Source organism: Anolis carolinensis, unplaced genomic scaffold (assembly GCF_035594765.1).
Source record: "Anolis carolinensis isolate JA03-04 unplaced genomic scaffold, rAnoCar3.1.pri scaffold_17, whole genome shotgun sequence".
Classification (NCBI taxonomy): domain Eukaryota; kingdom Metazoa; phylum Chordata; class Lepidosauria; order Squamata; family Dactyloidae; genus Anolis; species Anolis carolinensis.
The window spans coordinates 1,842,962-2,082,938 of NW_026943827.1; the positions used below are offsets into that span (position 1 = coordinate 1,842,962).

Here is a 239,977-nt window from a genome sequence, read left to right on the forward strand (position 1 = left end):
GTACATTATAATATTATACGTATATACTATAATATATTATTAACATAGCACAATATCAGCATTATCTATTACTCTATTGTACTATACTGCTACATTATTTGCAATATTACATGCAATATGTAATATACAATTATAATAGTGTAGTATTATTACATTGCAGTACGTTATATTATACGTATATACTATAATATATTATTAGCATAGCACAATATCAGCATTATCTATTACTCCATTGTACTATACAACTATACTGCAATATTACTAATATCACATGTAATATATAATTAATATTGTTATATTGTATTAAAGTATTAGAATTGTATTACATTATATTATTATTTTATACTACAGTAGAGTCTCATCCAACATAAACAGGCTGACAGAACGTTGGATAAGCGAATATGTTGGATAATAAAGAGGGATTAAGCAAAAGCCTATTAAACATCAAATTAGGTTATGATTTTACACATTAAGAAACAAAACATCATGTTATACAACAAATTTGACAGAAAAAGTAGTTCAATACGCAGTAATGTTATGTAGTAATTACTGTATTTACGAATTTATCACAGTGTATTGAAAACATTGACTACAAAAATGCCTTGGATAATCCAGAACATTGGATAAGTGAGTGTTGGATAGGTGAGAATCTACTGTATTAGCATAGCACAATATCAGCATTATCTATTACTATATTTTACTATACTGCAGTATTATTTGCAATGTTACATGTAATATGTAATATACAATTGTGTAATATTATATTGTACTAGCTGTGCCCGGCCACGCGTTGCTGTGGCGAAGTCTGGTGGTCTGGGAAATAAAGTATTGAGGAATTGGTGGTAGTTAAGGTCAAGGGTAAACATTTCCCCCTGACTCTGGGGGTTGGTGCTCATCTCCATTTCTAAGCCGAAGAGCCGGCGAGCAGTACCTATTGATGCACTCACATGTTTTTGAACTTCTGGGTTGGCAGAAGCTGGGGCTAACAGTGGGGGCTCTCTCCGCTCCCCCAATTCAAACCTTTCGGTCCAGAAGTTCAGCAGCTCAGTGCTTTAACACGCTGCGCCATCAGGGGACATTATTTCCTAAAAGTTGTGAATATACAATATTTCTGATTGTTTTTTTTGTCTGTTGGAGGCAAGTATGAATGCTGCAGTTAGGAAAAATGATTAGGATGTAATGGCCTTGCTGGATTATAGGAGGCCCCTTCTTCACAGCTGTATAAAATGCACACTGAAGTGGATTATATGGTAGTGTGGAGTCAAGATAATCCAGTGCAAAGCAGATAACATAAAATTATAAATGGGTTATATAGCTGTGTGGAAGGGCCTTGAGTCTACACTGCCATATAATCCAGTGCAAATTAGATAATCTGTGGAAGAGGCCTAAGTGAGGCCTAAGTCTGCCTGTCCCCTCGGCTGAGTCAGTTGCTAGGAGACCAAGTGGGCAGAGATTAGCCTTCTAACTGGCAGCAATTGGATAAAAATAATTATTCCTTTCCCTCTAATTAGGACTTTATTTTTCTTTTCTTTTTCTTGTATCAACCTAGAGGCGTGGATGATGGGTTGTGTTGTCAAATTTTGAGGTTGGGGGCCCTGTAGTTTTGTTGTTTTGTCGGTCGCCGTGATGCCAGACTAGCTGTGCCCGGCCACACGTTGCTGTGGTGTTGTCTGGTGGTGTTGGTGAGAAATTGTTGAGGTAGTGGTGGTATTGAATGTCTGTTGTATGGTTGTCTTTATGTTGAGTATGCATTTGGTTGTTTGTGTACTGTGAAAGTGGTGAGGATAGAGGTGGTCTATGTCCCTGTGTAGTATTGTATAGTATTTATACGTTGTGCATGTGTTGTGAATGCTTGTATTGTGTCCTGCTGCATAGTAGAAAGGGTTGGGCTGGATGGCCCTTAGGGGTCTCTCCAAATTCTTGTGCCTGTCCCCTGGGCTGAATAGGTTGCTAGGAGACCAAGTGGGTGGAACTTAGCCTTGTAACTGGCAGCAATTGGATAAAAACAATTATTCCTCTCCCTCTAATTAGGACTTTATTTTTCTTTTCTTTTTTTTGTATCAACCTAGAGGCGTGGATGATGGGTTGTGTTGTCAAATTTTGAGGTTGGGGGGCCTGTAGTTTTGTTGTTTTGTCTGCTGCCCTGATGCCATCACTCTTTTATATATATAGACTACATTATAATATACATGTATACTATAATCTATTATTAACATAGCATAGTATCAGCATTATCCATCTATTACTATTTTGTACAAGGAGCCTTCGGTGGCCTAGTGGATTCGAATCCCAACCGGGGAGAGCGCGGATGAGCTCCCTCTATCAGCTCCAGCTCCATGCAGGGACATGAGAGAAGCTTCCCACAAGGATGGTAAAAATATCAAAACATCCGGGCAACGTCCCCTGGGCAACGCCCTTGCGGACGGACCTTGCGGACGGAATATAATACTAGCTGTGCCCGGCCATGCGCTGTGGCGAAGTCTGGTGGTATGGGAAATAAAGTATTGAGGAATTGGTGGTAGTTAAGGTAAAGGGTAAAGGTTTTTCCCTGAGTCCAGTCGTGTCCGACTCAGGGGGTTGGTACTGATCTCCATTTCTAAGCTGAAGAGCCAGCGTTGTCCATAGACTCCTCCAAGGTCATGTGGGATGAGTGCATGGAGCAGCGTTACCTTCCTACCGGAGCAGTACCTATTGATGCACTCACATTTGCATGTTTTCGAACTTCTGGATTGGCAGAAGCTGGGGCTAACAGTGGGGGCTCTCTCTGCGCCCCCAATTCAAACTTTCGGTCCAGAAGTGAGACTCTACTGTATATTGATAATCTTATATTATCTGCTTAGAACTGGATTATATGAGGCCCCTTCTACACAGCTGTATAAAATACACACTGAAGTGGATTATATGGTAGTGTGGAGTCAAGATAATCCAGTGCAAAGCAGATAATATAAGATTATAACTGGGTTATATAGCTGTGTGGAAGGGCCTTGAGTCTACACTGCCATATAATCCAGTGCAAATTAGATAATCTGTGGAAGAGACCTAAGTGAGGCCTAAATCTGCCTGTCCCCTAACTGAATCCTGGCTGTCCCTTGGTTGCTAGGAGACGAAGTGGACAGAGATTAGCCCTCTAAACTGGCAGCAATTGGATAAAAATAATTATTGCTCTCTCTCTAATTAGGACTTTATTTTTCTTTTCTTTTTGTTGTATCAACCTTGAGGCGTGGATGATGGGTTGTGTTGTCAAATTTTGAGGTTGGGGGTCCTGTAGTTTTGTTGTTTTGTCGGTCGCCGTGATGCCAGACTAGCTGTGCCCGGCCACACGTTGCTGTGGTGTTGTCTGGTGGTGTTGGTGAGAAATTGTTGAAGTAGTGGTGGTATTGAATGTCTGTTGTATGGTTGTCTTTATGTTGAGTATGCATTTGGTTGTTTGTGTACTGTGAAAGTGGTGAGGATAGAGGTGGTCTATGTCCCTGTGTAGTATTGTATAGTATTTATACATTGTGCATGTGTTGTGAATGCTTGTATTGTGTCCTGCTGCATAGTAGAAAGGGTTGGGCTGGATGGCCCTTAGGGGTCTCTCCAAATTCTTGTGCCTGTCCCCTGGGCTGAATAGGTTGCTAGGAGACCAAGTGGGTGGAACTTAGCCTTGTAACTGGCAGCAATTGGATAAAAACAATTATTCCTCTCCCTCTAATTAGGACTTTATTTTTCTTTTCTTTTTCTTGTATCAACCTAGAGGCGTGGATGATGGGTTGTGTTGTCAAATTTCGAGGTTGGGGGGCCTGTAGTTTTGTTGTTTTGTCCGCTGCCCTGATGCCATCACTCTTTTATATATATAGACTACATTATAATATACATATATATTATAATCTTATTATTAACATAGCATAGTATCAGCATTATCCATCTATTACTATTTTGTACAAGGAGCCTTCGGTGGCCTAGTGGATTCGAATCCCAACCGGGGAGAGCGCGGATGAGCTCCCTCTATCAGCTCCAGCTCCATGCAGGGACATGAGAGAAGCTTCCCACAAGGATGGTAAAAATATCAAAACATCCGGGCAACGTCCCCTGGGCAACGCCCTTGCGGACGGACCTTGCGGACGGAATATAATACTAGCTGTGCCCGGCCATGCGCTGTGGCGAAGTCTGGTGGTATGGGAAATAAAGTATTGAGGAATTGGTGGTAGTTAAGGTCAAGGGTAAAGGTTTTTCCCTGAGTCCAGTCGTGTCCGACTCTGGGGGTTGGTTCTCATCTCCATTTCTAAGCTGAAGAGCCGGCGTTGTCCATAGACTCCTCCAAGGTCATGTGGGATGAGTGCATGGAGCAGCGTTACCTTCCTGCCGGAGCAGTACCTATTGATGCACTCACATTTGCATGTTTTCAAACTTCTGGATTGGCAGAAGCTGGGGCTAACAGTGGGGGCTCTCTCTGCGCCCCCAATTCAAACTTGCGGCCTTTCGGTCCAGAAGTGAGACTCTACTGTATATTGATAATCTTATATTATCTGCTTAGAACTGGATTATATGAGGCCCCTTCTACACAGCTGTATAAAATGCACACTGAAGTGGATTATATGGCAGTGTGGAGTCAAGATAATCCAGTGCAAAGCAGATAATATAAGATTATAACTGGGTTATATAGCTGTGTGGAAGGGCCTTGAGTCTACACTGCCATATAATCCAGTGCAAATTAGATAATCTGTGGAAGAGACCTAAGTGAGGCCTAAATCTGCCTGTCCCCTAACTGAACCTTTGCTGTGCTTGGCTGAATTGGTTGCTAGGAGACGAAGTGGGCAGAGATTAGCCCTCTAAACTGGCAGCAATTGGATAAAAACCAATTATTGCTCTCCCTCTAATTAGGACTTTATTTTTCTTTTTTTGTTGTTGTTGTATCTTACTGGAGCCGTGGATGATGGGTTGTGTTGTCAAATTTCGAGGTTGGGCGGCCTATAGTTTTGTTGTGTTGTGGGTTGCCCTGATGCCATCACTCTTTTATATATATATAGATTTATTTACAAGCTTTGGGGCATGCATTTGCCCAAGGAAGAAATGCAAGCAAAGCCCTCCTAAAAACAACTTTGGCCTCTTTTCTCCTGCCCTTTCCCACCTCTTTTATTTATCCCTTTTCAAACTCTAAAAGTAGCCAGAAAAGGCTTTTTAAAACTTCCCTTCCTCTCCCAAAAAACCCACCCCATTTTTGTTTCCTTAAGAATAAAAAGAAATACACACCTTCTGTTCCTCCCCTTTCCCTCCCTATTGACTCAAACATTCTTGCAATAATAGTAATAATAATAATAATAATAATAATAATAATAATAATAATAAATCCTGCAAATTTGCAAGAGTCTCTCTTTTTCTTCCCCTTGCACCCATGCAATCTTTTTCTTCTTCCTGGCTTGCAAGAGGCTCTCACTCACTCTTCTTTCGCTTTTGAAAACATTCTCTTCTTGTCTCTCTCTCTCTTAAAAAATAAGATAACTCCAGCCTGGGAGGAGAAGCGGAGGAGGGAGGTTTTGGAAAAGAAAACATACTGTAGTCTCCAGGCTCCACTGCCTGGCTTGACCTTGACCCGATTATAAGCCGGGGGAGGCTCTTTCAGCTCATAAATAAGGACTGAAAAACTCGGCTCATCTTCGAGTATATATGGTAATATTTTGTCTTCCATTCTTGTATGATTCTTACCTTCCTTGTCATTAATGGATGTTATTATTTTCTTCCCTTTCTAACGTGTGCTGCTTTGGCTAATAATTTGGAGTTTCTGCATTACTGTATTCAAAGTATTCTCTATTTAAAAATATCAAATCTTTTTGAGTCCTTTCTAAACTCGTGTTTTTCTAGCTGTTTTCTTGTTGCTAATGCTTTTATATAGAATAATCAGCTGCACTTTCATCATACAGTCCAAATCGCCTTGCCGGCTCCTAGCACTTTACCCCACTCTGGTTCCACTATTCATGTTTGCACAAGTCAGCCCCTCCCACGTAATCCTCAACAGCCCCACTCCCCTGTCTAACTGATATGCTATGTGTTTTATCTTAAAGTTTTAAAATTGTTTGGTTCTTGCTATGTATTTAAATTTTGTAACTTCTACTGTTTTTGTGCATATGTCAACTGTTGATTTTAGGGCTTTGTCCCCATGTAAGCCGCCCCGAGTCCCCTTGGGGAGATGGAGGCGGAATATAAGAAATAAATTATTATTATTATTTGTAATCATCTTCCCTTTATAGCAGTAGCCAAGGCCTCGGCAGTTGAGCAATACCACCTTGACCTAATCCACCATTTCACTTGCATTCTTCTGTTTCTTTGTTTATTTTATGTATTTATTTCCATCATTTCTATCCCGCCCTTCTCACCCAAAGGGACTCAGGGCGGCTTACAAAACTGGCAGAATTTGATGCCAATACACAACAATACAAAAGAATAAAAACATAAGTGGTTAAATACAGATTTAAAACAATACAAAATATTTGAGCCATTCATCCACAGAACCTTGTACATAAACCTTAGTCCAGACCGAGTCAAAGCCGACAAAACTTATTCTTTGAACACTTTGTTCAACACTTTGTTGGTCCCTTTAAAGCAGGGGTCCCCAAACTAAGGCCCGGGGGCCGGATGCGGCCCTCCGAGCTCATTTACCTGGCCCCCACCCTCAGTTTTATAATATAATATATTGTATATACATATAATATTGATAATAATATTATAATGTAATACAATATAACACTAATAATAATACCGTATAATAATATTAATTATATATTCTATATTACATTCGTATAATATTACTAATAATATTGCCTTGCCTTAGGCGATCCCTCGTAGCTCGAGGACGATTGTCTTCCATCTTGGGTGTGTGTTCTCATGTGGCTGAAGAGACCGATTCTTGACCCGCATATTCTCCCGCAGTGAGGACATCGGTTTCCAGGTGGAAGGCGGTCCCGGTCGGGGCTAGCTTGACGCTCCTTCCTCTTGGCACGTTTCTCCCTTGAGCCCTCCATTTGTGTCTCTTCGAACTCCGCAGCACTGCTGGTCACAGCTGACCTCCAATTAGAGCGCTCAAGGGCCAGGGCTTCCCAGTTCTCAGTGTCTATGCCACAGTTTTTAAGGTTGGCTTTGAGCCCATCTTTAAATCTCTTTTCCTGCCCACCAACATTCCGTTTCCCATTCTTGAGTTCGGAGTAGAGTAACTGCTTTGGGAGACGGTGATAGGGCATTCGGACAACGTGGCCAGTCCAGCGGAGTTGATGGCGTAGGAGCATCGCTTCAATGCTGGTGGTCTTTGCTTCTTCCAGCACGCTGACATTTGTCCGCCTGTCTTCCCAAGAGATTTGCAGGATTTTCCTGAGGCAACGCTGATGGAAATGCTCCAGGAGTTTGGTGTGACGCCTGTACACAGTCCACGTTTCGCAGGCGTAGAGCAGGGTTGGGAGGACAATGGCTTTGTAAACAAGGACCTTGGTATCTCTACGGATGTCCCGGTCATCAAACACTCTCTGCTTCATACGGAAAAATGCTGCACTCGCAGAACTCAGGTGGTGTTGTATTTTGGTGTTGATGTTGACTTTTGTGGAGAGGTGGCTGCCAAGGTAGCAGAAATGGTCAACGTTTTCTAATGTTACACTGTATTCCTGGCTTTGCAGAGGGATTAGCTGGTGTCTGTTGGAAGAGCACTTTGGTTTTCTCGATGTTCAGTGAGAGGCCGAGCTTCTCGTATGCTTCTGCGAAGGTGTTGAGAGTGGCTTGTAGGTCTTCTTCTGAATGCGCACAGACTACGTTGTCATCAGCATATTGGAGTTCTATAACAGATGTTGTGGTGCCTTGGTTTTGGCTCTCAGTCTGCTGAGGTTAAATAGCTTGCCATCTGTCCGATAGATGATTTCCACTCCGGTGGGAAGCTTCCCATCAACAAGGTGAAGTATCATAGCGATGAAGATGGAAAATAAGGTGGGGGCAATAACACACCCCTGCTTGACACCTGATTCCACCTTAAATGGGTCACTTTGGGAGCCGTTGCTGTCCAAGACTGTTGCCATCATGTCATCATGGAGGAGCCGCAGGATGTTCACAAATTTGTCAGGGCACCCGATTTTTTTCCATCATCAGATGGAACCAAAATTCTGAAGGACAAAACATCAATTGCACTACGTTAGAAAGAGCACTACCAGAACCTGCTGAATTGCAGCTCCAATGTGGCCGAAGAGACCCTCTCACAAATCCCGCAACAACAAACTAGGGATGAGCTTGCAGCACTGCCTAGTTTGGAAGAAGTCAGCAATGCCATCAGCCAACAAAAAAACAATAAAGCCAGCGGACCTGATGGGATTCCTGCTGAAATCTTCAAAGGGGGTGGACCTGAGCTGATACAACAACTCCACCAGCTCATTGAAAAGGTGTGGATGACCGAGAAAATCCCAGCTGACTTCAAGGATGCCACCATCATCACTCTTTTCAAGAAAGGGGACAGAACAGACTGCGGGAACTATCGCGGCATCTCCCTTCAAACCTCCTCCGGGAAAATCCTCGCAAGGATCCTTGCAAACCGCCTTCTCCCTGTTTCAGAAGACACCCTCCCAGAATCCCAGAATGGCTTCCGTCCCTCCAGAGGAACAGTGGACATGATCTTCACTGCACGACAGCTCCAAGAAAAATGCAGGGAACAAAACCAACCTCTGTACATGGCATTCATTGACCTTGCAAAGGCATTCGACACAGTGAATCGCAGCGCTCTCTGGACCATACTAATAATATTACAGTATAGTGGTATAGTTCAATAAAGTAATATATAATGCTAATATTGTGCTATGCTAATAATATAATATATTGTATGTACATATAATTTGTAAGCCACTCTGAGTCCCCTTTGGGGTGAGAAGAGTGTGATACAAATGTAGTAAATAAATGCAGGAAATAAATAAATAATAAATAAATACATTTTAGACTTAGGCTCACCCAAAGTCTGAAATGACTTGAAGGCACACAACAACAACAACAACAACAACCCTAATTAACGACTATATCATTGCAGTGTGCATCGGAATTTATTTGTATTTTTTTAAAAAATGAAAATCCGGCCCCTCAACAGTCTGAAGGTTTGTGGACCAGCCCTCGGCTTAAAAAGTTTGAGGACCCCTGCTTTAAAGTATAACACCACATTGTACCACACTTCACCCCCAATAATAATAACATCAACAACAACTACTACTACTACTACTACTGCATTTTTTTTGTATCCCGCCACCATCTCCCTGAAGGGACGCAGGGCACCTTACATGGGGACCAAGCCCAATCAGACAAAGGTCAAAATATAACACAATAAAAATATATATACCACATCATAAATGACATAATTAAAAACATAATTCATCATACAACAACCAGTATTTAGCCGAGCGTAATGGACGTTTCCGAGCTGGGGCAAGGGAAAGGCCTGTGCAATACAGCTGCGAGGGAAGGGCTGATGGCAGAGTGCGAGAGGCCGATGAGAAGTTAAGGCTGGAAGAGCCAGTCAGGATAGTACAAGCCCAGGGCAGGGACAACAGTAAACTGCAAGAGTCGAGAATTAAGTTATGGCTAGAGGGATCCAATCATTTAGTGAACGGAATTAATCAAAGGCACATTGGAACAGCCATGTTTTTAGGTCTTTACAAAAAGTGGGCAGGGTGTGCGCTAGACCCAGGAATGTGTGGGCTGGGTGGGAGAGGGTTCAAAGGCCTTTCCGCACGGAAACCCCTTTTCTTTCCTTCCTTCCCTCTCCGGCTGCCTCCTTCCCTAATCTCTCTCCTCCTCTTCGGTTGGGCCGGGATCACGGGGGTGGCCAGGGCCAGGAGCCTCCTTGAGGAAACAAGGCTTTAGTGGAGGGAGGGCAAGCTCATCCTTTTCTGCCGTGGATGCGCTGAGTAAGAAGTGCCCGGCTCCTCCTCCTTGTCAGTCTCACTCATCTGCCGGTGGTGAAGTTGAGGACCTCTTCGCCCTCACTCAAGTGCAGCCTTGTTCCCTCAGGGAGGCACCTGCTTTCGTTCAGTCACAAGGACAAGCACTGCAAACGGTGACAGCTGCCTCTCAGCAACACCCGTCTTCCTCCTTCCCTCCCTCACCCGAGTATAAGCCAAGGGGGGCTTTTTCAGCATTAAAAACATGCTGAAAAGCCGGCTTATACTTGAGTAATTGTTTGTAGTTCCATTGTTACCATTAGAAGCCTTCCTTCTATATCTGTCTTAACATGTGAGGGTGCCAGAGTTTGGGGAGATAGAATACCAGGCCCTTTCTTTTGGAAGTTCCCACGGAAGCCCATTCTTCTCCCGGTCGTTTTCGTTTTCAGCCTTACAGAATCAAGGGATAACATTTCAGGCCATGTGGAGACCCCTTGAAGGTTCTTCCCAAAGGCATCCAAGGAAGACCTTGTCTCTCCATGGCCTCCAGTTTTCCTAGGATTTCCCCTGGATGGAGGAAAAAGAAGAAAAGGGGGAAGTGGGCAAAGGTGAAGGGAGTCGGCAGGAAGGAGGCTTTGTGGCTGGAGCTGTGCCTGTCTTTGCATCTCATCATGGGCTCAACAGAGGGAATGCATGAATGCCTGAATGGAACTTAGTTCAGCATGGACTCAATTTGTGAACGTGGTTGTGAATTAGCCAGTTGGGAAGGCAGGTCCTTCTTAGTTTGGAAGATTCATTGGGGAAATGTGGCCGGAGTGACCCTTTGAGATGCCGAGGAAGCAGAGTTGGGGGTCCCTGTGGCAGGGGAGATAAGGACACAACCAATAAAGAAATCCTTGTTTCTTTCAGCATTTAGCACAATCCTGGTAATTCACGGAAACCCATGATCCAGAACATGTTACACCCTTGAATGTTGGAAGGCGTTCTGCCAGCCAGCCTGCCTTCTGTTCCTTTAACCACGTTTGAGTTTGACCCAATGAAATGGGTGTGGCCCTTCAATATGGGAAAAGGGTCCAGTTCCCTCCTTCAGTGATTCCTTCCTTCTCTTATCCTCTCCTTCTGTGTTTCCTCCCTTCCTTCAATCTTTCCATCTTTCTTCTTTCCTTTTTCGCTTTGTTTACCTTGAGCCAGAGGTATGCGGCTTCATGTCTAACCTTTTGCTTCTTCTTTCTTGACCAGGACATGAGAGTTCTCTGGAGCCACCCCTGCCGTGATGGGAAATGAAGCAGCTTCTAGTCGATATTAAGGATTTTGGAAACCAAAGTGCAGTAAGAAAACCAGTCCTCTAGGAAAAGGGATTCCTCTCAAGGGGCTGATCCTGCAGAATTCCTACATTCACTTTGGATTATAGAGTAGAACCATAGAGTCGGAAGAGACTGCATGAGGCACCCAGTCCAGGCCTCTACCGTGCAGGAAAAGCTCAAAGTATCCGTGACAGATGAGCATCTAGTCTCTGATTAAAGGATTCCAAAGGAGCCTCCACTACACTTTGAGGCAGAGAGTTCCACCACTGAACAACTCTTACAGTCAGGAAGTTCTTTTTAATGTTCAGATGGAATCTACCTTCCTGTAATTTGAACCCAGTGCTGTGAGTAATCAGAAAGGGAAAAACAAGAATCAAGTGTCCTTATTGGAATTAAATGTACATAGCACTGTTGACATGGAGGAGAAAGCATATAAATGTATCGAATGTGGAAAGAGCTTTAGTCAGCATGGAAAGCTGAAGAGACATCAAAGGACTCACACTGGGGAGAAACCCTATAACTGCCTGGAGTGTGGACAGAGCTTTACTCAGAAGGGAAACTTACAAAGACATCAAAGGACTCACACGGGGGAGAAACCCTATACATGCCTGGAGTGTGGACAGAGCTTTACTCGTAGTTCAAGTCTATGTTCACATCAAAGGACTCACATGGGGGAGAAACCTTATAATTGCCTGGAGTGTGGACAGAACTTCTCTCATAATTCACAATTACATAGACATCAAAGGACTCACACTGGGGAGAAACCCTATAACTGCCTGGAGTGTGGACAGAGCTTTGCTGATAGTTCAACTCTACGTAAACATCAAAGGACTCACACTGGGGAGAAACCCTATAAATGCCTGGAGTGTGGACAGAACTTCTCTCATAATTCACAATTACATAGACATCAAAGGACTCACACTGGGGAGAAACCCTATAACTGCCTGGAGTGTGGACAGAGCTTTGCTCATAGTTCAGTTCTACGTTCACATCAAAGGACTCACACTGGGGAGAAACCCTATAAATGCCTGGAGTGTGGACACAGCTTTGCTGATAGTTCAACTCTACGTAAACATCAAAGGACTCACACTGGGGAGAAACCCTATAACTGCCTGGAGTGTGGACAGAGCTTCACTCGGAAGGGACACTTACATAGACATCAAAGAACTCACACTGGGGAGAAACCCTATAAATGCCTGGAGTGTGGACAGAGCTTTGCTCATAGTTCAGGACTACGTAACCATCAAAGGACTCACACTGGGGAGAAACCCTATAACTGCCTGGAGTGTGGACAGAGCTTCACTCAGAAGGGACACTTACATACACATCAAAGAACTCACACTGGGGAGAAACCCTATAACTGCCTGGAGTGTGGACAGAACTTTGCTCATAGTTCAGGACTACGTACACATCAAAGGACTCACACTGGGGAGAAACCCTATAAATGCCTGGAGTGCGGACATAGCTTCGCTCGTAGTTCACATCTACGTTCACATCAAAGTTCACATCAAAGGACTCACACTGAGGAGAAACCCTAGAACTGCCTGGAGTGTGGACAGAGCTTCACTCATGGTTCAGGCTTATGTTCACATCAAAGCACTCACACTCGGGAGAAATCCTATAAATGACTGGAGTGTGGAGAGAGCTTTACTCAGAGGGGAGACCTAAGTTCACATCAAAGGACTCACACTCCGGAGAAAGAGTAGAAATGCATGAATTGTGGACAGAGCTTGTCACGGAATATCATTATATATAGACATCATAGAATTCACCCTGGAGAGAATGGTGTTAATTGACACCAGAGTGTCATTCAAACATGTACAAAAGCAACGCTTTCAAATTTTGGAAATGCAGGCTCAAAGTTGGGACATTTCATCACATGTGGTATATTGTAGAAAGATTGAACTAAAACACAGTGTTCCTTCACCTATCACGGGGGTTAGGTTCCAGGACCAAGAGCAATAAGTGAAAATCCGCAAAGTAGGGATGCTATATATTTATACACTTGCCTATTTGGCTTGACTTCAAAACTCTGACTTTGGTTTTGTACTCATGCATTCTTGGTTGTTACTTTATGAACTCTGATGAATGAACTCCTGTCACCTGACTGTTGGACTGTGACCTTGGCTGTTGCTTAGTCTTGCTCCTGACCTGCTTCCGTAGTACTTGGCTTGTCTGGGTGAATTGGAACTTTTGACCTTGGTTTATGTGCTGCCATTGCCTTATTTTAGCCAGACCTTCAAAAGAGGGATTATTCCTGGTCTCCAGGCCTTGGATCCTTTTAGTTGCCCTCTTCCTCTGGACTCCTTCCAGCTTGGAGTCAATATCTCTTGAACTGTGGGGCCCAGAATTGGACACAGTGTGATTCCAGGTGAAGAGGTCTGACCAAAAGAAAGAGGCACCAGGACTTCCCTCGATCTGGGCACTCGACTCCTTTGGATGCAGCCCTGAATCCCATTGGCTTTCTGAGATGCTGCGTCACTCTCTTGGCTCATGTTCATCTTGTTTCCATGAGGACTCCAAGATCTTTTTCACATGGGCTGTTGTCAAGCCAGGCATCACCCGTCCTGTGTCTTTGCATTTCATTTTTTCTGCCTGTCATATCTTACATTTGTGCTTGTTGGCATTCATTTTGTGAGTTTTGGCCAATCAGCTCTCTCATCTGTTGAGGTCACTTTGCCTCCTGATCCTGTCCTCTGGAGTATTCGCTCTCCCTCCCAATCACCAAACATGATAAACACACCTTCTAAACCTTCATCCAAGTCATTAATATAGAGATTGAACAGAACTGGGCCCAGGACTGAACCCTCTCCGTGGCACTCCACTAGTGGCTTCTTTCCAGGACAAAGAGGAGGATCCAACAGAGAGAAGCACCCTTTGGGTTCGGTCACTGAACCAATTCCAGATCCACCTGAGACTCGCCTTGCCTGGCCCACATTGGACTAGAAGGTGGTGGGGGACGTTGTCGAAGGAAGGCCTTGCTGGAATCAAGATCTGCTCCATCCACAGCATTCCCTGCATCTGCCAAGCATGTAACTGTTGAAAAAAGGGATAAGATGGGTCTGGCATGACTTGTTTTTGAGAAATCCATGCTGACTTTGAGTCATCACAGCATTCCTTTCAAAGTCAATACGCTTTTGGCTTACCTTGTCCTTGTTTAATAAATCTCACCCTTGATACTGGGAGATCCTCGGACCGCGAGGCCATCCCTTCTGCTTTGTGTAGATTTATCCCTGCTTAGCGTGAACCCCCTGTAGTAACGGAGACTGTTTAAGGATCGTTTTTCTCAATATTCTTATTAGTTTTGCAAATATTTCTGGCAAAGACTTTCTGTATATATTTCAGATTTCAATATTAATGTCAAAAACATAGTATGATTTTGCACAGGATTTGTGCCACGTTAGAACAGTAAACACAAATATCATGTAAGTAAAATAAACATTTAATAACCAAAAAAAGTTGTAAACATAAAACTATTTTGGGAATTTTCAAAAATATTTTTGTGAATATTTCTATGATTATTTCTATGAATAAATTTAGGAATTTTTTGTGTGAGTATTTTTGTGAATACTTCTGTGAATTTTTATGATCTTTGTGAATATTTTCTGGAATATTTTTGATAATATTTCTAGGAATATATTTGTGAATATTTTCCTTAATATTTCAGATTTTTTGGAGAATATTTCTGTAAATTTGTATAGGATATCTTGTGACTATTTCTGCAAATATTAGGATACACAGCATCTCTCCCTCAGAGCAGATTGGAAGACAAAGAACGATGGAAACAGCTGATGAAGATTCATGAATTCGTTGAGATGGACAAATTAAGAAAGCTGTAAGAATAATAGAATAATATAAATATTACACTTGTGTATTTCGGCTGAACCTCGATCCGTGTATTCTAGACGAATTTCGGGAGACCACGGATCCGTTTTTGCATACCACCTGAAAACTTGGATAGCCGGATAGTCATTTGCGGTCTGCAGCCAAAAAATGTGGCTAGATCCGGCCTATTGGTGGCAATGGGGCGCGTCCCGGGCTCCCCATCCTGTCACTTTTCGGGCTATCAGGAGGAAAATGGCCGCACTTGGAGGACACATCTGCCACTGTTCGCCTGCCAAGTGTCATCAGGTTTGGGTCATCCCCTGATTTGTATGTATTTCTTTCCCCAAAAGGCCTCCCCTCCATTCCTCCATTCTTCCCTCCCTCCTCCCTCCCTCCCTCCTTTCTTGCTCCCTCCCTCCCTCCCTTCTTCCTCCCTCCCTCCTTTCTTCCTCCCTCCCTCTCTCCCTCCTTTCTTTCTCCCTCTCTCCTTCATCCCTTCTTCCTTCCTCCCTCCTTCCTTTCTTCCTCCCTCCCTCCTTTCTTCCTCCCTCCCTCCCTCCTTTCTCCCTTCCTCCCTCCTTTCCTCCCTCCCTTCCTCCCTTCTTCCTCCCTCCCTCCTTCCTTTCTTCCTCCCTCCCTCCTTTCTTCCTCCCTCCCTCCCTCCTTTCTCCCTTCCTCCCTCCTTTCCTCCCTCCCTTCCTCCCTTCTTCCTCCCTCCCTCCCTCTCTCCTTTCTTCCTCTATTCCTTTCTTCCTCCATTCCTCCCTCCCTCCTTTCTCCCTTCCTCCTTTCCTCCCTCCCTCCCCCCTTTCTTCCTCCCTCCCTCTCTCCTTTATTCCTCCTTTCTTTCTTCCTCCCTTCTTCCTTCCTTTCTTCTTCTCTCCCTCCTTTCTTCTTCTATTCCTTTCTTCCTCCATTTTTCCCTCCCTCCCTTCCTCCCTCCCTCCCTCTCTCCTTTCTTCTATTCCTTTCTTCCTCCATTCCTCCCTCCCTCCTTTCTCCCTTCATTCCTCCTTTCCTCCCTCCTTCCCTCCTTTCTTCCTCCCTCCCTCTCTCCTTTATTCCTCCCTTCTTCCTCCCTCCCTCCCGCCTTTCTTCCTCTATTCCTTTCTTCCTCCATTTTTCCCTCCCTCCTTTCTCCCTTCCTCCTTTCCTCCCTCCCTCCCTCCCTCCCTCCTTTCTTCCTCCCTCCCTTTCTTCCCTCCCTCCATTTTTCCTCCCTCCCTTTCTCCCTCCCTCCCTCCCTCCTTTTTCCCTCCCTTCCTCCCATCCCTCCATTCCTGCCAAACATCCAAGATGCACTTCCACGTCACACACCACGCAGTCCCACTATTACACTTTCCTCTTAACTAATAAAAACCACAACTGTAAGCAGCTTCTTCCAAAGCTTTTGCGTTTCCTGTTCTTACAAAACATCCTGGAAAAGGCCAGCAGCAGCAAGCATGCATGCATGTTCCCCTCATTAGATCCGGAACACACGTGTACACAGAACCCTGATGGCTTACAGAACACACTGGAGGGAATGACCCGCCCGTGTGGAAGTTGTAGTTCACCCTGCATGCAGAGCACGCTGAACCCCACCAATGATGGACCAAACTTGGTACACAGACCCAACATGTCCAACTAAATACAGGCGGAGTTTGGGGGTGATTGCCTGGAATCTGGGAGTTGTAGTTCACCTGCATTGAGAGATGCTATGACCCACACCAACAATGAACCGGGACAAAGCTTTGTACGTAGAAGCCCCATGACCAACTGAACTTACTACAGGGGGTTAGGGGAATTGACCTTGGTTTTGGGAGTTATAGTTCACTTGTAGCCAGAAAGCACTGAACCCAGTCAGTATCAGATCTGGACCACACTTGGCAGACAGACCCAACACGGCCAATTATAAATACTGGCTGGGTTTGGGGGTGACTGCCCTTGGCATATGGGAATTGTAGTTCACCCTTAACCAGAGAGCACTGAACCTATCTGATGAGAGATCTGGAGCAAATTTGGCATTCAGACCCAACATGGCCTGGTTTGGGGAGGATTGGAAATTGTAGTTTCCCCACATTGTTATGTATTTTCTAGCGGGAGCATCCATTCATAACAAAGACTATTATCCACTGCGGACAAAACATTTTCAAAATACATTGTGGGAAATCTAGCCATGTTTTGGGGGGAAGAACATGTTTTTGGAGCATGTTTATTTTCATTCTTAGCAGTACAGAGCAGACCATGAGCTTCACTGATTCAGAAAGGTAAGGCAGGGGAGGCAGCCCCAAAGGAGGGCAATAGAGGGGCTGAGAGAGAAGGGGAGAAGGATGATTTCAGGTCAGGGGTGGAGTGGTTGGCTGGCCACCCTGCCCTTTCTAAGCTCAGCAGCTGGCCAAACAAGGGGGAAAGAGCTGGCGGCCTGTGTGGGGCGGGTGATGCAAGATAGACCATAATACTCCCACCACGAGGAAGGGGAGCAGCATGGAAAATAATCTTTGGGCAGCGAGGGAGTCTGAGGTGGGGGTGGAAACGCTTGGGGCAGCAAGGAGGACCATAAGACTTTTGGGTACACTTTGAGAACCTCTCTTCTGTTGTATTGATGACCTTGGTGACCCTGTGGATCCAGGATTTGAGAATCGACCTCTGCCTCTTTTGGACCATGTCCAGGCCACAGCCGATCTGGCTGGCTGACGGTTGCCCCAAACCCTCTCCTTCTTCAGGGGACATTTAGCTCTGCTAGGAAATGGATCTGTCCTTTGCGAGAAGATGGGCGAGTGTGGGAGGGTGAGTGAATATGTGTGTGTGAATGGATCTGCTTGGTGCCAGGACAAGGTATGATTTTTCGTGCTGAACAGAAGTTACAAGCATAGTGTTTACACCCAGATCTGGTGTCACCGGTATATTCTTCAGAGCCATAGTCTCAAACGTAGAGATTGTTCAGCCTCCCCTCTTCTCCAAAGAAAGCACACTGCGTAGAAAAGGAAGCGGAAGGAAGGAAGGAAGGAAGAAGCTGAAAGAAGGAAAGGGTGAATCAAGGCTTCCAGAGCCACCCAAATATTTCTGAAGAAGAGCCCTTACTCAAGTCACTTACTTAGGGGATCCCTTGTTGTGCAAGCATGATGGCCTTTCAAGTGTAGTGTCTTCGCGGTGGACACGTGGAGCCCTCCTATTCCTGACCCGCATGTTCGTTCTTCCACAGTGACGGCATCTCATTCCAGACGGAAGGTGGTCCCGGTCTGGGTTGGTTTGGCATGCCTTCTTCCTCTTGGCACACTTCTCCCTTTCGCCCTAAATTCATGCCTCTTCCAATTCCACAGCACTGCTGGTCACAACTGACCTCTAGCTGAAGCGCTCAAGAGCCAGGGCTCCCCAGTTCTCTCTCTGTGTTTACCGTGTTTCCCCTAAAATAAGACCTAGTAGAGATTTTGGTGACTGGTCAAATATAAGACCTCCCCTGAAAGTAAGACCTAGCAAATATCCTCCTCCGCTTCAAAGCAGATAATCTGGATTCAGAAACCTGGATTTTGTGACAGTGACTCATATCACCCACTTCAAAACAGATAATCTGAATTCCTAGAAACCTGTTTCCTAGGACAGTTTAAACTCATATCATCCATTTCAAAGCAGATATATGGTTATGCTGTTTTGTGATGACAACTCTGTACAGTATATAATAAATGTTCTTTCCTTTTTTGTCCAACAATAAATGTGAATTCTTGTTTATGAAAAAATAAGACATCCCCTGAAAATAAGACCTCCCACATCTTTGGGAGCAAAAATTAATATAAGACACTGTCTTATTTTAGGGGAAACAGGGTATTACACAGGTTTTCAGGTTGGCTTTAAGCCTATCTTTCAGTCTCTTTTTCTGTCCACCAACCTTCCATTTTCCGTTCTTGAGTGCTTCTTATACATCAGAGCAGAGTCCAGAGTCACTCCCAGGTATTTTGGTGTGCTGCAACGCTCCAGTGGGAGTTGGTGGAGGCTCAGACATGGAGGGAGCCCAGTGGTGGCCGAGGCAAAGCAATGGCGGAGGCCCTGGTGATGTTGAAGACCTAGTGGTGGTGGCGGGAGGCCTAGTGATGGTGGGCACGCAGCTATGGTGGAGGCCTCCTGATAGTGAAGCAGTGCAAGAGGCCCAAGCGTGGCTCTTTCAGTCTGGATTTCTCTGCTCTTTCTCTTCAGCTGGTGAGTCCTAACTTCTTCCTGGAACTTTGGCGGGTAGCCAGTCTCACCAGGTATCAGCTTCACTACTATTCCCATCATCCAAAGTCAATTCCCCCCAAAACCAGCAGTACTTAAATATGGTCATGGTGGGTCTGTGCCAAATTTGGTCCCGATCCATCCTCAGTGGGATTCACAGTGCTCCCTGGAAGTTCTCCCTGGATGTGGCATGAACTAATTCCCATCATCCGGGATCAATTCCCCCTCCCAACAACCTCTCCAGTATTTTAAGATGGTCATGTGGGATATCTGGGCTACGTTTGCACCAATTCATTTCGTGTGGGAATCGCAATTCTCTCTGGAAGTGGGAGCCATCTTGGAAAACAAATACACACACACACACATGCTTGGGTACCCAGTGTTGCCTGGGTTATTTGAAAAAGTTCATTTTATTTTACAGAATGCATAAGGTTGTGAGTAAACTACAACTCCCATCATGGCAGGTTAACTCCCTCAAACTCCATCACTGGTTAAAGTGTGTCATATTGGGCAAATCTGCTCTCTAGATGCATCATCAGAGGGGTCCGTGGGATCTCTGGCTGCAGGGTGAACTGCAGCTCCCACCATGCTGGGTCTGTTCCCCCCAAACCCCTCCAGTGTATTAAGTTAGTCATGGTGGTTCTGTGTGCCACGTTTGGTCCCTGTATTGTCGGTGGTTGTCACAGTGTCTCCGGATGTAGGTGAACTATAAACCCCAGTACCAACAACTCCCAAATGTCCCCCCAAAACCTACCAGTATTCCAAATTGGCCATGTCAGATATGCGTGCCAAATTTGGTGCAGATCCATTGTTGTTCGCATACACAGTGCTCTCTGGATGTAGGTGAACTATAATTCCTATAAATCAAGGCGACTTTCCCCCAAAGCCCTCCTGAAGAATACTCCTTGTTTACGCTGAGCTTGGTCTCCATGTAAGCCGCCCCAAGTCCCTTCGGGGAGAGAGATGATGGCGGGATATAAGAATAAAGTTATTGTTGTTATGTACAAACAATATATACGTGTCAATATCTATATTTTCCAGTTCCCAATCACTTCCTTCTTCCTTCCTTCCTCCCTCCCTCCCTCCTCCCTTATTATTTATTTATTTAGGTAAATGTAAAGGTTTCCCCCCAGTTGCGCAGTCGTTAAACCGCTGAGCTTCTGAATTTGCTGACCAAAAGATTTGCAGGTTCGAATCCAGGGAACAGAGCGAGCTCCCACTATTAGCCCCAGCTTCTGCCAATCTAGCAGTTTGAAAAACATACAAATGTGAGTAGATCAATAGGTACTGCTTCTGCAGGAAGTTAACAGCGCTCCATGCAGTCATGCTGGCCACATGACTTAGGAGGTGTCTGCAGACAATGCTGGCTCTTTGTCTTAGAAATGGAGATGAGCCCCAATCCCCAGAGTCGGACACGGCTGGACTTCATGTCAGGGGAAACCTTGACCTTTATCTTACTGTGTGTTCTGCACAATTGTGTACTTTTGTGAGCCGCTCCCCTTTGGGGAGATGGTACAAATAAATAATAATAACAATAATAAAACTTTGTTCATATACCGCCCTATCTGTCTCCTCAAGGGACTCGGGGCAGTTTCCAACAAGGACACCATACAGCAACTTAAAACCATACAACAACAAAACATAATACAAAAATGAGCATAAGTACACTAAACAGGCAGATCAATCAATTAACCACAGGCTTAGGAACTAATGACAAAATACTCCACCAGCGGGTCAGGAGACAGTGGTCAAGGGTTCAGCGTTGGGGTGGCCGAATATAAGGTGCCAGGCAGGTCAAGGGCAGCAGTATGGCATGGCCAATAACGTTTAGAAATAAAATTCATATTTATATCAGGGGGTTACTCCATTATACCAATTCTTTCAGACTTTCCTCTATTTTCTATCAAAATACACTCTGGTTTCCATTCTAATTTGTTATCCTCTTCTTCTAGCCCAGTGGTTCTCAACATGGGGTCCCTCCCCAGATGTCAAAATATAACAATAAAAATACATATACCACATCATAAAGGACATCATTAAAAACATAATTCGGAGTCCCGATAAGATGCCACATAACACCAATCTTACGGCAGCTGCACTGGTTACCAATTGAGCACCGGATCACTTTCAAAGTGATGGTGCTTACCTTCAAGGCCTTTCATGGTCTAGGGCCGATGTACCTGAGGGACCGCCTCACTCCCTACAAACCCCAGAGATCCCTCCATTCTGAGGACCAAGACCTGCTGGAAGTCCCCAGTTTTAAGACCTTGCATCTAACTGCAACTAGACGCAGAGCCTTTTCAGCAGTGGTGCCATCTCTCTGGAACACCTTCCCACCTGAAGTCCGTGCCTTGCGGGACTTGTTGGCCTTCCGCAGGGCATGTAAGACACACCTGGTCCGACAGGCTTTTGAGTTCTGTTGTTGATGTTTTAAAAGGTGCTTTAAGGATGTTTTTAAGATGTTTTTAAGATGTTTTTTAAATTGTTGATTTTAACCGGTTCTTGTCAGCCGCTCCGAGCCCTAGGGGAGAGGCGGCATATAAGCTTGAAAAATAAATAAATAAATAATTCATCCTACAACAACCAATATTTAGCCGAGCGTAATGGATGTTTCCGAGCTAGGGACAAGGGAAAGGCCTGTGCAATACAGCTGCGAGGGGAGGGCTGGTGGCAGAGTGCGAGAGGCAGGTGAGAAGTTAAGGCTGGAAGGGCCAGTCAGGATAGTACAAGCCCAGGGCAGGGACAATAGTAAAGTGCAAGAGTCGAGAATTAAGTTATAGCTAGAGGGATCCAATCATTTAGTGAACGGAATTAATCAAAGGCACATTGGAACAGCCATGTTTTTAGGTCTTCACAAACAGGGACAGGGTGGGCGCTAGACCCAGGAATGTGTGGGCTGGGCAGGAGAGGGTTCAAAGACCTTTCCTCATGGAAACCCCTTTTCTTTCCTTCCTTCCCTCTCTGGCTGTGTTCCCTCCTCTCTCTCCTCTGCCTCTTCCTCCTCCTCCTCTTCCTCTTCCGTTGGGCCGGGACCAAGTGGGTGGTGAGGGCCGGGAGCTTCCTTGAAGGAACAAGGCTGCAGTTGAGGGAGGGCAAACTCATGCTTTTCCGCCGTCGGATGCGCTGAGGAAGAAGTGTGTGGCTCCTCCTCCTCGTCAGTCTCAGTGCATTAGCCGGTGGTGAAGCTTGAGGACCTCTTCACCCTCCCTCAAGTGCAACCTTGTTACCTCAGGGAGGCACCCGCTTTCATTCAGTCACAAGGACAAGGACTGCAAACGGTGACGGCTGCCCCTCAGCAACACCCACCTCCCTCCTTTCCTCCCTCACCCGAGTATAAGCCAAAAGCATTAAAAAAGTGCTGAAAAAGTCAGCTTATGCTTGAATATATACGGTATTTGTTTGTAGTTCTATCGTTACCATTAGAAACCTTCCTTCTATATCTCTCTTAACCATTTGAGGGTGCCAGAGTTTGGGGAGATAGAATACCAGGCCATTTCTTTTGGAAGTTCCCTCTGAAGCCAATTCTTCTACCAGTCGTTTTTGTTTTCAGCCGTACAGAATCAAAGGATAACATTTCAGGCCATCTGGAGACCCCTTGAAGGCTTCTTCCAAAAGGCATCCAGGGAAGAGCTTTTCTCTCCATGGCCTCCAGTTTTCTTAGGATTTCCTTGAGCCTAGCTAGTTCTTCTTGTGTTGCTGAAAATCTTCCCCTGGATGGAGGAAAAAGAAGAAAAGGGGGAAGTGGTCAAAGGTGAAGGGAGTTGGCAGGAAGGAGGCTTTCTGGCTGGAGCTGTGCCTGTCTTTGCATCTCATCATGGGCTCTACAGAGGGAACGACTGGCCTGGATGGAACATAGTTCAGCATGGACTCATTTTGCGAACATCCCAACAAACCTCAAAGTGGTTTTGGATTAGCCAGTTGGGAATGCAGGTCCTTGTTAGTTTGGAAGATTCATTTGGGAAATGTGGCAGGAGTGACCCTTTGAGATGCTGAGGAAACAGAGTTGGGAGTCCCTGTGGCAGGGGAGATACTGACATTTGTCAGAGTAATTCGCAGCGTAGCAGCAGATGTATGATGTCAGTGGAGCGCAGAACGAAGAAACGTCAGAGACGATGTAAAAAGTATGTACAAAGTTTTACTGAACAAAACAAACAGACTTGCAGACAATAGACACAGGACTTTTACTCTAGGCAAACAGCACAGATCTTCTCAGCAGGCAGAACAGATCTCATCTGATGCAATTAGCAATATACAAACTTGTAGTCTGGACACTCCTCTCTGGCTCCAGCCACACATCCAAGGTCAATACAGCTTCTTCCCAATTAACTCTTTACACACTATAGCATTTCCTGGATGATGCAATCAGTATGCAATACATGCCAGTCACAAATTTCATTTAAACACTACCTATACACAAATCCCACATTAACAACATTCTCAACATTTAGCACAGTGCTGGTAATTCACGGAAACCTAGTATCCAGAACATGTTACACCCTTGAATGTGGGAAGGAGTTCTGCCTGTCTGCCTGCGTTCTGTTCCTTTAACCACATTTGGTTTTGACCCAATGAAATGGGTGTGGCCCTCCAATATGGGAAAAGGGTTCAGTTCCCTCCTTCCAGGATTCCTTCCTTCTCTTATCCTCTCCTTCTGTGTTTCCTCCCTTCCATCTTTCCTTTCTTCTTTCCTTTTTCGCTTTGTTTACCTTGAGCCAGAGGTATGCGGCTTCGTGTCTAACCTTTTGCTTCTTCTTTCTTGACCAGGACGTGAGAGTTCTCTGGAGCCACCCCTGCCGTGATGGGAAACGAACCAGCTTCTAGTCGATATTAAGGCATTTGGAAACCAAAGTGCATTAAGGAAACCAGTCCCCTAGGAAAAAGGATTCTTCTCAAGGGGCTGATCCTGCTGAATTCCTACATTCACTTTGGATTATAGAGTAGAACCTGTAGAGACTGTATGAGGCACCCAGTCCAGGCCTCTGCCGTGCAAGGAAAGCGCAAAGTACCCCTGACAGATGAGCATCTAGCCTCTGTTTAAAGGATTCCAAAGGAGCCTCCACTACATTTTGAGACAGAGAGTTTCACTACCGAACAGCTCTAACAGTCAGGAAGTTGTTAATGTTCAGATAGAATCTACTTTCCTGTAATTTGAACCCACTGCTGTGAGTAATCAGAAAGGGAAAAACAAGAATCAAGTGTCCTTATTGGAATTAAATATACATAACACTGCTGACATGGAGGAGAAAGCATATAAATGTATCGAATGTGGAAAGAGCTTTAGTCAGCATGGAAAGCTGAAGACACATCAAAGGACTCACACTGGGGAGAAACCCTATAACTGCCTGGAGTGTGGACAGAGCTTTACTCAGAAGGGAAACTTAAATACACATCAAAGGACTCACACTGGGGAGAAACCCTATAACTGCCTGGAGTGTGGACAGAGCTTTGCTCGTAGTTCAGGACTACGTTCACATCAAAGGACCCACACTGGGGAGAAACCCTATAACTGCCTGGAGTGTGGACAAAGCTTCACTCAGAGTTCAGGTCTCCGTGTACATCAAAGAACTCACACTGGGGAGAAACCCTATAAGTGCCTGGAGTGTGGACAGAGCTTTACTCGGAAGGGAAACTTACTAACACATCAAAGAACTCACACTGGGGAGAAACCCTATAAATGCCTTGAGTGTGGACAGAGCTTTGTTCATAGTTCAAGTCTTCGTTCACATCAAATGACTCACACTGGGGAGAAACCCTATAAGTGCCTGGAGTGTGGACAGAGCTTTGCTCAGAGTTCAGACCTACGTTCACATCAAAGGACTCATGTGGTGTATTGTAGAAAGATTGAACTAAAATACAGTGTTCCCTCACCTATCGCGAGGGTTAGGTTCCAGGACCACCCGCAATAAGTGAAAATCCGCATCAGTCTCTCAGTCTCTCTCCTCAGCCTCGGCCTCTCCAGCCTCTGCGCCGCCATCTTCCTTCCGCCTTCCTTCCCGCCTCACAGAGAGAGAGAGAGAGAGAGAGAGAGAAGGCCAGGCCTCAGCCTCCTTCCCCAGGACCGCCCCCCTCCCCCTCCTATTGGCTGAGCCCGTGACGCCCCGCCCAGCGGAGGCTCCCCATTGACTGCGTGCCACCCCAAGCCTTGATTGACGGGTGGCAAGGCGGGGCTTGTGTGGGCAGAGAGCGCCGTGAAGCCAATTGGCAGGCAGGCCGCGGAGGGGAGGGCGAGGCACTAGGCTCCTATGGATTTTATTTATTTATTTACAGTATTTATATTACTCCATTCTTTTGAAGGGTCCTAAGCCAGAAAATAGTAATCTTTTGCCTCGGTGGCTTTGCCTCTCCCTGTGAGCTGGTGCCGTTCTCCAGGAAGTTCCAAGGAGAGAAGAAAGCTCAGAGTAAACAAGTTAGGTCACTGGTATCACTTGTGCCAAATGGGTGTGGAAGGTGAGGAAGACCCTCAGGCATTGGTCAATTTTAGATAAGCCAAGATATAGATTCTTTGTTAACTGCGCACATGTTGCGACGGCCATTTGCATGGTACGGACCCACTAAAGACCCACTAAAGTGGGTGCCTACGGCTGTTTGCCTTCTCATCCTCTGTGATAACAATAAAAGGCTTGTTTTCTGGCTCTCTTGGGATTCTCTCCTTGACTTCCCCTCCGGGCCCGTCTCCAACGCTTTCCAACCCCGAAGGGGATTCAGGGCGGATCTCAATGCACACATTCACACGTGGCAAACATCCAGTGCCATTACACATACAACACCTAGACCAGGGGTCCCCAAACCTTCCAAACAGAGGCCCAGTTCACGGCCCCTCAGACCGTTGGACGGCCGGACTATAGGTTTTAAAAAATCTATGAACAAATTCCTATGCACACTTCACATGTCTTATTTTGATGTAAAAAAACAACAAAATGGGAACAAATACAGCCTCAATGTTAATCATCATCATAATCATAATAATAAAATAATAAAGAGGGTTGGAAGAGACCCTTTGGGCCGTTTAGTCCAACCCCCTTTGGCCTTTCTGCACCAAAAGCACAAACAAAGCACCCTGACAGATGGCCACCCAGCCTCAATGTTGTTAATAATAATAATAATAATAATAATAATAATAATAATAATAATAGTTTCTGTGTGTGTCAGGAGCGACTTGAGAAACTGCAAGTCACTTCTGGTGTGAGAGAATTGGCTGTCTGCAAGCACGTTGCCCAGGGGACATTTCACGGATGTTTTGATGTTTTTACCATCCTTGTGGGAGGCTTCTCTCACGTCCCCGCATGGAGCTGGAGCTGACCGAGAGAGCTCATCCGCACTCTCCCCGGATGGGATTCGAACCTGGCAGTCTTCAGGTCAGCAGCCCAACCTTCAAGTCACAAGGCTTTAACCCACTGCACCACCAAGGGCTCCAAATAACAGCAACAACAACAACAATAGTAACACATCACACAGTCCTAGGCACTTGGGAAGTGTTCGACTTGTGATTTTGTGATTCAAAATCCAGCATATAGATCTCATTGGCTGTGTTGTAGTGTGTCTTTGTGTCAATAATAATAATAATAACAACAAAGAAGGTTGGAAGAGACCCCTTGTGCTATTTAGTCCAACCCCCTTCTGCCTTTGTGCACCAAAAGCACTAGCAAAGCACCTCTTAATAATTAATAATGAATTAAATCATAATTAAAATGCCATTCTAAACAAGCCAAGCTTTGGAAGGCGGAGGAGGAGGGAGCGGCTGCCGCAGGGGCCGGATGAATGGCTTCGATGGGGCACAAGTGGCCCCCGGGCCGTAGTTTGGGGCTGGGACGGAGAAACCCTATCGTCCCCGTCTGGCCATGAAGACGCGGAGACCTCCTTTGGGAAACCACGAGCCCAGAAGAGCAGGACCCTGGTCAAAGCCAAGCCTCCTTTGTGACTGCACCATGGCACCCAGGGAGCTCCGCTGTTAGGCTGAAGAACCACCTCTTGGCCTGCCAAGGATCGCTCTAGAAAGAGACGGGCTGAGCAGAGGGCGGTTGTTCCTTTGCCGTGGCCCCAAAGATGGACACCCCCTTGAAACCCCAGAGTTGGAAATATTCCCTCTGAGACCCAAACACAACGTCTTCTCTGAGAAAGAACGTCTCTTGTGGACTCGCAACAACCCTCTGGCCTGGATTCTCCGCTCGGGCCACAGGGTCTCCTTCTTCGCCCACAGTCATGAGTCTTCTTGTCCCCACGGAAGCCCATCCGTCTTCCTTCCTTCCTTCTCCCCCGAAGTCCTCACGGCCACACGCCTCCACCTCCACTGAGGTCGGGTGCAAACACCACGAAACGGGGAGGCCGGCAAGGTGGGGAGGAGCAGACCCTGGTGAGGCTGGAATGTCCCCCGGCCTCTGCGTCTGTCTCTCTGCCGCCGGTCTCGTGGCACGGAAGGTTTGCCCTGTGTCGTGGCCTCGTGATCCGCCCAGAGAGTTGGGCAGAAGCTTTGGGGAGCTGGAGGTGCTCTTACTGCCTATTCCGGGGGAAACGGGGGCGAGAAGGGCGGGGTGGAAATACGGTCAGAACGTCAATCAACGAAAGAAGAAGGTGGCCTCAAAGAGTCAAGATTTCTTTCTTTCTCCCACCCGGGACGTTATTCCACAGGGAGAGAGAGATATTGTTGTGGAATTTCGTTTGGACGCGGGTGAAGAAAGCAGACTGACAGCAGAAGTTGTCTTCAAGATAGTTGACTTTTGGCCAAGAGCAGGTGACCATGTTAGCTAATGCCCAGAAAACGCAATGCCACCCCTTGCCTGTAGTGGCTTTCCAATTTATACAATTTTACAGAGCATGCGCAGAAAGCTAACTGACAATGGAATTTGCTGCCTATTACAATCCTTTTGGACATGCGTAGTTGCCTTGTAACTTATAGAACTCATGACTCATCACATCAGGTGAAGTGTCCATAGTTTGCTCCACGTATGCACTATCCTCAGGTGACATGTTCATAGTTCATCCCACGTAACTCATCCAGCAGCCAAATCATGACTGCAGTTTGCATGACCTTATATTGTGAGCAAAGAGCAAATGTCAGGCTGAACATGTCCTGTCAACACTTTCATGGAAAAACAAGATTTTTGAGTCAGGGTCATCTAGGTAAGGGATTATTAGGGTGTTTAAATGAAATATTCAAGAGCTGCTACATTATTCCCCCCTTTTTGCAAAGCGATGGTTTACAGAAGCTTTAGCAAACCCATTGTTAGCATATATATTTATACTTGATCCCATGTTGTAATAACTTTACTTTTCAGCCTCAGTCAGGCTTTCTGGTGGTGACACTTAATTTTTGGTTAAGAATTTTCAGTCCTCAGTAAGCTTCAGACCATTCTCAATTGATAAGGCAGACCCAATGGAAACTAAACTCCTATGTGTCGGCCCTGTATCAGGGGCTGGAAACACAAAGGAAAACAATATATCAATAAATAAAACAAGCAATTATCAATGGAAGTTGTTAACTATCCCTTAATTTCCAGTCATGGGACAGAACCCCCTTTTTGCTGATTGATGAACAATCCAGAACTACCTATGGTTGTATTATCATTTAACTCAGGATTTTCTAATTTCAGTGTACAGCGTATGACCAATCCAATTATCAGCATTATTTTCACTCAAAACAGCATGCTAAAGACCAATATAATGAAAATTAGTAGCTCATTTGTGTCAAAAAGAAATCTCATATCTGGATCTTGAATTTGTTATCCGGAACAAACACTGAAACATAGGGTATTTAGGACATCTCGGCCCAAAAAGTGTCTTTCAAGGCGCGGCTGACAGCAGAGGTGGAATTGTATATGTCTTGAAGACAATTTTCACACCAAAGTCACATTCCAGCCATCGTTGCCTTATCTCTCATGTGTCTGATCCTAATGGCATCTAGGCCATCAGGGACATGTGAGAATATATTTGGAGGGCCGATGACAATACCTTGTAACCCTTTTAGAACAACCTCTGGATGTCATAACCAGAGCCAGCAGACATGATGAGCTCTCTCCTGTTTCAGGCTGTATATAGTAGAATAACAGTGTTGTGATCCAATTTCCCCATAAATCGTGAACATAGAACAAAATATAGAACATCTGTTGCAATTTCATATAAACTATCTTCATGGAACAATGTATGATTTGGGCCACCTGAGGTCAGCTTAGGTCCACTCAGACTTGTTTGAAAGGTATTTTCAGTATCCAAAAGCTTGTGTCTATAAAAATACAGAAACTCAAAGAAAGCAAGGGTCAAAACCAAAGTATCACTATAAATAAACAAAGGATATGACAGTTCACATATATCCATGGATTCACAGGTGCAGACTGTACGCTGGGCAAGACAGTGTGTCTTGTGGTAGAGTCTAGTCTTAATTGTTCTCATCCTTCTGCAGGTGTAAACAGGGCATATGTTGTGTCAGTATCTTCCAGTGTAGGTGCTGATAGGTAGGCACCTATTCAATCTTATTAGTAGTCTTTAGTCCTGAGGAATCCTGAAAATCAAAAATTATCTGCCAATTTTTAATGCTGCCATTTCTCCAACTGTAGCCCACAATATTAGAAATATAGATTTTATCACCTCTTCTGTAGCTAGGTTAGTGAAAATCACAATACAAGTGTGCAGTATACACTTCCTTCATTTTCAGGTAAAACCTCATAAACATATTATCTGAAAGCCATCAAAATCATTGATTTGATTTATAAAAATCAACCTTTGGGTTACTTTTGGTTAAAATAATAAAGCCATTATCTTGATTGTGTACCATTATTGTACTTAAAACTGCATTGTTAATTTTCAACATCTTTTGACAAGGTACCCTATAAGCCAAAAATTAAAATGAGCAAAGCCCTTAGTACTAGTGTAGGGCCATTGATCCTGGCGGCCCTTTCCATGAGTTTGAATGTCTTTCTTTATTTAGTTTACCCTGTCTCCAGGGCAGCCTTTAAACACTGAACCCTCTGTTGTTGCTTTCTGCTTCTCTCTTTTCTTCTTTTATTTATCATTATTTTGTCCAATCAAAACATATATACCCTGGAAATCCAGCATTTCCCAATAATTATCATTGGCTTCATCTTAGGATGGTATCACTAGACCATATGTTTTATACAGTTTTATTTAAACCATAAATCTAATCTTTCCATTTATCTGTTTTCCCAGCATCCAAGTAAATGTAGACCTTTTAAAATGTAAAACCTTTATTTAACTGTAGAAATCACTTTTAACTTTTGATTAACCATGTGTATGTGATTTGAACCCCAGTTCCACTGTACCTTTCTTAATGCTGTAAAAGCAATGTTTGCACTCCCTTTTCCCTGTACCATTAATCATTAATTCTCTTGAAATGAGCAAATTCTGTTTATTCCTGAAATCTGAGGCTGCCAGCTCTGACTTTCTGAAACAAACATATATAGTCAGTAATCATTGACACAAAATTATGAATAACCAATGTCATCATTTCCAGCATGTGTGTTTTTTTTAATGTACTCCTTTTTTCCTATTCTGGTTCTTTTGAAAACTACAAAACACAAACAATATGTGCATATTATTTCTTATTCAATTGATACTGTAACTCCCAATGTATTATGGCAATTGCAATTTTCTTCATAAACGTGGTCTTCTATAGATGGTGGCCACTTTAAATTCCTGTTAAACTTAAACAAAGTTGTTAGTTCACTTGCCAGCCTTCAAAAAAGGCTTTTTCTGATGTCTCCAGTACTTTCCTTATTCTCCTGCAATTTAAATAAATACAATTAACAATCATAAAAGTTCTCAGATCCTATACATGCATATCATCTTCTGAAGCCTTTTCTTTCCTGGATCACCTCCCCCCTTTGAATCTTGATCAAAACAGGAGCCTTTTCTCCTTTTTTCTCTTTTTGGTTCTCCATGTCCTTTTGACTTTAGAGCCCTAATGCAAATATACCCAGTGGAAGAGGCCCGATTATAGTAAGATAACCCAGGATTTAAATAAAGCAGAATAAAACACAATGCTTTAACCATTAACCCCATATAACTGAAAGAGAGGGAGGAAACTGCTTAAACCATGTATCACAAACCCTCACTTTACTGTTACTATAAGATCCAAATAAAGGACTACTGAAATTCAGGAACACAGATACTAATATCACATTTCGTGAGGCGGGTCTCCTAACCTTTAAGAAGAAGGGAAAGGCCACCATTTCAAATATTCAAGTTTCTACATTATAGAACAACACAGATTTGCTTCAACATGAATCACAGTATACAACATAAGTTTGGCTCCTGAATCACAAACATAAGAAGGCTCATGTTTGAACCACTGACCACATAACGGAACTGATAAAGAAACACAACATACAAACAATCTACAGATCTACTAAGAAAATCCAACAAATGCTATGTTCAGCAAAGGACAAGAGAGATCCTCTCGCCTCTGCAAGAGTCTACCGTATACCATGCAGCTGATGACAAGTTCACATAGGGACCACCAAATGCAGCATAATAATAATAATAATAATAATAATAATAATAATAATAATAATAATAATAAAAACTTTATTTATATCCCGCCACCAACTCCCCACGGGGACTCGGGGCGGCTTACATGGGGCAGTTGCCCAAACACAAATCAAGGAACATGAAAGGCCCCACAGAGTAACTCACTCAACCTGGGATGTCAGCCATAGCAAAGCACCTGATGAACCAACCTGGGCACAACATATTATTTGAGAACACAGAAACGATGGAACACTTCAACAACCACCATGTCAGGCCACACAGAGAAGCCACTGAAACCCACAAGCATGTGGACAATTTCAACAGAAAGGAGGAAACAATGAAAATGAACAAAAATCTGGCCACCAGGAATAAAAAAAAACTCTAAAATCAGGAAAGCAAATAAAGAGCAACATTCAAAAAACAGGGTGAATTCCAGATAAAAACCAATCAGGGGCAGCCAACACCTCTCAACAAAAGTCCCCCTCCCAGGCAGTAACCAGCCAGGCCCCGAAACTACAAGGCCACTAAACACCAATCAAGGTGGCAAACCGCAACATTCACACGTGCCTCAACCAGACAAGAGCCCCCTCTCTCCAGAATATTTAAATATATATTACCTTTTCTTTTCTGACTTATAGCTGATTTAAAATCCCTCCTCTTCTAACAACAACTCTATTTCTCTTCTCACTTCACTTTTCCTCTGACACAAACTCTCTCCTGGCAATTTTGCTCCCAAACCTTTGCCTTTTTTAAAAAAAAATGCCTTTCATTTAGACCACAGCAATCTCTTCACTAACTTTCACTACAACCCATCTCTTCACTAACTTTCTTTAAACATTCTTAAACAACGTTTTAATCTCTTGAAGCTTTTTGCATCTAAAAACAAAACCATACAACAACAAGCTACTACACCAAGGATCCTTTTTCTTCCTTCATACGGGGATTCTGGGGATTCTAATCCACAGAAACCTCTTCAGCCTATTTCACTTTCCCCCCCAGTGCAATATTTGTATTTTCACTATCTTTTTCCTGGGCCGATGGCCAGGACATCACTCTTATCTGCTCAAAATTGACCTCTCACTTCTGGGCATAGCGCCCAGATTTTCCAAGTCCAGTCTCTTTTTACCTTTCATTAACAAATATTTTGTAAGAACGAAGATTTATTTCTACATCTCATTTCTAGCCATTTTTGTGGACTCCCTGTTCTATTTTCCTTAAGCTAAGTGTACTAGACTGCAACAAACAGCAACCAAAATGGAAATATGCTTGGATGGAAGGGCAACAGAGGCAAATGTTTGGTCTCTGAAGATCTTGGCTGGCCCATTACATTGACCATTCAAATGGTTATAGAATTTACTGACGTGTCCAGAAGAAAAATCTAGTGGAATTAATGAAACCTGATGAAACAGGCAGAAAGACAACTCTTCACGGAGGTATGAAAATAAATGTGGATCACAGCTATCTTTTCATTGTGTAATTTTAAAATAGGAATCTGAAAAATCTTGACAGCTTTCTTTTAAAACAACCTGTCCCTGTTGTGGTTGTGTGTGTGTGTTTGTACATACACAATTGCATTTCTGATCATCAATGCATATGCACAAAAGATATTTAAAATATGATGCTCACATGTATAAATATTTTTCCTATTCCTAAGCATGCATTATTTAGGAGAAGTAACAAGGATCCTCCTTTAATACCTTTTTATAGTTTTATAAACAGTTATAGAGAAAGGGGTGACCATAAACAACGGTCAAAAACATAATACAGCTGACCTCAGCTGACACGCATATAGAATTATAGAATTGGAAGAGACCTTGTGGGCCATCCAGTCCAACCCCACCACCAAGAAGCAGGAAAATCACATTCAAAGCACCCTGACAGATGGCCATCCCGCCACACATTTCAATAGACTACTCAACTGCAAGTTTCTTTCTTTCAAAACACAGAAAAGCCTCTCTTCTTTCTAAAAATATTCAGCCAAATATACAGAGAATTTACAGTCTTTCACTTCACACCTTTTCAAACATGCCGGCCTTGCACATACACATTCATTCTAAACAAACATAGTCTTTTTTGCTCTGACATTTTCTTACATACCTATGCATATTAACAAAGAAATAGTCTTCCAGTATATATACAGTTAAGACCCTTTTGAGGATTTAACGCCGTTATAAATTTAGAGCTCATTCTAAACCATCCAATGAGAAATATTACAGAAGCCTTGCCAGGTCAAAAGTCCCCTGGACTTTTGTTTTTCTTTTAAGTACAGTAGAGTCTCACTTATCCAACACTCGCTTATCCAACGTTCTGGATTATCCAACGCATTTTTGTAGTCAATGTTTTCAATATATCGTGATATTTTGGTGCTAAATTCATAAATACAGTAATTACTACATAGCATTACTGCATATTGAACTACTTTTTCTGCCAAATTTGTTGTCTAACATGATGTTTTGGTGCTTAATTTGTAAAATCATAACCTAATTTGATGTTTAATGGGCTTTTCCTTAATGCCTCCTTCTTATCCAACATATTCACTTATCCAACATTCTGTCGGCCCGTTTATGTTGGATAAGTGAGACTCTACTGTATACAGAAACAATACCTCTGAACTAGTCAATCAACTCACCTTTAAAACAGCTCCACCATTGACATACACATGTCATCCTCTCCTGGAAATGTGTCCTATCTGTATGGGTCTTGCCCCCAAGATCCCACTGGATTACCCTTTTGGTGGAGGAGAGCCTGCTCGATCAAGTTCCTCCGGGGACAAGTCCTCTCATTGGAGAAGCGCCTGCTCTATTAGGTTTCTCTATTAGGACTCTTTTCTCTGCAGCTAAACGCCCCCTTTCCATACCTTCCCTGTGGATCGATCTTTTCCTGTCAGCGCTGGCCCTACTTGTTCTTCAAAACAACTTCTCCGTGTCTCCACCACCCCAGTCGGTAGCAAGAGCAGGGAGGATGAGAGGGGGTCAGCGGCTTGTGATTTGTGGGTACCCACAAGTATTTGTGTGAAGAAGTGTATAATTATATTTTGTATATAGATGAAATGTGTATTTGATTTTGTTTAAACAGTCAGGTTTGGCTAAGTTTAAAATGGTGAGTATTTGAATTGACATTATGTATGGGGGAAGGTAGCCATCTTAGAGTGCTAGAACAGGTTACCATAGCAACAGGGGCGGAGCCAACCGCCGCCTGGAAAGGAAGAGGGGGAATATTTTAAAACCCAGAAGCAGTCTGTGATTTCCTAGTCACAGGGAAGGATCTGATTCTTGTGTGGAGAATCAGGCTGGCTTAAATAGGAAGATTTGAGTCAGATTTAGGTTAGACCAGACTAGGCAAGTTAGGTGATTTGTCTAGGGTCTTTTATAGAGCCTGTGGATTAGGGAGAATTAATCCCAGGGGATCCAGTAGGATCAGGGTTTAGTGTAACTTAAAGAAAGGAATATTTTGGAAGTTTGACCACCTCATAACCGTTTGTAACCATTAAGCGAAGTGCCTTTACCAAGTTATCTGAAACCATCAAGCGCTGTACCTGCAATGAACTTGTTTTGATTTTACTCTAACCAAGCCTCTGTCATACTCTTATATTAAGTTAAGTAACATCAACATCTAAAGTGGAACAACTAGAGAAAGCTTATAAGAACCAGTACCATCTGCCTGAAGTCTCCTCTATTGGTGGCAGCGAAGAAGAAGATAGTCAACAAATAATTAATTAACATCATCTCTCATAAAACATCTTTATTAAGTGGTGGCATCTGTGTGTGTGTGGGATCAAAAGGATTCCATCTCTGTCACACATTCCTGTCAGACCCCTCACCTCTGTACATATTGGTGGCATAGCTGAGGGATTCCAAAGGGATTCCATTCCCTGTCACCTCAGCATCTCTACAGTACCCTTCTCGCTTTTCCCCTGTGCGTTCTCCCTGCTCGCCCCGAGTGGACGTCGGGTAGGCCCCCAAATGGCCTCGAGTCCCTTTCACACTCACCCGGCCCGAGATCACGTCGGGGTCACCAATTGGTTGTGGAATTTCGTTTGGACGCGGGTGAAGAAAGCAGACTGACAGCAGAAGTTGTCTTCAAGATAGTTGACTTTGGCCAAGAGCAGGTGACAATGTTAGCTAATGCCCAGAAAACGCAATGCCACCCCTTGCCTGTCGTGGCTTTCCAATTTATACCATTTTACAGAGCATGCGCAGAAAGCTAACTGACAATGGAATTTGCTGACTATTACAATCCTTTTGGACTTGCGTAGTTGCCTTGTAACTTATAGAACTCAAGACTCATCACATCAGGTGAAGTGTCCATAGTTTGCTCCACGTATGCACTATCCTCAGGTGACATGTTCATAGTTCATCCCACGTAACTCATCCGGGCAGCCAAATCATGACTGCAGTTTGCGTGACCTTATATTGTGAGCAAAGAGCAAATGTCAGGCTGAACATGTCCTGTCAACACTTTCATGGAAAAACAAGATTTTTGAGTCAGGTAAGGGATTATTAGGGTCTTTAAATGAAATATTACAGAGCTGCTACATTAATATAGATATATCAACCCCACTTGTCTAGTTCTCAACGGACCTCACAACCTCTGGGGACGCCTGCCACAGGTGTGGGCAAAACATCAGGAGAGAATGCTTCAGGACCATGGCTATACAGCCCGGGAAACTCACAGCAAGCCAGCGATTCCGGCCACGAAACTCTTCATGATATGACAATATTGGGTACTAGAGTCTCACTGATCCAACACTCGCTTATCCAACGTTCTGGATTATCCAACGCATTTTTGTAGTCGATGTTTTCAATACATTGTGATATTTTGGGGCTGAATTCAAAAACACAGTAATTACAACATAACATGACTGCGTATTGAACTACTTTTTCTGTCAAGTTTGTTGTCAAACATGATGTTTTGGGGCTTAATTTCTAAAATCATAACCTAATTTGATGTTTAATAAGCTTTTCCTTAATCTCTCCTTATTATCCAACATATTCGCCTATCCAACGTTCAGCTGGCCCGGTGACGTTGGATAAGTGAGACTCTCCTGTATCAAGAGGCAGAGGGAGGGGGCGGGGCTCTGACGTCACAAGAGCTCTTGGCTGCCACCCAGCGGCCAGGCTGGGAAGGGCGCCCTCCGGACGGCCCGGGTTGGTCCTCTCTGTGCTGGGCGGGGCCTCAAGAGGCAAGGCCCCGCCCTCCCCGTTCTCAGCCAATGAGGCCCCTCCCTTCCCCCGCCCCTCCCTCCCGTCTCTCAAAGGGAGAAGCCCCGCCCCCCGGAAGGGTGTCTGTGAGGAGGAACCCACGCCCCGCCCACGCCCTGACGTCACTCCCTCCGACGAAGAGGGGCGGGGCCTCCATCCTGCCCTCAGAAGCCGCCTTCTTTCTCGACCCTCCTTGTCACCCGTCCATCAAGGCCGGAGCCAATAGGGGCCCGCTTGTGGGCGGGGCGTCACGGACTCGGCCAATGGGGGGGCGAGGGGCGGAGGAGGGGCGGGGCTTCTTCCTGGCTGGGCCTGCGCAGAGCCTCTCTCGCCGCCATTGTTTTCTGAGGCGTTTCCTCTGGAGCCGCGAAGGAGGAGAGAGAGAGAGAGAGAGAGAGGTTGGTATTGATATTGATATTGATATTTATATTGATACTTATATTGATATTGATATTCTCTCTGGATTGCGTGTCTCTGGGTCTCCCTTTGGGGAGGGGAGGGGGCGGGGCCTGCCTCCCTCCCGGAAGAAACGAGGCCTCAATGGCCGCCGAGGCCTCCCCCCTCCCCCCTCCCCCTCCCTCCCTTCCCTTTGGACTTGTTTGTTTATGTGTTTATTGTTTACTGCATTTATATCCCGCCCTTCTCACCCCGAAGGGGACTCCGAGCGGCTTAGAAATGATATGATATCAATTTAATGATATAATCATATTATACTCTTGGATATACATGTAATATTAATAATAATATTGTAATGTAATACAATGTAATAATAATTATAATTCACTATTATCATTCTATATTTATATTACATGCAGTATTACTAATACTATTGCAATATAGTCGTATGACATAATATATTGTATGTATATATATATTTGTAAACCGCCCTGAGTTTCCTTCGGGGTGAGAAGAGCGGGATAGAAATGTCGCTAATAAATAAATATGTACATATAGTATACTATAATATTAGCATAGCACAATAGCAGCATTATCTATTACTATATTGTACTATACTGCAATATTATTTGCAATATTACATGTAATATGTAATATACAATTATAATAGTGTAGTATTATTACATTGCAGTACATTATAATATTATACGTATATACTATAATATATTATTAACATAGCACAATATCAGCATTATCTATTACTCTTGTACTATACTGCTATATTATTTGCAATATTACATGCAATATGTAATATACAATTATAATAGTGTAGTATTATTACATTGCAGTACGTTATATTATACGTATATACTATAATATATTATTAGCATAGCACAATATCAGCATTATCTATTACTCCATTGTACTATACTGCTATATTATTTGCAATATTACATGCAGTATGTAATATACCATTATAATAGTGTAGTATTATTACATTGCAGTACATTATAATATTATATGTATATACTATAATATATTATTAACATAGCACAATATCAGCATTATCTATTACTATATTGTACTATACTGCAATATTATTTGCAATATTACATGTAATATGTAATATACAATTATAATAGTGTAGTATTATTACATTGCAGTACATTATAATATTATACGTATATACTATAATATATTATTAACATAGCACAATATCAGCATTATCTATTACTCTATTGTACTATACTGCTATATTATTTGCAATATTACATGCAATATGTAATATACAATTATAATAGTGTAGTATTATTACATTGCAGTACGTTATATTATACGTATATACTATAATATATTATTAGCATAGCACAATATCAGCATTATCTATTACTCCATTGTACTATACTGCTATATTATTTGCAATATTACATGCAGTATGTAATATACCATTATAATAGTGTAGTATTATTACATTGCAGTACATTATAATATTATACGTATATACTATAATATATTATTAACATAGCACAATATCAGCATTATCTATTACTATATTGTACTATACTGCAATATTATTTGCAATATTACATGTAATATGTAATATACAATTATAATAGTGTAGTATTATTACATTGCAGTACGTTATAATATTATACGTATATACTATAATATATTATTAACATAGCACAATATCAGCATTATCTATTACTATATTGTACTATACTGCTACATTATTTGCAATATTACATGCAATATGTAATATACAATTATAATAGTGTAGTATTATTACATTGCAGTACGTTATATTATACGTATATACTATAATATATTATTAGCATAGCACAATATCAGCATTATCTATTACTCCATTGTACTATACAACTATACTGCAATATTACTAATATCACATGTAATATATAATTAATATTGTTATATTGTATTAAAGTATTAGAATTGTATTACATTATATTATTATTTTATACTACAGTAGAGTCTCATCCAACATAAACAGGCCGACAGAACGTTGGATAAGCGAATATGTTGGATAATAAAGAGGGATTAAGCAAAAGCCTATTAAACATCAAATTAGGTTATGATTTTACACATTAAGAAACAAAACATCATGTTATACAACAAATTTGACAGAAAAAGTAGTTCAATACGCAGTAATGTTATGTAGTAATTACTGTATTTACGAATTTATCACAATGTATTGAAAACATTGACTACAAAAATGCCTTGGATAATCGAGAACATTGGATAAGTGAGTGTTGGATAGGTGAGAATCTACTGTATTAGCATAGCACAATATCAGCATTATCTATTACTATATTTTACTATACTGCAGTATTATTTGCAATGTTACATGTAATATGTAATATACAATAGTGTAATATTACATTGTACTAGCTGTGCCCGGCCACGCGTTGCTGTGGCGAAGTCTGGTGGTCTGGGAAATAAAGTATTGAGGAATTGGTGGTAGTTAAGGTCAAGGGTAAACATTTTCCCCTGACTCTGGGGGTTGGTGCTCATCTCCATTTCTAAGCCGAAGAGCCGACGAGCAGTACCTATTGATGCACTCACATTTGCATGTTTTGAACTTCTGGGTTGGCAGAAGCTGGGGCTAACAGTGGGGGCTCTCTCCGCTCCCCCAATTCAAACCTTTCGGTCCAGAAGTTCAGCAGCTCAGCGCTTTAACACGCTGCACCATCGGGGGATATTATTTCCTAAAAGTTGTGAATATACAATATTTCTGATTGTTTTTTTTGTCTGTTGGAGGCAAGTATGAATGCTGCAGTTAGGAAAAATGATTAGGATGTAATGGCCTTGCTGGATTATATGAGGCCCCTTCTTCACAGCTGTATAAAATGCGCACTGAAGTGGATTATATGGTAGTGTGGAGTCAAGATAATCCAGTGCAAAGCAGATAACATAAAATTATAAATGGGTTATATAGCTGTGTGGAAGGGCCTTGAGTCTACACTGCCATATAATCCAGTGCAAATTAGATAATCTGTGGAAGAGGCCTAAGTGAGGCCTAAGTCTGCCTGTCCCCTCGGCTGAGTCAGTTGCTAGGAGACCAAGTGGGCAGAGATTAGCCTTCTAACTGGCAGCAATTGAATAAAAATAATTATTCCTTTCCCTCTAATTAGGACTTTATTTTTCTTTTCTTTTTCTTGTATCAACCTAGAGGCGTGGATGATGGGTTGTGTTGTCAAATTTTGAGGTTGGGGGCCCTGTAGTTTTGTTGTTTTGTCGGTCGCCGTGATGCCAGACTAGCTGTGCCCGGCCACACGTTGCTGTGGTGTTGTCTGGTGGTGTTGGTGAGAAATTGTTGAGGTAGTGGTGGTATTGAATGTCTGTTGTATGGTTGTCTTTATGTTGAGTATGCATTTGGTTGTTTGTGTACTGTGAAAGTGGTGAGGATAGAGGTGGTCTATGTCCCTGTGTAGTATTGTATAGTATTTATACATTGTGCATGTGTTGTGAATGCTTGTATTGTGTCCTGCTGCATAGTAGAAAGGGTTGGGCTGGATGGCCCTTAGGGGTCTCTCCAAATTCTTGTGCCTGTCCCCTGGGCTGAATAGGTTGCTAGGAGACCAAGTGGGTGGAACTTAGCCTTGTAACTGGCAGCAATTGGATAAAAACAATTATTCCTCTCCCTCTAATTAGGACTTTATTTTTCTTTTCTTTTTGTTGTATCAACCTAGAGGCGTGGATGATGGGTTGTGTTGTCAAATTTCGAGGTTGGGGGGCCTGTAGTTTTGTTGTTTTGTCCGCTGCCCTGATGCCATCACTCTTTTATATATATAGACTACATTATAATATACATATATACTATAATCTATTATTAACATAGCATAGTATCAGCATTATCCATCTATTACTATTTTGTACAAGGAGCCTTCGGTGGCCTAGTGGATTCGAATCCCAACCGGGGAGAGCGCGGATGAGCTCCCTCTATCAGCTCCAGCTCCATGCAGGGACATGAGAGAAGCTTCCCACAAGGATGGTAAAAATATCAAAACATCCGGGCAACGTCCCCTGGGCAACGCCCTTGCGGACGGACCTTGCGGACGGAATATAATACTAGCTGTGCCCGGCCATGCGCTGTGGCGAAGTCTGGTGGTATGGGAAATAAAGTATTGAGGAATTGGTGGTAGTTAAGGTCAAGGGTAAAGGTTTTTCCCTGAGTCCAGTCGTGTCCGACTCTGGGGGTTGGTACTCATCTCCATTTCTAAGCTGAAGAGCCAGCGTTGTCCATAGACTCCTCCAAGGTCATGTGGGATGAGTGCATGGAGCAGCATTACCTTCCTGCCGGAGCAGTACCTATTGATGCACTCACATTTGCATGTTTTCGAACTTCTGGATGAAAGTGCAGCTGATTATTCTATATAAAAGCATTAGCAACAAGAAAACAGCTAGAAAAACACGAGTTTAGAAAGGACTCAAAAAGATTTGATATTTTTAAATAGAGAATACTTTGAATACAGTAATACAGAAACTCCAAATTATTAGCCAAAGCAGCACATGTTAGAAAGGGAAGAAAATAATAACATCCATTAAAGACAAGGAAGGTAAGAATCATACAAGGATGGAAGACAAAATATTACCGTATATATATACCGAAGATAAGGCAAGTTTTTCAGCCCGTATTTATGAGCTGAAAAAGCCTCCCCCGGAGTGGGGCGCGGCGTGTTCCAAGGAAACCCGATGCAACCCTTCCCCATGCCTCCCAGACAGCATCAACGGGCCGCTGAATGGATGCCAAGAAGGGAAGATCTCAGGCTAGAATACGGAGGGGAATCAGATGAACTGAACTTTTTTCTAATTAGCATCAGGGGATACATGGAAGACAATGCACACACATTCCCCTCCGAAGCAAGCAGGGTTCGGGCCATCGGCAACACACTAAAGAGAGGAGCGGCCAGCTGGTATGTGCAACTACATGCCAGGCAGGACCCATGCCTGAGGTCAGTGCCCCGCTTCCTCGCCGCGCTGGAAAACCGGTTCAGAGACCGGCTAGAGCAATTGAGAGCGCGGGACCAGCTTAAAGGAATAAAGCAGAGGGACAAAACAGTGCCCGAGTACGCAGAGGAATTCCTCCACCTCGCGGAAAGGGTGCCAGAGTGGTCCGAAGTAACCAAAGTGGAATTATTTAAAGAGGGACTACGCCCCGAGGTTTTCAGCTGGGCAGCGCACCGAGATGACCCCGAAACGCTACAGGGATGGATTCAACTAGCGGGGCGCGTTGAATCCACCCTGGCCCAAGTAAAGCGCTTCAGGAGCAGCGGCAGCCAGCAAAGACCGGTGGCGAGAGGTCGAGGAGAAACGAGGAAGCAGGAAAGACCCGGAGGGAGACCGGGGATTCCCTCCAGAGGAGATGACAACAAACCTAAACCGGGATGCTTTGTATGTGGGAAGACGGGCCATCGAGCAGCGGAATGCTGGGCCCGGAAGGGGGAGCCGCCAAAACCCTCAAAGCCCAAGCCAGCAACCGGGAGGCGTGCGGAGGAGGAGGTGCAAGCCCCAGAATCTTCAGAAAAATTGGTGAGTCGGGACAAACGCATGATAGTAGTGCCAATCTGCCTCTCGGGGCTAGAGAATCGGGCCACCTGCAAGGCATTTGTGGATTGTGGTTGTTCCAGAAATATTATAACTCCGGAATTAGCAGGAGCGTTGAAATGCCAGCAGATGGCGCTTGACTCCCCAATTGCGTTTTCGCAGCTAGACGGATCAGTTGCTACTGGGGAAGTATCTACAAAGGAAATACGGGAGGTTCCATGTAAAATAGGCAAATGGGAAGGAAGAATATCCTTTGTGATAGCCCCTTTTGCCACATACCACGTAATATTAGGGATACCATGGCTCGAACAGGCAAATCCTGAAGTAGATTGGAGAGGAAAGAGCCTAGCATTTAAAGAACAGCAAACGCAATGGGAGATAAGCAAGATTGCAGAAGAGGAGGACGAGGGAGATGAAGAAGGCGAAATAGACCCACAGCTATTGCCACCTGAATACAGAGACTTTGTGGATGTGTTCAATCAGAAAGAGGCAAGTAAATTACCCCCCAAAAGGAATATAGAAGTAGAAATTGAAATAACCCCAGGAGCAAACTTACCAAAACCAAAAGTGTATCCCATGTCTGTGCAGGAAAAGGAGGAATTGAGGAAATACATTGATAAAAACCTGGCGCGAGGCTTCATTAAGCCATCCAATTCTCCTCTCGGGGCCCCAGTGTTATTCAGGAGAAAGAAAGACAACTCCCTAAGATTGTGCATTGATTATCGAAATTTAAATGCAATTACCAAGGACAATAAATACCCTATGCCCTTAGTAAAGGATTTAATTACCGTATTAAAGAAAGGGAGCATATTTACTAAACTTGATTTAATTGAAGCATATCATAAATTAAGGATCAAACCGGAGGATACTTGGAAAACTGCATTTTCCTGCGCATTCGGCCATTTTGAATATAAAATTTTACCTTTTGGATTAAAAAATGGAGGCAGCTGCTTTATGCAGCTTATAAATGAAATACTGCACCCCTTGTTGTACAGAGGGGTATTCATATTTCTTGATGATATCTTGATTGTGACTGAAGATAAGGAAAAGCACGTGAAATTGGTCCGGGAAGTTTTGCAGAGACTAAGAGAAGCAAAGCTGTACGCAAAACTGTCCAAATGTGAATTTAATAAAACTCAAATTGACTTTCTGGGGTATCGGATATCTCCAGAAGGGTTAGCTATGGATCCAGCTAAAGTATCAGATGTAAAAGAATGGGGAGTGCCTCAAACAAGGAGGCAATTGCAATCATTTCTGGGGTTTGCAAATTTTTACAGATCCTTCATAAAAGGCTTCGCGCAAATAACTGCACCCCTTACCGAACTTTTAAAAACAAAAGGGAAAGGAGAGACAGCAAAAGTAAAAGCTCCTGGCGCCAAACTAAGTTGGACACCAGAATGCCAAAAGGCATTTGAAACCCTAAAAGAATGCTTCACAGAAGGACCCATTCTAAAACACCCCGATATCAAGAGCCCGTTCATAATCCATTGCGACGCATCAGACTGTGCGTATGGGGCAGTACTATTGCAAAAGGATCAAAATGGGAACTTAAAACCCTGTGGATATTTGTCCCGGAAGTTCAGCGAAACTGAAAAATGTTGGCCGATATGGGAAAAAGAGGCACTAGCCATATTAAAAGCCTTAGAATGCTGGCGGCACTTTCTCGAAGGAAGCGGAATCCCATTTGAAATTTGGTCTGACCATAAGAACCTCCAGTATTTAAAGTCTCCTCGAAAATTGTCCCCCAAACAGATTAGATGGGCACAATACTTCAGCAGGTTCGATTTCCAATTAAAGTTTTTTCAAGGGAAGCAGAATGTCTTGGCAGATGCCCTTTCACGCATGCCTCAACACGAAGGAATAACCACAGCAAAAGAGGGAACAATATTCTCTGATAAACAATGGGGCTTAGCTGTCAGGACAAGAGCACAAACCCAAAAAGAGAACACTGCTATGGTTGAACTCGGCGGGGAAGATAATTGGGGAAACGAACTGAAACAGTCTTATGAAGGAGACCAGTGGATCGCATCCAATGCAGAACAGGGGGAGCAGAAGGGGGGATTTTGGTTTGTGAACAAAAAACTGTATATCCCAGCAACATTAAGGATCAAGATTTTGCATCGTTTTCATAATAACCAGAGCGCTGGGCATACAGGAATTACAAAAACAACAAAAGCAATAGCAAAACATTGCTGGTGGCCAGGGATGAGGAAGGACATAAAGAACCATGTGGTTCAATGTGATGATTGTGCCAGAAATAAATCGAGAGGAGGGAAACCAATGGGATTATTACAAACAGTAGCAGAACCTACCAGACCTTGGGAATGTGTAGCTATGGACTTTGTGGGGGAACTACCGGTTAGCAAAGGACATCGTTATATTTGGACAGTATTAGACCTGTTTTCTAAACAGGCCCACTTTATAGCACTGCCGAAACTACCATCAGCCGAGAAACTAGCTGAATTGTACATAAACCACATTTACAAACTGCATGGATGTCCCAGTAAAGTGGTCAGTGACAGAGGAGTACAATTCACAGCAAAATTTTGGGAAAAATTCTTAGAAATGCTAGGAGCAGAAAGGAGTTTAAGTTCTGCTTTTCACCCCATGACAAATGGGGCGGTAGAACGTACTCAGCAGACACTTGGGCAGTTCCTTCGAATGTACTCTAACATGAGACAAAATGACTGGTCTCGGTGGTTGGCTTTTGCAGAACTAGCTTTTAATTCGACTGTACATTCAGCAACAAACAAAACCCCCTTTGAAGTAATTTACGGGTATGAAATACAGCCTCTGCCCCAGCTGCCAAGATGGACAGAGAATGAGGGAACAGAGGCGGGGAAATGGAAAACGCAAATGATGGAATGCTGGAGTCAAGTGACTGCATCCTTAAAGGAAGCACATAAAAAGTATAAAGTATTCGCAGATAGAAAGAGGGTGGAAGGTGATAAATTGGAGAAAGGAGATCTAGTGTGGTTAAGTACCCAAAACATCAAACTGGGGCTACCTTCGAAAAAATTGGGCCCTAAATATATTGGACCATTTAGAATACAGGGTGTTATCAACGAAGTGACTTTCCAGTTGGCATTGCCAAAAAGTTTAGGGAAAATACACCCTGTATTCCATCGTAGCTTACTGAAAAAATATATGGGTACTTTGGACAAAATGGACACATAGAATTATTGTTTTGTTTCAGATTTGTGATGAAAGAAGAACCGAAGAGGAGGATGAAGAAAAGGAGGGCACCATGTCATGGGACCCAGTTACAGGGCTTTGGTAATTCAGCCCTGTAACTAGGAGTCATAACATAAACAATCCCAGAAGCACCTGGCAGAAGAAGATAGAATATGCCTGGGAACTTGGGACCGAAAGTATAAACAGTTATAATTGGTCTAGTGTGTGAAAATGGTAGTAATGTGATATTGGAGGTGGGACTTGATGATGATATTTACGTGTGGTGTTACGTAGCATCAAAAGTTATAAAAATAGTTGTATGTAAACATTGAGTCATTCTTGACTTTTCCAAAGTCATGTGTTCTTCAATAAAGGTTGGATTTGAGAGCAGCTATCTTTGATCTGCGTTCAGACTGATCCTTTGAAGTGAGCAGGACACAAATCGCCTTGCCGGCTCCTAGCACTTTACCCCACTCTGGTTCCACTATTCATGTTTGCACAAGTCAGCCCCTCCCACGTAATCCTCAACAGCCCCACTCCCCTGTCTAACTGATATGCTATGTGTTTTATCTTAAAGTTTTAAAATTGTTTGGTTCTTGCTATGTATTTATATTTTGTAACTCCTACTGTTTTTATGCATATGTCAACTGTTGATTTTAGGGCTTTGTCCCCACGTAAGCCGCCCCGAGTCCCCTTGGAGAGATGGAGGCCGGATATAAGAAATAAATTATTATTATTATTTGTAATCATCTTCCGTTTATAGCAGTAGCCAAGGCCTTGGCAGTTGAGCGATATCACCTTCATCTCATCCACCATTTCGCTTGCATTCTTTGTTGGTCCCTGTAAAGCATAACACCATATTGTGCCACACTCTGTCCCCCTAATGATGATGATGATGATGATGATGATGATGATGATGACCATTTTATTTTTGTATCCCGCCACCATCTCCCTGAAGGGACGCAGGACGGCTTACATGGGGACCAAACTCAATCAAAGTTCAAAATATAACACAATAAAAATTCATATACCAACATCATAAAGAACATAATTAAATAGATAATTCATCCTACAACCACCAGTATTTAGCTGAGTGTAATGGCCGTTTCCGAGCTGGGGCAAGGGAAAGGCCTTTGCAATACAGCTGCGAGAGCAGGGCTGAAGGCAGAGTGCGAGAGGCCGATGAGAAGTTAAGGCTGGAAGGGCCAGTCAGATGAACACAGTACAAACCCAGGACAGGGACAATAGGAAAGTGCAAGTCAAGAATGAAGTTCTGGCTAGAGGGATCCAGTCATTTAGTGAACGGAATTAATCAAAGGCACATTGGAACAGCCATGTTTTTAGGTCTTTATAAAAAGTGGGCAGGGTGGGCGCTAGACCCAGGAATGTGTGGGCTGGGCAGGAGAGGGTTCAAAGGCCTTTCCGCACGGAAACCCCTTTTCTCTTCCTTCCTCCCTTCCTTCCTCCCCTTCCCCTTCCCCTTCTCCTTCCTTCCTTCCTTCCTTCTCAGGCTGCCAGGTTCCTCCTCTCTCTCCTCTGCCTCCTCCTCCTCCTCCTCTTCGGTCGGGTGTCGAGGGCCAGGAGCTTCCTTGAGGAAGGAAACAAGGCTGCAGTGGAGGGAGGGCAAGCTCATGCTTTTCTGCCGTGGATGCGCTGAGGAAGAAGTGCCCGGCTCCTCCTCCTCCTTGTCAATCTCAGCGCATCCGCCGGTGGTGAAGCACGAGGACCTCTTTTTTTTTTTTTGTAATTAATTTTTATTGGTTTATAAGTGTAGATACAGCGAAAGCGAGGAAAACAAAATTGGTGGGGATATTGCAAAGAGGTGGGGGGGGGAAGTAGGTGAAGAGACATAAGGAGAAAAACAAGATAAAGGGAGATAGAGAAAAAAACACATAAAAATATATAGAAAAAAAGAAATAATAATAATAATAATAATAATAATAATAATAATAATAATAACTTCCCATTGCCCTCTTGAGGGTTTTTAGTTGGTTTTTAGTTCGTTTTTCTGTTCCAGTTGACTCTCTAGAAGTTTTCATCTTCATGCGTCAGATAAATTTATTGTAAATGTGTTTCCATTTTCTTGAATATAATCTCTGAAGCCTGTCCAGTCCGTCTTCTTTTTTCCGTCACTTAATTTCTGTGTTAAAATGTCCATTTTCCGTTTCAAACCATGTTATCTTTGGATATTCTTGTTTAATTTCTTCATGTGTCTTTATTGCTAATTCATCATTGTCTTTTCTTTTTAATATTTGTTGGTATGTAAGCCAATTTTCAGAGCCCAATTTTCTTTTATGTTTCGCTTCTGTGGGGGATATCCAGAGTGGGGTTTTACTATACAGTCTCAATTTATACTTTTCCCAAATCTTGATTAGTGCTGCCCTGATGAAGTGATTTCCAAAGTTTTTCTCTGTCTTTCTTTTGTTATACCACACATAATCATGCCATCCCGAACGGAGATCATGTCCTTCTAATGATAACAATTTGGTGTTTTTTAGCGTAGTCCATTCCTTTACCCACACCAGATTGCAGGCTTCGTAGTATGATTTGAGGTCCGGGAGACCCAGTCCTCCTCTCTTCTTGTCGTCTGTTAATATTTTTAACTTTATTCTGGGTTTTTTGTTTTTCCATATAAATTTTGTTATATCGGTATTCCATTTTTTGAAGAGGTAATCGTTCCTTATTATAGGTAGTTTTTGAAAAAGGAAGAGTAATTTGGGAAGGATGGACATTTTTGTTATTGCTATGCGGCCTAATAGTGATATATTTTGGTATTTCCATTTTTCCATATCTTTCTTGATTTTACTCCACTGCTGCTCATAATTATTTTTTAATAATTTTGCATTACTTGATGTCACTGTCACTCCTAAATATTTTACTTTATTTTCTATTTTTAACCCTGATATTTGCTGTATGTGTTCCTTCCCCTTTCAGTCTATATTTTTAGTTAATATCTTAGTTTTTTGTTTGTTCATTGTGAAACCTGCTAATTTTCCAAATTCCTCTATAGTATCTAGCCAACAATTAATATTTTTCTTTGGGTTTTCAATAATACAGACTACATCATCTGCATAGGTTCTCATTTTGTAATTTTGACTCCTGATTCTTAATCCTTCCAAATTTTTGTCTTCACTTACTTTCCTCACTAATGTTTCCATGATTAGAATGAATAGAAGTGGCGATAAAGGGCATCCTTGCCGTGTGCCTCTATTGATCTGAATACTTTTCCTGTTTTCTTGACCGTTAATTATTAGTGTTGCTACTTGCTTCGAATATATAGCTTCAACCGCATTTTTAAATTTAAATCCAATGTCCAATTCTTTCAGCAATAATTTTAAGTAGTCCCAATTGACCTTGTCGAAAGCTTTCTGTCAAGGACAGAACGCCACAAGGTTCAAGATAACAGAGTTTATTGGATTACAGAACTCAAAAGTGCCCGTAAAATACAAGGGCCAGGCAATTTTAGCCTTTAGGAGCAAAAAGGGACAAGGAAAAACGTTCAAAAGATAAACCGGATTAAACCGGAGTTTAATCCGGGTAAAAAACAAACTGCTTGCTTCAGCCTGGGGATAAACAAAACAAAAGCCGAGGAACAAAAGATACAAAAGAATGCAACTAATTGGCAGCAGATTCCTCTCTGCTGCCAACACTGTGCTTAGAGAAACTTGCGTCGCTCCCACACACACAGCAGACAGGATTTCCAACACGAACAGATCAGCCAAGGATTGTAGCAGCAGAGTAGACCCAGTTCCTTTCCGTAGATCAAAGCCAGAAGCAGACGTTTGTAGTTTCCAAGTCCAACAAGGGGGAAGACAAGCCGTGGTCAGTTCAGTCCGAGTTTTCAAAGCAGGAGATGGCGTCCGTCAAGAAGACGACGGAAGGTCAAGCTAATAAGAGTAAGCACAGGTTTGCACAAACAAATGCCCACACAATTCCTCCCGCTGTCTGACCCTGAATTCCAAAACAACTTACGTCTCAGCACAGGAAAACACACCAGTCTTCAGGAAAGCGTCCCACACAGATCCCAAGCGTTTGTCCAGATTACCTTGCCCAACGCAATTTGCAATTGCTCCCAAGCCCCATTTTATGCCAGTTACAAATCCTCATCACTGTCAGCTGTCCTCCTTAACCCGGGCGTTTCCTCATCACTTTCCTCATCAGAGCTGGAACACCTCTGACTACGCCCCACAGCATCTCCAGCTGTGGATCCCGTCCCATCCCTCCAGCTAAGCCATGGATCTAATCCTGAAGGTCCCCATTCATCTTCCATCCCATCATGGCCAGTGGCACCCAATTCCTCCCTTACCCGAGTCCAATCCATCTCATCCTCCTCCGAGGTAACCAGCCCCTCTTCCATTCTCTCCGTAAACCCCTCAAAAGACTCTTCGTCAGACGGTGCTGCAAAAATGTCTCGCAGTCTTTTTCTTTCTCGCTCCTCGAGAGTATCTGACTCTCGAGGAGTCTTACGCCCACGTCTGTCAGTAACAGAGCCATGAGGCTCAATCATAACACTATCCCCTCTCACAAAGGCCTCCTCCCCCGATGGCGGAGAAGTGGCAGTAATACCCTCCGCTATAGCACCACGACGACTAGAGGTATCTAGTTTCAACAGCGAACGATGGAAGACTGGATGGACCTTTAAACTAGACGGTAAACGCAAACGAAACGCAACGGAAGAAATCTTTTTAACGATAGGAAAGTGACCCAAATACCGAGGCGCAAACTTTCCCCCAGCCTGTTTAATATGTTTGGAAGATAACCACACCAAATCCCCTTCTTCCAACTCCTCCCCTGCCTGCCTGTGGCGGTCAGCCTGAGTCTTTTGCGTTGCCTTAGCTTCCAACAGTAAGCGACGGGCAACATCATGCAATGCAGCCATTTCCGAAGAGCGGTACACAGGGTCCGAAGAGACCACATTGGTCGACGGCGCCACACCTCCCCGTGGGTGAAAACCATAAGTTAGCTCAAATGGCGTATGCTGACTAGACGCGTGCACCGCATTGTTGTAAGCGAACTCCGCCACCGGTAACCACTTCACCCAAGCCGTGGGTTGATCCAAGCAAAAACAACGCAAATACTGCTCTAAGAGCCCATTAACCCGTTCCGACTGTCCATCCGTTTGTGGATGAAAGGCTGAAGAAACGTTTAACTTAGTCCCTAAGCACTCATGGAAGTGTTTCCAAAAGCGTGACACAAATTGCGGAGCCCTATCTGAAATAATCACCTCGGGTGCTCCGTGCAAACGATAGATGTGCTTAGTAGAATCATAGAATCATAGAATAGTAGAGTTGGAAGAGACCTCATGGGCCATCCAGTCCAACCCCCTGCCAAGAAGCAGGAAATCGCATTCAAAGCACCCCCGACAGATGGCCATCCAGCCTCTGCTTAAAAGCCTCCAAGGAAGGAGCCTCCACCACAGCCCGGGGGAGAGAGTTCCACTGTCGAACAGCCCTCACAGTGAGGAAGTTCTTCCTGATGTTCAGGTGGAATCTCCTTTCCTGTAGTTTGAAGCCATTGTTCCGTGTCCTAGTCTGCAGGGCAGCAGAAAACAAGCTTGCTCCCTCCTCCCTATGACTTCCCTTCACGTATTTGTACATGGCTATCATGTCTCCTCTCAGCCTTCTCTTCTGCAGGCTAAACATGCCAAGCTCTTTAAGCCGCTCCTCATAGGGCTTGTTCTCCAGACCCTTAATCATTTTAGTCGCCCTCCTCTGGACGCTTTCCAGCTTGTCAACATCTCCCTTCAACTGTGGTGCCCAAAATTGGACACAGTATTCCAGTTGTGGTCTGACCAAGGCAGAATAGAGGGGGAGCAGGACTTCCCTGGATCTAGACGCTATTCCCCTATTGATGCAGGCCAGAATCCCGTTGGCTTTTTTAGCTGCTGCATCACATTGTTGGCTCATGTTTAACTTGTTGTCCACGAGGACTCCAAGGTCTTTTTCGCACACACTGCTGTCAAGCCAGGCGTCCCCCATTCTGTATCTTTGATTTCCATTTTTTCTGCCGAAATGAAGTATCTTGCATTTGTCCCTGTTGAACTTCATTTTGTTAGTTTCGGCCCATCTCTCTAGTCTGTCAAGATCATTTTGAATTCTGCTCCTGTCTTCTGGAGTGTTAGCTATCCCTCCCAGTTTTGTGTCGTCTGCAAACTTGATGATCGTGCCTTCTAACCCTTCGTCTAAGTCGTTAATAAAGATGTTGAACAGAACCGGGCCCAGGACGGAGCCCTGCGGCACTCCACTTGTCACTTCTTTCCATGATGAAGATGACGCATTGGTGAGCACCCTTTGGGTTCGTTCGCTTAGCCAATTACAGATCCACCTAACCGTAGTTTTGTCTAGCCCACATTTTACTAGTTTGTTTGCCAATTTACTAGTAAATAGTAAGGCCAACGTAGGGGCCGCCGGAATGGTTGAACAAGGAATAAAATGAGCCAGTTTGCTAAATAAATCCACCACCACCCAAATACAAGTATAACCCCCAGACTTAGGTAAATCCGAAATAAAATCCATGGAAATGATTTGCCATGGCCTCTCTGGAACAGGTAGAGACGACAACAACCCTCTAGGGCGCCCAACAGGCGTCTTACTCTGCTGGCAAACAGCGCAACTGTCACAAAAGCGCAGAATGTCTTGCCGCATCTTTGGCCACCAGTAGCTCCTGGTGATAAGCTGTACGGTCTTGAACCTGCCAAAGTGCCCAGCCATGGGTTCGTCATGGTGGGCTCTAATCACCTCCAACCTGAGGGCCCCCACTGGTACGTAGACCTGCCCCCTGCGTACCAATACTCCGTCTTGATCTTGTAGATGCGGCAGTATTGTACGGTTACCTGCTGATAGCAACATCAGTTGTTCCTGAGTCCACACATCATCCCTCTGAGCCTCAAGGATCTGGTCATGTAACCCAAGCTCATTATCTACAACACATAGAGAGGCAGTAGGCAAGATGGTCTGACATACTACCTGCTCATTGGTCTTAAACTCCGGCTTGCGGGATAAAGCATCGGCCCGCAAGTTTGCCTTCCCCTCCACGAACTGCACCTTGAAGTTAAACCTGGAGAAAAACAAAGCCCATCGGATTTGACGCTGGTTTAACTTCTTTGCTGTTTGCAAGTGCTCTAAGTTCTTGTGATCAGATCTGACCACGATCTGGTGCCGTGCCCCTTCAAGCCAGTGCCGCCACACCTCAAACGCCACCTTAATCGCCAACAACTCCTTCTCCCATATGGTATAGTTCTGCTCGAAGGGTGTTAGTTGCCGCGAGTAAAATCCACAGGGACGCAAGGTCCCTGAGGAATCCTTCTGAGACAATACCGCCCCCAACGCGTAGCTAGAAGCGTCCGCTTCTACCACGAACGGTTTGTCAACATCAGGATGTGTTAGTATGTTATCCGATTGAAAACTAGACTTAAGTTGTAGAAACGCATCGTGAGCTTCCCGCCCCCACACAAATGGCTGTTTCTTACGCAGGAGCTGCGTCAAAGGTACCGTGAGCTTTGCAAAATTCGGAATAAACTCCCGGTAGTAGTTAGCGAAACCTAAGAACCTTTGTACATCCTTCTTAGTCTTAAGCTCCTGCCATGAGTTGACGGCGTCAACCTTATGTGGGTCCATTTTAAGTTCCCTACCTGACACTACATGACCTAGGAACTCCACTTCAGGCACATGAAAAACGCACTTGGAAGCCTTGGCGAAAAGCCCATTAGCCCGCAGACGGTGCAGAACCTGCTTGACATGTTGACGATGTTCTTTCTCGTCCTTAGAAAAAATCAAGATATCATCCAAATAAATCACTAAAAATTGGTCAATTAGGTCCCTGAACACATCGTTCATGAACCTCTGGAAGACCGCAGGAGCATTGCAAAGCCCGAAAGGCATGACTCGGAACTCGTGGCATCCGAAACACGTGTTAAATGCCGTCTTCCATTCATCCCCTTCCCGTATACGGATTAAGTTATATGCCCCCCGCAGGTCAAGCTTGGTAAAGACCTTAGCCCCTTGCACCCTTGATAACAGTTCCGAGATTAAAGGTAGCGGGTACCTATCCTGAATGGTGTATTTGTTTAGGATCCGATAGTCGCAGACCAGCCTAAGTTCCCCAGTCTTTTTGGCTACAAAGAATACTGGTGCCGCAGTTGGTGAACTAGATGGGCGAATAAACCCTTTGGCTAAATTTTCATCTAGAAACTCCCGCAAAGCTTGCCTTTCCGGTACAGTCAAGGCATACAGCCTTCCTGCTGGCAATTTCGCACCTTCTGCTAACTTGATGGCGCAATCATATGGCCTGTGCGGTGGTAATTTGTCCGCTTCTCTTTTACAAAATACATCAGAGAACTCCCCATACTCAGCAGGCACTCCCTCCATATCAGATTGAGTAACATTCAGAATGCAACAGTCCTGCCTCTTTAAGGTTACTTTACGTGTCGCCCAATCTACTTGTGGATTTACTACAGCTAGCCAATCCATCCCCAGGATCACATCATATCTAGGTAAGCTCGTAATATCCCACACAAACGTTCCCGTTACTCCCTGCACCTCCCACATTACTGCTGAGGTTTCATGGTTAACCACCCCAGTCTCCAGCAGTCTCCCATCTGCTCCTTCCACCCACACGTCGCATGCCTTGCGCACTCTAGGAATGCCATGCTTTCTAGCAAACTCAATATCTACATAAGAGACCGTAGCCCCTGAGTCCAGCAGTGCCAAAGTAGAAACAAGTTCCCTTCCCCCAACAGATAATGTAATGGGTATGAAAACATGCTTCCTCCCCTCAGTTGACTGCTTGAGGAGCCCTAGTGCGTTGGACTCACGTCGCACTAGGGCTGGCCTTTTCCCGAAAGCTGGGAAGGTTTCACATTACAGTTTTTGGCAAAATGCCCCGCATTCCCACAGTACAAACACAAACCCAGCTGCCTCCTACGGCTCTTTTCCTCTGTAGACAGTTTTTTAAAGACCCCAAGCTCCATAGGCTCTTCCCCCATCACCACAGGTGCCCTGGTAATATGCATGGGTGGCGCACACATTGCTTTCGAGTGTTTACGAGCCTCGAACCTTGCGTCTAAACGCAGCACCTTAGCTACTAAGGCATCCCAATTTTCAGCCGGCTCCAAGCGTGCTAATTCATCCTGGAGCATATCACTTAACCCGGCAGTAAATAAAAGCATGAATGCATTTTCCCCCCAATCCAGCTGGTGGCGATACAAGTTAAACTTATTTAAGTAATCCAAAACAGTCCCCTTTCCCTGTTTCAACCGATACAGAGCCCACCCAGCATTCTCCGTGCGGAGAGGATCTCCAAAAGTGTCAATTAATAACTTTTTGAAATTATCCAAATTGTCTTTGACTGGGTCATTTCCCAAAATTAAATTAGTGGCCCATTGTCCTGCGGGACCGGTCAACAAACTCAAAATAAATGCCACCTTGCTAGTGTCTGTAGGAAAAGCATGAGCACTGAGCTGGGAAAAATAAAGCTCCACTTGTGCCAAAAAGGTTAGCAACTTGCACCTGGTCCCGTCAAAGCGTTCAGGAGTCAAAACATGTCCTTTCACAGCATGAGCAGCTTGGCTGACGGTAAAAGCCGTTTGTAATTGGTCAAATTTGGCCCTTAACTCCTCCATCGTCTTCCTGACGGGTTTATTACTGCAATAAACTTTTTATGGCGTTGGGCAATCTGTCAAGGACAGAACGCCACAAGGTTCAAGATAACAGAGTTTATTGGATTACAGAACTCAAAAGTGCCCGTAAAATACAAGGGCCAGGCAATTTTAGCCTTTAGGAGCAAAAAGGGACAAGGAAAAACGTTCAAAAGATAAACCGGATTAAACCGGAGTTTAATCCGGGTAAAAAACAAACTGCTTGCTTCAGCCTGGGGATAAACAAAACAAAAGCCGAGGAACAAAAGATACAAAAGAATGCAACTAATTGGCAGCAGATTCCTCTCTGCTGCCAACACTGTGCTTAGAAAAACTTGCGTCGCTCCCCCACACACAGCAGACAGGATTTCCAACACGAACAGATCAGCCAAGGATTGTAGCAGCAGAGTAGACCCAGTTCCTTTCCGTAGATCAAAGCCAGAAGCAGACGTTTGTAGTTTCCAAGTCCAACAAGGGGGAAGACAAGCCGTGGTCAGTTCAGTCCGAGTTTTCAAAGCAGGAGATGGCGTCCGTCAAGAAGACGACGGAAGGTCAAGCTAATAAGAGTAAGCACAGGTTTGCACAAACAAATGCCCACACAATTCCTCCCGCCGTCTGACCCTGAATTCCAAAACAACTTACGTCTCAGCACAGGAAAACACACCAGTCTTCAGGAAAGCGTCCCACACAGATCCCAAGCGTTTGTCCAGATTACCTTGCCCAACGCAATTTGCAATTGCTCCCAAGCCCCATTTTATGCCAGTTACAAATCCTCATCACTGTCAGCTGTCCTCCTTAACCCGGGCGTTTCCTCATCACTTTCCTCATCAGAGCTGGAACACCTCTGACTACGCCCCACAGCATCTCCAGCTGTGGATCCCGTCCCATCCCTCCAGCTAAGCCATGGATCTAATCCTGAAGGTCCCCATTCATCTTCCATCCCATCATGGCCAGTGGCACCCAATTCCTCCCTTACCCGAGTCCAATCCATCTCATCCTCCTCCGAGGTAACCAGCCCCTCTTCCATTCTCTCCGTAAACCCCTCAAAAGACTCTTCGTCAGACGGTGCTGCAAAAATGTCTCGCAGTCTTTTTCTTTCTCGCTCCTCGAGAGTATCTGACTCTCGAGGAGTCTTACGCCCACGTCTGTCAGTAACAGAGCCATGAGGCTCAATCATAACACTTTCTCTGCGTCAATGAATAATAATGCCATCTGTTTTTCGTTGTGCTTTTCATAATATTCAATTGTGTCAATTAGAATTCTAATATTGTCTTTTATTTGTCTGTTGGGCAGAAAACCTACTTGCTCTTCCAAAATCCACTTTCTCATAAAGTTTTTTAATCTCTCTGCCATAATTGTCATAAAGATTTTGTAATCGTGGTTTAATAAGGAAATGGGTCGATAATTTTTGATTTCTGTCGGTTCAGTATTCTCTTTATGTATTAGGGATATATTGGCTTTTTGCCAGGATATGGGGATTTCTTTGTTGTCTAGAATGTTGTTGAGTATATCTTTCAACAATGGGCCTAGTTCTTCTTTGAAAATCTTATAGAAAATGGCAGTGAATCCATCTGGCCCTGGTGCTTTATTATTTTTGAGTTTACGGATTGCTATATCAATTTCGCCAGTTGTGATTGGGTTGTTCAAATCTTTTCTTTGTTCATCATTTAATTTTCGTAAATTTAGATTACAAATATTTTTTGTTATCGATTCTTTGGAGACTTCTTCTTTTTTATATAATTCCTTATAGAAGTTTATAAATTGATCGGCGATTTTGTTTTCCTCCAAGTATGTAATTCCATCTTTCTGTATTTTGATGATGTGTTGTCTTTGTTTTTTGTCCTTTATTTTTTTAACCAGCCATTTCCCAATCTTATTCGCGTTCTGAAAATGGTTTTGCTTAATATACTTCAGCTGTTTCTCTATTTTGTCTGTTTGTAATATTTGTAGCTGTTTTTTAAGCATTTCTAGTTCCATAACTACTTTCTTATTTGTTGGTTCTTTTTTAAGTAGCTCCTCTTTTATATTGATATTTTCTATGAATTCCTTTATTTCTTTGTTTCTGTTTTTGTTCTTAATTGAATTTTGTTGGATAAGATATCCTCTCATTACAGCTTTCATTGCCTCCCATTGGGTATTTTTAGAGGTCTCGTTACCTTTATTTAAATCTAAATATTCCTTTAGTAACTTTCTATTTAATTCTATATCTTTCTCCTTTTTCGGTAGGTTCTCATTTAATCTCCATCTATAGGAGCTGTTTCTTCCTTTTATTGTAAGTTCTAGGGCACAATGGTCTGATAGAATTCTGGGTAGTATTTTAATTTTCTTTGTCCTGACTGCTAACGCATTTGTCAACCAAGCCATATCTATACGAGACCAAGACTCATGTCTTCCAGAATAGAAGGTATAATCTTTCTTTTTTTCATTTTGATGTCTCCAGATGTCGATTAGATTTAGATTCTTCATATGTTGTAAGAATTGTTTAGGTAGTTGACCGGAGTTGGTTTTCCCCTTATTTTGCTTGCCATTACTACTTGATTTGTCATTGGTCGCATCAACTACACCATTAAAATCTCCTAAAATTATTAACTCGTCGAATTCTTGTTGTACTATATTATTATTCAGATCTTTTATAAATTTCAACTTTGGACCATTTGGACAATAAATATTGCAAACCAGTATTTTTTGATTTTTTATTTCTATAACAACCCCTATATACCTCCCTTCATTGTCCTTAAATACTTGATTTGCGTGAATCCACTCCTTTATATATAGTACCACTCCCCGTTTTTTTTTTCATTCGCAGTTGCATAAAAAGCCTTCCCTAATCTTTCTTGTATCAGATGTTTTGTGTGTTTATTGTTCACGTGCGTCTCCTGTAAAGCTGTTATGTCGTAGTTTTTTTGTATCAGGTGATTGAAGACTCTTCTCTTATTTGGGGAATTGATCCTGTTAATGTTGTTTGAGAAGATCTTTAGGTCTCTATTCATGTGAGTTGTCTTGCATCTCCCATTGAAGCACCTCTTGTGACGTCAGTAATTGATAGTTCTCTGGTGAAAATTGTCTCAGTTTCTTGAGTTCTCTTTCTCTCTCGTCGTTTCGTTCATCGTCCGGGCCATCTTCATCTTCATCTGTTTCTCTTTCATCAGGTTTCCTTCCTTGCTTGTCCCTTTGTTTCCCTTTTGCTTGTATGTTGTAATCTTTCGGTGTATATAATTGTGCTTTCTCTTTCATATGCGTCTCATAAAAGGCTCTAGCCTTTTCTTCTGTATTAAGCCAGTATCTTATGTCATTAAATGTCACTGTGATCCTCTCTGTTTTTTCCCATCTGAATTTAATCCTTCGTTTAGACCAGGGGTCCCCAAACTAAGGCCCGGGGGCCAGATGCGGCCCTCCGAGGTCATTTACCTGGCCCCCGCCCTCAGTTTTATAATATAATATATTGTATATACATATAATATTGATAATAATATTATAATGTAGTACAATATAACACTAATTATAATACCATATAATAATATTAATTATATATTCTATATTACATATAATATTACTAATAATATTACAGTATAGTGGTATAGTTCAATATAGTAATATATAATGTTAATATTGTGCTATGCTAATAATATAATATATTGTTTGTGCATATAATTTGTAAGCCACTCTGAGTCCCCTTTGGGGTAAGAAGGGAGTGATACAAATGTAGTAAATAAATGCAGTAAATAAATAAATAATAAATAAATAAATTTTAGACTTAGGCTTGCCCAAAGTCTGAAATGACTTGAAGGCACACAACAACAACAACAACAACAACAACAACAACAACAACAACCCTAATTAACTTGACTATCTCATTGGCCAGAAGCAGGACTACACTTCCCATTGAAATCCTGATAAATGTATGTTGGTTAAAATTATTTTTATTTTTAAATATTGTATTGTTCTTTCATTGTTCTTGTTGTTGTTGTTGTTGTTTTTGCACTACAAATAAGACATGTGCAGTGTGCATCGGAATTTGTTTGTTTTTTTTTTTTTTCAAATGATAATCCGGCCCCTCAACAGTCTGAAGGATTGTGGACCGGCCCTCGGCTTAAAAAGTTTGAGGACCCCTGTTTTAGACAGTTCTTCCGTCAAAAAGGCATATTTTCTACGTCTAGCCAAACTTTGTTGCGACACCTCTTTCATTATGATCACCCTTTTGTCTTTGTAGAATATCGATCTCTTGGCATTTTCTTTTAAAATTTCGTCTCTTATACGTTTTCTGCTGAAAGTAATTATTGCATCTCTTGTAGTTTTGTTTCTTTTGGAGTATCCTGTTGTGATCCGATATACTCTATCCAGGTCTTGGTCTATTTCGTTTGCGCTGGTGTTCATCAGTTCAGCTAACAATTCTATTATTATTTTTTTCAGATCTTCTTTTGCCGTTTCTTCGAGGTGTCTAATTCTTAGTTGGTACTCTAATTCTCTATTTTCCATCATTTCTGCTTGTAGTTGAGATTTCTGATTCAAATTCTCCAGTTTCTCCACCTTGTACTCTAACTTACTTTGCGATTTAATCATATTTTGATTATCTCTCTTCACCTTCTCCAAGTCTTCCTTCAATGTTTTCATTTCTTCTTTTAACTCTTGTTTGAAACTTTGAATTTCTTCGTGTAAAGCTTGGAACTGGGTGTCCTGTCTTAATGCAATTTTTTGCATTTCCAGTAATATTTCTTTGAACCCTATCTCCTCCGGAAGTGAGTCTCTCTTGGCTTGTAGTCTTGGGCCTTGTACGGCCTTTCCCTTAGTATTGTACATTATTGTTTAGTAGTTGTCTTTGGTGATCTTTTATCGGGAATTTTGTCAACCCCTTATCAGTCTTTTGTTCACCTATCCGTTGGTGGAAGCTAGACCGGGGGGGGGGGGGGGTGTTTTTAGTAGCGTCAGTCAAAGAATTCGATTTTATTATTATGATAGGCCCCACCAAAAGGAACCAAACCTTGGAAATTAAGTCAGGTCGGTCTTTGGATGAATTTGATTTATTTTATTACTTTAATTAATTTAGTTGTACTATAGTTGCTGTTGGTATTTAGCAGTTTGTGCTTTGTAATTTGATAAACAGATTGATTAATCTTTAATTGATTTGTGTTGTGTTGATTCAATTTAGAATTCTAGCTTTTTGATTTAGTTGTGATTTAGTGATTAGTTCATTGCTGTGGTTATTTGATATTTATTTTCTTTATCTTCTTTATTTTCCTTATATCCTTCACTGTGCTTCCCCTATGCCAACTGTTTATTCCAAACTTCGCTTTTTGTCTTTATTTCTCTCCTTCCCCCCCCCTTGTATAGCTCTGTCTTCCTTCTGTAAGTCTGCCTATCACTTTAGCGTTCTTACGTCGCTCAGCCTCCCCCCTCTCTCTCTCTTCTACTCCCCTCTCCTTCTTCTCTTCTCTGGCTCCACCTCCTGCTGAACCTCTTTGTTGCTTCTCCACTCGTCCCTCCTCCCTTCCTGAGTTCTCTTTCCCGTCCTCCTCTCCTTCCAGCTTCTTCCGTCTTTGTGGCTTCCTGTCTCTCTGGCCTCTGCTCTCGCTAGCACAGTTGTTTATAAAGACAAGTCTTGTAGACTCAACAAGAAATCCTCAAGGTCGCAGTAATGGCGACTCTGTCTTCTCACACAGACCAGTTGTCGGCTTTGTGTGTTGGACGGCTCTCCTGCTCTCCCTTCCCTTTCCACACTTCTCGCCTCCTCCTCTTCCCCCTCACCTCCGTCCGTTGCTCTTTCTCACCTGTCGTTTGATGCTTTTTTCCCCCCGTCTTTTGATCTGGCGCACGCCCGTTCCTCTCTTATCCGGGTAGAAGTTAACTGGCTTCCTCCCCTCAGAGGTAAATGTATTCTTTTTTTGTCGTTTCGTTCTGTTTAGCAGTTCTCGTAATGTTGGTGCTGGTGGCAGATGGAACTTTAGGGAGACTTTCGTCCCCTGTGCCTTTCGGTTTGAGCTGCCCCTCTTTGCACGCCGCTGCCGGGCGTTTTGGGGACGTCTCCTTGAGGGAGGCGCCCCTCCTGACGCCGTCGGCCGGTCGCGCTGTGAGGGTAGAGCCCCTTGGGCCTCGATCCACCGCAAGGGAGGGGGGTCACCACCACCCCTAGCTCCAAACCAGGCTGTCCCCTTGGAGCTCCAAGGAGACACGTTGTCCACCACGTTGCCACCAACCGGAAGTCAAGCATGAGGACCTCTTCGCCCTCACTCAAGTGCAGCCTTGTTACCTCAGGGAGGCACCTGCTTTCGTTCAGTCACAAGGACAAGGACTGCAAACGGTGACAGCTGCCTCTCAGCAACACCTGCCTCCCTCCTTCCCTCCCTCACCCGAGTATAAGCCATGCTGAAAAGCCGGCTTATACTTGAGTAATTGTTTGTAGTTCCATCGCTACCATTAGAAACCTTCCTTCTCGATCTGTCTTAACCATGTGAGGGTGCCAGAGTTTGGGGAGATAGAATACCAGGCCCTTTCTTTTGGAAGTTCCCACGGAAGCCCATTCTTCTCCCAGTCATTTTTGTTTTCAGCCTTACAGAATCAAGGGATAACCTTTCAGGCCCGTGACGGTTCTTCCCAAAGGCATCCAAGGAAGACCTTTTCTCTCCATAGCCTCCAGTTTTCTTTGGATTTCCCCTGGACGGAGGAAAAAGAAGGAAAGGGGGAAGTGGGCAAAGGTGAAGGGAGTCGGCAGGAAGGAGGCTTTGTGGCTGGAGCTGTGCCTGTCTTTGCATCTCATCATGGGCTCTACAGAGGGAATGCATGAATGCCTGAATGGAACTTAGTTCAGCATGGACTCAATTTGTGAACGTGGTTGTGAATTAGCCAGTTGGGAAGGCAGGTCCTTCTTAGTTTGGAAGATTCATTTGGGAAATGTGGCCGGAGTGACCCTTTGAGATGCTGAGGAAGCAGAGTTGGGGGTCCCTGTGGCAGGGGAGATAATGACACAATCGATAAAGAAATCCTTGTTTCTTTCAGCATTTAGCACAATCCTGGTAATTCACGGAAACCCATGATCCAGAATATGTTACACCCTTGAATGCTGGGAGGAGTTCTGCCAGCCAGCCTGCCTTGTGTTCCTTTAACCACGTTTGGGTTTGACCCAATGAAATGGGTGTGGCCCTCCAATATTGGAAAAGGGTTCAGTTCTCTCCTTCTATGATTCCTTCCTTCTCTTATCCTGTCCTTCTGTGTTTCCTCCCTTCCATCTTTCCTTTCTTCTTTCCTTTTTCGCTTTGTTTGCCTTGAGCCAGAGGTATGCGGCTTCATGTCTAACCTTTTGCGTCTTCTTTCTTGACCAGGACATGAGAGTTCTCTGGAGCCACCCCTGCCGTGATGGGAAACAAACCAGCTTCTAGTCGATATTAAGGCATTTGGAAACCAAAGTGCAGGAAGGAAACCAGTCCTCTAGGAAAAAGGATTCCTCTCAAGGGGCTGATCCTGCAGAATTCCTACATTCACTTTGGATTGTAGAGTAGAACCATAGAGTCGGAAGAGACTGCATGAGGCACCCAGTCCAGGCCTCTGCCGTGCAGGAAAAGTGCAAAGTACCCCTGACAGATGAGCATCTAGCTTCTGTTTAAAGGATTCCAAAGGAGCCTCCACTGCATTTTGAGGCAGAGAGTTCCACCGCTGAACAGCTCTTACAGTCAGGAAGTTCTTCTTAATGTTCAGATGGAATCTACTTTCCTGTAATTTGAACCCACTGCTGTGAGTAATCAGAAAGGGAAAAACAAGAATCAAGCATCAATATTGGATTTAAATGTACATAACACTGCTGACATGGAGAAGAAATCATATAAATGTATTGAATGTGGAAAGAGCTTTAGTTATAGTTCAACTCTACAAACACATCAAAGGACTCACACTGGGGAGAAACCCTTTACATGCCTGGAGTGTGGACAGAGCTTTACTCGGAAGGGAAGCTTACAAACACATCAAAGGACTCACACTGGGGAGAAACCCTATAAGTGCTGGGAGTGTGGACAGAGCTTCATTCATAGTACAAGTCTCCGTGTACATCAAAGGACTCACACTGGGGAGAAACCCTATAAATGCCTGGAGTGTGAACAGAGCTTCACTGATCGTTCAGGCTTACGTAGACATCAAAGGATTCACACTGGGGAGAAACCCTATACATGCCTGGAGTGTGGACAGAGTTTTACTCGGAAGGGAAGCTTACAAACACATCAAAGAACTCACACTGGTGAGAAACCCTATAAATGCCTGGAGTGTGGACAGAGCTTCACTTGTAGTTCAGGTCTACGTATACATCAAAGGACTCACACTGGGGAGAAACCCTTTAAATGCCTGGAGTGTGAACAGAGCTTCACTCGGAGTTCAGATCTACATTCACATCAAAGGACTCATACTGGGGTGAAACCCTTTAAATGCCTGGAGTGTGGACAGAGCTTCTCTCAGAGTTCAGGCCTACGTTCACATCAAAGGACTCACACTGGGGAGAAACCCTATACATGCCTGGAGTGTGGACAGAGCTTCACTCATAGTTCAGGCCTACGTAGACATCAAAGAACTCACACTGGGGAGAAACCCTATACATGCCTGGAGTGTGGACAGAGCTTCACTCAGAATTCAGACCTACGTTCACATCAAAGGACTCACACTGGGGAGAAACCCTATACATGCCTGGAGTGTGGACAGAGCTTTACTCATAGTTCAGGCCTACGTAGACATCAAAGGACTCACACTGGGGAGAAACCCTATAAATGCCTGGAGTGTGGACAGAGCTTCACTCAGAATTCAGACCTACGTTCACATCAAAGGACTCACACTGGGGAGAAAACTTATATGTGCCTGGAGTGTGGACAGAGCTTTGTTCATAGTTCAGGCCTACGTAAACATCAAAGGACTCACACTGGGGAGAAACCCTTTAAATGCCTGGAGTGTGGACAGAGCTTCGCTGATAGTTCAACTCTACGTGAACATCAAAGGACTCACACTGGGGAGAAACCCTATACATGCCGGGAGTGTGGAAAGAGCTTTACTCGTAGTTCAGGTCTACGTTTACATCAAAGAACTCACACTGGGGGGGAACCATAGAAATGCATGGAGTATGGACAGAGCTTTTCACAGAATAACATTATGCATAGACATCATAGAATTCAGCCTGGAGGGAATGGTGTTAATTGACACCAGAGTGTCATTCTAACAAGTAGAAATGCAACTCTTGGAAATGCAAGCTCAAAGTTGGGACATTTCATCACATGTGGTGTATTGTAGAAAGATTGAACTAAAAATACAGTGTTCCCTCACTTATCCCGGGGTTTGGGTTCCAGAACCACCCGCAATAAGTGAAAATCCGCAAAGTAGGGATGCTATATATTTCTACATTATTTTAATAGTTATACACTATTTTAAGTCTTTATCAAGAAATAATGTGTTGATAAATCGCCTCCTTCTCCTCTTTTTGCCGCTTGGGCTCCTTTTCTCTCCCTTTGGCTTCTCCTTCCTCCCTTCCTTAGGCTGTACATTGTAATTTTTTATTATTTATAGTAGTCTTTTAGAGTTTATTGAAAAACCGCAAAACAGCGAATCCGCAAAGAGCGAAGTAGTGAGGGAACTCTGTACGTTCCATTCTGGAAGTAATTATATTATCTAAAGGGAGTAGAATAATGAGAGATAAAAATTAACAGATAGAACGAGGCCTTTAGGCATTTATCCCTGTCGTTTGTTAGTTCAGTTGTGTGTCTATGAAGGTAACTGTTTCGCAGGTCTGTTTGTTTCTGATTTAGTTTTGTATCTCATGTAGTAGTTAGTTTCATGTGTAGTTGAAGCATTATATACAATTTCTGCCTTTTTTGTAATGTTGCTTTTAATCTCTCTTTTTTATTTATTTTTTGCCACAAAGAGGGGGATTTATAAGGGACAAAACTGCTGAAACTGTCAACTTGTTTTGTTCTGAACCCAAAGGTTTCCTGTTCTTTGGATGCCGAGCGTTCAGGGAAGAGTGAGGTCTGTGAGATCAGTGAGTAGAAAACATGACACAATTTAGATAATGGTTTGTGACACAACAACAACCCTTGTAGTAGTCAATGGGATATTCTGTATGCCTTCTTTAATGTCAAGTAAGATATTGTGCTCAGATACAAAGATTTATAAAGGAAACACCACAATGGATATAAAACAATGGGAAGCGCGGGAAGCAGATTATGTGTGCTCACCACACCTCACACAGATAGGACCACGTGTGCTATAAACATGGAAGATGTGATACATTCACACAAGATACAGGAATGTGTTACTCTGATGGAAATATAATAGAACCCGATAAACAAACATTCGGTTGAAATGTAAATGTAACATAACTTTTGTTCAAGATGATGAAACTGGGAATTTGGTGTACGTGATGGAGAATGGAGACAGTGAAATAGACTTGAAGTTTAAAAAGTTATCCATAAATATAAGATAAGGAATTAATTGGGAAAAATTAAATATACTAGTAAAAACGAATCAGCAGGTGAAGAAACATATGGAGAGTTATGAGGAAAGAAGTAAGAAAGGTTTTGTTAGGATCCAAGAGGTTGATGGAGAACGTCAGAGCGTGGCCGCAGAAGGAAGCAGCCCGACAGAACGTCACTGGTGTGATGAAATCAACGGATATTCACCCAAAGCGGCAGCAGCATGTTTACATCTATTGATGCACCCAATAGTAAGGTGAGGGCTACAAGGAGTGACTGATCGATTTTCTGTATTTGAAAACGAATTGCAATACTTAGAAACGCAATTGTGAACTGCGATGTATGTTGACTCTATTGAGAGGGTTGATGGGCCAAAGTGCCTGCATTTCTATTCTATTTCTATTCTATTTCCGATTGCTTTTAATTATGCATTATTAAGGTGTCTACTTCAACTTATTCTATTAAAGATGCAACCTGCCTTCTTCCAGAGGAGAGGCAAGTGTCCGTATGTCGCCACTATGTTTCCGGAACATCTTGTGGTCGGCCGATGTGGTTAATGTGGTTAAGCTACTTACTGGAACATAAGTGAACAACATGTTTTTCTACAAATGTTGGTTATGATAAAGGAAGCACGCTTACAACACTCTGTACTGTTCCAAAGAAATGAGGAACATGAGGATATATTGAGCTTCATTTCAAATGTTCTTCACGGCGGTCACCTTTGATTTGTCCATCCGTCTATACTGCAGTATAATAAAGGTACTTGTTTTAAATTCTGTTGGGCTCAGATTGGATCCATAGCGCTTCGGCAAAGTTCCCGGTATTTAAATCTGTGTGAGCGGTTCGCTTTTCCGCTAAATATAACTATATTAAACTGATTATATACATAGAATTGACACTGAATCAGACATGCGATACAATAAAGTAGTATTGATGTATCAAGGCCGTGTGTGTAAGAAACGGGAGTGTGTTTGTGTGGGTGCTTGTGAAGAAAGAAGAAACGGGCCTCAAAAGAAAACGGAGTTCACGCAAAGCGTGACATGGGACGGACTTGGGCGGTGAAGAGTGAGGCTTGTCAGCTCCAACGGGATGGGAGGAAGGGGCTGCCGCAGAAAGGCCGGGGGAGATGGCCTGAGGAGACGGAGCGACCGCTGGAAGGCCGGAGCTAGCCTCTTGCCCCCCGGGGCTGGTGTGACCCACTTGGATCGGGGGGGGGGGAGCTGCACTCAAGGGAGTGTGAGATCCTGCCCCATCTCCTCCTTCGGAGCCTGCTTCTTCCCCCAAAATGCCTGCGAGTTGGTCCTCTCTCTCTCCTTCCTCCAGGCTGGTGCAGGCAGAAGCTACAGAGAGTAAGGGATTTAGAGCAAATTGTAAGGCTTGTCAGCTCCAACTGTGTTGGTGTGGGTTAGTCTTCTTTGAAAGAGAGCCCAGGCACACAAGGGCTGAAGATCCCATACGGCTTTAATGTTCAGAATACAAGAGTCTGCTCCACTGCCCGTGTATATAGGCCTAGCTACAGTATCATCAGGAGCCTCCGGTGGCTCAGTGTGTTAAAGCGCTGAGCTGCTGAACTTGCAGACCGAAAGGTCCCAGGTTCAAATCCAGGGAGCAAAGTGAGTGCCCGCTGTTAGCTCCAGCTTCTGCCAACCTAGCAGTTCGAAAACATGCAAATGTGAGTACTACATCAATAGGTACTGCTCCGGCGGGAAGGTAACGGCGTTCCATGCGGTCACGCCGGCCACATGACCTTGGAGGTGTCTACGGACAACGCTGGCTCTTTGGCTTAGAAATGGAGATGAGCACCAACCCCCAGAGTCGGACACGACTGGATTTAACGTCAGGGGAAACCTTGACCTTTACCGTACCATCAATCACTCTAGAGTCCCTTTCCCCCCACCTCAGGGCAATTGGGCTTTATGGCTGGTTCATGTGTCCTATCCTCCCTTTTGGCCCATGGCCATGTGCTCTCCGTCAGTGCTCTGTGTCCAGAGATGGCATGAGATGGGGATCACAACATGAAGCTGAGTTGAGTCGAGTTCAGTTGAGTCAAGTTGGGTTCACTTGACTTGAGTTGGGTTCCGTTGAGTTGTCCAAGATTTGAGTTGTATTCATTTGGATTCTGATGAGTTGAGTTCGGTTCCGATGAGTTGTCTTGGGTTCCATTGAGTTGAGTTGGATTCTGATGAGTTGGATTCTGATGAGTTGGGTTCCGATTAGTTGTCCAAGGCTTGAATTGTATCCAGTTGGGTGTAAGGCTTGTCAGCTCCAACTGTGTGGTGTGGGTTAGTCTTCTTTTAAAGAGTAAACACAAGGGCTGGAGATACCTACGGCATTATTGTTCGGAATATAAGAGTCTGCTCTACTGCCCGTATATATAGGCTTAGCTACAGTATCAAATCACCCTGGAGTCCTGGCGCCTGGAGGTTGCCCATTCCCACCTTCCAGAGTCCCTTTTCCCCACCTCGGGGCAGTTGAGTTTTATGGCTGGTTCGTATGTCCTGTCCTCCCTTTTGGCCCATGGTCATGTGCTCTGTGCCAGCGCTTTGTGTCCGGAGATGGCATGAGATGGGGATCACAACATGAAGCGAGGAACCAACAAGGCGTCTCTCACCTGGCAAGACAGAACGAGGGTCCAGTAAGGTGTATCCGAATAACAATGGTCAATAACGTGTGCAGGTGGGACCCCATAAGCTCTACAGCCTGAGATGGAGAATGTTTTGAAACCATGCCATAAGAATGGAAGGAACAGCACGTTCCCCGAAAGGAGGACTAAACTTTAGGGTATCAAATGCCTCAAAGATTCAGCACGCTTTCTGGACCTGTGACTACGGAGCGTCCACACCTGTCGGGAGAACCTGATCACCTCTTCCGGGCAGGGTCTGTGTGTGTGAGTATGGATGTATGCATGTGCGTGTGGGTGAGAGCTCTCTCTAGATGTGATTTTGATATGATTCTGATGGGATTATCAATAAATGCTACATGAAAAGTGTTAAAACCGAATTTGGTCTCTAAAAGCGCCTCACTGATCCCTCTGCTGCTGCTCAGTCGTTTAGTCGCCTCCGACTCTTTGTGACCCCATGGACCAGTCCAGGCCAGAGCTCCCTGTCGGCCGTCACCGCCCCCAGTTCCTTCAAGGTCGAGCCAGTCACTTCAAGGACACCGTCCATCCATCTCGCCCTTGGTCGGCCTCTCTTCCTTTTTCCTTCCATTTTCCTCACCATCGTGATCTATTCCAAGCTTTCCTGTCTCCTCATGATGTGGCCAAAATACTTCAGCTTTGCCTCCAATATCCTTCCCTCCAGTGAGCAGTCCTTGTTGGGCCTTCATTCCTGGAGGATGGACTGGTCGGATCTTCTTGCCAAGGTCCAAGGCACGCTCAGGATTTTCCTCACAATTCCCTAAACACTCTGCATCCAACAAAAGAACAGGAACCCTTTGGGTTCGTAACACTTGTATTATTATTATTATTATTATTATTATTATTATTATTATTATTATTATTATTCTATTACAGTAGAGTCTCACTTTTCCAACATAAACGGGCCAACAGAATGTTGGATAAGTGAATATGTTGGATAATAAGGCCCTCCTTATTATCCCTATTAAGGAAACGCCAATTAAACATCAAATTAGGTTATGATTTTAAAAATTAAGCACCAAAACATCATGTTATCACAAATTTGACAGAAAAAGTAGTTCAATATGCAGTAATGCTATGTAGTAATTACTGTATTTACGAACTTAGCACCAAAATATCACGATGTATTGAAAACATTTACTACAAAAATGCTTTGGATAATCCAGAACGTTGGATAAGTGAGACTATACTGTAATATGTTTATATTATTGTTATATTACTATATTCTACTGCAGTATTTTATTATTATATTATTTATTATAGGATTATTCTATATTATATTCTTTATTTTTCTATTCTATTTTCATATTATTATATTGTTCTGTTGTTTCTTCGTTCTGTCCCTTCCAACTCTTGGTGACCTCCTGGACCAGCCCAGGCCAGAGCTCCCTGTCGGCCCAGGCCACCCGCACCTCCTTCAAGGTGGAGTTAGTTTCTTCAAGGATACCATCCACTCACCTTGCTCTTGGTCGGCCTCTCTTCCTTTTTCCTTCCATTTTCCCCCGCATCGTGATCTATTCCAAGCTTTCCTGTCTTCTCATGACGTGGCCAAAGGGCTTCATCTTTGCCTCTCATCTCCTTCCCTCCTGTGAGCAGTCAGTCGGTCCTTCTTTCCTGGCGGATGGACTGGTCGGATCTTCTCGCGGTCCAAGGCACTCTCAGGACTTTCCTCCAACACCACAGTTCTTCCTTCGCTCAGCCTTCCTTATGGCCCAGCTCTCTCTCGCATCCATAGGTTACTACTGGGAATACCATTGCCTTAGCTACTTGGACTTTTGTTGCCAGTGTGATGCCTCTACGTAAAGGGAAAGGTTTTCCCCTGATGTTAAGTCCGGTCGTGTCTGACTCTGGGGTTGGTGCTCATCTCCATTTCTAAGCCGAAGAGCCAATGTTCGTAGACGCCTCCAAGGTCCTGTGGTCACTGGCATGACTGCATGGAGCACCAATGTTACATTCCTGCCGGAACGATACCTATTGATCTACTCACATTTGCATGTTTCCGAACTGCTAGGTTGGCAGAATCTGGGGCTGGAATGGTCACTACCCTCACCCAAAACCCTCCGGTCATCAAATCTCGGCATATCAGGTCTGTGTGCCAAGTTGGGCCCAGATCCATCCGTGTTTGGGTTCACAGTGCGCTCTGGGTGGAGGTGAACTACAACTCCTCTGTATCCCCCCAAAGACCTCCCATATTTTTTGCTGGTCATGGGGTTTCTGTGGGCCAAGTTTTGTCCAATTCCATCATTGCTAGAGTTCAGAGTGCTGTTAGATTGCGGGTGAACTATACATCCCAGTCCCTACAACTCATAGAAACCATGGTGAATTCTCCCCAGACCCCCTCCCCCCCAGTATGTTCTGCTGCTGACCAGTTCCTCTGTTTGCTGTGCGCCATAGAAAAGGATAGGACGTAGAAGGGAATTGGCATGGCCCCGCCCACTGCCTCTCCCTTAACCCTTTCCTATTCTTTCCTGTGGCACACAGCAACTGGAGATTGAGGTTTGGGGAGTCCTGACCCTGACTGAGAGGAGTCGTAGGGAGTGGAACGTATAGTTCTGCTGCAATCCAAGAGCCCTGTGAACGCCAACAACGAAGGGCCTGGGACTCACTTGGCACACAGACCCAACATGGCCACCGGGCCGGGCTGTGGTGCAGCCGGTTAGCAGCCATCTGCAATAAATCACGACTGACTGAGAGGTTGTGGGATCGAAGGCCGGGTCAGATTGAGTTCCCGACCATTAAGAGCCTGGCTCGCTGCTCATGTAAGCAGCTTGAAAGACAGTTGCATCTGTGGAGTAGGGCCCGGGCTGTGGCGCAAGCTGGTGAGCAGCCAGCTGCAACAAATCACTCTGACCAAGAGGTCATGAGTTCGAGGCCAGCTCGGAGCCTGCGTTTGTCTTTGTTCTATGTCAAGGCATTGAATGTTTGCTTTATATGTGTAGTATGATCTGCCCCAAGTCCCCTTCGGGGTGAGAAGGGCGGAATATAAATACTGTAAATAAATACATAAATAAATAAATTCTAGGTACCGCTTTAACATGGCTGTTCTGTTGTGCTTTTGAGTAGACAAGTCTGTTATAACCTGGTCCATGTCTACACTGAAACTTGCCCTGCTCGCTTTTGAGTTTGATTCCCGTTCAGATTTATCTTCCTTACCGGTTGTATCTATTTGATGTATGTCTTATTTGTAAATGGACACTCCCTAAATCAGTTTTAATTATTGCCCAGATGTGATCCTATATTGGACCTTTAATGCCCGGATGATTGTTTAACATTTTAACTTTGTCGATTTTAACTATGACCTGTTTAAATTGTTTTTAAATTGTGTTGTCTGATGTCTAAATTGTTATTATATGATTTTATGTGATTATATTGGGCTTGTTCCCCGTGTGAGCCGCCCCGAGTCCCCTGCTGGGGAGATGGAGGCAGCATACAAAAATAAATTTATTATTATTATTATTTGCTTTGCTTTGTAGGACTCATGTTTAACTTGTTGTCCATGAGGACTCCAATATCTTTTTCGCACACACTGCTGTCAAGCCAGGCGTCCCCCATTCTGTATCTGATTTCCATTTTTTCTGCCGAAGTGAAGTATCTTGCATTTGTCCCTGTTGAACTTCATTTTGTTAGTTTTGGCCCATCTCTCTAGTCTGTTAAGATTGTTTTGAATTCTGCTCCTGTCTTCTGGAGTGTTAGCTATCCCTCCCAGTTTGGTGTCAAACTTGATGATGATCCCTTAACCTAGAGACATCACACTGGCAACAAAACTCCACGTAGCTAAAGCAGTGGTATTCCCAGTAGTAACCTATGGATGCGAGAGAGAACTGGGCCGTAAGGAAGGCTGAGCGAAGAAAGAGAGACGCTTTGGAACTGTGGTGTTGGAGGAAAACCCTGGGAGTGCCTTGGACCGCAAGAAGATCCAACCAGTCCATCCTCCAGGAAAGAAAGCCCGACTGACTGCTCACGGGAGGGAAGCAGATGAGAGGCAAAGGTGAAGTCCTTTGGCCACGTCATGAGAAGACAGGAAAGTTTGGAGAAGAGAATGATGATGGGGAAAATGCAAGCGGAAGAGCGGTGTATCAATCAATCAATTAACTATTTAAATGAATAAATAAAAGGAAGAGGGGCCAGCCGAGGGCAAGATGAGTGGATAGCATCCTTGAAGCATCCTGACTCCACCTTGAAGGAGGTGCGGGTGGCCTCGGCCGACAGGGAGCTCTGGCCTGGGCTGGTCCAGGAGGTCACCAAGAGTCGGAAGGGACCCAATGAAGAAACAACAACAGAATAGTATAAGAATAGGGAAATAGAATAGAAAAATAAAGAATATAAAAATATAGAATAATCCTATAATAAATAATATAATACAATAATAGAATTTAATAATATAAACATATTAACAGAATAATAATAATAATACAAGTGTTAAGAACAAAAGGGTTCCTGTTGTTTTGATGGAATCAGAAACAAACACACTAGCAGAACAGTTACCTACATAGACACACAACTGAACTAACAAACAGACAGGGATACGTGCCTAAAAGCCTCATTCTATCTGTTAATTTTTATCTCTCATTATTCTACTCCCTTTAGATAATATCATATAACAACACTTCTATTTCTGATAACACTCTTCCAATTAATACCTATTACAACTGACATTTGCCCATGTTGTTGTTGTCAGTTTGTCCGTTGTGGCTAATTTGCAGGTCTTTATAAGCCATTCGTTTTGATTTGGAATAAAACATTCCTTCTATCTCTGTGTACAGTCAATTCTTACTTGAGTATCTCGCAGTAACTACCCATGCTTTCATTCTAATTGATCATCCAACATTCTCAGCATATAAAACTCTAGTTTCATGTAACCTTGTTTCCTTCCAGAATGGAACATATTTTAGTTCAATCTTTCTACAATACACCACATGTGATGAAATGTCCCAACTTTGAGCTTGAATTTCCAAAATGTGCAAGAGTTGCTTTTGTATATGTTAGAATGACACTCTGGGGTCAATTAACATCATTCCCTCTAGGTTGAATTCTATGATGTCTATGTATAACCTTATTCCGTGAAAAGCTCAGTCCACACTCCATGCATTTCTATGGTTTCTCCCCAGTGTGACTTCTTTGATGTGAACATAAATTTCCACTCTGAGGAAAGCTCTGTCCGCACTCCAGGCATTTATAAGGTTTCTCCCCAGTGTGAGTCCTTTGATGTGAACGTAGACTTGAACTCTGAGAGAAGCTCTGTCCACACTCCAGGCATTTATAAGGTTTCTCCCCAGTGTGAGTCTTTTGATGTGAGTGTAGATTTGAACTATGAGTGAAGCTCTGTCCACAATCAAGGCATGTATAGGGTTTCTCCCCAGTGTGAATCCTTTGATGTGAATGTAAGTGTCCCTTCTGAGTAAAGCTCTGTCCACACTCCAGGCAGTTAAAGGGTTTCTCCCCAGTGTGAGTCCTTTGATGTCTACGTAGGCCTGAACTATGAGTGAAGCTTTGTCCACACTCCAGGCAGTTAAAGGGTTTCTCCCCAGTGTGAGTCCTTTGATGTGAATGTAAGTGTCCCTTCTGAGTAAACCTCTGTCCACACTCCAGGCAGTCATAAGGTTTCTCCCCAGTGTGAGTCCTTTGATGTCTACATAGGTCTGAACTACGAGTGAAGCTTTGTCCACACTCCAGGCAGTTAAAGGGTTTCTCCCCAGTGTGAGTCCTTTGATGTGAATGTAAGTGTCCCTTCTGAGTAAACCTCTGTCCACACTCCAGGCAGTTATAGGGTTTCTCCCCAGTGTGAGTCCTTTGATGTGAACGTAGACCTGAACTATGAGCAAAGCTCTGTCCACACTCCAGGCAGTTATAGGGTTTCTCCCCAGTGTGAATCCTTTGATGTCTACGTAGAGCTGAACTATGAGCAAAGCTCTGTCCACACTCCAGGCAGTTATAGGGTTTCTCCCAGGTGTGAGTTCTTTGATGTGTATATAAGTTTCCCTTCTGAGTGAAGCTCTGTCCACACTCCAGGCAGTTATAGGGTTTCTCCCCAGTGTGAGTCCTTTGATGTGAATGTAAGTGTCCCTTCTGAGTGAAGCTCTGTCCACACTCCAGGCAGTTATAGGGTTTCTCCCCAGTGTGAGTCCTTTGATGTGTATACAAGTTTCCCTTCTGAGTGAAGCTCTGTCCACACTCCAGGCATTTATAGGGTTTCTCCCCAGTGTGAGTCCTTTGATGTCTCTTCAGCTTTTCATGCTGACTAAAGCTCTTTCCACATTCGATACATTTATATGCTTTCTCCTCCATGTCAACAGTGTTAATTGCTATGTACATTTAATTCCAATAAGGACACTTGATTCTTGTTTTTCCCTTTCTGATCACTCACAGCAGTAGGTTCAAATAACAGGAAAGTAGATTCCATCTGAACATTAAGAAGAACTTCCTGACTGTAAGAGTTGTTCAGCGGTGGAACTCTCTGCCTCAAAATATAGTGAAAGCTCCTTTGGAATCCTTTAAACAGAGGCTAGATGCTCATCTGTCAGGGGTACTTTGCGCTTTTCCTGCACAGCAGAGGCCTGGACTGGGTGCCTCATGCAGTCTCTTCTGACTCTACGGTTCTACTCTATAATCCAAAGTGAATGTAGGGATTCTGCAGGATCAGCCCCTTGAGAGGAATCCTTTTTCCTAGAGGACTGGTTTCCTTACTGCACTTTGGTTTCCAAATGCCTTAATATCGACTAGAAGCTGGTTCGTTTCCCATCACGGCAGGGGTGGCTCCAGAGAACTCTCATGTCCTGGTCAAGAAAGAAGACGCAAAAGGTTAGACATGAAGCCGCATACCTCTGGCTCAAGGCAAACAAAGCGAAAAAGGAAAGAAGAAAGGAAAGATGGAAGGGAGGAAACACAGAAGGACAGGATAAGAGAAGGAAGGAATCACGAAAGGAAGGGACTGAACCCTTTTCCCGTATTGGAGGACCACACTCATTTCATTGGGTCAGACCCAAACGTGGTTAAAGAAACACAAGGCAGGCAGGCAGGCAGCAAAACTCCTCCCAACATTCAAGGGTGTAACCTATTCTGGATCATGGGTTTCCATGAATTACCAGCATTGTGCTAAATGCTCAAAGGAACAAGGATTTCTTTACTGGTTGTGTTGTTATCTTTCACGCCACAGGGACTCCCAACTTTGCTTCCTCAGCATCTCAAAGTGTCACTCCGGCCACATTTCCCAAATGAATCTTCCAAACTCACAAGGACCTGCATTTCCAACTGGCTAATTTCAAAACCAAATTGAAGTTTGTTGGGATCTTCACAAAATGAGTCCATGCTGAACTACGTTCCATCCAGGCCATGCATTCCCTCTGTAGAGCCCATGATGAGATGCAAAGACAGGCACCGCTCCAGCCAAAAAGCCTCCTTCCTGCCAACTCCTTTCCCCTTTGCCCACTTCCCCCTGTTCTTCTTTTTCCTCCATCCAGGGGAAGACTTTCAGCAACAGAAGAAGAACTAGCTAGGCTCAAGGAAATCTTAAGAAAACTGGAAGCCACGGAGAGAAAATGTCTTCCCTGGATGCCTTTTGGAAGAAGCCTTCAAGGGGTCTCCAGATGGCCTGAAATGTTACCCTTTGATTCTGTAAGGCTGAAAACAAAAACGACCGGGAGAAGAACTGGCATCAGAGGGAACTTCCAAAAGAAATAGCCTGGTATTCTATCTCCCCAAACTCTGGCACCCTCACATGGTTAAGACAGATATGGAAGGAAGGTTTCTAATGGTAATGATAGAACTACAAACAAATACCCTATATACTCAAGTATAAGCCGGCTTTTTCAGCACGTTTTTAATGCTGAATAGCCCCCCTTAGCTTATACTCGGGTGAGGGAGGGAAGGAGGGAGGTGGGTGTTGCTGAGGGGCAGCGTCACCATTTGCAGTCCTTGTGATTGAATGAAAGCGGGCGCCTCCCTGAAGTTACAAGGCCGCACTTGAGGGAGGGCGAAGAGGTCCTCATGCTTCACCACCAGCAGATGCGCTGAGGGAAAAGTGCCCGGCTCCCTCCTCGCCAGCCTCCTATTTGCCGTCCGGCCGCTCACCTGAGCCAGGAGAAGGAGGCGCCGTCCCTTCAGGGAGATGGTGGGATACAAAAATAAAGTTGTTGTTGTTGTTGTTGTTATTATTATTAGGGGGAGGCAATGTGGCACAATATGGTGCTGTGTTTTACAGGGACTAACAGATAAATACAACAATGCAAGCAAAATGGCGGATTAGGTGAAGGTGATATTGCTCAACTGCTGAGGCCTTGGCTCCTGCTATAAACAGAAAATGATTACCAATCAGATTCTTAAATCTAAAGGTGACACAATTTTTCTAAAGGAAACACATCAATTGAAAGAAGAATGAAATAAACTAAAATTAAATGGAACCTCAAACGATGAAAAGACTTATGAATCCTCCAAAGTGAGAGGGAGTGGCATTCTGTGGATATATAAATAAAACTAAATTGTACAACCACAAAAAGAAGGAGGGTTAGGTCTCCCAGATATTAAATTATATTATCATGCCAACCAAATAAGGTAAGTAGTCAAAGGATTAGCGAAGCAAGAAAAACTGGAAGGACCGGAACAGTGGTTCTCAACAAAGGAACTGGGTGAGCTCCTGCTGTTAGCCCCAGCTTCTGCCAACCTAGCAGCGTGAAAACATGCAAATGTGAGTAGATCAATAGGTACCGCTCTGGCGAGAAGGCAACAGTGCTCCATGCAGGCATGCTGGCCACATGACCTAGGAGATGTCTACGTACAACGCCGGCTCTTCGGCTTAGACTCAACTGAACTTAATGTCAAGGGAAAACCTTTACGTTTACCCACCTCACCTGCTTCATAGGAAATCTGCTACAAAACAGGAGCTTTTTGCTGAATTCCAGGGCCAGAGAAGCAGATGGAGGAAAGAGAAGAACGGTCTCCCTCAGGGGAGGGTGCTTGCTCCATCCATATTTCACATTTACACAAATGAGCAGCCATTGCCAGAAGGGACGGAGTTTCATCTATGCTGACGATCGTGCCATCACCGCCCAAACAGGGAGCTTTGAAATGGTTGAACAGAAGCTCTCTGAAGCTTTAGGTGCTCTTACTGCCTATTACAAGGAAAACCAGCTGATCCCTAATCCATCTAAAACATAGACGTGTGCTTTTCACCTTAAGAACAGACAAGCATCTCGAACTCAGGGGATGACCTGGGAAGGAATCCCACTGGAGCATTGCAGCACACCAAAATATCTGGGAGTTACGCTGGAACATGTTCTGACTTACAAGAAGCACTGCTTCAATGTCAAGCAAAACGTGGGCACTAGAAATAACATTATACGAAAGCGGACTGGCCCAACTTGGACATCACAACCAGACACAGTGAAGACATCTGCCTTTGTGCTTGGCTACTCTGCTGCTGAATGCACATGCCCAGTGTGGAATACATCTCACCACGTTAAAACAGTGCATGGCTCTTACTGAGACATGCCGTATTATCACAGGATGTCTATGCCCTACACCACTGGAGAAATTATACTGGTTAGCCTGCATTGCACCACCTGACATCCGCTGGGAAGTAGCAGCCTGTAATGAAAGGACCAAGGCAGCGACATCTCCGGCCCATCCTCTGTTCTGGTATCAGCTAGCACGCCAACACCTTAAATGAAGAAATAGCTTTCTAAGATCTACAGAGATACTCGCAGGAAAACCTCAGCAAGCAAGAGTCCAAAAGTGGCAGGCTAAAACTCAGAACCTTAATCAGTGGCTGACGCCAGATGAGAGACGTCCCCCTGGGCACACAGAAGACTGGGCGACTTGGAAGGCGCTGAACAAACTGCGCTCTGGCACCATGGGATGTAGAGCCAACCTTAAGAAATGGGGCCACAAAGTGGAGTCCGCGACATGCGAGTGTGGAGAAGAGCCAACCACAGACCACCGACTGCAATGCATTCTGAGCCCTGCTACATGCACAAGGGATGACCTTCCAAACAGAACACCAGAGTCACTCACTCCAAGTGGGCAAAAGAAATTTAGTATTAATGCCAAGTTTTTTTCTAAAAAAGTATATCTCTATGTTTGGAAATCCATTACAACTTGTACCCTCAGTTCAATTCTGACATGAGAAATAAATACCCAAATAAATAAATAAGAAGGGAGGAGGAAGGGAAGGAAGAATGGAGGAAGGAAGGGAAAGGAGGAGCGAAGGAAGGAACAAGGAAGTGATCGAGAATTGGAAAATATATTGACACCTATATATTGTATGTACATAATAATAATAATAATAATAATAATAATAATAATAATTTTATTCTTATTTCCCACCACCATCTGTCTCCCCGAAGTGACTCCGGGCGGCTTGCATGGGGACCAAGCCCAGCATAAACAAGGATTCGAAGGTAAAACACAATTAAAAACATATAACAAATAAACAATATAATTAAAACTGTTGAAATGAGAAAAAGTAAAAGCACCCTAAAACAACATAATCAACTGACATCAACCGACCAGTAAGCGGAAAAAGTGGGCACGATCAGATTCGAGAGGGCAGGGCAAGGGCTTGTGCAAAACGCAGACTATATTTATTTATTCATTTACTACATCTATATATCGCTTTTCTCCCCCTAAGGAAGGCATGGGCAAAGTAAGGCCCGGGGGGGGGGTGGATCTGGCCCCCTGGGTGCTTCCCTCTGGCCCTCCTCCTCACGTTCCCTGTCCTCTTGGCATAAGGACAGGGTGGTCGGCCGCATCCTCATGCCAAAATACGAGGAGGAAGGCACGTAGCAGCTGAGAAACTTCTGGAGCGCTCCCAGACACTGTGGGTCTCACCCTCCTCCCCATCCTTATGCCGGGAGGATGGCTCGAGGAAGCGGAGCCTGAGAGCCCTCTGGAGCACACTCAGCTGCGGCCTGCCTCGCCCTCCTCTCAGCATAAGGCCCAGAGAACAGCCCGAGGAGGGTCAAAGAGGGTCGGGGAGGAGGATGGGAAGGGCCGGGTTCTGGCACGACTGGTTAATAGCCAGCAGCAAAAGATCACTGCTGACCCAAAGGCCATGAGTTCAAAACCCGTGTCGGATTGAGCTCCCCTCCCCCTCCGTTGTACTTGACCATCATCCAGACATCACAGTCGACCCAACCAAGGATGGATCTGGACCACACTTGCCACGGATGATGGGACTTGCAGTACCTTCACTGACACCTCGACCCCCACCGACAATAGACTGGCCCCACCACCAACTGAACATACTGAAAATTGTGGTGAAAATGGACCTTGGTTTTGGGAGTTGTAGTTCACCTGCAGCCAGAAAGCACTGAACCCAGCTGAGGTCAGATCTGGACCCGACTTGGCACACAGACCCAACATGGCCAGCTGTGCACGCAGGCCTGCTTTTATAATAATAATAATAATAATAATAATAATAATAATAATAATAATAACTGGTTGCCATCCCAGGTGACAGTCGCATTGACAAAAAACAATAGGAAAAACTCAGCCGCTATCAGGACCTCAAGATTGAATTTCAAAGACTCTGACAGAAACCAGTGCAGGTGGTCCCGGTGGTGATGGGCACATTGGGTGCCGTGCCAAAAGATCTCAGCCGGCATTTGGAAACAATAGACATTGACAAAATCACAACCTGCCAACTGCAAAAGGCCACCCTACTGGGATCTTCACACATCATCCGAAAATACATCACACAGTCCTAGACGCTTGGGAAGTGTTCGACTTGTGGTTTTGTGACACGAAATCCAGCAGATCTATCTTGTTTGCTGTGTCATACAATAAAATAATAATAATATTGTAAAATGAGTACAATAATATATAATGAAATATTATAATAATTATAATAATAATAATAGATCTGTATTTATATCTCTCCTCCCTCAGGGGACCCAAAGCGGCTGAGAACGTATTAAAATCACATAAACAACAGAGCAGATGGATCACAGAAACACAACGGGAGAGACAGGTGAAGGGACACAACAGGAGCAGACCTTCAGGCCCGTGAGGCGTCCCGTGGAGACCCGTCTGGGGAGGAGGGCATCCTGGGAGTTGGAGTCCTCCCTCCCTCCCTCCTCCGAGGACGGGCCTGGCCTCACACTCGCCCTCCGCGGCCTCACACCCCGAGGCAGGCCGGGCTCCTTCCGCCTCCCCCCGGGCACCCCAGGCGAGCCCCCCTCCCTCTCCCCACAGACCTCTCTCTCTCTCTCTCTCTCTCTCTCTCGGCCTCTCCGTTCTCTTCCTTCCCGCCTCACAGACACAGACCAGGCCTCAGGCCAGGCCAGGCGCCGCCATCTTCTCCTTCGTCCTCCTTCCCCGGAGCCCGCCCTCGCCCCTCCCATTGGCTGAGCCCGGGACGCCCCGCCCGCCGGAGGAACCCCATTGGCTGCCTGCCGCTCCCCCTCCTTTGATTGACGGGCGGCAGGGCGGGGCTTCCGTGGGCCGATTGAGGCCTGTGAAGGCACAGACTGTCCCTCCTTCCTTCCTTCCTTCCTTCCTGGGAGTTGTAGTTCGCCCTCAACCGGGGACACCGGGACCCCCACCCAGGAGGGGCCTGGCCCGCCCTCGGCACACGGAGCCCCGGGACTGGCTCAGCCAATGGGAGGGGAGGGGAGGGGAGGGGCTGCCCCGTGGGAGTTGTAGTTCTCCCTCCCGCCAGAGAGGGCGCCCAGCCCCACCCGGGAGGCCTCTGAGCACACTCGCCCCGCCTCTCGCTCTTCCGCCACCGAGGGAGGTCCTGGCAGATCCTGGGAGTTCAGACACAACCTCAGGCCTTTGGGACCAGGGAAAGGCTGACTCGGTCAAAGAACCTGGGCAACGCCGGGTTATTATTATTACTATACTGTTACAATACATTGTTATATAATAATAATATTATAAATATATTTGATAATAATATTATAACAGTATAACAGTATAATAATATGTAATAATACTATAATATAAAAATCATATTATAATGATTCAAAGTTATAACGCTACACTATATTATACAATAAAATAACCGTTGCAATACATAAGAATTCCTTCCTTCGTGATGGTCGGCCACGGCATGAGGTCCCAGCAAAGCCCCCTCCCCTTCCACAGCCTTACATCATTATTTTACAATATAATATATTTTATATTATAATAGAGTTATTATATTTTAGTATTATATTATTTTATTACTATAGTGTTAAAGTGTGATATTATGAAATATTATATTACATTGCATTATTATTTTATAATATATTATATATCATGTCATTATAATATATTACAATTATTATATTATCATATGATTATTACTATATTATTGACATCAAATCGGATGGGATAAGATAATTATAATATTATAATATCATACAATATTATAATTATCCTATCCGATTTGTTGTCGATCCACTCCTTTGGGCTTCACGCAAATCTACCCTTTGCCAAAATATACGATCCTGTGCTTTGACCAAAGTCAAATTACAATTATGATATAATACTTATGATAATATTTTATTATATATTATTGTACTCTTTTTATAGTAAAAGGTAAAGGTTTCCCCTGATGTTAAGTCCAGTCGTGACCGACTCTGGTAGTTGGGGCTCATCTCCATTTCCAAACCGAAGAGCCGCTGTTGTCCATAGACACCTCCAAGGTCATGTGGCCTTCCTATGTGGCACCTATTGATCTACTCACATTGGCATGTTTTTGAAATGCTAGGTTGGCAGAAGCTGGAGCTAACAGTGGGTGCTCACTCCGCTCCCGGGATTTTAACCTGGGACCTTTCGGTCTGCAAGTTCAGCAGCTCAGTACTTTAACACACTTCACCACCGGGACTCATTCTTTTTATAATGTTATATTATTATTATTATTATTATTATTATTATTATTATTATTATTATTATATATTATTCCAAAGGCTTTCCCGTCCTGCCCATCAAGGGAACTCTCCCTCCCTCCCTCCCCCCTCCCTCCCTGGATGGCTGTTCCGTGCCTGCAGGGGGCGCCATGGAGACCCTTGTGATGCGCTGCAGCATCTCCCTCTGAAGGCCGGTCCCTTGGGAAGCTCACTTTCCCGTTCACAGCAGGAAGGAAGGCAGTCCCTCTCTCTCTCTCTCTCTCTCTCTCTCTCTCTCTCTCTCGGTTCTGGCTCCTTGCCCATTGTGTTTTCAGCCTGTACCTGTGTCGCCCGGTTGGGTCCACATCCCGGTGAGTCTTTTTCACTCCTCGTGTGGGGAGGAGGGGAGGGGCAGAGGGACCTAGACGGGCGGAGGGTGTCCCTCTTGGTTCTCTTTGACCTCTCAGCTGCCTTATTTATTTCGTGTCAAAAGCATTGCATAATAAATTTAAAAGTGATAAAATAAAGGAAATCACAAGCAGCTAAATAGTTTTAGACCAAAAGCGAGCAACAGTGCCTGCATTGTTGATAGCTTTAAACAACTCCTCCTCTGTCCATGAGGCAGGGCATTGTGGGCAAGCATACATATGCTGACTTGTTTGTTCTGCTCCACAGTCACACAAGGGGGAGGATTCCTCCAGGGAGTGCCACCTTGCCAGGTTCCCTTTAGATCTGCCCAATCCGCTTCTGAGTCTGTTCAGGGACTTCCAAGTGGCCCATTCTTGGTTTGGCCCTGGAGGAAGGAAGACCCTCGTGGGGGGCCATCCAGTTGGCACTGCCTGGTTTAGCTGCCCAGAGGGACACCCTTGCTGTTGCTGGAGGGACATCAAGAGGAGGGAGTGGTGGTTCTCATGAAGCCCTTCCTTGATTTGAGTCTGGTGGGAGGAGGCTGATAGTCATACAGAGGGTGGCTTTCACAATGTTCAACCTTATTTCTCCCACGTTAGGAACAATTTCCCGTTGCACGTCAGGAGGGGCAATGCCAGCTAAGTTGTAGAGTTTATCATCAGGTGTAGGTTTAAGGCCTCCTGTGATGATTCTGCATGTTTCGTTCAGTGTTATGTCCACCTGCTTCGCATGGGCAGACTTGTTCCAGACAGGACAGGCTCACTCAGCAGTTGAGAAAGACAAGGCCAGGGCTGATGTTCTTATTACTTGTGGGTCTGCACCCCATGCGCTGCCAGTCAGTTTCCGCAGGATTTTGTTGTGTGCAGCTACTTTGTGCTTGGTGTTCATGCCGTGTTTCCTATATGTTAGTGTTCGATCTAAGGTGACACCAAGATATTTAGGATGGAAACAGTGTTCGAGCTCTTGGCCTTCAATACTGTAGACCACGGTCTCCTTCTGGGATGCCTCGTGGGAATGGGACTTGGGGGCAGTGGCTCTGGTCCTTCCTGGAGGTATTTTTGGGAGACACCTTCTCGGCCCCACAGCCATTGCGTTGTGGGGTTTTGTAGGGTTCACTCTCAATGACATGGCTTTTTGGGGGCTGATGACCCCTTTGGCTTTGCTTTGTAGGGACAAAGGGGACCCTGAGAGGCGCCCGATGGGGGTGCTGGGGGACACCTGCTCGGACCGTTGGCCTTTGGCTTGTGGGGTGCCGCAAGGCTCGATTCCTTCCCCCATGCTATTGAACACGGACATGAAACCGCTGGGTGAGCTCATCCAGAGCTTTGGAATTTGGTGCCATCTGTGGGCATGTTTTCATGGGAGCATTGGGTAAGTATTACTTATTCTATTGTATCTTATCTTATTTATGGATGACACCTCTTGGTCCGTTATGAACCAAAAGGGTTCCTGTTCTTTTGATGGATGCAGAGTGTTTAGGGAATCGTGATGGATCAATGAGGCTCAGAGACCAAATTTGGTTTTAACACTTTCATTGTAACATTTATTGATAATCACATCAGAATCATATCAAAATCACATCCCGAAAGAGCTCTCACCCACACGCAGACCCATACATCCATATTCTCACGCACAGGCCCTGCTCGGAAGAGGTGATCACGTTCTCCCGACAGACGTGGTCTCGGCGGTTCCGGAAAGCGTGCTGGATCTTTGAGGCCCCTGCATTTGATAGTCTAAAGCAGGGGTCCCCAAACGAAGGCCCGTGGGCCAGATGCGGCCCCCAAGGTCATTGACCTGGCCCCTGTCCTGAACTTTAGACTTGGGGTTGTCCTAAGTCTGAAATGACTTGAAGGCACACAACAACAACAATCCTAATTTTGGACTATTTCATCATAGTCCAGCCCCCCCAATAGTCTGAAGGACCGTGAACCGGCCCTCCACTTCAAAAGTTTGAGGACCCCTGGCCTAAAGTTTCGTCCTTCTTTCGGTTCCTTCTGTTCTTACGGCCTGGTTTCAAAACATGCTCAGTCTCAGGCTGCATGACGTTTGGGGTGCCAGCTGCACACTTCATTGCCCGTGGTTATTCGGATAGGCCTTCCTGGACCCTCGTTCCGTCTTGCCAGGTGAGAGACGCCTTGCTGATTCCTTGCTTCACCCGCCAAGTCCATCCCATGTCAGACTTTGCGTGGACTCCATTTTCTTTTGAGGCCTGTTTCTTCTGTTCTTCACAAGCACCCACACAAACACTCCAGTTCCTTACACACACACACACACACACACACACCCTTGATCCATCAAGACTAATTTATTGTATACATGTCTGATTCAGTGTCAATTATATGTCTGTAATCAATTATATATAGTTAACATGCATCACAATTCAGAATAGCGGTTCTAAGCATTACAATTTGTTTTCAAATACAGAAAATCGATAAGTCAGTCATTTCTACCCACCTCTCCAGTTTCAGCCATTTTGACCCTTATAAATCACCCTATTTTTTGAAAATAAAAAATAAAAAATTAAAAGTAACAATACAAGGAAGGCAGAAATAATTTATAATGCTTCAACTGAACATGAAACTAACTACTACACGAGATACAAAACTAAATCAGAAACTAACACACTAGCAAAACAGTGACCTACATAGACACACAACTGAACTAACAAACAGACAGGGATACGTGCCTAAAAGCCTCATTCTATCTGTTAATTTTTATCTCTCATTATTCTACTCCCTTTCGATAGTATAATATAACAACACTTCTATTTGTGATAACACACTTCCAATTAATACCTATTACAACTGACATTTGCCCATGTTATTGTCAGTTAGTTCGATGTGGCTAATTTGCAGGTCTTCATAAGCCATTGTTTTTGCTTTGGAATAAAACATTCCTTCCATCCCTGTCAATTCTCACTTTAGTATCTCACAGTAACTACCCATGCTTTCATTCTAATTGATCTTCCACCATTCTCAGCATATAAAACTTTAGTTTCATTTAACCTTGTTTCCTTCCAGAATGGAACATATTTTAGTTCAATCTTTCTACAATACACCACATGTGATGAAATGTCCCAACTTTGAGCTTGAATTTCCAAAATGTGCAAGAGTTGCTTTGGTACATGTTAGAATGACACTCTGGGGTCAATTAACACCATTATCTCCAGGGTGAATTCTATGATGTGAATGTAAGTGTCCCTTCTGAGTGAAGCTCTGTCCACACTCCAGGCAGTTATAGGGTTTCTCCCCTTTGTGAGTCCTTTGATGTCTCTTCAGGTTTCCATGCAGACTAAACCTCTTTCCACATTCGATACATTTATATGCTTTCTCTTCCATGTCAACAGAGTTATGTGCTATGTATATTTAATTCCAATATGGACATTTGATTCTTATTTTTCCCTTTCTGATCACTCACAGCAGTGGGTTCAAATTACAGGAAAGTAGATTCCATCTAAACATTAAGAAGAACTTCTTGACTGTAAGAGCTGTTCGACAGTGAAACTCTCTGCCTCAAAATGTAGTGGAGGCTCCTCTGGAATCCTTTAACCAGAGGCCAGATGCACATCTGTCAGGGGTACTTTGCACTTTCCTTGCACGGCAGAGGCCTGGACTGGGTGCCTCCTGCAGTCTCTTCCGACTCTTCCGTTCTGCTCTATAATCCAAAGTGAATGTAGAAATTCAGCAAGATCACAAAGTCAGTGTTTTAATTGTCCAAAACTCATAAGATTGTGGGTGAACTACAACTCCCATCATGCCAAGTTAACCCCCAGAAACTCCATCAATACTTCCAAGTTTGTATGTTGGGTAAGTTTGCTCTTGACGCATCACGAGTGGGGTCCAGTGTGCTTACTGGCTGTAGGCTGAACTACAACTCCCACCATGGTGAGTCTGTCCCCTCCAACTCCTCCAGTAGGTTGAGTTACATGGGGTTCCATGTGCCAAGTGTGGTCCAGATCCATCATCAGTGGAGGTCGCAGTTTCCGTGGTTGTGGGTGAACTACAACTCCCAGAAAGGAAGATCAGTCCCTCCAAACCCCTCCAGTAATCACATCTCGGCATATCTGGTCTGTGTGCCACGTCTGGTCAACATCCATCCGTGTTTGGGTTCACAGTCCTCTCTGGATGCAGGTGAACTACAACTCCCCCAAATCAAGGTGAATTCCCCCCAAAGACCTCCAGTATTTTTTGCTGGTCATGGGGGTTCTGTTTGCCAAGTTCGTTCCAGGTCAATTGTTGGTGGAGTTCAGAGTCCTCATTGATTGTTGGTGAACTATACATTCCAATATGGGTGAACTATAACTCTTGGAAGTCGAGGTCAATCGCCCCCAAACCCCATCAGTATGCAAAGTTGGCCGTGTTGGGCCTGTGTGCCAAGTGAGTTCCAGGTCCATCATTGGTGGGGTTCAGAGTGCAGTTCTTAGATGGCAGGTGAACTATACATCCCAGTCCCTACAACTCCTCTAAATCAGGGTCAGTTCTCCCCAGACCCCTCTCTCTCTCTCTCTCTCTCTCTCTCTCTCTCTCTCTCTCTCTCTCTCCAGTCTGTTCAGCTGCTGATCAATTCCTCTGTTTGCTGTGTGCCAAAGGGAAGGAGGAGGGAAAACATAAAAATATATTATTATAAAAATAATAGTATAATATCATAAAAAGAATACAATAATATATAATAAAATATTATAATTATTTTTAATATTATATCATGATTACAATTTGACTTTGGTCAAAGCACAGGGTTGTATAGGGGTAGATTTGCGTGAAGCCCAAACGAGGGCATCGATGACAAATCAGATAGGATACTTATACCATTATATTATGATAAAATAATAATAATATATTAATAATCATACGATAATGTAAAATTGTAATATAGTATGACATAATATATAATAATAAAGTATATTGTGAAAAAGAAATCTAATATAATATTATATTATTTGATAATAATAACATAATATACTAATACAATATAACACTATAATAATAAAAAATAATATATAATAAACTATAGTATAGTAATTGTAATATATTCTAATGAAGAAGCCCCTGGTGATGCAGTGGGTTAAACCGCTGAGCTGCTAAACTTCCGGACTGAAAGGTGAGCGGTTTGAATCCGGGGAGTGGGGTGAGCTCCCGCTTCTACCAACTTGAAAACATGGAAACGTGAGTAAATCAATAGGTACTGCTGCATGTAGCCACATGACTCTTGGAGGCACGGACAACGCCGGCTCTTTCTTCGGCTCAGAAATTGAGGCGAGCCCCCCCGCCCAAAAAAAAGCTGGACACAACTGGGCTCAACACCAGGGGAAAACCTTTACCCTTAAATATATTATATTATTGCATATTCATGTTATTCTATTACTATTATTATTCTATTATTGCGTTATTGTGTAATTATATTGTCATGTTCTATTATTCCATTTTTATATTATTCTATTCTTTTATTCTGTTACTTTATAATTTTCACTCCTCGCCCTTTGGCCCAGTTCACTCTCGTTCAATTCCTTTGTACTGTTTTTATACCATGTTTTATGATGCTATTGTTACTATTTTATTGCTTTACTATATTACGAGGAGCCCCGGTGGCGAAGTGTGTTAAAGCACCGAGCTGCTGAACTTGCAGACCGAAAGGTCCCAGGTTCAAATCCCGGGAGCGGAATGAGCACTCGCTGTTAGCCCCAGCTCCTGCAAACTAAGCAGTTCGAGAATATGCCAATGTGAGTAGATGAATAGGTACTGCTCCGGTGGGAAGGTAACATTGGCGCTCCATGCAGTCATGCCAGTGGCCACATGACCTTGGAGGCGTCTACGGACAACGCCGGCTCTTTGGCTTAGAAATGGAGATGAGCCCCAACCCCCAGAGTCGGTCACGACTGGACTTAACGTCAGGGGAAACCTTGACCTTTACTCTATGACAGTGAAAGTATTTGTATTTGTTGATGATGCGCGTCTTGTATGCAATGGCCTGGCCCTGGCCCCACGTCAGCCGCCCTGAATCCCTCCGGGGAGATGGAGGCGGGACACAAAATACCATTATTATTACTCCAGTAGAGTCTCATCCAACACTCGTTTATCCAAGCTTCTGGACTATCCAATGCATTTTTGTAGCCAATGTTTTCAATACATTGTGATTTTTTGGTGCTAAATTCGTAAATATAGTAATTTGACATAACATTGCTGTTTATTGAACTGCTTTTTTGTCAAATTTGTTGTATAACATGATGTTTTGGTGCTTAATTTGTAAAATCATAAGCTAATTTGATGTTTAATAGTCTTTTCCTTAATCTCTCCTTATTATTATCCAAGATATTCGCTTATCCAACGTTCTGCCGGCCCATTTATGTTGGATAAGGGAGACTCTACTATTCTATTCTATTATTCTGTTATATTATTATTGGACCCTATTGATCTATTTCCATATCATTCTATTATTGTATTAATATATTTTATGTTATTATATTATCATCATATTATTATATTATTCTGTAATATTATTATTTGACCCTATTGATCTATTTCCATCTCCTTCTCTTATTGTATTCATATATTTTATATTATTATTATTGTAATTTTATTCTTCTGTTATATTATTCTTTGACCCTATCGATCTATTTCCATATCATTCTATTATTGTATTCATATATTTTATATTATTATATTATTATCATATTATTATTATTGTAATTCTATTCTTCTGTTATATTATTCTTTGACCCTATTGATCTATTTCCATATCATTCTATCATTGTATTCATATATTTTATATTATTATATTATTATTATTGTAATTCTATTCTTCTGTTATATTATTCTTTGACCCTATTGCTCTCTTTCCATCTCGTTCTCTGATTGTCTTCCTATATTATTATCCTATTATAACTATCTCCTTCCTTACCTTCCACTCTTCTCTCCCTCGGTGGCGGAGGCGGGGGGGCCCCAGAGCGGGGTGAGCCTGGCCCTGCCCTGCCCTGCCCACGGGCCCCACCCGCCACGGGCCCGGCACCCCCTGCCTCCCTCGGCACACAGGCAGGCCCCTCGGCGCCCTCCCTCCCTCCCTCCCGCCCTCCTGCCTGGCGGGGTCCGGGGTGACCGGCCAAGGCCTGGGAGCCCTCGCCCGCCCGCCCGCCCGCCCGCCCTCCCTCCCTCAGAGAACACGGCCCTCCCTCCCTCCCTCCCTCACGGCGCCGCCTTCTCTCTCGGCCACCGCCATCTTCCATCAAAGGAGGGTTGGGAGGCAGGCAGCCAATGGGGGCCTCCGGTGGGCGGGGCGTCCCGGGCTCAGCCAATGGGAGGGGCGGGGGCGGGCTCCGGGGAAGGAGGAAGACGAGGAGGAAGATGGCGGCGCCGCGCCTCGCCTGAGGCCTGGTCTGTGTCTGTGAGGCGGGAAAGAAGGCGGCGGAGAAGGAAGAGACCGAGAGAGAGGTCTGTGGGGAGAGGGAGGGAGGGAGGGGGGCTCGCCTGGGGTGCCCGGGGGGGAGGCGGAGGGGAGTGTGGGCCAGGCCCGTCCTCGGCTGGCGGAGGGAGGGAGGCCTACCACTCCCAGGATGCCCTCCTCCCCAGACGGGTCTCCACGGGACGCCTCACGGGCCTGGAGGTCTGCTCCAGTGGTTTCTCTTCATCTGTTTATCCCGTTGTGTTTACATTGTCCATCTGCTCTGTTGTTTATGGGATTTTAAGACCCCTGCAGTGTCTTCTGTTGGTCAAGGGGCTTCTCTGGGCCAAGTCTGGTCCCAGTCCATTCTCCATGGGGGTCACAGTTTCTCTGAATGTGGGCGAACTACAACTCCCAGAACCAAGGCCCATTCCCAGTGACCCCTGCCGTATCTTCTGTTGGTCAAGGGGCTTCTCTGGGCCAAGTCTGGTCCCAGTCCATTGTCCATGGGGGTCACAGTTTCTCTGAATGTGGGTGAACTACAACTCCCAGAACCAAGGCCCATCCCCAGGGACCCCTGCCGTGTCTTCTGTTGGTCAAGGGGCTTCTCTGGGCCAAGTCTGGTCCCAGTCCATTCTCCATGGGGGTCACAGTTTCTCTGAATGTGGGTGAACTACAACTCCCAGAACCAAGGCCCATTCCCAGTGACCCCTGTAGTGTCTTCTGTTGGTCAAGGGGCTTCTCTGGGCCAAGTCTGGTCCCAGTCCATTGTCCATGGGGGTCACAGTTTATCTGAATGTGGGTGAACTATAACTCCCAGAACCAAGGTCCATTCCCAGTGACCCCTGCCGTATCTTCTGTTGGTCAAGGGGCTTCTCTGGGCCAAGTCTGGTCCCAGTCCATTCTCAGTGTGGGTCACAGTGTCCGTGAAGGTACTGCAAGTCCCATCATCAGCGACACGTTTGATCCGGATCCATCCTTGGTTGGGTCGACCGTGCTCTCTGGATGATGGTCAAGGACAAGGGAGGTGGATCCGACATGGGCTTCGAACCCTCGGCCTTTCTTTCTTTCGCTCAGCAGGGATCTCTTGCGTCTGGCTCTTAACCATCTGCACCACAACCCGGTCCCTCCCCCCTCCTCCCCGACCCCCCTCGGGTGTCCTCTGGGCAGTCATGTTATGTTGTAATTACTGTATTTAGGAATTTAGCACCAAAATATCATGATGTATTGAAAACATTGACTACAAAAATGTGTTGGATAATCCAGAACATTGGATAAGCAAGACTCTACTGTACAGTAATTACTACATAGCATTATTTCGTATTGAACTACTTTTTCTGTCAAGTTTGTTGTATAACGTGATGTTTTGGTGCTTCATTTGAAAAATCATAACCTAATTTGATGTTTAATAGGCTTTTCCTTAATCCCTCCTTATTATCCAACATATTTGCTTATCCAACGTTCTGCCAGCCCGTTTAGCTTGGATAAGGGAGACTCTACTGCAGGGGCCCCCAAACTAAGGCCCGGGGGCCGGATGCGCCCCTCCAAGGCCATTTACCCGGCCCCTGCCCTCAGTTTTAGACTTAGGCTCGCCCAAAGTCTGAAATGACTTGAAGGCACACAACAACAACAATCCTACTTAACTTTGCCCAGAAGCAGGCAAACCTCCTATTGAAATCCTGAAAGGTTTTCAGTATGTTGGTTAAAACTGTTTTTACAGTAGAGTCTCACTTATCCAACGTAAACGGGCCGGCAGAACGTTGGATAAGCGAATATGTTGGATAATAAGGAGGGGTTAAATAAAAGCCTATTAAACATCAAATTACATTATGATTTTACAAATTAAGCACCAAAACATCATGTTAGACAACAAATCCTCAGAAAAAGCAGTTCAATACATGGTAATGTTATGTAGTAATTACTGTATTTATTAATTTAGCACCAAAACATCATGTTTTATAACAAATCCACAGAAAAAGCAGTTCAATAAATAGGGCTTCTGGAAGTGTAAGGAGTCAGATATGGAGAAATAAAGCAGCATTAACTCAACAGTTTTTCTTCAGGTTCAGTCCTACTTTGTGAGCATACTGTAGTTTTAATCTCATCTGCTTTCCCACTGCCCTGGGGTACTTGAGTGCTTAGGATATGAATGCCTGACCATAAACCAGAACCAAAATAAAGGACAGATATTATTTCTCTAAAAGGGAAAGAAGCAATATTACGTGAACACTAGAGTGAAAACAGCCATCCCTTCCTATAAGATGAATGCAAGAATGTTTTGTAGCTCATTCAGGGCTCTCACCATTTCCTGTTCAGTGCCTGGCAAATGGAGCAGCCGACTAAGTGTTGCTGCTTAGAGAAGTTTCTCTATGCAGTAACATGCAGAGCCCCCCCCCCCCCCTTCCTGGCGAGTGGAGTAGCTGGCTGCGTGTTGCTCGGCAACAACATGCACATGGCCTTCCACTCCTCCCAGCGACCGGGGAAGCCAAGTGTTGCTGCTTAGAGAAGTTTCTCTAGGCAGTAACATGCAGGGAGCCCTCCGCTCCCAGCGACTGGAAAAGCCGAAAGTGTTGCTGCTTAGAGAAGTTTCTCTATGCAGTAACATGCAGATCCCCCCCCCCCCGCGCCTCCCGGGGAGTGGAGCAGCTGACTGCGTGTTGCTAGGCAACAACATGCAGACGGCCTTCCACTCCTCCTGGCGACCGGAGAAGCCGAAAGTGTTGCTGCTTAGAGAAACTTCTTAGAGAAACTGCTTAGAGCAACATGCAGAGAGGGCCCCGCTCCTCCCAGCGAGCAGAACAGCTGATTGAGTATCAGCAACATGCAGAGGTCCTCCCGCCCTTCCCAACGAGTGGAGAAGCCCGCTGCATTTTGCCAGGAAGGGCGAGACGCGGCAATGCAGGCTGGATGCTCCGATGGGAGAGGCCTGCTGTGCTAGAGCAACCACTGAGCTGACTTGCGTCGGATAATACGGTACGTCGGATAAGCGGAAGTCGGATAAGCGGGACTCTACTGTATTTTTAAATATTGTATTGTTCTTTCATTTACTAATATTGTGCTATGGTAATAATATAATATATTGTGCATACATATAATCTTGATAATAATATTATAATGTAATACAATATAATATTTATTTATTTATTACAGTATTTCTACCCCCGCCCTTCTCACCCAATAGGGGACTCAGGGCGGCTAATAATAATAATAATAATAATAATAATAATAATAATAATACAATATAATAATATTGTATAATATAATAATATTAATTATATATTATATATTAAATGTAATATTACTAATAATATTATGGTATATTGGTATAGTACAATATATTCATATATAATGCTAATATTGTACTATGCTAATAATATCATAGAATCATAGAATCATAGAACAGTAGAGTTGGAAGAGACCACATGGGCCATCTAGTCCAACCCCCTGCTAAGAAGCAGGAAATCGCATTCAAAGCACCCCCGACAGATGGCCATCCAGCCTCTGCTTAAAAGCCTCCAAGGAAGGAGCGTCCACCACGGCCCCGGGGAGAGAGTTCCACTGTCGAACAGCCCTTCTCACAGTGAGGAAGTTCTTCCTGATGTTCAGGTGGAATCTCCTTTCCTGTAGTTTGAAGCCATTGTTCCGTGTCCTAGTCTGCAGGGCAGCAGAAAACAAGCTTGCTCCCTCCTCCCTTTGACTTCCCTTCACGTATTTGTACATGGCTATCATGTTTCCTCTCAGCCTTCTCTTCTGCAGGCTAAACATGCCCAGCTCTTTAAGCCGCTCCTCATAGGGCTTGTTCTCCAGACCCTTAATCATTTTAGTCGCCCTCCTCTGGACGCTTTCCAGCTTGTCAACATCTCCCTTCATCTGCGGTGCCCAAAATTGGACGCAGTATTCCAGGTGTGGTCTGACCAAGGCAGAATAGAATAAGCGGGAGCATGACTTCCCTGGATCTAGACGCTATTCCCCTATTGATGAGGCCAGAATCCCATTGGCTTTTTTAGCTCCCGCATCACATTGTTGGCTCATGTTTAACTTGTTGTCCACGAGGACTCCAAGGTCTTTTTCGCACACACTGCTGTCAAGCCAGGCGTCCCCCATTCTGTATCTTTGATTTCCATTTTTTCTGCCGAAGTGAAGTATCTTGCCATTTGTCCCTGTTGAACTTCATTTTGTTAGTTTTGGCCCATCTCTCTAGTCTGTCAAGATCGTTTTGAATTCTGCTCCTGTCTTCTGGAGTGTTAGCTATCCCTCCCAGTTTTGTGTCGTCTGCAAACTTGATGATCGTGCCTTCTAACCCTTCGTCTAAGTCGTTAATAAAGATGTTGAACAGAACCGGGCCCAGGACGGAGCCCTGCGGCACTCCACTTGTCACTTCTTTCCATGATGAAGACGACGCATTGGTGAGCACCCTTTGGGTTCGTTCGCTTAGCCAATTCCAGATCCACCTAACCGTAGTTTTGTCTAGCCCACATTTTACTAGTTTGTTTGCCAGAAGGTCGTGGGGGACTTTGTCGAAGGCCTTACTGAAATCCAGGTACGCTACATCCACGGCATTCCCTGTATCGACCCAACTCGTAACTCTATCGAAAAAAGAGATCAGATTAGTCTGGCATGACTTGTTTTTGGTAAATCCGTGTTGACTATTAGCAATGACCGCATTTGTTTCTAAGTGTTCGCAGACCACTTCCTTAATGATCTTTTCCAGAATTTTGCCTGGTATTGATGTGAGGCTGACCTATAATATATAGGAGCCTCCGGTGGCCTAGGGGATAAAAGCCTCGTGACTTGAAGGTTGGGTTGCTGACCTGAAGGCTGCCAGGTTCAAATCCCACCCGGGGAGAGTGTGGATGAGCTCCCTCTTTCAGCTCTAGCTCCATACGGGGACATGAGAGAAGCCTCCCACAAGGATGGTAAAAACATCAAAAACATCCGGGCGTCCCCTGGGCAACGTCCTTGCAGACGGCCAATTCTCTCACTCCAGAAGCAACTCCGGTTGCTTCTGACACAAAAAATAATAATAATATATTGTATGTACATACAACTTGTAAGCCACTCTGAGTCTCCTTTGAGTTGAGAGAGGGTGGGGGTATAAATGTAGCAAATAAATAAATAAATAAATGTTGTTAGGTGGGGTTTGCACTACAAATAAGATATGTTCAGTGTGCATAGGAATTTGTTTTTTTTTTCTCCAAATGATAATTCGTCCCCTCAACAATCTGAGGGACCATGAACTGGCCCTCCACTTAAAAAGTTTGAGGACCCCTGGTTTAAGGCATCCTGTGATGATTCTGCATGTTTCGTTCAGTGCTTTGTCCACCTGCTTCGCATGGGCAGACTTGTTCCAGACAGGACAGGCTCACTCAGCAGTTGAGAAAGACAAGGCCAGGGCTGATGTTCTTATTACTTGTGGGTCTGCACCCCATGCACTGACAGTACTTACTTTTCCACATGATGTTGTTGCGTGCAGCTACTTTGCGCTTGGTGTTCATGCAGTGTTTCCTATATGTTAGTGTTCGATCTGAAGTGTCACCAAGATATTTAGGATGGAAACAGTGTTCGAGTTCTTTCAGTATCCTGTTGGCTTCACGGTTACGTAGGTGGAAAGCTTCAGGTGGTTAGGCTTCAGGTGGTTCTCTTTGTAGTAGCTGGAGGTCATCAGCACTCTTTGTGAGTGGTGGTAGTGGCTGATCGTTCATGAAGATGTTAAATAAGGTCGGTGCAAGAATGCTGCCTTGGGGCAAACCATTCTGTTGCCTCCTCCATCTACTTTTCTGGCCCTGAAACTCCGAGCTGGGGCAAGGGAAAGGCCTGTGCAATACAGCTAAGAGGGCAGGGCTGATGGCAAAGCAGATGATAAGTTAAGGCTGGAAGGGCCAATCAGATTAGTACAGTACAAATCCAGGGCAGGGACAATAGTAAAGTGCAAGGGCTGAGAATTAAGTTATGGCTAGAGAGATCCAGTCATTTAATGAACTGAATCAATCAAAGGCACATTGGAACAAACAAGATTTTAGGTCTTTACAAAAAGTGGGCAGGGTGGGCGCTGGAATGTGGGCTGGGCAGGAGAGGGTTCAAAGGTCTTTCTGCATGAAAACCCCGTTTCTTTCCTTTCTTCCTTCCCTCTCAGGCTGCCCTGTTCCCTCCTCTCTCTTCTCAGCCTCCTCCTCCTCCTCCTTTGGGCCGGGATCACAGGGGTGGGAGGGCCAGAAGCTTCCTTGAGGCAACAAGGCTGCAGTTGAGGGAGGGCAAGCTCATGCTTCACCACTGGCGGATGCGCTGAGGGAGAGGCACCCGGCTCCTCCTCCTTGTCAATCTCAACGTGGCTTTGAATTAGCCAGTTGGGAATGCAGGTCCTTGTTAGCTTGGAAGATTCATTTGGGAAATGTGGCCGGAGTGAGCCTTTGAGATGCTGAGGAAGCAGAGTAGGGAGTCCCTGTGGCAGGGGAGATAACGGCACAACCAATAAAGAAATCCTTGTTCCTTTGAGCATTTAGCACAATCCTGGTAATTCACGGAAACCCATGATCCAGAATATGTTACACCCTTGAATGTTGGACGGGATTCTACCTGCCTGCCTGCCTTCTGTTCCTTTAACCATGTTTGAGTTTGACCCAATGAAATGGGTGTGGCCCTCCAATATTGGAAAAGGGTTCAGTTCTCTCCTTCTATGATTCCTTCCTTCTCTTATCCTCTCCTTCTGTGTTTCCTCCCTTCCTTCCATCTTTCCTTTCTTCTTTCCTTTTTCGCTTTGTTTGCCTTAAGCCAGAGGTATGCGGCTTCATGTCTAACCTTTTGCTTCTTCTTTCTTGACCAGGACGTGAGAGTTCTCTGGAGCCACCCCTGCCGTGATGGGAAACGAACCAGCTTCTAGTCGATATTAAGGAATTTGGAAACCAAAGTGTAGTAAGGAAACCAGTCCTCTAGGAAAAAGGATTCCTCTCAAGGGTCTGATCTTGCTGAATTCCTACATTCACTTCAGATTATAGAGTAGAACCATAGAGTCGGAAGAGACTGCATGAGGCACCCAGTCCAGGCCTCTGCCGTGCAGGAAAAGCGCAAAGTACCCCTGACAGATGAGCATCTAGCCTCTGTTTAAAGGATTCCAAAGGAGCCTACACTACATTTTGAGGCAGAGAGTTCCACCGCTGAACAGCTCTAACAGTCAGGAAGTTCTTAATGTTCAGATGGAATCTACTTTCCTGTAATTTGAACCCACTCCTGTGAGTAATCAGAAAGGGAAAAACAAGAATCAAGTGTTCTTATTGGAATTAAATATACATAGCACTGCTGACATGGAGGAGAAAGCATATAAATGTATCGATTGTGGAAAGAGCTTTAGTCAGAATGGAAAGCTGAAGGCACATCAAAGGATTCACACTGGGGAGAAACCCTATAACTGCCTGGAGTGTGGACAGAGCTTCGCTGATAGTTCAGGACTACGTTCCCATCAAAGGACTCACACTGGGGAGAAACCCTATAACTGCCTGGAGTGTGGACAGAGCTTTGCTCATAGTTCAGGACTACGTTCCCATCAAAGGACTCACACTGGGGAGAAACCCTATAAATGCCTGGAATGTGAACAGACCTTCGCTCAGATTTCAACTTTACATTCACATCAAAGAACTCACACTGGGGAGAAACCCTTTAAATGCCTGGAGTGTGGACAGAGCTGCACTCACAGTTCAGACTTACGTTCACATCAAAGGACTCACACTGGGGAGAAACCCTATAAATGCCTGGAGTGTGGACAGAGCTTCGCTCAAAGTGGAAACCTAAGTTCACATCAAAGGACCCACACAGGGGAGAAGCCCTATAAATGCCTGGAGTGTGGACAGAGCTTTGCTCGTAGTTCAGGTCTACGTTCACATCATAGGACTCACACTAGGGAGAAACCCAATAACTGTCTGGAGTGTGGAAAGAGCTTTGCTCATAGTTCAGGGCTACGTTTACATCAAAGGACTCACACTGGGGAGAAGCCCTATGAATGCTTGGAGTGTGGACAGAGCTTCAGTGATTGTTCAACTCTACGTAGACATCAAAGGACTCACACTGGGGAGAAACCCTATAATTGCCTGGAGTGTGGACAGAGCTTCAGTTATTGTTCAACTCTACGTAAACATCAAAGGACTCACGCTGGGGAGAAACCCTATAATTGCCTGGAGTGTGGACAGAGCTTCAGTGATTGTTCAACTCTACGTAGACATCAAAGGACTCACACTGGGGAGAAACCCTATAAATGCTTGGAGTGTGGACAGAGCTTCGCTCGTAGGGGAAATCTAGTTTCACATCAAAGGACTCACACAGGGGAGAAACCCTATAACTGCTTGGAGTGTGGACAGAGCTTTACACAGAAGGGAAACTTACGTTCCCATCAAAGGACTCACACTGGGGAGAAACCCTATGAATGCCTGGAGTGTGGACAGAGCTTCGCTCAGATTGCAACTTTACATTCACATCAAAGAACTCACACTGGGGAGAAAACCTATAAATGCCTGGAATGTGAACAGACCTTCGCTCAGATTGCAACTTTACATTCACATCAAAGAACTCACACTGGGGAGAAACCCTTTAGATGCCTGGAGTGTGGACTGAGCTTCACTCACAATTCAGAGTTACGTTCACATCAAAGGACTCACACTGGGGAGAAACCCTATAAATGCCTGGAGTGTGGACAGAGCTTCGCTCAAAGTGGAAACCTAAGTTCACATCGAAGGACCCACACAGGGGAGAAACCCTATAAATGCCTGGAGTGTGGACAGAGCTTCGCTCGTAGTTCAGGTCTACGTTCACATCATAGGACTCACATGGGGTGAAACCGTAGAAATGCATGGTGTGTGGACAGAGCTTTTCACGGAATAACATTATACATAGACATCATAGAGTTCACCCTGGAGAGAATGTTGTTAATTGACACCAGAGTGTCAAAAGCAAGACTTGCAAATTTTGGAAATGCAAGCTCAGAGTTGTGACATTTCATCACATGTGATGTTTTGTAGAAAGATCGAACTAAAATGCCTTCCATTCTGGAAGTAATTAAGATTATAGGAAACTATAGTTTTATATGTTGAGAATGTTGGATGATCAATTTCGAATGAAAACATGGATAGTTACTGTGAGATACTAAAATATGAATTGACTATACAGTGTTACCCCGTACTTTGTGGTTCGCTTATTGCGGACTCCCTGTTTCGCAGGAAATTTATTTATTTATTTAGCCCTCTGCTGCTGCTTCTCCTTCTCAGGGCTGCCTCCTTGCTTTGGCCCTGCCATGCGGCTCTGGCTGCCTCTGCCTGGGAAGAAGGAACCTCGCTCTGGGAAGGAGGGAGGGCACCCGGCTGAGGGACGAGCCAGGCTTGGAGGGTGCCCCGCTGCTTGTTCCTAGCGATCCTCTTCCTCTTCTCCCTCGGCAGCCTGACTCTCGAAGGAGAGGAGGAGGAGGAGGAAGAGGACAAGTCCCCTCCTCTTCCGAGTCCTCCACGTCTCGCGGCACGGCCGTCTGGAGCGGTGGCAGGAGAGGAGTGTGGCCGCCTCTTCCAGGCCCTTCTGCCACCACTGCCGCCCTCCCTCCTTCGCTCCCTCACAGAGCTCGTTCTTTCCCTGGCAGAGGCAACCAGAGCCACAAGGGGGCAGCCCTGAGGAGGAGGAGAAGCAGCAGCAATGGGGGAAATAAAATAATGTACTGTATAAATATTAAAATTAAAATAGTGTTCCTACTTTGCGGATCGTAATCCCTGCGGTAAGTGAGGAAACACCACACAGGGATGGAAGGAATGTTTTATTCCAAAGCAAAAAAGAATGGCTTATGAAGACCTGCAAATTAGCCAAAACAAGATGGGCAGATGTCAGTTGTAATATTTATTCATTGGAAGAGTGTTAATCGGAAATAGAAGTGTGGTTATATTATATTATCTAAAGGGAGTAGAATAATGAGAGATAAAAATTAACAGATAGAATGAGGCCTTTAGGCACAAATCCCTTTCTGTTTTCTAGTTCAGTTGTGTGTCTATGGAGGTAATTGTTTCGTTAATGTGCGTGTTTCTGATTTAGTTTGTATCTCATGTAGTAGTTAGTTTCATGTAGTTGAAACATTATATACAATTTCTGCCTTTTTGTATTCTTGCTTTTAATCTCTTTTTATTTTTTATTTGCAAAAAAGAAGGGGATTTATAAGGGTCAAAACGGCTGAAACTGGAGGGGTGGGTAGACCTGGTTTTAGCCCAAAATGGGGTTTAATGTTTAATCTAGAGCGCCTTTGAAGATCATTTCCTTCTTCGGTGTTGGTGGCATGGGTTTGGATTCCATTGTCTTCCTTCAGACATTATTATTCCTATTATGCTTTATACAACATGTATTCACTGCTTTGATCACCATCGATTCTTTTTCACTGCCTTGTCTATCCCGCAAACCCCTCCAGTGTGTTCTGTTGGTCATCAGGGTTGTGTGTGCTAAGTTTGGTCCACATCCGTCATTGGTGGGCTTCCGAATGCTCTCTGGATGCAGGGTGAACTACAACTCCCACGTTCTGTGTGCCAAGTTTGGTCGTCAGCTTCTTTTGTTCTGAACCCAAAGGGTTCCTGTTCTTTTGATGCCGAGTGTTCAGGGAAGAGTGAGGTCTGTGAGATCAATGAGGCTTTCAGAGACCACGTCTGGTCTCTTTGCTGGGAAATTGTACAAACATGTTCACACAAATGGGAAGGTTAGAAGATTTGGTTCATGCAGATTTTAAGTTAATAACCTTTAAAAATAGAAGATAAAATTTGGAAAGCACAGGATGGTGGAGCATCTGAGTTGGTTGAGCCTCAGTAACGGTGGAAGCCCAGTGATTTTATTTGATCTATCATGTCAGAAACTAAGTGAGAGTACTCTCATAATGTATTTTAATAACACAAAGTTTTTGTTTTCTCGTGTCAGGAGCAAACTGAGTTGCTTCTGGAGTGAGAGAATTGGCCGTCTGCAAGGACGTTGCCCAGGGGACGTTGCCCGGATGTTTTGACGTTTCACCATCCTTGTGGGAGGCTTCTCTCATTTCCCCGCATGGAGCTGGGGCTGATAGAGGGAGCTCATCCGCACTCTCCCCAGAAGCGACTCAAGCTGCTCCTGACACGGAAAATAAAATAACACAAAGTTAAAACTTGGCATGATACTAGATTTCCTTTGACTAGAAGGTGGCCGCTTGGGGTGCCTCTGGTGTCGCTGTGAGAAGGTCCCCTGTAACGGAAAGCCCTATTTTATTGGGGATTTTTGTCTATGTTATGTAATGTTGATTCAGTGGTCAAGGTGGGCAGGAGTTGGCTACTGCTGATTGGCTATGTGTCACCATGGTAACGTAGAAATGCAACTATTTCGAAGCTAGCACGAAAGGGGCGGAGCTAGCTGGATGAAAAAGGAGGGAATGTTTTAAAAAGAGTGAGTTAGTGAAGTTCTCTAGCCGGTGAGCTTGAAAGAAGATGTCTGAAGTCAGTTAGGTTTAAGTTTCCAGTGAGATAGAGCTGAGGAAAAGGAATACTGTTGAGACAAAGTTCCAGTCAAGTGGTTGATGTTACAGAATGAAAGATATTATCTATATTATGTACAAATGAAACGGAAGAAGTAAACCTTTGCAACAAGTTATGTTTTTTGGACTAAAAAAACCATCAATAAATAATTCTTTGTTTGTAATAAGGACAGTGTTCCTGAGTGGTGAATTGCTCTACTTAGAGTCAGCAGAAGATTTGTCTCGTATGCTTCCCCTCCGTGTCACATCCTCTCATACACGCACAGCACAGACTCAAGGGTTTCTAGCTGGCAGTGGCTGGGATCCTGAAAGAAAGTGGCTGGCTGACGGTTGCCCCAAACCCTCTCCTTCAGGGTCTGCTAGGAAATGGATCAGTCTTTTGTGAGAAGATGGCTGAGTGTGGGAGTGTGAGTGAATATGTGTGTGTGAATGGATCTGCTTGGTGCCAGGACAGTGTATGATTTTTCGTGCAGAATAGAAGTTACATGCATAGTGTTTACACCCAGATCTGGTGTCACCGGTATATTCTTCAGAGCCGTAGTCTCAAACGTAGAGATTGTTCAGCCTCCCCTCTTCTCCAAAGAAAGCACACTGCGTAGAAAAGGAAGCGGAAGGAAGGAAGGAAGGAAGGAAGAAGCTGAAAGAAGGAAAGGGTGAATCAAGGCTTCCAGAGCCACCCAAATATTTCTGAAGAAGAGCCCTTACTCACTTCACTTACTTAGGGGATCCCTTGTGGTGCAAGCATGATGGCCTTTCAAGTGTAGTGTCTTCGCGGTGGACATGTGGAGCCCTCCTATTCCTGACCCACATGTTCGTTCTTCCACAGTGAGGGCATCTTAGAATCATAGAATCATAGAATAGTAGAGTTGGAAGAGACCACATGGGCCATCCAGTCCAACCCCCTGCTAAGAAGCAGGAAATCGCATTCAAAGCACCCCCGACAGATGGCCATCCAGCCTCTGCTTAAAAGCCTCCAAGGAAGGAGCCTCCACCACGGCCCCGGGGAGAGAGTTCCACTGTCGAACAGCCCTTCTCACAGTGAGGAAGTTCTTCCTGAGGTTCAGGTGGAAGGCGGTCCCGGTCTGGGTTGGTTTGGCATGCCTTCTTCCTCTTGGCACACTTCTCCCTTTCGCCCTAAATTCATGCCTCTTCCAATTCCACAGCACTGCTGGTCACAACTGACCTCCAACGGAAGCGCTCAAGAGCCAGGGCTTCCCAGTTCTTTCTCGGTGTTTATTACACAGGTTTTCAGGCTGGCTTTAAGCCCATCTTTCAGTCTCTTTTTCTGTCCACCAACCTTCCATTTTCCGTTCTTGAGTGTTTCTTATACATCAGAGCAGAGTCCAGGTATTTTGGTGTGCTGCAACGCTCCAGTGGGAGTTGGTGGAGGCTCAGACATGGAGGGAGCCCAGTGGTGGCCGAGGCAAAGCAATGGCGGAGGCCCTGGTGATGTTGAAGACCTAGTGGTGGTGGCGGGAGGCCTAGTGATGGTGGGCACGCAGCTATGGTGGAGGCCTCCTGATAGTGAAGCAGTGCAAGAGGCCCAAGCGTGGCTCTTTCTTCTCAGTCTGGATTTCTCTGCTCTTTTCTCTTCAGCTGGTGAGTCCTAACTTCTTCCTGGAACTTTGGCGGGTAGCCAGTCTCACCAGGTATCAGCTTCACTACTATTCCCATCATCCAAAGTCAATTCCCCGCAAAACCAGCAGTACTTAAATATGGTCATGGTGGGTCTGTGCCAGATTTGGTCCCGATCCATCCTCAGTGGGATTCAGAGTGCTCCCTGGAAGTTCTCCCTGAACTGTAATTCCCATCATCCAGGATCAGTTCCCCCTCCCAACATCCTCTCCAGTATTTTAAGATGGTCATGTGGGATATCTGGGCTACGTTTGCACCAATTCATTTCGTGTGGGAATCGCAATTCTCTTTGGAAGTGGGAGCCATCTTGGAAAACAAATACACACACACTTGTGTCAGAACCCTGCTACTAGAGCCTGGATGTGGCTCTGAGTTTCAGGGTCACTGACATTGATAAGACACCTGCGTCCCAGGACTCGGAGGAGAAACGGCTGATGGACTTGGCGGGGAATTTGCGCGGGGTTTTACTGAGCGGGAAGAGACTGTTCAAATGAGGGGGAGGGTATATAAAGGAGGGTTGGTCGGAGCCTCCCATTCTTGGCTTTTCTGATGTTCATGTTTCCTACAGTAAAAGTTTCTGGTGATATCACAGAGAGTCTTGTGTGTTCATTCAGGAGCGGCTGTGGTGAGCTGACACTAAGCCAAGAATTTGGACACCATCCCGCTGTAGCGGTGAGGTGTAACATGCAAGTGGAGGATGAAGAGCTCTTGGGCGCCGGAGGAGGAAGGTCGGAAAGGGCCACTCCCGAGACGGACGCTGAGTTCCACCAGCTGGCGGCCCTGGCGTCATCCACCGCTTATGCCCAGCCAAACGGGGTAACCCAGAGGCGCGGAGTGGTGCGGGGAGATAGCGCCGGAGGAGAGGAAGGTTCACTTTCCCCAGGACCGCAAAAGACGGTGTTTCTGGAGGAGAGGATGTCGGCAATGGAGACCACCCTGGCAGTGATGTCGAGGGCGATGGAGCGCTTGGCGGTTTTGGCGGAGCCGGAGCGAGGAAGGGAACTCCGGGCTAGCCCAATGTGGGACGTGAGCACGGGAAGCAGCCAGGGCTTTGCAGACCTCCCAGCACCGAAGGGAAGGGAAATGCGAAAGGAGCCTGGTGCCCGGCCCAAGATCCAAACGAGCCTGACGCGGGTGGAGGAGAGTGACGACGAAGGGGAAAAGCCTCCGAGGATCCCGGCTACGCTCCCAACTGAGACCCTGGTGCCCCTGGCGAATGCCGGGCGTGGCACAGGACAAAGGGAAGCAGCAGCGGGGCCCACTGGCCCGCAAGGGGGCTTGCGACGGGCGGAGGATTGGGGATTGCCACCACAGGGACCCCTACCGAGGCGAGAGGAACTAAGGATCGAGTTTGGGGGAGAGTCCTCTGAACTGGATTTTTTCCTGACCACGGTGAGGGGCTATATGGAGGACAATGCCCACACTTTTAGAACGGAATCCAGCCGGGTACGGGCCATTGGTGCAGTGTTGAAGAGGGGAGCGGCCAGCTGGTACGTTCAACTACACGCGCGGCGCGACCCATGTCTGGGGTCACTCCGACGCTTTATGGGGGCCCTGGAGACCCGTTTCCGAGATCCACTGGAGCAGATCCGGGCGAGGGAGGAGTTGAAGACCGTCTCCCAGGGGCAGAGGTCGGTATCTGAGTATGCGGAGGAGTTCCAATGCCTCGCTGAAAAGGTGCCGGAATGGTCTGCAGTGACAAAGATAGAACTCTTCAAAGAGGGGCTCAGGCGGGAGATCCTCTCCTGGGCGGTGCATCGTGATGAGCCTGACACACTGCGCGGATGGATTCAGCTGGCAGGGCGCATCGAGACATCGCTGGCCCAGGCGAGGAGGCACCGAGGAGGGCTACAGCAGCGGCCGCAGATGAAAGAGGGGAGCCGGAAGGAGGGATCAACCCCAGCCGGGAGGAGAACGGAGCCGACAGGGAACGTGAGCACCAGCAGGAGGGGCTGCTTCGTGTGCGGCCGTTTGGGCCACAGGGCTGCCGAGTGCTGGCAGAGAAAAGGGGAAGGCGGAGGCCCGCCCAAGCCAAGAGCCGTGGCAGGGAAACGCGCCGAGGAAGAACCACCGATGAGGCACCACTCGGGGGGGTTGGTAAGTCAGGACAAAGCCATGATAGTGGTCCCCATTCAGCTGGAAAGTGGCAGCAAACAAGCAACCTGCAAAGCATTTGTGGATTGTGGATGTTCCAGGAACATCATCTCCCCTGAATTAGCCGAGGGATTGGGATGCGAAAGAACGAACCTAGAATCCCCAATAGCTTTTTCGCAGTTGGACGGATCCACAGCATCGGGATCATTAGCTAAGTACAGTGCCGAAGATGTAAAGTGTAAGATAGGGAGTTGGGAAGGAAAGGTGTCATTTGTGATATCACAAATAGCCAGCTATAATGTTATACTAGGCATGCCATGGCTGGGGCAGGCCAACCCGCAAATCAACTGGGAGGATAAGAGCATGATCTTCAGGATGAAGTTGGAAGGAGGGAGCCAGGAAGTGGAAAGGGAGCCGGGGAAAAGGGGGGAGGAAGACTCTATCAGGTTAGCAGAACTGGCAGATAAATTACCCCCAGAGTATCGGGATTTTGTGGACGTATTTGATGAGAAGGAAGCAGACAGTTTCCCACCGAAGCGGAGAGTTGAAGTGAAGATAGAGCTAGTCCCCGGAGCAGAGCTTCCTAAGGCAAAAATATACCCAATGTCGGCTAGGGAAAAGGAGGAACTGAGAAAATACATTGATAAAAACCTAGCGAGGGGTTTCATAGAGCCTTCAAATTCCCCTCTAGGGGCGCCTGTGTTGTTCAGGCGCAAAAAGGACCAAACGCTGAGGCTCTGCATTGACTACAGGGGCCTGAATGCAATCAGTTCTGGAAATAAATACCCCCTACCTTTAGTGAAGGACTTGATCGCCCAGTTATCGGAGGGACAGATATTCACTAAATTGGACTTAATTGAAGCTTACCATAAATTGCAGATTAAACCAGAGGACAGGTGGAAGACGGCCTTCTCCTGTGCATTCGGATTATTCAATTATCGTGTGCTCCCTTTCGGTTTGTGCGGCGGAGGCGCCGCGTTCATGCAATTAATCAACGAAGTGCTGCATCCATTGTTGTACAAGGGAGTCTTTGTTTTTTTAGATGACATATTGTTAGTATCTCGGACTAAGGAGCAACACATAGAACTAGTCAGGGAAGTCCTGCAAAAGTTAAGAGAAGCAAAACTGTATGCGAAGCTTGCCAAGTGCGAGTTCAATAAAGACCAGATAGACTTTCTGGGGTATAGGATTTCCTCCCAGGGAGTGGCGATGGACCCTGCGAAGGTAGAAGACGTGAGGGGGTGGGAAGCCCCCAAAACACGGAAGCAGCTGCAATCCTTCCTAGGGTTCGCAAACTTCTATAGAACATTTATCAAGGACTTTGCGCGCCTCACTTTGCCATTAACGGATTTGTTAAAGACTAAAGGTAGGGGAGAAACAGCCAAAGTGAAGGCCCCAGGAGCCAAACTGACCTGGACAATAGAATGCCAGGAAGCTTTCGAAGCCCTTAAAAAGCGTTTTACTGAGGAGCCTGTCCTACAGCACCCTGATATGTCTAAAGCCTTTGTATTACATTGCGACGCGTCAGACCGGGCATATGGGGCAGTTCTGCTACAGAAAGACGGGGGGGTCGAACGTACCCAACAGACACTGTGCCAATTCTTAAGGATGTACACCAATTATAGACAGGATGATTGGGCGGACCTTCTTCCGTTTGCTGAGATGGCTTTTAACGGGGCCGTACATTCGGCCACAGGTCGTGCCCCATTCGAAATAGTATACGGACAGGAGGTGGCACCTTTCCCCAGGCTACCCGAGTGGAAAGAAGGGGAGGGCCAGACCGACGAGGAATGGCCAGCCAAAATCAAGCAAGGGTGGCAAACCGTGGTAGAGGCATTGCGGGAAACACAAAAGAAGTACAAGCTCTTTGCGGATCGTAGGCGCCGAGAGGGGGACAAATTGGGCGAAGGAGATCTGGTTTGGCTGAGCACAAAAAACCTGAAATTGGGGTTCCCATCCAAGAAATTGGCTCCACGCTATATAGGGCCATTCAGGGTAGCAAAAAGAATAAACGAAGTGACCTATGAGCTGAGGCTACCAAAGGACCTAGGAAAGGTACACCCGGTATTCCATTGCAGCCTGTTAAAAAAGTATAAAGGAACTCTGGACAGCGGAGAACAATAGTTGTGTTTAATCTTTTCCTTCCAGGACGAAGGGGAGGAGGACGCCATGTCAGAACCCTGCTACTAGAGCCTGGATGTGGCTCTGAGTTTCAGGGTCACTGACATTGATAAGACACCTGCGTCCCAGGACTCGGAGGAGAAACGGCTGATGGACTTGGCGGGGAATTTGCGCGGGGTTTTACTGAGCGGGAAGAGACTGTTCAAATGAGGGGGAGGGTATATAAAGGAGGGTTGGTCGGAGCCTCCCATTCTTGGCTTTTCTGATGTTCATGTTTCCTACAGTAAAAGTTTCTGGTGATATCACAGAGAGTCTTGTGTGTTCATTCAGGAGCGGCTGTGGTGAGCTGACACACTTGGGTACCCAGTGTTGCCTGGGTTATTTGAAAAAGTTCATTTTATTTTACAGAATGCATAAGGTTGTGAGTAAACTACAACTCCCATCATGGCAGGTTAACCCCCTCAAACTCCATCACTGGTTAAAGTGTGTCATATTGGGCAAATCTGCTCTCTAGATGCATCATCAGAGGGGTCCGTGGGATCTCTGGCTGCAGGGTGAACTGCAGCTCCCACCATGCTGGGTCTGTTCCCCCCAAACCCCTCCCACCATGGTTAATCATAGTGGTTCTGTGTGCCAAATTTGGTCCCTGTATTGTCGGTGGTTGTCACAGTGTCTCTGGATGTAGGTGAACTATAAATCCCAGTACCAACAACTCCCAAATGTCCCCCCAAAACCTACCAGTATTCCAAATTGGCCATATCGGATATGCGTGCCAAATTTGGTGCAGATCCCTTGTTGTTCGCATACACAGTGCTCTCTGGATGTAGGTGAACTATAATTCCTATAAATCAAGGCAACTTTCCCCCAAAGCCCTCCTGCATTTTTGTTGGTCATAGGGGCTCTGTGTGCTAAGTTAGGTTCGGGGCCATCCTTTGTGGGGTGAACTATAAACCCCAGTATCTACAACGGCTATAAATTAAGGGGAATTCCCCCACAAACCTCTCCAGTATTTTTCTTTGGTCACGAGGATTGTGTGTGCCAGTTGCAGTCCTGGTCCATTGTCAGTGGGGGTCACAGTGCTGTGTCTTGATCCAGGGTGAACTACAACTTCCACCATGTGGAGTCAGTCCCCAATTGTGGACCTGTGTCTTCAGGGGGAGTTTAACCCCGTAGAATCATAGAATAGTATAGTTGGAAGAGACCACATGGGCCATCTAGTCTAGCACAGGCTGCAACCCTACAATCTGTTTGGCCTTCTGATTGACCAGGAGTGCCTCCGTCTTGTCTGGATTCAGTTTCAGTTCATCTGCCCTCATCCAGACCGTTAGAGCTGCCAATCACCAGTTCAGGACCTGAGCAGCCTCCTGAGCAGGAGGAGGAAAGGAGGAGCGGAGGTGGACGTCACCTGGGAGCACATGACGTTGAACTCCAGAACTCCGGATGATCTCTCCCTGTGGCTTCATGTAGATGTTCAACAACACGGGGACAAGACTGAACCCCACAGGACCCCACAAGAGAATGGCCGTGGGGCCGAGCAGGTGTCCCCCAGCAACGCCTTCTGAGAGTGATCTTCCAGGAAGGAAAACTGCCTCCGAGCCCTATTCCCACAAGGCATCCCAGAAGGACACCATGGTATGGTAGGCCGATGAGAGGCCCAGGAGAACCAAGATGGACACCCTCCCCCCATCCAATTCCCTGCTTAGATCATCTGCTGAGGTGACAAAGACTAATTCAGTTCCATGACCCGTCCTAAAGCCAGACTGCGCCCGATCCAGACACTCAGTGTCTTCCAGGAACAACGGGAGTTGCGAGGCCACCACACGTTCCATGACTTTGCCCAAAAAGGGGAGATTGGAAACTGGCCGGAAGTTGACCAATTGAGTCGGGTCCAGGGATCGTTTGTCAACAGCTTTCTTTTTGAATTACAACTTCTTTTAAGCCGGCTGGACTCTTGCCTTCTTGTAAGGAGGCCTTAACCACCACCACACAGAGTCCCCTTTGTCTCCACAAAGCAAAGCCAAAGGGGTCATCAGGCCGGAAAAAAGCCATGTCATCGAGACTGAATCCTCAGGACTCCACGACACAGTGGTTGCGGGGCCGAGAAGGTGTCCCCCAACAACACCCCCAGGAAGGACCGGAGCCACTGCTAAACGGTGCCCCCAAGTCCCATTCCCACGAGGCATCAGAGAAGGAGACCGTGGTGTAAGGTATTGAAGGCCCCTGAGAGGTCCAAGAGAACCAAGAGGGACACCCTCCCCCCGCCTAGGTCCCTCTGCTCCTCCCCTCCTCCCCACACGAGGAGCGAAGAAGACTCACCGGGATGTGGACCCAACCGGGCGACACGGCAACAGGCTGAAAAGGCAACGGACAAGGAGCAAGAGCCACGAGAGAGAGAGAGAGAGAGAGAGCGACTGCCTTCCTTCCTTATTATATCATAACTAGCTGTGCCCGGCCACGCGTTGCTGTGGTGAAGTCTGGTGGTCTGGGAAATAAAGTATTGAGGTATTGGTGGAGTTAAGGTACAGGGTAAAGATTTTCCCCTGACATTAAGTCCAGTCATGTCTAACTCTGGGGGTTGGGGCTCATCTCCATTTCTAAGCTGAAGAGTCGGCGTTGTCCATAGACACCTCCAAGGTCATGTGGCCGGCATGACTGCATGGAGCGCCATTATCTTCTTGCCGGAGCAGTACTTGTTCATCTACTCTCATTTGCATGTTTCCGAACTTCTGGGTTGGCAGAAGCTGGGGCTTTAGATAATTTGTGAAAGTGGCCTAAGTGAAGCCTAACTCTGCCTGTCCTCTGGGCTGAGTCGGTTGCTAGGAGACCAAGGGGGCGGAGCTTAGACTTCTAACTGGCAGCAATTGGATAAAAACAATTATTCCTCTCCCTCTAATTAGGACTTTATTTTTCTTTTCTTTTTGTTGTATCAACTTAGAGCCGTGGATGATGGGTTGTGTTGTCAAATTTCGAGATTGGGGGCCCTGTAGTTTTGTTGTTTTGTCCGCTGCCCTGATGCCATCACTCTTTTATATATATAGATTATAACTTGAATTTGGTCAAAGCACAGGATGGTATATTTTGGAAAAGGGTAGATTTGCGTGAAGCCCAAAGGAGTGGATCGACAACAGGTCGGATAGGATAAGATAGTTATAATATTATATTGTATATTACTCTTGTAATTTAATAATGTAATAATATTGTCATGGTTATATTATTCTTTAATATAGTGTATTATTATAAGTTTATATCATTATAATATGATTATTATAGTATTACTATAAATTTTTATTATACTATTATATTATTATCAAATAATATAAGATTATTTGATAATTATAACATAGTAAAATAAAATATTATGATAGTATAATAATAATAATAATACCCCGGCCTTGTCCAGGTTATTTGACAAAGTCAGTGTTTTAATTGTCCAAATATCCATCAGATTGTGGGTGGACTACGACTCCCAGGAAGGAAGAACGTTCCCTCCCATCCCCTGCAGGCATCACATTCCAGCAGATCGGGTCTTCGTGCCAAGTTGGGCCCAGATCCCTCCGTGTTTGGGGTCACGGTGCTCTCGGGATGGAGGGGAACTACAACTCCCCCAAATCAAGGTGAATTCCCCCCAAAGGCCTCCAGTGTTTTTTGCTGGTCACGGGGGTTCTGTGGGCCAAGTGAGTCCCAGGTCCATCCTTGGTGGGGAAACACGTGAGATGCCTCTGCGTGTGCGTGTCGTGTGTCCGGTCATGGCATGGCGTGTGTGTGCCACGTGTGTCTTGACCTCGGAGGCGTCTACGGACAAGGCCGGCTCTTGGGCTAAGAAACGGGGAAGAGCCCCAAGTGCCCGAGTCAGGCTGGACTGCCCTTCATGTTCGGGGAAAGCCCATAGCTTCACTCAGACAGCCTTCAAGGTTTGCCCGGATCTGTCCCGGGATCTGCGGAACTCTCTGCCGAAGGAGGAGGGAGTCTGAAGAAAAGACCCCGGGGTTTCCTGTGAGCCGAGGCCGCCCTCCCGTCCGCAGGCATGCGAAGCCCCGCCCCACCGGAGGGCCGGAGGGCAGCTGAGCCGGGCTCCTCCCAGCGGCCCGCTTCCGGCAGACGGGACTCGAACCCGCGACGCCCGCCCTCGTGCCTGAGCCGCTTGACCCATCGCGCCACTCAGCTCTGCGGGGAGAGCGCCGCCGCTCGGGCTGAAGAGGCAGAGGGAGGGGGCGGGGCTCCTGACGTCACCAGAGCCAGGCTGGGAGGGGCGCCCTCGAACGGTCTCTGTGCTGGGCGGGGCTTCCAGAGGCAAGGCCCCGCCCTCCCCTTGCTCAGCCAATGAGGCCCCTCCCTTCCCCTGCCAGGCCAAGGCCCCGCCCCTCCCTCCCGTCTCACTCAGAGGAGGAGGAGTCTCGAAGGGAGAAGCCCCGCCCCAAAAGAAGCCATGTCATTGTGTCCATTCCTGGAAGGTGTAGGACCCAAGAAATAGGCTCACACCGCTGGTCGCAATGGAAAACTTTATTGAATCCGCCTTGCCAAGATGACTGCAATAGCTTTTACTGACTCTCTTCCGCTTTTCCCCTCAGTATATGGGGTTGTTGCCTTCCCCCTCCTCCTTCTCCATCCACACCTCCCTTTCCTTTTGTCCTTTCCCACGTTTGAAGACCAGACCCTGTCATAAATCAGCCTATCCCGCCAAATGGTCTCCTTCCTCTGTCCTCTTGTAGTCAGGTTGCGAGAAGACCAGCTTTGATGATGCTGTTCTTTATTGCACCCTGACAAAGGCCTCCTGTGATGATTCTGCATGTTTCGTTCAGTGGCTTGTGGGGTGCCGCAAGGCTCGATTCCTTCCCCCATGTTATTGGACATCCACATGAACCCGCTGGGTGAGCTCATCCAGAGCTTTGGAATTTGGTGCCATCTGTGGGCATGTTTTCATGGGAGCATTGGGTAAGTATTACTTATTCTATTGTATCTTATCTTATTTATGGATGACACCTCTTGGTCCGTTATGAACCAAAAGGGTTCCTGTTCTTTTGATGGATGCAGAGTGTTTAGGGAATCGCGATGGATCAATGAGGCTCAGAGACCAAATTTGGTTTTAACACGTTCATTGTAACATTTATTGATTATCACATCACAATCCTATCAAAATCACATCCCGAGAGAGCTCTCACCCACACGCAGACCCATACATCCATATTCTCACGCACGGGCCCTGCTCGGAAGAGGTGATCACGTTCTCCTGACAGACGTGGTCTCGGTGGTTCCGGAAAGCGTGCTGGATCTTTGAGGCCCCTGCATTTGATAGTCTAAAGTTTAGTCCTTCTTTCGGGGAACGTGCTGTTGCTTCCGTTCTTATGGCATGGTTTCAAAACATTCTCCATCTCAGGCTGTAGGGCTTATGGGGTCCCACCTGCACACGTTATTGTCCATTGTTATTCGGATACGCCTTACTGGACCCTCGTTCCGTCTTGCCAGGTGAGAGACGCCTTGTTGGTTCCTCGCTTCATGTTGTGATCCCCATCTCATGCCATCTCCGGACACAAAGCGCTGGCACAGAGCACATGACCATGGGCCAAAAGGGAGGACAGGACATACGAACCAGCCATAAAACTCAATTGCCCCGAGGTGGGGAAAAGGGACTCTGGAAGGTGGGAATGGGCAACCTCCAGGCGCCAGGACTCCAGGGTGATTTGATACTGTAGCTAAGCCTATATATACGGGCAGTAGAGCAGACTCTTATATTCCGAACAATAATGCCGTAGGTATCTCCAGCCCTTGTGTGTACTCTTTAAAAGAAGACTAACCCACACCACACAGTTGGAGCTGACAAGCCTCACACCCAACTGGATACAATTCAAGCCTTGGACAACTCATCAGAACCCAACTCATCAGAATCCAACTCAACTCAATGGAACCCAAGACAACTCAACTGAACCCAACTCAACTCATCAGAACCCAAATGAATACAACTTAAATCTTGGACAACTCAACGGAACCCAACTCAAGTCAAGTGAACCCAACTTGACTCAACTGAACCCAACTCAACTCAACTCATCAGAATCTGATGCCATGATCCCCATCTCATGTCATCTCCGGACACAAAGCGCTGACACAGAGTACAAGGCCATGGGCCAAAAGGGAGGATAGGACACATGAACCAGCCATAAAACCCAATTGCCCTGAGGTGGGGGGAAAGGGACTCTAGAGTGATTGATGGTACGGTAAAGGTCAAGGTTTCCCCTGACGTTAAGTCCAGTCGTGTCCGACTCTGGGGGTTGGTGCTCATCTCCATTTCTAAGCCAAAGAGCCGGCGTTGTCCGTAGACACCTCCAAGGTCATGTGGTCGGCGTGACTTAATGGAACGCCATTACCTTTCCGCCAGAGCGGTACCTATTGAGGTAGTACTCACATTTGCATGTTTTCGAACTGCTAGGTTGGCAGAAGCTGGAGCTAACAGCAGGCACTCACTTTGCTCCCCGGATTTGAACCTGGGACCTTTCGGTCTGCAAGTTCAGCAGCTCAGCGCTTTAACACACTGAGCCACCGGAGGCTCCCGATGATACTGTAGCTAGGCCTATATACACAGGCAGTGGAGCAGACTCTTGTATTCTGAACATTAAAGCCGTATGGTATCTTCAGCCCTTGTGTGCCTGGGCTCTCTTTCAAAGAAGACTAACCCACACCAACTCAGTTGGAGCTGACAAGCCTTACAATTTGCTCTAAATCCCTTACTCTCTGTAGCTTCTGCCTGCACCAGCCTGGAGGAAGGAGAGAGAGAGGACCAACCCGCAGGCATTTTGGGGGAAGAAGCAGGCTCCGAAGGAGAGGGGGCAGGATCTCACACTCCCTTGAATGCAGCTCCCCCCCCCCCGATCCAAGTGGGTCACACCAGCCCCGGGGGGCAAGAGGCTAGCTCTGGCCTTCCAGCGGCCGCTCCGTCTCCTCAGGCCATCTCCCCCGGCCTTTCTGCGGCAGCCCCTTCCTCCCATCCCGTTGGAGCCGACAAGCCTCACTCTTCACCGCCCAAGTCCGTCCCATGTCACGCTTTGCGTGAACTCCGTTTTCTTTTGAGGCCCGTTTCTTCTTTCTTCACAAGCACCCACACAAATACACTCCCGTTTCTTACACACACGCCCTGGATACATCAATACTACTTTATTGTATCACATGTCTGATTCAGTGTCAATTCTATGTATATAATCAGTTTAATATAGTTATATGTAGCGGAAAAGCGAACCGCTCACACAGATTTAAATACCGGGAACTTTGTCAAAGCGCTATGGATCCAATCTGAGCCCAACAGAGTTTAAAACAAGTACCTTTATTATACTGCAGTATAGACGGATGGACAAATCAAAGGTGACCGCCGTGAAGAACATTGGAAATGAAGCTCAATATATCCTCATGTTCCTCATTTCTTTGGAGCAGTACAGAGTGTTGCAAGCGTGCTTCCTTTATCATAAACAACATTTGTAGAAAAACATGTTGTTCACTTATGTTCCAGTAAGTAGCTTAACCACATTAACCACATCGGCCGACCACAAGATGTTCCGGAAACATAGTGGCGACATACGGACACTTGCCTCTCCTCTGGAAGAAGGCAGGTTGCATCTTTAATAGAATAAGTTGAAGCAGACACCTTAATAATGCATAATTAAAAGCAATCAGAAATAGAATAGAAATAGAAATGCAGGCCCTTTGGCCCATCAACCCTCTCAATAGAGTCAACATACATCGCAGTTCACAATTGCGTTTCTAAGTATTGCAATTTGTTTTCAAATACAGAAAATCGATCAGTCACTCCTTGTAGCCCTCACCTTACTACTGGGTGCATCAATAGATGTAAACATGCTGCTGCCGCTTTGGGTGAATATCCGTTGATTTCATCACACCAGTGACGTTCTGTCGGGCTGCTTCCTTCTGCGGCCACGCTCTGACGTTCTCCATCAACCTCTTGGATCCTAACAAAACCTTTCTTACTTCTTTCCTCATAACTCTCCAAGTGTTTCTTCACCTGCTGATTCGTTTTTACTAGTATATTTAATTTTTCCCAATTAATTCCTTATCTTATATTTATGGATAACTTTTTAAACTTCAAGTCTATTTCACTGTCTCCATTCTCCACCACGTACACCAAATTCCCAGTTTCATCATCTTGAACAAAAGTTATGTTACATTTACATTTCAACCGAATGTTTGTTTATCGGTTCTATTATATTTCCATCAGACCACAACATTAGCTGAACAGTAGTAACACCAAGACATCCCATTCCTGTATCTTGTGTGAATGTATCACATCTTCCATGTTTATAGCACACGTGGTCCTATCTGTGTGAGGTGTGATGAGCACACATAATCTGCTTCCCGCGCTTCCCATTGTTTTATATCCATTGTGGTGTTTCCTTTATAAATCTTTGTATCTGAGCACAATATCTTACTTGACATTAAAGAAGGCATACAGAATATCCCATTGACTACTACAAGGGTTGTTGTTGTGTCACAAACCATTATCTAAATTGTGTCATGTTTTCTACTCACTGATCTCACAGACCTCACTCTTCCCTGAACACTCGGCATCCAAAGAACAGGAAACCTTTGGGTTCAGAACAAAACAAGTTGACAGTTTCAGCAGTTTTGTCCCTTATAAATCCCCCTCTTTGTGGCAAAAAAAAGAGAGATTGAAAGCAACAATACAAAAAGGCAGAAATTAGATATAATGCTTCAACTACACATGAAACTAACTACTACATGAGACACAAAACTAAATCAGAAACAAACAGACCTGTGAAACAGTTACCTTCATAGACAACTGAACTAACAAACAGACAGGGATACATGCCTAAAGGCCTCATTCTATCTGTTAATTTTTATCTCTCATTATTCTATTCCCTTTAGATAATATAATTACTTCCAGAATGGAACATACAGAGTTCCCTCACTACTTCGCTCTTTACGGATTCGCTGTTTTGCAGTTTTTCAATAAACTCTAAAATACTATTATAAATCATAAAAAATAACAATGTACAGCCTAAGGAAGGGAGGAAGGAGAAGCCGAAGGGAGAGAAAAGGAGCCCAAGCGGCAACAAGAGGAGAAGGAGGTGATTTATCAACACATGATTTCTTGATAGACTTAAAATAGTGTATAACTACTAAAATAATGTATAAATATATAGCATCCCTACTTCGTGGATTTTCACTTATTGCGGGTGGTTCTGGAACCTAACCCCCGGGATAAGTGAGGGAACACTGTATTTTTAGTTCAATCTTTCTACAATACACCACATGTGATGAAATGTCCCAACTTTGAGCTTGAATTTCCAAAATTTGCAAGAGTTGCTTTGTACATGTTAGAATGACACTCTGGTGTCAATTAACACCATTCTCTCCAGGATGAATTCTATGATGTCTATGTATAATCTTATTCTGTGAAAAACTCTGTCCACACTCCATGCATTTCTATGGTTTCTCCCCAATGTGAGTCCTTTGATGTTTACGTAGAGTTGAACTATCAGCGAAGCTCTGTCCACACTCCAGACATTTATAGGGTTTCTCCCCAGTGTGAGTCCTTTGATGTTTACGTAGATATCCACTATGACTGAAGGTATGTCCACACTCCAGGCATTTATAGGGTTCCCCCCCCAGTGTGAGTTTTTTCATGTAAACGTAGACCTGAACTCTGTGTAAAGCTCTTTCCACACTCCCGGCATGTATAGGGTTTCTCCCCAGTGTGAGTCCTTTGATGTTCACGTAGACCTGAACTATGAGCAAAGCTGTGTCCACACTCCAGGCATGTATAGGCTTTCTCCCCAATGCGAGTCTTTTGATGTGAACGTAGACCTGAACTCTGAGCAAAGCTCTGTCCACACTCCAGGCATGTATAGGGTTTCTCTCCAGTGTGAGACCTTTGATGTCTACGTAGGCCTGATCTATGAGTGAAGCTCTGTCCACACTCCAGGCAGTAATAGGGTTTCTCCCCAGTGTAAGTCCTTTGATGTCTACGCAGGCTTGAACTTTGAGTGAAGCTTTGTCCACACTCCAGGCAGTTATAGGGTATAGAACTCCCCAGTGTGAGTTCTTTGATGTGAATATAGAGTTCCAATCTGAGCGAAGGTCTGTCCACATTCCAGGCATTTATAGGGTTTTTCCCCAGTGTGAGTCCTTTGATGTGAACGTAGACTTGAACTACGAGCAAAGCTCTGTCCACACTCCAGGCATTTATAGGGTTTCTCCCCAGTGTGAGTCCTTTGATGTTTACGTAGAGTTGAACTATCAGCGAAGCTCTGTCCACACTCCCGACATGTATAGGGTTTCTCCCCAGTGTGAGTCCTTTGATGTTTACGTAGACCTGAACTATCAGTGAAGCTCTGTCCACACTCCAGGCAGTTATAGGGTTTCTCTCCAGTGTGAGTCCTTTGATGTCTACGTAGGCCTGATCTATGAGTGAAGCTCTGTCCACACTCCAGGCAGTTATAGGGTTTCTCCCCAGTGTGAGTCCATTGATGTCTACGCAGGCTTGAACTTTGAGTGAAGCTTTGTCCACACTCCAGGCAGTTATAGGGTTTCTCCCCAGTGTGAGTCCTTTGATGTCTACGTAGTGCTGAACTACAAGCAAAGCTCTGTTCACACTCCAGGCAGTTATAGGGTTTCCCCCCAGTGTGAGTCCTTTGATGTGAACGTAGTCCTGAACTACGAGCAAAGCTCTGTCCACACTCCAGGCAGTTATAGGGTTTCTCCCCAGTGTGAGTCCTTTGATGTGAATGTAGACTTGAACTATGAGTGAAGCTCTGTCCACACTCCAGACATATATAGGGTTTCTCTCCAGTGTGAGTCCTTTGATGTGCATGGAGGGTTGAATTATGAGCAAAGCTTTTTCCACACTCCAGGCAGTTATAGGGTTTCTCTCCAGTGTGAGTCCTTTGATGTGAATGTAATTGTCCCTTCTGAGTGAAGCTCTGTCCACACTCCAGGCAGTTATAGGGTTTCTCCCCAGTGTGAGTCCTTTGATGTGTCTTCAGGTTTCCATGCTGACCAAAGCTCTTTCCACATTCAATACATTTATATGCTTTCTCCTCCATGTCAAAAGTTATGTACATTTAATTGCAATATTGACACTTGATTCTTGTTTTTCCCTTTCTGATTACTCACAACAGTGGGTTCAAATTATAGGAAAGGAGACTCCTTCTGAACATTAAGAACTTCCTGACTGTAAGAGCTTTTCAGCAGTGGAACTCTCTGCCTCAAAATGTAGTGGAGGCTCCTTTGGGATCTTTTAAACAGAGGCTAGATGCTCATCTGTCAGGGGTACTTTTCCTGCACGACAGGAGCCTGGACTAGGGGCCTCATGCAGTCTCTTCTATGGTTCTACTCTATAATCCAAAGTGAATGTAGGAATTCTGCAGGATCAGCCCCTTGAGAGGAATCCTTTTTCCTAGAGGACTGGTTTCCTTTCTGCACTTTGGTTTCCAAATGCCTTAATATCAACTAGAAGCTGGTTCGTTTCCCATCACGGCAGGGGTAGCTCCAGAGAACTCTCATGTCCTGGTCAAGAAAGAAGAAGCAAAAGGTTAGACATGAAGCCGCATACCTCTGGCTCAAGGCAAACAAAGCGAAAAAGGAAAGAAGAAAGGAAAGATGGAAGGGAAGAAACATAGAAGGAGAGGATAAGAGAAGGACGGAGTCCTGGAAGGAGGGAACTGAACCCTTTTCCAATATTGGAGGGCCACACCCATTTCATTGGGTCAGACCCAAACGTGGTTAAAGGAACACAAGGCAGGCTGGCTGGCAGAATTCCGTCCAGCATTCAAGGGTGTAACATATTCTGGATCATGGGTTTCCGTGAATTACCAGCATTGTGCTAAATGCTGAAAGGAACAAGGATTTCTTTATGGATTGTGTCCTTATCTCCCCTGCCACAGGGACTCCCAACTCTGCTTCCTCAGCATCTCAAAGGGTCACTCTGGCCACATTTCCCAAATGAATCTTCCAAACTAACAAGGACCTGCATTCCTAACTGGCTAATTCAAAGCCCCTCCCTGAGGTAACAAGGTCACACTTGAGGGAGGGCTAAGAGGTCCTCATGCTTCACTACCAGCGGATGTGCTGAGACTGACGACAAGGAGGAGCCGCACACTTCTTCCTCAGCGCATCCGACGGCAGAAAAGCATGAGCTTGCCCTCCCTCCACTGCAGCCTTGTTTCCTCAAGGAAGCTCCTGGCCCTCGCCACCCGCGTGGCCCCGGCCCAACCAAAGAGGCGGAGGAGAGAAATTAATGCTTGTATGGCTATAGGTACTGGTGAATGTTATACTGTCATGTATTGTATTTAACCATGTTATTTTCTTGGATGTCACAGTATACAAAAATGGCAAGAGATTGATGGTCAAAAACTATAGAAAGCCAACAGATAAAAATTCCATAATGCACTACTCCAGATTCCACCACCATAAATTAAAAACCAACTTACCTTTTACACAATCAATAAGATTGAAACGTAACACTAGCTTCCCTGAGGATCTTGCTACAGAAGTGTCTATCTTTAAGAAACAGTTTAAGGAGAGAGGTTATCCTATAAGAATCATAAAACCAGCTATTAGGAAGGCAGAATCTATAGACAGGAGTAACTTACTAAAGGAACAGACAAAACAAAACAATGATCGCATCATTTGGCCATTAACTTTAACACAATTCTCTCCAAAAATCCACAAAATTATTAGAAAACATTGGCACCTAATTAGAGATATCCCTGGATGCCAAAACTTACCACTACCGTGTTTCCCCGAAAATAAGACAGTGTCTTACATTATTTTTTACTCCCAAAGATGTGCTAGGTCTTATTTTCAGGGGATGTCTTATTTTTCCACGAAGAAGAATCCACATTTATTGTTGAACAAAAAAATGAACATTTATTCCATACTGTACAGTACTTGTCATCACAAACCAACATAACTAAACCAGACAAACTGTGACTCCTTCAAGAATTTCTTGTTACTACCATTATTTCCATATACAACTGGTATGTATATTTACCAATTCTGCATGCTATGGTGTTTTGTTTGGCGGGCACCGGGCATGCTTCCAAACAAAAGCTTTGCTAGGTCTTACTTTCAGGGGAGGCCTTATATTTAGCAATTCAGCAAAACCTCTACTAGGTCTTATTTTTTGGGGATGTCTTATTTTCGGGGAAACAGGGTATTAGCCAACAAACGCTCAAGAAATCTTAAGGACATACTTATAAACTCTGATTTAACAAAACCCAACATTTTGAAGAAATCCAACCTTAGAGGCCACACAAACTGTGGACATTGTGTTGTTTGTTGTCTCTTAGAATCAAACAATATATACATCCTACTTTAAAATTCAATATACAACTACAAAGTTTCACTACATGTAACACTGACCAGGTCATATATGTTATAGAGTGTCCTTGTGGGCTCTTATATGTGGGCATGACTTCTAGATCTCTAAAAACCAGAATATTAGAACATCGCTCACGTATCAAGAATAAAGCATCAGATTCCATTCTTTATTTACATTTTTTAGAGAAATCGCATTCCTATACAAGCTTTAGATTCTGTGCTCTAGAAAGGATCACCATAAAACCCCATGGGGACATAAAAAGGATTTTACTACAGAGGGAAGCCTTTTGGATATTTAAATTACATACAGTCCATCCACATGGCTTAAATGATAAATTAGATCTCTCTTGTTTTTTGTAATTACTCTTAATGAGTGCTCCAAGTAGCTAGCCATCCTTAAAAAGGGAGCTACCTCCATGAGCTAATTGCTCACAAATGGAAGGCAGTAGGATCATTATCCACAACTGAAGTGCTACAGCAGAGCCACAAACTCCTTAGTGGAAGTAAGTGTTTTTCTTTGTTTAAATGAGTGTTAAACCAACGCGAAATTGTTTAATGTTACTGGGTGCTGGCAACAGCAAATCTATTATGTTGTCTTTTTTAAATATAGTTTACAAAAGCTGCAGAAAAATCTACTACAAACACATGAAAGAACCTTCAGAAGCTACCTGAAGAAGGGATTTTGATCCAGAAACAAGAGTCACAAAATACTCAGGAATCCTTGTTGTTCTACATTCCTTTATGGTTTACATTCCTCCTGCGCATCTCCAAAACATTAACTTACATGGGACTATGATAAATGTATCTAAAGTGTGACCACAATATACAGTTGTTTATTACTTTGACCATGCATTTCATGCGCCTGTAAGGATTATAATTTGTCTGTTACCATTGTTTTATTCTGTATATTAGTTAGTAATAGGACAACTGTATCTTAACACGTATTTTAGATTTCTGTGTACTTTAGTGCTGGGCTTGTACTAATCTGACTGGCCCTTCCAGCCTTAACTTATCATCTGCCTCTCGCACTTTGCCACCAGCCCTCCCCTCGCAGCTGTATTGCACAGGCCTTTCCCTTGTCCCTAGCTCGGAAACGTCCATCACGCTCGGCTAAATATTGGTTGTTGTATGATGAATTATGTTTTTAATTATGTCCTTTATGATGTTGGTATATGTATTTTATTGTGTTATATTTTGAACTTTGTCTGATTGGGCTTGGTCCCCATGTAAGGTGCCCTGCGTCCCTTCAGGGAGATGGTGGCGGGATACAAAAATAATGTAGTAGTAGTAGTTATTATTATTATTATTATTAGTAGTAGTAGTAGTAGTAGTAGTATTGGGGGAGGGGAAGTGTGGTACAATATGGTGTTATACTTTAAAGGGACCAACAAAGTGTTGAACAAAGTGTTCAAATAATAAGTTTTGTCGGCTTCGACTCGGTCTGGACTAAGGTTTATGTACAAGGTTCTGTGGATGAATGGCTCAAGTATTTTGTATTGTTTTAAATCTGAATTTAACTGCTTATGTTTTTATTCTTTTGTATTGTTGTGTATTGGCATCAAATTCTGCCAATTTTGTAAGCCGCCCTGAGTTCCTTCGGGTGAGAAGGGCGGGATAGAAATGATGGAAATAAATACATAAAATAAACAAAGAAACAGAAAAATGCAAGTGAAATGGTGGATCGATGAAGGTGGTATCGCTCAACTGCCGAGGCCTTGGCTACTGCTATGAAGGGAAGATGATTACAAATAATAATAATAATTTATTTCTTATATTCCGCCTCCATCTCCCCAAGGGGACTCGGGGCGGCTTACATGGGGACAAAGCCCTAAAATCAACAGTTGACATATGCACAAAAACAGTAGAAGTTACAAAATTTAAATACATAGCAAGAACCAAACAATTTTAAAACTTTAAGATAAAACACATAGCATATCAGTTAGACAGGGGAGTGGGGCTGTTTAGGATTACGTGGGAGGGGCTGACTTGTGCAAACATGAATAGTGGAACCAGAGTGGGGTAAAGTGCTAGGAGCCGGCAAGGCGATTTGGACTGTATGATGAAAGTGCAGCTGATTATTCTATATAAAAGCATTAGCAACGAGAAAACAGCTAGAAAAACACGAGTTTAAAAGGACTCAAAAAGATTTGATATTTTTAAATAGAGAATACTTTAAATACAGTAATACAGAAACTCCAAATTATTAGCCAAAGCAGCACACGTTAGAAAGGGAAGAAAATAATAACATCAATGAAAGACAAGGAAGGTAAGAACCATACAAGGATGGAAGACAAAATATTAGCTTTTCCAAAATTTTATCAAGAACTATACTCGACAAAAAAAAAAAAACTCCCAAAAAAAATAGAGGAATATATTGGGAAATATTGGAAAAAATAAAGATCCAGATCTGGGAACAAAGCTAAAACTGTATAATGTACATGTGATCTTTTCATCCCTCCTCCCCGTTGTAGGACACGGCTCTACAAGGGCCAGAAAAATAGTACAGGTCAATAACTGGCTCAGAAAATGGTGTCAAGAGGAGCATTTTGGCTTCCTTGACCATGGTCTACTCTTCCAAGAGGATGGACTACTGGCAAGTGATGGGGTGCATCTCACACAAGTAGGAAAACATCTTTTTGCACACAGACTCACAAACCTCATCAGGCGCACTTTAAACTAGATCCACTGGGGGAGGGGAACAATAGCCTGGCAAACACTATATTACCCACGACCACAGGGAACCGCCGAAAGGCTAAACGGAGGGCTGCACAAACACAGCAAGGACCAAGTACAGGGAGCACAATAATCCCAAATAAACAGTTCGAGGGGAGGTCACAGGGGCTTACATGTCTTTACACTAATGCTCAGAGCATGGGAAATAAGCAAGACGAACTCCAACTCCTAGCACAGCACCACACATACAATGTCATAGGCATCACTGAAACCTGGTGGGATGACTCCCATCACTGGAATTTAACCATTGAGGGCTATAACCTCTTTCACAGAAATAGAACAAAGGGGAGAGGAGGGGGAGTAGCTTTATATGTCAAAAACAGTTACGTTGCAGAAGAAATGCAAGACTGTAATCCGGGAAACCAGCTTGAAAGCATCTGGGTAAGAATCAAGGGAACCGGGACTCAAAAAGATCTTGTCGTGGGTGTCTACTACAGACCTCCGAGTCAGGATGAAGGACTTGATGAAGCCTTCTGTCAACAGCTGACCAAACAGGCACAAAGAAGAGATATAGTAGTCATGGGCGATTTCAATTATCCCGATATCTGCTGGAAAACAAACTCAGCCAAGAGTACAAAGTCCAACAAATTCCTCACTTGCCTTGCAGATAATTTTATGGTCCAGAAGGTAGAAGAGGCAACAAGGGGATCAGCAACTCTTGATCTAATCTTAACAAATGTGGAAGACCTGATCAATACAGTTGAAGTGGTTGGATCCTTAGGGGCAAGTGCCCATGTGCTCCTGCAGTTTGCAATACAAAGGAATGCTGAAACTAAGACAAGTCAAACACGCATTCTGGACTTTAAGAGAGCTGACTTCCAAAAAATGAAGGAATTACTGAGCGGCATTCCATGGACGCCGATATTAAAAAACAAGGGAGTTAAGGATGGATGGGAGTTTTTCAAAAGTGAAATACTCAAGGCGCAAATGCAAACAGTGCCAACAAAGAAGAAAAATAAGACAAGTGCAAAGAAGCCAGAATGGATGTCCAAAGAACTTCTAACTGAGCTAAAGCTCAAAAGTGACATGCACAAGAAGTGGAAAAGGGGAGAAATCACCAAAGAAGAATTCAAACGTATAGCCAACACCTGTAGGGAAAAGGTTCGCAAGGCTAAAGCGCAAAATGAGCTCAGGCTTGCCAGGGACATAAAAAACAACAAAAAAGGCTTTTTTGCTTACGTTGGTAGAAAAAGGAAGAAAAAGGAGGCGATAGGGCCATTGCAAGGAGAAGATGGGGTGATGGCGACAGGGGACAGGGAAAAGGCAGAACTACTTAATGCCTTCTTTGCCTCGGTCTTCTCAGAAAAAGAAAGCCATCTTCAACCTCAGCAACACGGAATGGACGAAGGATTGGGGAAAATCCAACCCCAAATAGGGAAACAACTTGTCCAGGAACACTTGGCCTCTCTAAACGAATTCAAGTCCCCAGGGCCAGATCAGCTACACCCAAGAGTACTGAAGGAACTAGCGGAAGTTATTTCAGAACCACTGGCAATTATCTTCGAGAGTTCTTGGAGAACGGGAGAAGTCCCAGCAGATTGGAGGAGGGCGAATGTGGTCCCTATCTTCAAGAAGGGAAAAAAGAACGACCCAAACAATTACCAATGTCCGGTCAGCCTCACATCAATACCAGGCAAAATTCTGGAAAAGATCATTAAGGAAGTGGTCTGCGAACACTTAGAAACAAATGCGGTCATTGCTAATAGTCAACACGGATTTACCAAAAACAAGTCATGCCAGACTAATCTGATCTCTTTTTTCGATAGAGTTACGAGTTGGGTCGATACAGGGAATGCTGTGGATGTAGCGTACCTGGATTTCAGTAAGGCCTTCGACAAAGTCCCCCACGACCTTCTGGCAAACAAACTAGTAAAATGTGGGCTAGACAAAACTACGGTTAGGTGGATCTGCAATTGGCTAAGCGAACGAACCCAAAGGGTGCTCACCAATGCGTCATCTTCATCATGGAAAGAAGTGACAAGTGGAGTGCCGCAGGGCTCCGTCCTGGGCCCGGTTCTGTTCAACATCTTTATTCACGACTTAGACGAAGGGTTAGAAGGCACGATCATCAAGTTTGCAGACGACACAAAACTGGGAGGGATAGCTAACACTCCAGAAGACAGGAGCAGAATTCAAAACGATCTTGACAGACTAGAGAGATGGGCCGAAACTAACAAAATGAAGTTCAACAGGGACAAATGCAAGATACTTCACTTCGGCAGAAAAAATGGAAATCAAAGATACAGAATGGGGGACGATGCCTGGCTTGACAGCAGTGTGTGCGAAAAAGACCTTGGAGTCCTCGTGGACAACAAGTTAAACATGAGCCAACAATGTGATGCGGCTGCTAAAAAAGCCAATGGGATTCTGGCCTGCATCAATAGGGGAATAGCGTCTAGATCCAGGGAAGTCATGCTCCCCCTTATTCTATTCTGCCTTGGTCAGACCACACCTGGAATAATGTGTCCAATTTTGGGCACCACAGTTGAAGGGAGATGTTAACAAGCTGGAAAGCGTCCAGAGGAGGGCGACTAAAATGATTAAGGGTCTGGAGAACAAGCCCTATGAGGAGCGGCTTAAAGAGCTGGGCATGTTTAGCCTGCAGAAGAGAAGGCTGAGAGGAGACATGATAGCCATGTACAAATATGTGAGGGGAAGTCATAGGGAGGAGGGAGGGAGCTTGTTTTCTGCTGCCCTGCAGACTAGGACGCAATGGAACAGTGGCTTCAAACTACAGGAAAGGAGATTCCACCTGAACATCAGGAAGAACTTCCTCACTGTGAGAAGGGCTGTTCGACAGTGGAACTCTCTCCCCGGGGCCGTGGTGGAGGCTCCTTCTTTGGAGGCTTTTAAGCAGAGGCTGGATGGCCATCTGTCGGGGGTGCTTTGAATGCGATTTCCTGCTTCTTAGCAGGGGGTTGGACTGGATGGCCCATGTGGTCTCTTCCAACTCTACTATTCTATGATTCTATGATAATATATTATAGTATATAAGTATAATATAATGCAATACAATATAATACTACACTATTATAATTGTATATTACCTATTACATGTAATATTGCAGTACATTACAATATAGTAATAGATAATGCTGATATAAATATCAATATAAACATAAACACAAACCTCTCTCTCTCTCTCTCTCTCTCTCTCCTCCTTCGCGGCTCCAGAGGAAGCGCCTCAGAAAACAATGGCGGCGAGAGAGGCTCTGCGCAGGCCCAGCCAGGAAGAAGCCCCGCCCCTCCTCCGCCCCTCGCTCCCCATTGGCCGAGTCCGTGACGCCCCGCCCACGAGCGGGCCCCTATTGGCTCCGGCCTTGATGGACGGGTGACCAGGACGGGCGAGAAAGAAGGCGGCTTCTGAGGGCAGAATGGAGGCCCCGCCCCCTCTTCGCCGGAGGGAGTGACGTCAGGGCGTGGGCGGGGCATGGCGAGGGTTCCTTCCGTCACGAAGGGGGGCGGGGCTTCTCCCTTTGAGAGACGGGAGGGAGGGGCGGGGCCTTGGCCTGGCAGGGGAAGGTAGGGGCCTCATTGGCTGACCAAGGGGAGGGCGGGGCCTTGCCTCTCGAAGCCCCGCCCAGCACAGAGGCCGTTCGAGGGCGCCCCTCCCAGCCTGGCTCTGGTGACGTCAGAGCCCCGCCCCCTCCCTCTCCCCGCAGAGCTGAGTGGCGCGATGGGTCAAGCGGCTCAGGCACGAGAGAGAGAGAGAGAGAGAGAGCGGGCGTCGCGGGTTCGAGTCCCGTCTGCCGAATTCTTAAAACTCCCTCCTCCTTCGGCAGAGAGTCCCGCAGATCCCGGGACAGATCCGGGCAAACCTTGAAGGCTGTCTGAGTGAAGATATGGGCTTTCCCCGGACATGAAGGGCGGTCCAGCCTGACTCAGGCAGTTGGGGCTCTTCCCCGTTTCTCAGCCCAAGAGCCGGCCTTGTCCGTAGACGCCTCCAAGGTCGACACACGTGGCACACACACGCCATGCCATGACCGGACACGCAACACGCACACGCAGAGGCATCTCACGTGTCTCCCTCTCCCGGCTTCAGGAGGGAGTGCTCCGTTCCAGCCACAGGGGGACACCGAGTCCTTGATGGTAGGACTTCCTCATTCCTTTCCCCACGCTGCCAGCATATTTTATACTGTCGCAAATGACTTAAATTAGCCTCCCCGCATAAAGCGGTACCTAGAATTGTCTACTCGAGAGATGCAACTGCCTTTGGAGCGGCTCAGGTGGGCAGAGAGCCAGGCTCTTCCCGGTCGGGAGCTCAGTCCCACCCGGGCTTCCACCCCACGACCTCTCGGTCAGTCGTGACTCTTTGCAGCTGCGCCACAGCCCGGCCCGGGAGGCAAAGGGGGCCGTGTTGGGCCTGCGTGCGAGCGAGTCCCGGGTCCATGGTGGGTGAACTACACACCCCGGTCCCCCAAGACTCCTCTCAGTCAGGGCGAATCCTCCCCAAATCCCTCTCTCGAGTGAGTCCAGTCGCTGTGTGCCATGGGAAAGGGCAGGAAAGGGTTGAGGGAGAGGCAGGGGGCGGGGCCAGGCCAGTTCCATTCCACATCCCATCCTTTCCTATGTTCACACAGCAAGCAGAGGAACTGGTCAGCACCTGAACCTACTAGAGAGAGGGGTCTGGGCAGAATTCCCCCTGATTGACAGGACTTGCAAGGAGCGGGATGTCTAGTTCACCTGCCACCTACGAACTGCAGAACCCCACCAAGGATGGACCTGGGACTCACTTGGCCCACAGAACCCCCGTGACCAGCAAAAAACACTGGAGGTCTTTGGGGGGAATTCCCCTTGATTGGGGGGAGTTGTAGTTCCCCTCCATCCCGAGAGCACCGTGACCCCAAACACGGAGGGATCTGGGCCCCACTTGGCACGAAGACCCGATCTGCTGGAATGGGATGCCTGCAGGGGATGGGAGGGAAGGGTCTTCCTTCCTGGGAGTCGTAGTTCACCCACCACCAGGGAAACAGGGACCTCCACCGATGGTGGGCCTGGACCACACGTGTCACACGGAACCCCGTGACTCACTCAACCTCCGGGAAGGGTTGGAGCAGAGGAACTCACCCAAGTGGTGGGAGTTGGAGTTCACCCTGCAGCCAGAGAGCAGGCTCAACCCCACCCGTGGTGCATCCTGAGTAAACTTGTCCAACGTTACAAGCTTCAAGTACCGACTGAAGTTCTGGGGGTTCACCTGGCATGGTGGGAGTTGTAGTCCACCCACAATCTTATGGATATTTGGACAATTAAAACACTGACTTTGTCAAATCACCTGGGCAACGCTGGAGTATTATTATTATACTGTCATAATATTTTATTATATTATAATTATCAAATAATCTTATATTATTTGATAATAATATAATAGTATAATAATAATAAAAATATATAATAATACTATAATGATACAAAGTTATAATAATACACTAAATTATAGAATAATATAACAATTACAGTAATATTATTATTACATTATTAAATTACAACAGTAATATACAATTCTAATATTATAATTATCCTATCCGATCTGTTGTCGATCCACTCCTTTGGGCTTCACATGTTCATTATATATGATTGTATTTGATTAAAGATATTATTGTTATTGTTATCATTACATTATTATGACAATGGCTTTCCCGTCCTGCCCCGGAGGGTCCTGTCCATCAACGGAGCTCCTCCCCCCCTCCCTGGATGGCTGTTCCGTGCCTGCAGGGGGCGCCATGGAGACCCTTGTGATGCGCTGCAGCATCTCCCTCTGAAGGCCATTCCCTTGGGAAGCTCACTTTCCCGTTCACAGCAGAAGGAAGGAAGGCAGTCTCTCTCTCTCTCTTGTGGCTCTTGCTCCTTGCCCGTGACCTTTTCAGCCTGTTGCCGTGTCGCCCGGTTTGGTCCACATCCCGGTGAGTCTTCTTCGCTCCTCGTGTGGGGAGGACGGAAGGAGCGCAGGGACCTAGGCGGGGGGAGGGTGTCCCTCTTGGTTCTCTTGGACCTCTCAGGGGCCTTCAATACCATAGACCACGGTCTCCTTCTCTGATGCCTCGTGGGAATGGGACGTGGGGGCACCGCTTAGCAGTGGCTCCGGTCCTTCCTGGGGGTGCTGTTGGGGGACACCTTCTCAGCCCCACAACCATGGCATCCTGGAGTCCTGAGGATTCAGTCTCGATGACATGGCTTTTTTCCGGCCTGATGACCCCTTTGGCTTTGCTTTGTGGAGACAAAGGGGACTCTGTGTGGTGGTGGTTAAGGCGTCCTTACAAGAAGGCAAGAGTCCAGCCGGATTAAACGAAGCTGTAATGAAACCACTGTTGACAAACCACCCCTGGACCCCACTCAGTTGGTCAACTTTGGGCCAATCTCCCCTTTTTGGGCAAAGTCATGGAACGTGTGGTGGCCTCAGAACTCCCGTTGTTCCTGGAAGACTCTGAGTGTCTAGACCGGGCACAGTCTGGCTTTAGGACGGGTCATGGAACTGAATCAGTCTTGGTCTTCTCAGCAGATGATCTCAGCAGGGAAATGGACGGGGGGAGGGTGTCCCCGGTGGTTCTCCTGGGCCTCTCATCGGCCTTCCATACCGTAGACCACGGTCTCCTTCTGGGATGCCTCGTGGGAATAGGGCTTGGTGGCAGTTTTCCTTCCTAGAAGGTCGCTCTCAGAAGGCGTTGCTGGGGGACACCTGCTCGGCCCCACGGCCATTTTCTTGTGGGGTCCTGTGGGGTTCAGTCTTGTCCCCATGTTGTTGAACATCTACATGAAGCCGCTGGGAGAGATCATCCGGAGTTCTGGAGTTCAATGTCACCTGTTCACAAACAACGTTCACCTCCACTCCTCCTTTCCTCCTCCTGCTCAGGAGGCTGCTCAGTTCCTGAACTGGTGATTGGCAGCTCTGACAGTCTGGATGAGGGCGGATGAACTGAAACTGAATCCAGACAAGATTCAGGAAATCCTGGCCAATGAGAAGGCCAAACAGATTGTAGGGTTGCAGCCTGCACTAGATGGGGTTACACTCCCCCTGAAGACACAGGTCCACAATTGGGGACTGACTCCACATGGTGGAAGTTGTAGTTCACCCTGGATCAAGACACAGCACTGTGACCCCCACTGACAAGGGACCTGGACCACAATTGGCACACAGAACCCTCATGACCAAAGGACAATACTGGGGAGGTTTGTGGGGGAATTCCCCTTGATTTATAGCCGTTGTAGATACTGGGATTTATAGTTCACCCGCAGCCAAAGGGCACTCTGGACCCCACCAAGGATGGCCCTGAGCCTAACTTAGCACACAGAACCCAATGACCAACACAAATGCTTTGGGGGGAAGTCGCCTTGATTTATAGGAATTATAGTTCACCTGCATCCAGAGAGCACCGTGAATGCAAACAACAATGGATCTGCACCAAATTTCAAATCACATCATTTATTTCGGCCATAGACCAGCACAGGAAATAAAAGTCACAGTTACATACAAACTTGGTACATTTAGTACATTTAAAATATAAAGTTACAAAAGCACAATATGGGGGGGGGATCGGAAAGGGAAACAGGGCAAAAACATACAACACAGAGGTCTATCAGCCAGTTATAGAATCAAGAGAGATGATTACTGGATACATTGGTCACTTTTGGGACCAGTCATCCCCTGGATGCACAAAACTTCGCAACATTGTCAGTAGTAACTGAATTAGTATCTACAAGTAGCAGGGAAGTACAAAACTGTCCTTAACGGCTGGAACTATCGGGAAATGGCCAAGATCTGTTTTGAACGCCCGCAAACACATTCTGGGATGGGACTTGCAACTTTGAGAGCTCTCTGAGGCCCATAAGAGAATTAAAGCCGGAACGGGTGCTAATGTGCCAATGGAGAACAAGATGTGCCAATGGAGAACATCCCCAAAGTTTATCAGGATTTTGCAGATGTTTTCAGCGAAAGAGAGAGTCACCAATTACCCGCCCCCCCCCCATAGGAAAACTGACTGTGCGATTGAAATAGACCCAAACGCCAAATTACCAAAACCAAAACTATGTGTAATGTCAGAGCCAGAGAAAAAGGCACTCAGAGAATTCATTGATAAAAACATCATGTTTTACAACAGAAAAAAGCAGTTCAATACACAGTAACGTTATGTAGTAATTGCTGTATTTATGAACTTAGCACCAAAACATCGCAATGTATTGAAAACATTGACTACAAAAACATTGACTACTAAAAGGCAAACTGTGTTGGATAATACAGAACGTTGGATAAGCAGAGGTTGGATATGCGAGACTCTACTGTATATATAATGCTTCAACTACACAGGAAACTGCTGCATAAGATACAAAATTTTCTTTGTGGGTCTGTAGATATTTTGTAGGTTGTGCTTCTTCATCAGTTTGCCTATGCGGTCAGTGGTTCCCTTGATGTCTGGTAAGAACACCTTTCCTCTGGGTGGATCTTTGTCTTGACTCTCCTGGCTTGCTCTTGGCCTTGCAGCTCCTTCCTGGCGGGGTCCGGGGTGACCGGCCAAGGCCTGGGAGCCCTCGCTCGCCCGCCCTCCGAGAACACGGCCCTCCCTCCCTCCCTCACGGCGCCGCCTTCTCTCTCAGCCACCGCCATCTTCCTCCCTCTCCGCCCATCAAAGGAGGGTTAGGAGGCACGCAGCCAATGGGGGCCTCCGGTGGGCGGGGCGTCCTGGGCTCAGCCAATGGGAGGGGCGGGGGCGGGCTGCGGGGAAAGGCGAAGACGAGGAGGAAGATGGCGGCGTCTGGCCTGGCCTGAGGCCTGGTCTGTGTCTTTGAGGCGGGAAGGAAGAGGACGGAGAGAGAGAGAGACAGAGAGAGAGAGAGAGAGAGAGAGAGAGGTCTGTGGGGAGAGGGAGGGAGGGAGCGAGGGGGGCTCGCCTGGGGTGCCCGGGGGGGAGGCGGAGGGGCCCGGTTGGCGGCGGGACTGTCGGCAAGGCCCGTCCTCGGCCGGCGGAGGGAGGGAGGACTCCAACTCCCAGGATGCCCTCCTCCCAAGACGGGTCTCCACGGGGCGCCTCACGGGCCTGAAGGCCTGCTCCAGTGGTTTCTCTTCATCTGTTTATCCCGTTGTGTTTACATTGTCCATCTGCGCTGTTGTTTATGGGATTTTAAGACCCCTGCCGTGTCTTCTGTTGGTCAAGGGGCTTCTCTGGGCCAAGTCTGGTCCCAGTCCATTGTCCATGGGGGTCACAGTTTCTCTGAATGTGGGTGAACTATAACTCACAGAACCAAGGCCCATTCCCAGTGACCCCTGCAGTGTCTTCTGTCGGTCAAGGGGCTTCTCTGGGCCAAGTCTGGTCCCAGTCCATTGTCCATGGGGGTCACAGTTTCTCTGAATGTCGGTGAACTATAACTCCCAGAACAAAGGCCCATTCCCAATGACCCCTGCAGTGTCTTCTGTTGGTCAAGGGGCTTCTCTGGGCCAAGTCTGGTCCCAGTCCATTGTCCATGGGGGTCACAGTTTCTCTGAATGTCGGTGAACTATAACTCCCAGAACAAAGGCCCATTCCCAATGACCCCTGCAGTGTCTTCTGTTGGTCAAGGGGCTTCTCTGGGCCAAGTCTGGTCCCAGTCCATTGTCCATGGGGGTCACAGTTTCTCTGAATGTCGGTGAACTATAACTCCCAGAACCAAGGCCCATTCCCAGTGACCCCTGCCGTGTCTTCTGTTGGTCAAGGGGCTTCTCTGGGCCAAGTCTGGTCCCAGTCCATTGTCCATGGGGGTCACAGTTTCTCTGAATGTCGGTGAACTATAACTCCCAGAACCAAGGCCCATTCCCAGTGACCCCTGCCGTATCTTCTGTTGGTCAAGGGGCTTCTCTGGGCCAAGTCTACTCCCAGTCCATTGTCCATGGGGGTCACAGCTTCTCTGAATGTGGGTGAACTATAACTCCCAGAACCAAGGCCCATTCCCAGTGACCCCTGCAGTGTCTTCTGTTGGTCAAGGGGCTTCTCTGGGCCAAGTCTGGTCCCAGTCCATTGTCCATGGGGGTCACAGTTTCTCTGAATGTCGGTGAACTATAACTCCCAGAACCAAGGCCCATTCCCAATGACCCCTGCCGTATCTTCTGTTGGTCAAGGGGCTTCTCTGGGCCAAGTCTACTCCCAGTCCATTGTCCATGGGGGTCACAGCTTCTCTGAATGTGGGTGAACTATAACTCCCAGAACCAAGGCCCATTCCCAGTGACCCCTGCAGTGTCTTCTGTTGGTCAAGGGGCTTCTCTGGGCCAAGTCTGGTCCCAGTCCATTGTCCATGGGGGTCACAGTTTCTCTGAATGTCGGTGACCTATAACTCCCAGAACCAAGGCCCATTCCCAGTGACCCCTGCCGTATCTTCTGTTGGTCAAGGGGCTTCTCTGGGCCAAGTCTACTCCCAGTCCATTGTCCATGGGGGTCACAGCTTCTCTGAATGTGGGTGAACTATAACTCACAGAACCAAGGCCCATTCCCAGTGACCCCTGCAGTGTCTTCTGTTGGTCAAGGGGCTTCTCTGGGCCAAGTCTGGTCCCAGTCCATTGTCCATGGGGGTCACAGTTTCTCTGAATGTGGGCGAACTACAACTCCCAGAACCAAGGCCCATTCCCAGTGACCCCTGCAGTGTCTTCTGTTGGTCAAGGGGCTTCTCTGGGCCAAGTCTGGTCCCAGTCCATTGTCCATGGGGGTCACAGTTTCTCTGAATGTGGGCGAACTACAACTCCCAGAACCAAGGCCCATTCCCAGTGACCCCTGCAGTGTCTTCTGTTGGTCAAGGGGCTTCTCTGGGCCAAGTCTGGTCCCAGTCCATTGTCCATGGGGGTCACAGTTTCTCTGAATGTGGGCGAACTACAACTCCCAGAACCAAGGCCCATTCCCAGTGACCCCTGCTGTATCTTCTGTTGGTCAAGGGGCTTCTCTGGGCCAAGTCTGGTCCCAGTCCATTGTCCATGGGGGTCACAGTTTCTCTGAATGTGGGTGAACTACAACTCCCAGAACCAAGGCCCATCCCCAGGGACCCCTGCCGTGTCTTCTGTTGGTCAAGGGGCTTCTCTGGGCCAAGTCTGGTCCCAGTCCATTGTCCATGGGGGTCACAGTTTCTCTGAATGTGGGCGAACTACAACTCCCAGAACCAAGGCCCATTCCCAGTGACCCCTGCAGTGTCTTCTGTTGGTCAAGGGGCTTCTCTGGGCCAAGTCTGGTCCCAGTCCATTGTCCATGGGGGTCACAGTTTCTCTGAATGTGGGTGAACTATAACTCCCAGAACCAAGGCCCATTCCCAGTGACCCCTGCGTATCTTCTGTTGGTCAAGGGGCTTCTCTGGGCCAAGTCTGGCATCAGTCCATTCTCAGTGTGGGTCACAGTGTCAGTGAAGGTACTGCAAGTCCCATCATCAGCGACACGTTTGATCCGGATCCATCCTTGGTTGGGTCGACAGTGCTCTCTGGATGATGGTCAAGGACAAGGGAGGTGGATCCGACATGGGCTTCGAACCCTCGGCCTTTCTTTCTTTCGCTCAGCAGGGATCTCTTGCGTCTGGCTCTTAACCATCTGCACCACAACCCGGTCCCTCCCCCCTCCTCCCCGACCCCCCTCGGGTGTCCTCTGGGCAGTCATGTTATGTTGTAATTACTGTATTTAGGAATTTAGCACCAAAATATCATGATGTATTGAAAACATTGACTACAAAAATGTGTTGGATAATCCAGAACATTGGATAAGCAAGACTCTACTGTACAGTAATTACTACATAGCATTATTTCGTATTGAACTACTTTTTCTGTCAAGTTTGTTGTATAACGGGATGTTTTGGTGCTTCATTTGAAAAATCATAACCTAATTTGATGTTTAATAGGCTTTTCCTTAATCCCTCCTTATTATCCAACATATTTGCTTATCCAACGTTCTGCCGGCCCGTTTAGCTTGGATAAGTGAGACTCTACTGCAGGGGTCCCCAAACTAAGGCCCGGGGGCCGGATGCGCCCCTCCAAGGCCATTTACCCGGCCCCTGCCCTCAGTTTTAGACTTAGGGTCGCCCAAAGTCTGAAATGACTTGAAGGCACACAACAACAACAATCCTACTTAACTTTGCCCAGAAGCAGGCAAACCTCCTATTGAAATCCTGAAAGGTTTTCAGTATGTTGGTTAAAACTGTTTTTATTTTTAAATATTGTATTGTTCTTTCATTTACTAATATTGTGCTATGGTAATAATATAATATATTGTGCATACATATAATCTTGATAATAATGTTATAATGTAATCCAATATAATATTTATTTATTTATTACAGTATTTCTACCCCCGCCCTTCTCACCCAATAGGGGACTCAGGGTGGCTAATAATAATAATAATACAATATAATAATATTGTATAATATAATAATATTAATTATATATTATATATTAAATGTAATATTACTAATAATATTATGGTATATTGGTATAGTACAATATATTCATATATAATGCTAATATTGTACTATGCTAATAATATAATATATAGGAGCCTCCGGTGGCCTAGGGGATAAAAGCCTCGTGACTTGAAGGTTGGGTTGCTGACCTGAAGGCTGCCAGGTTCGAATCCCACCCGGGGAGAGTGTGGATGAGCTCCCTCTTTCAGCTCTAGCTCCATACGGGGACATGAGAGAAGCCTCCCACAAGGATGGTAAAAACATCAAAAACATCCGGGCGTCCCCTGGGCAACGTCCTTGCAGATGGCCAATTCTCTCACTCCAGAAGCAACTCCGGTTGCTCCTGACACAAAAAATAATAATAATATATTGTATGTACATACAACTTGTAAGCCACTCTGAGTCTCCTTTGAGTTGAGAGAGGGTGGGGGTATAAATGTAGCAAATAAATAAATAAATGTTGATAGGTGGGGTTTGCACTACAAATAAGATATGTTCAGTGTGCTTAGGAATTTGTTTTTTTTTCTCCAAATGATAATTCGGCCCCTCAACAATCTGAGGGACCATGAACTGGCCCTCCACTTAAAAAGTTTGAGGACCCCTGGTTTAAGGCATCCTGTGATGATTCTGCATGTTTCGTTCAGTGCTTTGTCCACCTGCTTCGCATGGGCAGACTTGTTCCAGACAGGACAGGCTCACTCAGCAGTTGAGAAAGACAAGGCCAGGGCTGATGTTCTTATTACTTGTGGGTCTGCACCCCATGCACTGACAGTACTTACTTTTCCACATGATGTTGTTGCGTGCAGCTACTTTGCGCTTGGTGTTCATGCAGTGTTTCCTATATGTTAGTGTTCGATCTGAGGTGTCACCAAGATATTTAGGATGGAAACAGTGTTCGAGTTCTTTCAGTATCCTGTTGGCTTCACGGTTACGTAGGTGGAAAGCTTCAGGTGGTTAGGCTTCAGGTGGTTCTCTTTGTAGTAGCTGGAGGTCATCAGCACTCTTTGTGAGTGGTGGTAGTGGCTGATCGTTCATGAAGATGTGAAATAAGGTCGGTGCAAGAATGCTGCCTTGGGGCAAACCATTCTTTTGCCTCCTCCATCTACTTTTCTGGCCCTGAAACTCCGAGCTGGGGCAAGGGAAAGGCCTGTGCAATACAGCTAAGAGGGCAGGGCTGATGGCAAAGCAGATGATAAGTTAAGGCTGGAAGGGCCAATCAGATTAGTACAGTACAAATCCAGGGCAGGGACAATAGTAAAGTGCAAGGGCCGAGAATTAAGTTATGGCTAGAGAGATCCAGTCATTTAGTGAACTGAATCAATCAAAGGCACATTGAAACAAACATGATTTTAGGTCTTTACAAAAAGTGGGCAGGGTGGGCGCTAGTCCCAGGAATGTGTGGGCTGGGCAGGAGAGGGTTCAAAGGGTTCAAAGGTCTTTCCGCATGGAAACCCCTTTTCTCTTCCTTCCTTCCTTCCCTCCCTCCCTCCCTCCCTCCCTCCCTCCCTCCCTCCCTCTCAGGCTGCCCTGTTCCCTCCTCTCTCTTCTCTGCCTCCTCCTCCTTCTCCTTCTGGCCGGGATCACAGGGGTGGGAGGGCCAGAAGCTTCCTTGAGGAAACAAGGCTGCAGTTGAGGGAGGGCAAGCTCATGCTTCACCACTGGCGGATGCGCTGAGGGAGAAGCACCCGGCTCCTCCTCCTTGTCAATCTCAACGTGGCTTTGAATTAGCCAGTTAGGAATGCAGGTCCTTGTTAGCTTGGAAGATTCATTTGGGAAATGTGGCCGGAGTGACCCTTTGAGATGCTGAGGAAGCAGAGTAGGGAGTCCCTGTGGCAGGGGAGATAACGGCACAACCAATAAAGAAATCCTTGTTCCTTTCAGCATTTAGCACAATGCTGGTAATTCACGGAAACCCATGATCCAGAATATGTTACACCCTTGAATGTTGGACGGGATTCTACCTGCCTGCCTGCCTTCTGTTCCTTTAACCATGTTTGAGTTTGACCCAATGAAATGGGTGTGGCCCTCCAATATTGGAAAAGGGTTCAGTTCTCTCCTTCTATGATTCCTTCCTTCTCTTATCCCCTCCTTCTGTGTTTCCTCCCTTCCATCTTTCCTTTCTTCTTTCCTTTTTCGCTTTGTTTGCCTTGAGCCAGAGGTATGCGGCTTCATGTCTAACCTTTTGCTTCTTCTTTCTTGACCAGGACGTGAGAGTTCTCTGGAGCCACCCCTGCCGTGATGGGAAACGAACCAGCTTCTAGTCGATATTAAGGAATTTGGAAACCAAAGTGTAGTAAGGAAACCAGTCCTCTAGGAAAAAGGATTCCTCTCAAGGGTCTGATCTTGCTGAATTCCTACATTCACTTCAGATTATAGAGTAGAACCATAGAGTCGGAAGAGACTGCATGAGGCACCCAGTCCAGGCCTCTGCCGTGCAGGAAAAGCGCAAAGTACCCCTGACAGATGAGCATCTAGCCTCTGTTTAAAGGATTCCAAAGGAGCCTACACTACATTTTGAGGCAGAGAGTTCCACCGCTGAACAGCTCTAACAGTCAGGAAGTTCTTAATGTTCAGATGGAATCTACTTTCCTGTAATTTGAACCCACTCCTGTGAGTAATCAGAAAGGGAAAAACAAGAATCAAGTGTTCTTATTGGAATTAAATATACATAGCACTGCTGACATGGAGGAGAAAGCATATAAATGTATCGATTGTGGAAAGAGCTTTAGTCAGAATGGAAAGCTGAAGGCACATCAAAGGATTCACACTGGGGAGAAACCCTATAACTGCCTGGAGTGTGGACAGAGCTTCGCTGATAGTTCAGGCCTACGTTCCCATCAAAGGACTCACACTGGGGAGAAACCCTATAACTGCCTGGAGTGTGGACAGAGCTTTGCTCATAGTTCAGGACTACGTTCCCATCAAAGGACTCACACTGGGGAGAAACCCTATAAATGCCTGGAATGTGAACAGACCTTCGCTCAGATTTCAACTTTACATTCACATCAAAGAACTCACACTGGGGAGAAACCCTTTAAATGCCTGGAGTGTGGACAGAGCTGCACTCACAGTTCAGACTTACGTTCACATCAAAGGACTCACACTGGGGAGAAACCCTATAAATGCCTGGAGTGTGGACAGAGCTTCGCTCAAAGTGGAAACCTAAGTTCACATCAAAGGACCCACACAGGGGAGAAGCCCTATAAATGCCTGGAGTGTGGACAGAGCTTTGCTCGTAGTTCAGGTCTACGTTCACATCATAGGACTCACACTAGGGAGAAACCCAATAACTGTCTGGAGTGTGGAAAGAGCTTTGCTCATAGTTCAGGGCTACGTTTACATCAAAGGACTCACACTGGGGAGAAGCCCTATGAATGCTTGGAGTGTGGACAGAGCTTCAGTGATTGTTCAACTCTACGTAGACATCAAAGGACTCACACTGGGGAGAAACCCTATAATTGCCTGGAGTGTGGACAGAGCTTCAGTTATTGTTCAACTCTACGTAAACATCAAAGGAATCACGCTGGGGAGAAACCCTATAATTGCCTGGAGTGTGGACAGAGCTTCAGTGATTGTTCAACTCTACGTAGACATCAAAGGACTCACACTGGGGAGAAACCCTATAAATGCTTGGAGTGTGGACAGAGCTTCGCTCGTAGGGGAAATCTAGTTTCACATCAAAGGACTCACACAGGGGAGAAACCCTATAACTGCTTGGAGTGTGGACAGAGCTTTACACAGAAGGGAAACTTACGTTCCCATCAAAGGACTCACACTGGGGAGAAACCCTATGAATGCCTGGAGTGTGGACAGAGCTTCGCTCAGATTGCAACTTTACATTCACATCAAAGAACTCACACTGGGGAGAAAACCTATAAATGCCTGGAATGTGAACAGACCTTCGCTCAGATTGCAACTTTACATTCACATCAAAGAACTCACACTGGGGAGAAACCCTTTAGATGCCTGGAGTGTGGACTGAGCTTCACTCACAATTCAGAGTTACGTTCACATCAAAGGACTCACACTGGGGAGAAACCCTATAAATGCCTGGAGTGTGGACAGAGCTTCGCTCAAAGTGGAAACCTAAGTTCACATCAAAGGACCCACACAGGGGAGAAACCCTATAAATGCCTGGAGTGTGGACAGAGCTTCGCTCGTAGTTCAGGTCTACGTTCACATCATAGGACTCACATGGGGTGAAACCGTAGAAATGCATGGTGTGTGGACAGAGCTTTTCACGGAATAACATTATACATAGACATCATAGAGTTCACCCTGGAGAGAATGTTGTTAATTGACACCAGAGTGTCAAAAGCAAGACTTGCAAATTTTGGAAATGCAAGCTCAGAGTTGTGACATTTCATCACATGTGATGTTTTGTAGAAAGATCGAACTAAAATGCCTTCCATTCTGGAAGTAATTAAGATTATAGGAAACTATAGTTTTATATGTTGAGAATGTTGGATGATCAATTTTGAATGACAACATGGATAGTTACTGTGAGATACTAAAATATGAATTGACTATACAGTGTTACCCCGCTACTTTGTGGTTTGCTTATTGCGGACTCCCTGTTTCGCAGGAAATTTATTTATTTATTTAGCCCTCTGCTGCTGCTTCTCCTCCTCAGGGCTGCCTCCTTGCTTTGGCCTTGCCATGTGGCTGAAAGAACGTCGCTCCATGAGTGAGGGAGGGAGGGAGGGAGGGCACGCGGCTGAGGGACGAGCCAGGCTTGGAGGGTGCCCCGCTGCTTGTTCCTAGCGATCCTCTTCCTCTTCTCCCTCGGCAGCCTGACTCTCGAAGGAGAGGAGGAGGAGGAGGAGGAAGAGGACAAGTCCCCTCCTCTTCCGAGTCCTCCAAGTCTCGCGGCATGGCCGTCTGGAGCGGTGGCAGGAGAGGAGTGTGGCCGCCTCTTCCAGGCCCTTCTGCCACCACTGCCGCCCTCCCTCCTTCGCTCCCTCACAGAGCGTTGTTCTTTCCCTGGCAGAGGCAACGAGAGCCAGAAGGGGGCAGCCCTGAGGAGGAGGAGAAGCAGCAGCAATGGGGGAAATAAAATAATCTACTGTATAAATATTAAAATTAAAATATTGTTCCTACTTTGCGGATCGTAATCCCCGCGGTAAGTGAGGAAATACCACACAGGGATGGAAGGAATGTTTTATTCCAAAGCAAAAAAGAATGGCTTATGAAGACCTGCAAATTAGCCAAAACAAGATGGGCAGATGTCAGTTGTAATATTTATTCATTGGAAGAGTGTTAATCGGAAATAGAAGTGTGGTTATATTATATTATCTAAAGGGAGTAGAATAATGAGAGATAAAAATTAACAGATAGAATGTGGCTTTTAGGCATGTATCCCTGTCTGTTTGTTAGTTCAGTTGTGTGTCTATGTTTCGTTAATGTGTGTGTTTCTGATTTAGTTTGTATCTCATGTAGTTAGTAGTTAGTTTCATGTAGTTGAAACATTATATACAATTTCTGCCTTTTTGTATTCTTGCTTTTAATCTCTTTTTTATTTTTTATTTGCAAAAAAGAAGGGGATTTATAAGGGTCAAAACGGCTGAAACTGGAGGGGTGGGTAGACCTGGTTTTAGCCCAAAATGGGGTTTAATGTTTAATCTAGGGCGCCTTTGAACATCATTTCCTTCCTCTGTGTTGATGACATGGGTTTGGATTCAATTGTCTTGATTCAGACATTATTATTCCTATTATGCTTTATACAACATGTATTCACCGCTTTGATCACCATCGATTCTTTTTCACTGCCTTGTCTATCCCGCAAACCCTTCCAGTGTGTTCTGTTGGTCATCAGGGTTGTGTGTGCTAAGTTTGGTCCACATCCGTCATTGGTGGGCTTCAGAATGCTCTCTGGATGAAGGGTGAACTACAACTCCCACGTTCTGTGTTCCAAGTTTGGTCGTCAGCTTGTTTTGTTCTGAACCCAAAGGGTTCCTGTTCTTTTGATGCCGAGTGTTCAGGGAAGAGTGAGTTCTTTTAGATGAATGAGGCTTTCAGAGACCACGTCTGGTCGCTTTGCTGGGAAATTGTACAAACATGTTCACACAAATGGGAAGGTTAGAAGATTTGGTTCAGGCAGATTTTAAGTTAATTACCTTTAAAAATAGAAGATAAAATTTGGAAAGCACAGGATGGTGGAGCATCTGAGTTGGTTGAGCCTCAGTAACGGTGGAAGCCCAGTGATTTTATTTGATCTATCATGTCAGAAACTAATTGAGAGTACTCTTATAATGTATTTTAATAACACAAAGTTTTTGTTTTTTCGTGTTAGGAGCAAACTGAGTTGCTTCTGGAGTGAGAGAATTGGCCGTCTGCAAGGACATTGCCCAGGGGACGTTGCCCGGATGTTTTGACGTTTCACCATCCTTGTGGGAGGCTTCTCTCATTTCCCCGCATGGCGCTGGGGCTGATAGAGGGAGCTCATCCGCACTCTCCCCAGAAGCGACTCAAGTTGCTCCTGACACGAAAAAAATAAAATAACACAAAGTTAAAACTTGGCATGATACTAGATTTCCTTTGACTAGAAGCTGGCCGCTTGGAGTGCCTCTGGTGTCGCTGTGAGAAGGTCCCCTGTAACGGAAAGCCCTATTTTATTGGGGATTTTTGTCTATGTTATGTAATGTTGATTCAGTGGTCAAGGTGGGCAGGAGTTGGCTACTGCTGATTGGCTATGTGTCACCATGGTAACGTAGAAATGCAACTATTTCGAAGCTGGCACGAAAGGGGCGGAGCTAGCTGGATGAAAAAGGAGGGAATGTTTTAAAAAGAGTGAGTTAGTGAAGTTCTCTAGCCGGTGAGCTTGAAAGAAGATGTCTGAAGTCAGTTAGGTTTAAGTTTCCAGTGAGATAGAGCTGAGGAAAAGGAATACTGTTGAGACAAAGTTCCAGTCAAGTGGTTGATGTTACAGAATGAAAGATATTATCTATATTATGTACAAATGAAACGGAAGAAGTAAACCTTTGCAACCAGTTACGCTTTTTGGACTAAAGAAACCATCAATAAATAATTCTTTGTTTGTAATAAAGACAGTGTTCCTGAGTGGTGAATTGCTCTACTTAGAGTCAGCGGAAGATTTGTCTCTCATCCTTCCCCTCCGTGTCACATCCTCTCATACACGCACAGCACAGACTCAAGGGTTTCTAGCTGGCAGTGGCTGGGATCCTGAAAGAAGGATGGCCCCCTGCCATAGTGGGATTTGAGAGATCCCATCTTGAAAAGGCGTGGGATATTAAGAGGAAGATTCCCTTGGCCTAAATGGAAAGAGCTGTGGGCAGGGTGTCCCACATTTAATGGTGGCAGTGGTTGGGATCTTGAAAGAGAGATTTCCCCCCTGCCTGTTTGAGAAGCCACTCTTGTGCCTTTTTTGGAAGTGAGCCTTGCACCCCCCAATGTGCTTGTGGCTGCATTGTAGTAAGGGGTCTGTGGTTGGCTCTTCTCCACACTCGCATGTCGCGGACTCCACTTCCTAGCCCCATTTCTTAAGATCAGCTCTGGATCTCGTGGTGCCAGAACGCAATCTGTTCAGCGTCTTCTACGTGCCCAGGAGGGAGTCCCTCATCTGGTATCAGCCATGGACTGAGGTTATGGGTTCTGCCCTGCCACTTTTGGATTCTCGCTTGCTGAGGTGTTCCTGTGAGAATCTCTGTAGATTTTAGAAAGCTCTTTCTTGATTTAAAGTGTTGGCGTACTGACTGATATCCAAACAGAGGATGGGCCAGAGATGTCACTGCCTCGGTCCTTTCATTGCTGGCTGCTACTTCCCGACAGATGTCAAGTGGTGCTGTACCGGCTAAACAGTATAACTTCTCCAGTGGTGTCGGGGTAGATATCCTGTGATAATGCGGCATGTCTCACCAAGGGCCACATCCCCTGTTTTAGTATGGTGAGATGTGTTCCACACTGGGCACGCGTATTCAGGAGCAGAGTAGCAGAGTGCAAGGGCCGAGGTCTTCACTGTGTCTCGTTGTGATCCCCAGGTTGTGTCAGTCAGCTTTCATATGATATTCTTTCCAGCACCACTTTTTGCTTGATATTCAAGCAGTGCTTCTTGTAAGTCAGGGCACGGTCTAGAGTGACTCCCATGTATGTTGATGTGCTTCGATGCTCCAGTGGGAGTTGGTGGAGACTCAGACATGGTGTAGGTTCAGAAAAGGTGGACACCCATCAATGGTGGAGGCCTTTAAATAGAGCAAGCCGGGCGATGGAGGAGGCCTCTGGATGGAGAAGGCTCTGTGATGAAGGAGGCCTCTAGGTGTTATAAGCTCTGAGATGGAGGAGGCCTCTAGATGTTATAAGCTGAGCAGTGGAGGAGGCTCTGAGATGGAGGAGGCCACTAGATGTTATAAGCTGAGCAGTGGAGAAGGCTCTGAGATGGAGGAGACCCCTAGATGTTATAAGCTGAGCAGTGGAGGAGGCTCTGAGATGGAGGAGGCCACTAGATGTTATAAGCTCTGAGATGGAGGAGGCCTCTAGGTGTTATAAGCTCTGAGATGGAGGAGGCCTCTAGGTGTTATAAGCTCTGAGATGGAGGAGGCCTCTAGATGTTATAAGCTGAGCAGTGGAGGAGGCTCTGAGATGGAGGAGGCCACTAGATATTATAAGCTGAGCAGTGGAGGAGGCTCTGAGATGGAGGAGGCCACTAAATGTTATAAGCTGAGCAGTGGAGGAGGCTCTGAGATGGAGGAGGCCACTAGATGTTATAAGCTGAGCAGTGGAGGAGGCACTGAGATGGAGGAGGCCACTAGATGTTATAAGCTGAGCAGTGGAGGAGGCTCTGAGATGGAGGAGGCCACTAAATGTTATAAGCTGAGCAGTGGAGGAGGCTCTGAGATGGAGGAGGCCACTAAATGTTATAAGCTGAGCAGTGGAGGAGGCTCTGAGATGGAGGAGGTCACTAGATGTTATAAGCTGAGCAGTGGAGGAGGCTCTGAGATGGAGGAGGCCTCTAGATGTTATAAGCTGAGCAGTGGAGGAGGCTCTGAGATGGAGGAGGCCACTAAATGTTATAAGCTGAGCAGTGGAGGAGGCTCTGAGATGGAGGAGGCCACTAGATGTTATAAGCTGAGCAGTGGAGGAGGCTCTGAGATGGAGGAGGCCACTAAATGTTATAAGCTGAACAGTGGAGGAGGCTCTGAGATGGAGGAGGCCTCTAGATGTTATAAGCTGAACAGTGGAGGAGGCTCTGAGATGGAGGAGGCCTCTAGATGTTATAAGCTGAACAGTGGAGGAGGCTCTGAGATGGAGGAGGCCTCTAGATGTTATAAGCTGAGCAGTGGAGGAGGCTCTGAGATGGAGGAGGCCTCTAGATGTTATAAGCTGAGCAGTGGAGGAGGCTCTGAGATGGAGGAGGCCTCTAGATGTTATAAGCTGAGCAGTGGAGGAGGCTCTGAGATGGAGGAGGCCTCTAGATGTTATAAGCTGAGCAGTGGAGGTGGCCCTGAGATGGAGGAGGCCTCTAGATGTTATAAGCTGAGCAGTGGAGGAGGCTCTGAGATGGAGGAGGCCACTAGATGTTATAAGCTGAGCAGTGGAGGTGGCCCTGAGATGGAGGAGGCCTCTAGATGTTATAAGCTGAGCAGTGGAGGAGGCTCTGAGATGGAGGAGGCCTCTAGATGTTATAAGCTGAGCAGTGGAGGTGGCCCTGAGATGGAGGAGGCCTCTAGATGTTATAAGCTGAGCAGTGGAGGAGGCTCTGAGATGGAGGAGGCCACTAGATGTTATAAGCTGAACAGTGGAGGAGGCTCTGAGATGGAGGAGGCCTCTAGATGTTATAAACTGAGCAGTGGAGGAGGCTCTGAGATGGAGGAGGCCTCTAGATGTTATAAGCTGAGCAGTGGAGGAGGCTCTGAGATGGAGGAGGCCACTAGATGTTATAAGCTGAACAGTGGAGGAGGCTCTGAGATGGAGGAGGCCACTAAATGTTATAAGCTGAACAGTGGAGGAGGCTCTGAGATGGAGGAGGCCACTAGATGTTATAAGCTGAACAGTGGAGGAGGCTCTGAGATGGAGGAGGCCACTAAATGTTATAAGCTGAGCAGTGGAGGAGGCTCTGAGATGGAGGAGGCCACTAGATGTTATAAGCTGAACAGTGGAGGAGGCTCTGAGATGGAGGAGGCCACTAAATGTTATAAGCTGAACAGTGGAGGAGGCTCTGAGATGGAGGAGGCCACTAGATGTTATAAGCTGAACAGTGGAGGAGGCTCTGAGATGGAGGAGGCCACTAAATGTTATAAGCTGAGCAGTGGAGGAGGCTCTGAGATGGAGGAGGCCACTAGATGTTATAAGCTGAACAGTGGAGGAGGCTCTGAGATGGAGGAGGCCACTAGATGTTATAAACTGAGCAGTGGAGGAGGCTCTGAGATGGAGGAGGCCTCTAGATGTTATAAACTGAGCAGTGGAGGAGGCTCTGAGATGGAGGAGGCCTCTAGATGTTATAAGCTGAGCAGTGGAGGTGGCCCTGAGATGGAGGAGGCCTCTAGATGTTATAAGCTGAGCAGTGGAGGAGGCTCTGAGATGGAGGAGGCCTCTAGATGTTATAAGCTGAGCAGTGGAGGAGGCTCTGAGATGGAGGAGGCCTCTAGATGTTATAAGCTGAGCAGTGGAGGAGGCTCTGAGATGGAGGAGGCCTCTAGATGTTATAAGCTGAGCAGTGGAGGAGGCTCTGAGATGTGTGGAATGATATTTTAAATTGTAAGTCACTCGGAGCACTCTGGTGGAGAGCGACTAATTAAGATATAAAGTGAAGTGAAGTGAAGAAGAGGGGGGGCATGACTTCTCTGGATCGAGGCACTAGGCTCCTACGGGTTTTGTTTATTTATTTACAGTATTTATATTACTCCATTCTTTTGAAGGGGCCCTAAGCCAGAAAATAGTAATCTTTTGCCTCGGTGGCTTTGCCTCTCCCTGTGAGCTGCTGCCTTTCTCCAGGAAGTTCCAAGGAGAGAAGAAAGCTCAGAGTAAACAAGTTAGGTCACTGGTATCACTTGTGCCAAATGGGTGTGGAAGGTGAGGAAGACCCTCAGGCATTGGTCAATTTTAGATAAGCCAAGATATAGATTCTTTGTTAACTGCGCACATGTTGCGACGGCCATTTGCATGGTACGGACCCACTAAAGACCCACTGAAGGGGGTGCCTACGGCTGTTTGCCTTCTCATCCGCTGTGATCACAATAAAAGGCTTGTTTTCTGGCTCTCTTGGGATTCTCTCCTTGACTTCCCCTCCGGGCCCGTCTCCAACGCTTTCCAACCCCGAAGGGGATTCGGGGCGGATCTCAATGCACACGTATACGTGGCAAACATCCAGTGCCATTACACATACAACACATAGACCAGGGGTCCCCAAACCTTCCAAACAGAGGGCCAGTTCACGGCCCCTCAGACTGTTGGACGGCCGGACTATAGGTTTTAAAAAAACTATGAACAAATTCCTGTGCACACTTCACATGTCTTATTTCGAAGTAAAAAAAACAAAATGGGAACAAATACAGCCTCAATGTTAATCATCATCATAATCATAATAAAATAATAAAGAGGGTTGGAAGAGACCCTTTGGGCCGTTTAGTCCAACCCCCTTCTGCCTTTGTGCACCAAAAGCACAAACAAAGCACCCTGACAGATGGCCACCCAGCCTCAATGTTGTTAATAATAATAATAATAATAATAATAATAATAATAATAATAATAATAATAATAATAATAATAATGGTTTTTGTGTGTGTCAGGAGCGACTTGAGAAACTGCAAGTCACTTCTGGTGTGAGAGAATTGGCTGTCTGCAAGGACGTTGCCCAGGGGACATTTCACGGATGTTTTGATGTTTTAACCATCCTTGTGGGAGGCTTCTCTCACGTCCCCGCATGGAGCTGGAGCTGACTGAGAGAGCTCATCCGCACTCTCCCCGGATTGGATTCGAACCTGGCAGTCTTCAGGTCAGCAACCCAACCTTCAAGTCACAAGGCTTTAACCCACTGCACCACCAAGGGCTCCAAATAACAGCAACAACAATAATAGTAACACATCACACAGTCCTAGGCACTTGGGAAGTGTTCGACTTGTGATTTTGTGATTCGAAATCCAGCATATAGATCTCATTGGCTGTGTTATAGTGTGTCTTTGTGTCAATAATAATAATAACAACAACAACAAAGAAGGTTGGAAGAGACCACTTGTGCTATTTAGTCCAACCCCCTTCTGCCTTTGTGCACCAAAAGCACTAGCAAAGCACCTCTTAATAATTCATAATGAATTAAATCATAATTAAAGTGCCATTCTAAACAAGCCAAGCTTTGGAAGGCGGAGGAGGAGGGAGCGGCTGCCGCAGGGGCCGGATGAATGGCTTCGATGGGGCACAAGTGGCCCCCGGGCCGTAGTTTGGGGCTGGGACGGAGAAGCCCTATCGTCCCCGTCTGGCCATGAAGACGCGGAGACCTCCTTTGGGAAACCACGAGCCCAGAAGAGCAGGACCCTGGTCGAAGCCAAGCCTCCCTCGGGACCTCGCCATGGCACCCAGGGAGCTCCGCTGTTAGGCTGAAGAACCACCCCTCGGTCTGCCAAGGATCGCTCCAGAAAGAGACGGGCTGAGCAGAGGCCTCTCCACGCAGCCTTGCCCATGGCCGCGTGAACCTGGAGGCGTGGCTTAGAAGCGGAGAAGAGCACCAAGGGCCAGAGTCGGGCTGGACTGGTCTTCCATGCAGCTGTTGACAAGTTCACATAGGGACCACCAAATGCAGCATAATAATAATAATAATAATAATGATAATAATAATAATAATAATAATAATAATAATAATAATAATAATAATAAAACTTTATTTATATCCCGCCACCAACTCCCCACGGGGACTCGGGGCGGCTTACATGGGGCAGTTGCCCAAACACAAATCAAGGAACATGAAAGGCCCCACAGAGTAACTCACTCAACCTGGGATGTCAGCCATAGCAAAGCACCTGATGAACCAACCTGGGCACAACATATTATTTGAGAACACAGAAACGATGGAACACTTCAACAACCACCATGTCAGACTACACAGAGAAGCCACTGAAACCCACAAGCATGTGGACAATTTCAACAGAAAGGAGGAAACAATGAAAATGAACAAAAATCTGGCCACCAGGAATAAAAAAAAAACTCTAAAATCAGGAAAGCAAATAAAGAGCAACATTCAAAAAACAGGGTGAATTCCAGACAAAAACCAATCAGGGGCAGCCAACACCTCTCAACAAAAGTCCCCCTCCCAGGCAGTAACCAGCCAGGCCCCGAAACTACAAGGCCACTAAACACCAATCAAGGTGGCAAACCGCAACATTCACACGTGCCTCAACCAGACAAGAGCCCCCTCTCTCCAGAATATTTAAATATATATTACCTTTTCTTTTCTGACTTATAGCTGATTTAAAATCCCTCCTCTTCTAACAACAACTCTATTTCTCTTCTCACTTCACTTTTCCTCTGACACAAACTCTCTCCTGGCAATTTTGCTCCCAAACCTTTGCCTTTTTTTAAAAAAAATGCCTTTCATTTAGACCACAGCAATCTCTTCACTAACTTTCACTACAACCCATCTCTTCACTAACTTTCTTTAAACATTCTTAAACAACGTTTTAATCTCTTGAAGCTTTTTGCATCTAAAAACAAAACCATACAACAACAAGCTACTACACCAAGGATCCTTTTTCTTCCTTCATACGGGGATTCTGGGGATTCTAATCCACAGAAACCTCTTCAGCCTATTTCACTTTCCCCCCCAGTGCAATATTTGTATTTTCACTATCTTTTTCCTGGGCCGATGGCCAGGACATCACTCTTATCTGCTCAAAATTGACCTCTCACTTCTGGGCATAGCGCCCAGATTTTCCAAGTCCAGTCTCTTTTTACCTTTCATTAACAAATATTTTGTAAGAACGAAGATTTATTTCTACATCTCATTTCTAGCCATTTTTGTGGACTCCCTGTTCTATTTTCCTTAAGCTAAGTGTACTAGACTGCAACAAACAGCAACCAAAATGGAAATATGCTTGGATGGAAGGGCAACAGAGGCAAATTTTTGGTCTCTGAAGATCTTGGCTGGCCCATTACATTGACCATTCAAATGGTTATAGAATTTACTGACGTGTCCAGAAGAAAAATCTAGTGGAATTAATGAAACCTGATGAAACAGGCAGAAAGACAACTCTTCACGGAGGTATGAAAATAAATGTGGATCACAGCTATCTTTTCATTGTGTAATTTTAAAATAGGAATCTGAAAAATCTTGACATAGCTTTCTTTTAAAACAACCTGTCCCTGTTGTGGTTGTGTGTGTGTGTTTGTACATACACAATTGCATTTCTGATCATCAATGCATATGCACAAAAGATATTTAAAATATGATGCTCACATGTATAAATATTTTTCCTATTCCTAAGCATGCATTATTTAGGAGAAGTAACAAGGATCCTCCTTTAATACCTTTTTATAGTTTTATAAACAGTTATAGAGAAAGGGGTGACCATAAACAACGGTCAAAAACATAATACAGCTGACCTCAGCTGACACGCATATAGAATTATAGAATTGGAAGAGACCTTGTGGGCCATCCAGTCCAACCCCACCACCAAGAAGCAGGAAAATCACATTCAAAGCACCCTGACAGATGGCCATCCAGCCACACATTTCAATAGACTACTCAACTGCAAGTTTCTTTCTTTCAAAACACAGAAAAGCCTCTCTTCTTTCTAAAAATATTCAGCCAAATATACAGAGAATTTACAGTCTTTCACTTCACACCTTTTCAAACATGCCGGCCTTGCACATACACATTCATTCTAAACAAACATAGTCTTTTTTGCTCTGACATTTTCTTACATACCTATGCATATTAACAAAGAAATAGTCTTCCAGTATATATACAGTTAAGACCCTTTTGAGGATTTAACGCCGTTATAAATTTAGAGCTCATTCTAAACCATTCAGTGAGAAATATTACAGAAGCCTTGCCAGGTCAAAAGTCCCCTGGACTTTAAGTATACAGAAACAATACCTCTGAACTAGTCAATCAACTCACCTTTAAAACAGCTCCACCATTGACATACACATGTCATCCTCTCCTGGAAATGTGTCCTATCTGTATGGGTCTTGCCCCCAAGATCCCACTGGATTACCCTTTTGGTGGAGGAGAGCCTGCTCGATCAAGTTCCTCCGGGGACAAGTCCTCTCATTGGAGAAGCGCCTGCTCTATTAGGTTTCTCTATTAGGACTCTTTTCTCTGCAGCTAAACGTCCCCTTTCCATACCTTCCCTGTGGATCGAGCTTTTCCTGTCAGCGCTGGCCCTACTTGTTCTTCAAAACAACTTCTCCGTGTCTCCACCACCCCAGTCGGTAGCAAGAGCAGGGAGGACGAGAGGGGGTCAGCGGCTTGTGATTTGTGGGTACCCACAAGTATTTGTGTGAAGAAGTGTATAATTATATTTTGTATATAGATGAAATGTGTATTTGATTTTGTTTAAACAGTCAGGTTTGGCTAAGTTTAAAATGGTGAGTATTTGAATTGACATTATGTATGGGGGAAGGTAGCCATCTTAGAGTGCTAGAACAGGTTACCATAGCAACAGCCAACCGCCGCCTGGAAAGGAAGAGGGGAATATTTTAAAACCCAGAAGCAGTCTGTGATTTCCTAGTCACAGGGAAGGATCTGATTCTTGTGTGGAGAATCAGGCTGGCTTAAATAGGAAGATTTGAGTCAGATTTAGGTTAGACCAGACTAGGCAAGTTAGGTGATTTGTCTAGGGTCTTTATAGAGCCTGTGGATTAGGGAGAATTAATCCCAGGGGATCCAGTAGGATCAGGGTTTAGTGTAACTTAAAGAAAGGAATATTTTGGAAGTTTGACCACCTCATAACCGTTTGTAACCATTAAGCGAAGTGCCTTTACCAAGTTATCTGAAACCATCAAGCTCTGTACCTGCAATGAACTTGTTTTGATTTTACTCTAACCAAGCCTCTGTCATACTCTTATATTAAGTTAAGTAACATCAACATCTAAAGTGGAACAACTAGAGAAAGCTTATAAGAACCAGTACCATCTGCCTGAAGTCTCCTCTATTGGTGGCAGCGAAGAAGAAGATAGTCAACAAGTAATTAATTAACATTATCTCTCATAAGACATCTTTATTAAGTGGTGGCATCTGTGTGTGTGTGTGTGTGGAATCAAAAGGATTCCATCTCTGTCACACTTCCTGTCAGACACCTCACCTCTGTACATATTGGTGGCATAGCTGAGGGATTCCAAAGGGATTCCATTCCCTGTCACCTCAGCATCTCTACAGTACCCTTCTCGCTTTTCCCCTGTGCGTTCTCCCTGCTCGCCCCGAGTGGACGTCGGGTAGGCCCCCAAATGGCCTCGAGTCCCTTTCACACTCACCCGGCCCGAGATCACGTCGGGGTCACCAATTGGTTGTGGAATTTCGTTTGGACGCGGGTGAAGAAAGCAGACTGACAGCAGAAGTTGTCTTCAAGATAGTTGACTTTTGGCCAAGAGCAGGTGACCATGTTAGCTAATGCCCAGAAAACGCAATGCCACCCCTTGCCTGTCGTGGCTTTCCAATTTATACCATTTTACAGAGCATGCGCAGAAAGCTAACTGACAATGGAATTTGCTGACTATTACAATCCTTTTGGATATATCAACCCCACTTGTCTAGTTCCCAACAGACCTCACAACCTCTGGGGACGCCTGCCACAGGTGTGGGCAAAACATCAGGAGAGAATGCTTCAGGACCATGGCTGTACAGCCCGGGAAACTCACAGCAAGCCAGCGATTCCGGCCACGAAACTCTTCATGATATGGCAATATTGGGTACTAGAGTCTCACTGATCCAACACTCGCTTATCCAACGTTCTGGATTATCCAACGCATTTTTGTAGTCAATGTTTTCAATACATTGTGATATTTTGGTGCTAAATTCGTAAATACAGTAATTACAACATAGCATGACTGCGTATTGAACTACTTTTTCTGTCAAATTTGTTGTAAAACGTGATGTTTTGGGGCTTAATTTGTAAAATCATAACCTAATTTGATCTTTAATAGGCTTTTCCTTAATCTCTCCTTAGTATCCAACATATTCGCCTGTCCAACGTTCAAGCCGGCCCGTTGACGTTGGATAAGTGAGACTCTCCTGTATCAAGCCCGCCGCTCGGTCTGAAGAGGCAGAGGGAGGGGGCGGGGCTCTGACGTCACCAGAGCTCTTGGCTGCCACCCAGCGGCCAGGCTGGGAAGGGCGCCCTCCGAACGGCCCGGGTTGGTCCTCTGTGCTGGGCGGGGCCTCAAGAGGCAAGGCCCCGCCCTCCCCTGCTCAGCCAATGAGGCCCCTCCCTTCCCCTGCCAGGCCAAGGCCCCGCCCCTCCCTCCCGTCTCTCAGAGGGAGAAGCCCCGCCCCCCGGAAGGGTGTCTGTGAGGAGGAACCCACGCCCCGCCCACGCCCTGACGTCACTCCCTCCGACGGAGAGGGGGCGGGGCCTCCGTCCTGCACTCAGAAGCCGCCTTCCTTCTCGCCCCTCCTGGTCACCCGTCCATCAAGGCCGGAGCCAATAGGGGGAAGGGGCGTTACGGACTCGGCCAATGGGGGGCCGAGGGGCGGAGGAGGGGCGGGGCTTCTTCCTGGCTGGGCCTGCGCAGAGCCTCTCTCGCCGCCATTGTTTTCTGAGGCGCTTCCTCTGGAGCCGCGAAGGAGGAGAGAGAGAGAGACAGAGAGAGAGAGAGAGAGAGAGAGAGAGAGAGAGAGAGAGGTTTGTGTTGATCTTGATATTCTGTCTGGATTGAGTGTCTCTGGGTCTCTCTGTGGGGAGGGGAGGGGGCGGGGCCTGCCTCCCTCCCGGAAGAAACCAGGCCTCAATGGCCGCCAAGGCCCCCCCTCCCCCTCCCTTCCCTTTGGACTTGTTTGTTTATGTGTTTATTGTTTACTGCATTTCTATCCCGCCCTTCTCACCCCGAAGGGGACTCCGAGCGGCTTAGAAATGATATGATATCAATTTAATGATATAATCATATTATACTATTGTATATACATGTAATATTAATAATAATATTGCGATGTAATACAATGTAATAGTAATTATAATTCACTATTATAATTCTATATTTATATTACATGCAATATTACTAATACTATTGCAATATAGTCGTATGACATAATATATTGTTTGTATATAGACTTGTAAACCGCCCAGAGTCCCCTTCGGGGTGAGAAGGCCGGGATAGAAATGTCACTAATAAATAAATATGTGCATACAGTATACTATAATATTAGCATAGCACAATATCAGCATTATCTATTACTCTATTGTACTATACTGCTATATTATTTGCGATATTACATGTAGGTTTCAAAATTAACATAATCAGAGACCGTTCCCCGAGATGGTGGGATCTTCTCTCCTGTTATTATTATATAATTCTTTTAATTTAGGTATTAATAAGGTTTTAATTTTTCTATAATATTCCAGTCCCAGCCCATCCATTTCTGGAGTCTTCCCGGCTTTTAAATTATCTATAATTTTTCCAGTCTCTTTTTCTGGAATTAATTGTTCCATAATTAATGTTATCTGTTTCCTGGATCTTTATTTTCCAATATTTCTCAATATATTCCTCTATTTTACTTTTGGAGTTTTCTTTTGCCAAATATAGTTCTTGGTAAAATCTTGGAAAAGTTAATATTTTGTCTTCCATCCTTGTATGATTCTTACCTTCCTTGTCTTTAATGGATGTTATTAATTTTTTCCTTTCTAATGTGTGCTGCCTTGGCTAATAATTTGGAGTTTCTATTACTGTATTCAAAGTATTCTTGTTGTGAATGCGCCTTCGGAGACTGTGAATGATAGTGGTGGGATCAGGAGAGGAAGGAAAAGCCCTCGCGAGGAGGGCTCATTGGAGGATTTCTTTCGGAAAAGGGTCAGGTAGACTGATGGGGAATCTTCTGAGGAGGATTCATGTGGGGATCCTGAGGTGGAAATGGATGCTGGGGAACAGGTGTTAACGGAGGAATTGGGCACGGACTGGGCACGGGCACCGGAGATGCTTGGGGACGAATCAGGGCCCATGGATACTGCTGATGCTGGGGAAGCTTGGGTGTCTTCAGAAGCAGATCCCACTTGGTCTGCTTGGAGGAGTGAGAGGGGGTCCACAGGTGTGGATAGAGTTGGGCACGGGCAGGATGATTGGGACTCTGATGAGGAATTAGGAACGCCTGACCCAAGGGCATTGGCTGTGTGGAGTTCTGATTCAGATTAAGAAGTGGAGACACCTGCTCTTTGGGCGTGGATAGTTTGGACGCCCAGGGAGACCTGGATATATTGGGGTTGTTTGGCCATTATAAATTGCGTGTGGCAAGGTGTTGCTGGGCGCCATTGGGTTTCCTGTGTGTGTTACTGAAGACTGAACTGGGACTTTGCAACAGATGTAAATTTAATCTGGGTTATTCTGCAACGGAGGGCTGGAATTGTGTGGGTTTTCCTGGACTGCACTGTTATTGCTATTTTGTATTAGCTGCTGTTTGCCCTCGTTACTTTGGCTCTTTGTGCCATTTCGTGTTGTGACCTTCTTGGATGACTTCAACCTCTCGGACCTTGGACCGGAACTTGACTCGGCTTTGCTCTTCGCTCTCAATCCGTGGCTTGGCGTCGTTCTCTATTCCGTGGCTGTCTGCTGTTGTTGACTACTACCTTCACTCCTGATACCGATGCTGTCTGCTTATCCCGACTTCGGACCGGCTTGACGACGTTCTCCCGCTCTGCTCCTTTAACTCCTGGCTTGGCGTTTGCTTCTGCAGCAGCTTGGCGCTGCTGGTTTATCCCGACTTCGGACCGGCTTGACGACACTTTCCCGCTCTGCTCCTTTAACTCTTGGTTTGGTATATGTTCCAGCAGCGGTTGCTGTGAGCTCGCCAGCGTCTCACTGTTTCGCTGTCTTTGCTGCTCTCAGCTGGGAGTTCCCTAGCTCAGTTTGTGCGTTTGTTTGTTTTGAACTCCTTTTTGTACTTTTGAGTTTTGGGAAAGGTTTGTGGGCTTCAATACTGCTTGCTTAGTTCATGCCTCCGTTTTTCAGCCCATTGTGAACTTTTGGGTCAAGTTCGAGAACTTTAAGTTTAACCTGGATTATATCTCTGGCTAATCCGGATTATTTGCCAGTTCTTGTTTTTTGGTTTTTTTCCTGCTTGTTCTACTTAATAACACTGAAAGTTAAGTGTTTTAAGTCTTTTTAGTTTGTTGAGCTATTTTTTGGACTGTTGCTTTAACAAACTCTATTTTGCTCTCTAATTGGCGTCTGACTTTTGACAATTCTCCATTTAAAAATATCAAAATTCTTTGTGCCTTTTCTAACTCTATTTTCTCATTGCTAATGTTTTTATATAGCTTTGTTTATCCTTTTCTAGCATATGTTTCATCTCTAATTCCTTATTCTAATCTTTTTTTCTTGTTTTCTTTAAATTTTGTTGTTTTTTAATAACATTCCTCTGGCTACTGCTTTCATTGTATCCCTTACCATCACAGTGTAGCAATTGATGATGATGATGATGATGATGATGATAAAACCTCATTTGTACCCTGCCACCATCTCTCCTAAGGGACTCGGGGCGGCTCACAGAAGCATCCCAAGTGCCCCGCATATAAACAACAATACACAAGTATAAAATAAAGACATAAGTAAAATCAACAGTGCATATAAAATCCCACTAATAAAATTATAAGAGTATGAAATTATAAAAATCCCTGAAATGCAGTAGAACCTGCGGAAGGCCAGCTAGCTGCCATAACAGTCCAACTGCGGAGCAGTGCTTCATCAAGCTGAACACAGATTACTCAGGTCAATGGCCAGGGGTCTGAGCAGGTATCCCCGGCTTCACTAACTTTCATTAATTTTCCATATAAATTAATTTTCTTGGGAGAAGGAGAGCAGGAAAAGGAAGAGGGAGGAAGAATAGAAGGAGGAGAAGAAGGAAGGAAGAAAAGAAGCAGGAGGAGGAAGAATACATGAAGGAGGAGAAGGATTAATTCTTATTTTAAAGGCTCAAATCCAATCAAAGGTTATTTCAGATCACTGTCCAACTACAATAGACATAGAAAAAAGAAGCAGTAGGAGGAGGAATAGAGGAAGGAGGAGAAGGAAGAGAAGAAAAAAAGGAGTGGGACTAGGGGGGAAGAAGAAGGGCGAAAAGGTGGCCCCAGGTGTGGCTGCGGGTCAGAATTTCTCTCTTTTTTTTTTTTCTTTTCTTCTTCTTTCTTTTGCATTTTCTTTCTTTTTTCTGTCTTTTCTTTTTATTCTGTGATTTTAACAATGTATGGTGTATGGAAAATGGATAAATAAAGGTTTTTTTAAAAAAAAAGAAGAAGCGGAGAGGCATCCGTCCCTCCAAGGCCTGGCTTGGGGAGGCCAAGGTGTTGAACCCACAGAGGCCTGCCAGAAGCTGGGGCCCAAAGGGGCCCCCGAAGTGACCTGGGAATGCGTGGCTGGGCAGGAGAGGGTTCAAAGGCCTCCGCCTTTCCCCATAGAAACCCCTTTTCTTTCCTTCCTTCCCTCTCTGGCCGTGTTCCGTCTTCTCTCTCCTTCTCCGCCTTCTCTTCCTTTTGAGTTGAGCTGGGATCACGGTGGCAGCGAGGGCCAGGACCCTTCTTGAGGCAACGAGGCCGCATTTGAGGGAGGGCAAGCTCATGCCTCTCCACTGGTGGGTGTGCTGAGGGAGAAGGGCCTGGCTCCCCTCCCTGTCAGCCTCGACTTCGCTCAGGTGAGCGAGGACGGCAAGGAGGGGGCTGGCGAGGAGGGGGAGCCGGGCACTTTTCCCTCAGCATATCCGCCGGTGGTGAAGAATGGGGACCTCTTTGCCCTTCCTCAAGTAGGGTCTTGTAACCTCAGGGAGGTGCCCACCTTCATTCAGTCACAAGGACAAGGACTGCAAACGGTGAGGGCTGCCCATCAGCAACACCCGCCTCCCTCCTTCCCTCCCTCACCCGAGTATAAGCCAAGGGGGGCTTTTTCAACATTAAAAACATGCTTATGCTTGAATATACGGTATTTGTTTGCAGTTCTATCGTTAGTATTACAAACCTTCCTTCTACATCTGTCTTAACCATTTGAGAGTTTGGGGAGATAGAACACCAGGCTATTTCTTTGGGAAGTTCCCTCTGAGGCCAGTTCTTCTCCCAGTCGTTTTTGTTTTCAGCCGTATAGAATCAAGGGATAACATTTCAGGCCATCTGGAGGCCCCTTGAAGGCTTCTTCCAAAAGGCATCCAGGGAAGACCTTTTCTCTCCATGGCCTCGAGTTTTCTTAGGATTTCCTTGAGCCTAGCTAGTTCTTCTTCTGTTGCTGAAAATCTTCCACTGGATGGAGGAAAAAGAGGAGTTGGCAGGAAGGAGACTTTGTGGCTGGAGCTGTGCCTGTCTTTGCATCTCATCATGGGCTCTACCGAGGGAACCATGTTTGGGTCTGACCCAGTGGCCCTCTAATATGGGGAAAGGGTTCAGTTCCTTCCGTGATTCCTTCCTTTTCTTATCCTGTCCTTCTGTGTTTCCTCCCTTCATTCCATCTTTCCTTTCTTCTTTCCTTTTTCGCTTTGTTTTCCTTGAGCCAGAGGTATGCGGCTTCATGTCTAACCTTTTGCTTCTTCTTTCTTGACCAGGACGTGAGAGTTCTCTGGAGCCACCCCTGCCGTGATGGGAAACGAACCAGCTTCTAGTCGATATTAAGGCATTTGGAAACCAAAGTGCAGTAAGGAAACCAGTCCTCTAGAAAAAAGGATTCCTCTCAAGGGGCTGATCTTGCTGAATCCCTACATTCACTTTGGATTATAGAGTAGAACCATAGAGTCGGAAGAGACTGCATGAGGCACCCAGTCCAGGCCTCTGCCGTGCAGGAAAAGTGCAAAGTACCCCTGACAGATGAGCATCTAGCCTCTGTTTAAAGGATTCCAAAGGAGCCTCCACTACACTTTGAGGCAGAGAGTTCCACCGCTGAACAACTCTTACAGTCAGGAAGTTCTTAATGTTTAGCTGGAATCTACTTTCCTGTAATTTGAACCCACTGCTGTGAGTGATCAGAAAGGGAAAAACAAGAATCAAGTGTCCTTATTGGAATTAAATGTACATAGCACTGTTGACATGGAGGAGAAAGCATATAAATGTATCGAATGTGGAAAGAGCTTTAGTAAGCATGGAAAGCTGAAGAGACATCAAAGGACTCACACTGGGGAGAAACCCTATAACTGCCTGGAGTGTGGACAGAGTTTCACTCAGAAGGGAAATTTACATACACATCAAAGAACTCACACCTGGGAGAAACCCTATAACTGCCTGGAGTGTGGACAGAGCTTTGCTCATAGTTCAGGACTACGTTCACATCAAAGGACTCACACTGGGGAGAAACCCTATAACTGCCAGGAGTGTGGACAGAGCTTTGCTCATAGTTCAGGACTACGTTCACATCAAAGGACTCACACTGGGGAGAAACCCTATAACTGCCAGGAGTGTGGACAGAGCTTTGCTCATAGTTCAGGACTACGTACACATCAAAGGACTCACACTGGGGAGAAACCCTATAACTGCCTGGAGTGTGGACAGAGCTTTGCTCATAGTTCAGGACTACGTACACATCAAAGGACTCACACTGGGGAGAAACCCTATAACTGCCTGGAATGTGGAAAGAGCTTTGCTCGTAGTTCAGGCCTACGTAGACATCAAAGGACTCACACTGGGGAGAAACCCTATAACTGCCTGGAGTGTGGACAGAGCTTTACTCAGAAGGGACAATTACATTCACATCAAAGGACTCACAGTGGGGAGAAACCCTATAATTGCCTTGAGTGTGGACAGAGCTTCACTCATAGTTCAGACCTACGTAGACATCAAAGGACTCACACTGGGGAGAAACCCTATACATGCCTTGAGTGTGGACAGAGCTTTGCTCAGAAGGGACACTTACATTCACATCAAAGGACTCACACTGGGGAGAAACCCTATACATGCCTTGAGTGTGGACAGAGCTTTACTCAGAAGGGACACTTACATTTACATCAAAGGATTCACACTGGGGAGAAACCTTATAAATGCCTGGAGTGTGGACAGAGCTTTGCTCAGAGTGGAACTTTACGTTCCCATCAAAGGACTCACACTGGGGAGAAACCATAGAAATGCCTGGAGTGTGGACAGAGCTTTTCACGGAATAAGCTTATACATAGACATCATAGAATTCACCCTGGAGAGAATGATGTTAATTGACCTCAGAGTGTCATTCTAACATGTACAAAAGCAACTCTTGCAAATTTTGGAAATGCAGGCTCAAAGTTGGGACATGTCATCACATGTGGTGAATTGTAGAAAGATTGAACTAAAAATACAGTGTTCCCTCACTAATCCCCGGGTTTGGGTTCCAGGACCACCCACAATAAGTGAAAATCCGCGAAGTAGGGATGCTATATATTTTTACATTATTTTAGTAGTTATACACTATTTTAAGTCTTTATCAAGAAATCATGTGTTGATCAATCGCCTCCTTCTCTTGTTGCCGCTTGGGCTCCTTTTCTCTCCCTTCGGCATCTCCTTCCTCCCTTCCTTAGGCTGTACATTGTAATTTTTTTATTATTTATAGTAATCTTTTAGAGTTTATTGAAAAACCGCAAAACTGTGAATCCTCAAAGAGCGAAGTAGTGAGGGAACTCTGTATGTTCCATTCTGGAAGTAATTATATTATCTAAAGGGAATAGAATAATGAGAGATAAAAATTAACAGATTGCCTTTGGGCAGGTATCCCTGTCGTTTGTTAGTTCAGTTGTGTGTCTATGAAGGTAACTGTTTCGCAGGTCTGTTTGTTTCTGATTTAGTTTTGTATCTCATGTAGTAGTTAGTTTCATGTGTAGTTGAAGCATTATATACAATTTCTGCCTTTTTTGTAATGTTGCTTTTAATCTCTCTTTTTTGATTTTTATTTTTTTTGCCATAAAGAGGGGGATTTATAAGGGACAAAACTGCTGAAACCGTCAACTTGTTTTGTTCTGAACCCAAAGGTTTCCTGTTCTTTGGCTGCCGAGTGTTCAGGGAAGAGTGAGGTCTGTGAGATCAGTGAGTAGAAAACATGACACAATTTAGATAATGGTTTGTGACACAACAACAACCCTTGTAGTAGTCAATGGGATATTCTGTATGCCTTCTTTAATGTCAAGTAAGACAATTTCCCCTTATGTCTGGAGGCTCTGTCGAACTGGCTACGTGCTAGTAGACTGAAGGTGAACCTGGCGAAGACCGAGATTCTCTGGCATGGCCGCTCGACTGGTCTGACCCACTTGCTACCCACCTTCGATGGTGCTGCCCTATCTCCTTCGCCTACCATTAAGAGCCTGGGTGTCGTTTTAGATTCACAGCTGACAATGGAAGCTCAGGTCGCTGCTGCCAGCAAACAGGCCTTTTTCCACCTACGACAAGCGAGGCAACTGGCACCCTATCTATCTGATGAGGCGCTGGCAACGGTCATCCCTGCCACGGTCACGTCTAGGCTGGACTATTGCAACGCCCTGTATGTTGGCCTTCCGATGTCCATGACCCGAAAGCTCGTATTGTTCAGAATGCGGCAGCCAGGCTACTCACAAGAACACCCATGAAATGCCACATAACACCAGTGCTGCAGCATCTGCATTGGCTTCCAACTGGTTACCATGGTCTATATAAGATGCTAGTCCTGACCTTTAAAACTCTTTACGGCCAGGGCCCATCGTACCTTAGGGACCGTCTCTCCTCCCATCATCGGAGGTCGCAACGACCATCCCAACGAGACTTACTTTATGTACCGGGTCCTAGAGAAGTGCACTTGGAAAGGACCAGACGCAGAGCTTTTTCTATTTCTGCCCCTGCCGTTCCTGGAAGGTGTAGGACCCAAGAAATAGGCTCACACCGCTGGTCGCAATGGAAAACTTTATTGAATCCGCCTTGCCAAGATGACTGCAAAAGCTTTTACTGACCCTCTTCCGCTTTTCCCCTCAGTATATGGGGTTGTTGCTTCCCCCCTCCTCCTTCTCCATCCACACCTCCCTTTCCTTTTGTCCTTTCCCACGTTTGAAGACCAGACCCTGTCATAAATCAGCCTATCCCGCCAAATGGTCTCCTTCCTCTGCCCTCTTGTAGTCAGGTTGCGAAAAGACCAGCTTTGATGATGCTGTTCTTTGTTGCACCCTGCGGGGAGACGACCCTGCGGGGAGAGACAAAGTTCCGACAATCTAAGAACAACAGCAGCAGAATAAGCCAGGAGAAGGAAAGAAGAAGGAGAGAGAGAGAGTCCAACCCCCCCCCCCTTTTCGGGATCATGGTCCAGGTTTATGGGGAAACTTTGTGTGAAACTGTTTTCTCAACTTTGGGGCTTTAACATGCTCTGCTGCTACCCATTCCAGGTGTAAGGTCTGTGAAGACCATTGGACCAAGTAGTACAGTTTCCCCCGAGACTTCTTGGAGTCTAGGATATCCTTGATTTCAAAATGGGTGTGTGCCCCCACCATAATGGGGACCGGATCTGCCCCCGGTTTACTCCATCTGTGAGTGTTTGGCGCTGGTTTCAGCAGGCTAACGTGAAACACTGGGTGCACCTTGCGCCATCTATGAGGCAATTGTAACCGTACTGTCACTGGGTTCACAACGGCCGAAATGGGAAAGGGACCAACATATCGTGGGCTCAGCTTCCGGGATGGTTGTGTGGATTTCAGGTGCTTTGTCAACAAGTACACTAACTCCCCCACTTTGTAGTCCGGTGGTGCTGTTCTCTTTCTATCTGCATATTTCTTGTAATCCACTTTGGCGGTGTACCTGTGAGATAATTTAAAAATATATATATTTATCACAACAGACCAGGCAGAAGCACTTCTGGCTTTAGTCGGGTGGTCCAACTTCTGACCAAATGGTTATATTGAAGACTACCTTTATTTCCTTGAGTACTCTGTCGACCACCTACCAAGGAATCTCTTGTTTTATTATTATTATTTTTATTATTTTTTAGTGATGCAAACATACAAACTTAAAATAAAACCGGGAAGAATCACATAGGGGGAACAGTGAGGAAACGGGAAGAGGAGAGGGAAGGAATAGGGATTGGGGAGAGGAGGGGAAGGGGAATAGGAATACGTTAATACAAGCAAATATTCCTCTAATTAAATCGATTTAAGAAAGTTACTATTTGTGACCCGGTCCTTCTATTATTTTAGTTTATACTTTTGTTTTGAAATACATGTCCACTTTTTCCCAATTAGTCTCCTTGATGGGTTTACCTCTTGATTCTTTCATATAAAAAGTTAATTGATCCATGTCTTTGATTTCTTTCACCTTCTCTAACCAAATATCTAAGTTAGGAATCTGTTCAAGTTTCCATTTTTTAGCCAGTACTATTCTGGCAGCTGTTGTTGTATATATAAATAGTTTATCGTCATTTAAGTCCCAATTTAATGAAGGATCTAGAATACCTAGTAAATAAGATTCCGGTTTCATAAGGAACTTTATATTTAATATTTTTTGAATTTCTTCATGGATATTTTTCCAAAATTTCTGTATTCTCGGGCACGACCACCATAAATGATAAAAAGATCCCTCCTGTGACTTACATTTCCAACAGTTATTTGAGTAATTCTTATACATTGCTCGCAACTTTTTTCTACCAAGGAATCTCTTGTATTATGTTCACCTTTTTAAAAATTCTGAGATGGCCCGATGGCGTCTCATTCCTGTCCACCCAGCAAGCAATATGTCAAAATGGCCAAAGTGTTTCACTTTACCCATGTTAGAAAAAAGGGCACTCTTTTGATATCTGTCCGTCCCCCTCTGGCACATGGTTTACGAGTCATGCCTTCTATTCCTGATAGTCTTTGGAGCAGACAATGTCCTTTACCCTCGGGTCACACATGGCTGCCATCATGTGGACATGGCTGTTCAGTAGCGGCTCCAGCCATTTATGGACTGCTAGCATCAACTTTCTCATGACCTTCAGGACCTGTGGCGTTAGGGAGTTGAGTGTCCGTCCGCCTCCGAGCATAACTAGGTGCCTCTTAAGGGCCAAGACCAGAGGCACTGCCTGGCTGAGAAGGGCCCCCTGAGCTGAAAGGGTCTCTGTTGCTTCTTTAAAAGGTTTCAGAACGTCAACCAGCTGGGAGATGGTGTCCCACTCTTGTTTGCTCGGCACCAGCCTGCTAATTGGAGCAACCAAGGTGAGGGAGATGCCGTGGACCGCCTTCTGCTGCTCCACGATTCGTGCCAGCATCTTGTAGGTGGAATTCCACCTTGTGGATACGTCCTGTAGCAGCTTGTGCTGCGGAAGCCTTTCCAAGTTCTGCCTGTCCCGCAGCTCTTGGGCCGCCTTCATGCTCCGATGGAAAAACCCGGCAATCTTCCAGCAGCGTTTGATAAGCTGACCGATGTGCGCGCCTGCGTTGGAGGTGTGTTGTTCCTCATTGGTCTTGAAAGCATTTTTGACATTTGTTTTGTCTTTTTCTTCATCCATGCAACAATTACAATCTCCTCCAAAAATTATTTTTTGCTGATGATAATTTTCTACTTGACTTAATACTTTTTCATAGAATTCCCGCTGCTTAACATTTGGGGCATACACATTTATTAATACTAACTTTTCTTCCCCTATTTCCCCATACATTATTATATATCTTCCTTCCTCATCTTTCACAACTTTATTTACAACCATACTACATTTTTTGGCAATTATTATTGCTACTCCTTTAGATTTAGATGTCCCAAATGATTTCTCATAACATCTAATCCAATTTGATTTCAACTCATTTGTACCTTCTCTGGCTTGGTGGGTCTCTTGCAAGAAGATCACATGTGCTGCATCTTTCTTCAATAGGGCTTCAATTCTCCTCCGTTTCATTAATGTTCCTAGGCCTTTGGTGTTCAACGTCAATATTTTTAGTTTAGTAGACATCCCAAATATTATTTACTTTCTCCTTTTTTATGGCTCGGATTAATGTGAACCCTTTCCCCTTATCCTCTATCCCTTCCTCCCCTCCCTTTATACCCCCCCTTTCCCTTCTTCTCCCTTTTCCCCATTCCCATTTGTTGGGTCTCCACCCAACCATGGCCCCCTGGCCTTCCCAAATGGAGATGGGTGGAGACGAAATCTGATCATGGCCCAAGGTCGACCTCCCCCCGAGTGCTCATTTTTCCACCTTCTCTTCTTGCAGTGTCTAATTTGCTAGTAGTTTTCCTGTTGCTCCTTTCCTCCAACTGCTCCAATCAATTCCTCCAATTTTCTTTCTTCATTTGCTGCTCCAGCCGGTTCTCCTACTCCTCTATCTTTTCTCTCTGGTCCCACTGCATTCTTCCTCTTGTTTATATTCAGTTCCTTCAGTAGTTTCAATCCTTCCTCGGCAGAATTCACGCTGTATCTTTTCCCTGCCCATTGGAACTTCAAAAACAATGGATATCCCCACATGTAGGGTATACCCGCTTCCATCAATTTACTTGTAACTAACTTCATTCCGTGTCTCCAATTCTTAGTCTCTGGGCAGTAGTCATTGTACATTTCCAGTTTTGTTCTTCCAATTTTTAATCTATCTGGATTTTTCCTCATTATTTTCATTAGAGCTTCTTTCTTTGAATAATGTAATATTCGGAAAACAATGCAAAGATCAAATAGAGGATTAACAGAATTAAGTAAAGTTATGAATAAATAGCACTTAAAGGATGTATGGAGGGTGGTAAAGGGAGATAAAAAAATATACATTTTATTCTGCTGTACATAGAGTATACACAAGAATTGATTATTTCTTTGTTTCAGTAAACATGCTGAATAAGTTGTTAGACGCAAATATTAGTAATATAAGGGTCTCGGATCATGCCTTGGTGTCAATGGAAATTGGGTTAAAGTGTGATTATGAAAAAATGAGAAGGTGGAGGTTAAACGCTAGGATATTGAATTATAAAGATATTGTAGAAAAAATAAAAGCCGAATGGCAAGAAACATGGGAAATAAATGAAGGAGGTGTGCCAAAAGGAATTCTGTGGGATACAATGAAGGCGGTGATAAGAGGATTATGTATAAAGGAGACAATCAAGCTAAAGAGGAAACAAGAAGAAAGGAAAAGGAGCTTGAATAAAGATATAGAAGAGCTGGAGAAGGATTATATTAGAAAGGTAGATACACAAACATATATAAAATTAAGGGCCAAAAAAGAAGAATTTGATAAAATTGAAATTGATGAGGTTCAAGAAAACTTAATATATTTAAAAAGAGAATTTTTCGAATATAGCAATAGGAACTCAAAAATGCTAGCTAGATCAACGCAAAAAAAGAAAATGGAAAATTTAATAAATATGATAAGAAATAAAAAAGGAGAAATATGTAGATCAGTGAAAGAAAAAATAGAGGTTTTTGAAGAATTCTATAAAGAATTATACCAAACAAAGGCCTGTTCCATAGAAGAAATTAGGAAATACGTAGAGGAAAATTGGGAGGGTAAATTAGGAGAAGAAGACAAAGAATTATTAGAGAAGCCCATAGAGAGATGCAAAATAGAAGAAACTATTAAAAAATTAAAGATTGGGAAGGCCCCAGGTTTGGATGGACTGGGTCCAGAATTTTATAAAACTTTTAAAGAAATACTGATTCCCAAACTATTGGACTTATATAATGGAATAATGTGTGGGGAGAAAATACCGGACTCGTGGACGAAATCTCTGATAATATTGATACTGAAACCAGATAAGGATTTGACAGATACAGGTTCATATAGGCCTATATCACTAATAAATCAAGATTCAAAAATATTTTCAGCTATAATGGCTAAAAGAATGAATAATTGTATGTATAAATATATAAAGACCGATCAGTGTGGTTTCGTGAAAGGGAGGGAAATGCCAAATTTAATAGGGAGAGTAATAAATAAAGTTTGGGTATCTCAATATGAAAAAACAAAAGTAGGGATATTAGCTCTGGATATATTCAAGGCATTTGATTGTGTGGAATGGAAAACATTAAAAACAATTATGAATAAATTCGGAATAGGGAATAAAATGAAAGGATTGATAGAACAATTTTATTCAAACAATACAGCGATAGTAACCATAAATGATGGAGTGACAAGAGAAATAAAGGTAATGAGGGGAACAAGACAAGGCTGCCCTTTGTCGCCAATATTGTTTGCCATAGCAATAGAATTACTTGCAAATGTAATAAGAAAAGATGAGAAATTAGAAGGGGTTGGAACAACAACAAAACAAAAAGTTAATTTATTCGCAGATGATACACTATTGACAATTAAGAATATGTGTGCCAATATGGATAGAATAAAATTACATTTAGAGATATTTGGTAAAATAACAGGTTTACAAATCAATTGGAACAAATCAGAAATGATGTTACTTAACTATACAAAAAAGGAAGAAGAAGACTTTATGAAACAAGCTAATATGAAAATAAAGATTAAGAACAAAATAAAATACCTAGGAGTAACTATAACCAAGGATCTACATGAAATGGAAGAGGTAAATGTTACAACTTTAAGGAAAGCAATTCAAAAGAAATTACTAGAATATGAAAATATTAAACTATCATGGTTCGGAAGGATAGCGTTAGTTAAAATGAAAATTCTTCCAAGGATAAATTTTATATTTAGAATGGTACCACTACAAATTTCAGAAGAGGAATTAAGTAAATGGCAACAAATGATTAATAAATATTGCAATGGTAACAAGAAAAATAGGTTAAATAAACAACTGTGGTATAGATCACAGAAGGCAGGAGGTCTAGCACTCCCCAATATTAAAAAATATTACGAAGCAAATAGGATGAGATTAGTTATAGAAGGGATGATAAATAAGGAGAATTTGGAATGGTTGGAGGAAGATTCGGAAGAAGCAGAGGAAAAAATTTGGAACATATTTTTCAAAGATTTAAAAAAGAAAGAAATTAAGGGAGTAAAAAACCCAATGTTGAGAAATGTGCTAGAAATTTGGAATAGATATAAGAAAGTATTATTGTCAGAAAGTTCAACATTAACACCAATAATGATGGACAGGAAATTCCCAAAAAACCTAAAGAATATGTTGGATGAAAAACTAAGAGAAAAGAATATAGACAAAATTGGAGATTGGATAAAGGTGGATATGAAGAAAGAAACTATACTGAGAGAATTTAGAGATACTAAACTCTCGTGGTTCCATTGCTTACAGTTAGAGCAATGGTTCAAGAATTGGAAAAAAAGTAATGGGGAAGGAGGCAAACTTACACAATTTGAACAAATGATACAAAAGGAAAGAGCAATGGGAGAAGGCCACAAAATGAAAGGAATAACTAGCAAAATGTATAAGATAATAATTGAAATTAAGGGAAAAAAAATAAAGGATGCAATATTAAGAGAAATATGGGAGGAAGATCTAGGGACTAAGATAGGGGAAGTGGATTGGGTACAGTTATGGGATCAAAGACATTTAACGAATTTATCGATACGCGTTAAAGAAAATTATTATAAATTGGTATGGAAATGGTATTTAACACCAGTAAAGATAGCAAACATAAATAAGAATGCCACAAAAAAATTGTTGGAGAGGTTGCCAGGAGGTGGGCACATACATACATATGTGGTGGCAATGTAAATATGTAAACGTATTTTGGGGGAAAGTATTTAGAGAAATAGAAACTATAATGGATATGAAGATAGGAAAAAGTGCAAGTATTGCATTGTTGTCATTATATAATGTTAAGAAATTGAAGAAAACAGAGAAGGATGCAATAAATAACATGCTAACTGCAGCAAGGTTGTTGATAGCAAGGAACTGGAAAAGTAAAATAAATATACAAATAGAAGAATGGTACAAAGAACTATGGAAATTAGCAATAAACGATAAGTTGACATGTAGGTTAAGAGTTAAGAAAGGGGTATGGAAGAAAAATGACTTTAATGAGGTTTGGGGAAAATTTATTGAGAATGGTTTAAAAGAAGTAGATGGGAAATTACCTCCACAAGAAGAAATGGTATTTTGGAAAGAGAATGCAAATTGAAATGGCTCGGAGGGGGGTGGGCACAGAGGTGAACAAAACAACATACAAGATACATGTACATATATTGTTGATGCAATGAATTATGTATGGAATAGAAGAATATGTAATGTACTGAGGTAGTGATGTATTTTAAGAAAACTAATAAAATTTTATTAAAAAAAAAACATTTTTGACGGTGTTGTGGAGCAAGTGTGCCAGACATGTAACATTGGTGAATCCGACGCTTTCCACCGCCGTAATTATATTTTTGTCCACATGTGTTACCATGAACCTTGTCCTCATGGCCTCTGGATGGTGATGCATCCATTCCGCCATCATGCTTTCAAGCCTCTGGCAGATCGTTTCCGCCTTGTGGTCCTTATCTACGGCCTCCATGGCTAGTAGTGCCCAGCGATGGCCCATCTCCAGGCTTTGGTCTTTCTCCCACCAATGCGCAGTGGGAGAAAGGTAGGAATGGCCTCCACCAATGCTGGTCCAAATGTCAGAAGTGTAATGGATGTGTTCTCCGTGGGCGCCCCGCAACATCATTTCAATGCGTACCTTGCAGGCTTCATACAGCCCGGGTATCACGCTTCTGGAAAAGGTGTGCCGCGAGGGGAGTTTGTATTGGGGACACAGCAGTTTCATCAAGCGAACAAAGCCTTCTTGCTCCACCATTTTGAAGGGATGGTGGTCGAGAGCCCACTCGCTGAGTGATCTGCTCAAAGGTGGGTGCCGTTTCCCCCATTCTCTTCCTGCCAGCGGAATGGCCCCAGTCATCTAAGGTTGCTTGAGTCTGTCTCCCACCCGGCCCTAACGGAGATGTTGGAGAGCTCAGGCTACTGCTTGCAGGGCTAAGGGATCCTCCCCCCCCCAAGGGAATAGATGGATGATGCCTCTTCATGTGGACCCTTAAGCCAGTGGTGGACAAATGCCTCAGGTGGACAAATGCCTCTGCTAATGTTTGTCCCGCACATTGGGAATGGACAGTGAAATGGTCCCAGAGGAAAGACTTCAGCCTTCCCAATGGTGGTCTTTGTGGGGTGCTCACAGGACAGGGGGAAGAAGGAGTTGTTTGCAACAGAACATCCTCCGGGCGAACGGCACTACTGGCATGGTCATCTTCTCCCCCATCATCTGATGATGAAAGAGTTAGTGGTAGCCTATCAATTTCTTTCTTTACCACTATGTCTGGCGCAAGGACAACGACACGACCAATTTCTGAGACATCAGTGGCCTCCTCTGCCACAGTTGACTGGGTTTGATTTTGGAGGGGACACATTTCCGCTGGCGATCCACCCGGACCCTGACCTTGCACATTTTCACTTTGCATGGGGCTGCTTTCGGGAGCCCGCCTTTGTTTCCTGCCAGTGCCACCCCTCGTTCCTCGGCCTGCGGCAATGGCTTGGCCCGAACTCTTACGGGACGACCCACATCCCCACGAACACTTCATTGCAATGGGCTCGCAGATGGGCTAACTGAAATCCCTTGGATTAGAAATGGATCAGTGTTTGAAGAAGGCAAGGCTATACCAGTGTGCAGTGCACATGTAACTTGGAGAACTATATATTCCTTTTTTAATATGTTATAAAAAAAACCTCGAAATATATAGTTGTGCTCGCTATGCGCTCTCAGATTTGCCAACTCTAATGTTGTAGTTGAATCTGCTGGCAATATTACCAACGGTAGTAGAAGTACTAGTAGGAGGAAAAGGGGTAATCTTGAGCAGGTGCCAGATGAAGAACAGCAAAGGAAACAGATCCGGGAGATACTTATGGCACCTTCTGAAGAAGACACGTTTGAAGGGTTTTCAAGTGATGAGGAGTCAATGATTGAAGAGGGAGATGGGATGGATGTGAATAGAGGAACTAAGAGGGTTACGCGGGAGCAGGAATCAGATGAGGAAAGGGAAAGGAAGAAGCTCCGGGATATACTTACTGCTCCCACAGAGGAGTCGTTTTTGGGTTTCTCTGGGGATGATGGGTCTGAGAGTGATGAAAATGTGGAGGGCACATCGGACTGGACTAGGGTACAAAAAATAAAAAAAATGGCCGCAGAGCCAACTTCTAGTGGTACGTTTGTGGGGTCTTTGGGACAGAATAATAGAATCATAGAATCATAGAATAGTAGAGTTGGAAGAGACCTCATGGGCCGTCTAGTCCAACCCCCTGCCAAGAAGCAGGAAATCGCATTCAAAGCACCCCTGACAGATGGCCATCCAGCCTCTGCTTAAAAGCCTCCACCACAGTCTGGGGCAGAGAGTTCCACTGCCGAACAGCCCTTCTCACAGTGAGGAAGTTCTTCCTGATGTTCAGGTGGAATCTCCTTTCCTGTAGTTTGAAGCCATTGTTCCGTGTCCTAGTCTGCAGGGCAGCAGAAAACAAGCTTGCTCCCTCCTCCCTATGACTTCCCTTCACGTATTTGTACATGGCTATCATGTCTCCTCTCAGCCTTCTCTTCTGCAGGCTAAACATGCCCAGCTCTTTAAGCCGCTCCTCATAGGGCTTGTTCTCCAGACCCTTAATCATTTTAGTCGCCCTCCTCTGGACGCTTTCCAGCTTGTCAACATCTCCCTTCAACTGTGGTGCCCAAAACTGGACACAGTGTGATTCCAGGTGTGGTCTGACCAAGGCAGAATAGAATAAGGGGGAGCATGACTTCCCTGGATCTAGACGCTATTCCCCTATTGATGCAGGCCAGAATCCCATTGGCTTTCTTAGCAGCCGCATCACATTGTTGGCTCATGTTTAACTTGTTGTCCACAAGGACTCCCAAGGTCTTTTTCGCACACACTGCTGTCAAGCCAGGCGTCCCCCAGTCTGTATCTTTGATTTCCATTTTTTCTGCCGAAGTGAAGTATCTTGCATTTGTCCCTGTTGAACTTCATTTTGTTAGTTTCGGCCCATCTCTCTAGTCTGTCAAGATCGTTTTGAATTCTGCTCCTGTCTTCTGGAATGTTAGCTATCCCTCCCAGTTTTGTGTCGTCTGCAAACTTGATGATCGTGCCTTCTAACCCTTCGTCTAAGTCGTTAATAAAGATGTTGAACAGAACCGGGCCCAGGACGGAGCCCTGCGGCACTCCACTTGTCACTTCTTTCCATGATGAAGACGACGCATTGGTGAGCACCCTTTGGGTTCGTTCGCTTAGCCAATTACAGATCCACCTAACCGTAGTTTTGTCTAGCCCACATTTTACTAGTTTGTTTGCCAGAAGGTCGTGGGGGACTTTGTCGAAGGCCTTACTGAAATCCAGGTACGCTACATCCACAGCATTCCCTGTATCGACCCAACTCGTAACTCTATCGAAAAAAGAGATCAGATTAGTCTGGCATGACTTGTTTTTGGTAAATCCGTGTTGACTATTAGCAATGACCGCATTTGTTTCTAAGTGTCCGCAGACCACTTCCTTGATGATCTTTTCCAGAATCTTGCCTGGTATTGATGTGAGGCTGACCGGACGGTAATTGTTTGGGTCGTTCTTTTTTCCCTTCTTGAAGATAGGGACCACATTCGCCCTCCTCCAATCTGCTGGGACTTCTCCCGTTCTCCAAGAACTCTCAAATATGATCGCCAGTGGTTCCTTCAGTACTCTTGGATGTAGCTGATCTGGCCCTGGGGACTTGAATTCGTTTAGAGAGGCCAGGTGTTCCTGGACAACTTGTTTCCCTATTTGGGGTTGGATTTCCCCCAATCCTTCGTCCATTCCATGTTGCTGAGGTTGAAGATGGCTTTCTTTTTCTGAGAAGACCGAGGCAAAGAAGGCATTGAGCAGTTCTGCCTTTTCCCTGTCCCCTGTCGCCATCACCCCATCTTCTCCTTGCAGAGGCCCTATCGCCTCCTTTTTCTTCCTTTTTCTACCAACGTAAGCAAAAAAGCCTTTTTTGTTGTTTTTTATGTCCCTGGCAAAGCCTGAGCTCATTTTGTGCTTTAGCCTTGCGAACCTTTTCCCTACAGGTGTTGGCTATACGTTTGAATTCTTCTTTGGTGATTTCTCCCCTTTTCCACTTCTTGTGCATGTCACTTTTGAGCTTTAGCTCAGTTAGAAGTTCTTTGGACATCCATTCTGGCTTCTTTGCACTTGTCTTATTTTTCTTCTTTGTTGGCACTGTTTGCATTTGCGCCTTGAGTATTTCACTTTTGAAAAACTCCCATCCATCCTTAACTCCCTTGTTTTTTAATATCGGCGTCCATGGAATGCCGCTCAGTAATTCTTTCATTTTTTGGAAGTCAGCTCTCTTAAAGTCCAGAATGCGTGTTTGACTTGTCTTAGTTTCAGCATTCCTTTGTATTGCAAACTGCAGGAGCACATGGTCACTTGCCCCTAAGGATCCAACCACTTCAACTGTATTGATCAGGTCTTCCACATTTGTTAAGATTAGATCAAGAGTTGCTGATCCCCTTGTTGCCTCTTCTACCTTCTGGACCATAAAATTATCTGCAAGGCAAGTGAGGAATTTGTTGGACTTTGTACTCTTGGCTGAGTTTGTTTTCCAGCAGATATCGGGATAATTGAAATCGCCCATGACTACTATATCTCTTCTTTGTGCCTGTTTGGTCAGCTGTTGACAGAAGGCTTCATCAAGTCCTTCATCCTGACTCGGAGGTCTGTAGTAGACACCCACGACAAGATCTTTTTGAGTCCCGGTTCCCTTGATTCTTATCCAGATGCTTTCAAGCTGGTTTCCCGGATTACAGTCTTGCATTTCTTCTGCAACGTAACTGTTTTTGACATATAAAGCTACTCCCCCTCCTCTCCCCTTTGTTCTATTTCTGTGAAAGAGGTTATAGCCCTCAATGGTTAAATTCCAGTGATGGGAGTCATCCCACCAGGTTTCAGTGATGCCTATGACATCGTATGTGTGGTGCTGTGCTAGGAGTTGGAGTTCCTCTTGCTTATTTCCCATGCTCTGAGCGTTGGTGTAAAGACATGTAAGCCCCTGTGACCTCCCCTTGAGTTTTTTATTTGGGATTATTGTGCTCTCGGCAGTTGGTCCTTGCTGTGTTTGTGCAGCCCTCCGTTTAGCCTTTCGACGGTTCCCTGTGGTCGTGGGTAATATATTGTTCGCCAGGCTGTTGTTCCCCTCCCCCAGTGGATCTAGTTTAAAGTGCGCCTGATGAGGTTTGTGAGTCTGTGTGCAAAAAGATGTTTTCCTACTTGTGTGAGATGCACCCCATCGCTTGCCAGTAGTCCATCCTCTTGGAAGAGTAGACCATGGTCAAGGAATCCAAAATGCTCCTCTTGACACCATTTTCTGAGCCAGTTATTGACCTGTACTATTTTTCCGGCCCTTGTAGAGCCGTGTCCTACAACAGGGAGGAGGGATGAAAAGATCACATGTACATTATACAGTTTTAGTATCTATCTGCCTATCTATATAAAGTTTGTATCTATCTGCCTATCTATATAAAGTTCAGTAGCTCAGCAGTTTAACCCACTGCACCACCAGGGGCTCTTAGATAATCCTGTTCATTTCTTTATTGCATAAACAAGCATTGCATAAGTAAACAAGTATAAAACTGATAAAGGTTAAATATAAATATAAATCGGAATAAATATAAAAGCCACCTCATTAAAGAGAATTCTAAAATAATGCCAGTGATAATGGAGAAGAAACTTCCTAAAAACTTTAAAAAATGGGATGGATGAGGAATTGAAAAGGAAGAAATTAGACAAAATTGGAAGTTGGAGGAAAACTACATAAAGGGAATCCTAGGTGATTTAAATATATCATGGCTTCATTGGGTTCAACTAGACCAGTGGTTCCAAAATTGGCAAAGAAAGAGCTGGGAGGAAAGAGAACCAACAAAATTTGAAAATATATAGTATTAAAAGAACAGACTAAAGAGGGCAATGAATATCTGAAAGGGATAACCAGTATGATATATAAAATATTAATAGAGATTAAAGGTGGGAGGAAAGGGATATTAACAAGGGAAATATGGGAGGAAGAACTGGGAATAAAAGTAGGAGAAAGAAATTGGGAAAAAAATTGGAAAGCAAGGCATCTCAAAAAATCTCAGAAATGGTTAGAACATTTTTATATATATATATAGAAGATGATGATAATAATAATAATAATAAGAAGAAGAAAAATGATTTTGAAAGTATATGGAAGAAATGTATTGAAGAAACATTAAGGAGAGAAGATGGGAATTAATATGCATTTTATAGAAATTTTGTTTACAAGGATGTTGGGGATGAACCACATGGAAGAGGAAACGGCACAAAAACTGCTTGTACAGTAAAGGTTATATGAAACGTATCTCTATATATTATTAGATCATATGTATTGAAAATTTTATATGGGGTTGGTTTAACCTGTTTTCCTAGTTAAACTGAACCATAGGGTTGAATTAGGAACCACGTCTAAAGTGTGTCACCAACATGAAAAGTTTGGAAAGCTCTGTCTTGGAGAGTCTCCCTGTGCTCAAATGCCACTGTTCTCTCCAATGTGAATTCTATGTCTATGTAGATTTCAATTCTCACAGAAGCTCTTCCCACATGCCATGCATGTATAGGTTTCGCCCATGTGAGTCCTCTGATGCGACGCAGATGTGCACTACGACTGAAGCTCCTTCCACACTCAGGGCATTCATAGGGCTTCTCCACAGTGTGTCCTTTGATGTTTATGCAGATCTCCACTCTCAGCAAAGCTCTGTCCACACTCCAGGCATTTATAAGGTTTCTCCCCAGTGTGAGTCCTTTGATGTGAACGTAGATGTGAACTACGAGCGAAGCTTCGTCCACACTCCAGGCATTTGTAGGGTTTCTCCCCAGTGTGAGTCCTTTGATGTTTACGTACATTTGAACTATCAGTGAAGTTCTGTCCACACTCCAGGCATTTATAAGGTTTCTCCCCAGTATGTGTCCTTTGATGTGTACGTAGGTTTCCACTCTGACTGAAGCTCTGTCCACACTCCAGGCATTGATAGGGTTTCTCCCCAGTGTGAGTCCTTTGATGTGAATATAGAACTGAATTGTTAGTGAAGTTCTGACCACATTCAGGGCATGTATAGGGTTTCTCCCCAGTGTGAGTCCTTTGATGTGAATACAGACCTGAACTCTGAGTGAAGCTCTGTCCACACTCCAAGCATTTATATGGCTTCTCCCCAGTATGAGTCCTTTGATGTGAATGTAGAATGTCACTCCGACTGAAGCTCTGCCCACATTCCAGGCATGTATAGGGTTTCTCCCCAGTGTGAGTCCTTTGATGTGTACGTAGGTTTCCACTCTGAGTGAAGCTCTGTCCACACTCCAGGCATTTATAGGGTTTCTCCCCAGTGTGAGTACTTTGATGTGAATACAGACCTGAACTATGAAAGAAGCTTCTTCCACACTCCAGGCATGTATAGGGTTTCTCCCCAGTGTGAGTCCTTTGATGTAAATATAGATCTGAATTCTGAGTGAAGCTCTGTCCACATTCCAGGCATTTATACGCTTTCCCCTTCATGTCAAGAGTAATTTGAGTGATTGCAATACAGATATTTGACTCCTGTCTTATTTGCAAGTGAGGTCACAAATTCAGCAAGATCACCACCTTGGGAGGATTTCTTCTTCCTATAATACTGTTTTCCTTATTGCATTCAAGAGGTGGCTCCACAGAATCCTCGTTTTCCCTGGTCAAGAAAGAAGCAAAAGAACGAGGATGAAAAGCAGAAACCGTCTTTATCTCCAATATTTCCCCCCTTTCCCTTAATAGGTCAGGTTGAAAATCAAAATATAGCAGAGCCCCGGTTATCCGAGATAAAGGAGCGGGCCCCATCTTGGATAACTGAACGGCTCAGATAGAGTGAGGGCTCACTGAGGGACGTCTCCCCTGCTCTTCTCACGGCATGCTCCTCATTTCTGCTGGAGCAGGGGCCTGTCCCTCCGAGAAACAAGGAGCGTGCTGCGGGTTTTCCACAGACAAGCTGATGCTGGGGGAAACTTTTGGCCGAGGGAGATCCGGGGAGACATCCCTCGAGGACCCCTCGCCCAGTGATCGCTGCAGCAGCCTGGGCTGAGGTCTCGCCGACTGATGTCCCTCGCGAGCCCTCACCCCTTGGGAAGCGCCTCGCCATCGCTGCTAGGCAGCAGATCTCGAACTCGAAAGGAGAGGGAGGGGCGCCCCCGGTGGCGCCTCGGATAATAGGGATCCTCGGTTAACCAGAGCTCGGTCAACTGGGGCTCTGTGGACCAAGAAAAGCAGACATCGGGGTCTCATGAGCACACACAGAGATCAGCAAGGACAATCAATGACGCTTTAAGAAGAAGGGAATGAATCCAGAAAGACAGAAGAAAAGAAGGGGGGAGGGAGGGAAGGAGGAAGAAAAGAGTGAATAATAGAAAGAAGAAAGGGGAACTCCTTCCAATATTGGAGCATCACATTGATGTCATTGGGTCAAACACAAATGTGCCTAAAGGAACAGAAGGCTGACGGGCAGAAAGGAACGGCTCCTTCCAATATCAAAGGGTGCCATTTGCTGGACAATGGGTTTCCCTGAAATACCAGGATGTGCTAAATGCTGAGGGACACAAAGGTGACTGGGCTGCCTCCCGTCCCACAATGGGTCCAGGTCTGCTTCCCGAGTATCCCAAATTAGTCTCCCGCTGCCACCAAATTCACTGCCTTTTCCCAATGGAACCCAGCAGCCAACCAAGAATTTGCCTCCTCACCAGTCTAATTCCAAAACATATCGATCCTTGTTGGCATGTTCACAAAAGGAGTCTCTGCTGAACCACGTCCCCTTTGGGCCATTCTCTCTGTTGGCTGAGCCCCAATTCCTCTGTCTGCTGTGTGCCAGAGGAAAGGGTAGGAAAGGCTTAAGGGAGAGGCAGAGGGAGGGGTCATGCAAATGGAGAGAGAAAGGAACCCTGGGATGTGCTCGCTGTAACCTGCAATGTCTTGGGAGGGAGTGACTTGGTGGATCCTCAGCACTGGGAACTAGAGCCCGTTTGTGGAGGCCGGAGGCTGTTTTGTGAGCGGACACCCATGCCACATACACACAGACAGGTTTTTACTTTCTTATGTGTATAGATAGATTTTATTTAAATTGAGTTGGCTTTCTTCCTATTTTTTTGTAAATGTTGTCTTATGCAAATTATATTGTTATTGTTACAAATGTTGATGTATTGTATGTGTTTTTACGGCACTATTATGCGTTGTTGTAAGCCGCCTGAGTCCCTTTTGGGAGATGGTGCCGATTATTATTATTATTATTTTATTATGACACAGCAAACAAGATAGACATGCTGGATTTCATATCACAAAATCACGAGTCGAACACTTCCCAAGTGTCTAAGACTGTGTGATGTATTTTCGGATGATGTGCGCAGATCCCAGCAGGGTGGCCTTTTGCTGTTGGCAGATCGTAATTTTGTCAATGTCTATTGTTTCCAAATGCCGGCTGAGATCTTTTGGCACGGCACCACCGGGACCATCTGCACTGGTTTCTGCCAGTCTCTGAAGTTCAATCTTGAGGTCCTGATTATTATTATTATTATTATTATTATTATTATTATTATTATTATTATTATTATTATTATATATAAAAGAGTGATGGCATCACGGCAATTCACAAAACAACAAAAGGCCCCCCAACCTCAAAATTTGACAACACAACCCATCATCCACGCCTCAAGGTTGATACAACAAAAAGAAAAGAAAAATAAAGTCCTAATTAGAGGGAGAGCAATAATTTTTTTCATCCAATTGCTGCCAGTTTAGAGGGCTAATCTCTGCCCACTTGGTTGCCTAGCAACCAGCCAAGGGACAGCCAGGTTTCAGTTAGGGGACAGGCAGATTTAGGCCTCACTTAGACTTCTTCCTCAGATTATCTAATTTGCACTGGATTATATGGCAGTGTAGACTCAAGGCCCTTCCACACAGCTATATAACCCATTTATAATCTTATATTATCTGCTTTGCACTGGATTATCTTGACTCCGCACTACCATATAATCCACTTCAGTGTGCATTTTATACAGCTGTGAAGAAGGGGCCTCATATAATCCAGTTCTAAGCAGATAATTTAAGATTATCAATATACAGTAGAGTCTCACTTATCCAACGTAAACAGGCCGGCAGGATAAGTGAATATGTTGGATAATAAGAAGGGATTCAGGAAAAGCCAATTAAACATCAAATTAGGTAATCGTTATACAAATTATCCAAAATATCATATTATACAACAAATTTGACAGAAAAAGTAGTTCCATGCGCAGTAATGCTATGTAGTATTTACAGTAGAGTCTCGCTTATCCAACACTCGCTTACCCAACGTTCTGGATTATCCAACGCATTTTTGTAGTCAATGCTTTCAATATATCATGATATTTTGGTGCTAAATTCATAAATACAGTAATTACTATATAGCATTACTGTGTACTGAACTACTTTTTCTGATAAATTTGTTGTCTAACATGATGTTTTGGTGCTTAATTTGTAAAATCATAACTTAATTTGATGTTTAATAGGGTTATCCTTAATTCCTCATTATCCAACATATTCGCTTATCCAACGTTCTGCCGGCCCGTTTATGTTGGATAAGTGAGACTCTACTGTACTGTATTTACAAATTTACCACTAAAATATCACAATGAATTTAAAACACTGACTACAAAAGCATTGATTATGAAAAGGCAGACTGCGTTGGATAATCCAGAACATTGTATAAACGAATGTTGGATAAGTGAGATTCTTCTTTAATATGAAATAATTACTGGGATAGAATAATGCAGAACAATATAATCTCTAAAACCAGGACAGTAAATAAACAGGGGAATTCCACACAGGAAACAATCGGGGCCAGCTAACACCTCCCAACAAAGTATTCCCATCATCAAAGTCTGGAAAATCCTCTGTTTTCTCAGGGCCACAGACAGTAAAAGCACATAAAATATCGCAAACAACACCACTCTGAAAACAAGGGAATTCCAGACAGGAAACAATCAGGACCAGCTAACACCTCCCAACAAAAAATTCACTCAGGGAAGAAACAGCCAGGCTTTAAAGCTGCAAGGCCATTACATCCTAATCATTTTTCCTAATTGCAGCATTCATACTTGCCTCCAACAAAAAAAAAAAAAACCAATCAGAAATATTGTATATTCACAACCTTTAGGAAATAATATCCCCTGATGGCGCAGCGTGTTAAAGCGCTGAGCTGCTGAACTTCTGGACCGAAAGGCCACAGGTTTGAATTGGGGGAGCGGAGAGAGCCCCCACTGTTAGCCCCAGCTTCTGCCAACCCAGAAGTTTGAAAACATAGAATCATAGAATCATAGAATAGTAGAGTTAGAAGAGACCACATGGGCCATCTAGTCCAACCCCCTGCTAAGAAGCAGGAAATCGCATTCAAAGCACCCCCGACAGATGGCCATCCAGCCTCTGCTTAAAAGCCTCCAAGGAAGGAGCCTCCACCACGGCCCCGGGGAGAGAGTTCCACTGTCGAACAGCCCTTCTCACTGTGAGGAAGTTCTTCCTGATGTTCAGGTGGAATCTCCTTTCCTGTAGTTTGAAGCCATTGTTCCATTGTGTCCTAGTCTGCAGGGCAGCAGAAAACAAGCTCCCTCCCTCCTCCCTATGACTTCCCTTCACGTATTTGTACATGGCTATCATGTCTCCTCTCAGCCTTCTCTTCTGCAGGCTAAACATGCAAATGTGAGTGCATCAATAGGTACTGCTCCGGCGGGAAGGTAACGCCGCTCCATGTAGTCATCCCACATGACCTTGGAGGAGTCTACGGACAACGCCGGCTCTTCGGCTTAGAAATGGAGATGAGCACCAACCCCCAGAGTCAGACACGACTGGACTTAATGTCTGGGGAAAACCTTTACCCTTTACCTTAACTACCACCAATTCCTCAATTCTTTATTTCCCAGACCACCAGACTTCGCCACAGCAACGCGTGGCCGGGCACAGCTAGTATCTATATATATGTTCTGACCATTTCTGCCTTAAAGTAAACAGCCAAACTAAACACCCAAAACCCACGAAACTTGGTTAAAGTCATGGTCATCCCCACTGTGTTTAGACATTAAAAAAAACAGACAATTTGGAAATAACAGAAAAAGCTGAAAACGCAAAAAAACCTTACTGCGCACATGCGGAGCAGCCGCCCCCGCCCAACTGAAAAAACCCCAGAGAGGGAGAAAGAAGGCAAGAAGGAAGGAAGGAAGGAAGGAGAGAAAACGTGGAGTCTTCTTCTTTCCCACAGAGAGATGAAAGGAGAGGCAGGAAGGAAGGCGCCGCAGTCTTCTCTCTCTCCCTCCCTCCCTCCCCTCGGCCTTCTTGTAGACGGACACACAACCCTCCCACTGACACATCTCCCTCCGCCCTGCACACCCCGTATTGCCACCCTGCCCCAGTTTCCATATACGTTGGCTTAAAAACAAACAATGCAGGGACAACAAGCAAAAACAAAAAAGGGAAAGACAAGGAGGAAAGTGTACAATAAGACTCAAGGCACCTTTCAATGAGGCAGATGAGGGCTCCCACCCGGGGCCACCTGGTAGCCAAGGAGATGCTTCTGGGTGGCCCTCTCACTGCCAGCTGTGTCAATCCCAGAGCAACCAGTATCCAGCCAATGAGCCTGCAGTGGGTTGGTGACAAAACACGCAACACACTAAAAAGAGAGAAGAGTTCTATGAGACTAGTGGATCTAGTTGCTGTGGGTCAGCGTGGGCCTCGGGCAGAAGTTCTGGTGGTGTGGCCCACAAGGCAGGCCAAAGGGCACGCTGGGCGGGAGGAGCTCGGCCTTCCTGGGTCCCTGGTCCACGGGGTCACCAAGAGTCGGAAGCGGCGGAAGGAAGAAACAACAACAAAAGGTTTTTGCGTATCAGACACCTCTCTTTCTCAGGCACAGGCATCTTCTGGCAAGTGAGTGTGCAACCGGGTGAGGAAGCAAGTCTGGCCTAAGCCTGGGGCCGGCCGGTGGCAAGATGATGGTCACTTTATTATATTATATCAGGGGTCCCCAAACTTTTTCAACAGGGGGCCAGTTCACAGTCCCTCAGACCGTTGGAGGGCCGGACTATAGTTTAAAAAAAACTATGAACAAATTCCTATGAACACTTCACAGATCTTACTTTGAAGTAAAAAAAACAAAACAGGAACAAATGCAGCCTCAATGTTAATCATCATCATCATCATCTAAATAATAAAGGGGGTCGGAAGAGACCCCTTGGGCCATTTAATTAACCCTCTTTTGCCTTTGTGACCAAAAGCACTTGCAAAGCACCCTGACAGATGGCCACCCAGCCTCAATGTTGTTAATAATAATAATAATAATAATAATAATAATAATAAATCACACAGTCCTAAACGCTTGGAAAGTGTTTGACTTGTGATTTTGTTATTTGAAATCCAGCATATATATCTCATTTGCTGTGTTATGCTGTGTCATTGTGTCAATAACAATAACAATAATAATAGTAAAGAGGGTTGGAAGAGACCCCTTGGGCCATTTAGTCCAACCCTATTCTGCCTTTGTGCACCAAAAGCACAAACAAAGCACCCTGACAGATGGCCACCCAGCCTCAATATTGTTAATACTAATACTAATAATAATAATAATAATAATAATGCACCACACAGTCCTAAACGCTTGGGAAGTGTTCGACTTGTGATTTTGTTATTCGAAATCCAGCAGATAGATCTCATTTACTGTGTTATGCTCTGTCATTGTGTCAATAATAATAATAATAATAATAATAATAATAATAATAATAATAATAATAGAGGGGGTCCAACTCCCTTCTGCCTTTGTTCACCAAAAGCACTAGCAAAGCACTCCTTAATAATTAATTAAATAATAATTAAAATACCATTATAAGCCAGCCAAGCTTTCGAAGGCGCGCACGTTACATGTAATATTTCTAATCATATTGCAGTATAGTACGATATAGTAATAGATAATGCTGATCTTGTGCTATGCTAATAATCTATTGTACTGTATGTACATATCATTTGTAAGCCGCTGTGAGTCCCCTTCGGGATGAGAAGGGCGGGATATCAATGCAGTAAATAAACACATAAACAAACAAGTCCAAAGGGAGGGGGGGAGGCCTTGGCGGCCATTGAGGCCTCGTTTCTTCCGGGAGGGAGGCAGGCCCCGCCCCCTCCACTCCCCTCCCCTCCCCAAAGGGAGACACACAATCCAGAGAGAATATCAATATAAATACCAACCCCTCTCTCTCTCTCTCTCCTCCTTCGCGGCTCCAGAGGAAGCGCCTCAGAAAACAATGGCGGCGAGAGAGGCTCTGCGCAGGCCCAGCCAGGAAGAAGCCCCGCCCCTCCTCCGCCCCTTGGACCCCCATTGGCCGAGTCCGTGACGCCCCGCCTACCAGCGGGCCCCTATTGGCTCCGGCCTTGATGGACGGGTGACCAGGAGGGGCGAGAAGGAAGGCGGCTTCTGAGGGCAGGACGGAGGCCCGGCCCCCTCTCCGTCGGAGGGAGTGACGTCAGGGCGTGGGCGGGGCGTGGGTTCCTCCTCACAGACACCCTTCCGGGGGGCGGGGCTTCTCCCTCTGAGAGACGGGAGGGAGGGGCGGGGCCTTGGCCTGGCAGGGGAAGGGAGGGGCCTCATTGGCTGAGCAGGGGAGGGCGGGGCCTTGCCTCTTGAGGCCCCGCCCAGCACAGAGGACCAACCCGGGCCGTTCGGAGGGCGCCCTTCCCAGCCTGGCCGCTGCGTGGCAGCCAAGAGCTCTGGTGACGTCAGAGCCCCGCCCCCTCCCTCTGCCTCTTCAGCCCGAGCGGCGGGCTTGATACAGGAGAGTCTCACTTATCCAACGTCAACGGGCCGGCTTGAACGTTGGACAGGCGAATATGTTGGATACTAAGGAGAGATTAAGGAAAAGCCTATTAAAGATCAAATTAGGTTATGATTTTACAAATTAAGCCCCAAAACATCACGTTTTACAACAAATTTGACAGAAAAAGTAGTTCAATACGCAGTCATGCTATGTTGTAATTACTGTATTTACGAATTTAGCACCAAAATATCACGATGTATTGAAAACATTGACTACAAAAATGCGTTGGATAATCCAGAACGTTGGATAAGCGAGTGTTGGATCAGTGAGACTGTCAAGGACAGAATGCCACCAGATAAAGTTCAACACAGTTTATTAAAGTTACAGAACTAAAAAGTGCCCGTATGAAACAAAGGACTAGGCAAACACTTGCCTTCAGTGTAAAAATACACAAAAAAGACTCCGCTGATAATAAAAGCGGTAACAAAGATAAACCGGATTAAACAGGAGTTTAATCCGGGTTAAACAGAAAATGCTTACTTCAGCCTGGCAATTTAAACAAACAAAAGCTGATAAACAAAGATTCAAAGAAACAGAAAAAGCTGGCAGCAGATTCCTCTCTGCTGCTTCGAAAGCTGCCAATGAGTAACTAAGGTTGTTACTCCTCCGTGCAACAAACAGAATCCGGATCCAGGCGCTTCAATCAGGGTAGCAACGGTCAGCAGGGTCCCAGTCCGGTCCGAGGTCGAAAGCCAGGTACAGATGTCTTTGGTTCACCAATTCCACCGAAAGCCACAGAAGGGGTAGTCCGAGGTCGTAGTCAGTCAGTCAGTCCAGCGTCAATCCAGAATAGGCAATTAATGTCCGTCAAGAAGACGACGGAGGTCCAAGCTAATAAGATTAAACACAGGTTGCACAACAAAAGCCCACACAGTTCCTCCCGCCGTCTATGCCCAGTGTCCTTGGTAACTTACGTATTCAGCAAACGAAACACACCCGTCTTCAGGAAATTCCCAACAAGAGCCCAAGCGTTCGTCCAGATTACCTTGCCCAACGCAATTAGCCCTGGATTCTAAACCCCATTTTATGCCAGTTTACAACTCCTCATCGCTGTCAGCTGTTACCCTAATTCCAGGTGCCTCATCATCATCATCCTCATCAGAGCTAAAACACCTTTGACTACGCCCCACAGCATCCCCAGCTGTGGATCCCGTCCCATCCCTCCAACTTGTCCACGGGTCCGATCCTGCAACCCGCCAGTCGCTTCCCATGCTATCATTACCAGGAACATCCAAATCCTCCCTCACACGAGTCCATTCCATATCATCCTCCTCTGAGCTAACCACCTCTTCCTCCATTCCCTCGGTAAAACCCTCAAAGGAGTCTTCGTCAGTTGGTTCTGCAAATAAGTCCCGCAGCCGTTTCCTCTCTCGCTCCTCAAGAGAGTCTGACTCTCGAGGAGTCTTACGACCACGTCTCCCAGTATTGGAGCCATAAGGCTCAACCATAACAGAGACTCTAATACCCAATATTGTCATATCATGAAGAGTTTCATGGCCGGAATGGGTGGCTTGCTGTGAGTTTTCCAGGCTTGGTCCAGAAGCACTCTCTCCTGACGTTTTGCCCACACCTGTGGCAGGCGTCCCCAGAGGTCTGTTGGGAACTAGACAAGTGGGGTTGATATATCTATCTATCTCTCCCTGTGGAATAACATCCCGGGTGGGAGAAAGAAAGAACTCTTGACTATTTGAGGCAATCTTGTTCTTTCGTTTATTGACGTTCTGACCGTATTTCCATCCCACCCTTCTCGCCCTCGTTTTCCCCGGAATAGGCAGTAAGAGCACCTCAAGCTCCCCAAAGCTTCTGCCCAACTTTCTGGGCGGATCACGAGGCCACGACACAGGGCAAACCTTCCGTGCCATGAGACCGACGGCAGAGAGCCAGACGCAGAGGCCGTGGGACATTCCAGCCTCACCAGGGTCTGCTCCTCCCCACCTTGCCGGCCTCCCCCTGTTTCGTGGTGTTTGCACCCGACCTCAGTGGAGGTGGAGGCGTGTGGCCATGAGGACTTCGGGGGAGAAGGAAGGAAGACGGATGGGCTTCCGTGAGGACAAGAAGACTCACGACTGTGGGCGAAGAAGGAGACCCTGTGGCCCGAGCGGTGAATCCAGGCCAGAGGGTTGTTGCGAGTCCACAAGAGACGTTCTTTCTCAAACCACCGCCGGAGCGGGTGGTTGCCTCCCAGCTCCAGGGCTTTCTAGAAGACATCAACTACCTAGATCAGTCACAGTCTGGTTTCAGGCCTGGTCACAGCACCGAGACGGCCTTGGTCGCCTTGGTGGATGACCTCCGTCCTTCCTGGAGGGTCGATCCCAGATGGTGAAGCTGGGAGACGCCTGCTCGGACCCCTGGCCTTTGAGCTGTGGGGTCCCGCAAGGTTCTACTCTGTCTCCCATGCTCTTTAACATCTACATGAAACCGCTGGGAGAGGTCATCCGGAGTTTTGGAGTTGCGTGTCACCTCTATGCAGATGACGCACAACTCTACTACTCCTTTCCACCTAATTCCAAGGAGGCCTCTCGGGTGCTGGACGAGTGCCTGGCTGCTGTGTCTATCTGGATGAGGAGGAACAAGCTGAAGATCAATCCCGACAAGACAGAGGTCCTCCTGGTCGATCGTAAACCTGACCGGGGTATAGGGTGGCAACCTGTGCTGGACGGGGTTACACTCCCCCTGAAGCCACAGGTCCGCAGTCTGGGAGTCCTCCTGGATTCATCGCTTACGCTCGAGGCTCAGGCGTCGGCGGTGTCTGGGAGGGCCTTCGCACAATTGAGACTCGTGCGCCAACTGCGACTGTACCTCGCGAAGGCTGATCTGGCCGGGGTGGTCCATGCCTTGGTCACCTCCAGACTGGACTACTGTAATGCGCTCTACGTGGGGCTGCCCTTGAAAACGGCTCAGAAGTTCCAACTGGTCCAACGAGCGGCAGCCAGGATGTTAACTGGGGCCCCTTACAGAGAGAGGTCAACCCTCCTGTTCAAGGAGCTCCACTGGCTGCCATTTACTTTCCGAGCCCAATTTAAGGTGCAGGTGCTTACCTACAAAGCCCTGAACGGTTTGGGACCATCCTACCTCCGTGACCGCATCTCCGTCTACGAACCCACGCGTTCACTTCGGTCATCTGGAGAGGCCCTGCTCGTGATCCCGCCTGCGTCGCAAGCGCGGTTGGTGGGGACACGAGACAGGGCCTTCTCCGTGGTGGCCCCCCGACTCTGGAACACCCTCCCCAAGGATCTCAGACAGGCCCCTACATTGGCCGTCTTCAGAAAGAACTTGAAGACCTGGCTGTTCAATGTGCCTTCCCAGATTAATAGGAAATCTCCAATACCAAGTCCTATAAGCACTTTATTAGAACTTAGATTGCATATCGCACCCTGCACTTGCCCTATAAGCCTTATATTTCACCTGTCACATCAGCACTTTTAATCTTGTACCCATTACTCTGGCCCAGCCCAGTTTTATTGTGTTTTAGCGTATTGTTTACTGCTTGTTGTTTATACTGTTTTAATTGTTTTAATTTGCCTTTTGTTTTGTATTGTTATATTGTGTGTTGAGGCCTTGGCCTTTGTAAGCCGCATCGAGTCCTTCGGGAGATGCTAGCGGGGTACAAATAAAGTATAATAATAATAATAATAATAATAATAATAATAAAGAGGACGTTGTGTTTTGGTCTCAGAGGTCATATTTCCAACTCTGGGGTTTCAAGGGGGTGTCCATCTTTGGGGCCACGGCAAAGGAACAACCGCCCTCTGCTCAGCCCGTCTCTTTCTAGAGCGATCCTTGGCAAGCCAAGAGGTGGTTCTTCAGCCTAACAGCGGAGCTCCCTGGGTGCCATGGCGCGGTCCCGAGGGAGGCTTGGCTTCGACCAGGGTCCTGCTCTTCTGGGCTCGTGGTTTCCCAAAGGAGGTCTCCGTGTCTTCATGGCCAGACGGGGACGATAGGGTTTCTCCGTCCCAGCCCCAAACTACGGCCCGGGGGCCACTTGTGCCCCATCAAAGCCATTCATCCGGCCCCTGCGGCAGCCGCTCCCTCCTCCTCCGCCTTCCAAAGCTTGGCTTGTTTAGAATGACATTTTAATTATGATTTAATTAATTATGAATCGTTAAGGGGTGCTTTGCTAGTGATTTTGGTGCACAAAGGCAGAAGGGGGTTGGACTAAATAGCACAAGTGGTCTCTTCCAACCTTCTTTGTTGTTATTATTATTATTATTATTATTGACACAAAGACACACTATAACACAGCCAATGAGATCTATATGCTGGATTTCGAATCACAAAATCACAAGTCAAACACTTCCCAAGTGCCTAGGACTGTGTGATGTGTTACTATTGTTGTTGTTGTTGCTGTTATTTGGAGCCCTTGGTGGTGCAGTGGGTTCAAGCCTTGTGACTTGAAGGTTGGGTTGCTGACCTGAAGACTGCCAGGTTCTAATCCAATCCGGGGAGAGCGCGGATGAGCTCTCTCAGTCAGTTCCAGCTCCATGCGGGGACAGGAGAGAAGCCTCCCACAAGGATGGTAAAAACATCAAAACATCCATGAAATGTCCCCTGGGCAACGTTCTTGCAGACAGCCAATTCTCTCACACCAGAAGTGACTTGCAGTTTCTCAAGTCGCTCCTGACACACACAAAAACTATTATTATTATTATTATTATTATTATTATTATTATTATTATTATTATTAACAACATTGAGGCTGGGTGGCCATCTGTCAGGGTGCTTTGTTTGTGCTTTTGGTGCACAAAGGCAGAAGGGGGTTGGACTAAATGGCCCAAAGGGTCTCTTCCAACCCTCTTTATTATTTTATTATGATTATGATGATGATTAACATTGAGGCTGTATTTGTTCCCATTTTGTTTTTTTTACATCAAAATAAGACATGTGAAGTGTGAATAGGAATTTGTTCATAGTTTTTTTAAAACCTATAGTCCGGCCGTCCAACGGTCTGAGGGGGCGTGAACTGGCCCTCTGTTTGGAAGGTTTGGGGACCCCCGGTCTATGTGTTGTATGTATAATGGCACTGGATGTTTGCCACGGATACGTTTCGGGGTTGGAAAGCGTTGGAGACGGGCCCGGAGGGGAAGTCAAGGAGAGAATCCCAAGAGAGCCAGAAAACAAGCCTTTTATTGTTATCACGGCTGATGAGAAGGCAAATAGCCGTAGGCACCCACTTTAGTGGGTCTTTAGTGGGTCTGTACCATGCAAATGGCCGTCGCAACATGTGCGCAGTTAACAAAGAATCTATATCTTGGCTTATCTAAAATTGACCAATGCCTGAGGGTCTTCCTCACCTTCCACACCCATTTGGCACAAGTGATACCAGTGACCTAACTTGTTTACTCTGAGCTTTCTTCTCTCCTTGGAACTTCCTGGAGAAAGGCACCAGCTCACAGGGAGAGGCAAAGCCACCGAGGCAAAAGTTTACTATTTTCTGGCTTAGGGCCCCTTCAAAAGAATGGAGTAATATAAATACTGTAAATAAATAAACAAAACCCATAGGAGCCTAGTGCCTCGATCCAGAGAAGTCATGCCCCCCCTTCTTCACTTCACTTCACTTTATATCTTAATTAGTCGCTCTCCACCAGACTGCTCCGAGTGACTTACAATTTAAAATATCATTCCACACATCTCAGAGCCTCCTCCACTGCTCAGCTTATAACATCTAGAGGCCACCTCCATCTCAGAGCCTCCTCCACCGCTCAGCTTATAACATCTAGAGGCCTCCTCCATCTCAGAGCCTCCTCCACCGCTCAGCTTATAACATCTAGAGGCCTCCTCCATCTCAGAGCCTCCTCCACTGCTCAGCTTATAACATCTAGAGGCCTCCTCCATCTCAGAGCCTCCTCCACTGCTCAGCTTATAACATCTAGAGGCCTCCTCCATCTCAGAGCCTCCTCCACTGCTCAGCTTATAACATCTAGAGGCCTCCTCCATCTCAGAGCCTCCTCCACTGCTCAGCTTATAACATCTAGAGGCCTCCTCCATCTCAGAGCCTCCTCCACTGCTCAGCTTATAACATCTAGTGGCCTCCTCCATCTCAGAGCCTCCTCCACTGCTCAGCTTATAACATCTAGTGGCCTCCTCCATCTCAGAGCCTCCTCCACTGCTCAGCTTATAACATCTAGAGGCCTCCTCCATCTCAGAGCCTCCTCCACTGCTCAGCTTATAACATCTAGAGGCCTCCTCCATCTCAGAGCCTCCTCCACTGCTCAGCTTATAACATCTAGTGGCCTCCTCCATCTCAGAGCCTCCTCCACTGCTCAGCTTATAACATCTAGTGGCCTCCTCCATCTCAGAGCCTCCTCCACTGCTCAGCTTATAACATCTAGTGGCCTCCTCCATCTCAGAGCCTCCTCCACTGCTCAGCTTATAACATCTAGAGGCCTCCTCCATCTCAGAGCCTCCTCCACTGCTCAGCTTATAACATCTAGAGGCCTCCTCCATCTCAGAGCCTCCTCCACTGCTCAGCTTATAACAACTAGAGGCCTCCTCCATCTCAGAGCTTCCTAAACTGCTCAGCTTATAACATTTAGTGGCCTCCTCCATCTCAGAACCTCCTCCACTGGTCAGCTTATAATATCTAGAGGCCTCCTCCATCTCAGAGCCTCCTCCACTGCTCAGCTTATAACATCTAGAGGCCTCCTCCATCTCAGAGCCTCCTCCACTGCTCAGCTTATAACATATAGGGGTCTCCTCCATCTCAGAGCCTCCTCCACTGCTCAGCTTATAACATCTAGAGGCCTCCTCCATCTCAGAGCCTCCTCCACAGCTCAGCTTATAACATCTAGGGGTCTCCTCCATCTCAGAGCCTCCTCCACTGCTCAGCTTATAACATCTAGTGGCCTCCTCCATCTCAGAGCCTCCTCCACTGCTCAGCTTATAACATCTAGGGGTGTCCTCCATCTCAGAGCCTCCTCCACAGCTCAGCTTATAACATCTAGGGGTCTCCTCCATCTCAGAGCCTCCTCCACTGCTCAGCTTATAACATCTAGTGGCCTCCTCCATCTCAGAGCCTCCTCCACTGCTCAGCTTATAACATCTAGTGGCCTCCTCCATCTCAGAGCCTCCTCCACTGCTCAGCTTATAACATCTAGTGGCCTCCTCCATCTCAGAGCCTCCTCCACTGCTCAGTTTATAACATCTAGTGGCCTCCTCCATCTCAGAGCCTCCTCCACAGCTCAGCTTATAACATCTAGAGGCCTCCTCCATCTCAGAGCCTCCTCCACAGCTCAGCTTATAACATCTAGTGGCCTCCTCCATCTCAGAGCCTCCTCCACTGCTCAGCTTATAACATCTAGAGGCCTCCTCCATCTCAGAGCCTCCTCCACAGCTCAGCTTATAACATCTAGAGGCCTCCTCCATCTCAGAGCCTCCTCCACTGCTCAGCTTATAACATCTAGAGGCCTCCTCCATCTCAGAGCCTCCTCCACTGCTCAGCTTATAACATCTAGTGGCCTCCTCCATCTCAGAGCCTCCTCCACTGCTCAGCTTATAACATCTAGAGGCCTCCTCCATCTCAGAGCCTCCTCCACTGCTCAGCTTATAACAGCTAGTGTCCTCCTCCATCTCAGGGCCTCCTCCACTGCTCAGCTTATAACATCTAGTGGCCTCCTCCATCTCAGGGCCTCCTCCACTGCTCAGCTTATAACATCTAGTGACCTCCTCCATCTCAGAGCCTCCTCCACTGCTCAGCTTATAACAGCTAGTGGCCTCCTCCATCTCAGGGCCTCCTCCACTGCTCAGCTTATAACATCTAGAGGCCTCCTCCATCTCAGAGCCTCCTCCACTGCTCAGCTTATAACATCTAGAGGCCTCCTCCATCTCAGAGCCTCCTCCACTGCTCAGCTTATAACAGCTAGTGGCCTCCTCCATCTCAGGGCCTCCTCCACTGCTCAGCTTATAACATCTAGTGGCCTCCTCCATCTCAGGGCCTCCTCCACTGCTCAGCTTATAACATCTAGTGACCTCCTCCATCTCAGAGCCTCCTCCACTGCTCAGCTTATAACATCTAGTGGCCTCCTCCATCTCAGAGCCTCCTCCACTGCTCAGCTTATAACATCTAGTGGCCTCCTCAATCTCAGAGCCTCCTCCACTGCTCAGCTTATAACATCTAGTGACCTCCTCCATCTCAGAGCCTCCTCCACTGCTCAGCTTATAACATCTAGTGACCTCCTCCATCTCAGAGCCACCTCCACTGCTCAGCTTATAACATCTAGTGACCTCCTCCATCTCAGAGCCTCCTCCACTGCTCAGCTTATAACATCTAGTGACCTCCTCCATCTCAGAGCCTCCTCCACTGCTCAGCTTATAACATCTAGTGACCTCCTCCATCTCAGAGCCTCCTCCACTGCTCAGCTTATAACATCTAGTGGCCTCCTCCATCTCAGAGCCTCCTCCACTGCTCAGCTTATAACATCTAGTGGCCTCCTCCATCTCAAAGCCTCCTCCACCTCTCAGCTTATAACATCTAGTGGCCTCCTCCATCTCAGAGCCTCCTCCACTGCTCAGCTTATAACATCTAGTGACCTCCTCCATCTCAGAACCTCCTCCACTGCTCAGCTTATAACATCTAGTGACCTCCTCCATCTCAGGGCCTCCTCCACTGCTCAGCTTATAACATCTAGTGACCTCCTCCATCTCAGAGCCTCCTCCACTGCTCAGCTTATAACATTTAGTGACCTCCTCCATCTCAGGGCCTCCTCCACTGCTCAGCTTATAACATCTAGTGACCTCCTCCATCTCAGAGCCTCCTCCACTGCTCAGCTTATAACATCTAGTGACCTCCTCCATCTCAGAGCCTCCTCCACTGCTCAGCTTATAACATCTAGTGACCTCCTCCATCTCAGAGCCTTCTCCACTGCTCAGCTTATAACATCTAGTGACCTCATCCATCTCAGAGCCTCCTCCACTGCTCAGCTTATAACATCTAGTGGCCTCCTCCATCTCAGAGCCTCCTCCACTGCTCAGCTTATAACATCTAGAGACCTCCTCCATCTCAGAGCCTCCTCCACTGCTCAGCTTATAACATCTAGAGGCCTCCTCCATCTCAGAGCCTCCTCCACTGCTCAGCTTATAACATCTAGAGACCCCCTCCATCTCAGAGCCTCCTCCACTGCTCAGCTTATAACATCTAGTGGCCTCCTCTATCTCAGAGCCTCCTCCACTGCTCAGCTTATAACATCTAGTGACCTCTTCCATCTCAGAGCCTCCTCCACTGCTCAGCTTATAACATCTAGAGGCCTCCTCCATCTCAGAGCCTCCTCCACTGCTCAGCTTATAACATCTAGAGGCCTGCTCCATCTCAGAGCCTCCTCCACTGCTCAGCTTATAACATCTAGAGGCCTCCTCCATCTCAGAGCCTCCTCCACTATTCAGCTTATAACATCTAGTGGCCTCTTCCATCTCAGAGCCTCCTCCACTGCTCAGCTTATAACATCTAGTGACCTCCTCCATCTCAGAGCCTCCTCCACTGCTCAGCTTATAACATCTAGTGGCCTCTTCCATCTCAGAGCCTTCTCCACTGCTCAGCTTATAACATCTAGTGACCTCCTCCATCTCAGAGCCTTCTCCACTGCTCAGCTTATAACATCTAGTGACCTCATCCATCTCAGAGCCTCCTCCACTGCTCAGCTTATAACATCTAGTGGCCTCCTCCATCTCAGAGCCTCCTCCACTGCTCAGCTTATAACATCTAGAGGCCTCCTCCATCTCAGAGCCTCCTCCACTGCTCAGCTTATAACATCTAGAGGCCTCCTCCATCTCAGAGCCTCCTCCACTGCTCAGCTTATAACATCTAGTGACCTCCTCCATCTCAGAGCCTCCTCCACTGCTCAGCTTATAACATCTAGTGACCTCCTCCATCTCAGAGCCTTCTCCACTGCTCAGCTTATAACATCTAGTGACCTCATCCATCTCAGAGCCTCCTCCACTGCTCAGCTTATAACATCTAGTGGCCTCCTCCATCTCAGAGCCTCCTCCACTGCTCAGCTTATAACATCTAGAGACCTCCTCCATCTCAGAGCCTCCTCCACTGCTCAGCTTATAACATCTAGAGGCCTCCTCCATCTCAGAGCCTCCTCCACTGCTCAGCTTATAACATCTAGAGGCCCCCTCCATCTCAGAGCCTCCTCCACTGCTCAGCTTATAACATCTAGAGGCCTCCTCTATCTCAGAGCCTCCTCCACTGCTCAGCTTATAACATCTAGAGGCCTGCTCCATCTCAGAGCCTCCTCCACTGCTCAGCTTATAACATCTAGAGGCCTCCTCCATCTCAGAGCCTCCTCCACTATTCAGCTTATAACATCTATTGGCCACTTCCATCTCAGAGCCTCCTCCACTGCTCAGCTTATAACATCTAGTGACCTCCTCCACTGCTCAGCTTATAACATCTAGTGGCCTCTTCCATCTCAGAGCCTTCTCCACTGCTCAGCTTATAACATCTAGTGACCTCCTCCATCTCAGAGCCTTCTCCACTGCTCAGCTTATAACATCTAGTGACCTCATCCGTCTCAGAGCCTCCTCCACTGCTCAGCTTATAACATCTAGTGGCCTCCTCCATCTCAGAGCCTCCTCCACTGCTCAGCTTATAACATCTAGAGGCCTCCTCCATCTCAGAGCCTCCTCCACTGCTCAGCTTATAACATCTAGAGGCCTCCTCCATCTCAGAGCCTCCTCCACTGCTCAGCTTATAACATCTAGTGGCCTCCTCCATCTCAGAGCCTCCTCCACTGCTCAGCTTATAACATCTAGAGGCCTCCTCCATCTCAGAGCCTCCTCCACTGCTCAGCTTATAACATCTAGTGACCTCCTCCATCTCAGAGCCTTCTCCACTGCTCAGCTTATAACATCTAGAGGCCTCCTCCATCTCAGAGCCTCCTCCACTGCTCAGCTTATAACATCTAGAGGCCTCCTCCATCTCAGAGCCTCCTCCACTGCTCAGCTTATAACATCTAGAGGCCTCCTCCATCTCAGAGCCTCCTCCACTGCTCAGCTTATAACATCTAGAGGCCTCCTCCATCTCAGAGCCTCCTCCACTGCTCAGCTTATAACATCTAGAGGCCTCCTCCATCTCAGAGCCTCCTCCACTGCTCAGCTTATAACATCTAGTGGCCTCCTCCATCTCAGAGCCTCCTCCACTGCTCAGCTTATAACATCTAGAGGCCTCCTCCATCTCAGAGCTTATAACACCTAGAGGCCTCCTTCATCACAGAGCCTTCTCCATCCAGAGGCCTCCTCCATCGCCCGGCTTGCTCTGTTTAAAGGCCTCCACCACTGGACCTACACCATGTCTGAGTCTCCACCAACTCCCACTGGAGCATCGAAGCACATCAACATACATGGGAGTCACTCTAGACCGTGCCCTGACTTACAAGAAGCACTGCTTGAATACCAAGCAAAAAGTGGTGCTGGAAAGAATATCATATGAAAGCTGACTGACACAACCTGGGGATCACAACGAGACACAGTGAAGACCTCGGCCCTTGCACTCTGCTACTCTGCTCCTGAATACGCGTGCCCAGTGTGGAACACATCTCACCGTACTAAAACAGGGGATGTGGCCCTTGGTGAGACATGCTGCCTTATCACAGGATATCTACCCCAACACCACTGGAGAAGTTATACTGTTTAGCCGGTACTGCACCACTTGACATCCGTCGGGAAGTAGCAGCCAGCAATGAAAGGACCGAGGCAGTGACATCTCTGGCCCATCCTCTGTTCGGATATCAGTCAGTACACCAACACCTTAAATCAAGAAAGAGCTTTCTAAAATCTACAGAGATTCTCACAGGAACACCTCAGCAAGCGAGAATCCAAAAGTGGCAGGGCAGAACCCATAACCTCAGTCCATGGCTGATACCAGATGAGGGACTCCCTCCTGGGCACGTAGAAGACTGGGCAACTTGGAAGACGCTGAACAGATTGCGTTCTGGCACCACGAGATCCAAAGCTGATCTTAAGAAATGGGGCTAGGAAGTGGAGTCCGCGACATGCGAGTGTGGAGAAGAGCCAACCACAGACCCCTTACTACAATGCAGCCACAAGCACATTGGGGGGTGCAAGGCTCACTTCCAAAAAAGGCACAAGAGTGGCTTCTCAAACAGGCAGGGGGAAATCTCTCTTTCAAGATCCCAACCACTGCCACCATTAAATGTGGGACACCCTGCCCACAGCTCTTTCCATTTAGGCCAAGGGAATCTTCCTCTTAATATCCCACGCCTTTTCAAGATGGGATCTCTCCAATCCCACTATGGCAGGGGGCCATCCTTCTTTCAGGATCCCAGCCACTGCCAGCTAGAAACCCTTGAGTCTGTGCTGTGCGTGTATGAGAGGATGTGACACGGAGGGGAAGGATGAGAGACAAATCTTCCGCTGACTCTAAGTAGAGCAATTCACCACTCAGGAGCACTGTCTTTATTACAAACAAAGAATTATTTATTGATGGTTTCTTTAGTCCAAAAAGCGTAACTGGTTGCAAAGGTTTACTTCTTCCGTTTCATTTGTACATAATATAGATAATATCTTTCATTCTGTAACATCAACCACTTGACTGGAACTTTGTCTCAACAGTATTCCTTTTCCTCAGCTCTATCTCACTGGAAACTTAAACCTAACTGACTTCAGACATCTTCTTTCAAGCTCACTGGCTAGAGAGCTTCACTAACTCACTCTTTTTAAAACATTCCCTCCTTTTTCATCCAGCTAGCTCCGCCCCTTTCGTGCTAGCTTCGAAATAGTTGCATTTCTACGTTACCATGGTGACACATAGCCAATCAGCAGTAGCCAACTCCTGCCCACCTTGACCACTGAATCAACATTACATAACATAGACAAAAATCCCCAATAAAATAGGGCTTTCCGTTACAGGGGACCTTCTCACAGCGACACCAGAGGCACTCCAAGCGGCCAGCTTCTAGTCAAAGGAAATCTAGTATCATGCCAAGTTTTAACTTTGTGTTATTTTATTTTTTTCGTGTCAGGAGCAACTTGAGTCGCTTCTGGGGAGAGTGCGGATGAGCTCCCTCTATCAGCCCCAGCTCCATGCGGGGAAATGAGAGAAGCCTCCCACAAGGATGGTGAAACGTCAAAACATCCGGGCAACGTCCCCTGGGCAACGTCCTTGCAGACGGCCAATTCTCTCACTCCAGAAGCAACTCAGTTTGCTCCTGACACGAAAAAACAAAAACTTCGTGTTATTAAAATACATTATAAGAGTACTCTCAATTAGTTTCTGACATGATAGATCAAATAAAATCACTGGGCTTCCACCGTTACTGAGGCTCAACCAACTCAGATGCTCCACCATCCTGTGCTTTCCAAATTTTATCTTCTATTTTTAAAGGTTATTAATAGGCTTGATCGATCCATGAAAAATTTGATTCTAAACTCGTTTCAAAACTAGAGGGGGCAGTTTTTTCGTTTTTGTTGCTAATAACGAATTTGGCCCCCAAAATTTTTCGAAATTAACGAAAATTCGTTATTTTCGAAATTAATTCGTTAATGGCGGACGCGCATGCGCAGTGGCCTAAAAACAGCCCGAAGGGGGGGGACTTAGGGGGCTCTCCCGCCCTCATTTTTTGAGTGATCTTCTTCAAACTTGGTACAGTGGTAGAACACATTTAACACTGATAGCTCACCAAAATGTGGAACGTTTCCCTTATCCTCTGATTTTTGGCAAATTTTCATAGCTTTTATAATAAACCTTTTTTTAATAATTGCAGTAATCTGTTCCTGGTTTGAAAGTCTTATTTCCTGTTAAATTGGGTTGTCTTTACTGTGAAAGTCATTGTTCTACTTCAGAAACTTTGTTTTTGTGGCTGAAACTTTGTTAAATTGGTGTGTGTGTGATATATATTGTGTATATATATATATATATATATATATATATATATATATATATATATATAGTCCTTGCTTGTGTGTGCGTGTGTGTGTGTGTGTGTGTGTAGGTAAAGGTAAAGGTATCCCTTGACGTTAAGTTCAGTCATGTCTGACTCTGGTGGTTGGTGCTCATCTCCATTTCTAAGCCCAAGAGCCAGTGTTGTCCATAGACACCTCCAAGGTCATGTGGCCGGCATGACTACATGGAGTGCCATTACCTTCCCAGAAACACCCAGAAAATGGGAATTCCAGACAGGAAACAATCAGGGCCAGCTAATACCTCCCAACAAAGGATTCCCCCAGGTAGGAAGCAGCCAGGCTTTGAAGCTGCAAGGCTATTCAATGCTAATCAAGGTGACCAATTGCAACATTCACACTTGCCTCCCACAGACAAGAGTTCTTTCTCCCACCCTGGACCTTCCACAGATATATAAACCCCACTTGCCTAGCTTCGCACAGACGTCAAAACCTGTATGTCTGCCACAGATGTGGGTGAAACGTCAGGAGAGAATGCTTCTGGCACATGGCCATAGAGCCCGGAATACATACCACAACAGTGTGATCCCGGCCATGAAAGCTTTCGACAACACAACCACAGTATCCATTCAAGTTCATGTAGCGTGGTATGGACTGGAGACCTGTATTGGGGGGAGGGAGGGTGCGAATCTGGGCCCCTGGGAGCAGCCGAGGACGGGCCTGGCCCACACCCCCTCGCATCCCGGGCCTCTTCCTTCCTCTTGTTATTTAAACTATATATTGTGAAATTATGGTGTGTTTTTTTTCATGCGTGTTCTGTGTTCAAGATAGGGAGACCAAAGAGGAAAAGCAAGGGAGGGACGGAGGCCCCAACACTTCCGGCTCCCATGCGAACTCCCCCTTGTGTGCGCACTGGCTCTCCCTTTCTCTATGGCTCTTTTCAGGTCGCTTGGGAACCCGAAGTGCCTCCTCCCTTTGCCTTTGTGTCCAAGAAGGAAAGAAGGACGTTGCAAGGTTTGCATTGAGGGTGTTTCTCTGGTGGGTTTGGCTTGGAAGGGGGCTCATTAAGGCCCAATTAATTAATGCACTGAGCTGAGGCGAGGCGGCGGCGGCGGCCATTTCCCCCCTCCGTCTTCCTCCTCCTCCTCGGCCTCCTTCCCCCTCGCCCCCTCCCATTGGCTGAGCCTCCCATTGGCTGAGGGGCAAAAGGAAAGGAGTTTGGGTGCTTTGCAAAAGCTTTTTTTTCTTTTCGAAAAAAACGAAGAAATAAGAAAAAACGGCCTCTCGCGATTCGAAACCGCAATATCCAGACGTGTGGACAACCAAGGTTCGATATTGCTTCAAAACAATCAAAAATAACGAATCAATAACGGTAAACGGGGAAAACGAATTATTTGAGCAAGCCTAGTTATTAACTTAAAATCTGCCTGAACCAAATCTTCTAACCTTCCCTGTCATGGAACCAAGTCCCAGGGCTGAATTTCCAAGCCCTGGACTTGGAGTCATAACATAAATAATCCTGGAAGCACCTGGCAGAAGAAGATAGAAGAGCCTGGGAACTCGGGGTTGAAAGTATAAACAATTATAATTGGTAGAGTGGGTGGGAATAGTAGAAATGTAATACAGGGGGTGGGGTTTGATGATGATATTTACGTGTGGTGTTACGTTGCATCAGAGGTGATAAAAATGATTGTATGTAAACATTAGGTCATTCTCGACTTTTTCCAAAGTCATGTATTCTTCAATAAAGGTTGGATTTGAGAGCAGCTATCTTTGATCTGCGTTCAGACTAGTCCTTTGAAGTGAGCCTGACATTTAAGTCGAGAATCCCGTTCTCACCCTCCTGCGGATTCGCAGTGAAGTGATAATGAGTGGAGAAGGAGATCAAAGCCCAAATGGAGCAGGGAGGCCTTTGCCAGGGGCCCGGCCGTTGGGGGAAGAAACGCTGCAAGCCATAGCTTCCTCTACGGGGTACCCCAGGCCGGACGGCGTGACCCAGAGGATTCCCAGAGGAGGAAGAGGCGTCTCGGCAGCTGCAGAATCCAGTTGGGGATCGGGAGGGAGCATGCCGGAGACCGTGGCCCTGCGGTTATCCATCTTGGAGACTAATTTATCCAGGCTGTCGGAAACCGTGGGGAGATTAGTGCCACTATTGGAAGAGAATCTCCAGAAGGAGCCCACCCGATATGGCGCCGAGAGGGAGCAGAGTAAAGAAGAGGCTTGGAGCCAGAGGGGCCAGCGCGCCTCAACACAGAGCCCCGTGGCGGCAAGGGGTGAGGGGGATGAGGAATACTGGCAGGAACTGGAGTTCCGAGACAGAATGGCGCGCGAAGTGGAGCGCCAGCAAGCTCTGGGAACTCTGAGGCCGCCAACTCCAACAGGACTTCCAACCCCTTAAATGGGCGTCGGGGTGGAAAGACCACTGGGGCCAGGGATCGGGTCCAGTGGATTGGCGGACGAAGGCGGAGAGGAGCCGGAGATCCAGGAAGAGGAGGAGGATGTGCCGTACGACGAGGGAAGGCGAGGTGCGGGGGCTACAGCGAGGCCCGCATTCGGATGGGTGGAAGGGCCGACAGCAGCGGCAGAATTTCGGGAGCCGCGGGGAACGACCGCCGGAGTGGGGCGCGGCGTGTTCAAAGGGGCCGTCCAAGGAACCCTGATGCAACCCTTCCCCATGCCTCCCAGACAGCATCAACGGGCCGCAGAATGGATGCAAAGGAGGGAAGAGCTCAAACTGGAATACGGAGGGGAATCATCTGAACTGAACTTTTTCCTCATTGGCATCAGAGGATATATGGAAGACAATGCACACACATTCCCCTCCGAAGGAAGCATGGTTCGGGCCATCGGCAACACACTAAAGAGAGGAGCAGCCAGCTGGTATGTGCAACTACATGCCAGACGCGACCCGTGCCTGAGGTCAGTGCCCCGCTTCCTCGCCGCACTTGAAAACCGGTTCAGAGACCGGCTAGAGCAATTGAGGGCTCGAGACCAGCTTAAAGGAATAAAGCAGAGGGACAAAACGGTGCCCGAGTACGCAGAGGAATTCCTCCATCTCGCGGAAAGGGTGCCAGAGTGGTCTGAAGTGACCAAAGTGGAGATATTCAAAGAGGGACTACGCCCCAAGGTTTTTAGTTGGGCAGCGCACAGAGACGACCCAGAAACACTCCAGGGCTGGATACAACTAGCGGGGCGCGTCGAATCCACCCTGGCCCAAGTAAAGCGTTTCAGGGGCGGCGGCGGCGGCCAGCAAAGACCGGTGGCGAGGGGTCGAGGAGAAACGAGGAAGCAGGAAAGGCCCGGAGGGAGGCCGGGGATCCCCTTCAAAGGAGATGACAACAAACCCAAGCCGGGATGCTTTGTATGTGGGAAGACGGGCCATCGAGCAGCAGAATGTTGGGCCCGGAAGGGGGAGCCGCCAAAACCCTCAAAGCCCAAGCCAGCAGCCGGGAGACGAGCGGAGGAGGAGGTGCGAGCCCCAGAATCTCCGGAAAGGCTGGTGAGTCGAGACAAACGCATGCTAGTAGTGCCAATCTGCCTATCGGGGCTAGAGAATCGGGCCACCTGCAGGGCATTCGTGGATTGCGGTTGTTCTAGGAACATTATAACTCCGGAATTAGCAGGAGCGCTGAAATGCCAGCAGACGTTGCTTGACTCCCCAATTGCATTTTCGCAGCTAGATGGATCAGTTGCTGCTGGGGAAGTATCTACGAAGGAAATACGGGGGGTCCCATGTAAAATAGGCAAATGGGAAGGAAGAATATCCTTTGTGATAGCCCCTATTGCCACATACAATGTAATACTAGGAATCCCATGGCTCGAACAGGCAAATCCTGAAGTAGATTGGAGAGGAAAGAGCCTAGCATTTAAAGAACAACAAACACAATGGGAGATAAGCAAAATAGCAGGAGAGGAGGACGAGGGAAATGAAGCAGGGGAAATAGACCCACAGCTATTGCCACCTGAATACAGAGACTTTGTGGATGTCTTCAATCAGAAAGAGGCAAGCAAATTACCTCCTAAGAAAAATATAGAAGTAGAAATTGAAATAACCCCAGGAGCAAACTTACCAAAACCAAAAGTGTATCCCATGTCTGTTCAGGAGAAGGAGGAATTGAGGAAATATATCGATAAGAACCTGGCGCGAGGCTTCATTAAGCCATCCAACTCCCCTCTTGGAGCCCCAGTGTTATTTAGGAGGAAGAAAGACAACTCTTTGAGATTGTGCATTGACTATCGAAATTTAAATGCAATTACTAAGGACAATAAATACCCTATGCCCTTAGTAAAGGATTTAATTACCGTATTGAAGGAAGGGAGCATATTTACCAAACTGGATTTAATTGAAGCATACCATAAATTAAGAATCAAACCCGAGGATACTTGGAAAACTGCATTTTCCTGCGCATTCGGCCATTTTGAATATTTAATTTTGCCATTTGGGTTAAAAAATGGCGGCGGTTGCTTTATGCAGCTTATAAATGAAATACTGCACCCATTGTTGTACCGAGGAGTATTCATATTCCTTGATGACATCTTGATCGTGAGCGAAGATAAAGAAAAGCACGTGGAATTGGTCCGGGAAGTTTTGCAAAGACTAAGGGAAGCAAAGCTGTATGCAAAACTGTCCAAATGTGAATTTAATAAAACTCAAATTGACTTTCTGGGGTATCGGATATCTCCAGAAGGGTTAGCTATGGACCCGTCTAAAGTATCAGACGTAAAAGAATGGGGAGTACCTCAAACAAGGAGGCAATTGCAATCATTTCTGGGATTTGCAAATTTTTATAGATCGTTCATAAAAGGCTTTGCGCAAATAACCGCACCCCTTACTGAACTTTTAAAAACAAAAGGGAAAGGGGAGACAGCAAAAGTGAAAGCTCCTGGCGCCAAACTGAGTTGGACGCCAGAATGCCAAAAGGCATTTGAAACCCTAAAAGGACGCTTCACAGAAGAACCCGTCCTAAAACACCCCGATATCCGGAGCCCTTTCATAATTCATTGCGATGCTTCAGACTGTGCATACGGGGCAGTACTATTGCAAAAAGATCAAAATGGGAACTTAAAACCTTGTGGATATTTGTCCCGGAAGTTCAGTGAAACTGAAAAATGTTGGCCCATATGGGAAAAAGAAGCATTAGCCATATTAAAAGCCTTAGAATGCTGGCGACACTTCCTCGAAGGGAGCGGAATCCCATTTGAAATTTGGTCTGACCATAAGAACCTCCAGTATTTAAAATCTCCTCGAAAATTGTCCCCCAAACAAATTAGATGGGCACAATACTTCAGCAGGTTCGATTTCCAATTAAAGTTTTTCCAAGGGAAACAGAATGTCTTGGCAGACGCTCTTTCACGCATGCCTCAACACGAAGGCATAACCACAGCAAAAGAGGGAACACTATTTTCTGATAAACAATGGGGTTTAGCTGTCAGTACAAGAGCGCAGACCCAAAGAGAGAACACTGCTATTATTGAATTCGACAAGGAAAATAGTTGGGGAAAAGAACTGAGACAGTCATACGAAGGAGATCAGTGGATCGCATCCAACGCAGAAAAGGGGGAGCAGAAGGGGGGATTTTGGTTTGTGAACAAGAAACTGTATATCCCAGCAATATTAAGGATTAAGATTTTGCATCGTTTTCACAATAACCAGAGCGCTGGTCATACAGGAATTACAAAAACAACAAAGGCAATAGCAAAACATTGTTGGTGGCCAGGAATGAGGAAGGACATAAAGAATCATGTTATTCAATGTGATGATTGTGCCAGAAATAAATCGAGAGGAGGGAAGCCAATGGGATTGTTACAAACAGTAGCAGAACCTACCAGACCTTGGGAATGTGTAGCTATGGACTTTGTGGGGGAACTGCCGGTTAGCAAAGGACATCGTTATATTTGGACAGTATTAGACCTGTTTTCTAAACAGGCCCACTTTATAGCACTGACGAAACTACCATCGGCAGAGAAACTAGCTGAATTGTACATAAACCATATTTATAAACTTCATGGATGTCCCAGTAGAGTGGTCAGTGACAGAGGGGTTCAGTTCACAGCAAAATTCTGGGAAAAATTCTTGGAAATGCTAGGAGCAGAAAGGAGTCTAAGTTCTGCTTTTCACCCCATGACAAACGGGGCAGTAGAACGTACTCAACAGACGCTTGGGCAGTTCCTTCGCATGTACTCTAACATGAGACAAAATGACTGGTCTAAGTGGCTGGCTTTCGCAGAACTAGCTTTTAATTCGACTATACATTCCGCAACAAATAAAACTCCCTTTGAAGTAGTTTACGGGTATGAAATACAGCCTCTGCCCCAGTTGCCAAGATGGACAGAGAATGGAGAAACAGGGGCAGGGAAATGGAAAACTCAAATGCTAGAATGTTGGAGTCAAGTGACTGCATCCTTAAAGGAAGCACACAAAAAGTATAAAACATTCGCAGACAGAAAAAGGATGGAAGGCGATAAATTGGAGAAAGGAGATTTAGTGTGGTTAAGTACACAAAACATCAAGTTGGGGCTACCTTCGAGAAAACTGGGCCCCAAATATATTGGACCATTCAGAATACAGGGTGTTATAAACGAAGTGACTTTCCAATTGGCATTGCCAAAAAGTTTAGGGAAAATACACCCAGTATTCCATCGCAGCTTACTGAAAAAGTATATGGGTACTTTGGACAAAATGGACACATAGAGTTATTGTTTGATTTATTTCAGAATTGTGATGAAAGAAGCACCGAAGAGGAGGATGGAGAAAAAGAGGGCGCCATGTCATGGAACCAAGTCCCAGGGCTGAATTTCCAAGCCCTGGACTTGGAGTCATAACATAAATAATCCTGGAAGCACCTGGCAGAAGAAGATAGAAGAGCCTGGGAACTCGGGGTTGAAAGTATAAACAATTATAATTGGTAGAGTGTGTGGGAATAGTAGAAATGTAATACAGGGGGTGGGGTTTGATGATGATATTTACGTGTGGTGTTACGTTGCATCAGAGGTGATAAAAATGATTGTATGTAAACATTAGGTCATTCTCGACTTTTTCCAAAGTCATGTATTCTTCAATAAAGATTGGATTTGAGAGCAGCTATCTTTGATCTGCGTTCAGACTAGTCCTTTGAAGTGAGCCTGACATTTTGTCTCATGTTAGAGTACATGCGAAGGAACTGCCCAAGTGTCTGTTGAGTACGTTCTACTGCCCCGTTTGTCATGGGGTGAAAATTCACGATAGCCAGTCCAAAGGTAGTTTTCCGAAGTCGGTAACCAGAGCCGAAGTGAAGTCAATCCAAAGCCAGGAAGGAAGAAAGATGCAACTGCAATAAGCCAATCCAAACGTCGTTACCGGGGGTCATCAAACAGAGCTGAAGTCGCCAGTCCAAAGGCCCAGGAAGGGAGAAAAGCACACTCACGATAGTCCAGTCCAAATCCAAGAGTCACAGGAACCAGGAACGCCAAGCTGTAGAGCCAGGACTCAAAGCCCAACAGGAAAAACAGGCAGGGACAAACTTATGCCAAAATGACACTTTGCCTTCTGCAAAGGATCCCCATTTCAGACCCTACTTTTAACTTACACATCATTATCTGAAGATGAGCTGGCCTCCACCCCATCGTCATCTCCCACAGCTGTTCCTATCATCACACGTGAATCCCGGTTATCATCCCTCCAGTTCCTCCATCTTCTATCAAGACTTAGGTTTCCCCATGACCCTGGTGTATCAGCTGTTTGCCAATCCTCCTGTCCGGCATGTTCACCTTCTTTGCACAACAACTACTCAACTACACCTGCACCAAGTGTAAACAGATTACTCTGATGGAGCAGAGGATCGAACAACTTGAGGCCCGCATTAAGACCCTTAAGGACATTCAGGCACTTGAGCTCTTCTTGGACACTGCACAACACGCTGCTGTAGATCTGCAACCTGCATCACACCAACACCACCATGATCAGGAACTTTATGGGGAGATCAACTCAAAGGTAGACAACTCTCAGGCTTGGAAGGAGGTCACCCATAGAAAGAGACACAGGACCAGGCAGCCTCCGCAGAACTCCTCTGCTCAGCTGCATTTGCACAACAGATTCCAAATTCTCACACCATTAACAAACAATCAGGAAACACATCTTGTGGAGGACCACAGTTACTTAGATACCACTCAGTGGGCCACTCTTGATCAACGCGCAGGGGATAGCCCTGACGGGGACAATGCATCGCCACATTCAAACTTATGTAATCATGCAAATGCTCCATCCCCAATTGTAGACGAGGCACAGCAGGAACACCCTTGGGAGAGTGATGGGCTCTTGGACGCATCTCAATGGATTGTCATTGATGAATGCACTGGGGATGTCGAGGAGGAGGGCAACACTTTACACCTACACAATTCACTCCAACAGGAACACACTTCAGGGGACATACACACTGTCTTGCACAAAAGGGACCCTGTCAATCCTCAAAGGAAACAGGTCTTGGTAGTAGGTGACTCCCTCCTTAGAGGAACGGAAGCCATCATTTCCAGACCAGATGGGATGGCTCGAGAAACATGCTGCCTCCCGGGGGCAAAAATACACCATATCACTCAGAGGCTCAGCAGGCTCCTAAAGCCCCATCACCCTCCCCACCTTATGTTGATTCATGTAGGTACCAATGACATCGCTAGGCATACTTTTCAAAAGATCACAAATGATTTTCGAGCCCTCGGAAGTAAGCTAAAACTGTGTAATGTACAGGTGATCTTTTCATCCCTCCTCCCCGTTGTAGGACACGGCTCTACAAGGGCCGGAAAAATAGTACAGGTCAATAACTGGCTCAGAAAATGGTGTCAAGAGGAGCATTTTGGCTTCCTTGACCATGGTCTACTCTTCCAGGAGGATGGCCTACTGGCAAGTGATGGGGTGCATCTCACACAAGTAGGAAAACATCTTTTTGCACACAGACTCACAAACTTCATCAGGCGCATTTTAAACTAGATCCACTGGGGGAGGGGAATAACAGCCTGGCAAACACTATGTTACTCACGACCACAGGGAACTGCCAAAAGGCTAAATGGAGGGCTGCACAAACACAGCAAGGACCAACTACCGAGAGCACAATAATCCCAAATAAACAGCTCAAGGGGAGGTCACAGGGGCTTACATGTCTTTACACTAATGCACAGAGCATGGGAAATAAGCAAGACGAACTCCAACTTTTAACACAGCACCACACGTACGACATCATAGGCATCACTGAAACCTGGTGGGATGACTCCCATCACTGGAATTTAACCATTGAGGGCTATAACCTCTTTCACAGAAATAGAACAAAGGGGAGAGGAGGGGGAGTAGCTTTATATGTCAAAAACAGTTACGTTGCAGAAGAAATGCAAGACTGTAATCTGGGAAACCAGCTTGAAAGCATCAAGGGAACCGGGACTCAAAAAGATCTCGTCGTGGGTGTCTACTACAGACCTCCGAACCAGGATACAGAACTTGATGAAGCCTTTTGTCAACAGCTGACCAAACAGGCACAAAGAAAAGATATAGTAGTCATGGGCGATTTCAACTATCCTGATATCTGCTGGAAAACAAACTCGGCCAAGAGCACAAAGTCCAACAAATTCCTCACTTGCCTTGCAGACAATTTTATGGTCCAGAAGGTAGAAGAGGCAACAAGGGGATCAGCAACTCTTGATCTAATCTTAACAAATGTGGAAGACCTGATCAATACAGTAGAAGTCGTCGGATCCTTAGGGGCAAGTGACCATGTGCTCCTGCAGTTTGTGATACAATGGAAGGCTGAAACTAAGACAAGTCAAACATGCATTCTGGACTTTAAGAGAGCTGACTTCCAAAAAATGAAGGAAATACTGAGCAGCATTCCATGGATGCCAATATTAAGAGACAAGGGAGTTAACGATGGATGGGAATTTTTTAAAAGTGAAATACTCAAGGCGCAAATGCAAACAGTGCCAACAAAGAAAAAAAATATGGCACATGCAAAGAAGCCAGAATGGATGTCCAAAGAACTTCTAACTGAGCTAAAACTCAAAAGTGACATGCACAAGAAGTGGAAAAGGGGAGAAATCACCAAAGAAGAATTCAAACGTATAGCCAACTCCTGTAGGGAAAAGGTTCGCAAGGCTAAAGCGCAAAATGAGCTCAGGCTTGCCAGGGACATTAAAAACAACAAAAAAGGCTTTTTTGCTTACGTTGGTAGAAAAAGGAAGAAAAAGGAGGCGATAGGGCCATTGCAAGGAGAAGATGGGGTGATGGCGACATGGGACAGGGAAAAGGCAGAACTGCTTAATGCCTTCTTTGCCTCGGTCTTCTCACAAAAAGAAAGCCATCTTCAACCTCAGCAACATGAAATGGACGAAGGATTTGGGGAAATCCAACCCCAAATAGGGAAACAAGTTGTCCAGGAACACCTGGCCACTCTAAACGAATTCAAGTCCCCAGGGCCAGATCAACTACATCCAAGAGTACTGAAGGAACAAGCGGAAGTTATTTCAGAACCACTGGTGATCATATTTGAGAGTTCTTGGAGAACGGGAGAAGTCCCAGCAGACTGGAGGAGGGCAAATGTGGTCCCTATCTTCAAGAAGGGAAAAAAGAACGACCCAAACAATTACCATCCGGTCAGCCTCACGTCGATACCAGGCAAGATTCTGGAAAATGATCATTAAGGAAGTGGTCTGCAAACACTTAGAAACAGATGCGGTCATTGCTAATAGTTAACACGGATTTACCAAAAACAAGTCATGCCAGACTAATCTGATCTCTTTTTTCGATAGAGTTACGAGTTGGGTCGATACAGGAAATGCCGTAGATGTAGCGTACCTGGATTTCAGTAAGGCCTTCGACAAAGTCCCTCACAACCTTCTGGCAAACAAACTAGTAAAATGTGGGCTAGACAAAACTACGGTTAGGTGGATCTGTAATTGGCTAAGCGAACGAACCCAAAGGGTGCTCACCAATGCGTCGTCTTCATCATGGAAAGAAATGACAAGTGGAGTGCCGCAGGGCTCCATCCTGGGCCCGGTTCTGTTCAACATCTTTATTAACGACTTAGACGAAGGGTTAGAAGGCACGATCATCAAGTTTGCAGACGACACAAAACTGGGAGGGATAGCTAACATTCCAGAAGACAGGAGCAGAATTCAAAACGATCTTGACAGACTAGAGAGATGGGCCGAAACTAACAAAATGAAGTTCAACAGGGACAAATGCAAGATACTTCACTTCGGCAGAAAAAATGGAAATCTAAGATACAGAATGGGGGACGCCTGGCTTGACAGCAGTGTGTGCGAAAAAGACCTTGGGAGTCCTTGTGGACAACAAGTTAAACATGAGCCAGCAATGTGATGCGGCTGCTAAGAAAGCCAATGGGATTCTGGCCTGCATCAATAGGGGAATAGCGTCTAGATCCAGGGAAGTCATGCTCCCCTCTACTCTGCCTTGGTCAGACCACACCTGGAATACTGTGTCCAGTTTTGGGCACCACAGTTGAAGGGAGATGTTGACAAGCTGGAGAGCGTCCAGAGGAGGGCAACTAAAATGATCAAAGGTCTGGAGAACAAGCCCTGTGAGGAGCGGCTTAAAGAGCTGGGCATGTTTAGCCTGCAGAAGAGAAGGCTGAGAGGAGACATGATAGCCATGTACAAATACGTGAAGGGAAGTCATAGGGAGGAGGGAGCAAGCTTGTTTTCTGCTGCCCTGCAGACTAGGACACGGAACAATGGCTTCAAACTACAGGAAAGGAGATTCCACCTGAACATCAGGAAGAACTTCCTCCCTGTGAGAAGGGCTGTTCGGCAGTGGAACTCTCTGCCCCAGACTGTGGTGGAGGCTCCTTCTTTGGAGGCTTTTAAGCAGAGGCTGGATGGCCATCTGTCAGGGGTGCTTTGAATGCGATTTCCTGCTTCTTGGCAGGGGGTTGGACTAGACGGCCCATGAGGTCTCTTCCAACTCTACTATTCTATGATTCTATGATTCTATGATTCTGTCCCAAAGACCCCACAAACGTACCACTAGAAGTTGGCTCTGCGGCCATTTTTTTTATTTTGTGTACCCTAGTCCAGTCCGATGTGCCCTCCACATTTTCATCACTCTCAGACCCATCATCCCCAGAGAAACCCAAAAATGACTCCTCCTCTGTGGGAGCAGTAAGTATATCCCGGAGCTTCTTCCTTTCCCTTTCCTCATCTGATTCCTGCTCCCGCGTAACCCTCTTAGTTCCTCTATTCACATCCATCCCATCTCCCTCTTCAATCATTGACTCCTCATCACTTGAAAACCCTTCAAACGTGTCTTCTTCAGAAGGTGCCATAAGTATCTCCCGGATCTGTTTCCTTTGCTGTTCTTCATCTGGCACCTGCTCAAGATTACCCCTTTTCCTCCTACTAGTACTTCTACTACCGTTGGTAATATTGCCAGCAGATTCAACTACAACATTAGAGTTGGCAAATCTGAGAGCGCATAGCGAGCACAACTATATATTTCGAGGTTTTTTTTATAACATATTAAAAAAGGAATATATAGTTCTCCAAGTTACATGTGCACTGCACACTGGTATAGCCTTGCCTTCTTCAAACACTGATCCATTTCTAATCCAAGGGATTTCAGTTAGCCCATCTGCGAGCCCATTGCAATGAAGTGTTCGTGGGGATGTGGGTCGTCCCGTAAGAGTTCGGGCCAAGCCATTGCCGCAGGCCGAGGAACGAGGGGTGGCACTGGCAGGAAACAAAGGCGGGCTCCCGAAAGCAGCCCCATGCAAAGTGAAAATGTGCAAGGTCAGGGTCCGGGTGGATCGCCAGCGGAAATGTGTCCCCTCCAAAATCAAACCCAGTCAACTGTGGCAGAGGAGGCCACTGATGTCTCAGAAATTGGTCGTGTCGTTGTCCTTGCGCCAGACATAGTGGTAAAGAAAGAAATTGATAGGCTACCACTAACTCTTTCATCATCAGATGATGGGGGAGAAGATGACCATGCCAGTAGTGCCGTTCGCCCAGAGGACGTTCTGTTGCAAACAACTCCTTCCTCCCCCTGTCCTGTGAGCATCCCACAAAGACCACCATTGGGAAGGCTGAAGTCTTTCCTCTGGGACCATTTCACTGTCCATTCCCAATGTGCGGGACAAACATTAGCAGAAGCATTTGTCCACCTGAGGCATTTGTCCACCACTGGCTTAAGGGTCCACATGAAGAGGCATCATCCATCTATTCCCTTGGGGGGGGGGGGAGGATCCCTTAGCCCTGCAAGCAGTAGCCTGAGCTCTCCAACATCTCCGTTAGGGCCGGGTGGGAGACAGACTCAAGCAACCTTAGATGACTGGGGCCATTCCGCTGGCAGGAAGAGAACGGGGGAAACGGCACCCACCTTTGAGCAGATCACTCAGCGAGTGGGCTCTCGACCACCATCCCTTCAAAATGGTGGAGCAAGAAGGCTTTGTTCGCTTGATGAAACTGCTGTGTCCCCAATACAAACTCCCCTCGCGGCACACCTTTTCCAGAAGCGTGATACCCGGGCTGTATGAAGCCTGCAAGGTACGCATTGAAATGATGTTGCGGGGCGCCCACGGAGAACACATCCATTACACTTCTGACATTTGGACCAGCATTGGTGGAGGCCATTCCTACCTTTCTCCCACTGCGCATTGGTGGGAGAAAGACCAAAGCCTGGAGATGGGCCATCGCTGGGCACTACTAGCCATGGAGGCCGTAGATAAGGACCACAAGGCGGAAACGATCTGCCAGAGGCTTGAAAGCATGATGGCGGAATGGATGCATCACCATCCAGAGGCCATGAGGACAAGGTTCATGGTAACACATGTGGACAAAAATATAATTAGGGCGGTGGAAAGCGTCGGATTCACCAATGTTACATGTCTGGCACACTTGCTCCACAACACCGTCAAAAATGTTTTTTTTTTAATAAAATTTTATTAGTTTTCTTAAAATACATCACTACCTCAGTACATTACATATTCTTCTATTCCATACATAATTCATTGCATCAACAATATATGTACATGTATCTTGTATGTTGTTTTGTTCACCTCTGTGCCCACCCCCCTCCGAGCCATTTCAATTTGCATTCTCTTTCCAAAATACCATTTCTTCTTGTGGAGGTAATTTCCCATCTACTTCTTTTAAACCATTCTCAATAAATTTTCCCCAAACCTCATTAAAGTCATTTTTCTTCCATACCCCTTTCTTAACTCTTAACCTACATGTCAACTTATCGTTTATTGCTAATTTCCATAGTTCTTTGTACCATTCTTCTATTTGTATATTTTGCTATCAACAACCTTGCTGCAGTTAGCATGTTATTTATTGCATCCTTCTCTGTTTTCTTCAATTTCTTAACATTATATAATGACAACAATGCAATACTTGCACTTTTTCCTATCTTCATATCCATTATAGTTTCTATTTCTCTAAATACTTTCCCCCAAAATACGTTTACATATTTACATTGCCACCACATATGTATGTATGTGCCCACCTCCTGGCAACCTCTCCAACAATTTTTTTGTGGCATTCTTATTTATGTTTGCTATCTTTACTGGTGTTAAATACCATTTCCATACCAATTTATAATAATTTTCTTTAACGCGTATCGATAAATTCGTTAAATGTCTTTGATCCCATAACTGTACCCAATCCACTTCCCCTATCTTAGTCCCTAGATCTTCCTCCCATATTTCTCTTAATATTGCATCCTTTATTTTTTTTCCCCTTAATTTCAATTATTATCTTATACATTTTGCTAGTTATTCCTTTCATTTTGTGGCCTTCTCCCATTGCTCTTTCCTTTTGTATCATTTGTTCAAATTGTGTAAGTTTGCCTCCTTCCCCATTACTTTTTTTCCAATTCTTGAACCATTGCTCTAACTGTAAGCAATGGAACCACGAGAGTTTAGTATCTCTAAATTCTCTCAGTATAGTTTCTTTCTTCATATCCACCTTTATCCAATCTCCAATTTTGTCTATATTCTTTTCTCTTAGTTTTTCATCCAACATATTCTTTAGGTTTTTTGGGAATTTCCTGTCCATCATTATTGGTGTTAATGTTGAACTTTCTGACAATAATACTTTCTTATATCTATTCCAAATTTCTAGCACATTTCTCAACATTGGGTTTTTTACTCCCTTAATTTCTTTCTTTTTTAAATCTTTGAAAAATATGTTCCAAATTTTTTCCTCTGCTTCTTCCGAATCTTCCTCCAACCATTCCAAATTCTCCTTATTTATCATCCCTTCTATAACTAATCTCATCCTATTTGCTTCGTAATATTTTTTAATATTGGGGAGTGCTAGACCTCCTGCCTTCTGTGATCTATACCACAGTTGTTTATTTAACCTATTTTTCTTGTTACCATTGCAATATTTATTAATCATTTGTTGCCATTTACTTAATTCCTCTTCTGAAATTTGTAGTGGTACCATTCTAAATATAAAATTTATCCTTGGAAGAATTTTCATTTTAACTAACGCTATCCTTCCGAACCATGATAGTTTAATATTTTCATATTCTAGTAATTTCTTTTGAATTGCTTTCCTTAAAGTTGTAACATTTACCTCTTCCATTTCATGTAGATCCTTGGTTATAGTTACTCCTAGGTATTTTATTTTGTTCTTAATCTTTATTTTCATATTAGCTTGTTTCATAAAGTCTTCTTCTTCCTTTTTTGTATAGTTAAGTAACATCATTTCTGATTTGTTCCAATTGATTTGTAAACCTGTTATTTTACCAAATATCTCTAAATGTAATTTTATTCTATCCATATTGGCACACATATTCTTAATTGTCAATAGTGTATCATCTGCGAATAAATTAACTTTTTGTTTTGTTGTTGTTCCAACCCCTTCTAATTTCTCATCTTTTCTTATTACATTTGCAAGTAATTCTATTGCTATGGCAAACAATATTGGCGACAAAGGGCAGCCTTGTCTTGTTCCCCTCATTACCTTTATTTCTCTTGTCACTCCATCATTTATGGTTACTATCGCTGTATTGTTTGAATAAAATTGTTCTATCAATCCTTTCATTTTATTCCCTATTCCGAATTTATTCATAATTGTTTTTAATGTTTTCCATTCCACACAATCAAATGCCTTGAATATATCCAGAGCTAATATCCCTACTTTTGTTTTTTCATATTGAGATACCCAAACTTTATTTATTACTCTCCCTATTAAATTTGGCATTTCCCTCCCTTTCACGAAACCACACTGATCGGTCTTTATATATTTATACATACAATTATTCATTCTTTTAGCCATTATAGCTGAAAATATTTTTGAATCTTGATTTATTAGTGATATAGGCCTATATGAACCTGTATCTGTCAAATCCTTATCTGGTTTCGGTATCAATATTATCAGAGATTTCGTCCACGAGTCCGGTATTTTCTCCCCACACATTATTCCATTATATAAGTCCAATAGTTTGGGAATCAGTATTTCTTTAAAAGTTTTATAAAATTCTGGATCCAGTCCATCCAAACCTGGGGCCTTCCCAATCTTTAATTTTTTAATAGTTTCTTCTATTTTGCATCTCTCTATGGGCTTCTCTAATAATTCTTTGTCTTCTTCTCCTAATTTACCCTCCCAATTTTCCTCTACGTATTTCCTAATTTCTTCTATGGAACAGGCCTTTGTTTGGTATAATTCTTTATAGAATTCTTCAAAAACCTCTATTTTTTCTTTCACTGATCTACATATTTCTCCTTTTTTATTTCTTATCATATTTATTAAATTTTCCATTTTCTTTTTTTGCGTTGATCTAGCTAGCATTTTTGAGTTCCTATTGCTATATTCGAAAAATTCTCTTTTTAAATATATTAAGTTTTCTTGAACCTCATCAATCTCAATTTTATCAAATTCTTCTTTTTTGGCCCTTAATTTTATATATGTTTGTGTATCTACCTTTCTAATATAATCCTTCTCCAGCTCTTCTATATCTTTATTCAAGCTCCTTTTCCTTTCTTCTTGTTTCCTCTTTAGCTTGATTGTCTCCTTTATACATAATCCTCTTATCACCGCCTTCATTGTATCCCACAGAATTCCTTTTGGCACACCTCCTTCATTTATTTCCCATGTTTCTTGCCATTCGGCTTTTATTTTTTCTACAATATCTTTATAATTCAATATCCTAGCGTTTAACCTCCACCTTCTCATTTTTTCATAATCACACTTTAACCCAATTTCCATTGACACCAAGGCATGATCCGAGACCCTTATATTACTAATATTTGCGTCTAACAACTTATTCAGCATGTTTACTGAAACAAAGAAATAATCAATTCTTGTGTATACAGCAGAATAAAATGTATATTTTTTTATCTCCCTTTACCACCCTCCATACATCCTTTAAGTGCCATTTATTCATAACTTTACTTAATTCTGTTAATCCTCTATTTGATCTTTGCATTGTTTTCCGAATATTACATTATTCAAAGAAAGAAGCTCTAATGAAAATAATGAGGAAAAATCCAGATAGATTAAAAATTGGAAGAACAAAACTGGAAATGTACAATGACTACTGCCCAGAGACTAAGAATTGGAGACACGGAATGAAGTTAGTTACAAGTAAATTGATGGAAGCGGGTATACCCTACATGTGGGGATATCCATTGTTTTTGAAGTTCCAATGGGCAGGGAAAAGATACAGCGTGAATTCTGCTGAGGAAGGATTGAAACTACTGAAGGAACTGAATATAAACAAGAGGAAGAATGCAGTGGGACCAGAGAGAAAAGATAGAGGAGTAGGAGAACCGGCTGGAGCAGCAAATGAAGAAAGAAAATTGGAGGAATTGATTGGAGCAGTTGGAGGAAAGGAGCAACAGGAAAACTACTAGCAAATTAGACACTGCAAGAAGAGAAGGTGGAAAAATGAGCACTCGGGGGGAGGTCGACCTTGGGCCATGATCAGATTTCGTCTCCACCCATCTCCATTTGGGAAGGCCAGGGGGTCATGGTTGGGTGGAGACCCAACAAATGGGAATGGGGAAAAGGGAGAAGAAGGGAAAGGGGGGGTATAAAGGGAGGGGAGGAAGGGATAGAGGATAAGGGGAAAGGGTTCACATTAATCCGAGCCATAAAAAAGGAGAAAGTAAATAATATTTGGGATGTCTACTAAACTAAAAATATCGACGTTGAACACCAAAGGCCTAGGAACTTTAATGAAACGGAGGAGAATTGAAGCCCTATTGAAGAAAGATGCAGCACATGTGATCTTCTTGCAAGAGACCCACCAAGCCAGAGAAGGTACAAATGAGTTGAAATCAAATTGGATTAGATGTTATGAGAAATCATTTGGGACATCTAAATCTAAAGGAGTAGCAATAATAATTGCCAAAAAATGTAGTATGGTTGTAAATAAAGTTGTGAAAGATGAGGAAGGAAGATATATAATAATGTATGGGGAAATAGGGGAAGAAAAGTTAGTATTAATAAATGTGTATGCCCCAAATGTTAAGCAGCGGGAATTCTATGAAAAAGTATTAAGTCAAGTAGAAAATTATCATCAGCAAAAAATAATTTTTGGAGGAGATTGTAATTGTTGCATGGATGAAGAAAAAGACAAAACAAATGTCAAAAATGCTTTCAAGACCAATGAGGAACAACACACCTCCAACGCAGGCGCGCACATCGGTCAGCTTATCAAACGCTGCTGGAAGATTGCCGGGTTTTTCCATCGGAGCATGAAGGCGGCCCAAGAGCTGCGGGACAGGCAGAACTTGGAAAGGCTTCCGCAGCACAAGCTGCTACAGGACGTATCCACAAGGTGGAATTCCACCTACAAGATGCTGGCACGAATCGTGGAGCAGCAGAAGGCGGTCCACGGCATCTCCCTCACCTTGGTTGCTCCAATTAGCAGGCTGGTGCCGAGCAAACAAGAGTGGGACACCATCTCCCAGCTGGTTGACGTTCTGAAACCTTTTAAAGAAGCAACAGAGACCCTTTCAGCTCAGGGGGCCCTTCTCAGCCAGGCAGTGCCTCTGGTCTTGGCCCTTAAGAGGCACCTAGTTATGCTCGGAGGCGGACGGACACTCAACTCCCTAACGCCACAGGTCCTGAAGGTCATGAGAAAGTTGATGCTAGCAGTCCATAAATGGCTGGAGCCGCTACTGAACAGCCATGTCCACATGATGGCAGCCATGTGTGACCCGAGGGTAAAGGACATTGTCTGCTCCAAAGACTATCAGGAATAGAAGGCATGACTCGTAAACCATGTGCCAGAGGGGGACGGACAGATATCAAAAGAGTGCCCTTTTTTCTAACATGGGTAAAGTGAAACACTTTGGCCATTTTGACATATTGCTTGCTGGGTGGACAGGAATGAGACGCCATCGGGCCATCTCAAAATTTTTAAAAAGGTGAACATAATACAAGAGATTCCTTGGTAGAAAAAAGTTGCGAGCAATGTATAAGAATTACTCAAATAACTGTTGGAAATGTAAGTCACAGGAGGGATCTTTTTATCATTTATGGTGGTCGTGCCCGAGAATACAGAAATTTTGGAAAAATATCCATGAAGAAATTCAAAAAATATTAAATATAAAGTTCCTTATGAAACCGGAATCTTATTTACTAGGTATTCTAGATCCTTCATTAAATTGGGACTTAAATGACGATAAACTATTTATATATACAACAACAGCTGCCAGAATAGTACTGGCTAAAAAATGGAAACTTGAACAGATTCCTAACTTAGATATTTGGTTAGAGAAGGTGAAAGAAATCAAAGACATGGATCAATTAACTTTTTATATGAAAGAATCAAGAGGTAAACCCATCAAGGAGACTAATTGGGAAAAAGTGGACATGTATTTCAAAACAAAAGTATAAACTAAAATAATAGAAGGACCGGGTCACAAATAGTAACTTTCTTAAATCGATTTAATTAGAGGAATATTTGCTTGTATTAACGTATTCCTATTCCCCTTCCCCTCCTCTCCCCAATCCCTATTCCTTCCCTCTCCTCTTCCCGTTTCCTCACTGTTCCCCCTATGTGATTCTTCCCGGTTTTATTTTAAGTTTGTATGTTTGCATCACTAAAAAATAATAAAAATAATAATAATAAAACAAGAGATTCCTTGGTAGGTGGTCGACAGAGTACTCAAGGAAATAAAGGTAGTCTTCAATATAACCATTTGGTCAGAAGTTGGACCACCCGACTAAAGCCAGAAGTGCTTCTGCCTGGTCTGTTGTGATAAATATATATATTTTTAAATTATCTCACAGGTACAGGTCACAGCTTGGGGGGTGGGCATTGTGGCTGCAAGAGACATGGTGGATTTGTTACCCTCCTTTTCATTTTCAAAGTTATCATCCTCAGGTTACGAAAGTGCTTCTTGTTCGTTTGTTGGCAGATTTCGGACAAACTTTTTAAAAGTTATTAGCCCGGAACAAGTCGCAGCTTTGAGGTTGGGGGGGGGGGGTTGTGCCTGCAAGAGACATGCTAGAATGAGAAGCTTCAAAGTTCTGCTCAAGGTCTTCTTCCTTTGCTTCAGGAAGAGCTTCTTGCTGGTCTGCTGATAGAATTCGGCCGAACTATAGAAACATTGTTACCCTAGTCAAAATACCACCTTGGGGGGGGGGGGTTGCTGGAAGAGACATAGAGGAATGGGCAACCCAGGGGGATTTTCTTCCAGTTTTTAAGCATCTGATTTATGGGTGGGGTGCCACCAGAAAACCCGCGGGCAGGAGGGTTGCTTCGGGTCAGACAAAGGGGCTGCGGCTTGGGCCGGGCATCGTTGCCTGGTAGGGGTTGGGCCTTTATGAATGCTGTAGACATGGAGGAAAGGGAAACCCCTGGGGATTTTTGTCAGTTCTTTATCATTTGACGTATGGGTGGTGTGCCACCAGAACACCCCGCGGGCAGGCGGGTTGCTTCATCTCTGACTAAGGGGCTGCGGCTCGGGGCGGGAATCGTTGCCTGGCAGGGGTTGGGTCTTTATGACAGCTGTAGACATGAAGGAATGGGAAACCCCTGGGGATTTCCTCCAATTTTTAAGCATCTGATGTATTGGGTGCCATCCGGCCACCCTGAGGGAAGGCGTTGTGCTTCTGTTCAAACAAAGGGGTTGCGTCTCGGGCCGGTCATCATCACCTGGCAGGGGTTGGGCCTTTATGACTGCTGTAGACATGGAGGAATGGGAAACCCCTGGGGATTTTTTTCCAGTTTTTAATCATTTGATGTATGGGTGGTGTGCCACCAGAACACCCCGCAGGGCAGGCGGGTTGCTTCGGGTCAGACAAAGGGGCTGTGGCTCGGGCCAGGCAGTGTTGCCCGGCGGAGCCTTTGTGACTGCAAGAAACACGATGTGATGGGTTAGCAAGGGAAATTTCGCAAGTTTTTCAGCATCTGAGATATGGGTGGGGTACTCAACGACCACCCTGAGGGCTGGCAGGTTGCTTATGCTCGTCCTTAGGGGCTGTGGCCCAGACCGGCCATATCCGACTGGCAGTGAGTAGGCCTTCATGACTGCTTCTGCTTGGCCTTTTGGGGTGTGGGACCGCCAACAGTGGCCAGCCCCCCAAAGGAGTGGGAGCCAGTTAGGATCCATTCCACCATCATGCAAAATGTCCTCGCACAAATAGTTTTCAGAAAGGGCCAGGGAGAAAGTACCGGCAAATGGTGACCAGCTATGCAGAGGAGTGGGACCAGAGCACCCATTTTTCTTGCTGCCACGAAGTCCCCACCTCGCAACTTTACAGAAAAGGGGCAGGGGGAGGGTGCCGGCCAATGGTGGCTGGCTGCCCAGAACAGTGAGACCCAAGCCCCCATGTCTACTAGGCTTGTCCGATCGATGGAAAAAATGTTTCAGTTCTCGTTTCTAAAGTAGGGGGTGCCGGCGCTTCGATATAGAAAGTATTTCCGAATTTTTCACCCAAAAATTTCAGATATTTCCAAAAATTCGTAATGATTCTTAATGTTTCTAAAATGGCGGATGCGCATGCGCAATCGCCACAAAAAAAAAAAGGAAACCGGGGGGGACTTTTACAGGGCTCTCCCGCCCTCATTTCTTGAGCTATCCTCATCAAATTTGCTACAGTGGGAGATCACATTCAACACTCTTTGCTCAACAAATTGCAGAAAGTTTCCTGTCTCCTATGATTTTTGGTGAATTTTCATAACTTTTTATAATACACTATTTTTCAATATTTGAAGAAACCTGTTCCTGGTTTGAAAGTCTTATTTCCTGTTCAATTGGGTTCTTATCACTGTAAAAGTCCCTCTTCTACTTGTGTAGACTTTGGATTAGAAACGCAGCACACGCCAAGTAATGCCTTGACAGGATTGGCAATGTCCTTTGGAAACTATAAATTGCTGTGGACCCTCTATTGAATCAAATCAATGTCTGACTTTGTGATTGCAGAAATAACTCAGCCCAAGGCTTGGGAATAGAAATGGAGCGTGAGGGAAGCAATGCCTTGGCGGGTGCCCCACGTCCTTTGGAAACTATTTCTTCCAATGTACCCTTTTAGGTTTGGAAACAATGTGAGAATGGGCCAACGATGGTTTGAATTACATTGCCAGTTGCGCCCAGGGACAACGTTTCAATACTCGGTTCAAAAAGCGAGAACATTCTGAAACAATTCCGAAATAAGAATCATAACGAATTTTTGGACAACCCTAATGTCTACAGATGTCCAAAAGTCCCCGCCCCGCAAGTTTTGGGGAAGGGGCGGTGGGGGTGAGACCTGAGCCCCCATTTCTCTTGCTGGCACTAAGTCCCTGCCCCACAACTTTTCCAAGAGGGGCAGGGGGAGGTTGCTGGCCAATGGTGGCCACAGCTCCGCAGAAGAGCAGGACCCGAGCACCCAATTTTCTTGCAGGCACTAAGTCCCCGCCCCGCTAGTAGTGATAAAGGGGTGGGGGGAGGGTGCTGGCCAATGGCCAACTTTCACTTTGAAGAAAACACAATGGAAAAGTATATATGTCTTTCAATGAAGGAAAAAAGGGTTTCTTTCAGGTATCAGCAATGAAAATTCGCCTAAAATGAGCGGGTAAAGGAAACGTTCTGCCATTTGGTGAGCTGGCAGGGTAGAATGTGTTTTCCCATTATACCAAATGGGTCAATGAGTGAAGGAGAAGAAGGAGACACCATGGATTGGACTAAGATAAGAGAAGTGCAAGCTATTTGTGAGGCACCAACAACTAGTGATACCTTTACGGGGTTCTCTGGGAGCGAAGACTGGCAATCAGGAGATCCAACTGATTTTTGGGGAGATCTAAGTCTTGACAGTAGATGGAGGAATTGGAGGGAGAGTTGAAGGAATTCACATGAAGAGCTGGGAGCAGTTGTGGGAGATGATGATGGGGCGGTGGTCAGTTCATCCTCTGATGATGGTTTGTAGATAAAAGTGGGTTCAGGGGTGAGGGGTCTTTGTAGAAGGCAAGGTGTTGATGTGCTGTGTATTGGGAAAGTCTTGTAGTCTTGCTGCTGCCTGCTTCATGTTTAGACCTGCAGTTTGGACCTGAACTGGTTTGGCTGGAAACACTGCCAAGTGTTTGAAGACACTTTTAAGACTGGCCCTTTAAGGTTCTTATTCAGATTGTCTCATGGTGTGTTGTTCTTTCCTATTTTCAGGAAAAAAACAATTCAGACAGTGAATATAATATCAAGAACTTGCAGCTCAGCATTCTTAATCTGATTCTTGCTGGATCGGAGACAGGGAGTTGCACCCTGAAATATGGCTTCTTGTTTCTGACGAAATATCCTGAAGTGCAAGGTATTGTTGTTGTTGCTGCTGCTGCATTGACAGTTAGCCCGAATTGGCAGGTTGAACTATACTATGGTCAGTCTTTGCCAGAAGTAGACCATAGGGTCATCCCAGAAGATGTAGAGATCCCTAGAGATCATACTTCTCTTGGAGTCTCTAGATCCTCCAGCGGAAATTTATGGTGAGCTCCTTGTCAATTCTATGGTCAGGTTCCATAGAATCATAGAATAGTAGAGTTGGAAGAGACCTCATGGGCCATCTAGACCAACCCCCTGCTAAGAAGCACCCTACTTTCCTCTTTTCCACACTCATTTGAGGATAGTCAACCTGCTATAACCATGGGTTCTGCATCTAAGAGGCTTAGCCAATAATGGCTTAAAATATTTAAGGAAAAGGAAATCTTGATTTGGTGGATGCTAACAGATCCTCATTCTCTCTCCAGCACTTGTTTGAATTGTTTGCCATTTTGTATATGGGATGCCATTTTCCTACGCTACTATCGGCCGTGGAACCTCAGCATCTAAGTAGCCTGGGGGGAAAACTTTGGTGAATACTAAAGGCCCACAAAACTAAAAATATTTGACATAATCTTTTTTTACTATGTAACCTGAAGAATGTACTCATAGAAGAAACAAAAAACCCACAACAGTTAATCATATATATCTTTAACAGCAAAAGTGCATGAAGAAATTGATCGAGTGATTGGCCATGATCGTGTCCCAAACACTGAAGACCGGAGGCAGATGCCCTATACAGATGCCGTTATCCACGAAGTGCAGAGATGCAGTGATGTTCTTCCTATGAGTGTGGCCCATATGGTTACTTGTGACACTGAGTTCCGAGGATATCTAATCCCTAAGGTACAAGAGGATGTTTTTTAAAAAAAGAAAGTTCAACCATAAATCACAAGAAAAGTTATTTATGTTATGATTGAGCCTCATGGCTCTGTTATTGACAGACGTGGGCGTAAGACTCCTCGAGAGTCAGATACTCTCGAGGAGCGAGAAAGAAAAAGACTGTGAGACATTTTTGCAGCACCATCTGACGAAGAGTCTTTTGAGGGGTTTACGGAGAGAATGGAGGAGGGGCTGGTTAGCTCGGAGGAGGATGAGATGGATTGGACTCGGGTAAGGGAGCAATTGGGTGCCACTGGCCATGATGGGATAGAAGATGAATGGGGACCTTCAGGATTAGACCCAGGGCTTAGCTGGAGGGATGGGACGGGATCCACAGCTGGAGATGCTGTGGGGCGTAGTCAGAGGTGTTCCAGCTCTGATGAGGAAAGTGATGAGGAAACGCCCGGGTTAAGGAGGACAGCTGACAGTGATGAAGATTTGTAACTGGCATAAAATGGGGCTTGGGAGCAATTGCAAATTGCGTTGGGCAAGGTAATCTGGACAAACGCTTGGGATCTGTGTGGGACGCTTTCCTGAAGACTGGTGTGTTTTCCTGTGCTGATACGTAAGTTGTTTTGGAATTCAGGGTCAGACGGCGGGAGGAATTGTGTGGGCATTTGTTTGTGCAAACCTGTGCTTACTCTTATTAGCTTGACCTTCCGTCGTCTTCTTGACGGACGCCATCTCCTGCTTTGAAAACTCGGACTGAACTGACCACGGCTTGTCTTCCCCCTTCTTGGACTTGGAAACTACAAACGTCTGCTTCTGGCTTTGATCTACGGAAAGGAACTGGGTCTACTCTACTGCTACAATCCTTGGCTGATCTGTTCGTGTTGGAAATCCTGTCTGTGTGTGTGTGGGAGCGACGCAAGTTACTCTAAGCACAGTGTTGGCAGCAGAGAGGAATCTGCTGCCAATTAGTTGCATTCTTTTGTATCTTTTGTTCCTCGGCTTTTGTTTTGTTTATCCCCAGGCTGAAGCAAGCAGTTTGTTTTTACCCGGATTAAACTCCGGTTTAATCCAGTTTATCTTTTGAACGTTTTTCCTTGTTCCTTTTTTGCTCCTAAAGGCTAAAACTGCCTGGCCCTTGTATTTTACGGGCATTTTTGAGTTCTGTAATCCAATAAACTCTGTTATCTTGAACCTTGTGGCGTTCTGTCCTTGACAATTTAAGTGCAGAGCCAAGCTCAGGTAAACCCAACTGTCCCACCATCTTTACATAGAACATTGAAATGGAGCTCATGGACCAGGAGTGGATAGAAGAATGCTATGCAAGTTGCATTTTGCAATTCTGAACTCATCACTCTTCTCCTTCCCAGGGGATGACAGTCTACCCAATACTCAGCACTGTCTTGCATGACCCCACAATGTTTAAAAGCCCCAATGTTTTCAACCCAGAAAACTTCTTGGATGAGAATGGACGCTTCAAGAAGAATGATGCCTTTGTGCCTTTCTCCTCAGGTAGTATTCTCCTAAACACAGCATGAGGAAAAGGATCAGATGCTTCTTTGTTTGCTTGTTTTTAAAGCGTGTGACTTCTTGTGTTTTTAGCCTTCTTATTCTCCCACAACAAGCATGCAAAATTATGTAAGGGTTAAGGGCCTCCTCATATACTCTGTGGACTGCATTTCATCTATATATATAAAAGAGTGATGGCATCACGGCGACCCACAAAACAACAAAACTACAGGCCCCCCAACCTCGAAATTTGACAACACAACCCATCATCCACGCCTCTAGGTTGATACAACAAAAAGAAAAGAAAAATAAAGTCCTAATTAGAGAGAGAGGAATAATTGCTTTTATCCAATTGCTGCCAGTTAGAAGGCTCAGCTCCTCCAACTTGGTCTCCTAGCAACCCAATAAAAATAATAATAAACACTAAAAATTAATACAATAAAATACTATAATAATAGAAAATAACTAAAAATAATACAAGAAAATAATAAAATATAATAATTAAAAATATAACTTACAATAAAATTAATAAAAAATTGCAAATAATGTCAAATAAAAATTACACAACAATTTTTAACCAATACCACCACCACTTTGCCACAGCAACGCGTGGCCGGGCACAGCTAGTGATTTTATAATATTAGTTGTACATTTCTTTTGTTTCCTTGGGCAAGCTCTATTTTTACACTGCTTACAATAGGCCAGTGGAGATCCCTTCCAGGAATTTCATGTAATGCAATTTTTGCGTATAATCAGAAAACCTGGGGGTTTTTTTGTTTTTTTTTAAAGTAGTCTCCATAAACTGTATTTGGATTTAGAGATACAAGTGTGTAGGATTCCCCAAATGAACAATGAGACCATCCACAAACCCATAGCAAGGTGGAGATGAGGGAAATCTTTTAGAAGTAAATATAAGACAATGAGATGGCTGGTGGTTGAAAGGGAAAGGCCACAAAAAGACAAATGCTTCTTCTACACTGCCATTTAAAATCCAGATTATCTGCTTTGATAATTTGGATTATATGGCAACTAGCTGTGCCCGGCCACGCGTTGCTGTGGCGAAGTCTGGTGGTATGGGAAATAAGGAACTTGAGGAACTGGTGGTTAAGGTAAAGGGTAAAGGTTTTCCCCTGACATTAAGCCCATTATAAATGGGTTATATAGCTGTGTGGAAGCACCTTGAGTCTACACTGCCATATAATCCAGTTGAAATTAGATAATCTGTATCTTATAGACAGTGTGAAAGAGGCCTAAGTGAGGCCTGATTCTGCCTGTCCCCTGGGCTGAGTGGGTTGCTAGGAAACCAAGTGGGCAGAGCTTAGCCCTCTAAACTGGCAGCAATTGGATAAAAACAATTATTGCTCTCCCTCTAATTAGGACTTTATTTTTCTTTTCTTTTTGTTGTATCAACCTAGAGGCGTGGATGATGGATTGTGTTGTCAAATTTCGAGGTTGGGGGGCCTGTAGTTTTGTTGTTTTGTGGGTCGCCATGATGCCATCACTCATTTATATATATAGAAGATGTAGACTCATATAATCCAGTTCAAAGCAGGTAATGTAGACTATCTGATTTGATAATCTGGATTATATGGCAATGTAGAAGGGGCCAAAAATGCTATGGCAAGAAAAGGTGATTTGAAGTGAAAAGACTCTTTGGTTGCATCTCAGGAGGCATCTGATCAGAAAGCTTGATGTGTTTCTCCTTGCCTGCAGAGAAATTCTGTTGTTGTTGTTGTTGTTGTTGTTGTTGTTGTTGTTCTTCTTCTTCTTCTTCTTCTTCTTCTTCTTCTTCTTCTTCTTCTTCTTCTTTTTCAGGGAAACGGAACTGCTTGGGCGAATCCTTGGCCCGCATGGAGCTTTTCCTCTTCTTCACCACCATCCTGCAGAGTTTCCAACTGAAGTCCCTTGTGCCTCCTGAAGATATTGACCTCACTCCTCAGAAAAGCGGTTTTACCAACATCCCGCCCTTTTGCCATCTCTCCGTCATCCCACGCTGACCCCAAGGTCCCTTTCTCCCTCAGAAGCTGCATTGACAGACACCACAAGAAGAATCATAGAATCGTAGAGTTGGAAGAGACCTCATGGGCCATCCAGTCCAACCCACTGCAAGAAGCAGGAAAAAGTAGAAAGAAGGGGATTTTCTCTGTTTCCTGGCTCTCATAAAAAGGACTGATTTTTTTTTTAAAGATATATGGCTTCTGAATTTCACCCCCTTGTTAGGACTTGTTGTCTTGAGGCATTCCCAGTGCGGTAACAAGGATGCTTTTGACCCATTCTAGCACTTGAATCCCACCCAAGGGAGAAAGGTAAAGGTCAAGGTTTCCCCTGACGTTAAGTCCAGTCGTGTCCTACTCTGGGAGTTGGTGCTCATCTCCATTTCTAAGCCGAAGAGCCGGCGTTGTCCGTAGACACCTCCAAGGTGGCCAGCTTGACTGCATGATAGAAATAATCAAACGGTTATGCACTCATAACTGTTCTCACAAATTCCAAATTAGATAATTTCAAGGCAACTTCAATACTTTATAAGCAATGGATATAGAGACATAATTAAAATTTAAGAGGCATCACCTTCTTCTGATTCTTCAGGAAATAGGAGTAATAATAATAATAATAATAATAATAATAATAATAATAATAATAATAATAATAATAATAAAGTCACAATATGGCCCATATATCTAACAGAGTTTACCCTGAACTGGATCCTTTCTTTGTTAAACTTGATGCTTTTGACACGTGCTGTTTCCATTATCTGATGTAAAATCTATTGCGCCAAATTGCTATGTGTGTGTGTGTAAAGAAATCCTTGCAAAGTTGCTTGCAAAAGATCTCTGCAAAAAGGGAGATGAGTTTTTGTAGAGGCAAGCCACGCCTCAAACAATGTATCAGTTTGCTGGCAGATGGCTGGGTTTGTCAGTTGGTAATCTGAGCTTGCGGGGAGAGCACAGAAATGGAGAAGTTCACTAGCTACGGTCAAGTAGCAGTTTGAATATGCTATGCTGTAAATAGAATGCTGATGTTATTGATCTTATGCAACTACATGGACATTGTATGATTGCAGAAGTGTTTTATATTTCAACTCAACAAGCAAGAGTAAAGTTCTTTTGTTCTTTCAATTCCTCTGCCTGGTGTGAGTCTTTTGCACATGTTGTTAACTGGACGCTGCTGGATTCCGCTATACTCGTTAATAAAATGTTATGGTTGAGCCTTCTGGCTCCGATACTAGGAGACGAGGTCGTAAGACTCCTCGAGAGTCAGACTCTTTTGAGGAGCGCGAAAGGAAACGGCTCCGAGACTTATTTGCAGAACCAACAGACGAAGACTCCTTTGAGGGTTTTACAGAGGGAATGGAGGAAGAGATGGTTAGCTCAGAGGAGGATGATATGGAATGGACTCGTGGGAGGGAGGATTTGGGTGTCACCGGCAATGATAGCATGGGAGGCGACTGGCGGGTTGCAGGATCGGACCCATGGATGGGCTGGAGGGATGGAGCGGGATCCACAGTCAAAGGTGTTTTAGCTCTGATGAGGATGATGATGAGGAGGCACCTGGAATTAGGATAGCAGCTGACAGCGATGAGGAGTTATGAACTGGCATAAAATGGGGTTTAGGATCAATGGCTAATTGCATTGGGCAAGGTAATCTGGACGAACGCTTGGGCTCTTGTTGGGGAACTTCCTGAAGACGGGTGTGATTCGTTGCTGAATACGTAAGTTACCAAGGACATTGGGCATAGACGGCGGGAGGAACTGTGTGGGGTTTTTCTGTGCAACTTGTGTTTAATCTTGATAGCTTGGACCTCCGTCGTCTTTTTGACGGACATTATTTGCCTACTCTGGATTGACGCTGGAATGACTGACTGACTACGACTCTGGACTATCCCTTCTGTGGAACTTGTGGAACCTTAGACGTCTGCACTTGGCTTTCGACCTCGGACCGGATTTGGACCCTGCTGTTACCCTGATTGATGTGCCTGGACCCGGATTTCGCTCGTTGCACGGAGGAGTAAACAGCCTGAGTTACTCATCTGTAGCTCTTGAGTAGCAGAGGGGAATCTGCTGCTAGGTTTTGTGTTCGTTTTGACCTTTTGTTTACCAGTATTTGTTTGTTTAATTGCCAGGCTGAAGTAAGCACTTTTGTTTTAACCCGGATTAAACTTCTGTTTAATCCGGTTTATTCTTTTGAACTGTTTAAACTCAAACGAAGCTATTTTTGTTACTTTTCACACTGAAGTCAAGTGTTTGCCTAGTCTTTTGTTTCTTACGGGCAATTTTTAGTTCTGTAACCTCAATAAACTGTGTTGTATCCTATTTGGTGGCGTTCTGTCTCTGACATAAAATCTCATCATGTTGTTTACTTGTCTCAGCTGCTATAATCATATCATCAGCAATCATAATATACACCTTTTATATGCCCAAATGTTTCTTGATTTTTCTGTTGAAAAACCTCACTTGAGGATTTAAGCTCAAATGGTAAACGATTAAAACAATACCTCCCCCACGGCGTATTGAATGTACATAATCTGGATGATGCTTTATCTAGTTTTACCTGCCAACAGCCATCTTTCTCATCTATTATTGTGAAGATTTTCTTTCCAGCTAGGCGACTTAGAACTTCCTCAACTGTTGGGATGGTATGTTGTCTCCGCACTGCCTTATTTAGACCTCGCAGATCAAGACATATACGCAGAGACCCATTCTTTTTTTCAGTGATAACAAGACTACTCACCCAATCTGTGGGCCCTACCACTTTTGTTATAACTCCCATATTTTCCATCTGATTAGCCTATCATGTATGGCAAAGGGCACTCTCTTACATCCTTGGATCACGGGAACCACTGTTGGATCAGTGTGAATGTGGTGATGTCCTTGAAACTCACCAAGACCCTGGAATACTTCTGGATATAAGCGGAGCAATTTTTCTTGTGTTAATAACCCCTCTGTCTGTATCAGATCTACCCTACGAATTAAACCCAAATTCTCACAAGCTGGTCTGCCTAATAATGTTGTTGAGCAATCTGTCACATAAAACAATAGATTATACACTCCTTTTGCTGTTATACAATCAAACTCAACTGCTCCCATTGGTTGTATTTTTGTTCCCCCATATGCTACCAGCACTACATTAGTTTTGCACCGGGTATTCTAGAAAATATACTAAATGGTAACACATTTGCTTCAGCTCCAGAATCTAATGTAAACTTAATTATACAGTCTCTTATGGAAATATCAGCATACCATCCTGCCTTGTTTGTTATCAATGGGAATCCCTGTCATAACCTATGGGTGCGAGAGAGAGCTGGACCATAAGGAAGGCTGAGCGAAGGAAGGAAGAGAGGCGCTTTGCAAATGTGGTGTTGGAGGAAAGTCCTGAGAGTGCCTTGGTCCGCGAGAAGATCCAACCAGTCCATCCTCCAGGAAAGAAAGCCAGGCTGCTCACTGGAGGGAAGAAGATGAGAGGCAAAGATGAAGGACTTTGGCCACATCATGAGAAGACAGGAAAGCTTGGAGAAGAGAAGGACGCTGGAGAAAATGGAAGGAAAAAGGAAGAGAGGCCGACCAAGGGCAAGGTGGGTGGGTGGTCTCCTTGAAGGGACTGGCTCCACCTTGAAGGAGCTGCGGGTGGCCACGACTGCCGACAGGGAGCTCTGGCCTGGGATGGTCCACGAAGTTACCAAGAGGCGGAAGCGACTGAGCAAATAAACATCAAAGAATCAGTCAAAACTGGGCATCTTTATACAGTAAGGTTCACATAGGCTAACTATTTATTTATTTATAATGTCAGAAGTGAACCGAAGGTACAAGTTGTAATGTATTTGAAAACACAAACTTTTTTAAAAGAACAGCAGCAGCAGTAGATCTTAGAAAACTATTTCTTGATTTAAGGCGTTGGCGTGCTGCCTGATACCCGAACGGGGGTGGGCCGGGGATGTCAACGCCTTGGTCCTTGGGGGACATGAGAGAAGCCGCCCCGCAGGATCGTGACACATCCAGGCATCCCCTGGGCAACGTCTTTGTAGAAGGCTGATTCTCTCACAACCAGAACCGACTTACAACAGGCTAACACATGAGTCCCCTGATGGGTGAGAAGGGCGGGGTAGAAGTGATGTAATAATAAATAACACTGACTTCTATTCAAATTTTCCCGCCCCATGTTCCCATTGGCTGCAGCTGGTGGCTCCTGATTGGCCAGGAGGCGCACCTTGCTGATTGGGCCAGGCTTCCCCGAGGCCTCCAATGGAGGGGAGAGGGAGGGCAGGAGGCAGGGGAGGGGGGGCTAGGTCCGCCCTGTGGATTATGCTGATGTTTAGCCACAGACAATGAACCTTTGGACATTTGAATAAGAGGATGGCGGTGGTATTGAGTCCAGGGAGACTTGCCAGGCACAAACGTCCTTCCAGGATGGGGACAATGACAAGTCCATGTGTGTCCATAGGGATCCTGGGTGGATCCTCAGGGTCCCGGTTCAGCCTCCTGTCCCTCTGATGTTGGTGTTATCCTGAGGGGAAGTTGCGGGTGACTGGCTGGGAAGCAGGACGGTCCTTTGTCTACTGGAAAGAGACTGAGAAGCAGCTCCAGGCGGGAGGGATCCCTGGGCAGGGGTTTTCAGAGTTCATCCGTGCCTTGCCTTCAGAGTATTATATCTAAATCCATAATAAAAACCAAAACCCATATGTGTGTATGTGGCACATGTGTCCGCTCACACAGACAGCCTCTAGCCTCCACAAGCAGGCTACACTCCCCACTGCTCAAAACCCAGCAAGTCACTACTTTGCACTGACATTGAGGTTACAGCGAGCACCATCAACATATACCCCAACCCCTGCCAATGTCCTCCCCAAACACTACAAACCACCATCCAAGGAATACTTTCATTTGGGGACAATTTCATCCTACATTTTGCTATTTCTTCCACCACAGGCAGGCATTCCAGGGTTCTCCATTGCTATGGAATTTGCATGACCCCGCCTACTGCTCTTGCACCGCAGGCAGGCATCCCAAGGTTCTCCATTGCTGTGGAATTTGCATGACCCCGCCTACTGCCCTTCCCTTTCAAATCTGTCTGCAAAACAAACAACAGAATTGAGCTGCAACTAAACTTACTGCAGGAGTTTGGGAGATTTAAGTTGTAGTTTAGCCTGCATCAAGTCAGACCATTGTGACTCCTACTGGAGAATTTTTAGGAGTTATAGTTCACCTACACCCAGAACGCTATAAACCTAAACAATGATGGGTTTGGACCATATTTCCCATCCATACCTGATATGACCAGATTTGACTACTGGTGGGTTTCGAGGGGAATTGACCTGGACATTTAGGAGTAGTAGGTACTGGGATTTATAGGTAACCTCCAATGAATAAGTACTTCGAACCCCACCGATGATGGACCAGGACCAAACTTTCCACACAGAGCCCCCATAACCAATACAACCTAATGGACAAGCTGGGGGGAAAGAAAGTTATAGTTCACCTGCATCCAGAGAAACAGTGACCCCCACCGACAATGGACCATGACCACACTTCGCACAGAGAACCCTCATGACCAACTGAACATACTGCAGGTGTTAGTGAGAAGCCAGGCAGTGACCACCCAATGACATATCTGGACCACACTTGGTACACAGATCCAAAATGCCCAACTTTTCATACTGACAGGGTTTCGGGAAGATTGAGCCACGCTTCTAGGAATTGTAGTTCACCCACTCCAAACACAATACATAACATTGAAAGACAAATAAGGCCATTCTCAAATGACCCGGGCACCGCCGGGTCCCCAAGCTAGTATTCTATAGAAACAGAGAGAGAAAGGCTAGGACATAGGGCTCATGCATTATTTCATATGATATTATAGGGTGCTCCCCCATGCAGATAAGGAAATGGTAAAGGAAGTCACAATCAAGTGTCATGCACAAAGATTGAGAGATAAAGTGAAATCAAAGAGAATAAGTGGCATGGAATCATCTTTATTTCATTAATTCATAAGAAGGGGAAGAAGCTGATTTGTCTTGTTCTATTCGGGGTGGGGGGTATGTGTTGTAATGTTCGATATCAAAAACAGTGTAGAAATGCAGGACTGGAGCCAGAGTGGGCCTTCGTTGGGAGCAATAGCTAGCTGGATAATGTCTGGATGGTGCTGCTTAACTTGGGTGAGAAAGCCAAGCTGAGACCACTGGGGTCCCAAAGGATGGAGACCACCTTGGTCATGAAGGGTGGAGAACACCCGTGGTGACTTCTCTTTAGCGGCCCTTCCCTCCTTGGTGTGCCTTGGCAGGCCCCAGCCCCTGGCTTCAGTGCCCCTCCTTGCCAACGCCATCCCTTTCAATGCCCTTCCTTCCCTTTCAGGCGCAGCTGTGATGACCATTGTGAGTCCCTGCCGGAGTCAGCAGGTGTCCAGCCAATCAGCAAGTGGCTTGAGCCACAGGAAGGAAGGTGCATAGGGCATGATGAAAGCACAGGCAGCTGGAGGAAGGCAAGAGAGACAATGGGAGGAACACTCAAGGCAAACAGACCTAGAAGAAGAGCAAGGCAAAGACTGCAGCTGGAGCTCATAGAAGGAATCAAAAGCAGAAGGTATGAGGAGCCAGCCTTGTTCCTGTTGTAGCTCAGCAAGCGGCAGAGGATTTTTCTGACATGTCTGAGGATGAGGGTTTTGATGGGTTTCAAAGTGATGACTATGTCAGTGCTAGGAGAGAATTGCTGGCAGTTGAGGCCGATGTTTTGCATTCCTATGATTGTTCAAGTGAAACCCGTTTTCTGGAAAATGGCCGTCGCTCAATGGGGAGTTTTCCCGAGGAGCCAGATTAGGTTTGAGAACAGAGGGAGTGAAAAATAAACTAATTAGACATTCGGAGAGAGTCCGTGAGAAGACCTTGAAGTCCAGGTGCATTCGGCATGATCTCATGACTACTTGGTTGGGCTTATTTTAAATGTTGTTGGCTTTATGCCTCTCAGAGGAGACAACGTTGCCAAGGGATGGGATGGCTCTCCTGTCTTCCACTGCTCTCAAGTTCATGTTTCAAGTATCAACAAGTCCCTGCTCTCGTTCATGCCTTTGTTCGTTGAAGGGTTTAGCTTTGAGAAGTTCCTGTTGCCTTGTTCATGGACTTAAGTTTGAAGTATTGCTGTGGATTTTGGCACTTTTGACTTGGGTTATTGCTATTTTGTATTTGCTATTCTTGACCCTTTTGGAATTGCTCTTTTCCCCCTTTTTACCTGCTTTCTTCAATAAGCATTCTTAGATAGAACTATTGGACTTGTGTGTGGTGCTGAGTGAAAAGGCGTTTCAGTGCTAGAGCGCAACACTTCCTGCCTCCTGTCCTCTGTTCGGTTGATTTCCCGAAGCAGTCCCTCAATGTTTCCCTTGTTGTATCCCAGCCACAGGCTGGCCAGATTCAGGATGAAGATGAAGGGGATCCTGGTTTTGGGATTCAAGATCAGCAGTCTGAGGCTGAAGTCAGCTCAGAGATGCAGTTTCAGTTTGAGCAGGATGAACTGCTGATTCCAGGAGAAACAGATAACGGTCAGGCTGACATTCTTCTCTTGAGAAATGATGAGGGAGAAACTTCAGCCTTGGAAAATAATGAGGGTGACGGTTTAGCTCCTGACCAGGTGCAAGAAAACGGTAGCACAAGCAATGAGTTATCTAGAGAGGACCGTTTGTCTTGGATGGGTTCCCAGGTCCATAGAAGTGAGCGTTTAGCTCGCAAACGAGAGTCTAGCTGTGGGAAGAGAAATGCATTCCTGAGTTGTTATTAAAGTATGCTTTCACAGATTATTCTTTGTCAGAGCAATTCATCGCTTTATCTGTGTGGATGTTTTACCTTGCCAGCGTTCTTGGATCCTTGGGCCTTGTTCTCCGGACTCTATGGACTAATACCATGCCTTATGGATTATCTTGGATTCTTGGACCTTGTTCTTTGAACTCTATGGACTAATTCTTTGCCTTATGGATTATTGTACTTGCCATGCTGTTTGAACCTATGGACCTAGCCTTTTTGGATCATTAGACATTTAGATACATTGTGCCTCTATTGGAGCTATTGACTCTTTCACTACAACTTTGAATTACCTTTTGATTGATTGCTTGATTTATATTCTGCTTTGCTTAATAAAAAATGGGCTGTTTGCATCCAGAACCCTTGTGGAGCAACTGGTTGTTGTTTGTTGGGACCATCCAATGCTGGGAATGAATAGGCAGGAAGAGAGGACGGGTGGGAAGCAGGGCCTCTGTCCTCCTTTGTTGGGTTGCCTTCATGGGTGTCTCTGACTTTCTCTTCCTTCCAGCCATGGCTTCCAAGGCAAAGGCACTGGCCAAGCCAGCAGTGGCCAAGACAGCATTGGCCAAGCCAGCAGTGGACAAGCCAGCAGCGGACGAGCCAGCAGCGGACGAGCCAGCAGCGGACGAGCCAGCAGCAGACAAGCCAGCAGTGGACAAACCAGCAGTGGCCAAGACAGCAGCGGCCAAGCCAGCAGCAGCCAAGCCAACAGTGGACAAACCAGCAGCAGACAAGCCAGCAGTGGACAAACCAGCAGTGGCCAAGACAGCATTGGCCAAGACAGCATTGGCCAAGCCAGCAGCAGCCAAGCCAACAGTGGACAAGCCAGCAGCAGACGAGCCAGCAGCAGACAAGCCAGCAGTGGACAAGCCAGCAATGGACAAACCAGCAGCAATGGCAGACACAAAGGGCAAAGGTGGCAAAGCAAGAGCTAAAGAAACTGCCCAAAAGATCCACCAGCGGACATCAGCCATGGCCACTAACTTCCCTTTCAACATGGCTTCTCCCAAGAAACTGTGGACCGGTCTTCAGGTTGCTGCAGCCATCGGTGTTATCGTCTTTATCATCTCGATCTCCATCTGTGAGTCTCACTCTCAGTTTAGGGCAGTGGTTCCCAACCAGTGGTTCATAGACTACCATTGGTCTGCAAGAACTAAAATAGAGTCTGCGAAACATTTAAAATTGTAAACCTTTATTCATTTTAATGAATCCTTTTCTATGTGGGCAGCGCAGGAGGCCGGGAGGAGGGCAAGCGATCGGTGTCAGGTGTCACGTTCTCACACCACCCAACGTCAGTCAGTCACACACATCCTTTTGTCTTGCTTGGCTGTGTCAGTACTAATTTGCTGTTTGGTGATTTGATGGCTCCAGTAGTTTTACTGACCGTGAGTCATAGAATCATAGAATAGTAGAGTTGGAAGAGACCTCCTGGGCCATCCAGGCCAACCCCATTCTGCCAAGTAGCAGGAAATCGCATTCAAAGCACCCCCGACAGATGGCCATCCAGCCTCTGCTTAAAAGCCTCCAAGGAAGGAGCTTCCACCACGGCCTGGGGGAGAGAGTTCCACTGCCGAACAGCCCTTCTCACAGGGAGGAAGTTCTTCCTGATGTTCAGGTGGAATCTCCTTTCCTGTAGTTTGAAGCCATTGTTCCATTGCATCCAAATCTGCAGGGCAGCAGAAAACAAGCTTGCTCCCTCCTCCCTATGACTTCCCTTCACGTATTTGTACATGGCTATCATGTCTCCTCTCAGCCTTCTCTTCTGCAGGCTAAACATGCCCAGTTCTTTAAGCTGCTCCTCATAGGGCTTGTTCCCCAGACCCTTAACCATTTTAGTTGCCCTCTTCTGGACGCTTTCCAGCTTGTCAACATCTCCCTTCAACTGCGTTGCCCAGAATTGGACACAGTATTCCAGGTGTGGTCTGACCAAGGCAGAATAGAATAAGGGGGAGCATAACTTCCCTGGATCTAGATGCTTTTCCCCTATTGATGCAGGCCAGAATCCCGTTGGCTTTTTTAGCTGCCGCATCACATTGCTGGCTCATGTTTAACTTGTTGTCCACGAGGACTCCAAGATCTTTTTCGCACACACTGCTGTCTAGCCAGGCGTCCCCCATTCTGTATCTTTGATTTCCATTTTTTCTGCCGAAGTGAAGTATCTTGCATTTGTCCCTGTTGAACTTCATTTTGTTAGTTTCGGTCCATTTCTCTAGTCTGTTAAGATCGTTTTGAATTCTGCTCCTGTCTTCTGGAGTGTTAGCTATCCCTCCCAGTTTTGTGTCATCTGCAAACTTGATGATCGTGCCTTCTAACCCTTCGTCTAAGAACAGAACCGGGCCCAGAATGGCCCTGCTGATGGTACTCCACTCTTGACTTCTTTCCAGGATTAACATGACATTAACATTAAGGTGAGCACCCTTTAGGTTCGTTCGCTTAGCCAATTACAGATCCACCTAACCGTAGTTTTGTCTAGTCCTCATTTTACTAGTTTGTTTGCCAGAAGGTCGTGGGGGACTTTGTTGAAGGCCTTACTGAAATCCAGGTACGCTAAATCTACGGCGTTTCCTTTATCTGTTTATATATATATATATATAACAGATAAAGGAAATCTTTTTGATACATCACAACAATTAACTGAAGCTGGTGCAAAATGCGGCCAGCGAGGTGGCGTATCATCCCAATTCTACAACAGCTGCACTGGCTACCGATTGAGTACCAGATTACTTTCAAGGTGCTGGTACTAACTTTTAAGGCCTTACATGGTTTGGGGCCGGCATACCTGAGGGCCCGCTTATCCCCCTACCAACCCCAGAGATTACTTCGGTCCAAATACCAAAATTTGCTTGAAGTCCCTAACATCCGGACTTATTGTTTGTCTTCCACTAGGCAGAGAGCCTTCTCGATTGTAGCCCCTCATTTATGGAATGCCTTGCCAGTTGAAACTCGAACTATCCGAGACCTACTTGCGTTTCAGAAAGCTTGTAAAACCTTTCTCTTCTGACAAGCTTTCAATGGGTGAAAACTCGGGGCTATGTCTGTTCTTATTGTTATTTTAAAGCTAATTGTATTGTTTTTATCTACTTCTGTAAACCGCTCCGAGCCAAATTGGGAGTAGCGGTATACAAGTCCAATAAATAAATAAATATCCTGGGTCTGTCTATTTTGGATTTGACCTCCCCCCCCCCCCCCGCACCTTCTATCTATATATATAAAAGAGTGATGGCATCACAGCGACCCACAAAACAACAAAACTACAGGCCCCCCAACCTCGAAATTTGACGACACAACCCATCTTCCACGGCTCTAGGTTGATACAACAAAAAGAAAAGAAAAATAAAGTCCTAATTAGAGGGAGAGGAATAATTGCTTTTATCCAATTGCTGCCAGTTAGAAGGCTAAGCTCCTCCAACTTGGTCTCCTAGCAACCCAATAAAAAATAATAAAAAACACTAAAAATAATTAAAAATGCTAAAAAAATTAATACAATAAAATACTATAATAACAGAAAATAACTAAAAATAATACATGAAAACAATAAAATATAATAAATAAAGAGATAACTTACAATAAAATTAATTTAAAAATACAAATAACGTCAAATAAAAATTACACAACAATTTTTAACCAATACCACCACCACTTTGCCACAGCAACGCGTGGCCGGGCACAGCTAGTTTTTTATATTCTTCTCTCAATAAACATTTTATTCCTGGACTACTGGCCTCTGGTGTGGTACTGGGTGAACGGGTGCCTCAGTGCTAGGGTGCAACAATGCCAAAGGGCCACATATATGATCTCAGTGCTGAAAGGGGGATCCTTGGGGCCATCTAGTTCAACGCCAGGACTCCCTTCTAACAGGCAGTTCTTGTCATGACAACAAGAATTCATCCTTTTCTCTCATCAACTTTAGATATCTTTTTGACAAGTGCAAACAAACTACGCTCCATTGAAAAACCTATGAATCACCTGAAGCATACGATGTCAATTGGAATGAGAAATAGAAATATGAACTATGCAAACTGTAAGTAGACAATGGCCCACAGTTCTTCTTTTCAGGTTGGTTTAGGGAAGGGAAGTGCCTTTGTCTCCGAGGGGAGATCAGGTGTCCCTTGTTTTAAGGGATGGCCCTTGTATTGGAGCGGGTTTTGGGCAGTTTCTGGACTGCCATTCACTGCTTTTCTTGCTTTGGGCCTGACTTTGCAGCCTCCTCCCCAATTATCATCTTCTTTCTCAATAAAACGCAATGTATATATGTATGTATGTGGTTTGTACCACAAGGGCTCCACTGTGACTTGATGGGTCTGGATCAAACTTACTCTTTGTTATCTGACTTAAAATAATTAAGGGGACTGAATTAAAAGAACTACCCTTTTTGGGCCCAGAGCAGAGGGAAAGGAAAGGAATGAAGCGGATTGGCTGTGACCAGGTGAAGTGGCCCTGTGTCATGTAACTAAGAACGAAAGGGGGCAAAGCAGATTGGCTGCTGCTAGGTGATGTGTGTATAAGGGGAAAGAAGGAAGCAAGGAAATACTCATCTTTCTTTTGTTCCCCTCAAACGCCTTATCGAGAACATGAGAAATTTCCACCATGTTTTTGAATATCAACATCTACAATGTGTAATGGCAGCAATTTCCCAGTGTGTGGTGTATATCACTATACATTCCAATTAGCACCAACTGCTCCCCACTTAAAACCTATATTAACAAAATGAAAAATTTAAAATCATAATGAACTTCCCATGGCCTCCTTAAAGGCACATGATGGAAATATTGTTGTCCTTCCACTAATGTTGTCGAGCAAATCCCCCTCCCAGATGTTTCTCCTGAGAGACCTTGCTCAAAGCCTCTAGACCAGGAAGCAGCTTGGGATTTTGGAGTTAAATTTGGTTTTTGGGACCCCAAGCTTGTCCCTTCGTGGTCGCCAAAATGTTGTCGAGCAAATTTAGGGCGATGCCCTCTGACCGCAGGATTCGATCCTGGCCAGTGTGGGCACTGCGAATTAAAACCCTATTTCCCACAATAATCTCACCCAGATCTTGAAGAGAGAGAACTGAGTTGTCTTTATTTCAAATTAGCTGACGCGGATGTCAAGACGCAATCGTTCGCAGTGATGACATGTCACATAATACAGTGCAGCAATTTTTATAAGCAAAAAGACAGGCGGAGCAATTCAAATCTCCCTCCCCGCCTTTCCCCGCCCAGTTCCACTCTGATTGGCTCTTTGACTGGGTGGCTTGAAATCCCCCCAATCAGATAGCTTCCTACAGTCTACCAATCAGGGACAAGGGGCGGGCTGAGCAGCGATTAATGGACAGCCAAGCAGATTATGAAAAGGATGGATGAGTCAATATGTCCAATCTACATATGTGTCTGACACGCTGCTCTGGTTTATTGACAAAGGGAGAGCTGTTTCCTGAATAATTGTGTGGATGAAGGGTGAGCTATTCTTCCTTCTGATGGCCTGCTCCGAACTCAGAAGGGGGAACAGCCCGAATAATTGTCCATGCAAGGGTAGGTGATAATCTCCTCTGGGCAGGGTACTCCAGCCCATCTGGGGGGGGGGGGGCTGTCTGCACGTAGCTGAGTCAAACCTCAGTCACTCTATTTTTTCATATATGAGGCATTTTGGGAAGGGAGACATATAGGAATACATTCATAGAATCAGAAATCATTTTGCCCACTCCCAGCCACCCAAAGGTCTAGAGTTCATAAAGTTTCATAGGAAAGTCCAGAATCCAAGGGAAAAGATTGTAAAGCATGTGGTTTAAAACTGGCTTTTTTCCTTTGCTAACTCCTTTGTCTGGGTAAACAAAAGGGAGTGCTTTTGTCACTGGTTAAGGAAAGGATTAAGGAAGTTGTTATCTCTTGCCTCAGGCTAAAAGGTCAAACATCTTTTGTGCAGAGATTTTTAGTAAACCACAGTAAACTCCAGTAAAAAAATCTCAATCACCTTCTGCTATAAATATATGAAATATAGGACATAAAGTCTTGATTTTTGAACTATCTTTTACAAAGTCCTGGGGGGGGGGTCACCTCGATCACACTAACACAGACATGGGCAAACTTGGGCCCTCCAGATGTTTTGGACTCCAACTCCCAGAATTCCTAACAGCCTCAGGCCCTTTCCTTTTGCCCCTCAGCCGCTTAAGTCACTGAATTCTTGACAGCTGATGTTCCCACCTCAACATCTTTAAACTTACTCACCCAACGACGCACAGGACTCACATCCACACAATCCCCATAAACAGCTTTGCATTCTCTGAGGAATCTTCTTTGGGGTGACACCTTCTGCTGTCAAGAATTTAATGATTGCATGTTGTTTACGTCTCATTGACCGCCCGTCTGCGCAGGGTTCCATACTTCACGCTTTAACAACACAACCGTTCAATG

The 239,977-nt window shown here is 45.2% G+C and overlaps 13 protein-coding genes and 1 long non-coding RNA gene across 18 annotated transcripts; 10 read left to right on the forward strand and 4 right to left on the reverse strand.

The window, feature by feature from the left end:
* The first annotated feature begins 276 nt into the window (after nt 1-276).
* LOC134294594 (zinc finger protein 658B-like) lies at nt 277-14,350 on the forward strand. Its single transcript, XM_062966161.1, has 2 exons — nt 277-5,649; nt 11,109-14,350. The coding sequence occupies exon 2, from the start codon at nt 11,590-11,592 to the stop codon at nt 12,709-12,711; it is 1,122 nt and encodes a 373-aa protein (XP_062822231.1). The 5' UTR covers nt 277-5,649; nt 11,109-11,589; the 3' UTR covers nt 12,712-14,350.
* Nucleotides 14,351-24,417: 10,067 nt separating this feature from the next.
* LOC134294604 (zinc finger protein 850-like) lies at nt 24,418-66,836 on the forward strand. Its single transcript, XM_062966177.1, has 2 exons — nt 24,418-24,991; nt 63,495-66,836. The coding sequence occupies exons 1-2, from the start codon at nt 24,418-24,420 to the stop codon at nt 64,700-64,702; spliced, it is 1,782 nt and encodes a 593-aa protein (XP_062822247.1). The 3' UTR covers nt 64,703-66,836.
* LOC134294606 (uncharacterized) lies at nt 30,400-153,248 on the reverse strand. The gene is made up of 2 exons (XR_010001412.1): nt 149,481-153,248; nt 30,400-32,352 (listed from the first exon to the last, which is right to left on the reverse strand). It is a non-coding gene; the product is annotated as an uncharacterized LOC134294606 (long non-coding RNA).
* Nucleotides 37,035-101,949, forward strand: LOC134294579 (zinc finger protein 658B-like). 2 transcript variants are annotated; one of them, XM_062966134.1, is made up of 2 exons: nt 37,035-37,259; nt 97,103-101,949. In XM_062966134.1, exon 2 carries the CDS (start codon nt 97,581-97,583, stop codon nt 99,099-99,101), a length of 1,521 nt encoding a protein of 506 aa, XP_062822204.1. In that variant the 5' UTR covers nt 37,035-37,259; nt 97,103-97,580; the 3' UTR covers nt 99,102-101,949. The 2 variants fall into 2 exon arrangements, with proteins under 2 accessions (XP_062822204.1, XP_062822203.1); XM_062966133.1 differs by lacking the exon at nt 37,035-37,259 and adding an exon at nt 90,222-90,332.
* Nucleotides 55,694-126,984, reverse strand: LOC134294590 (zinc finger protein 135-like). 3 transcript variants are annotated; one of them, XM_062966153.1, is made up of 3 exons: nt 89,806-89,943; nt 87,401-87,486; nt 55,694-75,471 (listed from the first exon to the last, which is right to left on the reverse strand). In XM_062966153.1, exon 3 carries the CDS (start codon nt 75,008-75,010, stop codon nt 73,790-73,792), a length of 1,221 nt encoding a protein of 406 aa, XP_062822223.1. In that variant the 5' UTR covers nt 75,011-75,471; nt 87,401-87,486; nt 89,806-89,943; the 3' UTR covers nt 55,694-73,789. The 3 variants fall into 3 exon arrangements, with proteins under 3 accessions (XP_062822223.1, XP_062822222.1, XP_062822221.1); XM_062966152.1 differs by lacking the exons at nt 87,401-87,486; nt 89,806-89,943 and adding an exon at nt 126,837-126,984; XM_062966151.1 differs by lacking the exons at nt 87,401-87,486; nt 89,806-89,943 and adding an exon at nt 80,887-81,025.
* Nucleotides 103,738-107,937, forward strand: LOC134294576 (uncharacterized). Its single transcript, XM_062966125.1, has 2 exons — nt 103,738-105,514; nt 107,660-107,937. The coding sequence occupies exons 1-2, from the start codon at nt 103,967-103,969 to the stop codon at nt 107,699-107,701; spliced, it is 1,590 nt and encodes a 529-aa protein (XP_062822195.1). The 5' UTR covers nt 103,738-103,966; the 3' UTR covers nt 107,702-107,937.
* On the reverse strand, nt 114,923-123,587 carry LOC134294591 (zinc finger protein 717-like). Its single transcript, XM_062966154.1, has one exon. The coding sequence runs from the start codon at nt 118,461-118,463 to the stop codon at nt 117,243-117,245; it is 1,221 nt and encodes a 406-aa protein (XP_062822224.1). The 5' UTR covers nt 118,464-123,587; the 3' UTR covers nt 114,923-117,242.
* LOC134294580 (zinc finger protein 658B-like) lies at nt 132,407-143,138 on the forward strand. Its single transcript, XM_062966135.1, has 2 exons — nt 132,407-132,546; nt 138,298-143,138. The coding sequence occupies exon 2, from the start codon at nt 138,776-138,778 to the stop codon at nt 140,294-140,296; it is 1,521 nt and encodes a 506-aa protein (XP_062822205.1). The 5' UTR covers nt 132,407-132,546; nt 138,298-138,775; the 3' UTR covers nt 140,297-143,138.
* A 5,126-nt stretch (nt 153,249-158,374) lies between the features above and the next one.
* On the forward strand, nt 158,375-161,033 carry LOC134294597 (zinc finger and SCAN domain-containing protein 2-like). The gene has a single exon (XM_062966166.1). It carries the CDS (start codon nt 159,244-159,246, stop codon nt 160,267-160,269), a length of 1,026 nt encoding a protein of 341 aa, XP_062822236.1. The 5' UTR covers nt 158,375-159,243; the 3' UTR covers nt 160,270-161,033.
* A 13,530-nt stretch (nt 161,034-174,563) lies between these two features.
* Nucleotides 174,564-183,402, reverse strand: LOC134294599 (zinc finger protein 572-like). Its single transcript, XM_062966171.1, has 2 exons — nt 183,271-183,402; nt 174,564-176,719 (listed from the first exon to the last, which is right to left on the reverse strand). The coding sequence occupies exon 2, from the start codon at nt 176,551-176,553 to the stop codon at nt 175,696-175,698; it is 858 nt and encodes a 285-aa protein (XP_062822241.1). The 5' UTR covers nt 176,554-176,719; nt 183,271-183,402; the 3' UTR covers nt 174,564-175,695.
* Nucleotides 183,403-200,148: 16,746 nt separating this feature from the next.
* Nucleotides 200,149-205,370, forward strand: LOC134294612 (uncharacterized). The gene is made up of 2 exons (XM_062966182.1): nt 200,149-201,249; nt 204,465-205,370. Exons 1-2 carry the CDS (start codon nt 200,149-200,151, stop codon nt 204,570-204,572), a joined length of 1,209 nt encoding a protein of 402 aa, XP_062822252.1. The 3' UTR covers nt 204,573-205,370.
* A 15,893-nt stretch (nt 205,371-221,263) lies between these two features.
* LOC100560413 (cytochrome P450 2G1) lies at nt 221,264-222,378 on the forward strand (the record flags this gene model as incomplete). The annotated part of the gene is made up of 2 exons (XM_062966093.1): nt 221,264-221,468; nt 222,132-222,378. Coding segments are annotated over 2 exons (414 nt in total), but the record flags the coding sequence as incomplete, so codon positions are not given.
* LOC134294557 (putative inactive cytochrome P450 2G1) lies at nt 222,377-226,401 on the forward strand. Of its 2 annotated transcripts, XM_062966092.1 has the most exons (3): nt 222,377-222,920; nt 223,006-223,816; nt 225,629-226,401. In XM_062966092.1, exons 2-3 carry the CDS (start codon nt 223,678-223,680, stop codon nt 225,808-225,810), a joined length of 321 nt encoding a protein of 106 aa, XP_062822162.1. In that variant the 5' UTR covers nt 222,377-222,920; nt 223,006-223,677; the 3' UTR covers nt 225,811-226,401. The 2 variants fall into 2 exon arrangements, with proteins under 2 accessions (XP_062822162.1, XP_062822161.1); XM_062966091.1 differs by having other exon boundaries at nt 222,377-223,816.
* Nucleotides 226,402-232,194: 5,793 nt separating this feature from the next.
* On the forward strand, nt 232,195-238,330 carry LOC134294608 (serum response factor-binding protein 1-like). The gene is made up of 3 exons (XM_062966178.1): nt 232,195-232,383; nt 234,097-234,669; nt 237,499-238,330. The coding sequence occupies exons 2-3, from the start codon at nt 234,099-234,101 to the stop codon at nt 237,615-237,617; spliced, it is 690 nt and encodes a 229-aa protein (XP_062822248.1). The 5' UTR covers nt 232,195-232,383; nt 234,097-234,098; the 3' UTR covers nt 237,618-238,330.
* The last annotated feature ends 1,647 nt before the right edge of the window (nt 238,331-239,977 follow it).

Excerpts from the sequence above, each read along its gene's own strand:
- LOC134294594 (XM_062966161.1), top strand. The coding sequence starts at position 11,590 with ATGGAGGAGAAAGCATATAAATGTATCGAATGTGGAAAGAGCTTTAGT.
- LOC134294604 (XM_062966177.1), top strand. The coding sequence starts at position 24,418 with ATGGAGGAGAAAGCATATAAATGTATCGAATGTGGAAAGAGCTTTAGT. Across the intron at positions 24,992-63,494 it reads GAGTTCAGACCTACGTTCAC|ATCAAAGGACTCACACTGGG; the intron begins ATCAAAGGACTC and ends CTCTACAAACAC.
- LOC134294590 (XM_062966152.1), bottom strand. The coding sequence starts at position 75,010 with ATGTACATAGCAATTAACACTGTTGACATGGAGGAGAAAGCATATAAA.
- LOC134294579 (XM_062966134.1), top strand. The coding sequence starts at position 97,581 with ATGGAGGAGAAAGCATATAAATGTATCGATTGTGGAAAGAGCTTTAGT.
- LOC134294576 (XM_062966125.1), top strand. The coding sequence starts at position 103,967 with ATGTTCATGTTTCCTACAGTAAAAGTTTCTGGTGATATCACAGAGAGT. Across the intron at positions 105,515-107,659 it reads GGCACCACTCGGGGGGGTTG|GACGAAGGGGAGGAGGACGC; the intron begins GTAAGTCAGGAC and ends TTTTCCTTCCAG.
- LOC134294591 (XM_062966154.1), bottom strand. The coding sequence starts at position 118,463 with ATGCACATCAAAGGACTCACACTGGAGAGAAACCCTATATATGTCTGG.
- LOC134294580 (XM_062966135.1), top strand. The coding sequence starts at position 138,776 with ATGGAGGAGAAAGCATATAAATGTATCGATTGTGGAAAGAGCTTTAGT.
- LOC134294597 (XM_062966166.1), top strand. The coding sequence starts at position 159,244 with ATGGAGGAGAAAGCATATAAATGTATCGAATGTGGAAAGAGCTTTAGT.
- LOC134294599 (XM_062966171.1), bottom strand. The coding sequence starts at position 176,553 with ATGAAGGGGAAAGCGTATAAATGCCTGGAATGTGGACAGAGCTTCACT.
- LOC134294612 (XM_062966182.1), top strand. The coding sequence starts at position 200,149 with ATGGGCGTCGGGGTGGAAAGACCACTGGGGCCAGGGATCGGGTCCAGT. Across the intron at positions 201,250-204,464 it reads CAGAATCTCCGGAAAGGCTG|AATTGTGATGAAAGAAGCAC; the intron begins GTGAGTCGAGAC and ends GATTTATTTCAG.
- LOC134294557 (XM_062966091.1), top strand. The coding sequence starts at position 223,678 with ATGACAGTCTACCCAATACTCAGCACTGTCTTGCATGACCCCACAATG. Across the intron at positions 223,817-225,628 it reads CTTTGTGCCTTTCTCCTCAG|GGAAACGGAACTGCTTGGGC; the intron begins GTAGTATTCTCC and ends CTTCTTTTTCAG.
- LOC134294608 (XM_062966178.1), top strand. The coding sequence starts at position 234,099 with ATGGCTTCCAAGGCAAAGGCACTGGCCAAGCCAGCAGTGGCCAAGACA. Across the intron at positions 234,670-237,498 it reads TATCATCTCGATCTCCATCT|ATATCTTTTTGACAAGTGCA; the intron begins GTGAGTCTCACT and ends CATCAACTTTAG.